We start from the raw sequence: 229,054 nt of genomic DNA, 5'->3' as shown, positions 1-229,054 counted from the left end.
GCTAATTTCACAGCAGTTTTTATTAACCTGCATTTTTATGTGAACTTTTCAACGTTCTTATTTGATTTTAGTATTTTTAACGTTTATTTTAATCCTGAAGACACTTTTTGATTGTGTTTAATAAGAGACGTGTTGGCCTCCAAAGGTGCAATCCTTCCTCTGTACAAATATGAGCTACTGTCCTGTTTCCAAAGGCTTTAAGAACATTGCTTTCGCCTTTTCTTCTGAATGTGGATCAGCATTGCAAGACTGAGTTGTCAGTCAACACTATGTGCAAATGGTGTGTTGGCGTGGAAACAAAGAAAAAAAAAAGAAAATGCCTCCCACACAAAGGACCGGTAAAGCAAGCAAGAAAACAAACAAACAAACAAACAAAACAGAAAACAAACAAAAAACAATGGATGGTCTAATAACATAACTGTACATAAATGTTGCAACTGCACAGCAGCCAAAAACCTTTTTATGGATGGATAGCGTCAAGTGTAAGAGGACAGCCTTCAAAAGGTTGAAATTAGGATTGTTCTCCTGGATATCAAAAAAAGGGATTATCACGGCGCAATCATATTCTACACAATATGTACTCGCAATGCCTGGGTAACACAGGACACGCACCCTGAGGTTTTAATAAAAAGCCCCTATGGCTAAAACTTTAAATAAACTAAACCAAAAATGTTATTGATGTTTTATATATAGAGAGTAGTCTCATTAGTTTTTGTTACTGTAATGTTTGAAGTCTCAACTGTACCGTATTACGGTAATAACATGGTTTTGAAACTTTTTTTTTATTTTGTCACAGACCTGTTGTCATAGTTGAAATGACGTTTATTGTAGATGGTATTTGAACAACTTCTGGAAATAGTTCATCAAGTATGTTTGTTGCTCATTGTTGTGATACATTAAAAACTGTATCTGCAAACCACTTCTTTGGATGTGATCAATCTATAGTTATTTTTAAATTATTTATGACTAAATTGCATATATTAGCAATTCTACTTCTCCTCCATCTTCTTCTCTTTCTCTTCCTCCTCCTCTTCTTCCCGTCATCTCTGGTATGCATTTCAGCATGTGGCTGCATACATTTTGTTGTACCATAAAAAAATAAAACCAAAAGGGTTTTTCTTTTTTTAAGCAAATGAAAACCTTTGTAAATAATCATTTTGAGTAAGCTTCTTTCCCTTTTTTATGCCGTGTTGAGTAAGAGAGGTGTAAAAATACCATATACACAGGACTGCCTATGCTGATTAAAGCAAATGGATTCAATGTACATACTCTGTACAAATGAGTCTAATAAATATTTGTTGAATTATATCGCTAAAGCCTTTTTTCATGGCATTTGAATTGGACGCACTTAAAACAAAAAAATTATATATGTATATTGTATGCAAACCACTTCGGTTAAATGTAATATTCATCAATTTTCATTAACCATTAAATCCATTTAGGTTTGCGGTGGTCCAGAGACGGTACTGGTGGGGCGTAAACAATGTTACACTGTGTTACAGGCCAGTGCGTCGCAGGACAGAAATGCACACAGGCAAAAGCTGGCGAATTGGAGTTACAGGTTTACCCGAAACTCTAAACCAGCAGGTGCTTCTCGCAGGCAAGGCTGGTGCAGGATTCGACCCGACAGCTCTGTTGTTACGAGCCGAATTTGCGAGGCCCAACTGTTACAGCTGTAGTGCCACCTTTACGCAAAACATTAGCCTGAATGTGACAGTACATACAACTGCATGGTACGGAGCACAGAAAAAAAAGGTTTTGGGAACCGTAAATTAAAGGTGACGTAAACAGCAAATGCATGTATAGATTGGTGCATGCAGCTTAACTGTAGCAAACTGTAATCCAGATGTATGTAAAGGTGCCCCACCTCATTACCAGAAGAAGGTCCCTGGGCTCGATACATTCACAGACAAACATCATGGAAATCAATGTGTAAGCAAAGCAGACTCTTTCCAATGTTCAACTATATACGTAAATACATATTTGTGCTACCCACAAGCCTGAATGTTAAGCTATTACATTATTTGTGCAAACCTGAGCCTAATTTATGGTGAAAATATTTTTAGACAAGTTAATGTTACTTTGCATGCCGTATTCTATTGCCACATTAGACAAACATATATGAGCTTCAGTTGAATTAATCCTGCATTTATGTTTAGAATAAGTTCTAAGTACAGTTTTGAAGAAAATCCTTGAATTGTCGTAAGGTGCTGAAATTAGATTTGCTGCCTTTGGCATGTGATGTTTGAAACTGTTGGAACTATGGAATGTGACTTTAAACAGTAGGAAAGTGTCAGTTAATTTTGACATCTGAATGCATGTATCATCATAAACATCCGTTGCTCACCAGCACAAAAATATCCATCCTCTGAAAGCCGTGCCCTAATCCCCTAGGCTACAATGTAGTCTGATAAGAAATGATGAGGTTGTAAGTTTTGGTAATCATCACTCCATTTCACTCTAATGAGGTTTGCAGTGACCCGTTTCAGCTCAAGATTATTAGCATTAGTTTCAGCTGCAGATGCATTACAAAGACAACAGTATTGGTTTCTCATCTCATTTTATATTTGCAATAAACGTGTCTCCGTGCCGTGCACGCGTGGCCTCAGTGTCCCAGCTGCTGTACGCGTATATGACTTTGTTGAGTCTTCATGAGCATCGTGCCTGAGCAACTCTTATGTCCATGACTGTCGGGTCGTGCTCGCAGGATAACACGAGCCCGGCTTGGCGATTCATCCAGCAGAGGCGCCCTAGAGTCTCCGGCCTGGCGATGGATCATTTCTGCCGCCGAATTACCGCCTGATAGTCACCGTTCACCGAAGGGCCAAAAAGCGTGCCTATATCCATCTCTACTTATCAATATAAAAAACGTGATTTTCTCAGACTGAGACGTCCGGGCACACATTTGCCGTCACGTCCCTGTGAATTTGGGTGAGTCATCGGAATCCTGACAGTTTTCTTCCTGTCTGAAGGAACTGGTCCACATAGGGTCAGTGTGCCGTGTATCCACAACAAGTGGGACGTCCTCGTCGGCAGCGTAATTGACTCTGAAGAGGCAAGAGCTAAATGCTAAGTAGAAGCAGATTGAATAATAACTTTGGTATTCGAACAACAGGTTGCGTAAATGCAATTATTTGGCCGTTTGTGTACTGCGAGTAATGAGACTGAAAAAAACCCGCGGACATTTATTATTTTTACAGGATCTCAATGAAGTATATTTATATTGATAAATATACCCCATGGTAAATCGCTCTCATCACAGAGTTTTAATGCCAACTGGTCATTTTTTTCTGAGATGCTTGTCCACATCGCTCACAGCGATCTTCATTTCTAAATTGTGTCCCTTGGTGATTGATGATCTGGGGGAATAATCTTGATATCACTCAGCTGCCTCCCCCCCCCAACATTCATAACCGATAATTCTTGGCTCTTTTTAGCTTGTCAATATCTGCCGGATTATTTGTCTTCATCTTCCCAGCAGCTGTGAAAGGTGACAATTCATGCCCGTGTGAATGGTTTTCTCTGCTCATCAGACAGTGAAATTGACTAATCAAGTCAAGCTGTGAAATAATTGTGTAAATACATAGCAGGCTACCTCATATACACATACATTGGTGTGTGTGTGTGTGTGTGTGTGTGTGTGTGTGTGTGTATCCGCTTCACATATAGAGGTGCAGTTGTATGTATACATCAATGGATAAAAAACATTAGAAAACAAAATCCCATACGCACTTTCAAAATGTGATATATGCTTCACATAAACTTCTCATGAATTTGAAACACACCCAAAACATAATGGCTGAACGGATGCCAATATTATTAATAGGGAAAGCAACTTTCTCTATCAATAGTAAATATACATATCATTTTGCTACTCAACACATGATTAATTACAGGCCATTGAATAATGATTCAGGGGATATTTCATTGTTCTAAGTAATACTGTAATGTAGAAGTAGCACATTACTGTGGAATTAGATGTGACGCTTTCAAATGCCTCCGTTACTGTGCCTTTTTCATTCATTTATCATGTTCTGCTGTTGTAATGCTGATGGTAAGTGACAGGATTTTTGCTTTTTCAAAACCCCACATACAGAATAGTGGCTTTAGGCTCACTGCTTCCTAGACTTTAAATTTAAACTGATTCCAAGCTAATTAAGGTCTGCATATAGGGTAGGGGGGGGGGGGAGGGGGGCATCGTTTAGTGCTAGTCCCTAATGTACCGTGCCAAACTTCACATCATCCTCAAAAATTTTTTTGCAGGCTATGTGGAAGCTGATTTTCTTGGCGCGGCCTCAACTTGACCCAACAAGACGTTAGCGTGCGAATGACCACAAACTCTCAAATGTGGAACCATGAAAAAAACAAAAAACAAATAAATAATCAGTGCGGGACAAAGCACTATGGGATCCTTCAACACTAAAGAGCACACTGGACCTATGGCAGAAACCTTCATCTGCAATCTTCCCTGAAAACCATGGCATGGTTCAGGGGGCTATTCTCCAATGGACGAATTAAGCAAACATTGCCGACACTCTCACGATCTTGTTTACTCATCAGCAGATTTATGTACTTATTCCTTTTGTTCTTCCTGTGGTAATTAATCAGGAGAGGGGTTCATATTAATAGCTGGCTTGATGATTTACACACCAGCAACGTTCTTAAACACCTGCGTTTCATTTACCAAGGAACACCTGGAGAGCTGGATAATGTAGAGGAAAGAATCTGGTACTTTTGGGTTGTCTGCTCCCTGGAGACCCACTGGCCTTCTCAGGTGAAGAGAAAGGTTGTGAATTCAACACCGTGATGCGGCCATGGGCCAAACAGGACGGATCACCTGGTACGAACAAGTCACGGTGTCACATTAACTGTGTAGCGACAACTTCATATGACATGACACTGAAGCTGGACATTTGATCGAGTCATTTTAAAAAATGAGAATACTAACTCAGTGTTGTCCCTCGCATGTGTCAGCCAATATACCTCACTTATACTATATAGCCAAAAGAATTTGTTCACCCATTTAAATAGAGGAATTAAGCCACACCCACTGCTGACACAGGTGTTTAAATAAGCACACAGCCATGCAACCTCTAGCAACAAACCGTGGCAGGAGGATGGGTTGTAGTACAGAAGATATTAATGAGTTTCCGCTTGGCACCATTATAGCACGGGTTTCTAACCGGATGAAAACTAGTGCTTTTTAGTTGGGGTGCCACGGCAGAAAAAAGGTTGGGAAACACTGCATTGTGGGACACCACCTTCCTAACAAGTCAGAGCTCCGAATTTCGGCCCTGGTCAACTGCAAAGTGGAGCCATTGCGGTGATGTCTGGGAGAAAGTTCAGCTGCAGAAAGAGACATGATCACCCAACATCAATACCCAACCTGAATGGCAGCAAATCCCACCCGCAATGTTTCAACATCCAATGGAAGGCCATCCCAGAAGAGTGAGAGGCCATAATAGAAACTGCATATTAATACATTTTGTTTTGGAATGAGACATTAGTGTTGACACACTTTTGACCACACAGTATACTTTATTCATACACCCTTGACTAAAGACCTGCCCAGGACCAGAAGTCCACTTGACTTGAATACAGTAACTTCCACCAAAAAATCCCATGGCTCATCCATTAACATGGTGGAATAGATTGTGTATTATTTTTTTTCCACAAAGATTCAGTTGCTGGAATATCAGTGAGATATTTGTCCACATAGCATGCGTTCGTGCAAAAACAGATGAGAGGAGAGAGGATAAACACCAAAGGTATTATTGCATCGCTACGGAAGCATGCCCATAGTATTGTTATTCTATACACTGCAGACTACACTGTCAACAAATAAATATATGTAGGGGCAGACTGGGTGAATATCTAAATAAGCCTGTGTGACTTGTTACAGAAAAGCTAGCAAATGCTGGCAAAAGATGCAGGTTTTTTAACCCTTTGGGAATTCTCCAGCAGATTGTTCTATTCTGTTTTTCAATATGTTCAGAGAAATACACATCCCAAATGGTTAGAGCTGAAGGAAGAGACAATTGCTTAAGACAGACAAATCCAGTTATGCAGAGAAACTGCTCATGAGGAAGAATATTCTTCCTCGTAACAAAAGAAAAGATTCACTTCCAGTGAATGTACATATTCTTTGTTTCATAATGTTTTAATACAGATTATTGGCTTTATACTATCCATATTAGATTATTCATTGTCCTACCCAAAAAAGCTAAGGACTACCTTAATCTTAAAAAGTGTGTAATTGTTACAATTATGGGCCTTTAAATTGATTGATTTTAAAATGTAGGCTAGAGTACATTTCCCAGAAAACCTATTTCGCTCTTCGAGCGAGGGAATTAAAGTACTAACATTGAAAACCTAACGTGAAAAACTTAAAGCAAATGTGTTGTCGCATTCGTTGTTCCGACGGACATCTCTTAAGCCGACCTCGTCTCCCCACAGTGTCGACTTTCTATTTGCGTTTGGCGGCTCCGCTCATTTCTCGGCATTTTAAATCAACAGCAGATGCGCTTTTTGATATAAATATAAATGTTTCCTCTGTCCACGCACTCAATACGAATGTGCAGTTTCTCGGTGTCAGCGGTGGGGCCGCCATTCCATTCGCTGCGTCTGAACCTCTAATGACGCCAGAATCGCCGGGAAGACGGAGACACAGCTGGCAGATGCAGAGATGGCCCTCGCTTATTCTTCCGGGAATGAAGGAGGTTAAACTTCCCCGAGAGTTTTGTTTACAATCCGGGGAGGCACATTGTCAAACGATGATTATAAGATGTCTGAGACGGCAATAAAAGGGAGGGATGTGCAAATAAAAGGCCACTGCCGAAGAAAATGGAGATTTGTCTGTTTTAAAAGCTGCGGACAACTATTTAAACATGAAGAAAAATGTTACAATTTATTATAAGGTTGTATGTATCCAAACACGTGTTAATGTATAATACTAAGTGTATAGTTATTAAGGAGGCTACAGAACATTATACCATAGATCACCTGTTTACTATTTAAAAATGAAAACAACAGGCTAGTCTACTTGAAATTACAAAATGCATCTGTTCACTCATCTTAAGATGATTTGTTCATCTGGTCATATATTATATGGAATGTTATTTTCTATTATAAAATAGAATGTGAAAATGACAAATACAAAAATGCAGATTGTAAGATATTTTAAAGGTCTGTTATTGTGTGAAGAACAATCACCCTACATCTTACCTGCTTCAGTGTCAGAGCTGGGGCTGCAGAAGCATTTGCTGAATCCTTTGTTTGCTTTAGTTAACATTGTATTTACTTTGCATGTAAAATCGCATGCGGGAATGAGTTGTGATCATAGACATTTGGGGGTCCAGAGAATTTACACCAGGTTTCCGCAACATCATTTTACATTTAATTTGTTCTGTCCTCTGGAAACAACACCATGGTAACGGCAATAAATATGTCACCTTTTATAATATCTCTTTGCATTTATAGAGTTCCCAACTGTTCCCAAATGTCTTTCTGCTTGGAAAATTAGCCATACATGAGAAGTGTAAGACCAAATGATAAGGGCACAATTTGTGTGCAAGTCCTCCCAGAGAGATTAACGCTGCGCTGGATGGTTTAAAGAAGGTTGAAGGTTGACTCCAAGTGCTGGTTAGAAGATAGTTTACAAGCCACATACACAAAACGGATACACAACTGGCTATTTTCTGTGAGGAAAACCATTGTCTGGAGAGCCCTTTACTTTGCAGAAGACAGTCATTAATAAGAAACTGCACATCTACTGTAAGGAGTAGTGTTGCCACGATATCATTTTGTAGTACAAAATTTACAGTTACTGCAAGACAGTATTGGATAAGTGGTTATGGAACAAGAATAGATGAAGACGTATAGTGAGACATTATATATATATTAATGCTATGAAATGTTATAATATCTCAAAGAATATATATTATAAAAAGTGCTTTGAAATGATATATTATCTTGCTGAATAATTAAAATGATTTTGTATGGTATGTATAAGTGCATAACAGCAGTGACAGATGAGTGGAGAGAAATGAAGTGAGAGCAAGTCATTTGGAATTCCCTGAATCTCGTTGGCGTGCAACAGTAACCAGGGAGACAAGAGCAAACTATCAGTTGAACATGTGCTATTGCATTTTAGCTATGAGTAATCGATACATCTTTTAACAACAGTACACCCGAGCATCAGGTAATTGTGTAGCTCTGCTTCTAACAGTCAGCTAGTTAAAACTGTCCGGTGAACAGAAAATCAATTTCCCCAAACAAAAACTAATGGTTTTAGAACCATTGGACGGTAGTGATCATAACATGGTTAAATTCGAGGTTAATTTTAGTGTCCGAAAAGCAAAGTCGAAATTGAAAGTATACAGTGTTAGGAAGGCTAACTTTAATGGTATGAGACTGAAACTAGAAACTGTAAACTGGATGGAGTTAAATAGCAAAACAGTTGAAGAGGTATGGGAATTTTTTAAAAGCACATTGTTGCAAGTGCAAGAGGACTAAATACCTGTTTCCAGCAAAACTAAATCTAGGAAACAACAACCAAGGTGGTTTACTAAGGAAATTAAGAATAAAGTCAGGAGGAAAAGGGCTCTGTTCCACAATTGGAAAATTATTAATGATTTCAAAATTAAGTATCTAAGTCTACAGGTAGAGTTAAAAAATAACATTAGACTGTTCAAGAGGGATGTAGAAAGAAAAAATGCATTGGAGGCTAAGGATGACAATAAAAGTTTCTTCCAATATTTTAACTCCAAAAGAGCTCTAAAAACTGAAATCACTAATTTGCAGGATAGTAAGGGCCTTATAATTGAAAATGAAATTGATATAGTAAATGAGTTTAATGATTATTTTTCACGGGTGTTCACAGTAGAGAACACGAGTAACTTACCACCAATTAGTACGAATACAGCGTAGTCTATGACCAATATATGTATAACTGACGCTAATGAGGTATTAAGCCTAGCTAAGCTCAAAATAAATAAATCGCAGGGCCCTGACGGCATCTTACCTATAGTTTTAAAAGAGATGAGGGATATTATTAGCCAACCTTTAACTTTAATATTCCAGAAATTGTTATCTGCGGGTGTGGTACCTTCAGATTGGAAGCATGCTAATATAACACCCATATTCAAAAAAGGGGATAGAAGTAATCCAGCAAACTATAGGCCAATCAGTTTAACTAGCATTACTGGAAAAATAATGGAAGCTATAATCCAAGTGAAAATGATACTGTAGATTACCTGGATGCAAATAACATTCTGAGGGATAGCCAATATGGATTTAGGAGAGGTAGATCCTGTTTAACGAATTTACTTACAAACATCTCGAAAATGTCAGTCTATAAACATGCACCATGAAGACTGCTAAGAAATAACTTCAATGTTTGGCACTCAGGAAACCACATTCCTACAGGGTGAAGATTCTTCTCATAAAAATTTCACTATTCTTAAATCGAAGCTTAGTGACCCTGGGTCATTTTGTATGCTAGTTTTTATTGCAACCAAACTCTTAATTATTTGAGCTTAACTAAACTATTAGAAAATCATAACTAAACAGGGGCATAACAGGAACTAGCTCATGGACCAAATGTCAACTTGGGTACTTTGACTGGAGGATGGAAAAACCAGAACTGGACCTTGGAGAAATGGAAGGTCATCTGGTCCAATGAATCCCATTTTCTGTTGCATCATGTGGACGGCTAGGTAGGTGTCAATCATCTGTGGGATGTATTGGACCAACGAATCCAATCCAAAGATATATAGCGACATACACAGCAGGGCTTGAAGTACTGTATGTCATGAAATGTTACTCCTGTGATCATCAATAAAATTAGAATAGAATAGTGATGCTTAATTAATCCCCATAGGGAAATTGTCTTTTCACCTATTCTGTCTTACCCTCCATGCGACACACACACAGGTAAGAAGAAGCTTGGAGTCACAGCACAGAGTTAGCCAGCATGCAGTGCCTCTGGAGCTGGAGGCAAAGGAGCTTGCGTAGAGGCCCATTGAGATGTCACTCTCAATGTTATAGCTAGGCCAGGACTCAAACCGGTCACCATCCGGTCACAGGATTTTAATTGGTTTTAACTGGCTGAACTGCAAACCACATGCTCCAATCTGTGCCACAGCAGCCCTCCTGTGGGGTTGTTCGAGACGGGAGAGTCCTCATTCACATCTAACATCAACAAGTCTTAGCGGCCCAACACCCAGTCGGCGCATGGTGGTTTTTCCCTCTTCAGACCGTCCTCAGTAGCTACTCACCATGACTGACTGTAAGCTCCCCACAAGCCTTGCCGTTTCAGAGTTGCTCTGGCCCAGTCATCTGGTCATAACTATTCAACCCTTATTAAAGTCACTCAGGTCTTCATCCCTGCCCGTTTTCCTGCATTCAATGTTCGGCTTTTTGTCTAATGTACCCCAGAACCTGACATGATCTGTTTATACAGAATAATTAATGCTATGTATGTCATGTGGGGGTGATCATAATGTTTTGGCGAATCAGTGTATTTACACATGCATATGCGTACATTTCATTAATGCAGAACCATTCAATGAACTCCATAATAAAATTATAAGCCGAAATTTGTGGTTAATTTCATTCTGTGGTTATTGTGTTGATGTGAAATACGGCTTTTTGGTGAATTCTTTAAATCTCAAATGATTTTGATGATTTTTGCTTACCCTCTTAACAATTTGGCAAAATTTACAAATGCTGCCTTACAGAGTTAATTTTACTATCATATTGTTACTGGAGAAGTTCCTCACAATGGAACTGATTTTAAATGCGGCCTCTTTGTTTCATTTCTATACCTTCTGCCTTTTGAATCCCTTTCTTCCGCTTATCATTTTGCTCTCTCATTATTTGAGATCACATTATTCTTCAGTGAACTGTGAGTATTTTGTTGCTGTTTCAAGTTGTTGTTGTTCATGTTTTTAATTTAAGTTTAGTTCACCTGTAAAAGCCTGTTTGTCAATGTCGTGTGTCTCTACTGTTATTTATAACAGCAATATGGCCAGACCTTGGCTTGGTACCCTGTTTGCAAAACAAAGGGAAGCTCCTCTCACTAACTCATTATAACAACAGTAGTCTTCCACAGCCCTTGTGCCACTGATTCCAGCATCAAGCTGTTGCTTTTATGACCGATTGCTGTAACAAGCCGCTTTGCTACTTTTCTATCCACGTTTTCATAATTTTTCATTATTTATCCTCTCCTGTGCATTAGCACACACATATTCACACACTTCGCTTGCGCACAGATTGGAGAGAAACACACGCAGAGCCTCAATGCCATCTTCAAAAAATAAATGACATGCATTGTTTGTTTAATCACACGTTATAAAACATGCTGGTGTAATTTTGTTGTCATCTTATTATTGTGACTAAATTCCAACCGTGGAGTTCAAATGCAGAGCTTGGAGTCCTGACTCTTAATGCATATCGCTTTAATTCAGCCTTTAATGCATGAAAGGGACGTTTATTCCAAACAGAATCTGTCAAAAGTTGAATTTCTGCCTGTCTAGACTTTTCAGACAAGAAAAAGCAATTGGCAGGCATCTAAAAGAATGCGTTAAACGATAGACTATCTTACAGTTATTTTGTAAAACTGATGAAACAGCAAATAACTCTCGGTCCCATTAAAAAACCCTCAAACACAGCCTTTTCTCTCGTTGTTCCTTTTACATTCCTTGCAGTAGGGCTGTGTGATATGGGCCCTACAATCTAGTGTGACTGGAAATTACTGAACATCTGCAATGAAATTGCTTTTCTGGGGAAAACTGATGGATCCCTTACTGCCTATGACTGCAAGGAAAGCGGCTTGTTTATGCCATCAAATAATGCATTTTTATGAGCTACAGATTGCTGTTTATAAGAAAATACACTTTAAGCTACAATAGATGTTACCTACAATTCAACATTTTGAACAATGAATTATTGAACTGGACGAATCACTGCTCTATTTACTGACCAAAGAAAAGGGGGGAGGGGGGCGGGGGCATGTATTAAGGGGACTTGTGTTTACTGTACGTAACTTGTCGCACTGCATTTCTTAAGAGGTTATTAATGTAAACCCTCAGAAGATAAAATTTACATTCTTCAGAGATAATATACTGTAGGCTGCCTGTTTCTTATTTAAGATTCAAACCTCTTGTGCTTTCCTTAATCCACGTATCGGTTGTAATAAAATTACATGGCGCTGCATAGGTCTGGAAGACGCACTGTCACCTGGCCATGACTCTGTAGATCCAAGCACAAGCCTTCCAGACACAACAGAACATCCACGTGGAAAGTGCTGCTTTCCCCACGACCTAATTCTGTTCACGCTCCAGTGATTTATAGCCGCTTTCGGTATTGAAAAAAAAGTTGGCATTAAGCTATTTGAGATTCCTTGCCTGCCGTTAATTCTTTTTGATAACATGTTCCTCATTCCTCACTGCAGCTATACCCATGGCGACATCACTGTGGCGAATGTTGGGAATCTTCCACTGGCGAGGATTTCTCATGGGCTTGCATACAGTGTGAGATGTTGGATGTGGAGCCACTTGCAGTCTCTGAGGTTTCACGGAGACTGGAGGAACCCTTACTGCAAATTCTACTTTGTCCATGTGGTCGAGAGTGCCCCCTTGGCAGCAGATCCCATGTCAAGCTTCCCTGGCGAGTCTCTCGGCAGCTGTGGTGGGTGTCTGCTGGTGTCCTCGCTTTTGGCTTCTTCCGTCTCACGCAGCACATGAACATCTGGAATTCCTTATGACAACAGAAGCTGCCACCCTGGGGGTTATCTGCAAAGTACTCCTCCTTTTTGGCCTGCTGTTCCTTATCCTCTTAACATGGATAGCAGACAGCCTCATTTAGTGCTCTGGTCAGACTTTCTCCACACCTCCAAAATGGCTGTTTTGATTGGCTGTCTCAGGTCATATATCCATAATAGATAGTTCAGCATGCTGCCTGTGACATGACTACATTTCAATCACTTCCCTGTCAAATATCTATTTCTCAAATCATCCCCGCAGCATTTTAAGATACACACATAAACTAAATCTAGCCGTTAATGTCACCGTGCTCATAAAATCTGCAACAGCTTTCATTTAAGAAAACACATGCTATCAAATATTTATTGGAGGTTTACATAGCTACAGTACTCATGACAAGCACGCAATGGGGAGCTATGGCTGAAAACTACAGACAGCTGACTAGACCAAAAAGCACGAGCAGGTCTCGAAGGTTTTCCCATTACACAGCGGACTTTTTGGTACCACTGGCACCAAGACACTCATCAAGGGTGTCTTTTCTGCTGCTCCATAAGAATCAGAGGCTGGCACTTTAGATTCAGACCAGTACTCTGCAACCAGTTAGCAGACCAGAAACACAGGTTAAGTGATTAAAAAGAATATTCAATAAATTCATGAAATTTCTCAAAGATTTATGTGTGCGGAGTGTGCACACTCTCCCTGTGCACACTCTCGTTACTCCAGTTTCCCCTCTCAGTCCAAGAAACTGTAGCTGAAATGGTCTCTCTAAATAGTGTGATTGTGTGCATGATCTGCGATGGATCGGCGTCCCGTCCAGGGTGTCCCCTTCCTTGCATCCTTTGTTTACTGGGACAAGCTCTAAGTGCCTGGTGACCTTGTAGCAGTTACATGGTATAGAAAGGTGCATGTATCGATGGAATATTTATGAAGAGATCTAAACAGATCAAACAACACGAGTATTTTACACCTACTAAGTCTGTAGGGACAGTAATTCAGACAGATTGCTGGCAAAGCTGTTGGTATGGTGCGATATTTGGACTCAGCCTTTACGTGCTTGATTGACGTCCCGAGGAAATAGGACAGTGTGAGCACCCAGCCAGTAAACATTTTTGCTCCCTCCCAGCTCCTAGGCTACGAGGGAGCAAAAACGTGGACTTTCAATGGATCCCTGAGGACCAGATTGGGAAACACTGAAATAGAACATTCACCTTGACCCCAGCTGAGGTAGCTGCTTCTTTTTCTGCACAGCGATGTCACTAAAACTGCGCCTTCCTGTCCAGCTAGGCGGCTGGCACAACCAAATACTCGGCACCAAGGGACAGAAAGGTGCACCCGATGGGGAATACAGCAAATCACGTCTTTGTTCCCTTTAGCCGTGGCTGAAAGCGTGCCACGGCGCTACAGGAACACCAGATCAAAACCGTGTTGCTGAAAATAACTGCTGGGACACCGGCAGATGTGCGCCCATCCAGCCCCTTGTCTCTGGCTTTGATGAAGTGCCCGGCTCGTTGGGGCTGAAATTCACAAGTGGCTCTGGGCAGGGAGTTGGTCCAGCACGCTGGGCAAGGCTGCCCGAAACACTGCCTGAGAAACCATAAATCAAACGTAGGCGAGGAATTTCAGACGCCACCATCCCCACTCACAACCCACATTTCCCAATGATCTGCACACTTCCAGGTAAAAGCTGGTACTCTTAGAACAGTGACAAGATCTGCATCACACAGCAAACAGGGAAATCGAGAATCACAAACTGTTTTACGCTGCTGTACCTATATGTATCTCTCTGATAATCTTCCATTTTTCTTATTAATATATGTATCGGTAGCTAATTTACCGTTTGTGATGCAAGTCCACCAGCCTCAAATGATCCATCATTTTCGATGAAGAGGCGTTGCATGGTTATTAATGACATGGACACATATATATGCATAAATCAATGCAAAGAGCATATTTTGAATTTATTATAAAATGGCGTGGAAACCATATTCCTGGTAATATAACCTGAAATAGCATACCGAAGATTATGAAGAGTGCTTCATTTGTGATTTGCAAAATTAGTGAAATGGAGCACCGTACAGGCTAAAGTGCATACTTCATGAGATACTCAGACTAATAATGCTAGAATATTAATATGCAGAACTTTAAGTACTGAGTACACCATTTTAGCAATAAGTCAGATCAATGAGATTTTGTGTTCCTCTTTGTTGTACAGGATTCCATGAAAGGACACTGGATTCATCATTTAATAACGAACTCCCAAGTAATTCACTCCTAAGTTAATTGAAATTGCCTTTATTTTCAAGCAGTGATATGCATTCAGTTTGCATAATAATGAAACCACGCCGGACAAAGCCCAACCTTCAGAATTTTACTGTTATTGTTATTATTATAAAGCAAGTACTTCATTTTCATGTGCAAAGATTTCGGTAGTACGTACAAAGCAGAATAAAGCAGTGGCCAGGCAGTAATTGCATTGTAATAATTACATCATGTGGTGTCTTGGATTCCTCTTTAGTTTGATGGCAGAAATGCCTGAGGGATAAAACAGATAAGACCAGAAACGGCTCCCTGCTTAATGAATTTCATGTTTTCCTCGGGAGTGACAGGAAGGTCATTCCCGCTATTTGTGATTCACCAGGCAAAATGTCCATAGTTTCTTACACTTGATCAGTCTGTGAAATATGCTAATTCTCAGAAATAGTTAACCGCATGTATTTCCCATTAGACAGACAGACTGGTGAAAATGTTTTAGGGCTGTTTGTAATACAATAATCAGACTTACTCAGTTAGTATCCCTTTTTTGGATTATGGAATTATACCATAAAATATAAAAATAACATAATTTATTTCTCTATCCCAATGAAACAAATAATAAGTCGTGTCATAATATTAAATTAATTTTGAGTCATAGTATAATTTTGTTTTACATATTTTTGTTGTTTAGACGTTTTGCTTGTATATATGCACACAATATTTTAGATACACACATGTACTATATATATATAGTGCCAAAACTGGAGAGGACAATACTGTGGCGTGTGTCTATATATATATATATATATATATATATATAGACACACACACTTCTTTCCCTCAGTATGGAAATGAAAATCACTTAATAAATAAGCAACTTTATTCAATATTTCACAAAATATTCAACAGGCCTGTAAGCTCACGCTTTGCCTGTTCTCCGTAGACATTTGCAAACAGAACAAATTCTGTTGCGCAGGTTAATCTTTGTAGACATGTCGGTTCACCGATTTCCAAGAGGAGTTCAGATTCGGGCACCTTTGCAGTATGGTTTCCATGGTAACGGGAAAATGGTTTTCTCGGCTAGCACAACATTCAGCGCAGAGATGCACAAGCGTCCTGTCATTTTATGTGCATTATAGTGTTACTCACATTTCGGTTCACATATAACAAGAGTGCAATTGTATTGTAGTCTTTTCCGGCCACAGTTATTTGTTGGTTTTTATTCATTTGTTTTATTTTTTGGCAAGTTATGCATGAATTTGATATTAGTTACGCCACAGTATTGTCCTCTCCAGTTTTGGCAAATACAAAATCATTAAAGAAAAATAAAGGCTATTATAAACAGTGGAAATAAATACATTTAACAAATAAATACATACATTACACATAATTAAACATATATATTGACAAAAATATCTTGGGTGTGTATTTATATATAGTGAAAATGCAAAATGCAGCCCACAAAAAAACCACAATAGTTGCTTTTTGCCATTTTATGCTGCTTTTCTTGTTTCCAGTAATTTCAAGCTGTTAAATCCCAGCCCAGGTTATTATGTTTCATCAGGCTGTGCAGGAAGAGAAGGAACAAAACAGAAGATCACAGTGTGAAGTTCAGGACACTGGAGTCTGCAGTCAGGAAAGTGCAGTTAGGACTTTAACAACCAGACAGTGCAGCCGCACTAACAAACTGCACAGGCGCAATCGTACATCTCCGTTTTAAGGGGCAATTTTACTTTGATAGGATTTTCGCATTTCTTCCTCACCACCTGAACCTTGCCTTTGTGAATATTCCTAAGAGCCTGGAAACATATTGCATTGTGTCTTATATACCGTCATCTTCTAAATTTTACCCTGCAGTAATGCTGATGAGACAAACTAATCTGAAATAGGAGAAATCTGTATCAAAATTCAGCCTGGGCTGCATTTTTCAATATTACCACTTAAAATACTTCACAAAACAATACTGTCTCATTTAAATTTATTACTGCATTTTCAAATTAATAATTATTATATAACAACCAAGGCAACAGATGCCACATTAACAGAAATTATGTGAGCTATATGGCCTTATTAAAGGCAAGAAACAAGTTAAAAACACATATTTTTAAGAAACCAGAGACCTTTGTACAATACACCCCATATTTTACCCTGTTTTATTGGAAGTTACCTAAACTCTGGGGGGGTGGTTCTGCGGAGAGCAGTGTCCCCATGGCAACATGCATGGCCCCCCGTGCCCCCCCCCAAATACGTATGCTACTTGGGTCTGAAACAAATGTATTATTATTATTATTATTATTACTACTATTAACATATATATGTGGTCTAAAATTTTGCGTGCAAACACAAATGTAAGGACATTTTCTTGACAGACTCTTAACACGAGTGGGCCGGATGATCAAGTTGCTACAGTCGGTGAGCGAAGTTAATGACAGAAAAAAAAAACATCAAGCTAGTGGAAGCAAGACAGTCTAAACAAGAAATCAGAGTGAGTTACATATTTGTAAAAACCCTAAAATGTTACTGCAAAGCATTGCATAAATAACATCGGTTTTCAAAATTGTTTTCTTAATCTAGTGTATGAAACACTTGGAAGACATTAAGGTCAAATGCGTCTGCCCCCCCCAACTGAAATGGTCTAGAACCTCTACCAACTTTAAAAGATACCCAGACTTTAAAAGCAGTTTGATTCAGCTTAAGCTTCAGGAAATTCAAGGGGACGTCTGGAAGGATGTTTGCAGATTATTTGCAATTTAGTGTGTATTAGACATCAATGCAGCGAGAGCTTTGGACCCGGCAGAAGCCTGCTTCACCTCAGGCTGTAAGAACCAGTAACTGCCTGTTGTTGTCTCCTGACATATGGTACGGCATGGTTCTGGAATGAACCACTCACTGGGCTGGCCAACCAGGCACGCAAGGCCTGCCTTCCCCATATGGGCTCAATCCCGTCTTCGCGGTTCTAAATCCATTACAACAAACGTCACCTACCTAATGTACCTTAAAGTCAGCCTCCCCTCAAAAAGGAAAAATAGTATGTACACTTTATGACCTCATGATAAAATGTTCATGTATAATTCATAAATATACTCAGCAGTGGAAAGCCAATTAGTTTCACATTCACAAAATACAATAAAACACACTTCTGGCGTTTCATGCAGTACATATGGGAATGAGTACAGGCATACATCAAAAAAATCAACAATGTCACGTATAATTATAAAGTTTCCTGTTCTGACCTTTATTTTTCAAACAGGAGCAGCCATATTGAACAGCTGCAAGACCTAATTTTTACGGTACTTTAGTTATATTTTAAAGCGATTATGTAAACTATTAATCAGTCTGGGAAATAGGACAATAAAATGGTTCGGCATCATCAATTAAAACTTCACTACATTAAGACTGATCTTTCATTGTTACGGGTGAAAAGGAACAAGAAAAACCAGAGTATGATTTAAGAAGTTTCTGAATGGACATGATTTGGACAAAGCCAATGGAAAGAGGTTGTTTATATTGTGAGCGACATTCCCGTGAAAATGAATCAAGGATCCGTCACTAAATCTGTTATGAAATGTAAACTAAATTTACAGCTGCAATCAGCTGCTGTTCAGTACTCAAAGCGCTTGCCGAGCTCACGTCGCTGCATCTGTAAAAATCACTCTGCGGAGGGAAGCCTGGCTCCCAGAAGGTTGTAGGGTCTGGTCCCATCAGGGGCGCTTTTTGTTTCTGGTGCGCCAGCTTCTCGCAGTACTGCGTGGTGTCCTGAGGTTCGCCCAGCCATCTTCGAGTCACCCTACCCTGCTTCTCCACGTCCGGTCTCCCTGCAGCCGACAAAATCGGTACCTCATCTGCATGCGACATCAGCCTAAGCAGTATGCAAGTGTGCATTGGGTTATATGAAAACGAATGTAGAGAGACCCCGCGGTAACTATTAAATGAGGGTGAAATGGGGGAGAGAACAAATCTCATTGTCGAACAAAAGCACTTATCAGAATAACAAAAACAAAACTGTTTCCGCTAATGTATCTCTGCAAAGACAAGTTTGTTTGCGATAACCATTTTCCTCTTTTGTCAAAAAAAACCAAAAAAAAAAACAAAAGGGTGGGGGGCCGTTGATGCACTTTCATTTTCCTATATGCCACAACAGGACTACTGTGTGCACAGGCATGAATCATATGAAGACATTACATGGACATATTTACCACTTTAGTACGTGTGTCTGCCGGTTCAGGCCACAGGAAGGGGTGGTGGGGGTGGTGGGGGGGGGGGGGGGGCGGTTAGCGCACACACGCAGCGCTGAACTATCAAAGAAGCCCATCATGCAGGGAGACGAGATTGATTGCCTCGCTGATCTGTAATTAAGCCGGAGCGATCAAAAAAAGGCTTGACGCTCTCCAGCGGTTCTGGGCTGGCTCGGGTGCACGTCGCCTCGAGCGCGGCTCGCGCAGGAAGGCTACTGCCAGGATAAATAACGATCCCCGCGGCCATTAGCCGTGTTAGCGCGCAACGTGGCACCCAGCCCTGCCACCCTGCTAGCTTTTGTTACGCCGCGGCGGGCAGACCTTCATATTCGAGACATCCATCCTGGAGTGGGTACACAGATAGCCCTCTACTCCACCCGCCCCCCCCCCCCCATCTTGTTTGATCATTTCGACAGCCCTCAGGTTTGACGCTCATCCTTGAATTTCAAACCGCTCATCTGAGTGGAAAGATAATACAGCAAATCAACAAATGACTGAATATGGAATTTCTTTTTGAGGCACATTTATTAATTTGGCTTGCAATAAATATTAAAATTCATTATGCGGATCAATTAATACCACTCTAGGCTAACGCACACTGGTGGTCACAGTATTTATTATTAATTATTATTATTATTATTATTATTATTATTATACAGAAATATACAATATACAATACACAATATAACCTGCACATTTTAACAGAAATCCAGAAAAACGAAGGTGAATTTGTAATCATTCGGAGAGTCCGTGGAGGTTCCTTGCACTCACTGGAATCTGGTCATCTCCATCTGGATTTTAACCGGCTCTAGGTCCTGGGCCTCCTGTCCACAGCAGGGGCAGGAGAAGCTCACCTCCGCCATCATGTGGCTCTTGATGCAGTAGTAGCAGAAGACATGGCGGCAGCCCGCCGTGTGCGCCATGGTGGGCCACTCCCCACAGAGAGCGCACTCGGTGCCCGGGGGGCCCAGCTCCCGCTGCGGGGGTGCCAGAAGGGCACGGGCTCTGAGTCGCCAGGCACCCACGAGAGGCAGCAGGAAGATAAGGAACTCCGCGAAGCCGTGCCACAGCAGCTCGCGGTTCACGTACTGGTAGCCGACGTCATGGGCTCCTGGTGACCCCGCGAAAACCACCCGCATGCCCAGCAGGCGCTCCGTCAGCGTGGGGAACCGACCCCGGCGCAGGAAATGCAGGAAGTTCAATAGGCTGGCCACTTTGGCCACACCGCTGAAGATGTCGAGGATGCGTCTGACCTTGAGGAGGGGTGATTCGGCGGGCCGGTTGAGGAACAACCTGTATGCCCTCTCCTTCAACCATTTCTCCCCGATTGTCCACAAACCAAACCAGAGCTTCTGCCTCCGGATCAGAGGCTGGAACCCATGGGCCTGGCTCACGTCATTGCAGTACCGGATGTTGAGCAGGGACTGGCCGACGGTGGCGCCGTGGGAGTAAACGGTGAACCTCCACAGGAGGAGCTGCAGGAGGGCCTTCAGCTCCGCTTCGCAGGGGGTCAGGAATCCTGGCTTGAAGTACTGGAAGCATCGGCTGAGCTGTGTCCAGACGAGCTGCTCCAGTGCCGTGTCTAACTCGTAGGCGTCAAGTTGGCTTATCCGCAACACCGGAGTCGAGGCGCTCATGTCGTCTTCGGCGAAGGAATCACCTCCTCTGGCCTCACCTACAGAAAGAACAGCGTCATGTCTTTGTGCATCTGGGAGGAAAACGCTCTTCGAACATCAGACCCCCAAAGCACACCGTTAAAAAGGTTACACAACAAAACAACCACAAAGTACTAGCTCCTACAAAGGCCGATTAACAAGGCCGAAAATTTGCGCTGGAACACATCAGCACGACATGAGGTGATGGTTGACAAACAGCCCGATCAAAGAATAATTAATTTAGCCAAAACAACACTGACGCGGACCAACAGTACCATGCACACTGCTCCGACAGACAGCCACCAATTCTCATCGACACCCTGACAGCTATTGACGGCCAAAAACAGACTTTGTGTATTCCAGGCATTAGAGCTCGTGAGACGCAGGCCGGAGATGCTTCAGGACGAAGCGTGTGAGCAAATCGCCCCACAGAACTATTATACGAAATGCATGGGCCCGGCGGGGCAGTAAACATTGGCGGCATGGACAGCGTGACGTATCCCAGCCTTTCATTATATACCTGAGTCCGGCATGAACATTGGGGGCCAGTCTGGCTCTCTAACACATACATTGCATTTTCAAAAGACGTGTGACAAGTTCAAACAAGGATCCAAGCTTTCGTTTATGGAATCAGACATTAAAAACGGAAAATGAGAGTAAACTTACTACTGCTTATTAAAATGTCGTGAAGAATTTTATTCTAAATGGAAAAGACAAAAAAAACAAAACAAAAAAAAACAGTGGGGGGGGGGGGGGGGGGGGGGGGACGACGACAGAAGGCATACATATTTGTATGCATATTCAGCATGACACAATGTGATTTATCTCCGAATATAAACACAGACACAGCTGGAATTAAAGCCCCAATTCAGCGATGGATGTCTCTGGTGTTCAAGACCGGGCTAGAAAAACAATGGCGTCTCACCCACACTCCGGGGATGCAAAGCCTCGATATCCCTTCCAAAGTGTTTATTGAACAGTTTACAAGTTATGAATGAACATGTTTTATTTGGACACGTATCATTGACAGGGACCCATCAATAGTAATGTGACTATTGTCATGGACCTGTCAATATTAATGTAATTATGATTTAAAAGATCACACAGACGTTAGCTGGGGCAAAGAACATCTCCTACAGAGCGGCCGTCAATAGCAGGATTACTATCGACAGGTCCCTTCAGACTTCAGCGTAGCTTCCAGATATATAACAACTAGACTCCTCCGTCAATGGCCAGTGCCTATAAAAATTAAGGGCTGAAATTTACAAGGCTCCAGCCACAGAAAAGAAAATCCATGTTCTTAAGCAGTCATCGAAACTTGTAATCGATGACTATGTTTGCTGCCAGTGTGTACAAAGGGCCGCCTTTCGTGGCACATACCAGCAAGTCCTCGGTGCTGCAGCCGCACGAACGACTTAGAAACCCACTCACATCTATCAGCACGAGAGAAGCCTCGTATTGGCAGACTGTGACATGTCAGGTTCATTCATTTTAGAATATCTTCTATATACACACACTTTTGGAAAATAGACACTTCCCGTCTGTCTCACCTATCTGTATCACTGCATGGGGAAGGAATAAAAAGACTGATGACACATGGAAGGTTCCGGTTGACTGAGAGCATGACAAACCAAGCATCTCTCACTTGAGGTAGTGTAGTTTCCTCGAGCATAAAGATGGCTGTGTAACACAGGTGATGGAAAAAGACGCAGTATGACAGAGGCACAGTTTATTTAGACATTCATATATAAAAGGGGCTTAGTGTGTGTGGTTGTGGGTTCAGTTCCCTCTATGCATGTTCTCCCACATTTGCATGGTTGGTCACACGCAGTCCAAAAACATGCAGAGATCTGATATCTCAACTTAGTGTACAACTCTATGCCATACCTTTGGCCAGGGTGTCCCCTGCCTTTTTCCCTGTGCTTCCTGTCATATGCTGACTGGTAGTGAGATAATTTGATAATCATCCATCCATCCATTCATCTTCTGAACCTGCTTGTCCTATTCAGGGTTGCAGGGGGTCTGGAACCTACTCCGGAGCCTATGGGCACAAGACTGGAACAACCCAAGACGAGGCACCAACCCGTCACAGGGAGTTTGGTAATTATAACTGATATACTTTATGCATCAGTTTCCTCGATTCACTGACTGCACCAAGATGAGTCAGGGGGCCTGGAAGATTCCAGTTTCCATACCTATAGGAGTCCAAAAAGCAGAGAGAGAGAGAGAGAGAATAGGCTGGCAGAGAGTCAAAACAGGCAGCACTCATGCCTTCCACGTCTCGCCAAGCGTGAAGGCGGCATGGATGACCGGGTCCATCGCCAGACCGTGAGCCGTTCAAACTCTCACTCCATATGGGTCAAAAAAGGCAGAGAAATATGAAAGGTAGAGGAGTGAATGTGGAAAAGTGACACGATTCCAGACCCCCTAACAGTCCTTCCACCTGGCAAGGTGATGTGGACCAGGGCACCTCTGTTTCATTATCGGCTGCTTCTATTAATAAGGAAGTGATGCTTCATTTGCCATTTGCACACAGGTACATTGGAATGCTTATTTGCACACATCCCACCATGTTCTCCGTTGAGACACACACACACACACACACACACACACACACACACACACACACACACACACACACAGTTAAAAGTGAAGCTTAGGCTTGAGCACAGGCTCAGGCCATTTATTTGGCACCCCTGAAGCATTTTGGGGGGAGGTTATGGGTCTTGCTCAAATGCCCAACAGACATGTAGCTATTCTGCTGTGGACGGGATTCAAACTGGTGACCACCTGGTTCCGAAGCCTGTGATACAGAGACCACATAATTACTACAAGCTTGTTTAACAGAGGTGTAATTTAGCTCTAAATGGGAACTGATCAACCTGGTGAAACAGCTGCCATTTCACTGTCCGACCATCGGAGATATCTGTTCTTAATATGAACACGAACAGGAGAGTTCGACATACTTTGGGGATATTTGTGGGGCTGTCCGATACTGATACTGCGGACTCAGCTATTCCACTCCAGGTCATCGGTCTTCTGTACAGGCTGGGAAGCGAGAGGACTGTGAACACGGAGAAGGATGTATGTGTTCCAAATGAAACGGAGCTAAATTTTCAGCAAAGTGCAGCAAAAGCTGACTGAGACACACAGCCTTCTGTTTTTTGACATCCATTGGGTCGAAACCGTCCGGGCTAATTGTTATAGGTTCAAGTCATAAAAAATTAATGTGATTAAATGCACCGGTGTCCGAAGACTCTGCTGTCGCGGGCTAATGCTTCATAAGGGGCGACCCCATATCCCAAATCGCAGAAGAAATTCTGAAAGCCTAGGGGGGTACAAAAAGTTAATGTCTGAAAAACGTGCTTTAAAACAAAGCTGACACAAAGATATGTGCCCCGCCTAATCTGGTTTGCACTGAAGATAAATTATTTAAAGGAATTAATTGATTTTGTGAGTTTGGAAGGTGGAAGATGCAAGGCCCGTGTAACTAATAAGAACAGAGGGTCCCAGGGAAAACAGCTTAGAGATTCATGAAACATTTAACGGCTGAGGCGGCGTGCTACAACACCAGAAAGGAGGGAAAAGAAAGTTAATGAGAGGAGAGTAAAGTCTGAACACGCTAAACCGAGTGCAAAACTTTTACGGCATACCAATATAAACGTGTCAGCATATTTAACTAATTCAAACACATCTCCGTTAAAATGGGCCAATGCATATACTGTAGGGGAAAAACTGCTGAATGAACCAAACAACATTTATTCCGCTAAGTTAATCTTCAAGGACAGAGATACAATTTGTATATTTTACTTGGCAGTTATGCAGTGCTAAATGCCGCTATAATTAAAACGGCCAGGCAAATAAAATACTGACTTGGGTTATAAGAAGACTGTTTGCCAAACACCTTATCCTCCCACGAGAAACTGTCTGCTTCCAATCAATATGCAGAACACAGAACCTATGAAAAGATGGCAAATGTTAAGATCAATGCACTGAATGATAATACAATGGGAATACAGCTAAATGTTCTGTTTGCAAACCTTGGTCTTCATCAGTCCTATTTAATTCCTAGTGTCTGGCTTAATGAAGCTAATTTACGGTGGTAATTAATACCCGTGCTATAAAACATTATTATTCAGTGTATTATTTAATTACAATTTTCAGCATTTAAAAAAAAGAAATGCAAAAAAAAAAACCTCACCAAAACAGCTCTCTCTGAATTTTGCGTAACCACGCAGATTTTCTCTCATAGCTACAGCTGTCAAATAGCAGGTCAGGCAAATTCACACTTCAATCTGAAAGATTTGCTAACCAGTGACCCTTGGGGCAGTGTTATTTTCGAACAAAGTAATTATCCAAAATTGCATCTCTAAAAATGACCAACTGTATAATGGACAATTGTTCAGATAAATGCTGTGTAAATTGATTTAAAAAAAAAAAAAAAGAATTTATGCTACATTTGTTACGAGCACAAATTACAGAGGGAATCGTTTTGCCAAGTTTCGCCCAAACCTTTACAGTGCTGTAGCTCATATGACCCAGACAGCATTACATCTCTCTTGTTGGAATCTGGAGTTCACAGACATTTGTTGCACATGCAACAAATCAAGCACATCCCTGAGACATTTTTGGAAAAGAAGCAAGAACCTGTCATTGCCTGTACTTTCAAGGCAAACATTACAGCACATCTGCAGAATAAATAGATGGAATTCCTTGCCAACGTAACGTTCAAATAATTAATCTTAAATGCCCCTTTTGTTCCAATGTATAGACAACCCATTGGCCCTCTTAAGATCACACTTCCCTCTGTACAGACCAATTACTTTAAAACTCAGGTCACAAAACTTTAAAAAGTAAAACATTTTGTTTACTGTGCTATATATTCTATTTTTTATGCTCGATTTGATTCTAAAGTCTGTACAATTCTATTTAATAGCTATAAATTCTTATGTCTGGGATTCCTCCTGTGTTTCATAATAAAAACATTTGTTTGTTTCTCAACAAGGTAACAACAAAAAACATCTGAAGTGAACAAAAAGTTTTGAATGAAAGTGAATGAGGGAACAACTATGCAGATTGTTTGTGGTAAACTAATATCTGTAATCAATAATGTCAACCAAATCCTAGTGTTTTTCCAGCACGAACAGGGGTATTGAGATGATCTTTGATCCCTATACTATTGTTTGTGTTCAGAAGCAACACAAGTAGTAGCTTAAACAGTATTTCTTCAATGGTGAGTTACATAATACTAAATAAAATAAACATTTTCTGTGAAATAGGATTTCAGTATAAAAACTTCAGCAATAAAAAAATACATAACACTATTTGCAAAGTACAGTGAACATTATTACATATCAAATTGCTGCAGTATAAGCAGTCTGTGACTGTGCAGTATAAGGCTTTGTGTGCAAGATCAGAAGGTCAATGGTTCAAATCCCATGGCCAATAGAATACCCGTATCACTACTGAACTCTTCAGCAAGGACCTTAACCCCAGTTGCTCCACGGACTGTCTAATCTTTACTTGTCGCTTTGCTCTACAAGTGGAGGTGCAAATATTTTTGAATAATTCCAGTAACAGTATTTTAAAACACATTTTAATCTTTTAATGGTTGGACTTTTATGCAGATCACCTCCTAGCAAACACTTTGTATGAATGGCTTTAAGCAGCAATGAGACATTGATGACTTTGAAGAAGGTATAACAATTTAACCATGTTTCCCTTCATTAAAACTAAACAATTAAAATACTAAAATAGCAATAGAAACCTAATAGCGAATTTAAAGGGAACAGACAAGTACCCAAAAGTAGAACTGGGCATCTGTATAGCCCAAAATAATGATGCATGTGTATTACTCAGAAGCATTTCAGGTCAAAGCAGGAGAGTTCAGAGTGGGCTGTGATCATCCCGTTTCAATCTACAGTACTAAATTCTTAAATTCAGGCTGTTTTGCACAGATCGGCCGTAACACCGGAAAAATGAAACCGCTCGCATGTCGAGATGCATTAAAACATATGAGCAGGGAGGCAAAGCGATATGCTGCAACAAATCGTTCATAACTGTTCCCAGTAAACAGGTTCGCATGTGTGCGTTGAGAGCCCGCAAGGAGTCCTGCTTACAAATAAAAGAGCTTATCCTGACATAACCCGGGCTTACTCACTCCATCGGAATGACATTCATCCCAATACGCAGGATAACTGCAAGAGGTGCATTTAGGGACGAAATGCACTGATCCAAAAAACGAAATGCCTCACGCAGCTGGGTATTAATTTCCTTTTTTTGTTATTTTTATTTATTTAATGATATATTAAGTACCAAAACACAAGTTAAACGAAAATACTTTAGCGCCGATCACTTTATAACCAAGATATTTATAAAGGACATTTTGACATCTTCGGCGGTAAAATCATTATTGTTGATGTACTAGCAAACTTCGTTGCCGAAACAAATTATTATACATTAAGACATAAATAAAGCAAAATGCAAGTTACAAGGTAATAAGAAACGAATGTCACAAAATTCCTCCTTGTTTACGGTTCATGGAAAAACAGATCCTGCTAAACATGTTCTTATTACCGAAATAATGATAAACTGATTTACGAACTGAAGAAGTTTGGAAGTTAGATCTCTGATATGACATGTCAGTACAAGACCTGCAATAATTCTGCCCATAATAACTAGTTGAACTTGCCTTGCAACGCAAAACAGTCCATATCCTTTCGGTTCACCATCTTAGTTTATTTCCGTGAGCTTTCATAATATAATATTTACAGAAATGTATAAAAAACAATAAATATTTACCCATGATAAATATCCCACGAGCAAGTTCAAATCCTTTCGGTGCGGAAACAAACCTAATTTCCGGGTCGTGCCAGCAGTCACGAGGCGTGTGAAAGTAGGCCAATAAAATCATTTGTAACTAGAACCCGTGACCAATTGGGACCAATCGCCTTTTGCCGGCCAGGTTATTCTGTTCAGGGAGGCAAAAACGAAAATCTCAGCGCCAAAATCTCTCAGATTGTTTATTAAAATCACCATAGCACTCGTTCGGTACGGTCGTTTAAACCAATCGCCGCAGAAAGTCAGAGTTTTAGTGGCGTGAGAACCAATGGGATTTGGCGGTGGGCGGGCTGCAGAGAGAAGCAAACTAGATTGAACAACTGTAAACTGTCTGTTTGAATTAGGTAGGTAGTGCAGTTAAAATTATGTCTGACACTTAATGAGCAATACAATAAATACATTTTTGTTATAGTTTGAAAACTAAATGTATACTGAATAAGAACAAGTTTACATGAAAATCAGAAAAGAAAATACAGTTATTAGTTGTTACAGTGCACAAGTTGTTTATTAATATTATAGGATACATATCAACTGCTCAATATATTATTTAACAGAATGAAGCCTTTTGACTAATTACATAACCACGTTAATTAATCGTATTCGGGAATCGTTTAAAATGTTCTTTTGAAATAGAGAATGAGACTAAAACTAACATATATATAACATATGTTACGGAATCAAAGGGCAACATGGATAAAAATCATGTATTAACTTTTGAGAAGAGATCGGCAGAGGTGAGTGGTGCTGAAGCGTGCACGGTCGTCCACAGACCCGCAACTACAAACGTGCAAGTCCTGCTGCACCGATTCAAAACTCTATACGAGGAACAGCTGGAGCGCTTGGAGTCGCTGGAGCGGAGATCCGGCGATCGCGAAGAGGTGCTGCGGGTAAGAGAGCCTCCTTCGTTGTCCGTCCAGTCTCCGCACGCCTTGCAAGAAGCCAGCGGCTTTCAAAAGTATTACTCTCCGATCCGACCAGAGAGGTGTTCCGTTGTGCAGAGGAAATCAAAACTGCGCCCATGTCCGAAGCTTTTGCTGTATCCTTATTAGTGGGGGAATCTATGTATTTTTTCTGTGACCCCAGAATCAAAGTGCGATTAAAGGTGACATTCAGCGGACTGATGAAGCACTTTAAGTATATTTACCCCTCACAAAATTAATAAAAAATCTTCCAGATGTTACGAAAGAAGTTATTTTATGTGCCCCAGTTACAATCCTGTAGAAATTGCAGGAGAAGGAGGCCGGCATAACCTAACCGTAGCCGTGGAGTCAACACTTGGGGGGGGGGGGGGTGGTTACAAAGGCCGTAATTATAATATATATTTGGGGGGGTGGGGGGGTGGTATTGTGAGCTCCCAACATATATTACAGTTACGGCTTTGCAGCATGTAGAAATATACATACCACTCTGGGTACAAAACTCTTCAGATTACGCTGGAAAGCAGCACAATTCATTTACTTTTATTGACACAAATTCGCCAGTAGACATGGGTAATCTTTTTTTTTTTTGGAGAGGGTATGGGTTTACAACAATATGGTAGGTGCAGTGCTTACATTTAGTCACAAATATTCATTACGACTACACAAATGCCATGAGTAGCTCCAACTACGCGCCCTAACAGTACATCACAAGGTAGATCCATAGAAGCAGCATACTTTTATCAGATGGCAAATTGCATTAGGCTCCCATCCTGTGGCGTGGATCAAAGTATCTTCCTCTAGATTCACGTTTAAAAGGCTCCAAATCATTTAAATTGTCATGTGAAATTATTCAGTTACATGCTGAAATCCCAGCCTATACATCAAAACCACTGTAATGAAGTTTACGAAGTAATGCCTGGGTGATTCACCCATATGAGAGGCGGTTGATATTTACAATTCTACCTGATGTGCAGCCATGTGTACAAGGTGATTTTGTAGCAATTAAATTAAGGGACATCCAGTGGTCTACGATAATTTCCTTTACAATTCAGACCTCCACGAACACATCTGACAATACTGAATATTTAATGGTTATCTATCTATCTATCTATCTATCTATCTATCTATCTATCTATCTATACTAGTCTGGCTGTCATTTTCAAATAATAAAATACAATAGATCTTTATTGTCATTGTTTTAAAAAACAATGACAGACTGGGAATAATAATGGTCTATGGCCCATTCAAAGTGTTCATGGAAATGCAGAGATAACAGGTACACAAAATGTCATATTGGCGCACAGCCATAAGTCAAGTAAATGACTGATTTTTCAGGACTAGGGTGGTGAAAGCCTAACACCGTTTTTTTTTCCACGCGTGCCACATCCTTGGTGTAGTGAAGTGGGCCATTTACCATGCAGCCTGCAAGGATGTCAACCAAACAGAATAGGGAGTAGGTGCAAGGGATGTCGCCCCTCTTGAGCCATGTCCTGTAGCAGAGTGCCATGTCGTGACCATATCTCCAATGTTGCATTGGTGGAAATAGGTGAGAGAACTCACCCACCGTGTATTGCTTAAGACACTTATTTACTAACCGAGCACAATTATTCCTTTAAGGGTAATAATAGGGCAGGAGCAAGCATGTAGTGTAGTGGTTATGAACTTGTAACCTCAAGGTTGCTAGTTCAAGTGTAAGCAAGGCCCTGGTCTAGTACCCTTGAGCACGGTACTTAACAGGAATTGCTCAGGTGAAACATCTGACTGTAAAAATGGATAAAACAAACAATAAAAATGTTCTGTCAGCTAAGCAGCTAAACGTAAATACGATTTGTCTGCAAGATTACGCATGTCGACGTTAGTGTCAAAGGGCGTAACTTTGGCTGGAACATTGGGGGGGTTGAGGTCTCCACTCATTATGGGGGAAACATGATTATTGGGGGGTTGTATTAGCTGGTTTTGATTTATGCCCATGTTAGTGTCTCACACTTAATTATTTCTTTTTTTCAGAAGAAAGTGCAGATTTTGCGATCCTACGTGAATGATCTTTGTGACCAAAACCAGATTTTGGTTTGGACAGTGGAAGACCTTGAGACCGAAGCCAATGACAAGTTGGCCGTGCTGCAGGCGAAAATTGGCAGTTCTGATCAGGCGATTACGGTAAGCCTTTTTAAATTCCTGTTCCATCTTTTACATTTTGGTTGGTTTATGTCATTCTCTTTGCTCTTAGGAGTAGTAACGGGAGGAAGCACCCATCACACTACTGTTTTGTTTATGGAAGTCTGGAATGGAAGTAATATAAAGCATATTTAAAGTCTTTGCTCTAGATTAAACACACATGATGGGAGATAACCATGCTGGTCTAAAGACAAGGGAAGCATTATCAATCAGTGCCATGCAAAGATATTTTCAGTAGATTTAAAGAAATATAATCTAATTTTAAGGCATTTAGACTGCAGGAAGGCAAATATGCATGCTCATAATAAACTGTATATTTTCTGGTGGGGGAAAATATTGAAGAGAAAATTACTATCGAGATTTTTAAGCATAAGTCTTTACATATGGTCAGATATTTACTTATGTCATCTTTCAGTATACCACTCATACAGATATGTTTATTTTTTAGGATTTTAGAATTTTCAAAGCAATTTTACGATGAATGTATTTAAGGTGCTTGCCTGTGTCTTCAGTTGTAGATGTTTCTGTTTAAATATTTGTGACATGATTGGATAGGTGATATTTTTCTGAGAGCAATATCGCTGCCATATCAGTAACAAAACTAAACAAAAAATGTTTTTGATGTGCCATATTATCTTGAGGCACTGTCCAACCTGTGTCCTGCAAATGCAACCTCTAACGTAGAAGTACTGTATGATTTGTTTCTTTGTGCTGATAGCTGTTTAATAATTTATTACTCAAGTTAAATTATTTACCCCTGAGTGGTAAATGTTCAGTGTGTAAATAAAATGGTTTTCTAAATGCATAAAATATTAGTGCATATCGAAAATTTCTGCTTATAGTCAGCATTTGGTCATTGCTAAATCGTCAAAAAAATCCTTGTATTTCCATTAACAATATAGAAATGAATGACAGCCTACATAGGGCTCAACGAAAACTAAGTTTTAGAGCTTAAGATAAATGAGGCCGTTATTATATTACCGCAGAGTTTATTGGTTAGTGCACTCTATTTTGAGTTATTCATCAGTGAAGCAGTTTGTTTACATCTCTCTTTGGTAGCTAGAGTAGATTGGAGTCGGCAGCAGTGGTTGACTGCTTCTGAAGCATATCACATTGTCCCCTGGCTGGTAAACATTATTATAATGACTATAATTGTAAATGAATCCGATTCAGTGGATTAAAAGCTACTTTGGTGCCTCTTGAAACTACAAAGAACACACTGCAGTTGGTAATATGAGACACTAATAGAATGTCGTAATTTTTTTATTTAAACATCAGTATTTTCAAATGCGTTATTTTGAAAGGCAACACCTAGTGTTGGTTTACTGTGGTTTGCATTTACGCACATGCTGTAAGGGAGAGTCCTCTTACCTCTTCCGTGCATTGCTGGTTTCCTGGTTTAGATAGACCCAGTGCAATATACCTTCTTGAGCGTTCTCTATGGCCTGTCCTGCACAATCCAGTTTGCTCTGATTTAGGGTTTTAAGCATAACAAAAAAGCATGCAAGAATTGTACTTTCCTGGGTTTCATCTCAATGTGGGGCCAGTAGTGCTATTGTACAGTAGTAAGCTGCTGTAGTGAACAGGTTGTTTTGCTCGAACGCACTTTTAAAGAGCACACCTGGAACAAACAAAAACCGGGATACAGACTTAAACCTTAAACACCGTATACAGTTCTTATGCATCTGGGCCACCAGATGTGTTTTCTAAAGGACAATTTTTACATAGTTGATGGTGTTGAGAACTTGGATATGAAGGGCAATATTGTCTTATGTGGAGATCTAGTGGAGTCAACTCTCTTAAAGAAACAAAAAAGTTGTAATTATTTTTAACCATAAAACAAAAAACAGACCTTTATTCTGTGCCTGGATGGGAACTGAAAATCAAAACATTGTCATCTTCTGGGAAGGTTCTGATGTTATACCCTGAACCTTAATTGTTTCAGTAAAAAATCCTGTTGTTCAAACATCTATAATGTGGAATTATGAGCTGTGTCTTAATGGATAAAATACTAAACAACTGATATTCATTTTAGATCAGAATTGTCTTTGAATATTCAGGTTTACCTGGTTTCATATGAACTTGTGTTTGTAGATTGAGGAGCAGAATCTTTTATTTATCTAGCCATCTAGCCTAATTGCTCAAGGACCCAGTGGTGGGATCACATTTTTGACCATGAGATTTGACCCAGTAACCTTTTTATAGTTTTGATGTCTTTACAATTATTCTAAAATGTAGAGAATTCTACAAATAAACATTTGCATGGGTAGGTGTGTCCAAAATTTTGACTGGTACTGTATAACCATAATTTCTGCAAAGTGATTTGCAGTTGACATGAAAGGTCAGAAGGTACCGTTATCCAGGATGACCACAGGGGCGATTATCAAGGTCTCTCAAACCATACGCTGTCCTCGGTGGCAGCTGAGAAACGCAGGACGCTGTTGCTAAGGATCAGTCTATGTGGCTCGGATAGGTGGTGATGTGATGTAGGGGTGTGGCCTGGCCATGACATATCAAAGTAAACAGATAAATGTGACCTCGAGTAATTATCATCCATGGACAGGCTGCGGAAAGCTGTCCCCAGCATGAGGGAGCATGATGTGGTGTTGAGGACCATGGGTGACATCAGTGCTACAGTTGTGGTGTTGAGTAAGGTTTACTTTGGAAGCTGAGCTGCTGTGATTGAACAAAAAAAGCTTTGCTAGAGCCTTTAAGCTAGAACTATGGGAAATGACAAGCCTGTCTGTGACCATGTTCTATTGGGTCGTGGTGACTTCGGGGACCGGGACGTGAACCGTGTGTGTGGGACAGAGATAATTACTTCGTTCTGAGTGATAATTGATCTGCTTCATTACCGTATTAACTCCCTAATCATATGTCACTATTGGGAGCCCTGTAATAAATGCGTTGTTTGATTTTTGAAATAATGAACTAATTAGAGTAATTAAAATCAATACAGGTGTCAATACAAGGTTAGGATTCCGAATGTGGTCTCTATCTGCGTTTGGCAAGAAGTCACCAGCTCAGTGGAAAAAAGGGGATCTAACGCTGATTTATGAACGGCCGACGGTCGTTAGTTAGAATAAATTGCTTGTAGTAGCAGAGACAGCATTATTCAAGTACAAGATACTAAGTGCATTGTAAGGTCAGCAATAAGGGCAAACTTACATATGTAGTTGTGTGCCCCTGTAAACCCATGTTAATATATCAGGCCTGGACAGCAGATGGTGGCATACTGGGATCAGTGTGCTGGGATCAGTGTGCTGGCATCAGAGTGGTGCCTTGCAAAGCGGACACAGCTATAAACGAGGGTGCAGCCTCCCACCGTGCTCTAGCTTTTGTTCTGAGCAACTTAATTCATGATGCATACAGTAGCTGCTTAAGAGTAATGATCTAGATCAGGGTTCTTCAACTCTGGACCTCGATTCCAAATCGAGGCCTTGTTTTCAGTTCTCCCAGGTAGTTGTTTAATAGTTATTGATTCTGATTGGTCAGAGGCTTCACACCTGACTGACAGGTAAAGGAAAGCTGGAAAACCAGCAGTGCTCGGACCTCGAGGACCGTGAGTTGAATAACCCTGATCTAGATGTTTCTCATAATAAAAATTACTGATTCCATAGCAATAATGCTATATAAACTTTGAAATGCACTAACTTTGGTACATTTCTGCACCTCACCCAGTATTGCAAATTTAAATAGGATTAATCAGTTACTTAATTATTTAAGAGCTTGTGATCTATTAAGTAATCTAATGGTTAAATATTTTATTTATTGCAATTACTTTTGGAACTATATTATTTTAAGTTTTTTTTTCCTTCTCCAGTACTCCCAATATCTCAAAATAATTGCTAAATGTCAGGATAGGTCAAATTATGGTCAGAATTGAATTAACAGTCTAATTAATTGTAATTAATTAGGGGTTTGGTGAGGACTGCAGATCGCTGGTGCGGTGAGACTGCATTTTCAGTAGGCTGTATAAAAGTCACTTTATACACGTTTAATTGAATCAGCAGCGCGTTAATTATATTGCGAGTGATGGCTTTGACAATATTGATCCCAAATGATGAGAACCTTTTTTTGTTTATCATTAGGAAGAGAGTGCATTAGCAGGATGGGGCATGGGGGGCTTTTTAGTGTGCGTGGTATTTTATTCTTTCAGCACTGATATTGTGAGAGAATGAGGGGATTTGTGCATGGTAAAATAACGCCTACTGCCTTCTCACTCCGACCTGGATGAACAGGGCTGGATTCCTAACTGGAGGGGTGTTGGTAGTCTAGTGGTTAGGATGCTTGCTTCTGGACCAAGAGATCGCAGGTTCAAGTTCCACCTCTTGACACTGCAATCACTGGGTTCCTGAGCAAGACCCTTAATCCCAACTTGCTCTAGGGGGACTGTCCCTGAATTTAGAAAAATGGAAGCCGCTCTGGATAAGAGCATCTGCTAAATTCTCAAAAAGCCCATGAAGGTGCTTTTCATATGCAATCTCAATTAGACCTTTTTTATAACTTAAAAACTTTTAAAGGGAAAGGTTATTGGGAATATAAGGCATTCTGAAAAACCCAGGGGGTGTAGAAAGACCCCCACCAAGTGGATTTTGACTTGAAATGCTTGCGATGGCACTGTTTCAGCGAACAGTTTAGATGTCCTGGTGTTTTCTATTGTAGAAACGTTCAGTATTTACATGCGTTAAAATAAAAGGTCTTTGACAGACCTAACACTATATTCGGAATGCTGCAGACGCAGCGAGGTGGTCGTGGTGGTGGTTCGGGTCCAGTGATTTTCCATGTGAGGTGCATGATGTTCGGAGGTTTTTGATGCTCTGCTTGTTAGCATCTTGTTAATAAGCCGCAGAAACAATCAGTGCGTTATACTTCTAAAATGAACTCAATCTGGAATTTCTTAGGACATATATAACAAAATAAAGGTAACCTGACTGTATGCTTACGCAGCAGTGTTGGGGAAGTTACTCACAAAAGTAATCCATTAAAAACAGAGGTGGATTGTTCAGGTCCAGAAAGTACAAATCCAGACCGAGGTTTTGTTTCAACCAACCAATTCAATACTCTGTGACTCTTCATACTCAACTAGTTGGTTGAAACGAAACCTAAGTCTGGATTTACTGTATACTTTCCGGATCTGAACTTTCCACCTCTATCTGTAATGGATTTCGTTTGTGAGTAACTTTCCCAACACTGTTAAACAGTCTCCATCCATCTTATTTTACATTTTCACATTTGTATTCTCATTGAAAATACAAATTTTTAATTTTTTCTAAATCCACTGCCTGGTTTCAGCCATATTCTGAATTTCACACCAAACATTTACAATCCTTTTCTTCACAACCTACCTGTCCAAAACCGTTACTTTAATTTTATTTAATGTTCCAAATGCCGCATCTTATTTCCTTGCCATGTTTGGCCACACTCCAGCTAGTCTGCATTTGGTTTCTAGTCCATCAGCTGGTAGTCAGTCAGATAACTAAAGGGTCTGTAATCGGTTGATGAGTGAAATCCAGAGTGTATGTGGAGGTCTAGATCAAGGGCCAGACCTGGCTGGAGAGTGGAATTTAGAGGGGAATTCTGAAGCGGGGAATTCTGAAGCGGGGGTGTATCCTCCACATTATTGTTTGATATTTTATTCATAGTGATCCACAAAACAACAATTATGGAAAGTGATGTGGGTGGGTGGCCTATCGCTTCTTTGTGGGCCAAGTGATGAGGGCGGGGGGGCTATTGCTTTTTTTGTGGGCCACTTGACCATTACCGTTATGGTTTTCGTTTCCTTTTTTACCCCCCCATCTTGAGCTCAGATGATGGAGTAGTGTTCGGGGCTGGCTTTAGACATTCCTCTAACAAATTAGTTTAGCATGGTCATAACCTTCAAAAAGCTCATTACCATAAATTGCGTGTGTTTCCATAAACCCTGAAAGCCGCATTGACCGGTCATAAATGGAACCTTATTCAGGACATTCTCAGACCTGCTAGTGAGTTACAACCCTGGTTTCCTATACTTAGTTAATCAACTAATGTTTTCTTATTTGTATTATTTATTATTTTTTTCTTTCATTGGATTTATTTAAATGATTTAATGCAGTATTATAACAACCACTGTCATATGCAAAGTTAATAAAAGTTATAATAATCACCATAACTTTTTATATGGCCATAATTAAAAACTTAGAGTTAATTGCGATGAATACAGTATAATTTGTGCTGCTACCTAAGTATTATCTTTGTTCATGAATAATGTTTAGTGTTGCATAAATTGATTTGATCTTTTTAAAATTTTAATTTTCCCGTTTCTGTGTGTATAATTAATGCATAATAGAATTTTTTCAGCTCCAGAGTGAATCCTAGTTTGGTGAATTCTGTTATAACCGGAAAAGACCTGGAAACCTTGAAAGAAGTAGAAAAGAACATACGTTCAGATAAAAAAATAAACAGTATTTGTGGATTACAATCTGATTACGCTGTAACATAATGTGTAGGCTGAAAATCATGGTGAGTCAATTCCAAAATTAATGTGAACATTTCAGTAAATATTTCATACACCTGTGCTTAGTTAATTCTCTCGTTATGCTTTTCTGTCCTTAGTACGTTGGTTATGTTTTCCAAGAAGTGAAAGCAGAAACTAACAAATGCCTTTGATAAGTAGATTTTAAACGGCACTGTTTTTCTCGCCATAATTAGTGAGAACAGTGAACACAGCACAAACAGACTCCGATAAGCATAATTAGCTTATATTAAGGTTTAGATTGGGTTTCAGAGGGGATGATGTATTGAATTAATTTTCAGTCGTTGTTTTTCCCCGTTGCTGTTTTTTAAAGATTTTCTTCTGTGCCACCTTCCCTGGCAGGAAACCACACTCGCATTTAGTCTCTTAATCAGCTGTGCAATGGTTCAGCCCAAAATCCTGTTATTTATTTATTTGTTTGTTTTTCACTCTAATTTCCTTCAATGCACTTGCCTGTGGAAGCTGCCCCCAGCTCCTCCGAACAGTAATAATAGTAACTCTCCGGGCTGAACGGGCAGCTTTCCTACAGCTGGGCTGTCCCTCTTAATTGGCTTTATGCACATTCAGCAGAATCTCACGCACACGCATCAGCTTGGCGTTTTTTCCATTTTATTTACAATAGGCATATAGGGCATGGTGCTTCAGTGCAGTAGGTGCTTGGTGGTGTTTAGGCCCTTGAACTTGGGTGCTGGGCTGCTTTTCTTTTCATATACCCAATGCAAACGGAAATCTAAAAACTGGATGCTGATGTTAAAGTAGCTAAATGAAGAAATTGTGGAATATCGAATGTCATCAGTTTCCTGTTGTATAACAATGCAAAAGAACAAAACAAACTGTCCTGTTGTCCTGTTGAATTATTTTTTGAGATGCATTTAAAATATTAAATATTACCTTGTATTTCTCACAGATGCATTTTATTAGAATTTGTTTCTTTGATTATTTTCTCGGGGAAAAATGAGCGGGAGAATTGTCAGCGTGCGTCCTAAACGAAATGCCTGTGACATGACATCAGTCCCTATTTTTAATTCTGAGAAAAGGAATGTCGAGCATCGGTGCAGGTGAAAGAACAACCTCAACGGGAAGCCCGCTTCTGGCAGGGAGGGGTGAGGCAGGGAAACGTCCGGTTCCTTTTCGGGTCGAGCAGCATGTCCTGGGAGCGCTGGGCATTTCAGGCTAGAATGGCTGGGGGGGGGGAGGTTGTTAGGACGACAAAGAAAACGCAGGGAGCTGAGCAGATGCGGGTGGCAGGGGGGAGGGGGTTGACAAGGAGAGACGGAGTGGGAGGAGGTGGTAGGGGTGGCGGGGGGGGGGGGGGGGGGAACGCACTCGGCTGAAAGGGCACCCGAAACAGGTCATGAAGAAAAATAGTCTTGATACCACTGTGACTTGACCTGTGAGTAATTAACATCCACATTGATTTCCTTTTCCCTGAGTGACCCCTATCGCCATTTGCTTCAACTGCACCTCTCACCGTATATCACTTGCACAGGCCGTTCACTTCCTCGGGACAAAAAACTTTCCTCTCACCGTATATCACCTGCACAGGCCGTTCACGTCCTCGGGACGAAAAACTTTCCAAAGGTGATGCCAAAGAAGAGAACAAGTGCTGCCGACCTTTTATATCGACCATAAACCCTTTTTAAAAATTTTTATCCATTCTGCCCCCTGTTTTCAACATCCGCCGACAGCATCATCCGACGCCGGACAGTATTTAATTTCTCTCCTTTAACGCCTCTGTTTCTTGGCCTGTGATCCCGGGCTTCCTGGCCGCTGCTATCTTTGTTTTTCTTTTTAATTTTGTAATTCTTCCCCACTGGACCATCACTTGTTTCCAGTTGGGCTGATGCTTCCAGCCTGACTTCCAGTGTCAGTATGAAACATTGATCCCAGGCCTTGTGTATTTCCTGCTGCTGCACAGTGCCGACCCCCCTTGCCGCCCCCCCCCCCCCCCCATGCCGAGGTGCCCCGGGACAGGCCCTTCCCCAGCCTCTCTCTGCATCTTTGTTATCCACTGGCGGGGAGTAGCTCGTGTTTTTGGGACCTGACCTTGCAACCCCAGAGGTTGCAGGGATAGCCAAAGGTTGGTGAACAAGGAAAATGGTTACTGCAGGTCCCAGTTATATGAGTATTTATATATGAGTATTTAATAAAAAATGTCAGGCGTCTCAAACCCCGATAGGTTGTTCTTGGAAAAGAACGGTATCGTCAGGTTTGACAATGTCTGTGGACGGTAAGCGTGTGACATATAACATCATTTATGTGTAATGTGGTTTTGTGGAGAACTGTATACATGTGAAACAAATAAGTACTTTATCTGCTGCTTTAGAATACTTCAAGAATATTAGTCACGTCCTGTATTTTAATGACTGCAGTGCCGACAGAGCAGCCTTTGCATAGCTGACGCATGCGTGTTTTGCTATGTGTTGATTTGTCACCCAGCTGTAATGCGCCGTAACTTCGGCTCTGCTCCATCCCGCATGCGGTAATGAGCCCGCTGGCACTGCGGGGTCCAGCCGGGCCGCCGCATTCTGCATGACAGCAGTGCACCGAGCTCTGATCTCTCTTTGCCACAGGTTCCAGCAGCCAACTTAAGCACCACTTCTCAGGGGGAGATCTCAGAGCTTTCAGGTCCCCATGAACAGCCGTAAGTGGTAGAGCTTCACATCGGGGGGGGGGGTGTGGAGGGGAGTGGAAGTCAGTTTCCCCCCCCCCCTCCTGTACTGATGTCTCAGCATCACAGCACATGAATATTTTGGTTCTGCCGGGTCCAGTTTTCATCCCATCTTCCCAGTAGCTGTTCTGGGAATCTCGTCATTCCAGTGAATATGTATCCAGAAGATCAGTGAGGAAGCCCATTTCAGTCAGTATCTTCATTCATCTGCGTGGCCATGCTTGACTCAGTCTGGGAAAAGTTTTCCTGTCTTTAGATCTGCCCCCCCACCCCCACCCCCCCATGGGGCTAATGAGAGATGCCGAGGCATTTCTTAACTCGCCCGGGGCACAGGAGCGATCCTCTGGGGGGGGGGGGTGTACGTTCAAAGTGATATGTGCTGCCACATGCGGCCGATCTCCTCACAGGTATCGGCAAAATAAGCCACATTATGCACATTTTATATATTATTATTATCATTATTATTTTTTAATTTATTTTTTGACTTGTCCTGTAGTTATTTTTTCACAGCTGGCCCTGGAGTTTGTTCAGACAAACTCCACTTAAAGACATTGGGGAGAAATTTAATGATGAAAATATAAAAACTTAGTCAGCAACGTGCCACGGGGGTGGGCTATAAGAGGAGCAGACTGAAATTACCCCCGGGGGTGCTATCACTGTGGTTGGTGACAAAGTTTGCAGTCTTTCATCTATTTTCTTGTGTGTGATTGCTTTGTTTACACATATGTTTATTTATATATTTTAATACAAGCGGAATCAGTCAGAATAAGTCAGCCCCTTTTTATTAATGTCGCTGCTTTTTGGATTTTTTTTTTGTTTTGTTCGTAATACAGTTTTATTGGATGTAAAATATATCCTTTTCAGTAAACAAGATCTTTTTTTCCTCAATATTTCATTGTTCGTTGTGCTTTTTAACTAACACGTGTTATGTAGTTATTTCTAAAATTATATAAATATATCTCTATATAAAATAAAATCTATATAATGAAATATCTATACCTATATATGCATATAATAATTAAATTAGTATGATACATAGTATAAGTATGAATCAGTGTGAGCTGTAATTATATATAGACTTAATAACATCAGTACAGATCTCTCACCTGAAATCCCCCCCCCCCCCAATGCCCCCCCCCCATCACACTTACTTTTCCGGCAGAGCTCACATTCTGGCTTAAACCATCCGATTTTCCTGTATTGACTTGTTTCAGGGCCCTTGCTTTGCGCGAGCCACCCTCCTATTAGTGCAGCAAACAAATCGATATACTACACGGTGACCAGGGAGTGCGGGTGGCGACCCGGACCTGCCGTCACTAGTGATTTAGGAAATCCCACGGCCGTCGCCTCATCCTCTGCGGCGGTCTGTCGCACTCGCATGCAGAACAAAGCTGTAATATGATATCAAATCAGCATAGCGCTTTTAAAATGGTTTAACAGTGATGACCTAAAGTGGTTTTTTTTTTTTGTAATATTGGGCAGGTTCTTTAGTGGGCCTCCCAACAGAAATGATGAAAGCTCAGTACCAATTCAGGTAGATTAATTAATATTTTAATTAATGCTACATACAGTATATATCAAGATCTTTTATAAGAAAAAAATAAAACATGCCTGCATGGACACAAAATATAAACAATATCATTTGTAGTAAAAAAGAAATAATGCATGATAATGTGTAAAAATGGTAATTATGAATAATGATGATAAAAATCTGTGGAAAAAAGCTGTGGGGCCATTGATTAGTGCCTCTATGGACAGAACCTAATGCATCGATGTGTGTGATACCAGCGAGGTTTATGGGTGATATGGCGTGGATTGCAGTCTGTCCTCGGGGCCCCGTGCACCACACGTGTCATAACATGCTGCCTTTCTTCAGTGCTCAGAAGCCACGGGTGGAAAATGCTCAGCACTGCCTGTTAGCGCGAGAGAGCCCACCCCCACACACGCACGTGCCCACCCACCCGCCCCGCCTCTGAAGTCCTCCGGCGCAAAGTTTTGACATCTGCTGGCGCGGCGGGGGTGTGGCTGAGCATCTGTCGGCCGTGGGCGGGTGTGTGGGGGGGGCAGTTGGCGGGATGGCTGAGTGCCAGCTCGTACCATCTGTGCGCCTGACATTTTTCCCCGCTAATTAACAGAGGGGTTAATTGTTCTGGCGGGCGCAAATGTAGTGTCTAACATCACCCTGGGGAGACGCGTACAAGCGGCGTGGTGGCGGGGCTCCGGGACGGTGTGGTTAACATCGCTGTCGTCGCCAGGCGCTTGATGGGCGCCGGCGGTTACGGTCGCTAAGCCGACGCAATAAGGCCTGGTCATGTGATCTTTTTTTTTTTTTTTTTTTTTTATAAATACAATTCTGATGAATGATGCCAAGCTGCTGTAATGATGTAGAAAGAATTGGGTTTAGAACGGGAGGGACCGCTGCCTGGGGGCAATGGGGGTGGGGACCATTTGCATGTTATTACTGCATATTCATAAGTAATTGTGTTAGGCTTTGCTAATAGAGCAGAATGACAGTATGAAAAATCGAGAGGCTGTTTTGTAGCCAGCAAAGCAAGGGGCTGACTTCCCTTCCGACCGTATGAATGCTGAATGATCATTAAGATACTTAGTTGCTAAATGTAACAGGTCCTACCATTTGTCAACCTGACATAATGTAATTTATAAAGTGTTCTAATTTTATTTTAGTGCATGGGCTTCATTTTATACTACAAAACAGATGACTGTTGTGAAATGAGGCCTATATATTAACTTATAACATGAAAAAATACAGCAATATCATTTAAACATGATACCTGCTCGCATATGTATTAAGATTGCCTACCGCAATTTTCCGCCAGCAAATATAAAGAAGGACATTAAATGTATTTGTCGCTTTGAAATATTAAGGCTATTTTGCACTAATAGTAATATTCCACGCATTAAGCATGGGATTAATATTTAGGGTTAAGAGAAATAGCCAGAAACTGAGTATCATGTGTCCTTGAATTTTAAGACTTTTCTGGTTGCAATTACTCTCTAACTCTCTAATATTCTCGGTAACATATGCATGAGACGATCAATCTGTAATTGTATGTCAGGCTAGCTAGGCGCCATCCAAAGCGGCACGGCCGGGACAGCGGTGTGATGAAGTTGGGGGGGGGGGTGGCATCTGGCGCGTGCGTCTGAAGTGATAGGGTAAATGGGCACCCCCTGGGTGTCAGCGCCTCGGAACAGCAATTTGTGCAAGCTTTCCCAACCCCCACCACCGCCCCCTGGAGGCCGTTTGCCTGTTAGCGGCCTGCTTCCCCCGGCGAGGGGCTTCGGGAGAGCCCAGCCCAGTGGACCCTCCTCTGCGGTGAGCCGCCCTTCACAGGAAATCACCTTTGTAGCGCGTGACCGGATCGGCGTCGACGGCAGGAAGTCCGTACAAAGATGCCTTTGTCCCCGTGATATTTTTTTTTTTCCCCTTCACAAATGTCACATGCCTCTTAATGGAGAAAAACTGCTGTCAATGCAGAATTCTGCTGTGGTATCGAGACATTAAAAAAAAAATAAAAAATGACACGGCAGACGCCAGTGAGCCGATTTGGTGAGATACATAATTTGCTCCTCCTTTTAATGCCATATTTATACTGACGTCTGTAAATTGCTGGCCTTGCCTTTTCTTTGTTTGTGCACCTGAGATGAGAGGCTGGCTTTTTGCTGGGACACCGCGGGCAGGCCTGTATGTGATCACGCCTGTGTTTTTCATTCGATGTGTAGATCATCCAAAACAAAAAAAGTCATCGCTGGGGATAGCCAGCTAGCAAACAAAGGATCCACATCACCTCCTCCTCCGAATCCTTAAGGAACAATATATATTTTTAATATATTCAGACACATGCCTCTGTGTTTCACACCTGCCTAGCCAAAATCGCTAAGCGGCTAATTGAAAATCTCATCTCAGCTCTAAGTGTCCAGAAGCTTGTCATGCCTATTAGGGAAGCTGTTTTGTCTTAGGACTGCCGAAATGTCTCTGGAATTATCTGAGACTTTGACAGCTGCAAACTCCCCTAAGCTATTGCCACTTACGGCCCGGTTGTTGCTGTGCCCTGTCACAGTCTCTCCCAAAATCCCAAGTCTGTCCAATTCTCATTGCTACGTTCCTTCCTTGTCTCCTCTGATGAGCAACAGGAGAGTTGGCTCCCCTGACTGATTGCAGTCTTTCAGCTGACGCCCTTACACTACCGCCTGTAGACATAGGTCTGAGCTATCTTTGTACGAGCTAATGAGTTCTTTTCTGGATTTTTGTACATTTTTTTCCTGCCAATGCAGATTTCCAGCCTGAAGAGTGAGCGGTTGACTCCGGAATTTATATTTAACCATATTGTCTGCATGTGGGTATTTTTTTCCCTTGCCATAAAATTACAGATGGCCAGTTCTGTGTTTACGATTTTCCAGATTTGTAAAACAAAAGAAAATTATACAGTAACGGGGCAGCCATTTTCTTATCCTCATTGTGTTACATAGTGAGGTTGTTGTTGACATGACAACCGGTTGCAGATAATATACTTTGTTTGCAGATTTCATTGTGTTTAATTATTAATACATTTCTTAAAGGGGTATTTCTTTAAAGTTTTTTTTTTTTTTTTTTTTTTTTTTAAATACTTTTCCCCCTCCCCACTTTGGGTATTGCTAATTTTATTGTCATACATAATCTTCAGTTATGTAGTTATGTTTTACTTATATATTTTTTTGCCTGCAGCGGTTAGTTTTATCATTGAATTAATTCTCTAGAAAAATATTCATTTCTTCTTCATAATATTTAACGCAGGATGTTTTAAAGGGCTTTTAGGGGCTTTTCTTTTGAAGTTGTTAATATTCCACCGGTTATCTTCCCTGCAGCCATAAGCCAGGCGACACTGTGGAGCCGCATGTCGATAATCGTAGGTCTCAGTCGAAGGCCGAAGATGGGATTATTCGAGATCTCAAAGAGGAAATTAAGAGAAGTTTACTTGAAAGTGTGCTGAGTAGGAGAGAGCTGCAGTGTTTTTCTTAACTTCGCAGAGACAGCTTAGTTTTTAGCCATGGCGACGGTTTTTGTGATATTGCTCGCCACTCGTGTCGTGACATCCACACGTGTTACGTATTAAACAATGCCCTCTGCTCGTGCACATACCAGACACACTTCTGTCCTGGAGGTTAGAAGCAGAAATACGTTTGAAAAGATGTCTCCCCATACCAAATTAGGAACTATGCTCTCTTACTGTTTATGAGTTATACCTCTACAAATGAAGCAGGTTACTGGAGTAACCCTATTTTACATCCTTAAACCACCCTACCCTACTAATTCCTAGCATAATTTATTTATAGTTTATTCTTGTTTTAGAGAAACTTTTGGTAGCTGCATTTCCCATGCTGTAAAACATACTACATTTAATCATTAAAACTAGTAAACTATTTAGTAACTCTTAAAGGCTTGTTTATCTGATTTGGCATGCCGCGCCTGATGCATTTGATCACTAACCCTAAAAATCTTTGGACGTCTGTTTTATCTTTCAGCTGTCTGGAAGGGAAGACAGTGTTGTGATTCTACGGAGCAAGCGGGGCTCTCATCATAATGCAGGAATGGAGGAACAGAGCCAGATAGCAGATGGAGATATCAGAGCCGGAATGTCGAGAGCTGAGCTTCGGATCAGTCGGAGGGATGGAAGGGCAGCACAGAATAAGGTGATTACTGGGCAGGAATGGCCAGTTTGTCACAGGGAGCGTGTGCACAGATAATGGCCGCCAGTTTTGCAGTGACGTGCACAAAGTTTTCGTGGGACACGTGCTGAAACAGGGGGGTGTGGCTGACCACTACGTTTTTATGGCCGGTGGCGGGGGGGTCCCCTCAGTTTTCGTGATTGGTGGAAGGGGGCTCGGTCAGTGATTTAGCATGTTTGTCAGTAAATTATTAAAAACGGGCACTTGGAACATTTTGAGGGTGAGGGGGGCACTTTCATTCATTCAAGCAAAAGGGGCAGGTGCTCAGGCACCCCCAGCTCCACCCCTGTGCCATAACATTTTACAGCATTTCACAGATTACTGAAATTACTGAAATTACTAATTACTGAAATTATTATGAAAGGATTCCTTGCATTTATTTTGCCTAAGATATGGAAATACATAAAATTTTGCACCTTGTCTAGCTGCAGGAGGCGGTCGGGACTCTAGGAGGAGAGACAGCCGCTGTGGAGGAGGTCCGAGGCCAGGCCCCTCTCGAGTCGTGCGGACGGCTGGCGGAGGAGGAGCTGACGGCCCAGGTTAGACTCAGCCGGCCGGCTCACGCCAGCCTCTGTCTCCCTGCTTCATTTCCACTGTCACTTCATGACATGCGGATGGAGGGGGGGGGGGGGGTCATTAATATATACCCCCCCGCTGTAGCCGTTACTGCCCGTTCGTTCCCGTTTGCGATACAGAGACGCGGCCCCCGTACGGGCGGCTGACATCCAGGAGAAGGGCGAAAACTCCCGTGAAAACAGTGCAGCAACCCCCCCTGCCCCCCACCAAAATTATTTATCGCGGAGCTGACATGAAATAAATGGTGGAATATGCTGGAAGCAGCACCTGCTCACCTGTAGCGGTGGGCACAGGGTGGCGCTGAAAGATTTCTGTTTATTTATTTATTTATTTATTTGCCGCTGCCTTGGGGTTGCGTAACTGTGTTAATGAGTACCATGTTACGGCGTGACTGGATGGAATTTCACACAAAATTATTGTTTGGGTGGAAGTAATAGTGACAGAGCCTTCTGAGCGAGCATCACAATACTGACAGTTGGAGTCAGACTCTTTCCTGGGGGGGGGGGGTATTTACATTTTTTTCCACTGAAACCTGGATAGCTGGACAGTTGCCAAGGAATTCAAAGAACATCAACCCAGCCTGAGGACACAGGAACAGCAGCGTATCACAATTGTAAGAGGAAAGAGAAAATTTGCTAATACAAGATTTACCAATATAAAATGCACTTCACTACAATTTAATGCACAAATATGAATAATAAAGGAAACGATTGCAATGTTATTCGAATGTTAAGTATTAAAGTGTGAGCTGCAAGGACACGCGTTAGTGGTTAGTTTGGTTTTGTTCGGAATAGGCCTGCTATGAACATATCCAATAAAAATGACATAGTTACTAAGAAACCAGACCTCTTCACATATTTCTTCTTTGAAACCAACAGATTGAAGTACTTGGGGTGAAGTCACAGTTCTTTTTGTTGTTTTTGTAGTGCGTTGTTGGTTTCAGCAACAACCAGCTAGACTGAGGTATTCTTAACAGGCAGACAGAAGTCAATAAACACGGACGATAAGATTCATTTTCTTTTGAAAACCACAGATGTATTATTTTGTAATTATTACACAGAGCTTCATATGAACAGAAAGCACATGCCACAGTCTACAGTGAAGATGAATCTGATCACTCTTTTTTCATACCCAGATCAAGATGGATTAAAATTTAATACTTTTCATTGTAACTCTTATTAAAAAAAATACTGTTTTCAAATCGTTGAAACACAATCCTGTGAATATTAATCTGAAGGTCTTCTTCCTGCCTCCAATATTTAATATATTAATCCTTCTAATTAATTAATGTACATTTGTAAAGTGAAGATGAATAATTTATTAGTCCAATAGCTTCTGGCTTAGAAGGAAATGTGTCTTGTAACTAAATGTAACTGCATTATAAAAATTCACATTGCCGTCGGAGGAGACTCATTAAGTCTAGCTACCCCAGCAACTTAGCTAGAAGACGAGCCACATGTAACAGAGTTGGCACACGCTGCGTCCCCGTCCGGGTATAGCCTAATTGTAATGAAACTGAAGAGGTCTCGTTTGAAAACCCAACTGATTGTTAGCATCTGTTTTGGTGAATTCATAAGCGTTCGTTAATTGTTTTTCACACAGTCTCCATCTGCTTCAGTGATTTCCATTGAATCTGCGCCAGCTACAAAATGGAGCAAATTGAATAAACAGTACTTACCCTTATCAGGGAGCTTAATTAAATATGCCGATTCCTCGAATAATGTTGTTAACCTCAACAGGGTGTCAGGGTCTCTTGAAAGCCTGCCGTGTTTCTGCTTAAGCCGCACGTGTTGCAATCAAAGCAAGGGAAACAGGCTTTTTTGTTTAAAATGTAGCCGAAAATGCAAAATTGAAATTTCAAAGGTTTTCAGTTGCATTTTATATTTATATCCCAGAACTGGCAGTATATCACCTAGTCCTATTTACGCAACGCTGAATGTTTAAATGGAAGTTTAAAATCTCAAGACATACTTAAAAATCTATAATTTCACTACGTAAATTCTAGACCCATTCGTGTAAATGCTGAAGGATTCATGCAATGTTATATATCAAGGTCTCGATTTCGGCTCAGTTTCTGTCATGAGCAGCAGGTGAATGAAGGTAAAACGTTATAACATTGCTTGTTATAATGTGCTGTTTTGTTTCTGTCACCAGGGCAGGTTTGTTGTTTCTGAGGCCTCCCTCAAAAAGTCTTTTCTGATGTTTCAAAAACTAAATTAAATAACTAGTGAGTAGAGTCAGCAGATTGCGGCTGGCTAGTTGCTCCGTAGAATGCTGCTTCTCCTAAACAAGGAATGCGCTTATTTGATATTTAGAGAAGTAACTGTTTGTAGTGACCTTGGGACTCTATGCAAATATTTGTTTTGAGTGGTAGTAAACGCCACTGCTTTCTGTCCCTAGCTAGTGAATAAAAGTAAAATTACCATAAACAGCTATTCTCAGAATGTTCCCCATTTACAGAACAGTAGTTATGCATGGTTTATCTTCATTGAAACTGAACAAAATTGCATCCAGAATTTTGTAATGTTAATACAAGCTGGAGGTAAAAAGGGAGATTTTAGTGCTTAGAAGATCCATCAACATCACCCTCCCAATCCCAAAGGTTACTGGTCTCCGTCGCATGCAGACCAAGTTTCTTGCCTCTTGTATTTATTCACCAAAACCTTTTTCTCAGTACAAGATGACGACTCCACAGCAAATCAGCAGAGTGTAGAGAGTGTCAGCGTTGGCCTAATTAGCACCCCATGGTGAAACATGGTACTTGTACAGAAAGTGAGTAGAACTATTAGTCATCAGCTCATTTAGGATATTTTGGGTGTTTATGTGTCAGCAGATCTCTGTCGTCCTATGTTTTTCTCTCCTTCTCCGTGTATCTGTCTGTGGAAGGTGACAGAATGAATCCATCTTACCTATATACAGTTGCTTGGAACAGGTTATTCCAAACAATGTATTAGACATCCCTGGTTACTCCTGGGAAGGGGGTGGGGGGGGCTGTTGTTCTAATTACTCAATAATGCGGGGTTCCATGATGTTCTCTGGTGAGCTTGCCCAACTGCCAGTGCATGGCATGGTTCCAAATCCCCACCAGCGTTCAAGACACAGGGACACAGATGCACCTCTCCTCCCCATAATCTGTTTACAAAAAAAGCCTGTAATGTGCTCTGTTGGGAGAGCTAATCACATTTGCATATTTGCTGATATCGTCTTGCGCTTGCTGGTGTCATGGCGTCGGGGTGCGACTCTCTGTGGGTTTCTGGGACGTGCCGGTTGCCGTAACGTTAGTGTGATGCTATAAGGTGCTGTGTGGCTGCCGTTTTTTGCAAACCCAGTTTTCTGTGGCTTGTGCAGGGTGGGAAAATTAAAAGATGCTTTGCATTCCAGTGCAGTAGGTGGACGTGTGGCTATCAAAGGTAGCTGCCCAATCCACAGTAGTTTTTGATTTTATTTTTTTTTATTATTGCCTTAGACTCTGTAATCATAAATAAGAAACCATCTTTCGATCTGTTGCATCTGTTTTTATTTAAAAGTAATTGAAACAGATTTGATTGCATGAGCGTTTAGATCCCCTTGCCACGGTAAATATTAATCAGCTCAGGTTCTCAAAATTACATTCCCAGGTAACACGAGCCATCTGTCCGGTCTCTGGCCAAGGTAACAATGGTCTGCGTGTAATTGCACTTTTCTGTACGGCGTCTTTGGGTTTGGTAGGAAATTATGAACCTGGGATTCAACCATGAGAAAATGAAAGAGCAGTCAAAATTTCCCAGGGATGATGTTGGTTAGCTGTAGCAGTAGCAGAATTGGAAGTAGAACCTCAAATGTGAATTCTGTTTTTTTTAACAATTCGGCCAATCATTATGAAGTGGACGGTGAACAGTAACATCAAGACGCTCCCTACGGAAGGTCACAACATCCTTCCAAGCGGAAAACTGGGTCAGGCAGACCGTGCTTAGGGAAGTCACCTTGATGTTGGCAGTCCTAGCAGTCTGGACCCTGAGTTGGATTTTTAAAGTGCCACAGCTTTAAAATTTTATTACTCAGAGTTTTAATTATCTAAAATATTCATTTGCAAATTGTGCATCGTTCGAAATTCAGCAAACCATCGAGTCATCAGAACAGCATGCAAAAATAAATTTTGTGTGTGCCAGTATAAGGTAGATTAATTAAAGTTATTGAAAGGATAGATAATTTGAGGAAGTGCATCCGTGATTTTTTTGCAGTTCAGTTTCATATTGGTAATGGTTCGACAGTAACTTGTAATAGATTTGTGACTTTTTCGCCATAAAATGTTGCAGGGATCGCTCATTCCGCCTTTTCGCATCCAAAATGCCGGCATGACTTTGTACTTTTAGGAGACTTTGTCTCCTTCTTGCTCATCCGTCTGTGTTAATTTGACTAACTCAGGAGCATTTTCAAATGATGCCTTTGTGGGCCTCTCCAGTGCAGCCTAGCAGTCCGGCAGGGCACTTCCCGCCGTAGAGATCCGGATTAGCGTCCGCTGTTGACCTGGAGCTTGCAGTGGGACTCTGAGTAGAATCAAACAACTGATGCTCGCTGTCAGGCGCGTAATGTCACTCGACGAAGCCCACGAAGTGGCCAGTAGCAGGTGGCTGAGAAAGGATGGCAAAGGTCTTCCACACTCGCTAGTTGATGTAGGAGTTATGGGTTGAGTGACCTATAGTGAAGTCGGATAATTAGCAATTATGAGTAGGGCTGCAACAACTAATCTATAACGTCGATAATAGTCGGAGATGACAATAGTTGACAATGATTTTTGCCATTGATTGGCTGCATTTTTGCGGTTTTCTGCGTAAAACGTTAACATTGGTATGTTAAACTTAATTCATACTGCTCTTTTCCACGCGCCATTACGGTTTGCAATGTTTGTGCTTTTTCTAACCCTAATTATTGTGTGTGTGTGTGTGTGTGTATAATATTATATAAATACCACTCACAATTCAGATGTAACATTGTTGAGTTATAACAGAAGGTGTTCCCATTGGCTAGACGATAATGGCTTATAATTATTTTCAATTATTATTCTGTTCATCTTTGATGCTGTAATAGGCTGTGTTGTTCTCGGGACTTTGGGATGCTGAAATCTTGTGTGTAGGCTGTGTAAAAAATAAATTTCTGTGTGTGTTCCTGTATGTGCATGCATGGTGTACCTGCAATTCTGGGCTATTCAATTGTCCATCTCTGAGATAAGATGCCAACAAAAATTACCACAAGTGTCTCCTTAGGGAAATGTATAATCACACAGGCTTTTCATTGGAATACGTCATTTAGACTGGCATTTGATGCATTGACATTGATGAAGACAGATTGCATGTTCAATGCATTGTGCTGTTAATTTAGGCATAGAGAGAAAAAGACGTTTTTGAGAATTTCTTTCTTCAGAATTGACCTGCTTTTACTCTGCTTCATAAATAAAGAAACCAGTAGCTGCTTGAGCCTTGTTTTTCATTTATTATTATTATTATTAATTTGTTTATTTCTTTCTTTTTTAATAACTGATTATTGTTAAAGCTTTGAACATTGCATTCTTCATTACATTCATCCATCCATCCATCCATCCATCCATTTTTCATACCTATTTGTCCTGTGCAGGGTCACAGGGCTACAGAGCCTGTTCCTAAAGATATAATGTATGTATTATTGCATTATTTCATATACATTAACTACACAAATGTGCCCCAATCCAAAGTTGTGTAGTCACTTAAGGAGACCCTCTTTGTGGATATGACTTAATTAGGTGCACATATGAACTTGCAAATATTTTTGTGTGACTTTCTTGTCTAGTGAACATGGATGAACAAAGTAGAAAACTCAAAAAGAGGATGATTTATGGTGGGGGGGGGTCATCCTGCATTCTCGGTTTATACCGTGTGAAACAGACTGTTTCCGATGGATGGAATGGATAGAAAGCCTTATTTGAAGGCTTTTTGATGTAGTTCTGTGGCACGCAGTTCTTCAGAAAGAGCATTTGCAAGAGAGAGCTTGGTGTCGAGCGCTGGTTACTTTTGGAACAAAGGCACCCGTGTGGTTTGCAGTGTAACCATTAAATTTGGTTTGCGCATTAAAGGGGTAATAAAATTTGTGGAGAAACAAAATGGCTTTGTTGTAGCGAGGGATAGAAGGAGTCAGCTTCAAGATTAGTGGAAAAAGTTTGCGATGAGGTCACTTCCTGTTGTGTCACACTGGCTCCGAGTGCATTGCGCGAATTGCCTTGTGGGAGCCCTGGGAATTTGGACACAGAAGGTCATGTGACTCCCAAGAACACGTACAGCATTAGAGTACAACAGACAAAGTTGTCATGAGGCATGAGTGTTTTACCAATACGTTTCTCATCGCCGATGCTCTTCCTTGCCCTTCATGAGATCGAAATAGACAGTCACATGCCGGCTTTGACAAATCAGCACCTGACGTGTAGCTCTGTGGTGCATCTTTAGAAATATATAATAAACTATATTGTAAATATATAAATAAACTATAAGTAACTATTTCACCTGTCTTTGTGTATTGTGAAGGCAGCTTTTTTCCCCCATAAGTATTTGTTGAATATCTGGTGTATTTCAATACAGCTGTTGCTATTCTTTGAGGTAAGTTACTTTTAATTTAGTTCTTTTTTTCCCCTTTCCCTCTTGGATGGGATTTGTGACCTTAATGCTTCCAGTTCCAATCCCAGGAGGGGTCTCTTGTGGTACTCATGGGTGGAGTACTTGACCCAGTTTACTCCTGTAAGACACCCAGCTGAAAAATATTGGCTGAAACTGTTAATCCCCTAAATGGATAAATGTGGTTGTAATGGGGAAAAAAAATAAAAATAATAAAACAGTACATTGGTGCGAGAGCCCATTGACTTTAAGTATTGTAGCTATGCTTACATGTTTTTTTCCTGTATATTTAGCAAGATTTACAGTTGACTAGAGAATGTTAAAAAGTTCATCCCTCAGTTGGCTGTAGTACAAACAGCATCTCTCATCTCATGTGGTTGCTTTAATTATTTGAATGTGTCTGCTGAGTTATTTTTAAGATGTAATTTGTGAAAAAAAGAACATATTTCTTTCAGCCCATGACAAGCCCTAGGACATAAGTAAATCTTTTTGGCAAGAGGGTGTAATTTTAGCTTATTTTAAACCACAGAGCAACCGTTTCACAGTGTACTTAGCACTGGAGAAGCAGATTATTATTGTGTTCAAGAAGCCGCAGGCAAATCCTTATTGTGTTTTCCATTCTTGGAGAAACTGATCTTTACCTAAGTAGAGAGTCATTATTTGTGTTTTTGTCATAAATAGTTCATGTGTTTTAGGTTATTGTTTGTCTGGGATGAATAAGAATGGATTGAATCATTTAGGGATGAATTAATTATATCACAGTCCCGGGAAAAAAAAATCATGAAGCATTCCTTTTTTCTCTGTAGACTTCCGTATTTATCACATTGAACCCATTTTTACAGAATTCTTCTATCTTTCAGAATTCTAATTTGGAATCTTCATGATACATCTACTCATCTATTCAGCATTTTGTAGTAGTATTTCTTTGTAATTTTTTGTGAAAACTTTTTAAGCATTTTAATGTTCGATAGAAATAACAATAATAATAATAATAATAATAATAATAATAATATAATATTATTATTAATAATAATAATAATAAGACCTGTGACCCTGTATCAGATATGCTGTATTGATATATGCTTCCATGTAAAGTGTGTGGTAATAATTGTATTTGCACATATCTGAGCCTGTTTCTTCCCTCACAGAGACTGTGTGATCTCTCATGTTGCCTTTAAACATTATGCACAGAACGTTCTGACTTCAGATCCTTCAGACCTTTTCTGAGAGGCATTTCTAAAAGACCAAGAATACCTTTAACAGGGATTGTGCTTGTTGTGAAACACTTCCGTTTTTTTCTTTACATAGGTTTGAACCATAACAATAAATAATTTCACTTAATTCCAAACTATTGAACCACTTTCTTGTTGACTTGGATTAAATATGAACCATTTTTTTCTCTGCTTTTTTCAGTAGTACATTCTATGTTTTCACTTAAAAATACAATATAGTCAAATAAAAATTAAATGCTGTAGCTATATAAAAGTGAGGTTTTGCCGTGCATGTGTTCATCAGGAGGCAAGGAAGCATATAGCTCTGAAAAGATAAGAATGGTAAAATCCGAGCTGCCAAGGTAATTTTGTTATCATTACCCACTTTTACAGATCCTCATACAATTCTATTAATCAAATAATTGTCAATATTATTAGCGTTGCATTGGACTTCATTGGAATAAATGTATATGCACAATAGTTTATTTTTTGCTGCATAAAACTGGAAATATCAGTAATGAGAATTCATGGAAGCAACAACCTGTTCTTTGAAAACATATTATTATGTGATGAAACTGAGGTTTGTACACTGATAGGTCATTCTCACTTGACCTTGTAGACATGGAAAAGGTAGCTCACCATGGTAACCTTGGTCGTCGGGCTTTCCAGATAGTAAATCATTTCAGCCCTCTTCATGTAATGCGTTTATTGGCTGCACAATTGAAATGTCATGCTTCACGAACAGAGAAGCTAGTTATTTTGTACGCGTGATTAAACCACCTCTGTAAGACAGAATTGTGGCTGGAGAACTTGAAAACGCGACGAACAAACGCCAGTATGGAATTCACAAAAATTTCGATAGCGCTTTAAATTATCTGAGAAAATTTTTTCCCTTGGATATTATTAATAGATTTTTATGTGGTTATTGCATATGTAGATGGTGTGAATTCCACTGATGGCAGATAATACGGCACATCAGAGACTAAACATGCCACAGATGTAAAATCAGGATCTGGTGAATATTAATAAGCACGTGGATCCCTCTGGGAAATCATTTCTTTTGTAGTTTTTTTAACTTTCTTAACACGAAACTTACAGGCTTCAGAGTTAACGACTGAAAATCTCCCAAAAAGAAGCACCTACTTCTGGCACTCGAACTTAAGATATGCCAGCTCGTTCTGAAATGGATTTTTTAAAGTCTTTGTAAATCATTTGTTTTTCCCTTGCGTAATTTCTTACGTGTGGAGGGGAACGTACACGTGGACACCTGCCATGTTTCTCGTCAAGAAATGTCATGGAAGTTTAGTGTGCGTGACCTGCAGCGAGCAGACACCCCCTCTTCCGCGGCTAAGTCATGGACTTCTCCAAATACACTTTGCACCTCGATCCGAATCTTAAACTGGTAGTTCTTCTTTGGTTCATTTCTTTCCTCTGCTTTCAAACGGTACTTCTGTTTAAAAAAACAAACGTATTAAATTCAAGCCTTTCAGTCTATTTACTTAAAACATCTGAGAAACACTTGACATCAAAAAGTCTACTGCGGTATTATGTTTTTATTAAGCTAAAGTCAAAGCCATAAGATTTTAATGCACTTTTGTAGCATATCCATAAATGTGGCCTTTGAGACCTTTAGAGTAGAATTATGGCTGTATGGATATTTTAAATCTGTGTTTAACTACTGATAATAGATATACATCTGAATTGATTAGCCTTTGCATGTTTACAGCTCACTTTAATTGCCTAAAAATGCCATTTATCAGCTTTATGTTGTATCGACAAAGCTTATTGATTTTATCTGATTCTGGATTTGTCTTGTCTTTTGTACATAAAATTCACATATGCTGTTAAAATGGGAAATGGTTGCATCGATTTCCTTAACTCGAACCCAAATGCTAAAGATTTTTGGATAAGCTTTCTCATTACTTAAGCCGAAATCAATAAGAAAGAGCATCTTTTAATGAATGAGCAGTTTGAACACCGTACTGGAGAAGCGGGCTCCTGTTCATCCTCTGCTTTGCAGATCGATCATCAAGGTTTCTTAAGTGAGGTCCAATTGGTTGGCATTGTGGTTTTCTTTTGTGTGCAAACTTGGAAAGAGCAGGGAGCATTCAGGAGACACGGAGAAGCAGACGCAAGGAGGCAGAACTCAGGTCTGAGGTACAAAACCAGGTCCAGAATAATGAATCCACCGCTGTCTGTGATTCTAGCAGTGGATCTGAAATCTGTTCTTTTTTTAATAATTAAAATATCTCAATCTTTCTGGTCAACACTCTGGAATAATAATAATAACAACAACAACAATAATGATAATAGTTTTTCATTGATGTTATATTATGGACATATAATAGACAAATAATACATTTGCGATGGACCTTGATAAATACCGGAACCCCTGTGACCAACATTGTGACATTTGCTGCTATTTTGCATGCCTCTGGCATTGTGGGCACATTGGGCGCAAAATAATGACATAAAAATAATTGGAAAAAAAAATTAGTTTTTGTGATTTGAGAGCCTGCTTTTTGGTTACGTAGTTGTAGCTTCTGACTTGGAAGCCGAGGATACAGGAGTGGGACAAGTTGGGTGTTTCCTGCTGAAATGCCTCTGTGGCTCTTCACTGGGGGATCCAGTTTGTACCTGACTTTAATTAAGATCAAGGCAGTAATTATAAAACAAAATCAAATATACGGGTTTAAAAAGCACATTTTGGAACTCTCTAGTTGTAGAGTAAAACTTCTAGTTTCTTTCTTTGTCAAACTATTCATGCCTTCCCCTTTCGGTATAAAAATTCTGATGGAAATGTTTTTTTTTCCCTTCCAAAAACTACTGAATGCACAATCAGACTGTCCTCCTTTCACCTTATATTCTTTTGCAAAGGTGTCATGGTTTTAAAGTTATAAATATTGAAGATGCATAAGTTCAGGGACATGAAAAGAATCAAAATCCATTGCTGTATGTCCTCCTCTCGTGTAAAGTTTGCTTTAAATGTCACACATTAGCATATGAACTTTTAAATGAGCTTGTTTGCTCAGTAATGTTGGCATGTAAATACAGATATTAAATCTATAAGTTGAATTAGTGTGCAGTGTTCAGAGTTTTGGTGTATTTTTATTCATGCTGTAATTGAAGTACAGCCTGGGATCTCTTACAAATACATAGATTGACTGGTTACCCAGAATACTTCAGCTGTGTCTCAGACTTGAATAACCAATAATTGAAATGGAAATGATCCGTACTGTCTCCTTGATTGAGAGGATGGTGATTGACAAGCATCACTCCAAATATTAAAGTTTCTCATACATTATTCAGCATTTCACCTATCCCTTGTTGTTTGGAAATCTGTTGTCATCGCATATGTGTTGTACCAATCATTGAAGACGGGAAGAATTCGGCTTCTAAGGGCACGAGAGGGAAGGCACAGGAAATTAACGTTGCAGGGTTCCTGCAGTTTATGCGGTGCCAATTCTATATTTAAATATATATCTGGTTTGTGCGGCGCGTGTCTTTACAGAAACAAAATCAGCCACATCCACGCTGCACGCATAGCTAATTTCTAGGTCGTTGATGTGCCAGGTGTACATTGTTTTTGTATGTGTTGCAAAGTAGCAGTCGCGAGAGGCATTTCTTTGGTGACTTAGGGGCCTGATAAGATTCTGAAGCTTTAGGGTCTGCTTAATTATTAGATTGCTGTACAGATATATGCAAATGAACTTGGATTTAGATACGATTCAGGGTGTGCTTGTACCCAACCTTCAAATTACAGCTGGGAGTTGACACCAAACTTGGAGTTTTTAGGATGCTAATTATGTGCCTCAAGCTTGTAAAAAGCCAAAGTTATCCGCCGCGCACGTTGTCTTCCTCGCGTAAAAGTGATTTAGTGCGTTCCTCTGGCTTTCGGGGCCGTCGCACCACCGTAATGTAAGCCCCGTGGTGCTTCCGCGTCTTCTCCTTATGAATTTATTTAACGTGAAATGATGGTAGTTAAGCCATCGAAGATATAAAATACCCCGCCAATTACCTGCAGAGGAATCTCAAAAATGTCATTATTTCGAGACTTCAAAACTGAGACGGCTTGTATGATAAACGGTGTGTTTGATCAAATGCTACAGTAGCATAATCATGTTTGTAGCGCTGAATTATTTAACCTTTGGGTGACCTAACAGAATGCCAGTACCCCAATCAGAAAACCTAATTGAATCTGCTTTGTGGCTCCAAGACTAATGAAAAAATAAAATTGAAGGTGAAAAATGTGTGCACATTGCCTGGGCTTTATGAATTGCATAGTAGGTCTACCAATTTCATTCCTATATGGGGAAGGATGCCACCGTGCTAACATCACTCCGAGGATCTTGTGTTTGGACGTTCCTATTGGATAATCTGATCTGGTAATTTCCTTTAAGTCGCTCCATGTTGACTTCTGGGATTTTCCTGTGGATATTCAGATCATATTGTAATTAAAACTTTTATAATTCCCCCAAATTCAAAGGCAAGCCTAACTCGCATGGCCTGTAAAGCTTTTGGAGAAGTATTATGCTTGTGCAACATGCAAATTGTTTTTCTTTTTTTAATCCCCCCCAAACACGCACAAACACACTTGCTCCCTCCCCCTGAAGTTACACGTCCTTTGATCTAATGTGAATAACTGAACTGATTAATAGGATGGTTGGAAATGTTTAGCTGAAATTGTGTATTAATATCGTCTGCCCACTGAATGGTCACGTTTTCTTAGAGCAATTTATAAAAGTAATTATAGGCACAATAACAGAAGTAATAACCATCAGGAGTAATAAGGGCTAGCTGTTTGTCATTTATGTAATATTAAATAAAATGCAGGACCCACTTCTGTGCATAAATAGCCCATCTTTCTCAACGTTAATATCACTTTTGTAGTTAGTAATCTTTTAAATGTATACTTTTCTAACTTTTTTTCTTGTTTTGCGCAAAATTGCATTTCTTTGCGCGCACCCGTTTGATTTATTCCTGGCGCTGACGTAATTTCATTACATCATGTAACAATGTGTCTCATTGGATCTGCTGTTGTAGCTCATGAAATAAGTCGCTAAGCATCTGAAGGCACTTGAAGGCCATAGCTTCCCTTATCACCTAGTTGTACAGCAAGACATTTTATGGGAGTGATTCTTATTGGCTTTCCAAGGTCCAATAGGCTTGTAACCTTTTGGTCACATGGTCAGATACTCTACCAATGTGCTACCTGCTAACTGTACTGAGTTCCTGACCCCATAATTCACTGAGCTGTGACGCATTATTAAAAAGGTGTTATATCTTTTAAATCGGAGTATTAAATTTACTTACCTTTCGGGCTCATAAAAGATAATTAACTGTCACCCAGTATAAATGTGTGTATCTTTAGGTTGAATCCTGAGTTGTGCTCCAAACATATATCACAGTGTTAATTTGCTTTGCAGCTTCACTTATGCTAAAACATATTTAGCGAGCAGGATTTTACCAGGGAGAAGAGAGAACCTTTTTTAGTTTTACAGATTAATGCCCCGAGGAATTTTTTAGGTACAAAAAGTGAAGATGTTTTTTTTATGACAAAACTGTTAACCCCTTTTGCACTAGGGGGCGCTGTTCTGGAGATGGTCGGTTGGCTTCCCGGATGGTGCCTTCTGCTGGCATGCTGCTTTTTTGAACCTCCCAAATCTATTTTCACTCAACTCTGTAAAGAGCCACCTCAACCTTTAACATAGGGGGTAAGGAAAGCAGCCATTTACTCCCAGCCTCTATTATTGCTTATCTGCTTCTGTGCTCCTATAGGTATAATCTGTATATACATATACATTATTTAAATAGGCATCCAAATCATGCATTGAAATTTAGCACAAAAAGGGAAATAAAATCTTACTTCCAGTGCCCTGTCACACTGTTTAATATATTAGGGGGCTTTCCAGTGTTTTTATGGGGCTAGGAATCCAAGTTTTTTTCTGTTTCACCCCCCAAATGTTGCATTGCAGAATTATATTCGATACCTAACCGCATAAATTCTCGCAGGCCTTTTATTATGCGTTAGTGTGAAATTATTACTGCGTACATGGGGTGAGTAATACTCAGTGCCTTAATGCTAGGAATCTGTCACAAAGATGTGTGGAAGCGCGCGGAAAAGGCACGGCTTGAGCGCCCCAACCTGCAGGATCAGGATAACCGTCCATCAGGATTCACTTAATAATGCCTTACCTGATGGCGACCTATCAGAAAATAAATTTGATGCAGGGGGTGGGGCCAACTGCAGCTATTGCTGTCTTTTTCTGATAATTTTCTCATCTGATTTTCTCCAGCTAAGACCTCATGGTCGAGATTGAGCTGGAAACGGGAGAAGTTGGGGAAACATATCTGACGCCTAAAAATATTACAGACGTATGGTGTATTTTGGATTTCAGTGAAAAATGAACCCTGCGGTGGTTTTATTATTGCGATAAGTGACATGCCAATTACTGTTTTTCTAAGCAGCATCTCAGAGACACACGCTTGCTCTTCATTTTAATAATAATTGCTTGAAAGCAATGAGAACTGATGTTTGGAGGCGCAGCTAGAGTCAGTGACGTGGAGTGCCCAGTGTCCGTCCGTCTGTCCGCCGTTCCTCGTGGCCTTCAGCGGGATCCCCACTGGCCCGCATCGAAGCGGGACGACATGGGGGAACGGCCCGACGGCAGGGTGCAGCCAGGCTTGTAGAAAATAACCGTTTGAGGAATGGCGTTTGAACCGAAAGCTGTAATTTTGACAGGTGGTGAGGTGTCTGTCGTCAGGCCCTTCCGAAGCCTCATATCTCCCGACTCTTGATTAATGGCTCTAATTAAGGGATGAAATCAAGCATGTGAAGACAGGGGATCGCTTCAGGTTTGTGTTTGGTAGTTTTCTCTTCCCGGTGTGCAAGTCATCCATCTAAATATCACTGCGCTTTCATTTATTCCAGCTGGGTGCTACCAAGCGGGAGCTGGGGGGGGGCTGAGCTGGCGGGGGCTTGGAGATGGTGTGAGGTTTTCCGGGTCGAGGTATGGGAGCGTCTTGTCACCGTTGACCAAGCCCGGGTCACTTCTTCATTCAGATGGCCTTCACCCTGCCTACGGCCACCCCCCCCCCCCCCACACACTTTATGCTGTGTTTTCCTTTGCTCCCAACCCCCCCCCCCATCCTTGTGTTCTCCCCGCTATTGCACTCTGCTCATGTATACAGAGTGCTTTTATATTTTCCTGAGGTCATTCAGCTGGGGGGGGGGGGGTTGGGGGGCGGGGTTTAGGTGAAACGTGCTGGACGATTAATTAGACATTATGGGTGTCTTGCACATTCCTGGGGTGTGGTGGAATGGATACAAAGGGGGAAAAAAAACAACAGTGTAAATAATTAAAGTTATTCTTGGGTTTGTTAAAGTGGGTTGGGAAATAAAAAACAATAGCAATAAATGAGGGGGCTGTCCAGTAATCCTCGTGTGTGTCTCTGCGTGCGCGAGTTTAGGGCTCTTCCGTCAGCCTGAAAATGGCGTCTTCTGCTAATGAATGCAATTTAATGTTTACCGCGCCTGGAGCCCCTTACGCTCAGACTGCTTACTAACAAGACGAAGAGTCTGGCCTCACGGTGTAGTGACTAAACAGGCCCCCAGGGAGGCTACGCCCCTATCCTATGCATTAGGATGCCCGAGCCGCGTGTCCATCTAAAACCACCCCCCCCCCCGCCGGATTGGCGCCCGGCGGCACAGACAGTGAGAGGGAGCCAGCAGCTGAAGCTTCCTGCTCCGGAGACTCGTACTGGTGAATTCACCTGTGTCAAATGGACTGCCGTTGCATGCTGGGAGTTAATCATTCAGGGCGTCCAATCAGCACGAGGCATCTGTCCCATTAGAAGGGCACGTAGCATATAACGACACCCCAGCTGTTCATTCAGAGCATTTTAATTGCATTAATTGTGAACTCTATCAGTCTGCTGTAATTCACTCTTTCCATATATGACTGCACTGTCATTTGCAGTTGCTTCTGTAAATCTGCATTGTCTCCTGGAGAGAGTTCATGCTTAGTAAGGGTTTGATGTATGGCGTCCGTATTCATACCTATTTTTGCTTATGCAAGCGTATCTTTGGACATATATGTAGACAGATATGCCTTTAAGTGACATTTTTGTAATAAACAAATCAACAAGGCATTTCACTCCTGCAGACCCCCCCATCCACCCTCGATGCTCAGTATTTATGACATTTAACATTCTAGCTGCATTATACTGATTTTCATTTGCCAGATTATTTTTGCATCCCTGCCGGGAGGGTGGGGGGAGCGATTTTTCATGAGTTCTTCCATGACCATACATGGTATTAGTCAGTGTGAGGTATTGCTAGCGAGCTCATTGCTTTCAAAAATCAAAGTTAAATGGGTCATCTATCATCAGAATTTGTGTCTGGCCAACTTGTCTGAACATCAGTATGATTTATGGTTTGAATCGGGGGAGTCAACCATGCATGTTTTTTAGTTTATCGTTTTATGCTGTCTTCAATTAAACGTCTATAAACCGGACGATGGCTTTACGACATTGTCCATCAATAAAGACGATCGGCTTTTGCATGTGGATAAGTCATTTTGCCGTCTTTAATGTCCTCCCGACATTTGGGGTACGGGGTTTAGTACAGGAAACTGACTAGAACAAAAGGTTTCCTTTCCGTTTCTCACCAACCAAATCGAGTTATTTCATCATCCTGAATGTTCTAGGTTCTTTTAACAGCATTACGATAATATATCGATTATTGCCTGTTTGCAAATGGCAGCCTAATGACCTACGTAATATTTTATTTTCTGCCTTTTTGTGCAGTTTTTCAGCTTCGTATTGTAGGTGTTTTTCTCCCTATACACAACGGTAGCCGGGAGTGTAATTTTAGGGGCAAATCACACACCAATGATAGCATTTTAGCTCATTGAGGAGACTGGGAAAGGTTATATGCACAGTATGTCACTGGATGGAAAAAACGACTTTCCCAGGGGATAGTATAAATTAACTCACAAGGGGGTATAAAGATTTTTGGGAGTAAAAGAGGGGATTTTATTTTCCGAGGGGACACTGACTAATGATACTGTCTGCATCTATCTGTGAGTATATAGAATTGAGTATGGCTTCATATCAAGGCTTCCTCTTTCCCCTTGACTTGGGGTGATTTTTATACGCTCAGACTGTTTCTTCCTCTTGAAAAAGAACACATTTTTTCCCCATACTTAAATAAAAGACAAACCACTATTTCAGGCCTAAATAAAACCACGCTGTCGATAGCATTATAATTATATATAAAGTGACAGGCAACTGAAGTAAGATTCTGTTCAATACAGCCATTTTGTTGTTGTTTTTTTTTTCCTTCTATATTTACAGTAGAAAAACTTGTAGAAATATTGACTGAGTTATACCCTAGGAGATGTGGAAGATACCGAATCGAAGCTTCCAATTACTGGCAGGTTTATCATCGGCGTGCGTGTGCCGAAGGCACGGAGAAAACGGGGCACAGTCCTAAGCCTCTGTCGAACGCTCAAGTCGATGAGAGGATAGCCAAGGCGACGGAAACGCGAGACATTCAGAAACAATCAAGCATTTTTCCTCGTCACTCATTCTCCCTCCCTGTGTTGAGTGAGAGAGAGCGATTGCTTTTAGAGGTTCGCCGTAAAACAAAGCGCGTTAATCAAATCAAAATGGCTGCCACGACAAAGACGTATTATATTCCTTATCAACCCACAGGGGCGGAACGTAAATCTAAATGCAGGAATTTTTTATTTTACTGTATTTTTTCTTGGAAGAGCCTAAATGATGAGAAAATGGCACTAGGGTATATCAAAATTGATATGAAGGACGAGAATAAAATGAATTCTTCTCCCCGTATTAAAAAAAAAGAAAATGGATGCGAGGAAGGGTCAAGATGGACTGCTGCGGAAAAAGAGTCAATCAATCACATCAAATAATGTAATATTTCTTTTTCTTACTCTTTTGAGACTGAAATGTAATCATCAAAACTTTTTAGGGAGAATGCTATGACCTCATTCTAGCAGAGAGTTGAAAAACCAGAGTGATCCCATGAACTAACTGCCAGATAACCGCTTCATGGTAAAATGACAAGTATGGTAAATAAATTACTAAAATCTTAAATTTAACTGAATTAAAGACAATAGCCTGTTGTAAGATATTGATAGCTGTGTGAAGAAGTGGTAGGAAAATACAATAAAATCAGAACATGACGAGCACCGGATTGCACTCCAGCTTGACCCTTTGCTATCTGTAAGTCTGGAAATGCACCGTCTACATACATGCATAATGATGACTGCAGTGATGTCCGTCTGGTAAATGAATAAAGAATGGCGGCCTCTTTTAGGCGTGATTTACAGTTGGTGGATTTGCCAGGCGATTCCCTTTCCCGCATTAATCTCTCATTTTCACTCAGATTGGACCGAATGGTCCACCGTGCTCGACGGCGGAGCACGCACGCAGCGCATCCCTGTGGCCGACGCCTCCTGGTGGGCTTATGGTGCATTGCGGCCTTTGGGAAACTAGAGCAGGGAATCTGGACACATCTGATCGCACATGGTAGAAGAGAAAGCCGGTCCACACAGTACAGTACTGCTCAGCATTTAAAAAATGGTCAATAAGTAAAATGACAGTGGCGTGCAATGAAAGATGAAGTTGAAACAAAGAGGACAGTTACAAAATGTACGACATTTTGCTGCTCTGTGCCTGGACAATAACGATTCTTATCTTATCTTAAAACATGTGGGCTGGCATAGATTTGGTTTGGAATGCTGTATGGATTCTCAGGGGGGAGGGGACTTTGCGAGACATTTTATGCTCTCTTTTAGCATTTTGTCAAACCTTTGTGTGTGACGCTGGCTCTCTAGCACCTAACGAATGAATGACAGCAGACGTCCCCATAGTACATTTTTACTTTTGCACCAGACACAAACCTGTTCTGTTGAAGCCGTCCTGCATTTTTAAAGATGCCTGCTGCTTGTGGGCTTCATTTCACATCCACGTTTAATTGTCATTAAACTTATATGACAGTGGTGATTCTTTCTTTGTATATTTTATTAAAATTGTATTTGGCGTTTGTGATTATTGTGTGGGTACGTGCAGACGTCCATGAGGTCAGGGGTGAAGCTCTTGTTACATGTAAACCATACAGCTCATGATGATCTGTCCATCATTACTTATGTATACAGTATTCTCCTACCTGTCATATTGTAGTCCGTTTTCAGCCACCCCTGCTAATATGAGTTTTGGCCGACGGGCGGCCCGGCGCGTGCAGGCCGGAGTCGGTCCTCCCAGCCGCTGACATCCCGCATACATAATGCATGCTTGTTTTAAAGCTAGCCGCATAAACAGGATCTTTACAAACGAGCGACGTCTCCCAAGCTGAAGCCAAGATGGCGGCGAGCGTGGAGGCGGGTCGCAAGGGCACTGCCGGCGACGAGACTGATGAATGAGGAGCCGGCCGACCTCAGGGAGAAGCATGTCTCTGCCAGAAAGGAGCGGAAAGTTAACTCGTCAAACGTCAAACCTTCCAACACGTCGTCGAAGAGATCTAATATCTCCGCCCTCCGTTCCCGTTCCCCTTTTTTTTCCCTGTGAAATGGAATCAAAGATAGTCTTCTTGCATGACATTTAGAGAATTTATGTCGGCGTCGAACGAGTAGAGTTTAAGTGGAGGAGACAGGAGAGAAAGTCACTCAAGGTCAGTCTTTATTGGAGTTCCTTATATGTGACTCATATGTTCATTCTGCCCTGAAAATTGCTGTTTAATTTGTGAGATTACCAGATGGACAAATTATATTTTTTACTACAACAATACCAAAGGATAGTTAGTATATGTAATACAAAAAAGCATAAAAATGGATTTTTCTGTTTAGTCTGAAGTTGAGTAAAATTCCCTGTAAGAGACGGGATGTAGTCAGCGTGTCGTTTAAGGTGGGTGCAGGTTTGCTGTTTCTGCAGCCCTCTACTCAAAAGGCCAATTCACCCCCCCCCCCCCTCATCCCCGTGAACTTTTAAAAACTGAATGTATAGCTGGCAAGTAGGGTCAGAAGATCCTAGCTTGCTGGTTAGCAGAACATGCTGCTTCAGCATCTCCTACATAAGGAGCATGTGTATTTAATATTTCGCGCAGTGACTTTGTGGCCAGTTGTGGCCCACGAGTAGTTTGAGTCGTGGTAAACGGCATCGCTGTCCGCAGGTAACCCCTCCGGATACAGAATGTCAAGCTGGGCCTCTAATGGAGCAGGCGAATCGAGCCGCTGAATACGGACAGGGCCGTGTGCATCAGGGCATCAGGGAGGAAGATGTCAAGGCCTCAATCCTCAATCCTCCCCACCTGGAGTTTGAGTCTTATTAACGCAACGCGAGCCGAGGGGACCCCCAAGTGCAGCTGTGAAATTATAACCTGCTTAATTTAATTACCATTTGTAATTAATTCATATCACCAGCCAAATTGGGGGGGGGGGGGGAGGGAGGGAGCGCTTGAGTAAAGAAGTCATTAGCCTAATTACTTAATGAATTGTCTGTTGGCCCGTCCCATTTTGGTGGGCCTCATTATCTCATGTCTCACTTTGCCTCTGGTTTCAGCGTGTTTGATGAAATCTGTGGCAGCTGTTAATTTGCTGCCCGCACACTAAGCAAAGAGAGCCAAATCGGGCCCCGTGCATTAATATTTGCACTAGATCGCACCCAGAGAACATCACCTGCTCTAGCTATATTTAGACAGGCCATGAATTCTAATTCCTTGCGTCTTTGAGCGTGTGCATGCCTTAGTTATTAGTTAATTAGCCGGACGTAAAGCCGTTCCCATATTAACAACATCAACATAGGCAAGAAAATATACTCTTAATGGAACAACTGGGGTTTATAGCAGGAGGTTAGGTTTGGCGGGGGGGGGGGCACTGTGTGTGATCAGAGGGTCATTGGTCCCAGGGTCAGCACAGAGATTTCATGTGTGGGCCAATGAAACATGATGTGTATCGCTTTGGATAAAAGTATGGGCTAAATAAATACAATGTTCATTGCGATAAAGGCATCTGATATTTAAAAGTATAAAAATATCACAGTGTTTTTCCTAATTCTGCATTAAAAGATGCCCTTATCGAGGGGCAGCTCAGTGCAGAAAGCCGTGCTTCTGACCATCCATCAATCTGGACCTGTCTGCTTGCTCCCTGCGTTTCTAAGCTCTCCTCCAGTCGAGGGTTTCCGTCCTGGCTCTGTGGTAAGCCCCTCCCCCAATATTAAGTGGGGCGGAGCTCTGCTGTGTCCTTATTCGGCCCCTGTATGCTATTCTCCAGGGCCGTCCCAGAAGGATCCTGATGCTCCGGTCGGGTAAGGATCCGAATCCCAACATGCTCATTTTGAGTTATCGCGGTACATCCCCTGTTTTAATAAAGAGCCCTGACCCCCAGTGTTGTTCATTTTAAAAGGTCCCCCCCCCCCCCGGCTTCGTTTCCGCTATTTCGGGACTGCCGTGATACGCACATTACATATGTATGTAACGGCATATATGTCACACGCTTAATGTGCGCACTCAAAGTCTGTATATGCAAGAGGTATAAATCACACACTTAATGATGGTACCATACGGCTTGGCTTCGCAAATCTGTCCTCGGAGACCGCATGCAAATCCACATGTTCCTTTGCTTCAGCCTCTCTAGACCGTCTGTTTCAGCTAATCGGCTCTTCATGAATTCCTTGATTAGTGGAACACAACAGGTTTGTAGGATATCAGGGCTGGGGAAAACACGTGCCCTTGCAGTACATCAGGCATAGTCAGACATGACGTGATAATGTACAATTCTGCATTACATGATCCACTTTCTAATATATGTGTAGGCTTTCTAGTTTTATGTGACATAGCATTACTGATGAGCTTGCAGTATGCCGAAAGTGTTCAGGCCATGGAGAAATAGCCATCCTCATCGTAACAACAGATCAGCTGTAATGCATATTAATCATCAAAACTGCATCAATTCTGGTGAATCTTTGTTTTTGTCTTCATATACCATAATGTGGTGCTGACGTTTACATTATAGCTGTTCAATTATAGATATCTCCTGTATTAGGATTTTAATGTAGTCATTTTTGCATCTGTACATGTCGGAGTTGTGTGTGCCTCACTGGGTTAGGACCCTGTGCTTGTCATCGGAGGATCACTGGTTCTAATTCCAGTGTGATTTCACTGTTGGGCCCCCAGCACGTCCCATAACCCCCAATTTGTCCAGGGACCATCTGACATTGTTTTCTGGACTGTATGGATAAAAGCACCTGTTAAATAAAGAAAATGCAAACGTGTTGTAGATTAAGCTACATTGTAGTTTGTATATTGTTGCGTTGTTATGTTGATAGTTTTGCTTTGGATTTGAAAACGTGTTCTTGGGCTTAACCGGGGTTGGGTAGATCCTTGTGTATGTAACGTTTCCCTGCTGTTTTTTTAATTTTATTTTAAAGGGGTGTTTCTGGGGCCTGCATATATACTCCTGATTTATGAAGTCAAATGTCATCAACTATAAACAGTTAATGAAAAAATATTTATATGCATATCATATCTGGTTTGATTGCATTGTGGCACCTACTCAGTGGACATTGGCCACTCAGCTGAGGTTTTGCTGCCTTCAAGAACTTGAATGGAGGAATGGCATTTTTATTGAGTTTATGGGAAGAAGTCAATTCTGTAGAAATTGACTGAGAGCATCTGCGCCTCGCCCATCCGTCAACATACAGACGAGTGGGGGGGGGGCGGGTTTTTACTGTCGCCTCAGATTATATTATGTTTTAAAGCGATACCTTTTTCCTCATTTATGCCAAAAACTAAAACAGCTTTTCGTCCCCATCTGATGCTGCTGGCCGGGCTTTCGGGAAAAAGCATTTCCTGGGTCATCTTCAGAGTCCATGCAGCCTAAATAATCCCCCTTTTATCCTAACCCATGGGAAAAGCTAATGGATCATCAAATTGAAAGTGATCGGGTCTTAGGTCTGGGATTGAGGCCTGTATATTGACAGCAGACAGGAAACATGTGGAATCTGATCCTCTTTCCCTACATTTTGAAGCGCTGCGCCAGAAATAACTAAAAGTAATTAATTTACAATTGGCCGATGTAATGATGGGCTTTTAGCTCATATTTGCATGGATGTCATTTTTCCCCTGCTAATTCGAGAGGCATGCTCACACTTGTGTGCATGCAAAACAAACATGTAGCATCTAGTTTATTGTTTTTTTTTTTTTTATATAATGCCAATTGGTAGGTTGCCATGGTGAGAATGCAGTCCATTTTGACCTCACACTACCCAGTGTGAAGATTTCATCTTGCTATTAAGTGCTCAGATCAGCTGATGAAAATAAGTGTAATTTAAGTGTTATTTCTGGGCATAAATGTTCTTTTTCAGAACTTCAGTATATTTTATTCAGTCTCACAAAGATTGCCCAAGGTGAGGAATTTTTAATGTGCATTTAAAATATAAAAGCATGTAAAATGCGGTGATTTGAAAGAAAACATTTACAGCGCTGTAAACAAATCCAGAACAGAATTTATCGATTTAATGAATAACATTAAGATGGATATTTTGATGAGTGGTCATGCAGTGGAATCAGGGAGTTATCAGGCAAGCTTATGCAATGTTGCGCACGTACCATTTTGTCAGAAAGAGCTGTTAGATTCCCTCTTTATTATTTTATTATTATTTATTTAGTATTTTATTGGTTTTATTCAATGGCATTTTGTGTCCTTTTTTCAGCATCTAGACATCCTTGCAATAAATAGTGAATTCACTGCTGCCTGCTTGCTTTCCTACAACTCATAGTTAAAGAAGAATAAATATGATTTTATTTATCTTTAGTGATATTAGAGAAAAGCACATTATTATTATGGATACAGGAAAGTATTTAAAGTTATTCTTAGAAAAATGATTAAAACACCAATTTATATTCCCGATTTAAATGTTTCTTGTTTGTTTGCTGTTTTTTTTCTGATAAGTCTCTCTCAGGTGTCCTTCAGAATGCCTAAGGATGGCATGTTCAATTACTTTTTTTAATTTTCATTCCTCAGTTCGAGTCCTGTACCAAGTCAGTCTCTTTGCGGTGAGCAGTTCTCATTAACGTTGTGGAGATATCTGATGCTACAGGGCACATGTCGCTACGTCAGTTTAATTAAGAACAACGTTTATTATTTCGCTAAGTTTTTTTTTAAATATATATATAATTTGGATTTTTTGTGCATTTCACATGTACTTACCAGTCTTTCTGTTTTGCCTGGACTGTAGGAGCAGTTCTCTGTTTATTCGTGCATTTTAATTCTGGGAGATTATGAATTTGGATTATTGATGCTTCTGGTCTGTGAGATGAGTCCGGTGTGGAGCGTGGTGATGTTTGTCTGTGATGACATAGGCTGGTGGATTGGGAGAAGATGGTTCAAGCCAGGGTTATTATCATTAACAAAGGCTAAAACATTTTTTGTAAAAATGAAATAAAATAAGATACAATACAAAAATAAAATGTAAAAAGAACACTTCAACATGGCTGAAATAAAATAAAAACCAATGTCAAATACTTTCTGTTACCACATAAAATACACATAAAACACGCAGAAAATCATATGGACAAATAAAAATAGACAAATAACAGCTTATACTCTGTTTTTAGAAATAAAATCATTAAACCTTAGACAAACTAAAATATATAAAAACTGAACAGGAATATCTTTTAAAATACCTAACAGAAACTGGTAAAGCCGTACTAAAAACTAAAACTAAACTGGATTTCAAATTGAAAATAATATGAAAATTAAAAACAAAATATAAATGGTAGTAACACTGGCCCAGGTCTCAGAAAAGGCAAAGCTGGTATGGTGACCTGATATTAAAGATGGAGGCGCTTATTAGCTATAGGTAGGTATTCGGTACCCGTGATGAGCTGCCACCCAAGGCTGGGTGTGCCTTGCCCCTCCCTCTGTGTTTCTGTGATAGACTCAAGGCTTTCTGTGACCCCAATTTGAGTTTCAGTCACAGCACTTTTGCATTGAAGTTTAAGTATACGGGATTTAGTTGAAAACAGTCCTTTTTGATGAGAAAAAAAAAATGTCGAGTCATTGAAAAGTTAATCATCGCTTAACTTGTTTGGTTTATGTGCATCGCAGATCGCTGACAGATTTACTTCAGGAGGTAAAACCCATTTTTGCGGGAAATGAAGTTAAAACAGTTTCAGCCAGTCCATTCACTGGAAAAGGGGCTTAATGTCACAGGTTTCAGGCAAAGATGCTGTCAGTGAGGTGAGCTTATGTCGTACGCTGGAAGAGGACACGCCATTTGCGTTCGTGAAATATTAATAACGTCCACGTGGTGCTTTACGGGGCAGCCGGTCTCTGTGGATGTGTGGGGTTTGTGTTTGTGTGGGGGCGCCACGTCACGTCAGCCGCGGCGTGGAGGTTAGCTTGACGGACAAACAGAGCATTAAAAGTTCACCCGTTCTGGGGGTGGTTCGCCTTATTCTTGCGGATCAATTGCCATGGCGTCCTTTTCCCTCCGTCGCTCGTCTTGGCAGCTGCTGTGTGTGCAGCTCCGCCGATGATTTTTCTCACCCCCCCCCCCCCACACCACACCACAATTCGCTGTCCCTCCTTGATTGATGGGCTGCTCCTGATGGTACAGTAAGGCAAATAAATGTCCTCACTCACAATCGGCTGCTGGAATACCAGCGTCTGCAAAGGACACTTAACATCCGTCACTGTCCCTGCAGCGGGAGGCAGTACACAAGGCAGCCAAGCTCCCTCTGGCCATTAATTAACCGATTAATTAAAGTCACTGTCCCCCAGCTTGCTTCTTTAAGGCGAAAACTGGCTCTCGACTGGAAGGTGATCCAGTGGCACACGCAAAAACATGATGGTGATATATTTTGGCCAAACTGTGGCTTTCATTAAATAATCCAATGGAAACTTGGACACTCTGTAGTCATCGAGGGATGTGATTGTTTTTTGGAATAGAAGTGCGCCATCGCAGGTGGCTGAGACCTGGATAATCCTCAACCAGCATCCCAGGTCTGGTTGGTACACGGGGTCCGATGGCCGTTCATTTTTATATAAAGCCTGAATGGTTCCATGGTTTTCTGTTTAAAATGAATGACTTCTGCCTTGTTTACCCTCCAGCGTTGACCTGCAAAGGGTGAAAACTCCCCATGCTGTGTGTCACCCTTTACACCCAGCTCACTTTCACGTCAGATTTTTTAAAAGTAATTATTTATCATGTCTCTGTGGTCTCAGCTGTAGCATCCATTGACTTTTTAAGTATAATCTGGAATTCCTTTTAATATATTAGTAAGTTTATGTGAGATTCAGGGGGATCGAATTTATAAGGTTGTGGTATGAAGCGGGATTGGGTCCTTGTTCCTCTCAAATCTCTATTGAGATGTCCATCTATCACGGTGCCCGTCTGAAAAAACGAGACACGACTAGCCGGTCTGGCATTTCTCCTGGCCTCTGTTTCTGAGGAGAAGGTGAATTTCTCACTGCCGTGTGGTAAAATAAAACCATATTTTGACACCATCACCCTTCGGCTATGACATTTTACGCATCTTCAGGGTCTGCCTCAGACCCAGGGCTGCGGGGGCGATATTCCCAGATTTATAATATGGACTGCGGTTATAATGTCTGCCTTAATGTCTGAATGCCGCTGTCGGGCTGCTTCCTTCCCATGCAGGCAGAAAGGAGGACGCCCGGGTGTCCCCGGTACAACCTTCAGACACAGTGCTTCCATTTTCTTAGACGTTGTTATTCAAATTAAACCGAGTGAGGGACTGCACAGGTCCGCCTGAGAAGCGGTCGCATCCCCATTTGCGCCCGTCGCATGCTTCGCCCCGTGATTGATCAGATAACAGGAGACGTTTCGCTCTTCTGCCCGGTGTCGGCCGAGTAATGGCCAAACGTGTCCTGACAGGCCGCTCTTTAAAGATGGCCAGAGGTACAGAGATACCCCGGCAAATCTCTTTAATAAGCTATTGGAACTGTTCCCACAGGTATTCGTTTAATGGGGGAGAATGCGATACCCCCCCATCTTCCGTCTCTCGTTCACCATGAGTTGTCATTCTGAGTGAGAATTCCACTTTCCGATGCCTTGGGTTCCTGTTGATTTTTAATGATCTGGGTATTCTACCGTTGACATGTAAGTTTTTAGCATGCTGGCACGATGCAGTTTGTGCTTGTAAACACTCGTTCTTACATTTTAATCCTCTCGGTACACTTTACAAGCACATAATCCTTTGTCTTGCAGGGATATTTCCCATCTAGGGGCTTTGCATTTTGTTTTTTTTGTAGCTGATGGGTCCCTGTATCCCACTTTCAGTATGACATGTAAAGTATGAATGGCCATCTTTGTTCACGTGTCCATGTTTGTGTATACTGAGCCGCTTTCATAAACATCATCTGCTACCCGTTCTGTTGTTTGTTGCCATTCATTGTGGAGTTTACACTCTGCCAAGGATACGGTAGTCTGATTTTTTATTTTTTTTGTTTTAAAGCAAATGCTTCAGTGATATGGCCAGCGTGCTTTATCTGTGGTTTGCATGTGATGGAAATCTCAGCTTACATGTGATTCAAAGATCAGCATCACATGACGCAAACTTCAGCTTTGTATGAGGCAAACCACGGCTTCTCCTGAGGCAAACTTCAGCTTCAGGTGATACAAATCTCAGCTTCATGGAACACAAACCTCAGCTTCTGTGTGCCATAAGCCTCAGCTTCAGATTATACAAACTTCAGCTACAGGGGACACAAACCTCAGCTTCTCTGTGACATAAACCTCAGGTTCTGGTGATACAAACCTCAGCTTTGGAGCAAACAAATCTCAGCTTGCATGTGACACAAACCTCAGCTTCTGTGTGACACAAACCTCAGCTTCCGTGTAACACAAACCTCAGCTTCAGTGTGACACAAACCTTGGCTTCACATGATCGAAACCTCTCAAATTCCAGTTGCACAGATCCCTGTTTACACATTTCTTCTGATGGCATAAAACAAACCAGAGTAAAAACGACGTTCCTTTCCAGCTTTTCACTTTTTCATTATTGTTATCCACATCTTGCGTGACTACAGTCGCATCTGTCTCAGGGAAAAATAAAAAATAAAAAAACAGCCTTTTTACAAATTCGCCGATAGGTCGACAGTTGTTTTCTTTTCCCCCCAATTGAGATAAATGAAGGTGGGGAAAGTGCGCGGCACTTGCAGCTGGATGTGACCTCAGCAAAAGCCACACAGGAGTCTTTGAAAAGGACACTGACAATGAAGGAGCGCTTTAACACGGGGCCCTCCCCGGAGTGTGCCGACGCGAGCTGGGCCTTGGAGTGCAGGAGAAACAAGGTACATTTCACTTTTTAATGAAATCGCAAATGGGGGCGCTGGGACTCGCTTTCATTTTAATCGTCCGGTGGAGTTTATTACGTCTGATATTCAATATTGTAATGCGGTCATTTCGGGTACGCTGAGGATTTGCTGGGCACGGTGCATAAATGAAGGATTTCGGTTGATTTAAATTTCATTTAGCGGGAAATGTAAAATGTAGTTTTACCTTTTTATGAGTGCTATTTAATAGTAAATGAGTACATTAACAAAGCATACTAATGATGAATGTAATTGGTGTTAAATTTTCTTTCGAATAACTTTCCTGAGTCCCTACTGATGGGGCTGGACGTGTCCTTGCTCGAGAGGGAAATGTCGGCAGCCGGTGGACCCACTGATCGGCTACATGTGTTTTTATTTTCAGCTGGGCTTTACGTTACAATGAAACAGCAGAGTGCTCCGAAAAAAAGGCCAGTTCCGCTCTGCATGTTTGCGTAAATAATTTATCGCATATGCCAGAATGGATTAATGTAGCTACCTGCCTTGAGCAGTTTGAATAATTGTCGCTAATTTTCCTGTGGAATCATTTGCCTTTTCTTTCTTTATTTTTCTTTATTTTTTGTAATAGTCTTGCCTGAATTTGAAGGTAAGCACATTAGTGCATTCCACATTACCGTTGTGTTCTTAGAGTTACGTTTTTTTGGATTACTATTGACATTTTTGCTTAATGAATTATTTAGCTGGACCCGTGTCATGCATTGAAGAAGCCGAGTGTCCGGATCTCAGCGCAGGCCCTGCTATTGTACCCATGAGCCTTGAAATTGAGCTTATCGCTGGAGCTTCTGGGGACGCATGGGTCTCAGGCCTTGGTCTACCGGGGGCCCGTGGCTGATGTCGATGAGAAAATATGACAGGCCTACCTTTGAAAGTGATCTCCCTTTAAAAACCATCTGTCAAATCAGTGTGCTCTGTTTCCCTGCCCGAGGCGAGGAACATGCAGCAGTGTAATCTTCTGGCACGCTACCATTTGCAAATCATAACGCGAGTTCTGCTGAATTTGAAAATAATGGCCAACTGTATAGCCACCAACAATATGGCATCTCTTTGTGTCGCACCTAGATTGCATGAAGTCAGCCAGGCTTCAAATTTATATTGTAGCCTAATGAAGAATTACAGAGTATTTTTCAATATATAGTTAGGGGCAGCATCAAACCAATAAGCCAAATGAACCAATACAGGTGTATTATGGGAAAAATTGTTCTGGATCAGGGCCTTTTCTGTGTAATTGTACCCAAATCAATGAACAACTAGAGCTGACAATGTTTGCTTTAGATGTCCACACACTAATAATAGGCAGGAACAATATTACATTTCAGGCTTTCTGTGTAACTCTAATGCATTACTTAATGACTAATGTAATCTGTTATTGTTATAATAGTTCCAACAATGTGTCTCGAGTTTCTGTAATTTTGTCAATACTTATTTTGTTCTGATATATGGATGAATGGGCTTAGATCTATCTTATCTATGTCTTCCCAAGTGAATGTTTTTAACCCGAATGGGCCTTGTTTTGTTTTACATAGGCATGATCACAGCTTCTCTTTCGGTAATTGTAATTGCTTTTTTTTTGGTAATTGTAATTTTTACAATTGTAATTCTTGTAATTGTAATTTCTGTAATTGCCTTCCCTCCTACCATAGCTGCAGGAGAGTGAATCCAAAGTGAACAGCCTGGATTTAGAAGTTTGTCTACTGAAGTCCAAATTACAGGAGAAGACAGAACAATCTCAACAGCTGCAAGATCAAATTGTAAAACAGCAGGAGGCCCTAAGTAGGGCAACGGAAACTCTGAGAAACACAAAGAAGGCAGCTGGCAGTAAGGTAAAAAAGCAAAGGAAGCCTTTTTTTCCTTTCTATATGAAATAAAAAAAATCTCTTTGCCAACCTACTTTCCCCCTGTGATGAAGAATTCCCAGGACATGCTGTTTGGAAGAACACGCTTTCCTTTGCGCTAATTTCACACTGTCCTGTCTAAATTTTGGTCTTTCGCGCTCCTTATTTGCCTTGGCGTGCATTAAAATTAAAGGCAGCCGCGCCTTATGCAAGCAGCTTCTGCGATAACTAGGAGAAAAGCAAGTTTTTTGATCTCAGAAAACTGTTCTGGTATTTTAGATTTGCTTGGCAAAAGATGTTTTTTCATACAGTACAGCAGTCTTTTTCATTTTCAAATGAAATGAATTTCAGGTACAGCGAAAGGCATAAAGTGGCGCTTTTGACCGCAACTTTGAGATTGTGACGGAACTCAGCTGTAATATTCGCTCCATGCGTGAGACCTGCCGTCTGTTTGAACCCGCGTTTATTGGATCGGGGAGATGGCAGACAGTGTGAGCTGTGTTGGCCAGTCCCCTTCCCTTTCATCTGAAGATTTACAAAGCCATTAATTTTTGCCGGCTTCCCATGTCTTTTCCAGCATCTGGATCCAGTTTACTGTAAAAACCATCTCTCTGATCTCATATGTTGAACTACTGTAGCTTTTGCCACTGTCTGTTTCCTGTAAAAGAACGCGTAGGGCAATAATAGTGTTTGTTCTTAACTTTCCTAACATTAGCACAGCTGAACAAATACGTCGAGCCGTTTCCGCCGAGGCCGTTTCTCGAGTTTATTTTAATACAGTCTTAGCAGTTTCGTATTAAGACCCTTTATTGTTCGTGAGTAGCTGTGTCGACTCGCGGATGGTGCTCTCTTTTTCATTCTTTTGTTGTAAAGCGGGCTGTTAAGGAACTCAGAGGTCAGTTTCGGTTTAAACAAAAACGCTCTAATTGCTGCTGGGTTTCTAATAAGACGAAGAGTGTCGAGGGGCAGGATGTTTCAGCCCCCCCCCCCCATCCAGCCCCCATCACCAAAAATAAGTCTGTGCTGTGAAGCCGGTGCATTTGGAGGACGTGGAGGGGACAATGGCTCTGGCTGCATATCGGCTCCCAGCCAGCCAGACACCACGACAGAATCCATTGGCTGAGAGCGACGGCATCCCAGGAGCCTTTGCCACAAAGTGGGCGGGGCTTTGGGCAGCATTGTCTGACAACGTTCGCCCCTGTCAGTCCATTCAGGTGCTGATCCTACAACACAGGAAGAAATCTACGTTCAGGGTACGAGTAAAAGTGCGTGGGGTCTAGCAGGACCCCATCCATCCCTCCTGTCTCTCACAAGGAAGTTTCACTTAAAAGCCATTTCCCATGTCTCTCCTATCTTCTGTTTGTTCCTTTTGTTATATATGCCTGTCAGTTCAGATTCTCCTACCATAGATAGAGCAGAGAGGGATTGACAGTCATCCATCCTCCATCCATCCTCCATCCATCCTCCATCCATCTTCCATCCATCTTCAAACCACTTATACTGTTCAGTGTCATGGGGTTTTTACAGTATATTTACATTTATTTACAGATCATCTTATATATTGAGGAAATTCATATTGGCTGGTTACTGCCCTTTCTTTCTCCTGTCCCTATTCTTTATTACTCATTATGTTTGCTGTTTCTAAATATTATTGGAATATAATACATACTCCATGCGTGCAGTCATTATGTGAATATGTGAGTCTTCCACAATATTCATGGTCTTCATGTGTATTGAACACTGAGCTGGTTTTAATGAAAAAAGACATGCATTTATGAGCGTGCATGCCACTGAAGTTTCCTCTATGTTTTTAAGTACGTACTTTTAAGACATCATTTCCAGGAACAACTCTGCTAGCCTTCAGATCACTGACCTGCTCTGTCTTCATTGGCTATTCTTTGCTTATGTTCTCTTGCAAACTCTAGAGTATTTTGCACTTACTTAACAGGAAACTAGTCCTCATAATATTTTATTTAAACAGTTCTTCTGATCAACTCTTATAATGTTTTGTATAGCTTGTATAGCTCTTGCGACGATGCTAATTTACATGTGTTACTGGTCACTCACTGGAAGCTCAGTCTAGCTCCACTTATGCCAAGTCGGTTCCTTGACATGATGTATCGTCTGTCTCACTTATACGTCACTTTGGGCAAAAACGTGCGCTAATTAATGTACCTCTAACATGCTGATCGTCACAGAAATGCTGAAAAGTCACTCAGAAGCTGCATGCCGATTAAATGCGACAGCTAATGCTAGCAGGATCCAAAGCTACTCTGATCTTTGGGAATTGTGTCACTTTTCAGTGGGAGCTTCGCCTGTCTTCCAGCTCCTCGTTTGTTTTGGTCCATTTTCACTGGCTTTCCCAAGAGTTTAATGTCGGTTTCCGAGCACGTCCGGGGTCACTGCTGAGGAGTTCCTCCACGATGAGTCTGGTAAATGGACTTGTGCAGGCTTGTAGCATTATGCACGCATAAGATGTACAAACACAGACATTATGTAGTACAGATACACAGATACTGTTCCCTCATGAGCCATTCATGCCCATGAGCCCACAGGCCCTATTAACTGCTTATCGGGCCACAGGCTAAATAGTGTACGGTAAGCACCAGTCGATCCACTAAAATCTTACCCTAGAATTATTTGGAAAACTCTGGTCCATTGTGACTTTCCTATGCTAGCCAAGAAGTCCTAATTAGGGTATTAAATGCTAGCTTAAGCTGGAACATTATGTCTTAAGATATCGATGCTGTAGATGTTTTTCAGTGAACAGGCATGCTGCGAATCATGGATGAGCCTGTGTGTGCTGTCAATGACAAAGAAGAATGTGCAATATTGTACATCTCTTTTTTATTTCAGAGGTTTTATTCTATTTTATATCCAGTTTGGATATTTTATTCTAGTATTTTACTGCTATTTTATATATTTACTGTTTAGTAGCCACACTGCGCACACCGAGACCTGAGAAACTGTGTTTCGTTCTTATCATGTCAAGTGGTTTGAATGACAATAAAGCTGATTCTGATTCTGATTCTGACATCTGTCCAGAGATTCGGAGCAGGTGCACGAGGCCCTTAGCGTCACTAAGCCCAGTGCGTCGACTCGACCATAGGCATACGACCCGACTTTGACGCTGCTACGTCGAGATTGACCTTGACAGTGTTTATCTAGGCCACGAAAGCAATCGCTCTCCAATCGGGGGGGGAAGTTTAAAAGGACAGACGAAAGCAGGCGGCAGAGGCTGAATTAAAGCAAAACGCAAACATTCAGTGCACGGTGTCGAATGACGACCCACCGTTTAACGAAGCAGGACTGCACGTCGTTAAGTCGCGCGCACGGCGCGTAGAGCTCGGCAGAAGGAGATGCAATTTGGAATAAATGCAGAGATCGTGTGTAAAGTTGCCCGATGCTCTGTCATCTGAGACCGTTCTTCGTGAGTGCAGGGTGAAGGTCAAGGAGCTATCTTAACTCCATCAATCCTATGGACAGTTACAAACGACCTTTCACTTTCCATAAGACATTCGATATTCTGAATTGGAGGGATGCATTTTTCTGTGTTTAGAAGACCGGGAAACATAAGAGCTTTTCATGTTGCGCAGACAGCCACTTCACTGAGGTCTTTCTAAATGGCTCATTCACCCCGTGTGCTGATTGAAACTAATATCGCTTAAAAAAATCTCCCATTTCTTTTGATTCTTTTTTCATTACTTTTCCTAAATCAGAAGACTGCAAATGTTAATGTAACCAGGGATAAACACCCAGCATGTAAAGATGCTGGTTATATTGTCAACAACATCTATACAAAAATATTCTGATTTATTACAATTAAAGGCTATTGCAGGATTTTGCTGGCTTAATTTTATGTTACGTATCAAGCTTAAGGTCTTGTTCTTGAAGGGCCTTTTCATGTCCATGATAAATGGTGTTTTTTTTTATTATTCTCTATTACTACACTCCTCGTTTAGCGGACAAGTTCTTTTCCATTGACCAGAGGTGAATTTCACGAAGCCTTCTCAATGCTACATCATTTTTAAGTTCTATCTTTTAACAGGCTTCGGGAAACTCACTCAAGTTTTACCACAACCATATTTATGACTTTACTTCAGCCTTCCCTAATCCTTTCCTTTTATCCTTCATGAAGTGGACGTTTTTAACGATATTTTGTACATTCCATTTGTCAGGTATGAAATTTGGTTGTAAAAGCTCGCATTGGTCTGAATGTGAAATTTTTATTATCAAGTATATGCAAATGGTCGCTACATGAGGAGTGTTTGTATTTGGAACCTTCATTTAAATACCTTCATTTAAACCAGACAGCCTGTTGTGAGGTTCCAAATGTTGGAACATCAGGAAACCACATTGTGTTGTACATGCAAGAGCCTCAAATGTCATTGTCATTTCTCTACTACATCCCAAAGTTTGACTTAGACCTCATGGTTCTCTGTTTGTGATCTACAGATTTCTAAAAGAGACAACAAACTTGGATTGTTGCAGAAGAAATTGTTAGACGTCCAAAAGCAGTACTCTGAATGTAACAATGCGGTAAGTATCTCGCTTCATACAGTTTTTATCTGAAGTGTTATGCATGCAGTAAAAGTTTAAAACAAATAAAAAACACTTCATAGAGTGCACTTCACATTTATGCACATATAGTCAAAATACATGCAAAATTTTTCAATTTTACGGTGTTAGGGAACAGATGGACCGAACCTATTTCAGTTATGATTTGGCTTTGTTGTCAGGTATACTTATTTTTCATTTTGGGTATATTTTATTTAAATTTCCCTTCTGTAAAGCGGTTTCATTCATGCCTCGTTCTGACAGAACGGATTCTCTTGCTCACATTTAAGGTGCCGCCACAAGGAAGAACAGATAAACTATTTGAAGATGGGGGTTAAGTGATTTAAAATGAGTCTCGCATCCTTGTTTTTTTTTCTTTTTTTTTTATTTCTTCTTGCTTCCAGTTACTCCTCAGGGAAGATCTCCTGCAGAAGCTGAAGGAGGAGACCGTACAGCTGACAGCCCAAATAAAAGAGCAGTCCCAGGACATTAGCAGGCTGAGCGGCGAGAAGACCACGCTGGAACAGGAGATGACGGTTGTCATGGAGAAGCAGAGAACGGCACGACAAGAGGTAGCGCGGGGCAGGACATGGGAAGCCTTTTGTTCTTTTTGGGCTTTTTTTTTTTCAAAACGCCCATCGCCGTTTATTGCGTGTCGAATCCGGCTTCCCTCCGGTTGCTGGACGACGGCGGAAGCCCCAGCCCGGTTGCTCACGGCGACGGCTTCGTACTTTCCATTCCCGAGCCTAAACTGTTAACAGATTGTTGGTGAACATGTGCGGCACACTCTCTGTGTGTGGGGGGGGGGGGGGGGCACTTAGGGGACAAATTGTGGTGTCAAAATCATGTCAGGTATGAAGTGCTTCAGAATATATACCTTGAGAAAGAAAATGGTTCTGAATCTGTCCAGAAGTGTACGGAGAACTGTTCTGCGTGGACCGCATGGGCTAAGACACGTTGGTATGGTTAGAGGCTGTCCTACTATTTTCTGCAATGGTTCTGTAGGTAAAGCTTGTTGATTGAGAGGGGGGGCTGCTGGGCTTCAGCTCAGGTAGGGCCGTGCAGTAAAGCCTCCCCTACGAATGGATTGTCACCTGTTTCATGGCTTCCTGTACACATTAATTATGTGTCTCTGAAACTTTTTCCTTTTTTTTTCACTTGCTGGTGTTATTTTTTATTATTGTTTCTGTGTATTTCCCATAATCAGGTGAGCAGCCGGGATCAAGTGATTCTGCAGCTGAAGATGACCCTGAAAGCGACGGAGGAGAAGCTGCAGGACACAGAGAGGGAGGTGCGTGAACCTCTGTCCCCAAGGCGCGGTTTGTTTACTGGCCCATGCAAAATGCATGAGTCAGCCGCTCGCAAAAAAGCGGATGTTTTTCGAGACTTAGCCCCGGTTTATGAATACGGATGGGTCCAGATTCAGGGGGCACTGTCAATATGGAACCACCCCCCACCCACTGGGCACCCACCCCACAGTTGGCCGAGGTGGAAGGGCTTAACGAGGGAGCGGGGGATCTGCGGGCCAAGCCGCATGACCCGTGTTAGTGGTGGTTCCGGGAGGGAGGGGGGTACTGGATCCAGGAATAGGGCCCCTCCCGAGGGGATCCCGAAAATGAGAGTGCGGGGAACGCAAAGACTTTTCCACAGCAAATGGGCGATATTGTCATGGCATCCATATCAGGGGCTTTGCAAGAAATTCAGGCCCCCCAACAAAATTTAACCTTGACTACCCCCACCCAATTTTACTTATATATCTGGGCCCCCTGCTCAGGTATCCATGTCCTAATCCAAATGCAGATATACATTGGGGCAAAACAATGTCTCCACAGAACCACAGTTAAACATAGAACAGCATGACAGGGGAACGGTTGTCACAATACTTACAGTAAACTGCAAAAATGCAGGATAGTGTAAAACTAGGTTGGGGTAGAGAGGGGTGAGGGGGGTGGACACTAGGGTTTATATACATAGTGCAATATGTGTATAGATGTGTAGATCTGACTATTCTGCTGAAGATTTAGCTACCTAGCAGCATCTTGGCCATTCTGGTGAATCAGTTCATTAATGCATTATTTTATTCACTCAGTAATCTAGATTAATTAAATGTGTATTACTGTGCATAAAATTATACACATCTTTAGTAAAAAAAAAAAACACAAGTGGCCTTCCTGTAATTTTCTAAGAAGGTGTCGCAGAAGACACATGTACAGTAACTTGTTTAGGCGCTGGAAAGTGTGTCGCGTGATTGCAGCGCACGGCTTTCAGCTACAACCCGACCTGGCGTGCCGAGGTGTGCGGGGGGTGCTCCGCGGGGGCTCGGGAGCCAAAGCTGAAGGTCAGGATTCTGAAGGACAAGGTCGAGCACTCCAAGGTTTTGAATCTGGAGGCATTGGCCGTAGCTGTGGAGCACGACGCAAGCTCTTGCAATGTTCAGGCTAAAATAACAAAAAACACACCCAAAAAGTAAAGACATTTGCAAAAGGAAAAGAACATTGGATTAGAGGCAGACAGGAGGCACATACCATTTACAGTTTCTTTACCATTTTTCACTACGTCCCAATGTTTGTGCATTAGAGGGAGTTTTAAAAATAATTGTCAAAAACAATGTCATTCTCAATAATAAAACAAAATCGGATCCTGTGATGGACTGGGACAGCATCAGGTGTCCCCATTGCATGGGCAATAGGCTTCAGATCCCCCAGGACTGGTTAAAGGTTTGATGGATGGATGGATGGATGGATTGATGGGGAAATCAGACAGTTCAGGTCTAACATAATTATTTGATGAATCCTATTCACTGTAGCTCTCTCCCTTCTCTTTGCTGCTTATTGTTGACAAGGTAAGGGTGTGCATGAGCCTGTGTTAGTGCATGTTAGCCTGCGTTAGCTTGTGTTAGCCCATGTTAGCCTGCGTTAGCTTGTGTTAGCCCATGTTAGCCTGTGTTAGCTTGTGTTAGCCCATGTTAGCCTGCGTTAGCCGTGTGAGCCGTCCATCGGACCTGAGCTTCTGGATGTCTGCTCAGTGCCCCATTCTTCAGCCCTGCCTCATTCATTCATCAGTTTATCGGCAGCAGTTCCTTCTTCACCAGACCACACTGGTGCTCTCATATTTTCTCCTGCTGCCCGCATGCATTTGAAAATCATTATTGTTTTTTTTTACATTTTTTTATCAGGATCATTTTATTCTTGCAGAAAATGCAAATATAAGTGCTATATTATAAATTTTAAAGTGTGATATTAAATGTCAATTATGCAAAAGCAGGACAAAATCCTTTTTATTTCGAGATGAAGTGACTGAAATGGGTGGCACACCCGTGGGTAGTTTGGCCGACTCCCACCTCTGCGGTGGTGGTAGTGGGGGTGGTCATGCAGTTGGGTTAATTGGCGTCCCTCAGCTGCCCTTGGAGTGTGACTGTGTGCCCTTGCCCTGCAATGGGCTGGCATCCCATCCTGCATGCGCCCCTGCTTTGTTCTCAGGACTGCCTGTGATTGGCTCCAAGCCCCCTGAAGGCCTCTGACCAGGATACGCTGTACAATGGATGGATGGAATAGGTTGTAACGTGATATAATGCATCGTGTGAGAGACATTATGAAGGTCTACAGGAAGAATCTCCCATTTCATCCCCTACATGTTTTTAATGGGTTAAGTGTCGTTATTAGTCACAAGCAGAAAAAGGCATTTTAAGCGGGACTCTTAAAAACAATTTCATGCATTTCAGAATTCCCCCATTTAAACTACATATTACCTAAGCAGTGTATCTCTCGGACTTTATTTAAATGATATATCTTTTATATTCCCCATATAAATTTGAAGTGAATATGAAATAAAACCAAGCATTACGAGAAGTCAGGCAGCTATAATTATATATCAGCAATTTAAATTGAATATTAAAGCCCGTCAGAAAAACTATAGCAATAGTGTGACTGTTCATTCATAAAGTGGAGCAGGCCTGGAGATCCAGTAATCGATTCTATGTAGGGAAAGATTTCTATGCCACACTTCAATCGCACAGTAATCTCAACCTTTGTGCTCTAAATTGTGCCGGATTTTGATTTTAAAATGAAAAAATGATCTGGCAGAATTTCTACCCTGGCTTTGAATAATCTCAATTTGATGCAATGAGTGCACAGTCCAGTCTGAAGCAGCATGCCGCTAACACAACCGGCTAGGTCTCATTGTCTCCCGGGTCTCTCCCTCCCTCTCTCTCTCTCTCTCTCCTTCTCTCTCTCCCTCTCTCTCTCTCTCTCCCTCTCTCTGTCTCACCGTTGGGATCACTGCTTCATTCCATCTGCAATTTAATGCATTTGAAGTAGATGTATATCAGCAGAGTGTTTCATTTCCATTCCTTAGAAGAATTTACAAATTCTCTGACCACAGAAACCTCATATAAACCATGGCAGTACAATTTTGTGTACTATAATGGAGTGATGGCTAAAATTGTTATTCCTCCATTTCCCACTGAGGGAATTTTCCAGGCAGGTAAAATTTGCTGAAGACCTTAAGTAATACTAATACTAATATATATATATATATATATATATATATATATATATATATAAAAGAGAAAAAATGTGTGTGTGTGTGTGTGTGTGCGAGCGGGTTTACCTATCCTTATGGGGACATAATGTCCCTATAACGTGATAAATATCCGTTTCCTGGTCCCCATAAGGGAAAACTCTATTTTATAAAAATCGGTGACTGCTATGAAAAGACTAAAAATCCAAAAACTCTTGTATTTTGTTAGGTTACTTATGGTTATGGTTAGGGCAGGGTGGGGGTTAAGGTTGTCATAGTTAGCGTTAGCATTTTTCCCATTGAAATGAATGAGCGGTCCCCATAAGGATATGTTTACCCTACATGTGTGTGTGTGTGTGTGTGTGTGTGTGTATGTGTGTCTGTGTGTGTGTGAAGAAGCTGCACGGTTTACATAAATCACGTTTCTGCCTGTCAGAGATGCAGATGTAGTACCGCGGTATGTATTCCACAAGTGTGTGCGGCTCACAGTGTAGAGCATGAACATTACTCTCTACTGTGTAGCTGCACTTAGCACCGGTGCCTTGATGTTGTATTATCCCCTCTAGGAGTGTTTTGAAAAGTCACTAATTCTTTTGAGGTATCAGATTCATAAAAGGGCAGAATAAATGTTTTAATTATATTTTTTCCCCTGAGAAAATTTTTGAGGATTTTTTCCCCCTACTGTGAAATAGATTTTATATGGGAACAATATTTTAATGCATTCAAATATTGCTAATGTGTGTAATAAGAGAATCATCAATAATATATTCTCCATTATCATCATTTTCAGCATGCTGTGAGCCTGTAGATCCTTTCACCCCTGTATGCTAATATACCAAAACCTACTGTAAACTACTGTGAAAATCACCTAAAAACTCCCATAAACTCCCATTTACACCTCTTTTCATGGTTTGCCAGTTTGTTCTGTGTTAGCGTATTTTGTTTATCAAGAATCTCTATATAGCACCACCAATCATTCAGTCCTAAAAGCATTTTTAAATCTGAATTGTTGCAGATTAAGTCTCTATTCAGTCTGAGAAGCACTGTCTTTATTGAATATGAAGCTGATTTTTCTTATGATATTTGACCGAATGAAACTGAAAAGCCGAATAGGACATGGACGTTTATAAACATTTATAAACTGTTTTGTAATGTTTGTGATTTCTTTGTGTTGCACACACTCACACACACACACACACATATGTATTTATAATATGCTCAAAAGACAATACACTTGGAAATGCATGCCACCATAAACAGTGTGAAACAACCCCAGGCCATTATATCATAGTGATAACATAATCAGTGTAGCTCCGATATAGAATCAGCTAAAACAAGAATGAAGTAGCAGCTTTCCTGTGTCCTTCTGTAAGCGGCACGACACCAGAGCGTTCCTTCGCCCGCAGGTCCAGGAGGGAGACGAGCTGGCAAAGAGGAAAAGCATAGAAGCCATACTGTTAATACAGCAGCAGAGGGACTTCCAGAAGGAACTGGGTGACACCAAGGCTGCGGCTAAGGGCCATGAATCAGCCTCAGCCACCTTCAGGCAGAAGTACCAAGCCGCTGTGGAGAAGGTCCAGCTACTGGAGGGCCAGTTGGCGGGCCTCGAGGAGGAAGTCCGCTACTCCAAAGTCCAGGTGAGTAATCCTGCATCCACACTTGTCATTGTGCAATGTTGATGCTGTTGCTCGTGTCGAGTGTTTTTTATAGCTATAGATAATTTCATAATGCATTATAATGCATTCATGAAGTACTTTAAACACGGCTATATGAGAATTATGAATGCTATATGAAGCTGTCATCTAATGTACTATAGATACCTTCATAATGCCTTATAATGGTCAGTATAAGAATTAAGGTTGTTTTATTCTGCATTATGAAGGTATTTATAGTGCATTTTAGATGAGAGCCTGATAGCATTCATAATGCATAATAAACAGGGCTATAAGGTGTTATTCCTTTACATGTATATGAATTGTTGTAGCCCTGTTTATGAATGCATTATAATGCATTATAAGTGACTGCTTTAAGTGTTACAAAATTCTATTTAGTTTAGAAATTACTTTTTTGTTTTATTTCTGATATACTCTTTGTTCTGAGAAAAAAAATATGCGAAAGCTTAACAACGGTTAAAAAAAATACTGTGCCACTGCCTTGTCTGCATGGAATTTGAGTATTGATTTTACAATGATTGAAATGACCTTCTCCCCAAATGAGCTAGCATCCAGGCCAGTGCCATCCGTAATACTCTTAGTCGATTATTCCTGTGGATTGACTCGCATGAAGATTGAGAGGGTGAATGAACTTGCAAGTTCTCTTTGTTCCTCCACCCTGTCCTTTGATCACGACCTTGCACTGTTACTTTGCATATATGTCGAGATCCTTTCATTTTTAAGTGTCCCTTCTGGTGTACAGTGAAGAGTGAATGTGCGCCATTGCTGATAGCAGAGCACCATAATTGCACTGGTGTGTCCATGTGTTGATTGTGATCTGCATGATTGATTAATCTGGATGTTTGCTTATTAGACTTAAATGATCACAAGTATTGATTTTCTTGGCTACGATATTGGATGCACCATATTCTGGTACATTTCTTTTCTGGGAGCTTCCTGTTGTCTATTTTGAGGGATTTGGGAAACTCAGATGTTTAACACGTGTTATAGATTTTTGTAAAACATGCATGTCTTTTGAAAAATGGATTCTGAGGAGAGAGAGAGAGAGAGATTATTTGTACCGGTTGACCGTTTGCTTATTTTCCACATTGTGATGCACTTGAAGGTTATGAAACCAAAACAGTTTAGAGCAGTTCTCAAAGGGAGAGTGCAGGGTATTGTTTCGTAGAAATAAACTGCTGTTTTGGTATCTCGTTATCTGACAGGAAATACAAGCAGAGCTGATGGTTTTAGTTTTATCCAAAGCTCAAGTGTGTCAAGGTAGGTACTTGGTACTTCTGCCTGAAGATGGCTGAGGCTGATTCATGGCCCTTAGCCGCAGCCTTGGTGTCACCCAGTTCCATCAGATGTGTTTTCAAGGCAATGTTTTGGCCACCAATTTGTGTCCGTAACAATTTTTTATTGCCTCCAAACCAAAACTTGCAATAGAATCCAAGTACAGTGGTACCTCAGAACTCGAGTTTAATCCGTTCAGAACTCCGGATCGAATCCTAAAAAGTTCGAGTTGTGATCGAATTTTCCCCATAAGAAATAATGGAAAACCAATTAATTGGTTCCTGGCCCCAAAAAATTATACCTAAATATGTTTTTTTTACCATTTAAACACAAAATGAACCGGATAAAACAAGAGCATATACTGTACTAAACACATCTAAGCACATTTATCAAAACAGTAATTTGTAAAGTAGGAAAATAAATGTATCCAAACAATGTGTCCTGCCCCGATCGTCCGCTCCTTCCGTGTGCCACGCCCCCTTGTTAACCTCGTGTGGAATCCCCGTGTGATCAGCTGTTTCTGGTTGTTGTCATTAGTCCTCTATTTCATCCGCGTTTCAGTTTGTTTCCCCAGTCTGGTCATTGTATTGTCCGTCTGTGTTTTGCCTGCCTTACCTGTAATTAAACCCCATATTCCCCGATACCCTGACGTCTGCGCCTTTGTCTCCGTTCCGTCCCCGCTCGGCACGACAATATTATTATAATTAAACGCATTAACGGTTTATTATTAATATTAAAATAATGAATAAGAAATCTATTTTTAAATGTATTTAATTATATAATTAATTACTTTTACTGTCTATCATTGTCTAAATGTATTTTTACTGTCTAAATATATGTACTCAGCTAGTGTAAACATGCACGGTGCTATCACAGCTAATGTGAGGCTGAGACGTGCCGCGTGACTCATTTCCCCGCGCGTACAAGTTATCTTAGGTCGGCGTTCACGGTTTGACTTCTGAGATTCAGATCGAGCTCTAGGTAATTTTTTTTCGAACTAGTTGGTTCGACTTTTAAGAAATTCGAGTTCTGATGAGTTTGAGAACTGAGGTACCACTGTATTGTTTTAAAATGCTAAACGAAGCATCATCATCACAGAAGTATGTTGTTCTGAGCTGTGCAAGTACTTATGCTAGAATCTTCTCTGCTGACCGTCCCGTGTCTTTCTTTGAGAAGGCCTGTCAGGCCCAGGAAAAGGTCAGTGGCTTGACAGCGGAGATCCTGAGCCTGGAGTGCCGCTACAGCGAGAAGTGCGGACATGCGGAGAACTCGGCAGAAGCCATCGACCAGCTGGCCGAGGAGCTCCAGTCGACGCAGGAGGCCCTGAAGGTCAGCAGAGACCGCATCTCAGAGTGCGAGCAGCTGATCGGCAGGCTTGGGCGGCGAGTACACATGCGACAGGAAGAGGTGAGACATTACACCAGCAGCGGGACAGGCCGCACCCCTGCTCCCTGCCATTTCATTGCTTACTCTCAGCAACGTGGAATTCACTCAGATCAGTGTCACTTAATAACTCTGGTGAAAAATTCTTCAATCTGCATCGGTCTGTCTATTTTCATTTTAACTGTTTATCTGTTATCCAAACCACTGGAGCCTATCCCAGCCAAGCATGAGGAAGGCGAACAATTTTTGTATTTGTTGATATGCATTTAAACATACTCAAATACACCAATATATAATCATTTTCTCTTTATTAATATAAATATCCAAAATAATTATGAAATATCTACTACTGAATTTTGTATTAATTAAAGCACATCACCGAGGTATAATGCTAGTGTTCCATTTGATATTTGGTTTTGGCGCGATCAAGGATGTTTACTGTGTGCGGCAACAAATGAATGATTTTTTTTTTATTGCAGCGAGACGTAATTTGTATGAACTGCTGCCTGCAAGGTCAGGCTGGCAGAATGAAATTTTAATCAAATAAAATTCAATTTGTATGTTATAAAAGATCAGCCAGTTTGAGTTTACTGTATCTGATACTTTATTACATTTAGTAATGAGTTTGAATTTATTGGTTTTGTTAAGGGGAGTATTTGCAACACTTTGCTTTAATAAGTCTCACACAGAAGAACGTGCCGTCATTTTTACGCTCTTACTTGTCTGCTGGGAAATCCTCTGTTCATAAATTGATGGCTTGATGATTTTATATTACTCAGGTTCTTTTTCTGTGAGACGTTGCATGAAAAGTTGAACCCTACTGGTGAAACTGAATTCATTATCTGACCAAAAGGCACACATATGTCTCTTTAATCATTTACCTTTTAATCAGAAATGGCTGCTTCAAGCTACTTTGCATATGCATAAAATAGAAATTATGGAAATGGCTTTTCGCTTCTTCCTCCCTCGGAATAAATGGACCCAGCTCCTAGAGCGTGAGAAGGCCTCCCTGGATCTCCATTCGGACTTGGCGTCATATCGACTGAGTCACAGTCACTCCAATGAGGAGTACGGAGCTTTACAGCAACAGTGTGACCTCCTGAGAAAGGTAAGCGCTCTCAGGGGAGGGAATCCCCCTTCCTCTCTCCCTCACACCAGGGGTGTCTGCCGTCCCGTGGCACAGAGGACAGCTCCTCAGAATCTCTAGGAGCAGGGTCGCAGAATCTATTTCAGACCCAGTATTTGCCTTTCTGTCCTCTTTCAGTAGTTTCACTGTATTTCGGAATCCTTCATTATTCAGCGTTACATTGATGTTAATGGTTAACAGTTTTTTTGTTGACATTCTGATGCTGTATTATGACTAAATTGGAATAGCAAGTGAAATATTGACTGATTGGTAGTTTTGATTTTTTTCTTCCCACGATGCCTCTCTGTTATCCGGTTACATTACCTTGAGCAGCCTGGTTATCTTGGCATCCTAGTTAAAGTATTTAAAAAAAGAATTAATCTATTTTTCCGCCTTGGTCCCTTTATTATATGGATTTGGTTTCATTAAGATCAGGGGGAAAGGCTTTGCTCCTGTTCTTTGCCTGCCCAGGATCTGGAGTCCCTGCAGCGGCAGTACAGGGAGCAGGGCGAGAGGGCCGTGGGGCTCGAGAGGGACATCCAGGCGCTGAAGGCCGACACCATGAACCGGGGGGCGGAGCTTCAGAGGCGCGAGGACGAGAACCGCAACCTGGAGCACACCCTGCAGTCGCTGCACCTGGACGCTGCATCGGCTCACCAGGACCACAAGGTGGCGCTAGCCCGGCTGGAGCAGGAGGTGGCTCAGCTGGAGCGGGACCTTGCCGATTCCAGGAGAACCTGCGCCCAGAAGGACCAGGTGGCACTCTCGCTTTATTCTCAGCTTGTCTCTCTTTACCACTCAGAGCATTAGCGGTGAAGATGTTAGCTTCTACTAGCTTGTAGGCACGCTCACACTGGTATGGATGATCTGTGTATTTGTGTCACATGTCATACATCACACGTCGCAGGGCGCGATCTACAGGATCCGGGGTTACCTTAAAGTGTTTCTCCGCTATCCAGCAATGCGGAAAAGCATGGCTAGTCATGCGCAACTGCACAGCACATGCAAAATGCACAAAACGGTCTAATGCATCCACAGATACAGTCATACAGCAAAACTGTCACTCTTCCAAAAAAAAAAAAATTAATAAATAAATACTGCAGTGGTTTAAATTGATTGTGGATACATGTGAGTGAGGAAGATGAATAACAAGTATTTCATAAGATTAAGCAGAAAAACAATAAATTGTGCCCCCAAGACCTGCTTATTCCTCTGCATGTGTAATATGGGAAGACTTATCCTTAGGCTAGGAACACAAACAGCCTGACAATCATGAGTCTGCCCGCTAATTAATGGGCCTTGCTGGCCACAGAAATAAAATATTGAATTCTGGTCATGCTCAGGGCTCTAAAAGGGGCCGTTTGACAATGGAATTGCAGAAAAGGGCTCCTTTTTTTTAGATTACATTTTAATCTGTATTTTCTTTGTGCTTAAATTACATTACAATAGTACTAGCTGAATTCTGGCTTGAACTATGTGGAGGTAATTCTTTATAGTGTAATTTTTTAGAATGTAATTTGTTATAGTGTCCAAGGATGGTAAAATAATTCAGTGTGCTGTATTTTTCTGTCTGGCTTTGTTGGTTGTTATCTGGTGGTCGTCCCTTTGCTAACATGATCCGACCTCCCGGGCAGAGCTGGTTAGCCGTTGAAGAGCATGTGGCACGCCAGCGTGGGTAATTAAAGGCTCGCGTTAAATGCAGGGGAGGCCCTCGTTACACAGATCTGCCTCTCATTGGTTGACAGGAGATAATTACTCTGGGATCAGTTTTAAAGGAGCCGTGCCAAGAGAATGCAATTTGCCGCAATTAAGACACGAAAAGGACGTTAAGCATTCAAATTAGGGTGAACATGATAGGACATGATCGGGGGCTGAGTGGTGGAAGCGCGCCAGCCCGAGGCAGGCATTCGTGGGTGTCGAGACGAGCCACGTGGGAGAGCTTGAACACGCTGGCATTTCTCCCACAAACGCTGCTTCTTTCCATTCAGATTCACTCGTTCAGTTTGTTGACACTGTGACTGACACAGCAGGTAAAACAAACAGTGACAGAACTAGGCCTGAGTGGTATCAAATTTTGCGTACCGTCAAATCGTCTAGACTTTATACTGTTGTGTACGGTATCTTGACGGTATTTTCAAAAGCAGCGCTATTGCGGCATTTTGAAATCTTGGTGATAAAATCTGCTGAAGTGGGAGGAGTCTCTCAGCTCCCTGCTCTGCTAATTTTGCTGACGATTTCAAAATGCCACGGTATACCCAAAATCGGAGTAAATAATTCGGAAAATAAATCAAACCTGTTTACCGCAGCTGAGTGGAGTTTCTTTAGCTATCTCCTCTGTCCATCAGGCTCTCAGGGTGAGAGCTGACCTCCTAAAGAGGTGTGAGGCTGACCGCATCCAGGCCAGGGAGGCCTTTGAGAGCAAGGAGCTGGAGCGGCAGGCCCTGGAACGCACCCTCGCAGACCTGAGGAGAGAAGCCCAGACCTGGGAGGAAGAGAGGAGCCAAAGAGAGCAGGAAAATCTGTCCCTCCGGGCTGAGGTGAAACAGCTGGAGCAGCAGATGCGGGAGCTGCACAGGCAGCACAGGCAGAGCGGTGAGGAGCGCCTCCACTTCCTGGCAGTTTGTATCCCACGCTTACCTGCGCTTACGTAACTCCCCGAAACACCAGCAGTCTCCCACCCTCACCTTTTAGGGCGAGACCCTTGACAGCCGTGAGTGTTTTTGAGACTTCAGAGTGAATCTTAATTATGATGAACCGCGTCTCCATCTGCATTGCGTTTGGTGGTGTGTAGTGTGTTGTTCGTACAGTCAGTAGGGTACTTTATATCAGCTCAAGTGGGCATAGGAGACCATGCCAGCAATATCTGTTAGTGCCAATCAGGGAATGAGCAAAGGTAAAGGACAGATACTAACTTAACTTGCTCTTACATTTAGTTAGCTTGAAGTTCTCTTGTGTGGTTCCTCAATGGTGGGATGAGATGCTGAACCATGCCTCGTCATCAGATTTGCTCTTTACCTTCAAGAAACATCTCAAGACCCATCTGTTCCAGGAATTTCTCTACTAGACTGATGCCTCATTAGGTTCCACGTTACACTTCTGGTCCATGAATAGTCTTATTAGGTTCTTGCTTTGTTAGATGTTGTTTTGTAGCTCCTGTCCCAACCCTGCTTATGCCTGTACCACTGGAAGTTCAACCTGGCTGCACTTGGCCTAGTTGACTCCTGGACAGCACATATGATTGAGACGTGCTATTTGTCTCACTTGCATGTCGCTTCTAGCATCTGCTAATTATGTAAAATGTAAATGCACATATAGTTTGGTCACCCATGTGGTATTCTATGCTTTTCTGTAGTCTCACATTTAATATGAATTATAGTATATCACTGGATTTTTTTTAAGACACAATGGATCCCTGAATTATGTAGAGATATTCTGTGAGCAAGAATTATAAGCTGAAAATAGTACTGTCGTACATTTTATAAATATTATTTTATCTTCAGGGTGAAGTGCATGAAATGTAATTTTGAGCTTATATACCTTTTATTTGCAAGCATTGAAATATCAAATCATACTGCTGATTACCAACAGGAATGATGGATATACATCCAAGAAATGGATGCTGTTCCACAATTTAAAATGTAAAAGATTATTCTTTGGAATTTAAAACGATAATTCGGGTTATATTTTTTATGTTACATGCGTATTAGGATTTGGTCGCCATTAAAGTCATTTGGAACGTGAGGAGTGAATTATTTAAGCGTTAAGAGACAGCTGGGAGGAGCAGCTCTAACAGCCACGGAAAGTTTCTGGGCCCGAGGCCAACCCATATTTTGCCCCAGCAGTCAAGCTCCATGGTGGTGCGGCCGGCAACAGACATGGCCCAGCCCCGGGAACCATCTGCAGAAGGTCCGTGTAACGGAGGACGCAAATCAAGTGTGCACCTGCTCATGAGTCACCTGCACCCTCTGTCACTTTAGGAGACTCACCGGCAAGATATATATTAAAAACCACTAAATCTGCATACTTGCTTATCAGATTAGTGTTAGTAGTTCTTAACAGCCACCATTACTATACAGCTTCAGGATAGTTATTTAACTTGCTGATATTTTTTATGTGTCTTTGCTGGCAACAGGCATGTAATAAGACTATTTTGTGAAATCTTAACATAAATTCTCTTGTTTTTTTGTCTGATTTGGCTGCCCCTTGTCCCTCAGGAATTCTTCATACCAATTTTTAATTAAGTGGAAGGAGTAAAATCCTTATCTCCCGATGAGTCAGTCTGAGATGAGCGCCTCTGATAGTGCCTGCTGTCCTCCAGGGACTCGCTGAGATCACTCTGCCCCCTCCCTGCATGTCAGTTTGAAGAGCACAAAGAAATCACTTAAAAAAGAAGAAGAAGAAGAAGCTTCTCCTCTGAAAGACGCGATTACCAGCAGAGGAAGAGGAAACGACAGCTCCTCCAGTCTTTATCCGTCACTGTTTAAATTCGCGGAAGACAATGGCTCTTGTGAATACGTGCCCCTCACAAGCGCTGTTTTCTGTTATCCAGCGTGGTCCCCCCCCTCCAACCCTCACCCTGTTCCCCCTGCCGGTGCCGTAACAGGTGCCTGGGCACAGAGGCTGTCAGTCTCTGTCAGAGCGCTGGAAGCATCCCTCACCTTAATGATGGGGCCATGTCCACCGCGTGAGATACAGAGATACGCCTGGTAATGATTCACCTTTCCCGCTGGTGGATCCCTTGCGGAGATCTCATCATATGCAGCAGAGGAGGCCTTTGTTCCCCATCCGAGTCCCCGAATCCCTAACCCCCTCCTCCGAGGTGACGCCACTGTTTCCCATGCTGATTTGTCTCATTAAGAATTAACTCGTGCAACCTGCAGTTACCAGGGGACCGTCCCCCCGCCAGGGTCTGCCTCCGTTCGGGGTTCCTCCATCAGCCAGAGCGACGCGCCCCCTTTGCCTGCTGAGACACGTTTATGATCTTCCCGCAGTGCTCCTGCCTCACCGGGCCACTTCCGCGTCCCCTCCAAACCGCAATGGCGTTAAAATGCCTTCGGCCCTGTTTAATACACCGACCGTGTTTCCATTCATGTAATGGAGGAAGAAATCATTGAAAACCAGAAAACAAGTAGGGACCATTGTGTGTTGTAAACTACTACATTATGCGTTATGTAATTTAGATTGTTTTTGTTTTAAAATTTGTATACACACACAAAATATAATTATAAACAAAGAAATTAAATTTGGCTGACAAACGTCTCCTGCTTGTCCTGATTTATCTCTAATTGTCCTAATTTTCCGGCCTCAGATGCAAAGCCATTCCCTCTAATGCCAGACGAAAATCACACTAGCTAAACTAGGCTTGATACGGCAGGCAGTAAATCTCACCTCGCTGGCTCACAGCTTATTACCCGATGGATATATAATCATCACCCTGAATATGGTGCCCACGGTTCAGAAACCACGCCTTTCGCATTGGACTTCGCTCTGAACTCATAATCTCCGGCACCGAACCGGAACCCGGTCTGGATTGTTAAAAACTGTATGTTAGGTTACACTGGTGTCGTTATTGAGCATTACATGCAACAGAAAGACAGTTTTACATGGGCTTGTTTCATACACCGCAATGTCCGCTGTTATACATTACTTATTTTACTGTTTGGCAATACTGAACTTGTCCGGAATAGTAATGGAATCTTATTAAACATGCACTCGCTTCCACGCAGGCTGAGTGATCGTGAACTTTCCTTCTTAACGAAAGATGTCCTGAACTAATGATCAGGAGGCACCTGGCCTTATTTCTCTAAAATATGACACCCCCTTACATTTACTCTGATATGAGCCAGAGGGTAGCAATATCCCTAATGAGAAAGTGGATAATCTACCCTTCCATGGATTTCCTTTCAGCAGCACAAATGGTGGCACAAGATGTATTTTTTTTATATTAATTAAAACTTTGGTTCGATTTCCTCCTAAGAACAGCATTTCTCTCTCTTGTCTTAAGCTTCCTGTGTTTTCACCGCTTTCTGCAGCTGCATATGGAATGATTTAAAGGTGTTATTGTGGATGGGAAATTGTGCACTGCTAAGTCAACTTTCCAAGTTTTGCATAATTAAACATATAATGTGTAATGTTACTGGTGCTGCAGTTCCAAAGGAACTCCGATTTAATGCTTTACGTTCAAATTTGCATACATATTAACTAATAGTAATGGATTTCTGTAATAGCTAACCATACGTGGAGGAAAAATGGAAATTAAATCATAAAAATTGTAGTATAAATGTAAGGATTTTGAGGGGAGGGGGGAATTGCAATTCCCTCATTATTTCAATAGCAATAATAATAATATAAAGTATTAATGGAAAAATATGGAAATTTGCTTGTTCATTGCCCAGAAAGTGAATTGTAAATTTGGTTATATTTTTACATATTTATGATCATTTAAACTAAAATTTGGATCCTGTTATGTTTAAATGTGCTGGTCATAATAGGTAGTTACCAATACTAATAGCTTGGCCCAATAACCTTTTAACTTTCCTAGGGGGAATTAATTTTTGTAACTGTTTTAAGCTGTAATTCTCCTTTTAAACCACATGAATCACTTTAAAGTTATCATTTTATTAAAATTCTTATATTCTGCATAATGCAATCATTATATGCAGAAAATACAGATAAAAGGTTTTTTTATCTCCGCTCCGCAAAGCCTCAACGCCTGCGGAAAAAAACCCTCAAAAATCCTGTTTTGGTTTTATTTGACAGACATATATATATATACAGTATGTGTGTGTGTGTGTGTGTGTGTGTGTATTCAAAAGTATAGGAAGTAGAATCATTACCTTATAAGAAAGCACATACTTATTCCCTAACCAGTGCATGCTCATGTTGCTCTGCTGTTAATGGAATAAAAACATAAAGTGAGGCACCCATTATCAGTTGAAATAAAACTGCAAAAGACAAATTCTTGGAAAATATGAAAGGCCCATTTTCCTTCCCCAGGACTGAAATATCCATTACTGAGATCAGCTCTTGCTGGCCTTTGATATCTGCATTTTTCCACAGCAGTGTCAGAGCGACAACACCGAGGCCATACACCCCCTTCCCTCTTCATGTCCAGATGATAAAAACATATTTTGCTTTGGTGAAATTTTGCCTCCACTCAGTTTGTTGGTCCTTTACCTTTAAATCGCCCGTTCCAGGCCAAGCGGCCAACTAGGTTTGGGTTCTGTTAGCTTTGACAGGTCAAAAACATCATAAAGATATTTAACATGTATTCGTGGTTAAACGGCAGCTGAGATGGTATGCGTGCTGGTCAAGTTCTCTAAGGTTTTAGATCGAAGTCACTGATGTCGGTGAGTGCTGTGTGTCTCAGTATGTTAGCATGCTGCGACTATGATTGGAAGGTTGCTGGTTCAAATCCCAGGGTCTATAGAGTTATTTCACTGTTGGCTGACCCTGCTTTCTCAACAATGCATGTCACTTTGGTAAAACCATCTGTTAAGTAAATGATAAGAAGCTAATAACAGACAAATTGAAATGTCACTACTGGATGCTCACTATTTCTATCCCTTAAAATCAAATTATAGCATGTGGTGCTTACATATTTTAAATTGTTATTGTAAGTTATGCCAGTGTTTCTTAACCCAGTCCTCAGGGATCTGGAGGAGTAAAAACTCGGAGGGAGCAGAAATGTGTTCCATCTGGAAGTCCTTAAAGGCCAGGTTGTGAAACACCGATTTACGCTGTTGCTTGGTATCTGCTTGACTTCGCTTGTTTTGCTCAAATAATAGCAATTAATGATTTTACCTGTATGCAGTTGTTCATAGTGGTACTAGTTACTGTATACCAGAATGCAGCTATGTAAGCTCTGTTGTGTATTTCTGGTATTTTATATAAAACCCTCATTTATATTAATGTTATTTTTTATACGAAGTACATCATTTATATGCATATTCAGATAATGTTTAATTGTACTACTTTTTGAGACCTTGATAGATTTCCTAACCTGGTCTTGTGCATTTGTTACTTACAGTAGATAATAGTGTGATTTATTTAGGTTAACTTAACAGGTATAAGCGGACCTATGAAGGCCAAGAAGGTAGGTTCAGTTGTCTTCTTTCCATGCATTTATTAGGATGTGTTTGAAAAGGCTAAGTCATAATCGACACAGAACGATCTACCCCATGACAGGTTCAGCAATACCATTCAGTTCCTACTCTAGCTCTCCGGTGAAACGAAAAACACAGTGCAGCTTTCAGAAATCATAGTGGACTTTGACACCTCTAGAGTGAATATGTCTATAAATAATATCCCCTGTACTGGTAATCAGGGTGTAAAGCATAGGATGTGACCAGGGCTACTGTATTTGTTTCTCAGTTACTGTCATCAAATTTTAATTATAATTTAAAAAAGATCTTGTTGCTAATGCCAATGTTCAATTTATGACTGCTGCATCAACTTACTCAGTAGTTTAGAATATATTATAAAATCAGCCATTTTTTTCCAGGCAATGCTTCTTTAAAGAGTCATGTTGATATTTAGGCATGTTGATAGATTTGACAACTGACTGGCAAAGCGAAAACAACAATGGACTGATCGGGTTTCGAATATAATCGTCGGGATTGGGAGGCTCTGACAGTGTACGGTTTTCATTCCGAATCTGAAGGACACTTTTTAAAGATGGTTGAAGGTGCTCTTGAAAAATGAAGCGAGAACGCATGATTTTACCATTCGATGATTCATACCCTGCCTTTATTAAAGCAGCAGAACTTCAGTTAAATTTTAACTTTTAACATTTCAGGCATTTTAAAACTTTCTATGAGCGAGTCAAAATGCCAAAAAATGTTAAGCATAACACCGAGGATGTCGGCCTTGCAGACCGGGTTCATTTATCTACAGTTTTTAATTTTCCTAAAATCTTTGCAGGCTATTGAATAGTAAGATTCTTAAACTAAAGATGTCAAACGACATCTTTAGTTTAATGACATCTTTTTATTATTATTATTATTATTAAACATCCCATTTTCCCTCAATGGCATCATAAGATTAAGAGGCTGAATATTTGTTTCCTGAATGCTTGTTATGCTAGTTATTTTTAAAATCACTGAACTTTACCTGTGTATTGTCTAGTTCAGTTTTTGAAATTCCCTGTTAAAGCTTATGGAAATCTTTAAATGTTGAGTATCAGAAATGGGAACCTTACATAATATTACGTAATAGTTTTGGGTTGGCATTATTGGTAGGTTTTAGTGATACAGTTCATTCTTTAGTATATAATTGAGCATTTTTGTAAGGACAAATGTTTTCAGCGGCACTTCCATCACATCAAAATCATAATTTTTAGAGTGTGTTCAATTCATGTAGAACACAATAAAGATTTATAATGAAGTGTGCAATGAAATAAATGAAACAGAAATAACGATACAGAAACTGGTAGGGGCAGAAAGCGTGTTCCATGAGTTTAAGTGGACGATTGACCTGTATGACGATGTTGACTAAATGAGTGTGAGCTGTCGGTCTCAAGAACCTGTGCTCATCACTGAAGAACTGAGGTTAAGAGTTCGACTTGCCCCCCAAACACTCCAGAACAACAGCCACCCCCCTGATGTGTGGGTTCTTTGGAGCTTTTTGCGATGTGCAGTGTTAATTTTAATGCATGATTTGAGCACCATCAATTTATAGCGACGTACACAGAGAGGTAGCTGCGGAAAGTAGCTTTGATTGTTCCCTCTCAAGCCTCAAGTGTCTGCATTAGATGCGTTGGCTCTCCTGCTGTCTTGTAGAATGAAGAAGCACATTTGCTGCCCTGTTAGAGATTTTTATTAATTCATTAGCTACCTCACCCGTAATCAGGGTTAGTAATTAGCTAATTAGCTGTCCTGACTGTCAGGCCGTCCTTAGGTCCGTCCATCTTGTAACCGTCAGCTTAACCAAGAGAGCAGCATAATATATGAATACATGATGTCTTGTCTGCAGGAATAGGGCTTCATGGGAAAAAAAACCCTCGTCCGGCCCCAGCGCAAAAGCGAGCCATCTGATTGGCTGATGGCAGTTTGGTTCATACTGTAGGTTCATCAGGCCTGCGGTTGGGAGAACGTGCTGGTGTTACGTCGCGTTTCAGATGGAGGATTCAGAAAGTCGTTTCTGAGGCCAAGTATCTAAATGCAAATGTTGAAAAAGGGTAACGGCTAGGGGGTGGGTGGGTTGCGGTGATATATTTTATGCAGTGGGTCAAACGGTTTGCAGTAATGGCAGACCATTAAAAGGGCTTCATATGATGCATGCCTAACAGTTAATATGGTGAACAGTGTGGGAAGATTCAGATCAGAATAAAATGCTCCCTCCACGTTAATGAGGGCTCTGGTAGCAGTAAACCAGTGCTGGATCTGCATCTTCTCACATAAACAAGCATGAATGAAAGCAGAAATTAATCAAATAATAATTAGCAGCACAGTAATATTTGTGTAGTTTTTGCATTAAAATATTTGAATGCTTTAGTGCTGTGTGTGTATATTATATTTTAAAAAGATATTTTTTTTTCCAAAGAAATGTTTAATTTTATAATCTGTCCATTAAGTGTACGACTCCAGCTGTAGAAATCTTAGAAATATTTCACGTTTGTGTCTCGAAAACCCCAAATGGTTGTCAGAAAGCCTGCATCTCCAGTGTGACCAGATCATTGCAGATAATTGTGTCGTGCGGGGCTATCGATCCGTAATGGCGGCGCGTCGGAAACATCTAAACAGAGAGTTCGGAGACGCATCGTCACACGGCATGGCTGTGGGGTGAAGCCGACCTCATTCAAAAATATAATAATAATACATATATGAATATATTATAATAAAAAAGAATCTTGGTTGAGACATCTGAGAAATTACTTCTTTACAAGAATCTATTGATCACTTTATATCAAAGGAGTATGTTTGACATAAGATTACCTGGCAGCTCTAACATTAGGTACACTCTGTTACAGCCTGGGGCACTTGTAAGGCTGCCAAAGGGATTGTAAATAAAGGAGCAGCTGTGGGTGCCTCTGGCTGTGAGTCAGCTTGGGCTCCCATCCAAAGCAAAGGTAAACTCCATTCAGTGCCATTTTAACCCCCACTTTCCCCTCCTCTGTCCAGCCCGTCTGAGAAACCTGGTTTAAAAGCGCTGCGTGCAGCGGCCACCTGATCTCAGGTCAACGGGGTCATTCCTATGGGCTTTTCTTTTTTTTTTTTTTTAGTATAACCCATTCGATGTGAGCTTTTCTCAAGCGAGCAGGATGGGACTTGGCCGCTCGCTCAGGGTGCCGCGTCGGATGCTGAAGCAGGTGGAGAGGGTGCGCGTGACGTCAGCACATCTCCTCCAGCAGGGTGTGAAAATGGCTCTATTGTGTTTATTCGTTGGGTGTCCGTCTCAAAGTTGCAATCCTGTTTCTTATTCTAAGTTTTACACATGAAACAAAGTGTAATCTAGTTAATATGGGCTGGAAATAATGATTGTGCATTAAATATTTAGTGATTGAAGTTAGCTATGCAATTTCCTGAGGCTCCTATTTAAACAGTTGAGTTTCTGTAATGCCATAAATTAATCATGGCCTCACCCTGAATCCTACTATGAATTTTTTGCCCCCACCTTGCCTCCTTGACCCCCCAGCACCCCCGTGGCAGTGAAAGTCCCAGTTTAATGCAACGGTGCTTAAAAGTTGCAATCATTGTGCTAAAGCTCATGCTTCAAAGCGGGCTGTGTTTCTGGATGGCCGTGATGCCTACATCTGAACGACAGGAAGAGAGAGGAAGAGAGAGGTTACGGAGCACAGCGATGGTTTTACGCAGAGCGGAGAGATAGGCGGGGAAAGCTCGCTCAGCTAACGTGACCGTTACAGCATCATCTCTTGCTTAAAATCGAGTACACGAAGCCGCAACGCTCCGTCAACATGGACGCCAGAGCCGCACATTTTACATATATAATCTTTGCACTAAATGTACTAAGTGCAGAACAAGGGGATTTCATTTCCTGTTAAATAAAGGATATTTTGCCTGAATGCAGCAGGCATTGTGAGTGCCTTCATGTCGAGAGTGCCATCTACTGATCAAAAATGGAAGCTGTTCTTTTGTTCCGCAGGACAACAAAGGTTCTGGTTCCATGGGTGGTACACAGATTTTTTTTTTTTATTCTTAACATGTCGTAAAATATCTTAACATTTTAAAATGCATTCAAGTCTGTCAGTGCCGAGTCTTTGTTACAGTATAGCAGTATTTAATTATTATGTTAAGTGATGTTTTTGTTTCCTTTGCAAATCTGCCTTCTGGTATAATTCATGGTTAAGTTCAACTGCAGCATTGTAGTTTGTTATTTTTGCAGGTAGTTTCAGTATCTACTTTAGTGTTTTTTTAGTTATTTGCTAGTGTGCATTGGCCAGGTACCCAGGGGTGACTCGTGTCATTTGGCTTTTGCTGAAATAATAAGATCTTTCTGATGGAGTGCTCAAAATGGCTTTCGACCGCGTTCCCGGCCTGAGCGCTGAGCGGCGGCGGGTTCCTCCATCTCACTGGCTTGTCTCCCCCTCACCCCCCCCAGTCCAGGCTCTGGCCGGCCACAAGGAGCAGACGACACTGCTGGAGGCCAGCCTCAGCGCCGTGCGGGAGCAGCTCAGCATACGCACCGCAGAGGCCGTGCGGCAGGAGCAGGGTAGCCGGCAGGCCCGCGTCGAGCTGAGGAGCGCTGAGGGGAGGGCCCGCATCGCCACAGAGGAGCTCGCCCGCCTCAAGTAAGGGAGACACCGTGGGGAGGCGGGGCTGGGGTGGCGTGTTCACACCCGCCTTCGGAACTCAGTCCTGCATCAGCTTCCACCAAACTCCCCATGAGGAATTATTTCCACGGTCTTTGTCTTTCCTACTATATGATGTATTTATTTATTTCAAATGCTACTTTTTAAATTATTAAAATCAGCCAATGGCACAGACACAGTTACTCCTAGTTTGCTTTGATGGACAAAACTAAACATATGCTGTAGAAATCATCGAAATGGTTTCAAGGAAGAGTCTTCAATCATTACGGGAAGCCAAATCTTCTCCCAGCGTCCTGCATTTCGTTTGATGTCTTCTTTACAAAAGTCAATTCGCTACCACGTTCTCTGTGGTAGCTGGTCCTTACTCATACTCAGCATAAATGAACAAGATGTGTTTCTGGATACCAGAGCTGATTAAACATTGGAGTTTAATAAGGGAACTTTATCTGGAATGATTTTAGCTTTCAAACTCGCCAGTGTGCCAGCCCGTGCATTTGCATTAGAAAGCTCCACCACAGGTGTTAATGATTAACCTAAGTACGATTTAGAATTTTTTTTTCCTCAAATCTCCCCATGCCCTACCTGTGGGCCAGATAGCCCATCACACGTGAATTCCACCCCCTTCCCGTTTTCTCCCCATTGTAGTTACAGGTATGATTTTCTTGGCCCCCATGCAAACTTCGAAAGCGGGTGCACAAATCTCACCGGATGTCTCCCGGTGAAACGTAACCCGGGCTCCCGCGTTGCGGAACGTCGTAGCGGTGCGCGCCTTGCAGCAGCTAACTGTAATGCGGCTTGACGTGCTCTGTTCCGCCGTTATATTTATACGTGCGTATCCGGCCCCCAATTTTGTGTCTGCGTGCATGAGCAACGATGGATGTAAACTATACAGTCAGGAAATACAACTTGGCTCAGATAGACTTCAATACTTCTATCCGCCTGCATTTTCATCTGGCGGTCTCCCCACATCCCCTCGTTCATTGCTGTGCATGCGACCGTGCGTGACGTTCGCAGCCCCCACTGCTGCTGTCCCCAGAACGGGCTGTCCAGCTGAGGCTCTGGATATTGTAATAATTTGTACTATCGATCAGCTGGCAGCTGCAGCCAGGTCCCATTGTCTAGGGGTAGGAATAGGCACATTATTGATTAGCATGTAGCATCGCACTTCTGAGGATTTGGCGTCAGGTTTCCCTCAGCACTTTGGCTTTTGTCCTGCCTCCCGCGAGGCCCAAGTGTCCTTTGGAATCCTCTCGAATGGGAAAAGAAAAGTTATTGTGCTCGTCTTTCAGTCCTTTATTAATTGCCCTTCGTTAAAACTGTATTATGAAAACTGCGTCTTCGCTCACTCCCCACCACATCAATAAAGTCAATACCGATTTAGCTAGCTGCAATTGTGTTTGAATGTTTTTTTTTTTTTCTTCATTGCGCAGGATGCACATTGTAATTTAAATTAGTGCTTCAGAGAATTCTCTGTGTTAGTTGTCATACTTCCGTGTAAGGCATTTTCTAAGCTTGCTAGCCTAATTTGTCTTGCATTAATATCGGGAAACATTAGGGCCGAGACTTAATAAATACAGACTTTTGTTTGATGATAATATTTCAAATGAACACTTTGCTTCAGATGCTTAATGAACCAAAGCAATGCTGTTATTTTGGTGGGGAAACTTCTTATTAAGCCTGGCAGTATACGCATGAAGAAAGATTGATGAGATCTCTTCCTTTAACCCCCTGGGACCGGCGATCCCGCCGGCGGGATCTGACAGAATTCTCGCGAGACCGTTTAAATAACTCCGCGAGTTTTTGTCATATACACATTTTAAAAATACCCTCAGAAACTTTGGACGGTCTACTTTTCAAATATATATAGGTAGAAACTAAATATATTTTTACAGCTTCGTGATACGAATAGAAAGAACAAGAGTGACTGACTTAAGCGTCTGCGTCTCGAAGCGGCTCTGATCACCCACCCACTTGCAAATCGCGCTATTCGCATGATAATAACATGATAATCCGACAGTTAGTATTGGGTGAAGAAATATGTGAATACGCCCATTGTGACCGAAATAAACAAGAGCACATGTCTGGGTAGTGTTTACACTGATCGGCTACAATATAGCACACGGATACGTCTCTGCCGCTGAAGCTTTGCGCCAGTGTTGCCACTTTCAGCAGCGAAGCTCATACCTGTGTTCATAGCTCAGTGGGCTAAGCCTGTATGCCTGCAATCACGTGGTCGCCGATTCAAACGCAGCGTATTTAGAACGTGAATAGCGATCTTCCGCTGAGAGCGGTCCTACACGCTCCCGACGCAAGTAAAACAAAGAAAGGTGACACGATTTGCTTTTTTGCCTATTTAACCTAATTTTAAAAACCTTAATACTTCTGACATTGGAAGTTTTGAAAAGAAGACAGATAACGGATTTAGTCAGTGTTTTTTTCATGATTCTACATAATGATTTCAGCGAGATATAAACTGAAATACACGAGAAAGATACGCGGTCGATGATGCCCTCGTCCCCAGAGCGTCAATTATAGTCACTGCATCATATTTATCGCTTTCTATATTTATATAGTCACAGTTTTTCATTTTTCATTCCATCTATCAATAAACTGTGAAAGGGATTTTATTGTTGCTACTTTTCTTGCGTTTCAAACTGCCTTTCCAAAGTGATGGGTGTGGGGTGCAGTGACATTCCAGACTGATGGGCCATTGACAGTATGCAAACTACTACAGGTGTGAGGACACCTATCTCATCAATATTCATTGTGAAGACCACTGACTTTGAGAAAAAGAGTGTCACTCCAAAGTTCTAACACTTTAGTAATCAAACCATATAAAATTTCTGAATGTCACTTTCACCTATGTGTAGCCAACCCCTGTGTCTATAAGCTTCAGAGCTCAAAAGTCTTACCTAGAAATGTCTATAATGTGATTTTTTACAATTTCTCAGCATGTCTGAAAATAGGTTTTTGAAAAGTATATGTTTAAAGTTGATTTTAACAAAAAATAGAATAATAACATTCTAAGAGGTCTCAGATTATTGGTGCTGAGTTTGTGCTGAATAAAAGCAAATGTATCACTTTGGGATAAGTGTTTTTTAGATAGGTGAAATATTTAAAAATGTCAAGGCATGTCAGACTACTTCGAAAGTGGAAAAAAGGCCTCAGGCCCCAGGGGGTTAATGTGGCTTCATTATTTACCGGACATGTACATGAATAAACAAAGGGATGGCAGACTGCTAGCTGCTTCAATTTGCTTGGTAGCCGGCGCATGATCAATGCCTGATGCATCTGGCCAGAGGTGCGGCTGCGTATGAGGGCGCATACTTACAGATCAGCGCATTTCAAGTACATCAGAGATAGTTGCGGCAACATGTGTTCTCTGTTTGAGCCCCTGTGATTGGAGTTTTCTGTTTGTTGTCCTTTGTCTGTACCACCATCTTCCCCCCCCCCCCCCACCATTCACACACACGTACACACACATCGTAGACAGATGGTGCAGAAGCTACAGGCGGACTCCACTTCGGGAAAACAGCTGTTGCCGCAAGCCCAGCAGGAGATACTGGAGGGACAGCGCAAGGCCGACAAGGAGCCCCTCAGAGTCACACAACAGGTAACCGTGGCGGGTGAGGGAGGCCCTTAGAGTCACAAAACAGATAACGGTGGGGGGTGAGGGACACCCTGAGAGTCACACTACAGGTAACCATGGAGCGTGAGGGAGGCCTCAGAGTCACATTACCATGAGGGGTGAGGAAGGCCCTCAGAGTCACATTACCATGAGGGGTGAGGGAGGCCCTCAGAGTCACAAAACAGATAACGGTGGGGGGTGAGGGACACCCTGAGAGTCACATTACCATGAGGGGTGAGGGAGGCCCTCAGAGTCACACTACAGGTAACCATGGGGCATGAAGGAAGCCCTCAGAGTCACATTACCATGAGGGGTGAGGGAGGCCCTCAGAGTCACAAAACAGATAACGGTGGGGGTTGAGGGAGACCCTAAGAGTCACACTACAGGTAACTGTAGGGGGTGAGGGAAGCCCTGAGAGTCACACTACTGGTAACTGTTTGGGGTGAGGGAGACCCTCAGAGTCACCCTACAGGTAACCATGAGGAGTGAGGGAAGCCCTCAGAGTCACAGTAAAGGCAACCGGGAGAGATGCAATCAGACAACAGGTACCTAGTGATAGATAATCCACTGGGGGGTGGTTGCAACTCCTAGAGCCTCCAGCCTGTCCCAGCCCCCCCGAGCCTGAGAAGCCCTGTCAGAAGCAGCGGGCAAAGCTGCGTGTTCTGATTCTGACTTTGTGGCAGGTGCATGTCAATAATTCATGGGCCCGTCCCATCGCATGCACGGAGGCTGCGTGTTTGTTTATTTATCCGTCCTGCCCGACTCCTGTCAGCGCCCATTTCTCCCCTCCCAGGACACCCCCGTGACAGATTTAACCTGCTCGAAATTCTGATTAGCCAAGAGTGTCGAACGACGGAGTGGGGAATTATCTCCTTCCAAAATTGAAGGGCTAAATGTAGAAAAGGTACTCTGAGTTTAATTCCAACATGTAATATTTCATAATGTTCAACATGTGGGAATCAGATTGGATTGCTGTTGTCAGGTTCTACTCCACAAAAGGTGCGAGCTAATTAATCCAGGTTTCTTGCGAGTTTCTTTGAGATCATTTAAATTCTGCTGAACTTCTTCTCGCCGGAAAACCAGGGTGCTGAATAATTCAAGATCCTCCTTTCTCTTTACACTGTATAATAAGGTTATATATGCGGGTCCTGAAACGTAAGCCGGGAGACACAAAGGCGCCGAGTTCGAGCTTAAGCCAATTTAAGCCCGGCGGATGGTGGAGATCCTTATCATTTTCATGTACCTTTTGCTTGAGGACAGAGCGAAAAACACTAATTGCAACATGTGATAGTGCCATTATTTTGAGGACCACCCAAGAGAACGAACTGTCTTACCTGCTGATGTTAAGGAAATAATGGAAATTAGAGGGAAATGTCTGGCTGTTTAAAATTTAGCAGAGCGGGAAACAAACTGGCCGGCCGCAAGTAATACGGCCACGTCCCTTGCTGTGGCGAATTACAAAAGGGCACTTATTCTTAACGATCTTCCCGTGTCGGTTTGTTTCTATGCGAAGTGTTAAGTTGCTCGGGTGCGACAGAATTGCGTAGGGAGCACACACTGTGCGGCATGTCGTGCATAAACAGGAAACAGGAAGCACTGAACGAAGTCGAAAACATGCGTGAACGTTTTAGCCGCATAAAGTCATTATAATTTTATGCGGTAAGGATTTCACCTTATTCACAGCGAATTGAAAAGCCCCCGGTTTACTGTACCACCTACTAAAACAAAATGAGTGGTATTGAAATATATTTATTTCTAATCACACATACATTCATATGTTGAATACTCCTCAGGTGGGGCCGATAGAGTGTAAACTGTTTGTTCGGGCCTTTTAATGAAAAATAATACCCCCTCCCTCACCACACATGCATGAATCATGGGATATCAGACGACAAAGATCAGTTATCCAATCAGAGCTTCAAACTGTAAATAAAACACTATTGTCGGTTAGTGAAAAGTCAGTGTTACAAAGTGTTTTTGCGGCTGCATTCCTTGCATTGAGCGCCCATGCAGCGGCAGCAGCAGTGCAAAAAAGAGGGGATAGCAATGCCTGGAGAAATCGATATCGCCTGAGCTCCAGTGAGGTCCCCTCCGACCCGTCATCTGAACAGAGCTCTGCGTCGGAAACCTTAAGCACCGCAAAGAGGCCACGGCACTCCTTAGCTAACGATGACTGGCCACTTCCACTCGCTTCATTGTGATCTAATGAATACATCCGTCCGCACGATCTGATACCTACAAGCCTTCACCCATTGTGCATTTTTTAAATACAATCTTTGGTAATTATTCATTACTGCTTTTGACTTGAGATGTCATATAATATCCTGCGAGGGTTTCATTGTCATCCAGACTGCTATGTACCTCTTCTTAGATTCTCTGGAAACTGATAATTATAAACCTCATTTAGTAGCTTGTGCCCCTTTTTCATGTCCCAAAATAGGAACATGTTTCATGTCACACCGTTCATTAACATGTTATTAATAAGCAAAGGTAAACAGGAACCCGTGCCCTGAGTGTCGGAATTGAGATCAGACAAAAAAATCAAGCAAATCAGTGAATTTTGCAAATTTTACATGCTATAGACTTCCACTATGAAAAGAAATATTCCCTGGTGACATAAAGAAGGGAGAGAGAGGGAGAGCGTTTATACACTGCTGGTGTTCTGATTGGGTGGCAGATGGTCACCTGATTGTCCTTGCTTTACAGCCTACTGTGCAGTTTATGATATACTACATAGTGTCAAAGGCTTCCCAATCAATTCAGCAGGTGTCGCTCAGGGGTGCTTCGTTACTGTGTGACGGCACCATTATCGGGGCCCTGGGCCTCTCATGCAGTATCGGATTAATGTAAAATGATTTAGTGACGTAGGATATGTACTCCGGGCCTTATGAACTACTGCATTCTAACTCTCTCCATCTGTATTTTAATTGCTGTGCCTTCCTGACTGTATCTATTATCCGTCAGTGGAGATTTGTGGATATACTGCTGCTTGACCTTTTCTGACCTTGCCTGACCCTTAGTGCATTGACCTCCGGGTCAGAACGTCAACGTTCAACCCATCCGTGGGAATAGTAATGATTTTCAGCACCTTCCGTCCACGTGTGTAGGCAAGATCCATAACGATCAAAGTATATTGTAGGAAGCAGAACATCTCGTACCTTTAACCCTGTTAGGAGGACAACATTATTTAGAATAAACCGCTCCTATCAAGGAGGGAAAAAAAGTATTTTGAGAACTGTAGGGTATACTTTCAGGGGGAAAAGATGGGTTTGTTTACACTTGAAAGAAGTTATTCTTGTCAAAAGCAGAAGACAAGCACGTTTGATATAGTGCCGAATCGCGGAGCTGGAGTATCGTCACAGAAAGGGATGGGACGACGCGGTTGAACGCGGCGCATCTGTTACGTGCCACGCGCAAACAGAGAGCGTCGATAAGAATGAGCGTGAATGCATTAGCTATCCGGGTTTACGGAGCGCGTGTCATTGGGAGACGAGGGACCGTCTGTATTCAAGTCTATTGCCTTTATTGTTAGCACATAGCTTGGTGGCTGTGTGCAGGTGTGCATGAGAATGCTCGTTGCACGGATGCCAGAGTGTACTGCGTGCTGTGGTTTAGCGCTTGCTGTTGACGCACCTCATGCTCTTATTTACATGCTTAGTGTTCGTGCTTATTCCGGGTGACTTCCTGAGCTTCCGATTTAAACACCCCTCTCCCCCATTAACAGAGCCAGGTACATGCCGAAAATGTTCAAACCCCTCTTGGGAATCGAAACTTCAGGCCACAAATCCGCCTGCTTGAATATAGTTTTGCTCACTGCTTGCCATCCCTGCAGCATAAATAAGATAAAATATCCCCCCTACCAAACAGTACCTCTACGTTTGTATGCTCCACAAAAACAAAACCCACTCATTCGGACATTCTGCCTGTCTGTCACGGCTGTTTGAGTGACAGTATCAATCCTGATATCTCAAGAAAGGTGTTCCGGACAGTTCTTGGCACCTCTGCACATTTTTCAGCATGCATAGTCTGAATTGAAAGGTTTTTTTCCCCTGATCTTAATACTCACACACCTCTTTAGATTGATACCTCATTTGCTTGAGGAATCTGTTGTGTTTACCTGTGCAAAGCTGGTTTGCATGCCGCTGATGTATTTACGGGTTGGAGGCCTGCAGCTGCCTACTACAATATATATATATTTTTTCTTATGATCGCATCGCATAAAGGAATGCAGAATGCAGAGATGGTTTAGAGGAATTCCTTCTTTCTATTTTAGTTTCTTTATATATATATATATATATATATATATATATATATATATATATATATATATATATATATATATATATATAATATTTTTAATATTAATTTTGCAAATCCTTAAAGATAGAGGACGACAGTTTTCTTATCGTGTCTCCAGTGGGACTGGGGTTTTAATTTGTCTTGGCTGGAATGTAATAAACTTTTATATCGTGCTTTTATTAGGTGTTAATCTTCGGCTAGCCTCTTTGCGCCGCGGAGATTATTTTTATAACTTTAATAAGTATTATGGAGTGTAGTTCAGTGAAAACATTTACAATCTACTTTGTGGTTCTGCATCATTCCCCGTTACAAAGGACCAGGTGAAATATACACTTCTTTAAAAAATATAAACAGCACTTTGTTTTCAGTCAGTTGCTTCTTGTGAGTGTCCCTTCTTTTTTCCTTCTTTGTAGTCCTTTACTTTTTCTCGCGTGCATTGATGAGTGTCTTTTTGTGTGTTACCATGTTCTGCACACAATGGGCTCTACCTGCAGTAGGAGGAGGTGTGGCTTCTGAATCCTAGGAGTGACTCATGTCTGGGACGGGTGGTCTTACGGCTGCAGCAGGGTGGTGACGCCCTGGTGGTGACTGCGCTGTCCTGGTTCTTTGGCTACTAACACAGCCTGCTCATCTGCAGATCCATGAATCCATTTTCATTAACTGCTTTCGGGCAGTGCAGGGTGTCAGTCAGCGCCCCCTGGAGGTCACTCATGCACAATGCCACACCTGAAGGATGGTGTCGAATCACCTCTTCTCCTAAGCTCCATGTCTGCACTGTGACCCCAGGAAAAGGTGGAAGGAAAGGGCAGAAGATTAGGCCACATTAAATATACATTTATTTATTTTGCTGAATTTATCCATTATTCTGATTCTGCCATTTCCATCACAATACAGAATATTGATGAAATCAGTTTTGATGTGTATTTATAATGTAATCACTATAATGAATGACTACACGAGTCCTTCCTGATGAGTGTTTGATTCCTTGAAGATGGAATTTCATTTGCAATTTTCTAATATGGTTGGTGTCCAGCTAGAAATCACTTGAAAATACTGCCATGCTGTTTGTTGAACAAAGTGCTTGTATCTTTTCATACTTACATATTTTTCAATCATGCCAGTATTATTGCGCTAAAGAGTCTGACTGATATCTAATAACCATCTCTGATGTTAAACCATCCTGTATTGCTCAGTGTAAGAGCCCCTGAACAAGGGCCCTGTGTGACGTCATAGATCTTGCTTGATTGTGAACAGACATTCATCACTTCCGGCAGAGAAATCTTTTTATAGGAATATGTAGTTTGGCTTGGCTATCCAAGTCCACCAAGTATTCTATTTGATTTGGTTTCACCCTTTTCCTGAAGCCAAGGGAAGCCTTTCTTAGAATATGACATAGATGGTCTTATCTATTGAAGCATTTCTGGTTTATAAGAAGAGAATTAAATGGTACCTCTAGTGGTAATAATGGAGTTTACAATTAATAAGAAATAAGAATTAATAAGAAACCAAAATGTCTTGTTTTCTCAATGTTTTGTATGTCATACTGTAAACTGAGCCAGCGTTTGCCTCTGTTTAATGGTTAAGGTCATACTTTGCATGGCTGTGCTAAAATTTGTAGTTAATGAACTGGGGTTTATTGTCAAAATTTGCTAGTTTACCCCCTTGGTCGACAACATCCCTCCCGCGTCGAAAACAAATACAGTATGATGCCGGAGTCGCTAACAAGATTTCAGGGAGGAACCTTGATTGAACATGCATTGCAATGTTCTGTAAAAAATACTCCAGAATGAAAACTGAAGTTAGAGACCCAAAGGTTTTTTTTTTTTTTTTTGCTTTTGGCAAATGTTTGCAATTAGAGGCCGTGGGCACTCCTCCGAGCGCGCTCAGTAACGGGTCGTTAAATTGGTCTTTTATAAAAACTAAGTGGGAGAGTAGTGAGTTTTGCGGCGACCTCGCAAACTTCTGCCTGCCCTCCTGCTCCACATGGATCCCGAGCAAATCAAACAACACGCGCGTCTGCCAGCAAGCTTCAAAAATGCATTTAATGTTTTGGCGTAAATGTGTGATGATAATTTTTTCATTTGTTTATTCGTCTTCGTTACCAGGAATGCTTCGTGTTTATGTCCGGCGCCGGTTTTAATGAAAGACCGCTGCTTTCAGTAGTTTTATTTGTGGCTTGTTAGCTTGTTTAGAGGCTTATGTGTAAATCCCTCGTAGTATTTCAAAGATGTCTCACCGAAAGTTTTTTTTTTCTTTGCACCATCACAAACATATTTTCACATCTTCAAATGTATTTTTTTTTTCACAGAAAAAAAAATTACAGTAAGTCACATTTAAGTGATGCAAAAAGTTGCTAAAGCTTTACATTAACTGCACCTTTCTGATACATTCATTATGCATTTTTCGAACATTCACTGCACCTTCACTATGCATAATGCATTTATATACATTAATCATTATATAACTGTATAATTATGTTTTGTTAGTAATGTATATTAGAGCTGTCATATCCTGTTCATTGAAAATGTTATGAATGCATTGCTTTAAGACATGCTACGGTATACTTACATGCTGCTTATGCATGCATTATGAAGGTGCACTTAATGTTCTACGAATGCATTATGAAGGAGCTGTCAATATAAAGCGTCATGAAAAAGTCCACTGTCTAATGGAGCAGTCAAAAGAATTTGTCGTAATGAACTAACATACGTCTTTGTCACTTTTTCTTTCCGGTTTTTGCTTGGCCACCCATCTGCCCCCCTACCCCCGCCATCCCGGACTATTGTAAGAGCCACACTATGACTATTTTTTTTGTCTGTAACAGGGAACAGATCACATGATTCGGGGACCTGAGCAGAACGGGTTTTTGGGGGTTATACGTGGGGAGATTACGAGTCTCTAACCTGGTCTGGGTTACTGGGGGGGTCCAAATCAAATCAAGCACATCAGTTTATACACTATGTTGATGGGCCAGGTGGAGCAAAATCAATACAAATAAACTTAATCACCTGACTTCCCCTTCTCCAAAAATATTATTACTTTTTTCCAAGTTCAGTAGGTATTAGTCTGCATAACTAGTTTCAAACGTAATCTTGCAGGAACATGTCATTGCTGTGATAAATGCAGGACATGAGACCTAAAAATGGGAGAATAAGTGTTACCTATGCAATGAGAAATGGACATTTTCTGATCTTCAGATCCCTGCGCTGCATACCCCTCCCCCCACCCACCCCCCCAATCCGAGAGTCTCGCTAGGCATGCATCAAAGTAACCATTCATTAGCAGCCGTGGAATGACACACTAATGCCAGTTCATAATTGGTCTTGCAGAATTTAAGCTATCCCTTTGCTGAAAAGCCTTAAAATAGTCATTAATATTAATTTTGATATTCTCCTATTAAAACTGTATATCTTGAGCTGTTGGTCTCTTAACTTTTAATGAATCCTGAATTTTTATTTATTTTTTTATTTTTTGCCAAAGTTCCCTTTCTGTTCCCTGGAACTGTGTAGAGTTTTGATATGTTATACCCGGATTGAATTCGTTCATATTAGCGCTCGATGCTGAAACTGGTAATTATTATGGCCTTACACACATGCAGTTTCAGTAGATGAATGGAAGCTCAACCGTAAGCTTAGAACATGTTAGGCAGAGCTGCATTATTTATACTTTTCTTGTTTCACAAATATTAATGCTACCAGCTTTATGTAAACTATTTCCTGTGACAGATGAATACAGAATGGGTAAAATGAAATGCTGTGATTTTTAGGAAATCTGGAAGATTCGTTACCTCACCCTTCACAGTAACATTAGGCCTCACCTTTTGCAGTAAAGGGCAGGATGGGCCTGTTCACTTGTTTGTTTGGTCTTTGTTTTAATAGTAGCTGGGCCTTTGTTATTGCGGCAAGGCTCTCTTAATGACATTAGCTCATTTTATTCCTCCGAGGATTATTTTGAGCACAGAAATGGTCAAGCTTGATGAAACCAAAGGAAATTGGGTTTGAAATGGCCTCCCCAGCTCAGGTCAAAGCCATTACTTGATGTATCGTATAAGTGGATTTTGAGTGTGGCTAAATTATTTTGGAATTGCCCCTGAAGATGACTGTTTTCTGTTTGACTGTGCAGCTCAAAATGACTCACATTTATTGGCAATTGAAAGAGTAATATTTTAATTATTTGGCTGCTTAAACACATTTTCTGATATGTGTGAGAAATGTACAGAACAGTACAAAGAGCTAGAAATACCAGATGGCCTGCGCTTTTCTAAGTAACGCTGTTTGAAGACTTCATCAGAGCAGGTTGTGTTGAAACACAGCTGGACCTGAGTGAGAAATCGCGTAACTTATCGCTGTACCACTTGTTAACAGATGTGTTTTTAATATGGTTTAAACAGGGAAAAAAAGAATTCAATTAGCAAGGGTCTGTTTCACTCATTCCTATAGCATGACAAAGATGGACTTAAAAAAGGGGTAATTTTCTGTACTGTAACTTTATGAACTTGGATTTTCAGATAGTCAGTTAGGGCTGTGATTTAATGGTATGAAACGTTTTTTGTGGGGGGAAAAAAAAATTGAAAGCCCCCCCCCCTCCATCATGTGGACCCCCCCTGTTTGAAAAGTATAGCAGTGTGTCTCCCTCATCACATCAGACCTATTCCCATCCCGCACAGCTCATTAGGCCTGACTTCTGTGGGTCATTTGAGACACCGGGGCGAGAGGAAAGGGGTCTCATTCACAGGACTTTTCAAATGGCTCTCCGTGTCCGCAGCCGAACGACGGAGGGAGTCACATTTTGGTGCCAGTGGATGATCCCAAGAAGATCCAAGACAAACAGGGCAGTCCACTGGAGAGTGAAGGCCGTCTGGAGGTCTCGAGTGTCAGCCTGGCTCCAGGGGACATGCAAAGGAAGCATCCCTCTCAAGAAGAGGTACAACTCATATCGTCGCAAAAACAAAAAAGAGGGAATAAATGCATACAGATAAATGGCTTGGGAGAAAGGATCAATACCCATAACCATCCTGTCAAGAAGACACTTTGTCATTGACAGCTTGAGTAACAGAATGCCAGCACAAATACTTTAACGTGATACCATTAATACCTCAAGACCATTTCGGATCTTTCCAAACTATATGTAACCGAGATAGTGTTTGGACTCTCTTTCACATATTTGTTAAACCCATTCCGACCATGACAACTTGTCATTTGATTGAGTGATGCATGCATAATTATATGCCTATTTCATCCCTTATTTTTAAAGTTGAATTAATACAAAAATGCTTTTGCAAAACATAAGGCGAAACCACAAACAGATGAAGATCTATCACTCAGAGGCTGTAGCAGGAGCATTCTAACAGCAGACAATAGCAGACTTCCAGCTGGACATGTCTACTGCAGAGAAAAACACAAGAGGAGTTTGCGATAAGCATTTCACATCTTTTGTAGGTCATGTTGTATTAACCAATTTATTGTTACATGATTATAACCAAAACATTTCATTATCTGTGGGATTCTGGAATCCCTCCATCATAAACTCATTCAGTGTCACATACTGATTATAAAAACAGTTTTGATCCTTACTGTACAACTGCATTACTGTGACCCCCCCCCCAACCCCTCCCAGGGATTACAACAAGCCCAGTCAGGGAAGGCTCGGGCTGTTTTTTTTGAGGTTCTGTTAATATCTGGGATGGGACGAGTACGTGACATGCTTCTGGTTTGGAGCAGACATGCGATGCCTCGAGCAGAGGGCGGCCTCTCAGCGAATGATCGCCATTCTTTATGGGCTGGCTTCCCTCCGAATCAGTTGCCAATTCCAACAGCCCTTGTCACGGGTCATGGTTAAGTGGGATCTGCAGCAACCGCCGGATTAAAACTGTGACGAGTGCTAACGTACCGGATCCACGCCGCAGCTCAGCACAGGATCTTTTGGTTAGCGCCACTCCAAAGGAGACTGGAGGAGGGGCAGCCGTAGGGCACTGGCATGTATAAGGTTCAACAGCCCCGGCAGCAGACAAGCAGCACCCCACATGTGTTAGCAGACAGGAATGTCCGGGGCCACTCGCCTTGTCAAAAGCTTCTCAGCATCTCCTCTGCCTCCCAGTGATGTGGACCGTTATTTGTGTCATATGTGCCGTATCTGGATGAAGGGGAGATCAGTGGGGGAGGACGGGAGGGCAGCAGGGACATTCACACAGCTGATTTACTGCAACACATGCAAAGTGCCAGTTATGACATCTAACCGATAATGAAGCAATGCCTCATTTGACATTTGCAGAAGTGCAGGTACATGGGAATAGAGTCTTTTCACATATTAATTCTTTGAGACATACACACACATCCATACAGTTAAGCGCAGCGTCGTCCATTTCTCAGGTGGCCCTGGAGCATTTTGGGGGTGGGGGATATGTACCTTAGTCAGTGGCCCAACAGAGCTGTGAATATTCTGTGGAGGATGGGAATTGAACCAGTGACCTTCCTATCTCAGGCACAGTCCCACAGTGCCCCCCAATAAAAATTAGACATAGAAAAGAAGTACAATTAAGGATGCTTGACGTGTGGCAAGTCTCGGACTTTAAAGATACGGGCTGCCATTTGAAAGCCGAGCTGTACTTTGTGAAGAGTGTTTATGCTGTCTAATTTCTGAGCATAGTGCCAGCGGACAAGTCGCTCCTTTTATATACAGTATATATGCCCTTAATTGACTTCGCTGGGTAGTCTCCATTATTTATCGTCGGATGAATGTTATTAAGGCATTAGTGGGTTCATTTTACTCTCCATGAAACGAGTGCGTGTGTACCACCGCAATTAGAATATCCATTAGTGTAATTAATAACGAATCTCCTGTGAAAACCAGCTTAATAAGTAAGTGTTCACCAGGCACTCCCGTAGTGTGGAAAATCGCTAAGTGGCTAAGAATACGGTGGCATCGTTTTTCTTTTTGATAAAGGACCTGTCAGTCATAAATGTGTGAATTTAAATGGCCGCTAGCCATTAGGTGTTTGGTCAGTAGCTATTGGTGCTTCAAACGGTGGAAGCATCACTTTGACTGCGAGGCATCGTGTGCAACGTGCCATTTTATCATTTAGAATTATTGGAAAGACCTGCAGACTCAGAATTAACAGCATGGACGACACGTTTTCCTAACGGTCTGTATTTACTTTCAAGGTATCCTACAAACAGCATTGGCCAATACATATATATAAACATAGATATAGGTCTACCCCAGAGTCCACCTCAGGCAGCATAGGACACTTAAACCCTGGATGGAATGCCAGTCCATCATGCACAGTATGGGCAATATAGAAATGGCAGTTACTCTGGCTGTATATCTTTGGACTTCAGGACTTCAGGAGAAAACTAGAGTACCTGGAGGAAAGCCACACAAAATGAAAAAGCATGCAGACTACATTCACAGAGAGAGCACGGTGCCTCACACATGTCTGTGAACATATTCACTTTCATTATTAATTTGTTTATGATGAAAACATCCATGTTGGGTAAAGTGGCTAGTTTTTATGACTTACAGCTCTTATGGTCCTTGTAAAGGCCCAATTTTTACTGTAAATTTTTACTAAAACAATGTTTAGATGAAACCTGCCCTGCAAAAAGGAGTGGGCACTAATCTTTGATAGCCAAGTACAGTACCTTGAGTCGACCCGTTGTAGGAGAGCTGCTCTCTACTTTAAATATGGCCGCTATCGTCTGGCTTCTCCATTTGCGTGGAATGTTCCATCTGACATAAATAAAGATGAAATCACCACAGCTTGTCTTTGGGGGGGTGGGCGGGGATTTATACGAACATTTGTGCCATGCTCGGCGAGTTCCCCTAGGCATCACGCAAAGCCAGTGTGATGACGGAGAGTCTGTCATAAAGTCTCCAAGTCCCATCCATAACATTTTGGGGCCATCAGTATGAGGCAGCATGTCTTGTCTGATTTTCACTATCAAGAGCCCTGATTTAGAACACCTGCACAGGGTTCCAGCAGCTTCCATGGGTTCTACAAACATTCCAAGCCGCCAAACAGTCAAGGACAGAAAACACAGCATGTTACATGGTATTAATGTAATGTACTGTACCAAATTGGTGTACATCTTTATAACGGGGTTATAGAAAGATTCTTCAGTTCTTATTTTCTACGAAATGAGCAGTTCTTGTATTCTGGGCTGACATTGTTCATTGTTCACCAGGCTTTTAGGAGAAGTGATGCACAGATTTCTGCTCATTGCTTAACGTTTATTTATTTATTTTAATTATTATTTGAAGGAAACCATGCGTGATTTTTTAAAGTAATATTTCATTTAAGAGGGTTAAAAGCCAAGGTTGAATCCTGTAGCTCAGAAGGCCGCTTTTAACTGGGAGCATCAGAGCGGTGGAAACACTTGTTGTAGGAGAGGAGCTCAAATCTGCCAGGTTTCCTTGGCTGTCTGTCTCCTGATTGGTCCGTAACGTGTTACCAGGTCGCCACAGGTAATCGGTTTCTTCCAATCGTCTGTTGCTGTGTGTCAGGGAGGTGGGTCTTAGGAGAATAACTTAGGCCCCCTCCTCCTGCGCCTCATGCCAAGAACTTAGTATGTGAGGCAGTTGGAAATGATTAAACTGAGGAGAAAAGGGGGGGGGGGGGCATCAGTGTTTTTGTTGCCCCCTCACAAAAACCACTGAAATGCTGGTTTAACATAAAGAGACAGGGGAAAAAACTATATCTGTTAATCAATAAATTCAACCTAGAGTTTGAGATGGAGGGGGGGGAAATTAATAATTACATGCTTGTACAAAGAAGGCAGTGTCTCCACATCTCCCCAGGGGGGTGAGCAGATGTCTCCACTAGGAAATTTGAAATGTTGATCTGTTTGAAATAGACTAGGAAAGCTTCTAGTGTAAACACAATAGCAATGTTCCCCTGTGTTTCTGGGAAAAGTGGAGAGGGTATTTCTAAAGTGCTACGCGGTGCCCTCTGCGTGGTATTATAATTGAAATGTTGTATCAGGCCGCAAGGCGGTGGGGGCGGGGAGTTCTTTCCCTCCATCTCCTGCTTTGTATGTGCCTGCGTGATCTCCCCCCTCATAATCGGCGGCCTTTAATCTTTTCCTCTCCTGCCTCTCTGTGTATATGTGTATACAGAACGGCTGTTATTGCCTTTTGGTTATTAACCGAGGACGGGTACGGAGAAAGTAATTTTGCACTCCGCTCGGTGTGGCGGAATAAGCTGTCAAGCGTTATAACGGCTGACAGAGTGACGCCCCCCGCCCTCCGAGCAGCCAGAGCACCGTAGCTGGGGGGTTAGGGGCATATCAGGCAGGAGTACCAGGAGCTCCCCTCTTATTAAATATCTCTCTGCTTCCACGGCGGATGTGACCGAACGATAGGAGCTTGGTGGGCCAGAGGAAGGGATTGGAAAATTAACGAGAAGTCGCAGAGCTGCATGAAAACCCCTGCAGGAACGCATTCGGGTTCCCTGACGAAGAGGTGCGGTAAACGCACGAGATCAGCAGCCACATCAACTGAAGCTTCACTGCCTCCACCCTTCTGACTGCCCATGGGCGAAGAATGCAGTGTTTATTTGTGCAGGTTGCATCTCTGCCAACTATCAACTGCGTCAAAGCGTGCAAGATGCATTTCTCTCCATATTAGGAATAACCGTGGGATCGCTTATGGAGTCATGATTAAATATTATGAATTAATTAAAATTTCTTAATGAACCAGCCTGCCTTCAAACTCCAGCTGTACTTGTGGATATCTTCCATACTGCTTATCCAATGCAGGGCTATGGAGGTCTGGAAACACAGGGTAGGGAATAACCCAGGATGGGGTGCCAGCTCATCCGAGCGCAGGGCGCACACACACACACACACACAATTTTGTACTTATATCTTTGTGGGGACTCTCCATTCATTTCTATTGGGAAAACTCTAATCCCAACATGACCTTAACCCTTACCCAGTCCTAACCAAGTAAGCAAGGAAAATACGAGAATTTTGGCATTTTTTCTTTTTTGATTGCATTCACAGATCTTTGTAGGGACCTAAAAGAATGGTCCCCACAACTTCAAAAAAACAGGTTTTTATCACATGTGGGGGACATTTGGTCCCCACAATGTAATGTAAACCTAATCCACACACAGTACTGTAGTACACACACACACACACACACACACCATTCACATATAGAGACAATTTAGCAACTCCAATTCACCTTCGAGCAAACTGCCTATATAAGTATTACCTCACTGCGTGGGGGGGACCCCACATTGGCACAATGAGAACATGCAAACTGAAACTTAAACCCTGGTCTTCAGAGGGGTGATGCAACTGTAATAACTGCAGTGCGACCACATCACCCCCTCTCAAGGAAACAATACCTACTAAAGTAATGTCTGCATTGGGTCCAGTGAAGTATTTATCATTGTTAACCATGAAATTGAGATTTCAGATGAGGTGCAGATAAGCCAAAACGTAGATGTCTGTCAACTCACATTCGGCGTGTGGACGCACGTCTGAACTCCAGTAACAGAGTAACAGATACCATCCGGCCAGACTTCAAACAGTCCTACTCGTGTCTTTGTCTATCATCGGCTTGGTGAGATTGATTAGTCGGGACGATGTTTTCCACTTTCTTCATACTCTCTCTTTTTGAGCACATATTTGAGGTTCTTTATGGGGGGGGGACAAAAACAATCTAAATGTTAACCAGGTTCACACCTCCTAACGTGCTCTGCGTCGCATCCCTCGGAGAAATTAAACCGCCGCCGCTGTCGCCGAGTTATCATTGTTCACCGTGACACACGCAGAAACAAAAGAACCATGTGTAATTTTTTTCTCCCCCCTTAATCATAACATCTGTACCACGCAGCTATTTACATTTTTCCTATCAAGGCAAAAGAGAAATGTTAATTTTAGATGAGCCTTTTTATGACTTGTAATTACTGTCATTAAGAACACTCCAGAGACCCCGGGCGAGCTTTGACTGAAACGCGGTTTGACATGTTCTATAATTAATGCTGAATTAATGCGTTGCTTTATGTGCCAGATGAAGAGGGGTCCTAACAGCTTTGAAAGGCAGCCCATTGCGATCTGGGTTCCGTGTACGGAACGTGCTTTGTCACACCGCTTCTTGATAATGACGCACTTCGGGCCTGTGCGACTCCTTTCGTGGCCGTAGTAATATTTTGGGGGACTTGATCGCCATGGGTAGCTTAAACGCTGCACATTATTATTAATAAAGCCCTCCCCCTAGCTGTTGATGGCTAAAAATTGTGCTGGTGTGGTAGATAAAAAATTGTACACATCGAGGAAGGAGGGAGAAGAGGCTTTCCTCCGTAGCTAGGCCGCCAGAGGTTCCACATCGCCCCGCCCTGCTGCCATCACCTTGTTCTAGTTCGAGGTTTAAATCTCAGAGCTGGCAAATGTAGGGGATTGGCTGGGAGAGTGTTAGAGATCAGGCCAATAAGAAAAAAACAGCTGGTGGTGCTGAGAGTAGAATTACATCCTCCCCCCCTCCCCAAAGGAGAAGCTGCAAAGTTGACAATGTATGAGGCCTGAATCAACTGAACCGGTGACAACCCCTGGGCCAGTTCCGTGGCCAGACAGCTGACCATCCCTTGATTTGTCTTTATTTCATTATAACGTAATTGTTATAATATTCTGTATTCTACTTCAGTCTCTTCTGAGCCACGTTCTCTTAAAACAGGTTGAAAATCTGAAAATGGAGCAATGTGCGCTGAAGGAGAAGCTGGCGGCTGTGAGCGCAGAGGTAAGTGCTGTAAATTAAAGCCACATTTCCCAACTTATTGATACAGCAACTTTTTTGTTGGAGGGCTGAGCAGACTGCTTGGTCAGGCCAAGTCTAAAAGTGAAATGGTTAAAGATCCCCCACGAGATACATGTGGTATATACAGACCACTCCACCTAACAGCCTCGATCCTTCAAGATAACTTGAGCACCGGTCATATTTGAAAGTGTCAGTCAGTCGTATGTACCATTCCCCACACCCATCACATCCCACTTGCCCCCAGCTCAGTACAACCGGCTTTGTTTACCTTTTGTAGTATGACTTTACACATGTATAAATCCGGAAAAGTCTGCATGTACAGTACAGTCCTAAGAGGGCCCTTCTATGCAGATATCGTGTGAGCCAGCATGGAATAATATATAAAGAACATGTCTCAACTTGCAACTGGTTGCAGAAATAATATTATATAATACAGTTTGTCGGGAATCCATAATTACAACAAGCGCCATTAGGATGTGTACAGTGTGATGGCTAAACCCTGTGCAGACGAGCAAATGTCCAGGCCAATCATACAGACAGGAGTGATCAGCTCTGTGCTGCTAAGAGATCTCACACTCTGTGTTAATATGCAGAACAGATGGTCCCCTGTAGGGCTTGCGCCTGGCCTGCGGACGTATTCCTGATTGTGATTTAATTTGATAGAGAATGTGTGATTTGGACAGGGGATATTATTTCTGGTGTTTAATGGGAGGCAGAGTGAACTGGCAATTTTTTAAATGGTAACTATCTAATCCAGAGTATTCATCATTCCATGCTGTTCGCGCACACTGCCGTGGTTCTCTGTGAACACCTCTGTGACACTTGTCCCTCCTTACTTTGTTCCCCCCAGATCCTTGTCTTTCACTTTGTTCCTCCAGATCCTTGTCCCTCCTTACTTTGTTCCCCCCAGATCCTTGTCTTTCACTTTGTTCCTCCAGATCCTTGTCCCTCCTTACTTTGTTCTCCACAGATCATTGTCCCTCCTTAATTTGTTCCCCCAGATCCTTGTCCCTCCTTACTTTGTTCCCCCAGATCTTTGTCCCTCCTTACTTTGTTCCCCCCAGACCCTTGTCCTTCCTTACTTTGTTCCCCATAGATCATTGTCCCTCCTTAATTTGTTCCCCCCAGATCCTTGTCCCTCCTTACTTAGTTCTTCACAGATCCTTGTCCCTCCTTACTTTGTTCCCCCAGATCCTTGTCCTTCCTTACTTTGTTCCCCACAGATCCTTGTTCCTCCACACTCTGTTCCCCCAGACACTTGTTATGTTCACTCTGTTCCCCAAGCACTTGTCCCTCCTCTCTTTGTTCCTGCAGACACTTGTCTGTCCACACTTTGTTCCCCCAAACACATTTGCAAAACATTACACCCTAGCCTGTCCTCTGGCTTTGATTAAGTGCAATCCTGGACTTGTTAAGACCATGTCAAGGCAAACGTAAAATACTTGCATTCCTTTCTCCACGCGCACCCCCTCTGAGAGTTTCAAGTTGACACCAATCGGCAGCATTTTCATGTGCCAAGACGAAAAAAAAACAAAGCACCAAAGAGTCTTTAATAAAGGGAACCTGATTAGAATTATGCCCTGTGTGAAAGTGTCTTGTGTACAGTCAGCATAATAAACTAGTTAATCTAAGACATGAGAAAGCTTTAGGCCCATGTGCCAGCATACGGAATCAATTAATACTATGTTCAAGGAAACCTCAGTTATTTGAAGTAGTGGAGAGAAATGGTTCTACCCTCAACAAGTCATGAAGTTTATTATTAGGGCCGGAGAAGGCAAGTTGTCCTGATGGAACAGTGTTGTTATTCTATTGCACAAGTTGTGTGACCCCCCCCCCAATAATTAAAGCAGTAGTAATGAAATATCACCAGGAGTTCATCTTCAACTCTCTGTCTCATCAAGCTGGAGGCACAGCAGGAGGCCACAAAAGCAGCCCGCATGGAAACCACCCACCTGCAGCGCGATTGTGAGCAGCTAGCAGGCAACCTGAGCATCTGGATCGACAAGCAGAGGTGGGTGAAACCTGTGAGCTCTGCTCCAGGCTGGAGCATGACGTTTCACCCCTTTCCCTGGCCGCAAATCTCCTAACATGCCAGGAGGCCCGGTTTCAAGATGGTCGGAACAAAAAAAGGCTTGATCATTCCGTTTTTTATTTTCAAGACGTGAGGTAATACTTATATAAGCAGTTTGCTCTTGTTGTGCACCATAGTTTTGAGAAAGTATTCGAGACCACCCACATCTTGTGGTCTAATTGAACGGATTAAATAATAAAGTATGTGACTAAATTTGGTTCATTTAGAAAAAAAATGACTAACCCATAAATGCAGCAGTCTAAACGTGTCCCGTTTGCAGGGCGTGACTAACCAAAGAAGTAACTGGAGCTGAACGTTTATCCACGTTCTCCTCAGACAGCTTCCAGAAGGATAGGTGCTGCTCCCATCCATTTCACCTCAAGAGTCAGCAGTGACTCTTAGAAAAGAGTCTTAATAAAGTGATTCCTAACTGATGTTTGCCTGTCTTGTCTCCTATCTTTTGCTGGTTTAATCTAAGGATAACCACTATGAGGATTCAGTCATAGTCTTGGCGGCCGCTTCTTCATAAATCCTGTTCATCCTGCAACCAAAGCCAAGCTGTGAAGCTTGTGTTACTAAAATCTTAACGTACACCATGTACTATACATCTACTTAGCATGGAATATACAGAGGACCCGCAACACTAAAACCCTATGTTCTTTAGTTGTTTTTCTTCCTCATAATATAATTTAAAGCAAATGAATCTGATTTGGGTTAAGTGACTGTGCAATGAAAAGGAAAAAAACAACTTGTCCTTCGCGCCTGAGGCATTTATCAAAGTTGAAATGAATCGTGGGTAGTCTCTGCTTGCCCAGAACGCTGGGCTCGCCGCTGTGCCGCTAAACCCCACGTTAAACATTCACTCTGTTTTTGCACCTGTCTCTCATTTAAATACAAAGCGGACAGATTTCGTTTCACTGTAGTTACAGCTCACATTGGAAGCTGTGGGAGCGCTTGGCTCGCCCGGTACAAATCTCATGCCTGTATTTTGGCTAATTTAAATGTCAACAGCTGTACGTGGAGTGAAACCATTAAGCCAGTGGGTTCAGATGTACAGTATGTTTTTAATGTTTGCCCCGGTGCTGTGTGGTCTTTGGACCCAAGCCTGAAACTTCACTGACTTTATCTATGCTTTTCCACTGAGTTTATGCGCTCTATGGTTACTTTCATTTGGCTGTGATTTCTGACTATTTTTAATATTTTTATTTCAAGTTAAAAGGATCAAGTTCTCAAAAAAACTTGTTGGAAAATGATGTTTCACTTAGTATGCAACTGTACCTCAGGACTGATAGCAACGCCTAACGATCAGTGTGTCGCATTTAACGCTTGCTCTGAAGATCAAGCCATGTCTGTTTCTCGAGTGACAGCAGTCACTTTGTTGCACCGTACTGATTGGAACAGTTGAAACTGGTGCTATGTTTCACTATTGGTTGCTGAAGCTCAGCGTCTGCCCTCTTACAGGAATGCTAGAAAAAGCCTCGCCGCCAAAATTAAGGAGCAGAACAGCCTGCTGTCCTTCATCAGCATGGAAAAGGAGTGAGTAAAAAGGCCTTTGATATCCTGCAGTACTGCACTATGTCTGAATGATGTGATCTGGTTGGTATGTATTCTCAGAGTTTATGCACAAAAGAAGATGTCAACGCACATCAATACAAACAGAACTGTGTCATCACACTTATTTATTAACTTACCTGCAATACAATGTTAAAAAAAAGGTAATCAAATTTATTGCGGGTGTATATTGATAAGCACAAATTAGTTGTATTCATTTAAGTCGGCAAAACTTAGGCAAGGCAATCATATTAAAGTACAAGATACACAGAAAAAGTAGCTACACCAAAGCTACTTTATATCAAGGTAATTATATAAAAAAGATGCAAAAAATGAAGAGGGACAAGGGAATCCTCTGCACAACATGATCCTGACAAAAAAAGAATACACACTTCTCACATAATATGCAAGATACGTACTTACCTTGGCTTTATTTTGATTGAAGCTAACAGGCGTCTCAGCAGGTAAACAAACACCACAAATCAGAAAACATGGGTTTTATCACAGTTAGAAACATGGGTGAGCTACAGCAGCACCACATAGTCCTGTTCCGTGGAGATGGGCAGTGAGGCCTGTCTGAAACCTGGCGCGTCTGCATACCCACTCACACCGGCAAGACCCAAGCGGAACATTTCTGATCATTACTCCTTCATGACAAATAACCAATTTACACTCGGGCACAAAGAGCACTGGAAAAAACACAATTGTGAGTCAGTTGTCAGCCTTTACAATTCCATAATTACATGATTTTTGGAAACTTCAAATCGTGGCATGACTTTCACTTGGTTAAGACTTACAAAATGTAAACATTTAATATTTTATCAGCTGAAGTATGCATGTACTCACTACTCTCCCTTCTGTGTTACGCAACCGCAAATTGTCTTTCCTGTGTATCTTTGAGCATTCGGTAATATTGTATTATATTTCCCTGCATATTGTAGTACTGTCATTGTATATGAATTCCCCAAAGCCACTCTGCATACTGTTAATACTGCAAGTGATGGTATTTTAATACGTCCATGTCTGTTACTGTTGGAGACCTACTTCCAGGAACCCAAAGCACCATTTGCAGCACTCTGAACAGAAGGCGATCCCTAATATAGATCAGAGTTTTGGAGATGCATCTGACTCTGGATATAGTGACTGACACTCATATTTCACTAACCCCGCCAATAGGCTAGTTAGTACCCACCCCACAAACAACAAAAACAGTTAAGTTAACCGAAACATCAAGTTTAACATGAAGCAGAATAATTACTACGCTCGAGGTAGAATGAATTTCAGGGTCTTTGCAGCAACTCACAATTAAAACTGAAGTTGCCACTTCATAACAGTCTTTCTTTACAGTACGTTTGCATATATTTTGAACATTGCCTTGCTATAGGCCATTTTATTTAACAAAGTGTTTTTTTTTTCAGAATTGGTAGCTTGTCCTGTCAGCCAGAGCTACCATACTTACTCTAGCTTTTTATCTATTTAATGCAGCCCCCACCGCTGCATGATGAAGAGACCCCATGCGCGATAACGCGAGACGTAATAACTTTACTCTGGGCTGATTCGGAAGGAGAGCTTGTCCGTTTTTACCCCCTCCCTGTTCCAAGCAAGGAGAACTGTCGCTGCCATCGACCCAGAACGTAATTGCACCCCTGGGAGAGGAGAGTGTGAGCAGGATGACAATCACACCTCGTTTGCCTCATATGGAAAACTATCCCTCTCTGTGTCCCAAATTACAGTAAGCGTAAATGTTCTGAATATGCATTTTCTTTTTTTTATTTAAAAGGCGCTAAAAGCCCTCTTGTCTTTACTCTCGAGGAACACCGCCAATCACACTGACTTTGATTAATCGCCATGGAGCCTGATGAAGATACCTCGAGATCGTGTGTAATTACCATACACTGTCCATCTCGCTGTGTTTTCAAACACATGGGTCGTTGATGTAAAAACATGCATACCTATTAGTCTGGCAGTAGTACTTTAGCCCTGGACGGTGCAGAATGCACGTGTGAGGACTCACACACAGTGCGGCGTGTCCCTAGGGCTTCAGTTCTCTGGTCTTTGTGAATGGGGAGCCCCGTGCATTTACATACGTCTTCTGAAACCCATTGGTGAGGGACAGACACTTGCTTTAACAAGAGCTAATTAGCTCATTTAAATAGCCCATATGCCTAATGGATTTAAACAACTGGTTTGAGGCGACAGAATGGTCATTGTGTTTACTTTGCGTACATGGGAACAATGAGATCCTATCAGTGCATATTATGCCTGTTAAAACAAACTGTTAATCATGTCAAAACAATGAATAAGATGGCCTATACGATCCATTAGAGGATTTGACATATATCCTTTATCATTGGGTGTATCATCGTTAACCCTAATCCCATCAGAAATATATAGAAATCATTAGTGAATGACAGGTGGGCCTCAGGGTGGGAGACATTTATATCCACACCACGGTTATAGATAGCTACATTTTTTACAACAGATTTAAATTTCCAATAACATCTGGCCTTATTTTACAAAACGTAGATCTTTAACGACACGAGAACTCGAAAGTTAAGCAAACTGTGTCCGTCCTTAAATATGGAGCAGTCGTTACTTCCTTTGGCGTAGCAGCATGGCGGTACAGCGTTAAAAGTTTCAGCGGCTGACGCGCGCCCCCCCCCCATCCCATGTTAATACGGAAGTTTAGATAAATCATTAATGATTGACTTGTTCACGACAAACGTCTGGTAGCGTTCAGTCGGCATAAAACAGCTATCCTAATATCCATGCCTGCAAAATAGGTCATATTTATCCTGCAGGAGAAGGGCGTCTCTAATCACACGCTGACAAAGATCTTTTAATTCGATGCTCAGGATGTAAACGACCGAGAGTGACGAGCTCGACTGACGGCTGCTCTATTTCACCGCCGCGACGTGTCCCGTGCGTCGCGGAGCTTGATCAAAGTCCTCTCCAGAGCCCCCCTGTCAAGCGGCGTGTCCCCCTGACTCCCCAGCGACGCCCGGCGCTTACCTCCCCCCTCAACTCCGCCACCAAGCTGTGTCTGTCACGGCGCGCGGCTCCTGACTGGGGAGGCGCGCGCGCGCGCTCGACTGCTTTGATGTTTCATTAACGGTGTCAGGCGCGCGGGCTCTGATTGGGAATGCGCGCGATCGCGTTTGGCTCCCATATGCTGTCACTTCGCCTCCTTAGCGGGAGATTATGCAAAATGTTGCTGTGCGGTAAAATAAAGCGCTTCCGTGGTGTGAGCGATGCTACAGTCTCCGGAAATGTGCTTGTACTACTGTTACCCTCCTAATATGACATTAGCTGTTGCAGGCAGCTTACAATAATGCGAATTCGTTATTTACCTTTTATTTTTTACTTACACTGGGAATTTCAAATACGTATTGCTAGAATTAGTTTTTGCTGACTTACTGATTAATATGACATTAATCTATAACAGCACATTAATTTTAAATATAGCTGGCAGATATTTGCTGGAAGTTGCACATTTTATTGTTTGGTGGTGTCTCGGGATACAAACATTGATCTCATATTCAGTTTTGCCACATTTACAATATGCTGCTATTTTTATTTGTTGTTATTTCTTTCTTTTTTTTTTACTTGGCAGGAATTTGTCATAATAGACCACAGACAATAGAAAATTCCTGTGCCTGCCAGAATTTGATTCCATAGTATTCAAGATAGGGTTTGATTAGGCAAGGCACACAAATCATCTAGTGCTAGTTTGTGATACATACTATAGAGTTATATCCAAATTTATCTTCTTTAGGACCACAGAGAAAAATATTAAATGGTGGATTATTTTTCTGAATAAATATATCATTGTACTTGAATAATATATTATACATTTATGCTTTATAATTTTTATTATATTTATTTTTTGTTTTTCTTTTTACTGTAGCTCAGTGGGTAGCCTGTTGCCTCACACCTCCTGGGTCGGAGCTTCTAATCCTGCCTCCACGCTGTGTGTGTGGAGTTTGCATGTCTTCCCTGCATCATTTGGGTTTCCACCAGATAGTCTGGTTTCCTCCTGCTATCCAGATATATGCATTGAGGCAAATTGGTATCTCTGAGTGGCTCCTACCAGTATTTCTCAACCATGTGCTCAGGGATCCCCGACGGGCTACATTTTTGCTCCCTCCCAGTTCCCGGGAGCAAAAATGTGGCCTGTCTGGCAGGGAGAGGGCAGGGAACAAAAACGTGGACCATCTGGTGGTCTCTGAGGGCCGGCTTGAGAAACACTGGCCTATACTGTGTGGGCTTCTTCTTCTGCTTTGTGTTTATTTGCTGCCTGCCTTAGGGTCCTGACCTCCCCACAACCCTGTAACTGTATAAGCATTTGGAAGATGACTGGATAGATAAATAGACAGATATGTGGCTGAAAAATCATTCATAGTTTCTTTGAAACTAATTTATAGATTATTCATAAATGAAATAGGTGGCAAATAGATGACAAACACACCCTATAGACACATTTTTGTTAGGAATCTATAAATAAGTGTCTTTTTACCCTAAAAACATTGTACAGTTCTGTACATTTTCTGTTCTGATAAGCAGCACCATTTCAATCACGCTGCCGTTTTCCATTCTACATTTTTACTCACTTATTTGATGCTTTCATTCAGGCGCTCCCTGGGATTTGAACCCACAGCCTTCATGCTGTTAGTGCAAGGCACCACTTTCTAAGCTTTTATTTCTGGTTCCCTGTTTGCCATTCTGCATTACTTGTTAACACTACAAGAAAGTGCTTGTTATTCTGCATAATGATTAATGTAACGTTCTGATTGTCTGGTATGGTACAATTAAATGGTACAGTAGGTAACTATAAAAAAGTTTGTCGAGATTTAGATCACCGTCGTGCTGAAAGATGAAATGGCATAAATGAGAAGTGACCCATTTACCATCCGGCAAGCGCCTGTCTCGAACTGGGTGATGTTCCCGGGCTCCCTCGTTCTAGTCCGGATTTGGTGGTCATTAGCCGTCACGTAGTACCGTTCCTTTAAATGACATCATTAAAATGCTCTGGCGGTAAAATCCTATCATGTTTGCTCTTCCAGCCATTTGCGAGAAACCAAAGACGCGATGGAGGTGGAACTCGAGAAGCTGAAGGCCACAAGTAATGAAAAGCAGAGGGAGATTGAGCATTTAAAGGTACAGGCAAGTGAATCGGACTGAAGAAGCCGGTCTTATTATTTCCATTTACATTTGCTTTGGTTAATGGTGCGCGAGGGGGATGTGAAAACACGTAGGCTCTTCTAAGTATGACTGAAATTTCTCATTTTAAAGTTCAGTGTTAAACTTTTTTTTCTCCCTTCCGTGATCCACATTACTTCCTCAGTTTGAAATGCTGGGGGTGAATTTTTATTTAATTCCAATCACCGATCTGTCATGCAAAGCCCTGGAAATATTCTTGCTGTCTTTCACTGTTTCCCAAGGTGTGCTTTTCCTCGCAGTACACTAAAGTCTTGAAGTGTGTGCTTGAGAGATTGGTGAGCAAATGAATGGTTATACTGGCATTGCCTCTGGACAGATTTTAAATGAGGAGTATCTGGGGGGGAAAAAATAATATCCCACTTTTTTAAAGATTTTTTTTCCTCTTTAAAAGGGGCTGTTAAATAGACATTCTTTGTATGACTTAAATCCTCTCTCAGATAACTCCAGTATTCCGGAATCCTTCTTTGAGAGGACGTAACACATTTCTCAAGGGCGACCTTCAATCGGCAGGGCCTACACGATCCTCAAAGCGTCAGTACCGTATGGGCTCACCTCGGTTCGAGAGACTTAGGCCTTAGCGATGTGATGTGAGCGTTATATCTATATTAACCTGGAGACGAGATATGCGTATTCTGAATTATCTGCAGTGCTAGTTCAGGATTTGTCGGAAAGAAAGATTGCGACAAGTTGCAAACGCATGTTATTCCGAGCCGGATGGCTCCGGAGGTTGAAGGACATGACGGACGGTAGCAGTTTCACAGTGATAACCGGACCCCTTGCCCAATCGGCATGGTCGGGAATGCGTGTTCCTTCTGTTGCTCTTCACTGTTAATGTGCAGAGAGTTAATGAACGTCTACTCCCCCCCCCCCCCGTTCTATTCAGGCCGTCGACAGTCACTCCACTAATCAGCAAGCACTTCTTAATCAGCTCAGAGGTCACCTTGAGGTGGACGAGTAAGTACCCTGCTTCGCGTGGTGTCTGCAGTGACTGCACCAGAGATGGTGTCTGAGTAGCTCTGTGACTGTCTGCGAGTGTCACAGGCTTATTTTATTGGTGTGTGTGTGTGTCTTTGCGTGTATTGCTTGTTTAGTTGAACCTAATGCAAAAATTAGTGCAAAAATGTAAATTTCTTTAAATTCCACGTAATGCTTTACGTAATCACGTTATTATTGTAAAGTGATTGTAACGGTCCTGTGTGTATGTGTGTGTGTGTGTCTTCCACGAAATAGCACTTCATGGATCATGCACGTTCTTTGTTCATTGGTCGAAAGATCTCCATTGAAGGTGGACTGAGGAATGCTTTCCGCTATTCAGTCAAACGTCGTTTTAGCAGGACCGCATTCCCAGCTATAATACACATACACACACTGCTAAAGCTCGGTGTTATACGATTTAGTGACTTTTGCTTCTGTGACATCAAAGAGGTGAGATAGACTGTAGACGTATGGCTTTTCTCAGCGGGTACTGCTGCGGATAAGAGATCTGAGCAGCAACTGGATCACATTCTGCACATTCATGCTCCGGACTGTCCTCATAAACACACCTCTGGAAGAACTTCTTAAGAACAAAAAAGGTGCACAAGTTACTTTATACAGAAGCATTTGGCTGTAATTACCATTACCAGCAGTTAACTGTTCGCTTAAAACACTCTTTTAATTTGACTATTAAAAAAAGTTTAATTCCACTTTGTTCTTATTTGAGATCCTGCATGGTTAACAAACACATTTAGCCACTGGTCAGATACCCAAGCTAAAACTTACGAAAAGAGACTCTAAAGCATCACATGACTGATAAGTTAAAGTACATTATTAAAATAAAACAACTGCAAGCCATTTTGACAGTTAAACGTGTGTTTTAGCTACACCTGAATCAGCCACGGGGTCATGAGATAAATAATTCAGACTTAGTCTTGTGCGATAAAGAAACCATGAACCTGTGTGTCCGAGCCTATCAAATAATATTCATCAGTGATCTGTTAATCCCGCTAAGGGCATACAGCATTAAAGGGTATAACTGCTGATTGCATGCCCCGCCCACTCCCTCTGGGGCTCACTACTGCCCCCTGTCCCTGATTCACATACATAACTCACCTTGCTTCTCTCTGTTTTAACCCTAACCCATCTGTTCGCTGACTTTTGCTGCCTTCGCGTGGGTTCCGGCTGTCAGTCATTTTAATGGCCACGTTTAAACACGGCAGCGAGATGGATGGCTTCTTTTGTGCATTTCAGTAATTGAAAAAAAAAGTTTATATGTAGATGTTAAATGGCTTTAATAAAATGAGTATTATCATCTGGACTGAGATAAGGGTGTTCAATCAAGTCCCTCTCCTTTGTTTGTTACTTGTCTCCATCTTTTATTCTGAATTTATGGTCTTATAGTGTTTCTGTGGGTTTTCTTTTTCATCCCTCTACCCAATAAAGGTGATTTTTATAACTTGAGAAGCATTTTCATGGCACATATGGATATTGTGGATTAGGGAGATAAAGTTGTTTTATTTGCATGCAAATCAGCCTTTAGTAAGATAGCTCGTACACCCAAATTATAACATTATACATTTCTCAGTGAAATCTGAATGGATTCCCTCCTATGGCACATCACAGCTGACTCAGCACAATGCGGTTTGAAAAGATTATTTCCATTTGCTATAACCGAATATAGTCATTTCTGAACTTTTGTGTCCAGCATAAGTGAAACCTCCTTTTCAATAACTCAGTCACTACATTGCTGAGCGTAAAGTACTTAATAACGGTAATAATATTTCATCCGTCTTTCTACCATTTATCTGGTGCAGGGTCGCAGGGGACCTGGCTTCTGTCCCGGGCAGCACAGGGGACAGGCTGGGGGGTGGGGGGGGCGCGCCCTGCCAGTCCATCACAGGGCACACACATACACCCACACCATGGACAGTCAGCCAAGCTGCATGTCTTTGGACTGTGGTAGGAACTCCGTGTGACACGGGGAGAACATGCAAACTCTACATACACACACACATGTTTGTACTCATATTTTTGTGGGGACTTTCCAATTAATTTCTATAGGAAAAACCCTAATCCCACCAATCACAATCTTAACCCCTATCCAGCCCTAACCTTCAATATAAATAAGTAAAGAAACATAATACAAGACTTTTGGCTTTTTTTTTTTTTACTGCAGTCATAGATTTTTATGAAATTGAGTTTCCCCTCGGGGGGTTCCATAAAAACAACACATTTTATCACGTTGTGGGGACATTTGTTCCCCACAGTGTTACATACACATCGGCCAGACCCCCCCCCCCCACACACACACACACGCACACACACACACACACACACGCACACACATAAATACATACACACACAAAGCCCAGCCCTGAGGTGTGACTTATTTCCATTCTTTATTTTCCTTTTTTTTGTAAAACGCAAAGTTATTGCAACTCTGCAGTTTATGGGTCTAAAAAATGCATCCAAATGTCCGGTAATAAGAAAATAAAAATGTCCTGTATTAATAATTAAGTAGCAGTATCTGGACAGTTAAGGCAACTTGCAGGCTCAGAGCTATGTGTCACTGGTCATCTGTCCTCTGGTCCCCTTTGTCACTCGGACAGTGGCAGCAGCGAGGATCGGGGTGTGGGGGGTGAGGAGATAGAGGCTTTGAAGGCGACTCCGACCCTGTCCTGCCACTGAGCCGCTCTCACTCTGACAGCCATATTGCCAGTGATGAGCTGTCAGCACCAGCGGCGTGGCCAAAAAAGCAGGCCACCATTAGGCGCTTCTAATTGGCAGATGCCTGGTGATTACTGGCGTGAATTTAGCCGTTACTGTAACAGCGGCTCGATATTAAGCGCTAATCAGGCGCAGTCTGGGGAAATTTGACTCCCGGTACCCTTTTTTCGAGGAGTAGAAATTGGATGTGACAAAACTTGAGCTTGACCCGCAGGTATTTTATTTTTAACACAAACAACTAGAATGTTTATTACAAATAAACACTGTCTGTTTCATTAGTGTGTGTGTTTAGATTTAGAAAATGTGCAAATTTTATTTTATTAAATGAAATGTCGTATCATTTGGCACAGGAGAAATTAGTGCGATATTTGGCTCATGACGACCTAGAACTTCTGATGTCTTTCATTTAACACTTTTTTACATGTTTTTTTCTTAGTAAAATCCCTCATTATTCTTCTGGACTGAAACGCTCATATTGGTAGGTTTGAAAAGGTCAGATGAGAGTCGTGGGCATTTCAGGGGCATGTCATGGAAAATGTTTGTCTCTTGTTTGTGGAGGCCTGTAATGGGTACTCAGCATCCGCGGCTGTGTGTTTTAAGCTCTCACTAATAGGCTGGAAAGTTTGCGTGGGGGGGGGGATGGAATTCATTAGGCCGCCGATGAATATGCAGCTCGGGCATGACCGGCTTCTTTCCGTCCGACGCTTTTTACAAACATCACGGAAAACCTCTGAGTCTCTCTTTGAGAAGATTAACCTTCTGTGCTGCTTCATAAATGGTAATTGGCCGGGCTGGTGATACAGCCCGTGTTTAAACAGATCCCAGACACAGAGGCCCTGTGCATCATTTGTATATAAAATTACACCCTAAAGTATTCCATCAGCACTATATTACTGCTCCATGCAGTGCTGTTTTAAAACTACTTACCCAACACTGGATCGCCCGCAGCCTGCAGGAATCATAGGACTCAGGGCAGGGCCGAGAGCAGTCTGTCGCAGGGCACATCTTCCTGCAAAAGCAAAAACTAATTGCATTTTAGAGACACCAGTTCGTCTGACCGCATGTCATATTGGAGAATGTGAGTGTGTAGCCAGGGGGGGTCGGTGGCGGGGGAGGACTCTATACACATCGATTTATTCCACAAGTACTGCTTATTATAATAATAATTATTATTAACAGCAGTAGTAGCTGTATTATTTGTACTACTATTACGATTATTAATAATAGTAGTTGTTACTGTTGTTTATTGAATGGCTGTTTCCAAGTCTTTAAAAAGCTGTATGTAATTTGTTAGTTTTGTATGTTATGTTAGTTTTGTCTGTTTTTATTAATAGCTGAAAAGTCATCTGTTAGTAGCAGTTAATTTAAAAAAATCAGAACTTATTTTGCATTGAATTGTGGCACTTAGGTGCCTCGTCGTCTGACATGTTTTCTTGATATCAAAGGAATAGTTTTGCACATGAAATCGGTGCCATATTTTTAACGTGATAGTCATTACTTAGATGTGCAAAAAGGGATGTTAGGCTTCAACATTTGCCTTAATCAGAGCAGCCTGGCCCGCAGATAAGAATGTCTTTAACATTAAAAAATAAATAGGCCCAGACGAAGTTTGAAAAAAAAGTTCGTTTAAAAGAAGGAATGACTCATTGAGCTATTCATGTTGCAGAATAAAGTCAGAAAACTGTCACTTTTGACAGTACTTTTGACAGTTCATTTCTTTTTTTAAATATGGTGTTCTCTTAAGTTGAAATTTATTAGTAATACATCTCAATGCTCCACAGTCGCCTATATATAGACACAAGGCTGCATATTTTAACATTAGTTAAGAAATTTAAATGAACTGCAGCTGGGACCCAGCTACCGGTTTTGTTCTCCAACTCAAGGTCTTCCTCACATCCACGTTCTCAAAAGAGTCACGTCGCATCCGGTTGGCAACGTTTATAGAAACCTCATGAGTCTCTCATCCTTTGTGCTAATGGTAGGCCGTTTTGTTTGTTGTCAAGGAGCAAGACGGTTAGCCTGGTGACCCAGAACCTCAGCAGAATGGAAGACATGCAATCCAAGCTGAAAGCAAGCATGGAATCCATCTTTCTGCTGAACCAACAGGTAACAGCTGACTGCCTCGCCTGAACTGATGCTCCACGGAACTCCCTTGGTTGAAACAGGAACCAGAATTGTTCCCCATACTTAAAAACACTTAGGTATTCTTCTCAAACTAGTTGAGTAATTTCTGACAGCTACTGTATGAGAAATTCCCATAACAAGTGTGTCTAACAAATTTTTATAGTTCTATTGAAAGCCTGGCAAAGTATCGCCTCCTCGTTCTACTTTCCACATCAAAATATATATAAGCGTACACCTTGGTTAGCTATCGTTATTTATGAAAGAGATCGCTGCATTCCTGTGTATCGAAAAACATCTCTTCAACGCTCTTTAAAATGCAAAGTATGTCGAGTAAATGCCATTGAAAAGTAGCAGCGTGTGGAGAATCCGCATCAGTAAAAATGCTACAGCTTGGTTTTTGTTGCCTCTTTCATTAAGTGGAACGTATCCCAATCTCCTGAATTCACACCTATTTTCACCCGCGTTTCCACAGAAATCTTTATTCCCAGAAAAACGGCAGCAACAGCCAAGCTCTAGCTACTGATCTTTGAGCAAAACCACAGAAGCATAGAAGTGTTATGAAACAGCTGGACCAGGAAGTCATTACGCTGTTGAGGGAACAAGCCGGTGAAGTTAGAGGATTGTGAAATATTCTCATTATAGGTCATCCTGGTAATTACCTGACACCTACAGATGGACTCACTTCTTAATCAAACGAATGAATCATTACTGATATTGATTCAGACTAAGATGTTTGAAATAATGACTCCACTAGCTCAAGCAAAAAAAAAATTCAAGGTAATTTCAGCAACTCTGGTGCTGATGTTTCAGTCCAAATAATAATGGAATGTCTTACTTCATTTCCAAGTAATGGTAAGAAAATGAGCGTGGAAGGCAAAGCTAAATTGCCCCTGTCTAATCTGCATAGATTTCCCTGTCTAGAATGGAGCTCAATAGGATTTGATTTCTAATTTCTATGCCTGTGATTCATAACAGAGTAATTGATGTTCAAGTATGAATGAAATGAGATGGAGTGAATACACTTTCAGTTATAGTAAAGGGAAGGGGAAAAAAAACTCTTTATTTCATAGTGGAATTGTATGATACATCTAGAGAGACTCGCTTTTATTTGGTTATACTCATTTGTCTAGCTGTATTGTGCCAGTTTGTTGAGATGAGAGAGGACACGGTTTCTGACTGAGGTAAAATAGAGTTGGGGTATTTCGCTTTTTAGGGGGGAATTTGAGTGGTATTTAAATCAAGCGACACAAATGAACAGGATTGTAGTGATTCATTTTGGACAAAAAGGCTTTCTGCCTTTTGTGTATGAGAGTTTTACAGCCATTGTGTAATTATCAGTTGAATTACTATAAATTTAAAAAATAAATGTCAATAACAGTTTGTTTGGGCTGTTCATTTATCCATTGTTTTGTCTATACTTTTTTATTCCTTGAAATTGAGTTTTGTTTAAAATAAATAAACATCATTCTTCACACATTTAAATGTTCCCCGGAATGAGGAAATCACAAAGCCAATGATGCAGTTAATCACACAGTGGGACACATTTTTATTTATTTATTTTTTTTAACATGAGCAGATTTTCATTTTTTGCCATTTTATTTTTATAAGTTTAAAGCGGGAAGCTCTGCTGTCCGCACCTGGAAGTGACGGCGGGCCGCTGTTCCCACCGATGTCACCGGCCCCGGTGTGAGATGCCACCGCGTGCCCTGTAAAGTCGTGGCCTGTCATCAGCTGATACAGCTCCCAGCAGTTGTCGGGGGATGCAGCCACACAACAGGGGCCCATCCTGAAGCCCCACATGGCTGGAACGTGCCCCGGGGCCCCCGCGGCCCTGCTGCGCGTGTCAGCGCCCGCCGGGGGCGGGGCTCCACCCACCCACACGTCTGCCATCTTTGCACCATAGCTTCCCCGCGAGCTGATGAGCGCGAGTCATCCGGTGGATAATTGTTTCAGCTGACATGTTGGGATGATGGTTTGTCTAGGCTGGAGAACAGGTGATAAACAAAATACTTACAAACTCGCAGTGGTTTCTGTGACTGAGCCGCGGAACGCCTCGCCGTTCCTGTCCCGGTCCTCTTCCGAGAGCCGTCCGACCGGCCTCCGTCTGGTTCTGGCCGTTTGCGGTGCGAGCCCCCTCTGCTCTTACAGTATTATTACCCCAAGCAGGTGATATCGGCAGACATGCAGCTCCAGACCAGCTGCTGTAAATAAATAGCCAGGACTTTCCTTTAGTTACAAACACACAAAAAATGGTTCTGTGACCTTATTTAGTTGAATCCCCGCTGTTCTAATTCATGTTATTTTTCCTGTCAGTATAGAACCCACAATGTAGTTGTACTTAAAGTGTAATTATAGTGCAAAAATAAAAGATAATTATGTTTTCCCTCTGTCCCTGGTAATTCTGTTTTTTTTTTTTAGGTCTAGTGTAATTCTGTCCATTTTTTCCAGCTCGAATAAGCCCACGTGCAGGCTTTAAACACATTAGGAAACAGTTTGTTTTGTTTCATGGTTTGGAAAATTGTATTTAAACCTATGTCTCTGATGCTTTGGGTAGGTTTCCTTCATGTGAAAATTGTACTGCTATATATTTTTTTCCATGCACTTGTATTAAACACGTAGAGGACATCAGTTCAGAAAAGCCTTTACATTTACGAGGTACAATACCATAGCCAACGTTTCTGAAACATTGTTATATATATGTTACATTTATATTCCAGGCAGGATCTCATCCTACAGGATCCCTGCATTTAGATCAGGTAAAAGTCTCATTTTACGGCCATAATCTAGTAGCTGGGCATCCTAAGTTGAATTGCAAAAAAATTGCAGTGAATTGTGTTAGATTTTACAAAAATCTGCTCTTTTGGTTATATCGGTAAATTTGAATTTGTCCCTTCTATTTCATGTTTGACTTTTTTTGTATAGCCATTATTTGACTCTGATTTGCTATTCTTTCATCCATGTCTGCTCCTGCGTGGATTGAAAAGTGCTTTTGTGTTTTTACACATATAAAAAAAAAATCATATTTGCCATCCTTCTCTGCATCGAATGCAATATTATCATGACCCCAAAGTCACGAGTCAAGGAGGACACCCAGAAGTTTTTCTGTGTTCGATCATAGCGCTCAGCAACTCTAAGCTTCAAGGTGACCAATGAAAACATTTCTTTTGGAAAAGGAAACTTTTATAATATTCAAACATGTTTGAAATGGTGTTATTTTGTCCGGTCGTCTCCCTTAGAGTTTCATCACAGTATGAGGGATTCGTTTTCTTTTGTGAAATCTGCACTGATTTTATGAAAAATATGACGGAAAAGGCGAAACCTGATCGTGAGGGCGCCTGGCTTTCCTTGTAGGGTACGCCCATAAATAACTCAATTAAGTAGCTATGCAGCAGTCAGTTAAAGAGCATTTCCACGCACTAGTCACTGGCCACTTTTGTTTCCTTTCTCCTAGCTTAGCGCCCTGAGTCTGGAGAACGCGGATCAGAGGAAGCAGCTGGAGGAAGAGCAGACCCAACGTAAACAGCTTGAACGGAGGTTAAAGAGTGCTGGACACCTCACCCTCAGGGCTTCTCCACAAAGGTTTCCTCTCTGCCAGCTCGCACCCCCCTGCACAGAGCCCGGCCCCCCCGACCCGGCCGCCATCTCACATCGGCCCCCCACCCCCCGACGAGGGCCCTTCTTGACTGCTGAATGGGAACCGACAGGCAACTTAACGAGAGCGGATCCCGGGGAGGCGCCGGATAAGTCCTACTGGATCCGACGGGTGGGGGAGCTCTCCGTACAGCTCCAGGAGAGCTCGGAGTTCTGGTCAGAGAAGATGAGCCAGCTCGCCGCTGAGATTGAGGCTGTGCGGGGTGCGGCCATGGAAAAAAATCAATCAAAAAATAATAATTAAAATGAACACGAGACTGAAAAACGTGGCATAAATCGCAGATGGTGCTAAATGAATTGTTGACGTGGCATTTAAATAACCAGATGTGGTTAAATGCAGCTTCTCTATAGCAAGAACAAACTGTTATTATAAGTGACAATCACTGACTCATTGATATATATATATATATATATATAATTTATTTATTTATATTTATTTTATTTTTTTCCCCACTGATGCTCTTGTTATAAATATTTGATTTTGGTGTATGTATACCGTAGTGCCGCATGCGTGAATCAGTAATCTGTCACCATACCCCTCCTTTGGTCACACCGGCGACATCTTTTCTGCCTTGTTGAAGGCAGGCAACACTTGTTTCTCCATGGCATCTGTACAGGCCCCGAGGGCACGGTGTTGCCAGGGAATCGGCTCCTGTAGCTGTCCGCAGATCCCGCCCGTTCATAAATAGCATGGAAAATGAATCACCTTCTCCCCTTGTCACACATTCTGATAAACCCTCATTTCTCTCGAGTTTATACTTTGTTGTTGCCATTTTCATTCCCCTGCTAAAAGTGATGATTCACCACATTGTTTTTTTTTCCTTGTTTCTAATTAATACCCTTGATAGAAATTATTGCCCGTTTTATTATTCTGGATCTGTGATTGCTGTAGATGTTTTTTTTCCAAAAATATGGCTGTTTTTTCCTTGTGAGAATTTTGTTGGTGACATCTGTATGTTGATGACAGACTTATGAATAGAAGCAGCAATATACAGCAATATATCTAGGATTATAACAGATAGGTTTGTCCAAATGTATAGTATAGCTGCTAACTAGACTGCAAATATTGTCAAATAGTTTTTATTCTAACTATGTAGCATTTTGTCAAAAATCAGATTGGATTCCGAAGTGTTGTGTTAACACATCTTGTCTGTCTGCAAGTGCATTTTAAGGGCACATATAAGTGGAATTATTAATAACTTTATTAACTCCTGTGGCTGTATGAAACGACAAGGTCGATGATGATGAGTCCCACTTCAGCAATGTGATTTTTGCTTGCCTGTGTAGCTGCGAGCCTGTGGATTAATAAATAAATCAGCAAACCAACAGAGTTAATGACCTAGGAACCAGGCGGTAAACGCAAAAAAACAAACATGATGTAATCCTGCTTCAACCACCAAAAAAAAGTTATCTTATTGCTCAGACCACATCTCCAATGGACTTTCTGGAAATGTAGAACCCTGATGGAGACGTCTTTGAATGTACTACTCATATGTATTGTCTGTAGTCTGTAGTACTGTATGTGTGTAGTCTACAGTATATACCGACACATACATCAAAACAAAATACAAGGTATATTTAAATAGCACAACCTTAATGCTACTTCTGTGAAGTGCCTCTGCCCTTTGCAAAGGGGGCTATTTTTCCGTGCTAATGACAGACTGTTAGGAAATCCGGAAGCTTTAACGCAGTAGTCTCTGTTATCCCCAGGATGCTGGACAACATTAAGAAAGTGACATTTTTTCCCCAAGGGATTATACATTTTAATGAGGAGAGGCAGGGCTCATTAGCGGGATTCGTCATTTACACCCTTGCTGCAAAACTCTTAAAAAAAAAAAAAAAAATCATACAGATACATAATGCAGACAATGTGTCATCATTAAATGTCACTGCTTTTTAGGGTTAGCACTTAAGCCAGGAAATCGTCCTCCGGAAACAATCACGAAAATGATCATTTGTTGTCCTTGAGAGCATGGTGAGGTTTTCTGAGGATAAGCATGCTTTTGATGTGTGCTAAACTCATTTTAGCTTGGCTAGCAGATTAATGTGAAGCCAACCGCCCCCCCCCCCCAATCCTCCCTCCTCCCTTTTGCCAAAGACTAGCTGTAATTCTCAACAAGGATTGCACTTTTTTCATACAAAGAGACCAAAACTGGGATCTTTCTCATCCTTAACTTCCTGAAGTAATTTCGCTTAATGAACGTGTGGTTTTGTGTGTGTGGTCCTCTGGAAAATGTTAGTACGCTTTTGAAAAATCGCAGCTTCGGTGCTGTGGATTCATCCAGAATTTGCGTCTTCATGCGAACCGTACACATTTTTAGTTAAGCAGGGGATTTTGACAATTACACAAAAGAGTAAGTGGATAATTACTTCGGCATTAAAACGAGGCTGTCAGGACCCTCGATTGCCCGGAATTTATCGTTTATGTCAATTCCTTAACCTTACAGTGCTGTCATTAAAGACAGGACTAAAAGATGACTTATAAGACACAGCAAAGCCTGGGTTGTGTTCTGTTCTGTTGCAGGAAGGTAATTGGTATTTTTATCCAATGATATAAACCCTGGAGGTCTTTCTCCTCCTCCAACTGCACATACCTGTGACAGCCCATCACTGTTATAGGTCTGGAGCAAGTTATTATTATTTATAAATACATGCATGGTGTATATGTTTGCATTTGTGCGGCAATTTAATCAGATTTTTAATTGGTGTTTTTGTCATCTTATTTAAAGCATACTGTTTGATTATTTTTTAGTTTATCTCTTCTTGTTTTTCTTTTGATATTTTGTTTTGATTTTTACTGTGAGTTGAGAGTCGTACGTTTTATCCATGAGGTGCTGTCAAGTTTTATGGTTCATAGACTGAAGGCTGTAAGGTTTGTTTCAGATATTTCTCATTATTTCAATATGTAATAATGCCCACATGATACACTGTCAGAATATGAGGCCCAATGTAAACGAGCCCCATCAGCTTAAAGTAATGTAAACTTTCTGCATCCGCGACCAGCCTGGAACGGCTCAGGCAGCGCACTCCCCAAATTGGCCTTTAGAACCGAAACAGAAAGTACACAATGTGAGCGACATCTGCACCCGATTAGGCCGCTAATGAGGACAGGGGGATGCCAGCTCAAATCGGGCCTGATTAGCCAGAACGATCCGTGGGCGTTTCGGCACGACCTCCGAACCGGGTCACTGGTCAGGCTTCCGAGAAACCCGATCGCTCCCGAGGCGCGGGGCGGCAGTGGAGGAGACCCAATCACATGCTCCGTCCAAGACGGCGACTCTGCGCTGCTCCTAGTGGGCACGATGAACTCATCGAGCTTTTTGGGGAATGGTGCTTCCTTCTTTATGAAGTCTAATAGAATAAGCTGGGTTTCCACATTCATACACCTCCCAGCATTGTTTAAAGCGCAGCTCTACAGTGACTCCGCCCCAGAGAAACACAGAAACGTATAGACCGTAACATTTTAACTCTTCATGCTGTCTCCTCCTTTCCTTGGGTCCAAGCAACCACCCCCCCCCCCCCTTTTGTGGATAAAGGGTTAACCCAGGCGGATGGGTGACCTTTCTCCTTACGTGCTCATTTCTTTTTTTTTTTTTTTATCAATCCTCTCCAAAGGGACTCATACGCTGGGCTCTATGAACGTGGAGAAAAAGGGGAGCATTGTCCTTATCACCCCCTTCCAGAAAGTGGCAGAGTAATGGGACTTTGTGAGGAGAAATGAAGCCCAGTGTGATGGTTGCTGATTAAAAATTGACTCTGCCACATCAAAGAAGAGTTGAAGGTGAAAATGATGATCACTTCCCGCTCTCAGGGACCCCGTCGCCATTTCTTTTATTCAACCTTGAAAGGTTCTTTCTGAATAAGAAAATATCCCTGGAGTCCATTCAGGGGGGGGACACAGTATGGGGGGAGAAAATGTAGATCAGTATGCCTATTCTCCACATTTAAAAAATAATAATAATATTCAATTTTGCTAATGACATCTCAGAAAAGCCCGTTAGTCATCAATGCCGAGGAGCTAATCCTCGCTTAAGAACTCACAGGCTGGCCTAATTGCAGTTACTTAGAGCGAGTTCTTCACAGGACCTGTCGGGAAATGGAAACAGGCCTGGTTTTTCCCGTGCTGAAAATTGTAGATTTGTCGCCACTTTGATGCGTTTTAAAAGTATGTTTTTCCCGAGACAACCTACAGGGTGGGAGGTCAACGGCACGGTAAACCACTGCGGGAAAGAATGTTTCATCAAACTGTCAGCGGTACCCAGACGCTAATTAAATAAACAAACTTCTGTTATGCAAGCCTAGCGATCTAACACCCTTTTAACGCGCAAGTCACCGGTGTGGATATCGAATTGTGCAATAAACCGTTGCGAATTAGGAAGTTGGACTTCTTGATTTTAATCTTCCAGGTTCAGGTCCCAGGAGAGACGATGCCATCGTAACTCTCTTCCACCATTTTTAATTATTATTATAAAAAAATAGCTACTTGAGCAGCCAAAGCCATAAGAATGCAATGTGCTTCATAACAATGCCCCGTAAGTTGCACCTATGTAATGTCTCACAGATTTGTTTTAAAAGTCTATCCCGGCTCCTATGCCAGTTTTACTGTAGGGAATTTACGCTGAAATACAAGCAGATTGTTTAGAGTAATATGGGTAAAGATGGTGATTCTGGATGTCCTGGAAGGCTTTCAGCTTTATCTCCGTGACCTGCTGCCCTCTGGTCTCACTAAGGTATCTGCCCGAATCATCTCTGGGTCAGTGCTGTTGTACCTGTGTGCGCTGCCAGGCACTGAGTGTGATTCAGCCAGTGATACAGCCAAGGCAGCAGCTGAGACGGTGCGCAATTCACATATAAACTCTCTAGTTGCAGTAGGTCGTGTCCTACCTTAAAATGTGTTTGTTAATAAAGCACAACACTGTAATGATAGAGCTGTAATGTGTTGGGCTGATTGTAGTGTGAAGCCACATGCTGAGTTAATAAGACAAAGGGAAGTGTCAGTGTGGTTTTATATACCCAATAAATGAAAATGGCTGCCAGGACTATACTAGGACAAGTATTTTCTATTTAATTGTCTTTAAAGCACGCTTTTGTCCCTTACATGTTTAAAAAAAACTGGCATTCTGCCCAGAAGGACGTGAAGAGCCTATTATTTATTTATAGTGTGATCCAATTTTTCTGCCTTCAGATTAATACATTACTATGGTAAGGATAAATACATGGAAAATGTCTTTCTATGAAGTTCACTAGAGTTTGCCATTCCGTGTTCTGTTTATTGGTTTAATTATGCCCTGTCACGTGAATGTGTCAGTGATTTTCCTTGTTAATGCTCAGATTTCCACGATTTGGAGATATTCTGGTGACCAAGCAGGTTCCTGCTTCAGTAGCTGTCTCGTTTTGCCTTTGATTGTTTTTTTGATGGAAGACGTGGGATTGATTGTCGTTTATGGCCCGGCATCCGTTCCTACGGAAACAGTCACCTGCAGTAGAATGGAGGAGGAGTGATGTGGATCCCAACTGTCACATCTATAAAATCAAAATTAAAAACACTATGTGACATTAGTTGTCATATTTTGTTTATTAGTGTGTATTCTAGGGCATTGCACATGTTTCCTCTGTGAGCGGTACGACAGTACGTGTCAAATGTTGAAAATCTCCCCAGTCTTTGCGAAAGATGCTCTACAAGACTCTAATCCCAATTTATGCACATCTTAGCTATGATTTAGCTAATTTTTTGTTGGTGATGTTTCCACACTAACAATGCAAGTTTACAGTATCGAGAATAAAGAAAGGAAAATATAGAAATGTCAGCCGAGTATCTAATGTGCTTACAAACCCACTTGTAGGCCTTACTATCCCTGTATATTAAATGACAAGCAAGGAAATCCAGTATGGCACTCGGCAGAATTAAAATCAAATAAGATTCTTTTAAAGTTTACACCGATACAGAATGTACTTGCCACAAGATGAAAATTTCACACCTATTATTGCAGTATCTGTGCTTACAGTTATTTCTGTCTATGTTATCTTCCTGGGTATGCTCAAATGGATTTAGGAGGGGGTATGAAAAAAAATATTCCTCTAGGGACACAAGCCCCAGTACTGTGAATTCATCACTATTAGTGTCCCTGTCATGGTTTTGTGAATTGCAAGTAGTTAAGTGCTAATAGGCAGATTATGAAAAGAAACTAACCATGTCCACAAATCCTCTAATTTAGACCGTACCTTATTCTGTCTTTTTTTTCCTCCCTAGATTTCCAATTGTTATTTTTTTTTAAATGACAGTGTCGATCAGCCATATGTCTGTGGCTTTCCAAATTTGTGGCATTGAGTAACTTGCATTATTTATTACTTTTTTTCAATAATGCAATAAAATATGCTTGCATTAGCATAGATAAACTTGCATTAGCATTTTAGCCGATAATTTCAGTCTGAACTGAAATATTGCACACAGCTTGCTATGGTGCAGCCAAGGTAATTAAACCCTGGTGAATCAGTGATTTTTATTTTGTCCTTTGTTGGAATATCTTATTAAACAATCACAAAGATGATCACGCTTGATCCTGAAGCCTCCCCATGTGTTAACCCCAAGCTCCCGCTCTCTTATTGCAGGGAGGTGTCAGCACACAGCGTTTGAACTTTGGAGGAGTTCGCTGGTCTCTGGCTTCATTACAGACACGCCTGTCACACTGTACCCCGCGCGGCGCGGATAAATCGCAGGTACCTGCTGGGGATGTCCTCTATATCCGCGCAGGCCTTGCAGATGTAGTAGCGACTGTACCCAGAGTCAGATGAAACCGGGGCCTTTTTGGGGGGTCAGTTGAAATTCAGTTGCATGGACAGGAGTGCACCACGTTGGAAATGAAATGATGTTTTATTTGCTATTTTCAAGTACATTGGAATGCTACTTTTCACATATCCCGTCTTGCTCTGTTTTGAGATATACATACGGTTGAGAGCAAAGTTTGGAGTCTGACCACAGGGTCAGGCCATTTATTTGGTGCCCCTGGAGCGTTTAGGGTCTTATTAAAGGGTCCAGTGCACATGTGACTATGCTGCCAGGAATGGGATTCAAACTAACAACCTTCCAGTCACAGAAGCCTAACTCGCTGAGCTGCATAGCGCCCCCTAGCCCGCCTTAGCTCAGAGCCCTGGCCTCATCCCTGATTGTAAAACAGTTTCTTTCCTTCAAATACAATGTTTCATTGCTACCGTTTTTGAAAATATCCATCCATCCATTTCCTCTATTTGCTTGTCCTACACTCAGCTGCGGAGCTTATGGGCAAAAGGCACAGAATGAGCCCGGACTGGGCAGCAGTCCATCCCCGGGCTTCAAATTTACCTGAAGCTATAAAAGCGCTGAAGGTCTGTTTAACCCTCATCTGAGAACGTCTGATTTTCGCGTACCGGCTCCCACGTCGCCCGACGTTTTGTTCAGCGGGAGAATCAGCTGCACCTCGGGTAACAGCCATGCATTTTATGTAAAACCGAAGGTGAAACAGAACTGGCGGGCGTTTGCGGGATCCCGGATGCAGCCATCTGAGAAATGAGCAGGCGCGTGAAGCCGGCCAGCCTCTCCATCAGCAGTATCTCATGTCAAAGTCAGCTTTTTTGGCGTTGTGCGCATGTACAGTGAAATACGGTAATAGTAATGTTTTTTTTTATTTAAAAGTAGGGGAGTATTCCCTTCAATAATACTGCTTAATGAAATAGTAATTATCTACCAATACAAGAAAATGTTTTTTTTTTCATGAACATGCAGTGTGTAGCCTGATTGTAAAGACTAATACAACGTGATGTAAAACAGTTGAACAATTAGTAATAATAGTAATAATAAATGTTTTATTTATATAGCACCTTTCTCAAACTGAAAGATGTTCACAATACAAGAAATCCAACACATACCATATTAAACATGCAATAACAATACAGAAAAACAGGCAAAGCAGGCAAAACAAACATTACAAAATGGATCAAACACCGTAACATTCCTAAAAAGATGTGTTTTTAACCGAAGCTTGAGTAATGTAATGCACTGTACATTTAGAGTATCAATGCAGCAACACTAAATGTCATGCCACTGACAGAAAACAATCTAAACTTTGGAAGCGGAAGGAATTTTGAATCCGAGGATCTTAGTGTACAGACTGGGGTGCAAGGATGTACAAGGTCAAATAGACAACAAGGGGCAAATTTGTGTCCTGAGTACAGTGCAAGGATCATATACAGTATATAAATGTATAAAATAAGAAATTGATAAATGTCTTATTTGCCATTTGCACAAGTACATTGGAATTCTTCTCTTTGCCTCACCCATCTCGCCCTCCATAGCTTTGGGTGGGGGGGGGGGGGGGTCACAGTGCAGAGTCAGCCAATGTGTGGTGCTGGGGGGGGGTCAAGGGCCCATGGACATGTGACTGTTCTGCTGAGGCCAGGTAAACCGGTGATATTCCAATCACAGGCCCAGTCACTTATCCCACTGAGTCACCCACTGTCCCAGACCTATAATGAACTTGTATACATGGACATTTACACCAGGATACAATTGTAATGCTACGCTAACAGGAGCAAGATAGCACAAAGCTTACATGAGGAAAGAGATGTTACTACAGCACCCTGCACACAGATGTGACCATTACAGATCTTTATGTAAACTCAGACTTAGCTGAGATGGATACCAGGCCACATATAAAAATTCAGGCACCTGTAAACAGAGCTACATGTCAACAAGCTTTTTAAATTGACTTACACTGTCTTCCCCTTATAAAGCCAAGAGAGCAGAGATTTTACTCCGTCTACTGATATTTACAAGGAACGTTGGACCAAAAACGAACGAATCATCACAAAATTTCCATGCTGTTCCAACGTAGTAATTGTCTTGTTATGATAATACAGAGTACCGATGGCCTATGGAGTGATATCGCTTCGCTGTGATCTACCCAGGAGAGTAGGTGCACACGGCGGCAGCGAAAATCCCCGTAAATGATATACAGGTAGGGTTAGTGGACCCTGGAAAGACCTCTGAGGTTTCTGGACCACATATCAAAAGGGGGGGGGGCATTAAATCCTGGCACAGCTGAAGAGTTTGGTTTGGCAGGGGCCCAGGACATAATGATTGGGGATGTGTAGGTTATGAATAAGGTGCACTTGCACCGCTGGGATGGAGTTGTGGAGTGAGGGGGGGGCGGGTGGGGTGGTGGTGTTCGGTCATGGCTCCTACTGGCTTACAGTTCGATCACTGCCCTTCGGCATCACGTGCTGTGGAATTAGGACTCCGACATGTCACCTGGCAGGGGTCAGTCTGTGGATTAGAGACCCCCCCCTCACCACCGCATGTGAATGGCAAAGACTGCCTTCGAAACGCCAAAGTAACGGGCCAGCTGAAGTTCACTCGCCCCGGGCTACTGTCACGCCCCCCCCCCAATTCTTCCACACTCGGTTTGACGATCCATCCACTGCTGGTGAAATGCTCCGGTGTCCCGCAATTCTTTTTAATTGGCTTAGTGCTGAATTTTTATTTTCCATCGGGATTATCCTATCTTTTCTTTTAATATTGGCGGAGTTTTTTTTTATGGTTCCAGGTCTCCTGTCTTATACCCATCTCTGCTTTTGAGATTGGGATTTGAACTGAATAGAGAATATTTGCAGATATCAGAGTGGAAGTGAAGGAGGGAGTTAGCGGTGTGTGTGCGGGTGTATGTTTGTGTGTACGCATGCGCGTATGAAGTGGTATAAGGCGGGGGATGCAGGTATAGGAGAGGGGGAAAGCGGTATGTATACCAGAAGTGCTGCCGCGGAGTATTGCCTTCAATTACACTGCTTCATTAAATAGTAATTATAATAATACCAATACATACATGTAAAAATGAATTTTTTATGAACATGCGGTACGTACTCTAGATGTAAAGATTAATTGCTGTATACGGCATTTGCTTAATATGCAGTTGGAACCCACTGAGTGGTCGTGTAGCAACAGAATAATTTATTAAAACAAATGCTACGTTTTACAAAATATTCAAATTAAATATGACCACTACTAAAGATGTAATGCTGGGGTATAAAATATGCATGAAATTATGTAAATGTGGTGGAAAAAGACTGCCGGCTAACTTGTCTACTGGTTTTTCTGAACGACGGCCAAAACTCAAATAAAAGTGGCATTCAGTAGAATGTTTGCACATCTGGATACTTTTTCCCTCTAAAGAAGGAAAATATTCCCTATCTCATATGAATAAGGGCGGCCGCGCTTCTGCGATACCCGCATTACAGTGGAAATTGTTGTCCGAAGTTAATTCCTGTTATATCATATTTCTTTTAATAACGGATCAAAGGAACATTTTCGATTTCTAATATTCTGGCAAAGGTGTTCCGTCTGGGACGACCACTCCAGCAAAAACCTGCTCTCAGGTTATATTTTATTAACAGCACTGTTATTTAGTAAAGTTTGTCTATGCGTGACATATAAAAAGCAAACATTTCATTTATTTATTCGAAGGGACAAAGTAAATAATGATTAACAACGTGGATGATTCTTTTTAAATCTGTTTTATAACTGTGCTGGGGACTCTTGGGTCCACTGTTAAGATGCAATAGATAAAATAAAATTAAGTCCCCTTGATTACCGTGTAGGCCTATATACACAACAAGCCATATATTAAAATTACAATAGGAGGAAAAAACAAATGAAGACGCTGGGATGGTGCGATAGGATTTGCAGCAGAAACAGCTGCATTTGACACTTTTATTGGTAGTTAATAAAAAGGATTTGCATGTTGGGATGTTTAATCTCGGTATAACAATGCCTTGTTCTTGTCAAAACCCAAATGTGTATTTCTCTCCGCTGTCACTACAGTGAGACAATCTCCTTGTCTCCTTTGCTCGCTTTTGCGCTTTCTCTCTCGATTCTCTTCCTCTTCTTCTCATCTGCTGCCCCCTGTTGGACGAGCAGAGCTGGGATTTCCTTCTGTCTGTCACTGCCGACTTAAGATATGTTTAGTGGCTGCGTAACTACGCTTCAAGAGGTGTCTTTTCAGGGGATGTGCAGGGAAACTCATGTTTTTCTGTAATTTCATATTGCTGTAATGAGTTAAATTAGACACATAAATGAAATTATTACTGACAACAGGAATTCATGTAAAAACGTAATGATAATTGTAATAGTCTAGTATATGCGGAGCTCTGTATAACAATAATAGAATAAATTAAGTGAAATAGTGTTACTTTAGCGAGAAATATATATAAACAACATAATTCATATATATATATATATATATATATATATATATATATATAGATAGATAGTTTGTAGACCTAAAATTGCTATGTGTGCATTTTTAATACAAATTCTTATATTCCCAGTTAGGCAAGCAATTATTGTTTACTGCCTCAATTACTGACCATAAATTACTCCAAGATATTTATATAATTAATGTAACAATCAAATTATTAGGAGTTTAACGTTGGTAAAGACGTATACACATAAGAGTATCCTTGCATGTAGGAGTGTGGAGCTGGCTGTCAGGAATTCACAGAGGGAGTTGGCCAGGGATATCACGACTTTATAGAATATTATTTGCCTTGGGGATTCAGCAGTGACATAAAACCTCACACTTCTTTACCGTGATTTATTTTTTATACTGTCCCTGAAGTTTGCAACACGAAAACAAAAATTCAAATTTGAAATGAGTAACGCAAATGGAAAATCGGTGACGTTTACCCAAAGCTGGCAAGAAACCAAGTCAAGAAGACGCGATTAAAACGGAAAATTATCCCAAAAATTTTCAGCATCCCTTACTGTCAGTCAAGTGTTCTCCTATTCTTTACATATCTAAAACTTCCTATATATATATATATATATATATATATATATATAAAAATATTAAGTTTATTTTTGCAGATAAGTAAAGTTAGAATGTTTTTATATCGTGCAATTACTGTGGATAGCTGTGCTCTATTGTGCGACCTTTTCGAGGTTTTAACGTACGAATTAACTGGTCTTTCTAAACTAACATACTGGCGGAAAATAGAAACATAAAGACACTGTACATGTGGCATAATGACCAAAATGATTTCAGGAGTGAATGTGCTGGTAGGATCAACGTAAAGATTTTTCCTGCAAATCTATTCTAAATCTGGTCCCAATTTAGCTAATTTTGGCCTTTGGGTTTTTTCACGTTTCTATTTGAATCTCATGTTTGAAGTTCAGGGACATTATACGTTTGGTGGTCAGTAATGTGATTTCTTTCCCCGTTCTTTTTTAATTGAGTCTTTGTGTCTGCATCAGATATTAATTTAGCCTTATCACAATACAAGAGCACTTAGAACTGTGAAAATATATTAGAATGATATTAACACCAATCACGTCTTGATTATGTAGCCTACATAAAAATATTACTTTTTCGAGAGTTTTCCTCAATTCCCCCAGAATAAGGTTTTTGGTTAAATAATTGAGCTAGTCTTCTTAAAATATTCTAACGATTGTCATACTGTAAATCCTCCGTTTTTTCGTACATTTTGAGCAGGCAACCTGCTTTATAAAAATTTATTTGATGTATTTTTGAAACAAACACTGGAGAAATAAACCTGGCATTAATTAAGGTATTAATATGGTAGTATATATGCTTCGTTGTAATTCTCTGTAGAACTTATTAGAATGGGAGTTAGCAATAGTGCCTGTAGCAATGGCATTGTTTCCCGCCTTCTGATATCAGAATATTTGCATATTCCGTGAATAGCCAATGAGAGATTGGTATTATAAATTATGACGTAATGGGACCAGAGCGTGAGAGATATGTATGAGATAAACCGATGAATGGGACCGAGGAATGTCCTACGAAAAGAGAATTGAGGTCAACATCAGAGAAAGAGTCCTCTACTGAAGCAAGCACAGATCAAAAATGCTGGCAACAAGATTCTAATGAGTATAATGAGCAATGCCTACTCAAGAACCGGGTAATGTTATTGGAAATTAATGGATTTTACTAATTTCACAAAATAACATGTTTCAAATTGATAACTTTAGAGACTTTGGAATCCTAGTGACTAGCCTTTGAAAGTAAGCAGAAATTAGGAATTTGCTGCAATGTTACCCTTTTATAACGTTTAATTACAGCCAATGCATGCAACTGCCAATCAAAGAAATGCTTGTCTGTTTGCTGTGGATCAAAGTTTTACACGTTTTGCCCGTCCGCTTGCAACACCGTGGGCTCGAGCTGTGCGTCTGTTCAGCAGTTCCTCTCAGAGATCTGAAAATCCTTCAATTCTTTTGATTCCCAAATTTTTGTCTCCGTCTCCCTGGCCGCTGATAATTACAGAACTTCCCGCTTTTCCCTCCATGGAATCACCTTTTTTGATGCACTTACTTTCAGTTGTCATTCCACCTACTTCTACAGCAACACGGCCTGCCATTTACCGAAGATGTGACTCACGTGGAGGCAATTACACGTCAGGTAGACGAGATTCCGGCAGTGATAAACACAGTCTGCTACATACGTCTCCTACGATCCGTCGTACACAGGATAATCATTCATATTAGCTTTAAATATAGTTCCGTAAAACATAGCTGTGTGAGTGTGAGAGATGCATCCAAATTGCAGGCCCCAGAATGATGTTTACGCTTACCTGCTAAACAACAGAGGCTCCTGCTTTAAAAGCGAATAGGATTTCTATCAATCAAGACTCATTTACTTTATGAATTCTCCCTATATTTTGGCCAGCAGCATGACACGACCGTTTAAAGTCTCGACACTTCAGTATAATATTCACTCAAGGAACAGAGTAGTACTTACTGGGTTACTGTGCAGTTGTCTAGTATTGATCCATGTGACAGATCTATACTGAGGAGCTTTGGAAAAGACTCAAGCGGTGTTTATAAGCTACCGGGTGCAGAGCAGGCTAGGTCAGCAGTTTTACCATGCTTTCCCAGCATCTTCTCTTTGTCTGGACTGTGCTGGCACCGCGCTGATTGTGAAACGTTATTTAGTACGACTATCTTTGGTGAGAAGCCCGCAGCATCAGAAGGAGCAGCTTAATCTTTTCTTTTGACCCTTCCGTTTAACTAGGATTTATCTTCTTTCAGCTATTTCAACAACCACCAAGCCGTACAGTGAGGTGGAAAGCCAAATGAGTACAATTACTGAAGTAATTAGCCCAGTCGAATTCCTAAGTGGTAAGGCATAGCTAAAGTTAGTGACTTTAGGTAAGATCCATCCATCCCTTCATCCATCCATCTCATAACCACTTTTCCAGGTCAAGGTTGGGGGGATTTTAGGTAATATTGTAAATCAAATGAATCGATAACAGTTTTTCACCTTTGACAAGCTAAAGCTATGGGCCTCAAACCGAATCCGCAAATGTTTCGTGGATGCTGGGGACCTTTTAGCCGTCGTATGTGGTAGCGTAAAGATAAAGGATAAGCGTTTGTTTTCTTATGTGTCATGATCACATTATGTTGGGTCATTATGTTTTCCTTTCTATACAAAAAAAAACAAAACAATGAAATGTATAAATGTAAAAACTGGAAAATGATTTGCTTGATAAACATATTAATTATTAAGCATCACATTATGTACTTGTGGTAACCCAGGGTAAGAGGCCCCACCCGCCGTGTACTGTTATTTTTGCACTGAGGAATACCCCTTCGGATCTCCTGGAGCAACGACCCCGACAAGGCAGGACACCAAGAATGTTGTTAGTTTCCCACAGGTTTATTTGGGCGCCCAAGGTAAGTACACCTTCCTTCCCCAGCTAACAGGTAAGACCCCCTGTGTTAATCACTCCCCCACTGCAAAATAAGCATTCCACTCATACCGAAAAACAAAGTGATTCACACAACACTCCACCCCACAACACTGCAGCCTATCCCTTGAATGGGCACTAAAGGAGGACAAGCTCACCCAAGGACAGGAAACAATACTTCCCCCCAAATAAACCTATTGAATAAACACATACACAACATTTTACAAACAAGAAAAAAACAAAAACAACTCAGTCCTGGGCCCACACGCTGCCCCGTGTGGCCCACAAAAATAACCCAAAAAAAATAAAAAAATTCCGGCTTATCTGGCGAAAGTCCCTTCCAGGCAGCGCCACCACAGCCCGCCCGATATGCACTCTCCGGACGCTTGCTCCTCGTTCTGTAGAATCCAAGCGGCCGCCTCCAACAATCCAGCGCTCCGCTGCAAATTCGCTGGCTCTTGCTCTCCGCGCCTTCCTTCGGCACCTTTCCAGCGCTGGCAACCTCTGCTTTATGACGAATGCCCCATCGTTGTAATCAGCTTGGCTGTACCGCTCGCTCACCTCCGTGTCGCCTCCGCTGGACTGGAGAGCGCCGCAGCTGTCTGTCTGCTTCCCCTCCAAATATTCCGGCTCTCTCCCAACGGGGACCTACACCTGGAGGCAACCAGCAAAACACAGCGGCGGCTCCCGGCGGCGCCGCTACTTCTGCTGCTCACACCACCGCGCTCCGTGACTCAGTCCATGGTCTGCTCGCCGAAGCGCCGGCGTCCTCCCCAGCACTCGCCTCTCAGTCGCCGCGAGTCCGTCCTCGTAACCAACGCTACCCGGTCACCTTACCCCCCGCCGGTCTCTACCATACTGGGGGCAGCCATCTTTAAACAACAAAGTCCCACCTTCCACCCCCAATCAGCCTATCCCAGCCGATTGACTGCCACCCAATGGGTAGCACAAGATCCCCATAACTGTTCACAGCGCTGCCTGGGGAAAATACACCATACTAAAACCAAAAACCCCATAATCAAAGAAAATAAAAAAACAGAAATACCAATTCCAAAACAATTAATCAACCCACTAATCACCCCAAAATATTCCCCGTCGTGCCGACCACGACACTCCCCCCCGCTAAATAAGGACTCGTCCCGAGCCCCTCTAAACCCTATACCGGGCTGGCCTCACCCCAAGGTTAACCCGCTGTGACCGACGTAGGGTCTCTTCAGCCTCACCCTGAGGGAGGCTTCCGATCTCAACCCGAGGCAACGCTTCGGCTACAGCGGATTCCTCCTCCTCAGCTGCAGTCCCTGGCTCCCCCTGATCTTCTACCCCCGTTGCCGGCTGCTCCACCCTGTGGCCGGGCCAGCCTCTAGGGCTAGGTGGAACTGGCCGAGGGTCGACCTCAGCCCCCCTGCCCTCAGCCTCTGGGGTCGCTGACGTCCGTCCTGGGGGACAACGCCGCAAATGACGACGGTGAAGTGTCCGGAGCGGACCATCTCGTCCTTCAGGGCGTAGTTGGAACACCGGGGTCTCAGGATCCCGCTGCTTCATCACCACCCACGGGCTGGCCTGCCAATAGGGGCCCACCTTGCCCGCAGCCCGCCGGCGGAAATTTCGTATCAGGACCCGTTCTCCTGGTGCCAATAGCCAGTGTGTTGCACCTGTATCTTGATACCGCCTATCTCCCTGCCGTCGCTGCTCAGTCCCCCTTGCTGCCTCTCTGCAGGCCGCCCATAGTCGCCTTCGATGGCCCTGCAGCCACTCCAACCCAGCCTCTCCCGCAGTCAAGTCACACACCCCCCACCGCTGGTCAATGGGAAGCCTTGGCTGTCGACCAAACAGAACCCAGAATGGAGACAGCCCTGTGCTGCTATGAGGGGTGCAGTTGTAAGCCTGCACCAACTCCGGCACGTGTACTGTCCAACGGCCCTGTTCCCTGGCCGACAAGGTATTTAACAAGCGCAACAACGTCTGATTCCACCGTTCACATGCGCCATTTCCCTGTGGGTGGTACGGCGTGGTCCTTACTTTGCGGCAACCATAAGCCTCACACAGTCCTTTCACCAACTGGGATTCAAAAGCAGGGCCCTGGTCAGACAGCAGCCGTTCGGGGCATCCATAGTGGCGAATCACTTCCTCCCAGATCACCCGAACTGCTGTTGCCGCCGTCTGATCTCGTGTAGGCACTGCAAAGGCAAACCTTGAGAACACATCGACGGCCACTAGCACATATGGATATGGATCCCCCGGGCGGCCCAATGACAGATAATCCACCGCCAGAACCTCCCAGGGGTAACTAGTCTGTAGGCCACCGAAGGGTGGCGACCCACCCTTCCCCCGGCTTCCAACCAGGCACTCCTCACAGTCCTGCTGCCACTTCTCCACGTCCCTCCGCAGGCCCGGCCAATGGAACCTTTCCCTAAGGGCCAGGACCATCCTTCGCCCCCGGGCGTGCCCCAACGCCCGGTGGTACTCCTGCCACACCTGCCGCCGCTCACCCTCAGGAACCACCACCATCCAGCCTTTCTTTTCCCCTGATAGTTGATACATCAGCACTCCCCGATCCACCTTCAATTGGTCCCAAGCTTCCAGCAAACTCCGACTTACCCCTACTAAAGTACCCTTATCCTCCGCAGTTGGCCGCACCCCCAATCGCACCCAATCACGTACCTGGGACACAGCTGGATCTCGACCCTGCCGCTCTGCCCAGTCATCCACGGTCTCAATCTGGGCCACCATAGTCATCCCAGGACGCCGTGACAGTGCATCCGCATTCTGATGCTCTCGTCCTGGTTTGTGATGCAGCTCATAGTCAAATGAGGCCAGCTGGCCAGCCCACCGTTGTTCCACTGCCCCCAGCTTGGCGGTCCTCAGGTGCAGGAGAGGGCGATGGTCTGTAAACACCTGAAACTTGGCCCCCCATAAGTAATCTTTAAACTTCTCCACCACCGCCCACTTCAGAGCCAGCAACTCCAGCTTGAATGCACTATAGTTCTGATCATTCCGTTCAGCTGCATGCAAGCTCCTGCTGGCATAAGCGATCACACGCTCTCTTCCCCCCTGCACCTGAGTCAGGACAGCCCCAAGTCCCTGGAAGCTAGCATCCGTGTAGAGGCGGAACGGCAAGGTGTAATCCGCATAAGCCAGCACTGGGGCTTCCAACAAGGCTCTCTTCAGGGCCTGGAATGCCTCCTCGCATTCATCTGTCCACTGCACCTTCTGCCTGGATGCCGCGCCCACACCCTTCAGCAGCCCATGTAATGCCGCCGCCTTCCTCGCGAACCCCGGCACAAAACGACGGTAGTACCCCGCAAACCCTAGGAACGACCGCACCTCCCGCACAGTCATTGGGCGTGGCCATTCCCTCACTGCATCTGTCTTTTCAGGGTCCGTGGTTACCCCATCCCGACTAACCACGTGGCCCAGGTAGCGGACTGCCCGCTGGAACAGCCGGCACTTCTCCGGCTGCAACTTCAACCCATGGGCCTCCAATCTTGCAAACACCTTCTCCAGGTGGCACAGATGGTTCTGGAAATCAGAAGAATATACAATAACATCATCCAGGTAGATCAGTAAGTAATCATACACCTGCTCGCCCAAACAACGCTGCATTAGTCTCTGAAAAGTGGCAGGGGCATTGCACAGCCCAAACGGCATTCGTTCAAACTGGTAGAGGCCCATGGGTGTGGCAAAGGCAGTCTTCTCACGATCATCCGGGTGGACCTCCACCTGCCAATAACCACTGGCCAGGTCCAAGGTCGAGTACCAGGCTGCTCCCTTTAGCCCCGTCAATGACTCCTCAATCCTTGGGAGCGGGTAGGCATCTTTGTGGGTGACCGCATTTAGCTTCCTATAGTCCACACAAAACCGCCATGAGCCGTCTTTCTTCCTGACTAGCACAACGGGGGCAGCCCATGGGCTAGCACTCTCCGTAATCACCCCTCCCTCCAGCATAGACTTGAGGAGTTCCCTCAGTTCCGGATACAGGCTCGGGGGAACAGGCCGATAACGCTCCCTTGACGGAGCTGCTGTTCCAGTAGGGATACTATGGTACACCGCATCTGTGCGGCCGTGATCATCTTCATTGCGGGAAAACACCCCCTGCCACTTACTGAGCAGTCCACTCAGCCGCTCTTCTTCCTCTGCGGTCAGTCCTTCTCCCTTAGCCACCAACTCATGTAGCTGTTCGGGAAGAGCCCCAGCCACCGGCCGCACTTCCACTGCAATCACGCCCCCCTTAGGAGGTTGCAGCACCAGTTCCTTCTGGGCCTGCACACACCCCGGCCAGATCTTCTCCACCCGGGCCAGTGGTCGTCGGGGGGGCAGCTCCACAGGGTACAGGTGGAGATTACACACCCGGAGTGGCACCTTCCCATTCCGAATACGTGCCACCGCCCGGGCCACACACCACTCTTGCTGGCCCCCACGATAATCCTCCACCAGGACTTGGTCCCCGTCTCGCAACTGACCCCGGGGCACATCTGCCCATACCAGTTCTTCCGTTGCGGGGCGCAACACCCGTGGTCCCTCCGTCCGCAGCCGGGCCGCTTGCTCCCGGGTCGGTCCTTCCTCCACCACCTCAAGACGCCGACAGATGGAAAAGGCCTGGTCCCACACTCGCCGGTCACTCTGCGGGAGGGCAGATCGAAACACAGACACGCGAGACCCCCCTTGGTTCTGCAGCACCTCCCAGCAATGCCTGATCACATTCATACCCAAAATCCCATACGGGGCCGGGAGGTGCTGGTCCTCCACGATCACCACTCCCCGCTGGGGAATCTCCACCCCAGCGACCGTGAAGTCCAGCACCACATAGCCCACGTACGGGAGGGACAGTCCATTCACCGCTTTGAGGGCCAGCCATGGAACCTCCGCAGCCCCCTTAACCTCAGCACCCCTCACACACCGGGTGAAGAGGCTATGGCTAAACAGAGTGACCTGCGAACCTGTGTCCAAAATACATGGGACCGGCCTTCCTGCAGCCAACACCTCAAGCACCGGGCTATCCCCCACCAGTGCCTCCCGCAACCCGGCTGGCACCATAGCCCGGTCCGCTTCAGGCCGCACCCCTCGGCTACTTGCGGCGTCCGTTTCCCTGGGGCAGTTCCTCGCAATGTGCCCCACTTCCCCGCAGCGTAGGCAGATTGGCCGTCCATGTTCATCCCACCGGGGCCCTCCTAAGCCCGGGGAAGTACGACCCCGCCGGCGAGATGGGGGATTGGACGCGGCAGCCCCAACTGAGGGCATAGCATCTTCCCGAGCCTGCCTCAACTCTGTCACCAACACCTCCCTCAATCCTCGCATCTGCTCCCGTACTTCGCGCTGAAGTTCCTCCTTCAATGAGACCCGCAGCGCCTCCACGTCCGAGGGGGAGCTTGTGGTGGGCCCTGGAGCGGCGGCAGTGGAGGGCAGGAAGGTTCGTCGTACTTCCCCTCCCTCCAATGTCCCTCCCGCCAGATCTTCCTTCTCGACCTCTTTCGCCTCACGACATGCCTCCGCAAACGTCAGCCGACTGGCCCGTCGAATAAGCCGCTGCAGCTCCTTCTTAGCTGGACCAGCTAGAAGGCCTGCCACCAACTGACTCCTGAGGGTGGCATCGTCATCCTCTTCCCGGGCAGGTTCCTTCCTTCGCCACCTGGAATGACATTCGCGAAGGCGGAGAACAAATGAACCCACCCCCTCCCCAGGCTGTTGTTGACAGGTAAAAAAATCAGCCCTCAGCTTGGCCAACCCGGTATCCTCCCCATACAATCCCTCAAGAAAGGTAAGAACCTTATCCGCAGTGTCCCTTTCCTCACTTTTGAGCAATTCCACCTCCCGCCTTGCCTCCCCCTCCAAGGCACTCAACACAAAGTCTACCTGTTGCACCGCCGACAACGCTTGAGCCCGGATGCCCACCCCAATGGACCGCTTCCATTCCTCGAACCTTACTTTAGCCGACCCATCAAAGCGGGCCATCCAGGCCCCCCCTAAAAACCAGGGAAGTGCCCCCGGCAACCCCTGCGCCGGCTGTACTGCCCCGTCCATGGCCTGCCCGAGGAGATCCTGCCGACTACGCCAAAACTTACGGTGTGGTAACCCAGGGTAAGAGGCCCCACCCGCCGTGTACTGTTATTTTTGCACTGAGGAATACCCCTTCGGATCTCCTGGAGCAACGACCCCGACAAGGCAGGACACCAAGAATGTTGTTAGTTTCCCACAGGTTTATTTGGGCGCCCAAGGTAAGTACACCTTCCTTCCCCAGCTAACAGGTAAGACCCCCTGTGTTAATCACTCCCCCACTGCAAAATAAGCATTCCACTCATACCGAAAAACAAAGTGATTCACACAACACTCCACCCCACAACACTGCAGCCTATCCCTTGAATGGGCACTAAAGGAGGACAAGCTCACCCAAGGACAGGAAACAATACTTCCCCCCAAATAAACCTATTGAATAAACACATACACAACATTTTACAAACAAGAAAAAAACAAAAACAACTCAGTCCTGGGCCCACACGCTGCCCCGTGTGGCCCACAAAAATAACCCAAAAAAAATAAAAAAATTCCGGCTTATCTGGCGAAAGTCCCTTCCAGGCAGCGCCACCACAGCCCGCCCGATATGCACTCTCCGGACGCTTGCTCCTCGTTCTGTAGAATCCAAGCGGCCGCCTCCAACAATCCAGCGCTCCGCTGCAAATTCGCTGGCTCTTGCTCTCCGCGCCTTCCTTCGGCACCTTTCCAGCGCTGGCAACCTCTGCTTTATGACGAATGCCCCATCGTTGTAATCAGCTTGGCTGTACCGCTCGCTCACCTCCGTGTCGCCTCCGCTGGACTGGAGAGCGCCGCAGCTGTCTGTCTGCTTCCCCTCCAAATATTCCGGCTCTCTCCCAACGGGGACCTACACCTGGAGGCAACCAGCAAAACACAGCGGCGGCTCCCGGCGGCGCCGCTACTTCTGCTGCTCACACCACCGCGCTCCGTGACTCAGTCCATGGTCTGCTCGCCGAAGCGCCGGCGTCCTCCCCAGCACTCGCCTCTCAGTCGCCGCGAGTCCGTCCTCGTAACCAACGCTACCCGGTCACCTTACCCCCCGCCGGTCTCTACCATACTGGGGGCAGCCATCTTTAAACAACAAAGTCCCACCTTCCACCCCCAATCAGCCTATCCCAGCCGATTGACTGCCACCCAATGGGTAGCACAAGATCCCCATAACTGTTCACAGCGCTGCCTGGGGAAAATACACCATACTAAAACCAAAAACCCCATAATCAAAGAAAATAAAAAAACAGAAATACCAATTCCAAAACAATTAATCAACCCACTAATCACCCCAAAATATTCCCCGTCGTGCCGACCACGACATACTCTTAGTATATTTTATTAATTTTGAATCTCTTACAGGCTTCCCTTGGGCTCACCAGCGCATCTAGACCTCCAGATGTGTTTCAGAAACAGCGTTTCACAATCCTGTCATTCCTCACAGCCTGGAGTTTAAGAGCAATCACTGATGATCTGTTACTTCATTATGCTCTCCTCTAATGAGTCATTGGTCCAGGTCGTGTGTGCTCTCACCCTATAACATAGCTCTAGTGCATTCTACAGACCATTAGAGGAGAAAGCAGGAGTGGATTAGCTAACCTGCCATTTATAAGACACCTATGTACTGGAAATTCATGGAAAATTAAGTTCCCCGAGAATGACATCACCATTTGCAATGATGCTCAGAAAGTAGATGAAAAGTTTTAAATGAATAGTTTTTCGGTTTCCTGTGCCAAAGACCATTAACAAAAATTGACTTACCCTCCCATTTAGGTCAAGGATGCTGTAATACCCCTGAAATTCTCTTTGAATGTTGCAGAGAGGCAGAGTATCACATAATATACACTTTGGCACTGTGGGTAAAATCGACAAAATTAGCCCCTTTGTTCTGATCACGTGAGTGTCATGTGTCTCCCGGTCCGCTTTGCAAAAGTTCCCCATTTATTTCATAACTTCCATCTTGCAAATGGAGTTCTGGGTTCTGGGAATTCCTACATTTTCATCTATAAAGTGCGGCACCCATTACCGACCGCCGACAGTAATTTGAATATTTCAGCCTTGACTCTTTGCGAAATCGAACAGAATTCATTGAGTACAAAAATAAAAATGAATTGAATTTTTTTTTTGACAACTGATTAAATGATTATTTCATGAAGTGTGATGTAAGAGACTTTACAATTGTAATGTTGGCTGGGAAGTCTCCTGTGGGATTTCCATGTTTATGTATAATATTTGTGGCTGGTCTTTGTGATTTAATTACAATGCATTGTAAGACAATATTATGGTTTCCTAGACCTAAGTGCATCAATGTATTCACTTGTCTTTCCTTTACAATAACTGTTGGTATTATTCATGCTCTAAACAATCAGTAAGTGGCGATCCCTGCTGTCAAGATGGCTGCCATGTCATGTGTATTGTCATATGTGGGATGTGGGTGTGTTTGAATGTGATTGGTCTGTTTTAATTTAAAGGTTTGAATGACAACTCAGCCAGCCTATGATACTAAGACATAACTTCCTAAGCAGCAATGCCAGAATAGCATGCTACCGCTATATGAAAGGACTAATGAGGTCAATGTGCATTGATACAGCAGGTGAATTAAGGATGCCTAATGTGGTCTCTGAGAACTAGAGTCCTGTAGATTTTACATAATGTATTTTAATTAGCATGCTAAAGGCCAGGTAATGCAGCTAACTCAACTATAAGCCCAATAAAGAAATTAGGACCTTTCGGGTGAATGAACAAACATCAGTTTTCAGTGATTGCAGTCTACTTCATGTTCACATCAGCCCACTAGTTGAGCTGTGTCTGCCTACAGAGTATATTGTTAATTTGGCAACAGAGAACAATAGCATGATAAAATCATAAGCCATTGATTCACTTAGATACATTCCGTTTGCTGAATGGAGGGTCTGTCTGTCTAAGTTGCTGCGATCCGTTCATTCCAGTGATCCAAAACATTCCAAAGTACCAGGTAATTATTCCAGCTCATTGTTTAATAATTTGCATTGGAACGGTCATAAAATTTGTTATTTAATGTTTTTGAAAATGTGGGGTGTGCCTGCTGGATATTACTACTGTTGGCTATCTGCAGTCATAGCAAATACAAGGTAGCATTCATCCATCCCATTTTATGAATGCTTTATCCATTTAGGGACATGGTGAGTTATGGTCTTTCCCAGCATGTAATGCAAGCTTCACCTGGGATCAGTCCATCAAGGCCATACAAGCTACCTTCCTCCATAGATGGATACAATTTTAAAAAAATGTTATTTGCCTAGATTCTGAGATTGTTGCTGGCTCCCTTTGTGTATTTCGTGTGTTCCCAGTTTCCCCGGAATGTTCCTGGTTTTCCGGCTTGTATTCCGGCTTCCTCCTGCAATCAAGAGCCAGAGCGAAGCTGAAGTGACGTTCTTCCTGTGCCACCTCATCTAAGTGAAGCTTTTCTGTTTGTGAGCTCACACTGCAGCATGCTGAATCACACAAGCATACAATCATACCGCGGGCCGTGCGGCGCTCTTTATAGTTCGCCGTTATCAAAATGAATGGCTGAAAATTATGGCCGCAGTAGTTTGCGATTTGCGTTTCCATAGCTGCTCATACCAAAGATAACCTAAGACAAACCACAGGAATAGCAGTAGCTGCTTTTCAAAGATCTGACAGAGTAACCCCCGTAGAGCCATCATAAAGCGTAGCTGGCAACATCAGACTATTTCGAAACCATACTAGTCCACTTATATATCATTTACAGTGATGTTCGATGGATTGGGACTCATATTATGCATGTCACATCATACTGTGCTTACAGATGCCCTTATTTCAGGCATTATGAACACGGCATTTCACAAGTGCCATAATGGCTTTCCTCTCCATTTTTTTGTTGTTGCTATGAGATTTAACAGCTGGGAAGGTTTTGTAATGACTTTTTTTTTTTTTTCGCACTCTCTTCCGAGTGATGTATCACTTAGAGAATTGTTGCCAACATGATATCTCCTACATTTCATTCCGCTTTTGTTTTCTGCCTCAGTTTCCCCAGTGAAAACACCGGTTAAATTGAGGCCCACGTTGCACTTTCACAGGAAATCGTTCTTAACAGTTTTAACGGAAACTGAAAATAAGTCAAGAATAACTTTGCAGGTACAGATTCGCATTCATTTTAAAAAAGATGATTTAAACTCAAAAAAAGTTTGAGTGTGATTGAAAGAGAAACTTTATATCTGCACTCTGCTGTTTTTTTTCTTTTTTTTTTATTAGTCAAAACCCGTTTCCATAAAAAGCATGTTCTATTCACATTGGATTTTTACAGACCTGTTTCAAAACCAGACTATAGAAAATAGACCGGCTACGTGTTAGTTACCGAACCCCTGTCATGCTGTTAAATAAGCATGTTTATGTAGCTAGGAAGGCTTAATCTCTCAGGAATCAGAAAGCCTGAAATCTAAATGAATGCTTATAGATGATCTTGTTGCGAGGGGTAAAAGTCAGTTATTGCTTAACCTCATTGGACTTTGTTATTGGGAATTTGTTGACCTACTCTTGCCTTCCATTGGCTTCCCCTTTCAGATAAAACACACAGCCCATCCAGCCTCACACAGGAATGCCAAAGCAGTATCTTACTTGCTGTAATTGGTATATAATCATGGAATGGACCCAAAGCGATAAAGCTTCTTGCTTTTGTCCGGTCAAAAACCCGCGGATAATGCTTTCGAAACGTACGAATTTTTCAAACCGAATTTGTATCTTCCAAATGTGAGCCAGATGGAATCTGTCTCGGATTAAGAACTCTGATTCCATTATCTTTGAAGAACACCTTTTAACGTCCTTCTTAAGTTTAAGGCTTGACCTAAATGTGTATTATATAAGATATATGTAATCAAAGGAAAGGAGATATACTGGTGTGTGAGGAGTAGGGGGAGGACTGCTTCTGATCAGTTATCTTTTCAGCAGTTTTAGCGTTTGTGACTCTTTTGCCCAAATGCTATTCGCGTTTGCCTGGTTGCTATAAAAGATCCCCTTTGCTTTCCATTATAGACCTTCCTTATAGCAGACAGCTAGCACTGCCGCAGAATGAGTGCTATTTGTATTGCGATTGACTGATCATAGAAAATTTTAATATAAGAACACTTAATTATGCTATATTCTTTGCTTTTTCCATTGCAATGAACTTCAGATTTCCCTCAACAGCCACCTAAAGTCAGCCTGAAAAGGCTCTTTTATTCAAATACTTGTAAGCAGATATATTAAAAATAGGCCCCAACTAAGCCTGTAAAGAGATATTCATAGTCTGGTAGAGGGAGATGATGAAATACGCCTGGGTGTGCAGGGATACTGCCAGCGCACCTGTGCAGTAACTCCAAGCATGTGACTCAAACTGGCAAAGATGAGGCAGGTCACATGGGCCGCTCCTAAGATGACATCACGGTTCATTAGCACGGCGTAAATCATTCAATTAGGGAAAAAAGGGCAATTTGGGACTCTGGTTTGAATAAATAGGCCTGTATGAGACCAGTTGTCAGAAGGGGAGTTTTTATTTTTTGCATTAACATTCTATTAATGTTCCATTAATGTTCTTTCCATCGTATCCTTTCCTCTCAAGTATGGACTCTCACAGCCCCTCCCCCCCCCTTCACCATTATAACAATTTTTTTCTTCAGTTTCATGTGGCCATTTCCTTGGCAGACGGGAAATGGCGGAGATGGACTTCGGAGGCAAGAACGGGCTGGGAGAAGGATGGCGAGGGCAACGGGAGGGAGGGAGGGAGGGCTTTGGTCTCCCCCAGGAGCGCATGAGAGATGCCCCCCGCCCCAAGATGCTTTCCCCCCACAGTACCTGGAAGCCTTAAGCATGTCTCTGGGCTGAAGCAGTGTCACGATTGGGCTCCTGTTCCTCAGTGGAACATCTCTGTAGCTGTTAGAGTACCGGTGTGTGACGCCAGTGACATAATATCTGTTTACATTTTTAATATTAAAATAAAAGCAAAGGTTTACAAAATAAAACACCATAAAAACTCATATTCACTAAAAATAATACACCACATTTATATTACATTACAGTGTTTAAATTGTATTTCTATTGTTATTAAGGCAGCTGACAATATTATTATTATTATTAGTATCATCATCATTATTATTATTATTGTTAATGATGATAATAGCAACAATGATTATTTTAAGTAGTTTATATCATATTGTATATCTATTAAAATATATGATATTGCACTTAATAAACACAGGCCTATATCTGTGATTTCATTTTTAGTGATATCTTTCTGTCACCAGTTTAGTAAACTCCACGTTTTAACGTCTAAGCCTCATCCCTGCCGTTCTTGCAGAGCACACTCACTGTACAGTACCTATGGACAGAAGGGCAGTATTTGTTTTTTTATGCGTGTGCTTTTTGTTTCTCCTGCTTTGATCCCCCCGTACAGCGGCCCCCATGCGCTTTCATGAAGCTGACATTTCCGGAAACGTCTCTCCCTACCCGCCACTCCATCTTTAAATCCTCTTACGCCAAGTCAGTGGAAACACACCGCATTCGCTCCGCTTAACATATGTAAATTTCCCGAGTAATGCACACCTATCAAACTGTAATGTGTTTTTATACGCCTTAAAGGCGACTTTCGGTGCCACATTTTATCTACTTTTTTTCTTCCCTCTGACAGCTATTCTATGCAGATATTTTAAAGTAAATACCTGTTAAGCAACATTAGCAGGTGTAAGTGTTGGGCTTCTCTCTAAGCTCTCGGACGCTTAAGTAAATTCGATTGCATTTGAAAACCTATCAGCTTTATTTGAGCGCGGCATCCATAACCCTCAGCTTTTGACCGGTGTTATCAGAGATTCCTCTGGGAGAATAATGTGTGATTTCAGGCATGCCTTGTCGAAATCTGCACTGCGCCCCCCCCCCCCCCCCATTCCATTCGCAGTCGTCTCCCCCTCATGAATAATGCATAGCATGGGGTCTCATTACATTTCATTTTCTCTCCCGCTGCAGCGGCTGCGACAGTGGCAGCGCCGGCAATCCCAGCATGCCGCGCTCCCCCAGCTCGCCCCGTGCTGCCCGTCGTCGACAAAATGGGCTTATTTGACTTTTCACCCCATAGCTCCGATGAATAATTCACCTCGATTCCGCGCAGGTGTGGATCCTTTTGCGGTGTACGTTCACTGGGCTGTAGAAGCCGCATTATGGGATATGAAATGGAAAAAAATATATATACAAGTTTTGTTCTGAGGTGCTGTCCATCTCTCTCCTATTTCAACCAACCTGGAGAGGCGCATTCCGACTGCACCTTGAAAAAGTTGAAAGACGCGGAAGACTTGGAATCACTTAACCGTCAAGCTGGCCTGAATGCATCTCAGGATTTTTCTTTTCTTTTTTTCCATTCATATTCTTTCCATTTTTTCTAAAGAATTCACCGTAATAAAAGTTTTTTACAGCACAATTCCGTAACAGACCTAAGCGGCTGCAAAGGGACGGTGTGTTTTTTTTTAGCAATCTAAGCTTTCCATTGTCTCTGTACAAAGACCTTCTTGCTGGGGAGGCAGGGGGGGCTTACACACCTTAAAGCATCTTTAACGGACACAAAGGTATAAATAAGGAGGACAGTGCTGGGGTGGGCGGGGGGGGGGGGGGGTTCTGCTGAGAGGAGACAATACAAAAGAGAGACTTAAATCTGCATGTCCTGCCACTTGTTTGTCAGGAAAGTGTTTGTTCCACTTCATATCAAAGAGTGTATATGGGGCCTGGAGTAGCAGAGAGCAGCAGAGAGTAGCAGAGAGCAGCAGAGAGTAGCAGAGAGCAGCAGAGAGTAGCAGAGAGCAGCAGAGAGTAGCAGAGAGCAGCAGAGAGCAGCAGAGAGCACAGGCCGCACTCACACATGGCAGACAGGTATGAATGAAGTCTGAAAATTTGGCCGCAGCTAATCCTGTGTCTCCAGGAAAAAAGTGCTGAAATAATCGAGAGAAGCAGGTGGGGGGAGGGGGGGGGGGCATGCCATCACGTCCTTGTCCTCGTCCACTTGTCTCTTAATTTGTGCCTGGCCCGGCCCCCTCCCTCTACGACGGCACTTTTATATTACAGATGCGAGCGCCGCTCCTGTGTAAATATCATTACAGATCAATGGCCAAATCGATGCAGACAGGCCTCATGCGAAGGGGAGCAGAAGGCAGAGGACGCTTTTGCACAAGTTTACGGCCGAAAGCCCCTCAGCAGGATGGGTGGGGGGTGGGGGGTGATTAAACCTGGCCGGTTGCAGTTAAATGAAGAAAAAGTCCACATTCACCAGCTCAGGGAGTAAAAAATAAATAACAGTGAAAGTCATAAAGCTCAACAGGTTGCGAATTAGTCCAAGGTGCTATCGCTGTCGGCTACAGATTCGGTCCCGCAACTCGCCCAAACATGCAATCGAAGCACGTTCTTCTTAAGAAAGCGACAACTTATTTGCAGAGTGTGACTTCTCTTTTCCACCTCAGAAGTTCGGTAGAGGGGTCTTTCGCACGCTGCTGCTCTAATTTCCGGAAGCCCTGAACGGACAGGTTCAGACTGGCCTTATCTTCCTTGTTAAACACACACAAAAGGATGAGTCTCTTTTTTCTCTTTTCATTCTCCTAGACAATAACCCCGGTTGATAACCCGGTACTCTAGAATTAATTATCCGCCCCTTTAATTCAGGGTCAGTGTGATTAGCCCTCAATGTAAAGATGAGTATTAGCATAATATTTTGCTATCTTTTGCAGGCTAGGTCTGCAGGACCCTGTCTTTCCTCCGTTATTGAGAAACATACATTCACACTCCTCAGGTACCCTGCTGTCCCAGGCTATGAATGTGATTTGAAGAAAATTAGATTCCTTCTCCACATAAAATACACCGATGACAGTTCGTTTTAAGGGATCATTATGCATGGTTTTATATATTATTAACTGGCACGATGCTGGAAGTGATACGATGTGTTAATACAGGCTTTTAGTTTTATTAAAAACTCAGCCCGAAATAAGCCCAGCGATTACCTCCATTTTTATAAAAGATTCCCTGTCAATACGCTGCCTTTTACGGCAGGTGAAGCCGTCAAATAAAGGTGGGCATATTTTGGACAGCAAAATACACAGGAAAAACACACACACGTGCACACACATACGCGTATACACACACACACACACATATGCGCACACACACATGCTCACTATAATGGAAATCAGTTAAATAAATTGCCTGCCACTTTAAATGACAGCTTTGCCCCCCCCCCCCCAGCCATTTTTAATTGCTCAGGTACACTGGAGGCAGGCAGAAGAGCGACATGATGCAGTATGATCCTTGTCATGGTCTTCACATATCGCCCCCCCCCCAAAAGCAACAACTTTATGACGTCCCCACCCCCCAAGAAAAACCTGAACCCTGACTTCTGCAACATTGCTGGCCCCCAGGAGCTGGGTAAAGAGCTGTTTGGGGAAACAGAACAATTTCCCCGCATTTGCGATGCTCCCACTGGTCATTAGCGCTTGCCTCAAGACTCTCTGATTATGACAGACAAGACGTTGAAATAACTCATATCAACTGAATCCCACATAGACGATTTCAAATGCAAACACTCAGGGCAGGAATGCAGAATCATTAAAACCTAAGGTTACATTTTTTCCAGATGGGAAAGAAAATACTTCATCTCCATAGCTATATCCCCAAATCATTTCAATGTCTTAATATTTTGACTCCCAGTCCAAAACTGGTCTGCTGCCATGAGTGCAGACTAGCATCTTTATTTTGTATATTTCTTAGACAAGCATGAGGGCTTCAGCTATAAATGGTTTTGCAATTTTAAAAAGAGATTATTTCCAGGATTACGGCAAATCCTTGGAGTGAGATCTTCTTCTGCAAAGAGATAGTTCCTTCCAAAGTCGGGTGAAAGGAGATGCACTCAGTCAGTAAACAACAGGTCGAGCTGCTCGCTAAACCTAAGCAAAAAGAAGAATTTATTTAATTATCAAGGCTTTAGATCAATAGCAAAATACATCATATTTTATGGTACCATGCTACTGGATGAAGACCCCAAAAAGAGTTTGGTGTTTAGTGAGGAGGAGTATAGTAAGATTCGAAGGATGGAAGACAAGATGGGCACAAGTTCAAGCATACTTGTGTCTATAACAAAGCTTTGTCGTCTTCGTTGTGTTCACAACCTCAGACCCAGTTTATAGTGAATTGTTGTAAGCAGCCTTGGGGCATTTTCAAATGACGTGTTATGCTACATATAATTTGATAAGTGACAGGGTGATGTGGCACCACAATGGGAGGGGCTGCATACCCAAATATCCCTGGTTCGGGATTCGATTCTGAGCAATCAGGGTTTGCATATTCTCTCATAACTGAGAGAGTTTTTTTTTTTCTGGTTCTTTAGTTTCTTCCTGCCCCCCAAACACCTGAAAAATCCTTATTGTGCGATCTTCTCTATGCTGAATTGTCAGACATGGAAAATGGATTGATTGGATGACTGAGTGTTAGCCAGACAATTGGCATGGGTTTCTAATGGCATAATTCATTTAATAAAGACCTTCTGTCTAGTGAGCTAGTTTTCCTTGGTCAGATACTGAAAGTGTGAAAACCCTGTCCATACAAAAAACGCCTATACACTTTTAAGATTGGGTGAGTTCATTTGAAAAGAAGGAAACAAAAGAGCCAGACCTCGTTCATTCTGTAATCCTTGGAAGGATAGACAGGGTTGGATGGGGCTTGAGACAGCTTTTGGTCTTATGTGTGATACGTTTGCTAAGTAAGATCTTCATTAAGTTTTTACAAGCCTGTCCTGCTTGTCTTGTTTATACTTAACGTGAAAATGGGCACAAGATGCCACATTTGCAGTTTCTAATCTGAAACAGTACAAATCGTTTCTAGACAGCATTGATGGGAGTACGTTGCTATCCAAGTGTGAACCTTTACTTTTCTAAAAGTATGAGTTTCAGAATGGCGACATTATGGAATATGGCACAAGTTTGATAGATTAAATAGGTTATGGTATAATCGTGCCACTTTAACTGGTTTGCAATTTAATAGACTGCCTCCAAATTCAGGAAGTTAACTGTCCACTTGCTCTAATGACCACATCTTTTATTTTATGCTCCTAATGATGGGTCAGTTGGATGAATGATGCAGTCTGTGCTTAATCGGTGAGAAACCTCAAGCACTTTGGCTCTGTCAATAATTAACCTGTCATGGCATTATAGACAACACACATATATTTATATATTTCAGCTTTTATTAGCTTTAAATTTTGTGGTTTTAAAAGGCTTTCTTAAAGCTGCACTTTCAGCCTTCTGCCCTACAAGATTATTCAACCCGTTAACCTGTTTCAACAGAAATTATTAAATGTATGTAAATGCATAAAATCTTAGTATCTCTTTCTCCGTTACCACTGCTGCCGCCGCTACAAAGAAAACAGGAAATCTGTTTCTGTGCTGCTGCGAAGAACAAAAAAAGGAGGTTATTGTACGTTTCTGAAGCTCAGAATTATTCTTCCATTGCACCTCAGAAGAAGCAATTTCTCTTGCTGCCTCCCTCCTTTGTTTAGAGTGACGAGCCGGGGGCCCTGTGTGAAACACGCGGCTGACAGCGCTGCCGAACACACCGTCTTATTTATTCTCACAGCAGGTGTGATGCGTCTGCCCATTGTCCTGTCACACCCCCCCATCTCCAGAGGACAGCCAGCACTCCCCGGCCAATCCCAGCCCACGCGCACTCACAACAAAAAGGTGAAAATTAGTGCAAATTGCAGATGCCCGGCACACACACACACACACACACGTACACCCACTCCCGATTCACCCTTTGGTGATTCGAACACCTTTTTTTTTTATCCCCCGCTGGAACATGACTTGATGGGCAAGCCAGGCTTGCTATTTGCAGCCCTACAATAGGTTTTCGGGACCTTGCAAGTAGAGCTGAGGTGAGATCAGTGCCTTTAAGCTCATATGCTGGTGTTAATTTAGTATTGATTTTCTCCAAACATTTGTTATTATGACTCTATTCAAGTCAAAATATGATCATAAAGAAACCAGTCAAATCACAATCGTCATCTTCCCGAACCTTTCAAAGAAGGGATCTCTTTGTAGTGACAATTGATGTTCTTTTTAAATTACCTTCTTTGCATCCATGTAAAATGTGAAAAGAACAGGAGAGCTAAATATATCCAATTAAGTTTAGACTTACATCCAATTCGTGTTTAAGCTCAAAAAGCCGTCGGACTTCAGCACAGCAGATCTTTCTGGTTCCTAACCCTACCCGAGCACGGTTTGGATACAGGGGACAGGATTCTCTCTCCCAGAGTGAAATGTAGACAATAAATAAAAACATAATAGGGTTTAACTAGAAGACTGTCAAGTGTCAGGTTCGAGTCTGTGCTGGAAGAACACAAGGAACAGTTTAATCTTCAGCATGTGAAGTTTGCGGTACTTTGGAGACTAAGTGGATTTTCTATCAGTTAGCACTTCTGCATTGCATTAAATTGAAGCATTTTTGGCTCCTCCTTGGTTTTGGCTGCTAGGTGTAGCTCCTGCCCATGTCACCTGCTGGGGGTCACCTTGTTCTCCATCCCTGGAGCACCTGCTTCTCCTCTTGTTCTCCTGCCACTTGCAGTGACCTGACAAGGGCAGTGCCCGGTGGCTTGTTGGGTCTGCTGGGAAGCTGTTTCTGCTGGAGATCCCACAGCCTGTCCGGGTAAATCACTGCTCGGGTGAACAGGGTGACCGCTAGCCGGCCGATACACTCGCACACAAAGGCCTCACTGCAGAAATGACGTACTTACACATTTAACGGCTAGTAATTCTGTTTGTCAAGTAACAACCCACTTCAGACACAACTGCAGCAAAACTGGATGCATTGAACAGGTAAACACAAGCTGCTAGAGCTCTGGCATTTTGTCACTGACTGCTATCACCGCTGACCTCATGAAGAAATGAAATTAATTTTATAGGAAAGGGTTTAGAGAGTAAATAAAAGGTCCAGTGCTGCAATTTGAAAACGAGCTTTTAAAATCCTTGCCTATTATGGATTCATTAGTACTGCATGTTAGAGAAACAAACGCTATACTACTAATAGATGATGAAAATGTGATTATAAAAATGTTATTGTTGTAACATTTTTCCCTTGCTAGACAATTAATTGTGCCATCCTGCAAACATTGTCCAGAATATTGTATAATGGCATCTGTAAGCGCTAATAATGAATGGACTTTTAGCATAAGAATGGGTAGCAAATCATTACGTTATTTAACAGCGTATTTAACTGGGTTTGGTGGGAAGGGAGAGTGACCAGGCGATGCAAGCTCATTGACATTATGCCTGCTAATTCAATACGGTAAGTGCAATTACGGCGTACATGATCCAGTCATCGATGCACCATAGTGCTGCACTCCGGCCTGTAAACAAGCCTGTGACTCCGGAGGCAGGTTCTTTTCCCCAGCGTGTTTTTTAATGCCTTCCGTGTAATGAAAGTTGAGGTTAAGTTCTATTTCAGCTCAAGTGAATTTACAAAAGCAATTTGCGAAATGCCAGCACTTCTGCACCTCTGGACAACCGAGTTCCTCACTTTTCATAAATTAGAAAGAAGCTTCTAGTACCTCAGACTCCCTGGAGGTTTTAGTAGGTGCTGAACATTTATTCCTTAAACTGGGGTGAAAATCCTAATTTATTAAACATTGATCACTGTAAATGACAGTAAGTGCTACAACAGTTAGTGAGAAATAACTGACAAATTGACATGCAATTTTCTTGCATTTTAGCTCGTAAATGGCTAAAGTACACAAGACGAGACTATAAAAATATTACCAGCTATGAAACCATGAGGCGTGGAAATCCATCAAAGCCATTACACGTTTGACTTGACACTGTTAAATTACCTTAATGTCTTAAATAACACACATTTGGGGCCATAATAATGCATTTGGTGAGTGTTTCTTACTTTTCGACGTAAATCGCATTGTGTTATTAGATTTTTTTTAATGCAACTTGTAAAGGGAGATGCATTATGCATGGTGAAACGCCATTACACGAAGTTAGTGGCAAGTACCTGGGCATGTTTTTGAGTAAATGTGCCTAATCTAGGAAGGCTTAATCTCATTTTTATCAACAATACCCGTGTTGGGCACCGTGAGCAGAATGCTAATGTGACCCTCATTAATCTATTACCGGGCTGAGAGGTACAGAGTGGACCCCGCCTTGGAGAATAAATAATGCATTATTTTTGCCAGCCTTAGACCTCTGCAGCTCTCCTCCTCAAGGGCAATTAAAAGGGGTTAGTTTGTGTCAGGGAGGCACACATGCCAAAAGGAAGGGGAGTCACAGGGGCATGAGGGGAGGTACACACTGAGCTCACAAACACGGCACCAATAACGGCCAACGTGCATCTTTACAACATTTTCTGACTCTATATGTGTATATGTATATATTTATGTATATATATATATATAAATGTGTACATCTATATCTGCATGTGTATGTATACAGTATATATGCATATAGGCTGAGTAATGGGACAGTTAAAGTTTGCAATTAATATATGTGCATATCAATGCTTTATGGTATCCAGTTGGGATTCAAGACTTGAAACGATTCTGTAAATTTTTCCAGAAAGCAAATTTTCAGAAAGTGTCCCATAGTAACCATCCTTATGGAGACACAATGTCCTCCTAACGTGATAAGTATCCAAGTCAACCGGTTTCCGGTTTTCCTTTTATAAAAAATCGGTGACGGCTATGAAAACACTAAAAATGGAAAAACCCTTGTATTTTGTTTGGTTACTTTATGGTCATAGTTAGCATTAGCATTCTTCCCATAGAAGTGAATGAGCGGTCCCCATAAGGATAGCCGGCGTGTGCGAGTGTGTGTGTGTCTGCGTCTATAGTTAATTTACTTTTCTGCCTTTGTGGTTAGGACTCAGCATGCTAGTTGACATTAGCTGTGTCTTACACTGGGTGTCTCTCCCACAACAAATTCCCAGCAGCTAAGGGGGGAGAGCTGAAGTTTGAACAAGAACATCTGCACCCTTGGATATTCATTTTAGTGTCCGTTCTAGACTGAAAAGGCGGGGGGGGGGAGGTTTGCTACACATTAGCTTTTGTCAGATCTTCAACAAGGGGGGGGGGGGGGGCAGTGGGGTTGAGTGTTTTGCAGATCAAACTGTCAGCGTACCCATAAAAAATACCATTTTCCATACACAGGCACATTCTTGATTGTCTTACAGGCATATTTTTAGTGTCTGGTTTGGCTGACGTCGAGGCCCGCAGCCCCCTGAATCACCCCTTTTTATACGCTGGCTCAAACGGATAATAGTGGCAGTGAACATATCTGCCTAATGGATTAATCGTATCGGGAGCGACTAAATAATTTATATGTTTTTCATTTATTTTTCACTCTATGAACTTCCCCTTAAAGTCCCGTTAAAAAGAGAATATCCGACTAATGTCCCATTCCAGATGCTCGTCTGTAAGTATTTTGATGAGTCTTGCAAAAAAAAATAAAAAATCATCAGTGATGAGCTAAATAACTGAAGGTACGTGGTAGAATCTGGGACTTTTAAATAATAAAACAGTCAGACATGCTGACGGAAAAATACAAGATGCCGAGGAGAAAACTTTGGTTTTAACTGTTTTTTTTTCTTCTTCAAATGGGCAATTATTTCTTTCTAGTGAAACACCAACGTCTAGCTACCATGGGGCCGATGTGTCCTCCGGGGAACCTCTTTCCTGGGTTAATATGAGCAATAATCTACTTAGAAATGGGGAGAAGGTCTGCATTGCAGCTTTGTTTCCGTATTGAAATGATTCAAAGGATCAATTTGAGTCGCTTTCCTGTGTTTGGTTGCAGCTGTCAGAAGGGCGCCTTTGTTCATGAATGTTTTGAGGACTGGGAAGCTACTGACCGCATCTGCAAACCTCAGCAGAGCTGGAGAGGGTTTGTAGTGTGGCTACAGAATCGTTTGTGAAACAGTTAAGGATGATCAAACGATGCTGCATTCTTTATGCTAAATTTAGTAGGTACTGCTTTCTGTGTTTTTAAGCACTCTGATATTCATCCATTTTCCACCACTCATCTGGGTCTGGTTCGCAGGGATGCCCAGACCTCCCTCTCCCCAGCCACCTCCTCCAGCCCCTCCAGAGGGATACCTCCAGCGTGTCCTGGATCTGCCCCGGGGTCTCCTCCCGGTAGGATATGCCCGGAGCACCTCCCTAGGGAGGTGTCCAGGAGGCATTCCAGCGAGATGCCCGAACCACCTCAGCTGGCTCCTTTCGATTCTGTGAATTGTTCATGTCTTCGTGGACATTTTCATTCCCTCATAGAAAGTGCTTTTGGAAATGTTGTTGGTTGCTGTTTCTGCATTTTAAGCTTACAGTATGTGGCAAAATGCCCAATCTGTGTGACATGGCATCACAAAACCAGCACTATCACCCCCACCAAGACAGGGAGCAAAGAGGTCACGCATGGAACATGGACTATCTAGTGTTTTATACACAATAAACGTTTTTTTAATTAAGAAGAAATCAGAGGAAGAATTACCTGTGACTGTGGAAAATGCCTGGAACTGAAATGAATGTGAGGACTGGATCATCTGTATGGGAATAAATAAAAATCACAGATGAATGAATCTAAAATTTGTTTATTAGACTGTTCATTGAGATACTTTATAGTTTCTGCTCCTCAATCTTTACCATCTCCTGCTTTGACAATTGGACTAAGTAGCTTTGTCACCTGACAACAGGAAATCGTAGGAACTGTGCAAATAGATGCTGTTCGCCACATACTGCTCTTTTTTTGTTTGTTTTTGTTTGCTGTTTTTATATATAATGATGCCACAGATCATCCCATCCAGGGTGTCCCTAGCCGTGTGGCCCCTGCTTTCCGGTGCAGTCTCCAGCCTCAACGTGACACTCTACTGCATTAGTGGTTATGGAAGATGGATGGATATTGTCGCCAGTGTTTTGCATCGACCTTCCGCATTCACACTTGAAAATCTGAGCCCATGAATCTGAAACTTGTTCCAGAGTCTTTGAACTGTATTTGCGGAATATCCCCACTATATTCCTATAATACAAGGGGGCAGCTGGGTGTTTTGGTTCTCCCTGGGAAATTTACTGGAACTCTTGTTTCGGGTATGAGGGCCATAATGGTGTGTGGAGCTCTTTCCCAGTAACTCAGTTAAAAGTTAATGCAGTATATTGCTGTACTGAGCAGTAATGCCCTGCACATACCATTATGCAACACTCAACAATATTATGTCATATGCTCACAGAAGTCTTCCTGACTCTGGTCCATGTGTCTCTTTGTGTTCTCCCCCATTGAGTGCATGTGACTGTCCCCAAATGTCCCCATACTGTACCTCTTTTGGCCAGTTATTTTTGGTCTGGAGATGTAAAGTGAAAGATTGCCACCTACTGTATATAATGTGGGTGAGTCGTTTTTATCTGAGCATTGGATGAAGCTTCTGACTTTGTTATAACAAGCAAAGGGTTTATTGTTTCAGGTACTGTGTCCATATGGTGATGTGGGCGGACATCAGAAGGTCTTCATTTTCAGGTAAAAGTTTGGAAATGTGCTGTTCCAAGCACTGCAGTCATGGCATTGAAGTAACTTTTTGGATTATGAGTTTGATTAACCTTAGATTATTTGTAGATGTTATACCTAATTCACACCCCTGTATCAGAATGATTAAGCCACCAGTGATCTGGTGTTGCATAAAGCATTTCATTTCGACAAGTATTTAATCGTGGATGGATGGACATTTTTTAATCAGAAAGTACACAAAGCAAAGTTGACAGTTTTTATTCTGGAGTTACGATTTTTTGGTTTCTATGCCAAGTCCTTTTTTTAGGAGCTTTTGAAGACTAGATAAGTACATTGAAATGGGGGGAAAAAACAACAATCTGTCATGTCATAGATATATGCTGTTCACAAACACCGCCCTGGAGGATGAAATGGCAGCTGTACACCTGCCTTTAGAATCTGAGCTTTCATCCTGTCATGCTGAGCATGTTCAACCACGATGCCTTTTCCTAAAACGTGCTAACTTTGGGGAGCTAATAGGGTTAGCTGTACAGCTGCTTTTTATCAATCCTACATATACCATACTGTGCTGTAGCACTGCAGTGCCACCATCATAGCCTCCAATGTCCCTTATTCCTTTGTGCCTTTTTCAGAAACAACGTAAAGTATCACTTAACCTCAAGTTTCATTGGCATTTCAAATATAAGGACACTGCTAATGGCTGTAGCTGACAATGTCTTTGACCTAAGACAGTCTTTTCTTCTAGATGATACAATATATTTGAATAACATTAAAGATTTCAAAGCTTTTTTACCCCCCCACCCACCCACCCTTAATTTTCTGGACTTACTAACTGAACATTTTCCCCCAGTTAATTTAGCTGAAGTGTTAAAATATTAATTTCATTTATCATCTTGATAAGTACACGAATTGCCGTTGCTCCCCACACGTAATTAGCGACAAGCAGAATGGAGATAAACATCTCTTGCTTTTTTCTGTTCGATTGGATATTATTAAAGACCCTTTTCCAGAGGAAAAAGGTGCTTTTTATTGTGTTTTCACAGGCTCTGGTCAGAAAATGTCTCAATTGTGCATGAACAAATGAGAATCACCATTTGTTTTACTGCTTATGTTTGCCACACCTGCTCCTGGACCCAGAACCGTTCTGTCTTCTCAGGGAAGGGCACAATTCAAGCAAACTGCAAGAAAAATCTCAGATCAAAAATTATATTGTTTTTCAGAAAAGGTATTCATAAAGTACTAAAAGCATTATGACACTTATTGGACATCTCAGTGCATTCTGGGATTGACATCTCGAGCGGCTGCACTCGGCAGGGAGGGCGGGCAGCTACTGATTTCTGGCCCTCTCCAAGTGAGAGGATGTCACATTCACCTTCAGGTGCCAGGACTAATTTCCCAGTTTAATACTCACAGAGGCCAAAGCAGAAGAGAAGGAGGCTTATAGGAGATTCGACTTACCTCAGTGGTCCTGCAAGTTACATATAGGAAAATGACATGCATAGTGATAAAACTATAGCTCTTTGCCTATTGCCCTTTGAACAGTCTTGTCTTCTTTTATTAAGACTTTATTCTGCTAGCGCAATATATAATATATGATATATTTTTAGCATGAATTCAATTTCTTAATGGTCTCAGGATTTGGGTAATTTCTGATATAATAACATTTTCTACTCCCTTTACTTTTGTATTTGTTCAGGGATAATTTAAGGGCCCAAATGCCACAATTTGGAGGCTTTTTCGGCCCCCACAGATGGCCTGGGTGGCCATATTAAGTAGCAGGGGGAGGAGGCTGCATTGTGCTCTGCGGCCGACTTGGAGATTATTATTATCATTTTCAAGGCATCAAAGGTTTTCTCCATCCAAGCTTAAAGAGATGAAAGTTTGCCTTTGTTCCATCTCAGCTACATTACCGCTCTGCATTAGAGTCCTTTTTATCCACGAAATTACCTTTTAGGTTTTTTTTATTGAAAGAGCAATCTAAAACACAACAGTACTTCTCACCTTTTATCACATCGCGTCATGCATTTTTTTTTCTTCAAAAAGAGACATCCATTTTGTTTTGAAGTTCACATAACGCTAGATTAAAAGCAAGGTATTGTCTTGCTGGAGTCTAATTGTGTTTTTTGTTTGTTTGTTCATCTATCAAAATTTGATGTAGATGGGTGGTGAACCATCTTGTCTTCCCCAGCAAGCCGATAATCTGCTTTGAAGATGAATTGACTTAACGACTCCATGTTAACGAATTCTAAACAACTTAAAAAGCCATACAAAATCACTGTGCATATTTACTTGAAACATTGTCTTATCGTCTGCTCATGTTCACGTTTGTTCCAGTAATGGTATATACTGTTATCATTGCTAATGTATTCTCCTTTGTTCAGTCCTCAGGCAGCTTTCTAATTTTCATTGATTTTTTTGTGCAATTCTTATTTAAAAAGCATGCAAAAAAAACCAATAATAAATCATTTATGCCCCAATAAACATTGTTTGTTATCAACGAAATAAATTAACATGAAATTAATTAACAAAAAAACGTACTTTGCGTGCTGTAATATAATTTAAAATTTATCAGAAGTGGAATTACTTTATTTGCATTATATACATCCAGGACACATATACTTTACACGTATACAGTTATTATTGGTATTACTATTATTGTTGTTGTTAATAATAATAATAATATCGATGATGACAAATACACCTTATCATGCAGAATGTCGTTTATTTGCTTGTACCTAAATTGCCTGACTAACAAAGTTGCCATTTAAAATAGGCATATTACTTTGTCACAGTTTATTTACTTCTGTTCAGACAATTACACAAACTGATACATTCTATCATAATTTTTATTATTGTTATTATTACACTTTAGTATTAATGAAAACCACCGGCAACTACCCTTACAAGATATTACTAGTGTATGAAAATGGCTTCTCTTTTCCCTGTGATATTAAATTCCATATGTTATTCATAATTACGAGTTTTCATCACTTTAACACATTAGCAGCTCATTGCTTTTCTCATTATATTGCCAAGCCTTAGCAGGTGAATTTGGTGGCTTGGAGGAGGGAGGAAATCCTCAGTGAGCAATACAATCCTCAGACATTTGTTGGGGCACGATGGCCGATGAAGCAGTGTGGTAATCTTGGCATTCTGCGGACCAGCTAGCACCAAGAGGCTACATCGTCACATCATGAGTGCATAGCGACACACTGGGAGTCCAAGTATTTCTTTGCAATTAACTGTACAAGTGGGCAGTGACTTCTTACAGATATGGCCAATTTCCGCAAAAGGTATTTTATCAGCTACTGCCTGATGTGGCACATAGCTTCTGTCGGAGGTACTTGGGCCGCTTGTGATTTAGTTATATTTAATGATGGCGAGGACCACTTCTCAGGCTAGAGGTGCATGATTTGTGAGGTTGCGCAAACTACCCAGGGTGCCGTGCGTCATGATGCAACACAATAGCCATCAAAGTCTCTTTGTTGTCTTGTGTTCGCTTTCAGACTATCAAACATCTTTTGCTTGACAGGAAATATCCCAGAAAAGAGCAGTGAAACAAAATCTATGTAAAATAATCCAGAATATATTCCAGATTCTGTTCTTTCCTGAAATATCATCACAGGAATGGAAACAATAATCTGTTTATATATATATCTTATACATTGGGCATGTATTGTTGCTCGGGATAGAAAGTGACAATTGCAGTTATCTGGCAGTGCCATCTATTAAACGCAATTAAATAAATGTGGCCATACCCAGTGATTGTCACAGAGTGATTTCCAGCTGGAAAAATGAGTGGGACAGTATCACACAGGCCCATGCACCTGGACCCTTGTCTCTTGGGAAGATGGTGTCACATGGGACTGTCGGAGAGGCATTGAGGTCTTGCAATGGACAGATCCCAGTAACCGCTGGTAATTTGCAGGATTATGTATTGCTCCTGCTAATTCTTTGGTACGGCTAATTTAACAAGAATTACCAAGAAGGTGCAAATAGGAATAATATGCAATAATGACATAAATCAATCAAATTCTATTCATTTCTGCAAGCACCTTCATCACAAACCTTTTGAGATTTGCAGTCATTTTCCCAAAGGGAAAAAAATACAAAAAAACCCTGAAACACTGCTAAAGGGGAAAAAATTCCATGACCCATCCAAGGCTTTCAAGCTTATAAATAAAGCATCTATCTGTAAATACTATATAAATATTCACACGGGTGAGCGATCATGGTAAGGTGTCCCAGGTGCTGAAGCAGGGGAGCGTGAGTGGACTGATGCGTATGACGTGTGGTTCTCTAGACACTGCTGTCTGTATCCCATATATGTGCCTGGGTGCTCTCTCAGTATACAGAGATTCAGCTTTAAATATTCACTTCTAATGGACTATAGCAGGGCTATTCAAATCATGGTCCTCAAGGTCCGAGCCCTGCTGATTCTCCAGCCTTTCTTTACCTGTGAGCTGGGTATGAAGCCGCTGTGGCCAATCAGAATCAGTGATTATTAAACCAACTACCTGGGCGAATTGAAAAAAAGGCCTGGATTTGGATTCGAGGTCCAGATTTGAAGATCCCTGAACTATAGGCAGTACTTAAATCTTCAGAAACAGTGTTATTTTTTTAACTGACTGACATCATCAAAACAGCATTTATATGTTGAAATTACTGTCAAGACAAGTTGAGTTAACAAAGAGAAATTATCCATCCATCTTGCAAGCGCTTACCCTGAGTAGGGTCATGGGGGGGTCTGGAACCTCTCCCAAGCATGACAGAAGAGTATGCACTGGATGAATGAATGCCAGTCAATTGTTGGGTACAATTGCATCTCTTGCACCAAACTTCATCTCTTTTGACTGCAAGAGGAAGCTGAGAACCAAAAGGACGCCTGCATGATACGGGGAGAACATGCTAAGGAAGCCTGCATGATACGGGGAGAACATGCTAAGGAAGCCTGCATGATACGGGGAGAACATGCTAAGGAAGCCTGCATGATACTGGGAGAACATGTTAAGGAAGCCTGCATGATACAGGGAGAACATGCTAAGGAAGCCTGCATGATACGGGGAGAACATGCTAAGGAAGCCTGCATGATACGGGGAGAACATGCTAAGGAAGCCTGCATGATACGGGGAGAACATGCTAAGGAAGCCTGCATGATACAGGGGGAACATGCTAAGGAAGCCTGCATGATACGGGGAGAACATGCTAAGGAAGCCTGCATGATACGGGGAGAACATGCTAAGGAAGCCTGCATGATACAGGGGGAACATGCTAAGGAAGCCTGCATGATACGGGGAGAACATGCTAAGGAAGCCTGCATGATACGGGGAGAACATGCTAAGGAAGCCTGCATGATGTGAGCCCTGGTGGTGCCTGGGGGTGTGAGGTGTGTGTCTCTGATGATATTACAACCACCAAGAATCCCAAGTAGAAAAGAGAAATAAACAAACGAGAGTTGGTTTCCCTTCCTCCAGCAAACGTTTTAGCTGATGACAGACTCGTTTCTAAGCCTGAAAGTATCAGCTACACCCCGTCATAGCTGTGCCCGCCCCCCCCCCCCCCCCCCAACACACACACACACACACACAGGCTCTCAAAAACATCCACTATCCAAACATCAGCAAACTTGTATTTTAAGGCTCCACTGTCAGACTCCGCCCCACGTTACTCAAACATATATCACTGGCTGTTTTTACACATCAGTGCAACGAGCACAACCACACTTATTATCCACTGCCATATGGATGTATTTTAGATCAAATTATGCATTTTTTTCTCTAAAGCTAAAATTACTTTGCTTCTCTGAAATCATCGCCAGCATGAGGTTCTGTTTCACATAAAAATCGCCGAGTCTCAAATGTTTGCCACTGAGAATTTTGCCCTTAATTAATTGTGATTATTACCCAACATTTTTTATTTGACTGTTTCGGGCTTTTGGGTAATATATGAGGGTCCTGGTTTTTAATTACCTTTTAGGGAAAACAGTTCAGTAGTTATAATAACAAGATTCAGTCACTTGCGTCAAACAATTAAAAGTGATTTGAATAAACGTTTAAATGCATTTAAATGCATGTCGTTTGTAGACCTGTGACAATAATGGGGACATAGTCATGCATTCATCTCTTCTGAAAACATTTATTCAGGTAAATAAGGTCAGATGAGTCGGTTGTGTAGAAAAATGCACATATTCTCAATAATTAGACACACCTTGGTTTTCCTTTATTCGTTATTACAAACCAGATATAAATTTTAATGATGCATTTTTCATTAAATATGGATTTTTTTAAGTCCTTTTTTAAGGCCCTTTGCAGTTACATAATGTGATGAATATCTGTATTTAAACCAATTTGATCATATTTCTGGCTCTCCAGAAAGAGCTCGTAGTGATGTGCGATGCGTGAACTCGGGGTGGAAGAATGACGTCACCCTGTGACAGGTGAGGTCCACGCACTGAAATGGAATTTCACGCCTGCATCCATGTTCTGTAAAGACTGGTCCCATGGCCCCCCGTCTCGTCTTTCCTCAATTTTGGTGGGAATCCAACCCTCCCCCGTTCTGTCTGTTTGTTCCTATTTCATTCACCGTGACAATCAACACATGTCACAGTAATAATTAAACTGGGGCATCGTTATCTCAGACTGCTCCTGGATGACGAACGAATGATCCGTCAACCAGTCCGCTACGCCTGAATAAAAAATATATATTGTAGTAATTATAATGATGGTCACCATTCATTATACACAGTAACAAATTACAAATTACACCCCCCCAAATTAAAAATCCATGCATTATCTTCATCCTAATAGCATCGATAGTGGTACTGATAGTACCTCATTACCGCATATTCTCATCGGCTTGTAAGTGTATTTCTTATAATATATTACAATATATTATAAGATGTAATATATTATGCTGATCTCATAAATCAATAAAAAAATTATTATTTTAAAATGGATTAGCTCTCTCGAGGTGGAATTTCTAATATCTTTATTATTGTGAACCTAATTACAGAGTACTTTACAGAGGGGGATGATGTGTACTACCTTACGTTAAGTAATGAATATCTAAATGATCTGGGGAGGACAGGAGCATCGCATCATTGCATTGTTCACCAGAAAGGACACTTTCTCCCTCTCCGTCCTGCTTTCCTGATCATTTTGGAACCCGAGTGTGTATACGTATGAAATCTAACTTATAGAGTAGGATCTGGGCATTTCCTGGTATAACAGATAGGAAACGTCTGCAGCACTGGTTGGTACCAGCAGTGCAATTCCAGTCCTTCCCGTTGGACATGAATCTGAAACATGCCTGTGTTCCATTCTGGCTCCTCGGCCTGTGAGTGAAACATGCCTGTGTTCCATTCTGGCTCCTCGGCCTGTGAGTGAAACAGGCCCGTGACCTCAGGTTCAGGCTCCCCAGCAGCTTTGGAGGGTGGGGGGGATCTGAGCCCCTCTCACTTCAGTGTACCGCCAGGCGGCCAATAGCTCGTCATATCGACGCTGCGCTTGCCAGAGCGTGTTCCATCGCGTCCGTTTTTTGCCAGTCGCAGGAGAATCTCCGGCGATCGTATCCAGTGAAGCGCCTAATGCCTGGGAGCAGAGATGGCGATTGGAACCTAAAGGAGTGTTTATACTGGTGAGCTGCTCTGAAGCTGGACAGAAAACCTCGTTCTGATTCCCGCTGCCCTTTCAAACGTCTTTACGGCATTAGTCTGCTGTCCTGGAAACCAACATTAGCCAATTAGTCTTCGGGTTTACTTTGGCTCACGGAGCTCCCTCTGAAATTAAAGGTGCAAGCAAATCGCAAAGATGTAACTTTATAATTGCTAACCTGGTCCAGACACCGGGGTCTGCAGTCTAGGTCTTCCCCACATCCTGCGCTGGGTTCTGTTGTGCCTGGGCCTGCGCCCAGATCAGGCATGTGATTCAACTTCAGCCACAGTAATTATTATCTAAGGTTACTAACTAATATGGAATAATTTGTGCTTATTTTGATCATTCTGTGCCTGTTTTATTTCTGCCTGGTACATAACGACATCTGACTGAGACAACCCCCAGCCCCCCCCCCCCCCCTCCCAGCCCCACAGCCTAACCCTCCCACCATCTCCCACATTCAAAGACTTCCTGTGAATTTATTTATCTTGTTTAAGGGTTTTGTCTTGTGGCCTCGGATCTCCAGACACACTCCTTGGTAGCACTATTGAAATGAGATGAATGCCCTTTTCTTTGGACCACACAGATGGACCATGTCCTCTAAAGCACATCGTGGGCGTCTCTAAAGTCCTCATTAGTGATGTCCAGGTGAACCGAGAGATTATTTACCAGCACAGTGAGAAGCTTAATATTTATTATGCTAATCTTTCAATAAACACCAGATAAACTAAATGAATGTATTAATTAAATGTTTTTTTTTTTTAAATCACACACACCGAAGATCTGAGTTTCACTGCCATTGTTAGACCAGTGATAAATCTATATTAAAGTTGACGATGGTACATTCATCAGTGGCATGAAATGGGTTTTTGGCTTGTCTGACACTGCCCCCATCGGCGACTCCCAGGACATTTATCAGGTGGTAATTACACGCCCCTGCCGACGAGGACGGCAATCTCTGCCACCGGACGCTCGTCAGTTATTTTCACCTGTTAATTTGTCTGGTGTGTGGTAACAGTCACGGTGGCGGCAGAGGTGACAAACGCGCCAGCACCCGCTTTCCGCAATTAAAATCAGCGGGGGTCCTTATTTCCGATGGTGCAGATTGTGGCATTCGTCATAGGAGACTGTCCCACCCCCGGCCGCATGACAGATGCCACTATGACGTCCCTGCTGTCCGCCTCCTGATTCATGAAAAAAAAAAATCTTAATAGCAATTGTCTCCTGGTGAACCCGTGTTATCTCATGACTGCTGGCGGTCTGGGAGCTTGGGGGGGGTGTGCCCCCTGAGTTGCCCAGAGCCAGCTTTACATCACAGACGCGCCACGTTTGATCTCAGGGTTGCCAATTACTGCGTGGCTTGTCTCGGATTGTCGAACAGTGTCCTTCCTATGCCAGCAAAGGGGATTCCGAGAACATGGGCGGGGGGGTCTGTATGTGCATGTGGGTGTGTGCGCTATTTTGGGGGCGGGAGTGCAGGTGAGAAGGCTAAAAGGAAATGCTGGCTAATTGCTGATAAGGGGTTTTTCCGACGCAAATCCACGCGGCGTGCGAAAGGGTCCTGAAGCGGGCTTTTTGGCTCCATCGTGTTCTCGTTCATTGTGTGCTTTAACGAGGCTCGTCGCCTAGTTCACACGTTGTGGGGTGTGATTACGTATTTGGCGCTGTACGCATTACGCTCCTTAACGACCTTTAATGCGACACGCCGGCCGGGTGGCCGGGGGCTCAGCATAAGCTAATGAGCAACGTTTTTGGCAAAGAAAATTACAAAAAAAAAGGAAAAAAGAAATCTAAGTGAAACTAATCCATCCCAGAAAAAGAACAGGATCACAAACAAACATGAATAATTATTTTGTTTCATTATTCTTTGTATATCCCTACTGGATTCTTTTTATCAGGGGAAAAAAGAGAATGGCAAAGTTTATTATTCAAAATCACAGTTTCTGTGCACTTTATATGTGCTATAGTCTGAGGAGTTGTTTGTATTTATATATAAACAGGAATTCTAGTAATGTTGAGCTATAATGAAGCCCGAACTCCCAGAGCAGACAGTGCAGAGTAACAGTTTAATACATCCAGGAAAAGTAATAAATGCCAGAGTGATTAATTGTGCAGAGCTGCATCATAACAGAGGAATGGATTCCGCCAGGTGTGCTGGACAGACTTCACCTTCCTCCTCGTTAAGCTCGTTAAAAGAAGCGGCGCTTCTGCGCACCGGCGACCGCGGCGTGACACGCGCTGGGGTGAGCGAGCGCCACGCTCTGAAATACGCAGGTTAATGATGCCGCTGGCAGCGCGGAAAGGCCAGCGGCGGGTGGTAAATAAGGCCGAGCGGCGCGCCGACACGGCAAGACCCTGCCTGTGGCCCTGGGCCAGCAGCGGGCGGCGTAGTAAATTTACAGCCCCGTTAGTAAATCGTCCTCGTTAGTGGTGCTGGGCTCTTTGCCATTACCGTGTCTTCCAGGCTCCAGCGAGTGACTTGGAAGGTCTGGTGGAGAAACGCAAGCAACTAGAGAGAAATTAAGGCCATTAAGGATGACAGTGATGGACTTGGAAACTTCATATTTAAAAGTCGAGTCTGTGCATTAAATTCGCATTGTAACTGGGCTTTGAATGCTAACTAAACTGTACTTCAGGGGAGCATGATATCCAGTGTGTAATATTGCAGTCACACACCTGCCGGTTCAGGGTTCGAATCTAGTCTGTAAGTGTGTAGAGTTTGCATGTTCTCCCCACATCATGCAGGTCTCTTCTGGGTGCTCTGGTTTTCTCCCACAGTCCAAAGACGAGCAGTTAGTCTAATTGGGATCTGTAAGGGTGTACTCACACTTGGCCCAGTTGCCTTGTACTGTGCCCGAGCACGATTGTCCCCCTCCCCTCTCCCCCCTCCCCCGCTGGTCTGTGCTCACATTGCACTTAACATTCTTTTTTCACCATCATGTAACTTTTTGTGCTGAAGAAAACTGCACAGTACAATTGATTAATGTTCTTATTTTGTGGCTTATTTAGAGTCGTGTTGGGCGCAATAACAGTATATGCGATGCAACAATTTTCAGTTAATTGTGCTGCACATATAAGAAGACAGATCAGAATTTTACCAAATATCTCAGTGTTTTTTTTGTATTGAATCCAGTTATTCCTGGATACTCCTGTTACCCCAAATTTCCAGCAAACGCCGCACCGCTGCCATAAACCAAAGTACTCCCTTTGCTATACTGTTTGTCGCTACCCGATCTGCACAGCCTACCCGATCTGTACAGCCTACCCGATCTGCACAGCCTACCCGATCTGCACAGCCTACCCGATCTGTACAGCCTACCCGATCTGCACAGCCTACCCGATCTGCACAGCCTACCCGATCTGTACAGCCTACCCGATCTGTACAGCCTACCCGATCTGCACAGCCTACCCGATCTGCACAGCCTACCCGATCTGTACAGCCTACCCGATCTGCACAGCCTACCCGATCTGCACAGCCTACCCGATCCGTTCCTTCCAGGTCCAGTTAACTTACGGCATACATGTGCACATGCGTGTGCCAGTTGCATCATTGTCATGTCTTTGTTTCGTGCTCTGGCACAGTTAGTAATCACCCTAGATGTGTACTGAGTCCAACTGAAACGCGCCCAGGCCCATCTCCTCAAGCAGCCTCGGACATAATTCAGTAACCACACGGGTCATAGGAACTAGGGCTCAGATGTGCACAGGCAAGGTATGGATCGCCAACTGTGAGTACACCCTCAATTGTCCATAGGATGCATGTGCATGACCTGTGGTGGACTGGCATCCATCCAGGGTGTTCCTCTGCCATGTGCTGCCCGGGATAGACTCCAGGCAACCCTGACCAGGATATGTGGATGGATGGATGGATGGATGGAGATACAGTTGCAAAATGGTGAATTTGAATTTAATTTGTACACTGTATGTGTGGGGGATTGTATTTATATTTGTATGTTTTTCCCATAGTAATGAATGCATGGTCCCAAAAAGATATGAATACAAATGTGTGTGTGTGTGTGTGTGTGTGTCTGCAAAGACCTGTGAATGCAATCAAATAAGTAAAAATGCCAAAAGTCTCAAATCTTGTTTGGTTACTTATGGTTAAGGTTAGGGCTGGGTAGGGGTTAAGTTGTCATGTTGTGATTAGAGTTTTCCCCGTAGAAATTAATGGAGAGTCCCCACAACGATGTAATTAAAAACCCGTGTGTATGTGTGTGTGTGTGTGTGTGTGTGTGTGTGTGTGTGTGTGTGTGTGTGTGTGTGTGTGGTATGCGGTGGGGCTGAAGGCCCGGCTCCACACCGTAGGCCTGTCACCATCCTGACACACAAGGCATACAGGGAGTGCTCCCTCACAGCAGCAAACGAGCTGGGCCGCAGGCTCCGCCTTGACAGACAGGGGGCGTCGCCGTGTTCTGTTAGAAAATGTGTCAGTTATGCGCCACACAGCCTAAGGGCTTCAGCTCCAGTCTGGGAGTCAGTAAAAAGCCGTCAACACCAGACAACTCCCCCTGGTCTTTCCGTCCCCCCCCCACCCGACCCCCCACCCTTTGCCACCAATGCTCAAACACCCCCTGAAGAAATGACCAGACAAGTTAATTGATAAATGGGGGGAATGTCGCATACGCGCATGAAAGGAATTCGTTTTAATGGGCTCTGGGCACATGATGGTCATTTACTCTCATTACCAGAAATCTGAAATGGTTGACACTTATAAATACAAGTTGCTGTTGTTTCATTCCCAGACCTCACATGTCCCTTTATAGTTGTCCTTTATCGGGGAAAATGATTGCACTGCCAGCCTTATTTGGCAGTGGGGGAGGAGGGGCATAAAGGGCAGAAATAAGGACAGCACCCCCACCCATCTCACAAATCATATCTAAGCATTTTGGATAAGGTAAGGAATAGGACGGCATTTGATGTTAATGCGACCAAATTTGAAAAAGAATACATTTGTTTAACTCAAAATCTCGGCGGCTGACATTTAAATTCTGGGCATTTGTAAAGTTTTAATGGTAGCTGTGTTTAAAATGTTAAACATGAAGGGCAATGAAATTGAAAATTTCCCTGTGTAGCAAAGCATCCATTGGCTTGAAGGCTTTTTGTGTAGGAGATGCCACTGGAAAGGACTTGTTTGTCTAAGGTGAGATTTGCGGGTTTGAGTCTTGCTTCTCACCAAGACTCTCGCCATACAGGAGTGCCTTAATGGTGGTAAAGTTAGGATAATTCCAAAGGCTTCTGAATGACACGGGTTGTAAAAAAATGTGGAACATAATGGACTGGTCTGTACTGGGGCCCCAATATGATATATTTTCAAGGGACCCAAAATTTCTAGCAGCGCGCCTCTGTCACCAAGTGCATATTGAATGTGAAAGCACAAGGCCCTGAATGCCATCGTAGAACTTTCTAGAAGTAGGTCTGCTCTCTTCAGAACACCCACAATATAGATCTGACCCAGGTGAGTAAGAAGGCAGCACGTTTCCATGGTGACCGTGTTTGGCCTATAGCTCTGGCCCCTCCCACTGCACCCCTGCTCCATGGCGTCACCTTGAGGATGTCAAGCTCATCAAGTGGTGACCTCACTTTCATGTGTGCTTAGAGGAAGTTGTCCTTGTCTGGTCCTTTTTATCTCCTTTCACTCACTCAGACTCTTCTTTCGGTCTTCAGTTGGCTGTCACGTATTCCCTGAAATGTGAGAGGAATTCTTTTTTCAATTAGCACACAGAAGGTGACCTCCAGCACAACAGATGAGGGCATGTTAACACCCTTAAACATTTGCAACACTTCAGTCAATTTCCAATCTCTGAAGCTGCATTTTACGTTTAACATGTAGCTCTTTAATTTACGATGTATTATTTCAGTTTGTCTAATTCTGCATAAACTATAATGATTCTTAAAACACTAACTACCTATTTCAGCATGATGTAACGGCTACAAATAATACTACTTAAACTATGTAGCATTTCACTTTGTTTGTGTTGTCATTTAATTCTGACATGTTTAACAACAAAGAACTATTATTCACAAATCCATAGCTGTTCAATTTTATTAATGGTTTAACCATAAATTCTCACAGCATATAATTTTAAAAAAGTAATTCAATGATCACTTTCAGATCTTTTTCCAGATTTCTTTTGTACAAGGTCCTCCACTGATTGTATTCCTATTTGGCAATAATTTAAAATATTAACATTGACGATCTAGGCCTCATCATATTCATTAGAGTCCAATTTCCCTGCAGCCAAGTGTTTGGACAGTCACTTGGCTATTTGCATCCTTGGATGGTTTTGTTTCTGCCACAGTGATGTTACTAGTCGTGAAGAGAATCCCACTTTGGGGCGGGACTTGAGCGATGGGGGCAGAGCTTAGAGCCCACCTAGGATAAGCCTGCCCTTTCCAGAGCTCCTGCTCCCCATCACTCTCCTCTGACAGAATCCAAATTGGAATCATGGGCCAGGGTGAAGATATATTGCTCACACACACACACACACACACACACTAAATAAAGCAGAAAATTCTACGTCCTTTCGAGATGAATAGTACATAGGTAATGAGCACACATATAATGTAAGTCAAGAATTATCAAGTCTGTGATTTTTATTTGCTATTTGCTGCTTTTTACGATATATATATATATATATATATATATATATATATACATACACACACACACACACACACATATATATATATATATGGTAAAAAGAAGCATATATATATATATATATAAATGCATGAAAAAGCAACCAAATGTGTTTATAGGTTTGGTTATTTTTAATGAAATATGTAACTAAATCTCTGCCTCTTTCAAGTTTTTCCTGCGTGTGTTTTTTACCCTCTTGGTTCCAGACATGTGTCACATTTTGGAATTCTGCTCTCATGGGATAAATGCCAGATTACATGCTGTAGTATTTTTATCCTCTGTACATTAACCTAAAAAGCTTACAACATCAAAGGAGCGGTGGATCACTCACATCAGCAGAAAATGGAATGGGACTATAATGTGCTCCCTTTGATCTCCTCTTCTAATAATTATCCCGGCGACATGCGGGCATTCAGAGTAAGATTTGAATTAATAAGGCAAATCAATCCGGCGGACAGAAGCAGGGACTGCAAATGTTCATCTGAATCATCAGCAATAAGATAAACTGCAATGTAAGCCTTCTAGCTATTCTATTTAACAACACATATCTGTTGCTCTTTGTTTGCTCTCTATAACGAGCACATATAACGGGCATTATTGAATATAAACAGGTGCAATTATGTGGTTGTACAATCAGATATTCATAGCTGATATTAAAAAACGCATCAAATGGACAAATATTTTTCATTTTTTACCTGTGACCCACTCCGTTAAGGAATTTATAGACACACTTGAATTTGTTCGTTTACTCGCTGGTTGTTTTGTTTGTTTGTTTATTTGTTGAGAGTGGGTACCATTTGCTTGTTGGTTGTTTGTTTTGTTTATTTGTTTGTCTTGCACCAGGCTAAACCGCCAGGTCACCTCCAGCCTCTTTCAGCATCAGAGAGACAGGTGGGAGTGAATGAACAGGATGACTCACATCTGTCCACTTCTTCCCATGGGGGGGGCACTAAAAAATGTATCGCTCTCTAGTCCCAAAGATATCGGGTGAGACTCGTGGTCTTTCTCATGCTGTCGTGCTTCTCCCCAGGAATACACCCGTCTGGATGACTCCCTTCCTTGGTGTTGGACTACCACATCTTCATCAGGAGCCTTCAAGGTCCTTGACTGGTCTACACCCTTCTTATTCCTACAGACCCAGCCATATCTGTAGGATCCCCAGTCATTGCACCAGGAACACTGCATAGCGATTCCACACCACCCCGAACCTCACCTCACCTCACCCACAAAACGTCTGAACCTCCACACAGGTGCCTGGATCTGCGTGTTCAGCTATTAAATGTTGATACCCCATGATCACTGCTTACAGTGACGCTTGTGCTAGTTTCTCACAGTATGTAAGCAAATGAAGGTCCAAATAAACAGATGTAGCTGCAGCAATGCCCTGTCCAATCATTTTTAAATCCTGTTTTTCAGTCCAGAATTGGCTATTTTATATCATACTGATAAAAAAAAAAAAAACGAGATAAGCCAACTTTACCAGAGAGTATTTCCACAATACCGCAAGCAAGTATCGCATAAATTCAAATAAATAAATTGTGTTGGATCATTATCTTAAATTTTAGAAACCTTGAGACCATCAATAAAGGAAAATTGCAGTGAATAAAGAATCGCTATATCATTTTTGCATTAAATCATTACCTAATGGGTCATACCATTTTACTCAAATACAAAGTTTCTTCTTGTACCCAAGAATATTAGAGAAACGTGGGAGCAGGATTCCGCGGGATTCCGCACACTGCCTTAACACGTGTTTTGAATGGCGCTGCGTGAGTCCCTTTGATTGTGCTTCAGTTGACTTCATTACCATGTCTCCACCGTCCAGCACGAACCGCTCAGCGCCACCTGCATAAATAATATATCTAGGAAACTGGGGAGCATCTCGTTGTGGAAGTCGCAGATGCGACATGCGGGCAGAACGACCAGCGGGTGGCCGGCCTGCCTCCGAGCGATGGGGGCGGGGGGGGGATGGTAATCAGGGTCGAGGAGGCCAGGGTCACAGCAGACAGTGACATTAGGCCTTGGGATGACAGCGGAGATGTTCTTCTCCGCCGTACCAGTCCCGAATCTCACACGGCCAGGCTAAGTGAAGGTTTGAGCTAGCAGATGCAAAATAACAGCAGAGTGGCACATTTTACTCAGCCTGGTGCAGGTGTACTTACTGATAAACCAGAATACCACATGCAATCTCATAACAGCAGGACAAAATTAGAAACCATTCCCGATTCGAGTCCAAGACTCCCAACTATTATCCACACTGAAATACTGACAGATAACGCAATGATAAATGCTTAGCGGTCTAGTAATATATTTTATAATTTTCACTTATTTGTGGTCAAAGGGGGGTCTGAAGACTTGTCAAGATACCTATCAAAGTCTACAAACGTTCTACAGATTTGACATAATCATTAACAGATACTGATTAAAAAACATAAATTTGTTATTGGTTCGCATAAACTCAGCAGGCCATTTAGATCCACAGCCACGAAGGATGCAAGTTGTTCCGCTTCCACCCGCTTCCTTGCAGCGATGGAGGTTATGGGGGTAAATTACCCTCGTGTGAAGATGTAGAGGGGCCACACAGAAATGCAGAGGAAACGGTTCACTCCCCTGCTGGCTCTTTAGCGCATCCCATCCCGGGTGTCGCCCCCCCCCCCCTCGCGCTTTCTGGGACAGCCCCCCCCCCACCATGTACCTCCTGCTTAACTGCATGGGGTAAGCGGTTCTGCGAGGCAGATGGATAGATGGGTGACTCTGAGTGGATCTTCCCCAGCGTGTACATTTGCGACATCTGAAAACAAATTTGTACAATTTAAAAAAATGAAGCAAATCGCACTCATCCGTTTGATGGCAGGAAGTGCCACAGATATGGCGGTGATCCTCCAGGAACTGCGTGTCCCACATCTCTGCGTAAATTCTGCGTCTTAAGAAGATGTCGTCCCGCTGCTATTTGAATGGAAAACGGCCACCCGCATCCCACCGACATGCCTTATATGTAAATGAGGTATACATAGGGAGGAACTTTAAAAAAAAAATCCTAATCCCATCCAGGAGATGGGTGTAGCAGCCTGTGAGTGTTGATAATGCATGCTCTTTTATTTTGAAAACCCCAAAGAATGAGCATCCTCGTTTATAAATTTAAGGACCCTGAGTTGGCTTATCCTGTACCACCTAGGTATAAAGAATAAATTTGGATGCAGTTCAAAGTTTTGCATTAAAAAGTTAATCACTTTTGGAGTCAAATAATGAGTTTGACTGTATCAGTCAATGCAGCATTTACTCCGACCATAAAGGCATAGTTTATATGGTTTAATACAAGTTTAATTAAGCCCCTGAAAGGTAAAGTAAGACACTATATTCAGCTTTTTTTGGCAAATGGCAAATGAGAGTGCTTGAGAATTGAGCTCATAAGGAGTTTTCTGATGGAAGAGGTTGAGATGTTTCTCCATGTCCTTCCCTCGCATTGTTCTGGTACAAAGGGTCCTTTCGTTTCTTCCTGCACTACCAGCTGAAACAGTGGAGGTTACATAACCAGCAGGCTTTCCTGGATTAGACCAGCGTGACTTCTTAAGTAAGCAGGCAGGCTGACGAGACAACTCCCTAAGTAACACCGAAAACGGCTGAGAAGCTTGCAGAAGCCCCAGAAAATCCTCTCTGTTTTGACATTCGGGCTGTGGGATGTTTCGTGGGAAAACATCTGCTTTGTTAATTACTCTGCTGTTTAAGAGTAAGATCCTCTTAGAGGTGGAAGGGCGATGGAATCGCCCCAAAGGAAGAGGAAGTGTGCAGCCTGAGGCAAATGGTACTTGATTTAATTGATGTTTATCTTGTAACAGGCGATTAATTGAGGATATAGACTGACATCACTTCCCTGCCGGAATATGCCCCCCTCAGACGGACTGAATGGCAAAATATGCAGAAACATGACTTATTTTAGTCGGGGAAACTGCAAACTGAGCCATTATCAGCTTAAATTAAAAGGACCATGGACATTGAAATGACCAGGAATTAGGATTCCTGACATCAGAGGTGGGTAATTCAGGTCCAGGTAGTAGAAATCCAGAACAAGATTTTATTCCAACCGATCAGTTGAGCATAAACAAGTCACAGAGTACTTAACTGGATGGTTGAAACAAAATCTTGGTCTAGACTTTTACTCTCTGGACCTTAACTACCCACCTCTTCCTGACATGTATACTGTATGTGTGTTATGTGCAGCCTCCTCATTTAGCACGTCACTGCACTCAACCTAAGCTGTCACTTTCTAAGTATATGTAAATATCTTTATTTTTAAATTATTCTATTACCTTTAAATCCATTCCTTTAACTTGTTACATCTCCCTCTGTTTCTTTGTACTGCGCACTGGGACTTGAGGTAACACATTTTTGCACAGTGTGTTGATGTATAGGAATGACAATAAAAACTTTGAATATGAAATTGAAGTGAATTATATGTGTACCACATTTTGACACCAGGGACATACTCAAAGCAAAGACTGAAGGAATACGAAAGCCTTGACGTTTGGTTGTTCTTCGAGGCATGATTTGTTGGTAAAATTACAGTGACGAGAACACCAATGAATATTCTGGTTGAATGTGGACAGGTTTGTGCAAATATTTCTATTTTACGTGCGGAAAAGAGAGACGCCCTGGATGCCAGATGGTCAGGAATATCCACCACTGGAAGGGAACTAGCAGCCATCTTATGAAGAACTGAGGGGGAGGAACTGTACTGTCAGTAGACTGTTCCACCTTCTTTACAATGGTGAGGTTCGAACATTATGGATGTCTGTATTTACATAAAAGCTTTATGGCATGTGCGCTGGTTTCTGCTACTGGGTAATCGCTGTTTTTCAGATCCTTAATATAACAGGTAGCTTCACACGAGCTTCACATGTGTTACTTTGCTGTGATGAAAACGTATAGTAATAAAATCATAATAGATGATAATGAATGTACTACATAACATATAATCATTGCTTTCTTTGCTATCTGGCCCGTCTGTTTGTTTGTTTGTCTCTTTGTTTGTTTTCTTCACACTTCTAACCATTCCCTCAGCACCACAATTGTTAATAATTGCTATTACCAGTATCTTGTCCTTTTCAAACAGCTTCTCTTTGCTTTCATCTCAGATAAAGGGCACAGCAATGCACATTTTCCTCCTCACAAATAGTACATTTTCACTAGGTGAATTGACCGAATGTTGTTGTTTTTCTTTTTTTTGTTTTTGAATAGGCATTCATCCTATTCACTAAAAAAAAAATAAAGGAAAAACAACCGCAACTTTTTGTTCCATTTATTCCGAAGGAGGTATGCAAGCCGCGTGGCCTCTCAGCGCCGGTTGAACTGATTTTCGTCAGATGAGCAGTGAGTAGCCAATCAAACGCAACTCGGCCGCTAATGCGTGTGGAGGGGCCGCGACGCGGGATTGCACAGCGCAGTCCAGCTGTGACTTTCTAAACGACGACACCTCTGCTGCACGACTTGGTCAAACAAACCAGAATGCGTAAGCCGGGCTTCCAGGTACTTAAAGCAGCCTGTTATCTGAGAGAGAGAGAGAGAGAGAGAGAGACAGAGACAGAGAGAGAGAGAGAGACAGAGACAGAGACAGAGACAGAGACAGAGACAGAGAGATGGTGGGACCGGAACACCTCCGTGGACACACCTTGAAAGATGACATAAAAGGCAGAGGCTCCTGCTTCAATGTGCTTTAAGATTCAGTACAAATCCGCAATGGGGGCCAGAGTCAGCGACAGCATTTGTCAATTACCAGGATACCATGCAGAGATTGCCATTTGTATTCAAATTGGGGAGGGCAGCTGGCAACAGTAAAAATAATTCAATGGGGGGCGGGTGGTGGTAAAATTTAATTCAATATTGTAGCAATTCTATTAAATCACTAATGATTGGTTATAATTTTTCTCTGTCTGTTGGGTGGCCAGACGGCCATGTTCGGTGACTGCTCTTTATCTGGTAAACAGTAACATTTAAACGGTACTAACTGGATCCCAGGCAGATTCTGGGGGGATGGGAGGTGACCTTTGGGGCTACTGATCAATAAGGGGATATTTCATACCTTCAGCGGTGATGAAGCCTGTGGTGGGGGGGGAGTGTGGGGGGGGGGGAGGTCACCAAGGAGGGCCAGGGGCAGGAGAGCAGAGAGGCCAATCCCAAGAGGATGTATCACCTGACATGTCACTGAGGCGAAATCAATAATGATCTGTTCATTGAGCGTGCCCGGCACTCCTCGTCTGCCATTGCCAATAACAACTGAAATAAACCTGCTCGTGTCGAGGGCCTATTTAGCCTGAAATCTGTCACGCTGAAGCCACATTTACAAAGTTAATGCAGACGGCTTGAGGTAAACACAACAGAAAATTAATGTGGCAAGTTTGCGAGGAGGCACACCTGACATGGCGGATAACAGCATGAATTAGCACAGGAAGAACTTCTGACAGGATACCGGTGCCTTCGCATAGAAAAAAAACAAGGATTTGTATAATAAATGTGTGACAAAACAACTTTTTCCTCTTTCTTCCTACTGAGGGGCAATGAAAGCTAGACAGGGTGCTGATTGGGCGCGAGTGGACTCAGGCAGGGTGCTGATTGGGTAAGAGGAGCTGGACAGGGTGCTGATTGGGTGAGAGGCGCTGACGTGTGATGTGTTTATTTATTTATTTATTGAGGAGGGGCGGGGGCTCAGCTGGGTAGATCATTACTTCCCGGCACCCCTTGTGATTAGCTTGTTGGCAGGCCACCTGGGGTGTCTGCATGGGCAGGCGTGGATATGCACTACAGGGCTGTCTAATTTGACACCACCAGCACGCCCCCCCCCCCCCCCCAACTTTGCGGTTTAACCTGTGGAAGTGATGTCTAAACCCCACACCATCCCACTTTGATGATACGCTTCTTACTGCATGAGAGGGATCATGCAGGCACAGCAGCCTTTGATAAGTCGAGCCTATGCTGTTTTTTTTTTTCGTCTAATTTTGTTTGCTTTGCGTTTGTTTGTACTGAACTTGACACCGCCTCACCGGCGGCGTAGATTGGCGATAACTTGACAATAGTCATTTGTGGTTTGCGAGACATTTTGAAGTCTCTAACTGAGCTCTTGTAAACTGATGTCCTTGATCTTGATCTCGCCTCAGATATGACAGGTATAAATCACTACTTTTCATTTCAATGGGGTCTATTCTTCCACTCTTTCAAATTCTGTGCCGTTCGGTAACCCTGTGAGATTATACTAACTTGATGTGTGCTCTGGTTCTAGTTGTTTAGTTTACTTTTCTTAATATGAATTTTAAAAATTAAAATAACCATTTTCTATTCATGCTAGCAACACTTCATTTAAATGACCAGATCCTTTACAATTAATATTTTTTTGCTTGTCAGACCAGATAATTCAGTTTAAGCTACAGCATAGTAACATAAAATAATAAATCTACAGATTACAGCAGAAAACCAAAATATACTTTTAATGTCTTTGACGGTGTAACTGATGGGACCCATCTAACAGAGACACCTGCAGGTCTGGTTCACTTTATGCACCAGATGTTTTTGAAAGGAACATTAGTGTCCTTCACAACCTAGTCTGTGTTGAACAGACATTTTCCTCGACCTGGATTTCGATTTTACAGCTTGGTTCCAAAAGTCGGGTACAGGTCTTCCAGAGAGTTCTGCCAAGGCAAGTCTCCCCAGTCCACAGTGGAACTTGTTTTCCCCCAATTTCATCCACCAGCGACACTCGTTAAATATTTCATCCGTTGTCCAGAGTAACAGCTTAAGTGTCCCTAGTAGTGCGCCAAGCTCATATAGTGCCCTAGGCAAGCTTCACCATAAGTGCCCCCCCCCCCCCCGAACTGTAGGCGGTGGCTAGCATGAAAGTTATTGACTATGGGAAGGTGGTGGTGGGGGTGATGATAAAGTTGTTGACTGGGGGTGGCGACAGCTAAAGTTGTCGACTGGGATCACTGGGTTGCCAGGTCAGCGACCCCTCAGAAGATGCCGTCCTGCCGATCACCCATCTTGCCCTTGCCAGCGTCCGCCACTGAGGGTCCCTCCCCTGCTTACCGACAAACAGAAGCGTAGTGAGTCTCAGAAATTCCCATGGCACACATGCAGCCCGTCCCACGCCGCTCTTCCGGCAATAGCAACACCTGCTCTACAATTAACACTCCTCTGTAAATCCCCTCTTTCATCCGTGGCCTTTTCCTCACCCTCTTGTTACGGTTCCCTCCATCCGCCCCCCCCCCCAATACTCACCCACAACACCTCCATCATGTCCACCGGCACCAAAACATCACCCGTGCCAGATTCATTTATGTAGCTTTGCTCGTGCCTTGTTTTAAATGATTAAATAGGTATTGGGTCAGATTGTCCCCGCATCCTGCAGGCTGTAATAATAAAGCCTCGTAGGGAACTGCACCCACACTGCCAAACGCACCTTCGTGTGTATAGTATAAAGAACACAGCCTGTCATCCTGATTAGAGCGAGTGTCCTATTCTGAGCTCACTCCAGAAAGGACAGCATATGCATGACATGTAAAGGCAACGGTATATCGGAGTTACACGACGCTGCTGCATTTTTCTGGCCGTGGAGTTGGGGGGAGGGGGTCGTGATCGTGGTAACACACTTCACACGATTCCTTGTTAATTAGAAGAAGCTGCTCTCTTGCCTGTTGAGACGAATCATAAATTAGACTCAATTACTCCGGCTAATTACAGCGGAGCGTGAATCTGACTTGTCACCCGGCCCCCACTCAGCGTGCCACGAAAAGCGTCTGCCGTAATCACGAACACAAGTTTAATAAGCAAACTGCCATTCTGTATTAACGGGTTACTGCCATTCGCTGGCTCGGTACCAGAAGTGATCCACTGAAAGACTCCTAACTGCCGGGCCCATAATCACGCTAATTAACACGTAATGGCCATTTGACAATTAGCAGTTTTGAGCCTTTGATTATTTGGGAGTTCAGATGATACGAGGGCACGGGGGCAGGGGCGTAGCAAGGAATTCTGGGTCCCTTGACAAAATGTCAGCTTGGGCCCCCTCGGAACACAGTGCCCAATAGGGAAGGACCCTCCAGTCCAGGATGCGGGGAAACCCCACTTCCCATGCTGCTGTAGATTATAATTATATGTGTGATGTAAAATTTATCTGGTAAACACATGCAGGCTTGCAAATGTTACATTCTTTAGGTATTCTTAATCTATTTATTCTTTTCTCATACAATTATTTTTGGTGAAAATATTTCAATGTGGGAATCAGCTAAAGCAGAGACCCCTAATTATAACTTCACAAATTCTATAGTATACTTGTACATTTGGGCACACGCCAAATGTTAAGAAGTAAGTGTTTCACAAATACTTGGCAGGGGGGAATGTTAATTTGAACTTATTGCCTGCGAGGCGGTGTGTAATTATCCATTGCAGAGCTGGATTTCAGCATTTCCAAACGGAACATTCCAGAAGATCAAAATAAACAGTGCCGGTACTTTCTCTCTCTGCGCTGACCGCTGACCGCTGAGCACCATAATTTTTTCTCATGCTATTTCAGGAACATCGGGGAGGTCGCCCCACCCAGTTGCTGGTGCTAGCCGAATGGCATTTTAAATCGATCGTGTTCTATTTCGGTTCCAGTTGACAGAAAGCACTTCTCTGCATCCTGTCTATGGGTGCGTCCTTTGCATCGCCTGCATTTGTCATCGTGTTCCCAGGGCAGACGCTGCAGCTGCCTAGCTCTGGCTTCTGGGGGGGCCTGTTAGTTTGGCTCATTTCTACCATTCTAGAATTTGGATGGAAAGAGATGTTTTGCCAATGTACAGCATTACTGTACCATTGAAGAGTTTTTTTCAGGCTTCACATCATGCTTTTTACTCTTAATCTTTATAGTACAATCAAGGCTGGACTTTTGCATGAGCAAACCTGAGCTGTAGCCCAGGGCCCTGAGTTGTAGGGGCCCTTTTTTTTATGCTGTAGATTAGGGCCCCCACGCCCCTAAAATTAGGCACTGATTGCGAGACAGGTATGAACATGCTTCCGGTAGTATATGGCTGCGTAGGTTTGGACTGATCCCATGATTGGAAGATTCAAATCCAGCAGGCAGTAGAGTGATTTACCCATTGGGCCCTTGAGCAAAACCCTTAACCTTTGCTGACCCTGTGTCTCAATTGTACAGGACTTTGGATAAAAATGTCTGATTAATAAATGTCATATGATGTAACAGATTAGTTTGCATGTAACCCTTTGGGCCCATCGGCCCTGATCAAGGTAATTTTGGAGGTTTACGTTTCAGCATTGAGGATGTAGGTCATGTCTTTTGAGAGACTATTCTGATTAGTTATGACTCTCTGTACAAATCACTGCCACTAACAAGTGCTTATAGGTGACCTAGTGGCTTGGGATGAAGCTTCAGGGAAGCAGGATCTAATCCACAGGCGCTGCATATGTAAACCAATCAAAAGTTCTCCTTGCATCCATATAGATTCTCCCAAATCCCAACTACCCAGTGATCCCAGAAGATGCCCCTAATGTGTGACAGTGCATGTGTGATTCCTGTAACACCCTACTCTCCTTGGGATATGCTCCGGGCCAATTTAACTCCAGAAGACCAGTTTCCATAGTGTGTGAATGGTACACTCTGAAAATGAGAAGTAGGCTCACAGTGGAGGCTTGCATTGAATGAGACAACATACACCGGTGCTGCTATGGGAGCGGCCAATGTGACGATGTGTCTGGCCCTTTAAACCCAGCCATTCAGCAGAGTCTGTTAATGGGCTGGGAATGTTCCACCAATCGCGGCTTATTAAGCAGGAGGTGCACCTCTCCAAAAACACGTGGCTGCCCAAGCCCGACCCCACCCTGTCCCATCTTCATGTCCACTTTCAGGTTCAATTCCTCAATTAGATCTTACGGCGTCATTAATTCCACCCAGGATGACTGCGGAAGCAATGGCCTGAATGACAACTGAAGATCCAGGCTGGGTGTGATACAACCCTGTTTCCCTCCCGATGCCACATGCGTGATGTCACCGGTGCTACGAGGGAGGTGATGAGTGCAGATCCCAGACGAGGAACGCTACATAAGTCTCACAAGGTTCTCACAACTCAAGTCCTAAATCAATACTTCCGGCAGGTGTGGGATTACCCGGAATTGGATGTAATTGAGCTCAGTGTGGATGGAGCAAGGTATAGCAGCCAAAAAATTGTTAGCTAAAGTATACAAAAGGATGTCCAAAAAGAGTGATGTCATCTCCTCTTTTAATGGCTTATATACATTATAGCCCAATACACACAGGGCAAGCTGCCACCAACTGAACCCTGCGTGCTTGGTGTCATGGGCAGTCACTTTCAGTTGAGTCTTTAGTACCAACCAATGGGCTGCAACTCAGAATTAAGCTGGACTCAAGGGTAGAAGCCTGAGTACAAGGAAGCTGTAGATGAAGTTGCAAGAAAGGAGTGGAGAATTTGAACAGGCGAAGAACCAAAATCAGGTAACGACCAAAGATCACGAAGCATAAAATCACACCGGAGCCAATGATGACTTGACTTGGAAACAATACAAGAGCTTCACTAGCTGAGCTAGTGTTTAATGAATTAGTGGGCGTGTCCTCGTTTTGGAGGGGACCGGGGGCTTGCTATTCTCATGTGAGGTGCAGCAAAAATAAATCAGTTTGCCTACTTGTGGCTGGGTGGATCTGTGACAAATTATCTCTGGCTTATACATCGTAAAACCAGAGTGAGAGAAAGTTTAAGATTTCAGTCTGAATTTTGGTCCTCATATACGATATTTGACAAAAGCCGCGATTCCGAATTTATTTATGGGATTCCACCACATGGAGTAATAAAAAAAAATGTATTTAATCAAAAATTCACGCTGAAGCTCATGTTTAAGTCCATGTGAGCCTCAGGCTCATTAAGGGGATCAGCTTCTGATGGGACATGACTTCCTTATTTTGCATTTTCTTGCACTGGAGGACAGAGCTCCCCAAGACACCCGTGATTAAACACTGCCTCTCCGACCGCCGAGACTCCCTCACCTCCGGCGTATTTACCGTCAGCGGCATGTAGAGGGACAATCATGGTGCACGAAGACGAGAGGACTTGGCGTGCATCCCATCAAGCAGGGGATAAAAATTACACTGCACTCCAGTACAAAATCACATTTCTTAACAAAGAGGCAGATTTCTCCATCTCTCCTGAGCCGATGAATTAAGGACTGTACTCTTCCTCTTCTCCTTTTATTACAGGCAGAAGAAATAATTAAAACAGTTTGGAAAGCTCCTGAAGCTAGAGCGGTGATGCTCTCACAATCGCATCTGCATTTATTAGTCAACACAGAGGCTCCATGGGAAAGCGGAATTTGTTTGCCGGGCTTTTATTGTCCTCCAAGTGTGTTCCAGAGATGGCACTTGATATACATAAAGTGAGAATAGATATCCAGTTACTGGAATTGTGGCGTGTCAGCTAGCTCTTCTGCACTCGGTGCGCCTCGGCGAAATGGAACAACAAGGTCGCCTTCCGTAATTGCAATACATGCTCTTAAGAGATCAAAGTTCATGTTGATTAGAAAAAAAAGCGCTTGAGTGGTCTGTAATACTTTTATTTGCATCACATAGCAAAAAGAAACCTCTTAAATGCAGTGTTACAAGGACGGTATGGTAAAATAGACCAGAATGAGCAGGGTTGAACATTCAAACCATGTTAACCAGCAGCTAGTTAACCATGTGATTAATGAGCTAGTTAACGTGGTACTGGTGCCAAGCATCTGTGGATGCTCTTTGACTTCTCGGCAAGCACTTGGAACTAAATAGGATTGAAAATTTGGTGTGTCTGCACTTGAACTGCCTTCTGTGAGTGAGGCCTAGTCACAATCAGTGGATATACGTTTCCAAACCTCATCTGCGCTCCGTAGCCTTGAAGATTGTTGCTGTTTCGAACACGAGAGAACAACATGCCCACCTGTGAAAATCTATAAGACTGGATGGGAATTTATGCTGTGTTCCACTTACCTCAGAGGTCAGAACTCAGAACTGGGAATGGGGCACAAGCTAACCATGTTCCAGTACTGCAAGTCGGAAAGCTATTTACCAATACCATCAAATTATCCAGTTAAGCAAGAAATCCTGCTTTGTGAAGCATGCCCTAGTTCCAGCCTGGTTAATTGTTAGCCATTGTTAGCAATATCAGTTGACATCAGTTGACAATGCATTATGTGGTATTTTTGTGCATGGAAACACCGTAGCAACACGTCCACCGATAGTAGTTGGACAGTACTGTGTGTATGACTGATTTAATGAGCCACTAATAAGATGTAAGTGCTAATAAAGAGGATAAAACTCCAGCATTAACTTCTGTTGATAAAGGGTCAGGGTTGTGAAAACTTCCAACTTCATGAGATGGAATTACATCTTCGTGGGGAGGGGGGTTCCAGTTGAATTCTTCAACTAGGGACTCGGAATTTATGAGTTATGAGTTCAAATGGAATGCAACATTATGCCTCTAATATACACTCCTGCTGGTTCCCTGTCCAGATAATAATAATGATAACTGATATTTCATTGATCTCCAAATACTCTTTGTAGGCGAGAAGATGCTGGCTATGAAGGGCCCGATATGTGTTGGGGCATCCAGGGAGCTGGGGGTTAAGGGCCTTGCTCAAGGATGTAGCAAGGCCAGGCTCAAACCAGCAACCTTCTGATTACAGGCACAGAGGCTTAGCCCACTGAGTCACACACTGCCCCTGAACACAATCTCATTAGCTACTGGTCTGTGCCATATGTTGGCAAGCCTCCCACAAATTTATTTCCAGGGTTCCTGTGTAGGCTTTTACGTTCCGTTAACAACAATGAGATGAGAACACGGGGATGAGATTGACGTGAATGCGTGGTTCTGAAATTCAGACCAGGTTTACCTTGATGCCTGTCTTCAGCAGCCTTTCATCCCCCTACGGTGTGGCCAAGTGGAGCTTGTTGCCTCCCTGTCAGACTTCAATGAGGAAGTGATGCAACAGCCCAGGTGTGAGATTGATTTAGAGCCACTAGTAAAGCGACTGCATTAAAGTTATGAAATCAGGTATGATGAGCATGAAAAAGGGGTTATAAAATAAGCAAGATGCACTTGTGTGGAGGCAGAGAACTCAAATGGTCCTAGAAAATGGGAGGGTAGGCCCATTTCTATTTTTTGGTTTATATAGAAGAGTATATCGCATGTTTGTGAATCACCTCATCAGACGCATGGCAAGGTTTGACTTTGCCGTTTAGCTGACTCATTCCCCTGCCTGGTGAAAGCTGTGTCAGCTATAGCTATGTCGTTTCGATCCCCCGCCGGTATCATACATGACCGGTCAATCCCATAAGCGACATAGGAGGCCCCCAGTTTCACTTTGCCTCGGACAGCTGTCGCCGCCAGTGATGTTCACCTAGGCCGCCACATCGGCATACCTGCTACATTTATACAAACTGAGCAATCTGGACGAATAGCTAACCCATTGTGCATGGATACTGAGTCTCCTGCTTATTGATGTCTGGGCTGCTGTGTGGTGTATGACATGACTATGCATAAACAGACAGGCAACATAAAAAGCACAGAGAGCGTCAATGTGTTGCTGCTGCTGCCGTAGAGCCATGTTAGCATTTCCATCTGTCAGCTCCCTTAGCTAGCAAACCGCTAGCTAAATTCACCCGGGTAATCGCATTCAGCGGGTCCCACCGCTTCTTCCTCCCGCTTGTTCTGCTTCACTGCTCCTCTTACCCTCTTTCAGCGAGCTTAGGCCCTGAGATGCCTCCTGTAAAAACGACCCGAGGGCTGCGAGACGGTTCAGACTGAAAACCGCATTGTGACAAACGCAGCTAGTAACCGGCTGTCGGGAAAACTTCGCATTTAAATTTTTGCATCTTGCACATTTTCGCATTTTGCACAAAAAATTGGTCACACGGTCTCATGACCATCAGCATAAGGCTACCTGTGTTCCTACCATAACATGATATCTCACATATTCTACCGTTATTGTCACCCTTTGTGCTGCCTCCATCTCAAATATGGCCAGATAGAATGGAAATATAATAGAAATGTTTTACAGAATATTCATATTATATTGTTGACACATTTTGGCATAGACTACCACTTTCTGTATGCTAGATCAAATGTAGATCAAGAAAAATGTTTTGCTCCACAACCATTGCGGCAAAAGTGCTGGGGAGGTACTGTGGGGGTCCTCACATGAATTTCATGGAGTCCATCTAAGTGCCCGATCTTCCCAAACATCTCATACAGGCCTTTTCAAGTTTTGATTACCTGTTTAATATTCCTGGTAAGAGACAACTAACAATTTATTGCCCTTCAAAGTAATGCACCCTCTCCAGGGTTTCTCAGACTATAAATCTATGTAAAATTACTGTGAGCTGATTGCTCTAAATAGATGGTCCAGTGGAAAGAACAGTTAGGCAATTACTTAGATATTTTGTCCTTGCCGAAATATAAACCTCATTTACATAATTTCAACCACCACTATAAAACATAAATCTGAAAAACACACATATCACAATTTAATTGCAAATGCCAGGTACAGGAAATGATTTATTTTCTTCCTATTCCATGTTCACCAGAAGACGGGAATAACAGTGTGTCATTTATTCTAACCATAATTGCACAAGACTCACAGATTTGAAACCATCTCCATAAAACATTTTTGGGAAAAGTGCAGGACACTCTGGAAAATGGCATAAAAACTAATATTTCCAGACATTCTTAGGACAAATTAGCTGCCTAATAGGGAAATTTAACGTAAATGCACATTATCATGTATTATAATCTATAAATTATGCAAACAAATGCTTTAATTAAAGTCGAATCAGCATTACTTCAGGGGCTGAACGTCAAGAGCCAGACGCAGGGAGTCTTTTGAGGTATCCAGACAAAAGGAGGAGGAGGAGGGAGCATCCCTTGTGCCTCACACGCGGCGTGGCGGCGTCCTGGGATGTCATCCGCATGCTCAATCAAAACCTATCAACCTCTGAGCGCATACTCCGAATTAGCATGCGCAAATGTGCGACAAACATTATCAATCGGAGCACAAATGAGGCACAGGTGACATCCCGTTCGCGACGCCGGGGTTTGTTTCAGGATGTGCGTGTTTAGCGGGAGTTTTGCTGGCGCGGGGAGACGACAGCTGTCTGTGTGCGTTATCAAAGGCCTTTGATAATGAATGAGGAAGACGTGGCTGCAAGGTGATGCAGAATCCTCACCCGGCTCTCAGCACTGCCGAACAGCCTTCAGATCGAATCTTATCCTGCGTTACCTTTCATACGCAGTCATCCGCTTACGCGCTGACGATAGCTGAGACCCCCCCTCCCCGCTCTAATTTCCCCACCGTTCCACCCGCAAGACCCGCCTCTCCGTGCTGATAACTGAATTTTTGGCCTTGACTCTGCCGGTCCCGTATCTTCTTGTGCCACAAACGAAAATGACAGGTGCTCCATCTGTGCGGTCACACATCAAATAAAGGGATGTCTTGACAGAGTTTGCGTTTGCTTCCTGAAGTCTAATGATTAATAGTTTAATATACAGAATCACACATATTTTACCAGTCAAAAAAGTTTTTTTTAATTTGAGCTAGAAAAAAAAAAACATGACGGGTAAATGTTTTATTTAGCCAGCTAAAGTTTGAGTGCATTAAGTACAAATAATTCAATAGTCAATCTAACACTGATTCTACAGCTGTGGAAAAAATTAAGAGACTATGGCACAATTTTTTTTGCAGCCCTGGTACTTCCCTGTTTCTCGTTAATGAAGGGCTTTTCCTTGCTTTATGGGACTTAAGACCGGATACAGACTGTCCTAGCAGTGCACTTCACACCTGCACTTAATGTTTCTCATTCTTTTTGAACGTCACTTGATGTCATCCTACAATTCATGAGAAACTGTCGGATGAGTTGACGGTCCTCTCTGGCATTAGAAAGTCGCTTCCGCCCTTTACCTGGCTGGTTTCTGGTCGTTGCCATCTTCAGTCATGCGTTAATACAAAACTCCGAAATCACAAGAGATGAATCAGAGTACCGTGGCATCACTGAGGATTACATTTGTTCGACATGTAGGATCTCTCCACATGTCAGGTCATGAATGCGAAGTCTGAAAACGTCTCTAAATTAAGCCAGATTTATGGAAAACTATTTACTTTCTTGGCCACCACATTTCAGTGAATTTGGAGTTTAAAATGATCGCACCTTTCTCTGGTGTGTTATTCAGAAGGTTCCGTCTACCAGCGACGTGAAACCAACCAAGATTTCAAGATTCTGATAAAGTACATAATTGGCTGGAAGAGAATTAACTGACCGATCAACAGTGTGCATTTCTAACCACAGACATAACCCTGGGGGCCTGGGGAGGGAGGGCTCTTCCTGGACACAGGATGTGTAGCTGGGGGTGATTCTGGCCTTGACTGGGGCACTGTCCGCTTCGTTAACCAAATGACCCCCTTCTCTCTCGGACTAACCTGTTTCATGAGCTCCCTCGCTAACGAGTGTCCTGATTCCACCCACGCACACCAAGCCGCCCATTCCAGCACCTGAAAATATCATCTCCTCCTAATACAGTTTCCCCTTTTTCCACGGAAGTGCTGAGGAAGCCAGTCTCTTTTATGGACCTTTTATCGGGAACAATTAACGCTCGTCTACGTGAAATCAACTCAGAGGGATTGAGAAAGACAAGGCCGAGGCTCCAAACGTTGCTCTTTCGCTTCAGGGCGTCCGTTACCCGACGCGTCCGTACAAATCGGTTTACTGTGGCACCACGTCTAAATTTCAATGTCAATTATGCGCCAAGCCGCATTAAACAAATCAAACTGGTTACATATGATTATGGATAGTCATACGCAGATTCTGACAGAAAGTGGTCGTTTGCAGGTTAACGGCCGTGGTTTGTGTTAAGTACAGGGCTGCGTGTGTGTGTGACTGGCAAGCATTTAACCGCTTCAGTGGAAGGGGCCTGAAACACACACTGTTATTATGCGTCTTTGTATATTTATTTCATAATCGCCAGCGAGAACGAACTCCCCGCCGTCTGTACACATGGTTTACTTTTCGCTATGCGCTATCTGTGTCTGCTAAAGTCTCACACAGTGATGAATTATTGAGTACCGGCCCTGCCAGGAATGTTGCTATGAATTAGAGCTTGAAGCAGCTCCAGCGCGCTGCTTGCGGTTTCAGTGCAGGCAGGAGGCCACCGCGCGGAGAGCCGACGTTTTAATTGTCGTCTGAAGAAACGTATTCAGAAGTTCTGGAACGTTCTATCTGTTTATCAGATGTTCCAGCTTTGGGCTTTCACCCATTGAGAGTTCCTCATAACTTAAAGGCAACGAGGCATCCCTTGTTCTGACCGGCTGGTTTTTCACTCCTCAGTCCCACCTCTCTGTCACTCCGAGTCCGATTCACCAGGAACGTCTCTGGGAAACAATGGAGCCGCTTTTCCCCGAGAGCTCAGAGCGAAAATCGGGTTACGGGTCGAACGACTGCTTGCAAAGAAGCTGCCAGGAATCACTGCGGATAGGGCTTGTCTTTTGAATAAATGGGTGACTGAGTCAGGGGGACCCCAACTATGGATGGACTGAGTCTTTCACATCGTCCGTGCCTTCATGCCTACCTTTCCTCCATTCCATCATCCATCAATCCATCTTCGATGAGTGCTTATCCAGCACAGCAGTGTTTACCAATCCGGTCCTTAGGGACTCACAGACAGTCCACGTTTTTGCTCCCAGAGGACCGGATTAGGAAACACTGTGAAACACAGTCACAAGGGGCTGGATGCTATCATACAGAAACACATGGCATTCCTAAATAGATGCCAGCAGAGGTGGAAAATTTAGGTCCAGAGAGTACAAATCCAGACCAAGATAATCAGAATTGTTGTATTCTATGATTATTTTTACTCAGCTAATTAGTTGAAACAAAACCTTGGTCTGAATTTGTACTTTATGAACCTGAGCTTTCCACCTCTGGGCGCCAGTCTACAGGACTCTTCACACTCACACACAAGCATGAGATGTTAGTTCAGCTAACCACAAATTTTTGGATTGTCGGAACAAACCAGAGTACCCAGTGAAAACCCAAGTGAATGCAAGAAGAACACATTCCCATAATACACTTGGATTATATTTGTTATTATGTATATTTTACATAACCACCCACCATACCCTCCTTGTTCCATTTTTCAACTATGACAGCCGTGATCAAGGCAAACATATGTAATTACAAGGAGCAAATTACTTATAATTATGTTCCACCGAGCTGAACAAATCTGTTAATTTAAGACCAGCTTCGTAGATTTGTTCAGTGGCAGCAACCCCAAATTGCTGTCGAATGGAGTAGTTTTACAGTCTGACAACATGGGATGTGTTTCATTTTGCCTAGAATGTCACTCCATCCTTGACACTACAGAGGCTGAGAGAAATGTTTTGTAAGTTTTGGTCCTTGGAGTCACATACCGCTTCAGGACTACTGGAGAATTTCATGAGGGGAATTTCTGGCATTTCTGGTAGCATCGCTTCTTTCCAGTAAGGCCAGAACCATGAAGGTTTGGCTTGGTGATGTCTGAGAGCCGGACAGGCAAAGGGAGTCGCGACACAACTAAAGGGGAGAGGAAAATCATGTTTCCATCCCTTCAGAGGCTTCAGCTGGGAAGCTGGATTATTCATTCTCAAGGCACGATGAGTAATCCCAAGCAGGAAGCCGTATGACTCTGATCGCTGGCTTTGCTTGGTGCCAGATCATTCACTCCCGAATGATTAAGAACCTATGGACGAGTTTGTCCCGGTGCATTCATTTTAGCTTCCTTTATGCGTTTACGGAATGTTCCTGTGCATGTTTTAAACCTCTGGGATTCCTGCCATCAAACTTGTTATTCAATGAGTAATTGAGCTATAATCTACTATTTTGATCTCACAAAGACTACCACATTTTTCCACTGTTTTTGTAAGTATCTGGCTGAAACCAGATAGATAGAAAGACGGACGGACAGACAGACAGACAGACAGACAGACAGATAGATAGATAGATAGATAATTTTGATCATTTTCAAGACATTTATGACATGAATATATTTCTGTCATATTTGTCTCCTTGACTTGTCTTATATTCCTCCACTGTTAGGGAAACCATTTTTTTCTGCAGGATAATGACTTAAAAGTTGTCCTGAACTACCGTGAGGTAGAAAGTCGCCAAGACATGTTTCTATTCTGCTTCACTCTCGATTCATTTTAATACGCGCTGCAGAAATTCTGCAGATCGCAACGTTTCGGTGCGTGATGGATGCCCAGGGAAGCACAAAGTATGACAGAGAGGGAGAGATGGAGGAGAGCTATTGTGTTCCATTTTTGGGGGGAAAATGACGGATCAAATTTCTCTTTAACAAGCGACCGATTTAACAAACCACATGTGGCTAAAGACAGTGACAGAAGAGGGGCTTATTTCTGATCTGAATTTGAATAGCACAAATACACGTCCAGAAGCATACATAATTACTGCAATACATCACAAGAGGAGTACAACGTTTAACGATAAAATATTGAAATCCTGGATATGACTGCAAATCATTTATCCGTGCCAGGCTGTTTGCACTGAGTCTGAACTGGTCAATAATCCTTATTTTCATAACCTAATAATTCCAGAAAACAGCTGCAGCAATGTGTCCTCATAAAACCAAACACATAACGATTAAAGTTGATTCATCTACAAAACACATGGAGATTAATTTCGATTCATTTATCTTGGCCACTGACAAGTTTAACTGTGGTCGGGCAGACATTTTCCTTAAGGTGTTACAAGTTACATCATACTGCCTGATGGCCTCATTCCACTTTATTTTTGCAATACAAAGAAATTGTGTCAGCGGCTCCACCATATGTACGGCATGGACTGTTGTGTTTGGGGGGAAATGCAAAACAGGAGGGTGAGGAACGTCAGAAGTCCAAGACGAAGATCGGAGCTGAATGGCAGCATCGTGGGAGGTGTGAAATCGCTGCGCTCCCACAATACACTTTCTGCTTCACGGGGGTGGCCCGCTTCCGGTGGTGCTGACTCTGAGAAATTTGGCCAAAAACCTTGGAACAGGCAGCAAGTGAGAGCAGGTTGGAAATTCCTCAGAGATTGGGACACGCACACATAAATTGACCGAGAAGGCCTTCAGAGAAGTGGTGGTGGGAGGGGGAGATCGGGATTGGGGTGATTCGCCTCATTGCGTCCCGGGTGAAGCGTAGGTGAGTAGAAGCCTGAGGAAGCTGAGCGGAAATAGCGCGGGTCAGAAAAGGCCCCGTCGGGGCCGAGAGAGCCTGGGGGGATCGCACTCTTCTGGGCAGAATGGCGGCCTGGGGGGGCCACGAGGATAGCTAGCAATAGCTCCCGACTCTCGCCTCCCCGATTACCTCAACTACATTAGAACCAGATTGGGCGTCTGGCATCGAGACCGACGAGCTCTTGAGAGGTTGCGGAGGGAGGAATGCGTCCGATGCATCTGGATGAACGAAGCATTAGCGAGCAACGTTCGGACTATGACGGGACCGCCGGCAGTGGGGGCTTCAGGCCCCCCGGCTGACAGCCACGACGTCGTGGTGTAGCGGGCCAACATGCGACACGTCCGAGGCAAAGTGAATAACAGCAGGAAGTCATCAAAACAACAGTATATGAAACAATATGAACAGACAAGTGACAAGTGTGTTGATCTTCGCTGATGTACTCGCTTATCACACCAATATATATATGTTAAAAAAATTCTTTATTGTACCAGGGAAGGCACATGCATTAGCTATGCTTTAGTTAAACAATAAAAAATTATAACGAATAACCACATATTCTTTTACAATATCTTTATTTTATTATCATATCTTATTTTTTATTCACATTTATTCACTTGGTCAAATTTACTCTCCATCTTTCCACAATCCTTTTATATAAACATCAGAGGAAAATTAAAACGATAATAGTTGAAGGTTGTTGTATAAAAATATAATTACAAAATATACCGTGCACATCCTAATTGAAAACTGATTGTTCTCACAGGCGCTTGTATTTAGTGGGATGCACCTGAAACGGCTTAAAAAGTTGGACATTTCCCGGGGAGTTTTGATTTATTTCCTTATCGGACAGCCAAAAAAACAGCGGCGCGATAAAGGAACTTTAATAGTGAAACACTTAAAAGCCATCAATCATCCCCCGCCTCACACGGACTCGATCCCCGGAAGAATACAGAACCGCGAACCGGCTTCTCTTCCTGACCGTTTTCGGAGGGACCGGTTTCACTCTGGAATCTTTTTACTCAGAACTCGCAGGTGCATCAAGTTCATGCAATATCTACAAAAACTGGCTTTTGAAACTGTAGCATGGTTTTGACAAACCATTTTATTTATTATATTACAGTCCGGAAACATGAAGCTTAGCGGCTGCATAATGAGCGGGGATCTGCTGAATTTTTGGCAATACAACAGCGCTCCCTGCTGGCACAGTTACGAATAATCTAGCCTGAAGGGTTAAAAAACTATATGTGTTTCTCACCTTTGAGACGCGCGAAAAGCTAATTAGACCCATGATTACTGAGAAAAGACGGGATTTTAATTAATATTCTTTCAACAGGCCACACTTTCCATCTTTGAAGCTTACCTTCAAAATACAATATAATGTTATCCATCTGGACAAAAATACATTTTACAGTTAGAAAAACTTCGATCACACGCTAAACAATTTTTCCTCAGCCTAAGGTTAATGGACCAAAAAAAAAGAGACAGACAAACATATTCATCCGAAAAAATGTTTGGATATTATATGTCAGATGAACGTAACATTTAGTAGAGTATTATCTCTGGGTTACAGGAAGATGATGACCTCCATGACGTCATAATCAAGCACGTGTTCAATCTGTGTGATTTCCACATAATGCATGAATAAATCTCTTGTTCTTTTGCAATTAGGAGATATGTTATTTGAGTTCTAGTTTGATTGCATGTCATAGATATTTTAAGATCATCAAAGTGCGAATGACATGAGGAGGACCAGTGTGGATCATACCTTGTCACATTCAAATGAAAGAAAATGGATTTGTATTAATGTTAATTCAAAGCACTGGTATTATATATTATACTGGAAACTGTCTTTAGCCACAGTTATGAGGGTAACGTATCCCACAGCCAGACAAAAAAAAAAAACGTAGCCATGTCTGAACATAAGTAGAGACTATGTTGTAAGCCAGAAGTGCACCAATGAAACAAATGACACCATACAGTGAGCTTTTCATTGAACACCATCAGCTTTCTATACATCATTAAAGACGTACGAAACAATGAGTGTAGGTTTAATCCCGCGTAATAATGATACCTCAGTGGGCAAATTTCATTTTAATACCTTCATTTTAAGACAGTAGTGTCATGTCAGTTGGACATGTGACTGCAACAGAAACTAATAGCAATAATAACACATTGTTTTCACATCTGTCAAAGGTCACAAGTTACAATTATGCAAAGGTTGACCTAAAATGAGCAATATGCTATAACAAAATTATATATATTTGTAAGCTGGCAAAACCCGAATTATAATTTTATCATCTAAGTCTCTGCACTGCTATTTGTTTGATTTATGCATTTTTTTCTGACTTGACAGGTAAATAAGAAAAATTGCCATATTAACTGCTAATAAATATAAATAATATAGTAATTTGCCTGAAAATAATATTTTCAGGCTGGAAGGCTGGAAAGCTAAATCGATGCATGTATCACAGAAATTGCATACAGTGCTGCATTTTGGCGCTGCATTTGGAGGACTCATATATTAAATACTGCTGGAGGGAAATAGATTTTCTGTAGTTATACATCCCACCTGGATTTTGGGGTCTGGAAAAATCTCATTGCAAATATTCTCTGGGAAAATTAGGTCTGGGGGGAGAAAAATAAAAGTTATCAGTTTGTGCTGAAATGGACACAGCACACAAGCTAATTTCCCGCTACGTCTGATGCACTTATATATGGGGGTATATTCACACATATATACATTATATACAGTACTTATAGCTATATGTATGAGACCATGTCTTGGTTTATAGAGGTTGCTATGCATTTAAGAACAACATTTGACATCATCATTTGTTTCTTTAGATTGGTTCTACTTGCAATCAAGTATTATGTTTATTTTTGCAGTGACATACTCTCAATATCATACTAATCTTTAATCATACCTAACATGCTATGCTATGGATAATAACATGAGAAATCAATATTTTCAGTATAAATAGGTCATTGAAAGGGTATAAAGAAGATCCAGTACCTAGCAGAAATGTACTGTAGATGTCAGGGAAGGTTGCTTGTACTATTCCCAGCTTATTCGTTGGCTACTTTGTTCTTGGTCACTGTTCATCTCCACTCTCAGAAGGACCATCAGGCCGGTCACTGGACCACTGCCTTTCTGGGGGGGATGAAGACAAACTGTCATGGCTCTGGTTCTGTGCCGTACACGTTGTCACCCAGGTTGACGTCACTATACTTAGATATTTTATCCCATGCAGCAATAGCAGTTGGAGATGCTACTGACTATATGACTAACCACGATGCTCTTGGGCTCGTGATGAGTCTGGAGCTCGGCCGAGGCAGCGCAGGGCACAGGGCACAGGGCACAGGGCAGGGGTGCACCCTGGACGGGATGCCAGTCCATCGCAGGGCTTATACACGCATGCACTCACAGTGTGGGAAATTTGGAGGCGATAATTTGCCTAACTGGTTTGGGACTGCAGGAGGAAGGCGGTTGGCAGGGAGACCAAAAAGGGACAATTCCAAGAGCCCCTGAGTGACGATATCTCTAGAGCTACCTCTGCCTGGGGGAAACCTGTGCGACACCCTTGGAGTGGGACTGACATTCATCCCTCTAACCCTAGAGGTGCCTCCTTTTGTGGAGCAATTCTGATTAATTAAACACCTAAAGAAACACAGTTAGGCTCAAAGCAGTGAAGGGTAACAAGCCCATGTCCTTAGCGGTGGTGCCACCCCCTCTACCCCGGAGGGAATCCAGGGTAATGGCGAAAAGTTTCAACAACTGACAAAACTTTCTTTTCGCTCTCTTTCACCTGCTGCCTACCTCTTCTTTTCATTTGATATATTTTATGTTTAGAAGCACACTGTAGAATAAGGACAAGATTTCATCAGACCACCAAAGATATTTTTATAATAATGAATATATATATATTTATATATAAAAGGAAATAGACAGAATATATATATATATTTCTGTCTATTTCCTTTTCTCCATAAAAAGACCCCCCTCCAACCTCATTACAGCCCCCCCACTGTCATCTGCTGTCATAGTCTAATTACAGACATTCTTGATCTCGAAGATCAGGACGGTGAGACCTGCAGATGCCTGACTTACGAGGACAACCCCATCCTGGGCCTGATCCACACTGTCTCCTCTCTGCACGCCTGACACCCCCCCCCCCCCCCCCCCCCCGGCTATCACCCCAGAGGAGCTGATCCTAGCACAAGCTGCACTTTTACTGTGGCCAGCTCCACATCACAGCGGGCCGCGGGGCGGGCCAGGCGAATGCAGTCATTAGTGGGATCCGCTCGTTAATGAGCGCGTGGGCTGCAGCATCCAGGCAAAATTCTCATTAGCCAGAAGGCCGAGCCTCTGTCGGGCATGAAAGGGATCAGTGGGAGCTGGCAAGCCGGAAGCCCGTCCCAGGCAGCACAGGGCACAGGGCTGGGGGGCACTTTGGGCAGAATGCCAGAGACACTCACACACTACAGGCAGTTTAGGGGCTCCAATTAGCTTAGCCACATATCTTTGGGCTGTGGGACAGCAACACACGACATGAGGAGAACATGCAAACTCCACGCACAGAGCAGAGGTGGGATTCCAGCCCCATGAGGCAACACGCGACATGATGAGGACATGCAAACTCCACGCACAGAGCAGAGGTGGAATTCCAGCTATGTGAGGGAACACACAACATGATGAGAACATGCAAACTCCACGCACAGAGCAGAGGTGGAATTCCAGCCCCATGAGGCAACACGCGACATGATGAGGACATGCAAACTCCACGCACAGAGCAGAGGTGGAATTCCAGCTATGTGAGGGAACACGCAACATGATGAGAACATGCAAACTCCACGCACAGAGCAGAGGTGGAATTCCAGCCCCATGAGGCAACACGCGACATGATGAGGACATGCAAACTCCACGCACAGAGCAGAGTTGGGATTTCAGCCATGTGAGGCAACACGCGACATGATGAGAACATGCAAACTCCACGCACAGAGCAGAGGTGGAATTCCAGCTATGTGAGGCAACACGTGACATGAGAAGAACATTCTAACTCCACGCACAAAGGAGAAACAGGATTCCAGCCATGTATGTGAGGTAACAGTGATTTAATGTTGTTGTTGCTGCTGCTGCTGCTGCTGCTCCTGTTCCTGCTACTGCTGCTATGGAGTGGAGTGCTTGGTTGCTAACCCAGATCTCCATGTGTGGTGTTTCTGTGAGTTTACATCTACTTGGTTAATACCTACAGCACAGAGAATTAGTGTCTGTAAACTGCCCATGCTGTGTCAGTATGTGTTCTGTGATAGACTGGCATCCCGTTCAGGGTGTCCCCTGCCCTGTGATTTCTGGGATTGGCTCCAGGCCCACCATGACTCTGTGCTAGATAAGCACTTACAGAATATAGATGGCTAACAATACTGTATGTATATTAGGGTGGGGTGAAAAAAAATCAAAATTTCCAATTGCAATTTCCAATAGTGCGGAAAAGTTGTCACTGGACCTCGTTATTAAACGTGCAAAATAGTTATTAGAGGCACAATGTCACAGTGGGCCTGCGTTCATAGTGGGGTACCGCAGGGTTCAATTTTAGGACCACTATTGTTCCTCATTTACATTAATGATATTGACACCAATACATACAGTAAACTGGTTAAATTTGCAGACGACACCAAGGTGGGTGGTGTAGCAGATACTGAACTAGCAGCACAGAGGCTACAATGGGATTTTGATTTAATTAGCAACTGGACTGATACCTGGCAGATGAAATTTAACATAGATAAATGTAAGGTAATCCATGCAGGGAGCAGAAATATAAAGTACAGATATTTTATGGGTTCCACTGAAATAAAGGCAGCTGATTATGAGAAAGATCTCGGTGTGTATGTTGATGCTTCCATGTCCCACTCTCGCCAGTGTGGGGAAGCAATAAAAAAGGCCAATAGAATGTTGGGTTATATCTCTAGGTGTGTGGAGTTTAAGTTAAGGAAGGTGATGCTACGATTATAGAATTCCTTGGTAAGACCCCACCTACAATATTGTGTGCAGGTTTGGTCACCATACCTTAAGAAGGACATTGCTGCCTTGGAAAAGGTGCAACGTAGGGTTACGAGAATGATTTGTGGTCTTAGAGGAATGTCTTATGAGGAGAGGTTAGCTGAGCTGAATCTGTTTAGCCCGGAGCAAAGATGACTAAGGGGGGACATGATTCAGGTCTATAAGATTCTAACAGGTCTGGATATTAGTTTTAATACTAGAACTTGTGGCCATAAGTGGAAATTAGCGGGAGAACATTTTAAAACTAATTTGAGGAAGCACTTCTTTATACAGCGTGTAGTTAGAGTATGGAATAGTCTTCCTGCTAGTGTAGCGCAAGCTAAAACCCTGGGTTTCTTTAAATCAGAGCTAGATAAGGTTTAAACAACCCTGAGCTATTAGTTAAGTTCTCCCCAAACGAGCTTGATGGGCCGAATGGCCTCCTCTCGTTTGTAAATTTCTTATGTTCTTATGTTCTATGACACGTCAGCCATGTTGGACCAGAATGCTCAGCAAAATTCACAACCTATACAAAAAGGCCTAAATAGCTAAAAGATAATAAGCCAGTTACTGGCTCAGCAAACCTAAACTGCCAAAGCCTTGAAAGGTTCTGGAACATTCTTTATGACACTATCTTGATACCCCTGACTCTGCTACAACAATATCCTTTTCAGCCGTCTTTCATAGAGAGATAGGTCAATAAATAAAAGCAATGCAGTGAAGGAGACAGGGCATTAATATCAGAAGAAACAAATTCTATAAAAAATTTTCAGTGTTTTTTTATTTCATTGAGTCTTGAAGGCACAGTGGATAATAAATTACCATATAGTTCTATTAAGTATCTATTAGGAGCAGAATATTAGAAAATTACACCAAGTAATTCAAGTAAAATCTAAAATAGTAGAACGGCGAACATCTGTGCTGTTTAAATTCTTAAGTTGATTGGTAAGTGTTTGATTAGTAGCTGTTTTTGCATTGCGTCTGCTGATCTATAGTAAGTGTCAGGAGTTTTGGTTTCAGGAAGGCAAATTGGTCCTAGCTGAGTGGCCAGACTAAGTGAGGTTCATATTGACCCCTATGATGAAGAAAATCAAGGAGGATGTGACCTCGCCCAGACTGGGGAGACAGGGGCCTTTCTCTGGAGCCAGGCCTGGGGTGGGAGCTCGTATGTAAGCACCTGGTGGCCGGGCCCCCACCCATGGGGCCCGGCCAGGCGAAGCCCGAAGGAGTAACATGGGTTCGTCCCCCTGTGGACCCACCACCTACAGGTGGAGCCGTGCACATATTTTATTTGGCAAAAGCAAAATATTATAATACTGTATAGTTGCAAACACAAAGCTGTACATAAAAGGAACCATCACTGCGACAACACAGAGATCCAGGAATTTAGTCACTACACGTCTCACTCTCTTCCCCTCAGTTTCAGTGCACTCCAAGGTTCGATGGCTGGATGTCTTTATCGTAAGCTAGAGCGGCACTTAACTTGGCTCAGGTACTGTCTCGTTTTAAGCTCCTACAGTACCTGTGAACAGCATACAATGTACACAAAATATGATTTAGCTGCACACAAGTAAGCAAAACAACATATGCCAGGTCGCAAAAGTCCTGTACGTCCTGCATGTTCACGTGGCTTAGTTCCGTGAAAACAAAGGTAAAGCATTCTTCCTTCCCGTGAAGAATAACCGATTAGGAAAAGAGACATCGAAAAGAAGAGAGCTAATCAGGAAAGGGCCACGAGCTAAGTACGAACCAATCAGAGCTCATTGATGTAGGCATATAAAAAATTTTCATTTATGAGGGTCCATAGTAATGTGTTTACAGAAAGATTAGTTGTTGGAGAGCAGTGAAATTCTTCTCCGTTTCTGGGAAAAAAGATCTGTGGAAGTGCGGATAGAAGGCTAAATCGGAAAAAGATCTTTGTGTTACCAAACAAAAACATATTAGTGCAAACAGGCCCTAAGGCCACACACTGCCTTTGTTTTGCTAACTGAATTGCTGCCCTCAGCTGTGCTCAGGACTGGTTTTTACTTTACGTGAAAGTGGGTGTGCTGTAGTGCATGCGACAGTGCCAACCCATCCACGATTGTGAATGTTCTTCTAGTCTCTATGCACCAGGCAACCAAGTACAAATAAACAAGAACTTTAACAAGAAATATTGCTTCTGAAACCAACTGAAATGCAATAAAAACAAATTGCGTTTGCATTACTGTTGTTACTATTACTATAATATTGCTATACTATATGGTCAAAGTAATGATTTGTTTATTTTTGGCCCTCTCGTGCAATGCACTTGAACCATAGAGAGCCAACAGCATTATGTTGCAATACTCTGTCGAAGCTAAGAAAGTCCAACGGCTTTTATTCAATCCCTAGAAATAACATTACTAAAATCTGAAGTAAAATATGTAACAACTAAACAGATTTACAATTTTTAAATAAAAATTAACTAAACCACACCTAAAACTAAACTAGATTTCAATTGAAAATAAACAATAGTGTAAAAGCCCAATTAAAAAATCAAAATGATAAGCGAGGAGGCGATGACATTTTCACCCACTTAGGTAGCACTTCAGTAGCACTGTCCCTCTCCCTCATTAATATACAGTATGAGTTCTCAGTACCGTACATCCCGCTTGTCTGCACACCAGGACAACACACAACCCTCATAACCCGGGCAGTGTCCTTGCTACCTCTGCTACTACCGCGCTCAACATCGGATTGTGGAATTGCCAATCTGCCACGAACAAGGCTGACTTCATCCCTGCCCTCATCATGCATGTAGTACGTCACATCCTGGATCCGCCCCAAGAATGCCGCCACCCCACTACTGACTTCTCTTCCTCTCATACTTGAACATCCACGTTGAGAAACTACTGGCTACTGACTTCCTTACCCTCCTGTCCTCATTTGGTCTGACCCGGCCCTGCACCCCACCTACTCATAAGGCTTGATATGAACTGGACCTCATCCTTACTTGGACTGTATCCCTGACTAGTTGTCACCCAGTTATACATTTCTGACCACTTCTTTGTTCAGTTCATCTTGACCCTCGTGGGCCGTCTTCACTCTGGTTTCTGACCAGAACACCTGTTGTGGACACTCTGAGAACCATAAGAGCTGCACTCCAGTCATCTGTCCTGATCCTGCTAGACCTCTCTACAGCTTCTGACACAATCACCTAATCATCCTGGCCACCCTTTCTCAACTTGACATCAGAGGGACTGTTTTGTGCTGGTTTGACTCATACCTGTCAGACAGATCATTCCAAGTGGATTGTGGTGCAGAGATGTCTAAGTCACTTCAGGTAACAGCTGGTGTTCCACAAGGCTCTGTCCTTGGTCCTCTCCTCTTCTCTCTGCATTACATCTAGTCCCATGGCTTCTCCTACCACTACTACGCCAATGACATCCAGACCTACTTGACACCATGGTCTACACCAGCATCTCTGTATACCTGGTTGATATCACATCACCTTCAACTTAACCACTCCAAGACTCCAAGACTGAACTTCTTGTCCTCCTTGCCAACCCTACCATCCACCACAACATCACTGTTCAGCTTGGCTCATCCACACTGTGTCCATCAGAATCTACTAAGAATCTAGGGGGAGTGTTAGACAAACAGTTAACCTTTGCCGAGCACATAACAGCAGTCTTCCAATCTTGTAGATGTCCCCTTTCCAGCCATCATTCACTCTTCCATCAAGAAAAAATAAAGACCCATCTGTTCTATTAATTCCTTTACTACATTCTTTGAATGCTCTTATGCTCTTATTTGGTCATGTAGCTGTTTTGGTTGCTCCTGTTCCAATAACTGCATGCACTATTAGCTGGATATTCACTATAAGCTCAGCCTAGCTGTACTTATGTCTAGTGGCCTCCTTGACGGCATGAATATTTGCAATGTGCCATTTGACTCACTGTACATTGCTTTGGACCAGAGTGGGTGACATGGGGTGGCATTGGCGGGCCATGCCCCCCTAAATGAGCCATAAGGACATTTTTATTTTTTAATAAAGATCTTCATCCTAAAACAAATAAGCCAATGTGCCAATCTCTGTCAGGGACGTGGCTATGGAACGTCCGCTTATCCAATGCTTAACTTTTACCTTCGCCAAAGGCTGGCCGATAAAACTAATTTTTATGGTATATCGATATATTTTCAAAGTGAGATATATGATGACGCTTTTCATCAATAGTACTTTTATTATGCATTAAAATTGTCGGGCTCCAATATTTGTTTTATTTTGTTGAAGAGTAATAAGTCAAAATAAGGGACTTTCCCGTTATTAAGCGCAGTGTCTGTGCTTGTCAGGCTTGTTTTTAGAGCCAGTTGCTGAATAGGTTTTAGATTAAAATTTTAGTTTTTTTGTTCATAAACATTCACCATTTGTTTTGAAGACAATGTCAATGTCTTTTTAAAAAGCTGTTTGTAAACATAGTGGAGGGTGCTTCACTGAACCCACGCAACACCGATATAGGCATAATTTATTGTTGGCTTCATTTCGAGACTTCTGTTTGCCATGCTGAAAATGTCCGTACTGAATACTTATAGTTGTATGTTTACATACAGGAAAGGAAAGCCTTTCGTGTTTTAATAAAAGTGTTGGTGACATCTCACAGGTGGCTTTGACCTAAAATTAAACATTTAGACCACTTTATAGAAAATACATTAAATACATACGCCTAAAAAATATGGAGTTATGGGGTGAGTTTTGTCCACATTGCCCAGATGTACATGTGACCGTCCCATGAGTCTCCCATGAAAATCTTGGGCCCCTCTATCAGACTTGCTCAGGCACTGACTTTGGATAAAAGCGTGATACTAAATATTTAAACATTAATGGAGTTCAAATTTATTCTAAACTTAACAGTATACATTTTACATAAAACCTATCACTTTTTTATAGTTTAAAATAATTTCAGTGTTTGTGAAACTGTTGCACACATTTCAAATAGATTACATCATTTGTTTATAGGAATGAAGAAGGATCTGACTTTATTTGTGCACTTGGGGGATTTTACAAACATCTTTATTAATTCTGTCTGAATGAAAGCAGCTGCATTTCTGAAATTCTGCCTGGGCTGCAGAGAGTGTTTTTTTATGACACGTGACAAGTACCTTCAGAAACGTTGACCCGAGTATTGGTTTGATTTCCAAAAGACAACTTTAAAAATTCAAAAATCCATTGATCCGGCAACATCAAGACAAAGATAAGAATTCTTGACTGCCCTTGTGATATGACTGGGGAGCTTAACATCTCGGCCAAAACCTCATTTTCCAATATGCTATTACATGTTAATATCTAAAAATATGTACCCATGTCATCATAAGCAAGACAGGCAATTGCTTGGGGCCCCCAAGGCAGAAGGGGGGCCCTGAGGGCAGCCAATTACATAGTACTTTGCAATGACAAATTAGCTTTGTTTGTGTATTCTGTTTTTACAAACATGAAAATAAAGGATTTGTGTTTCTTAAATTCTCTTTGCTGATATTTTAAACTTAGACACTAAAATAAAACAATATATATTCCCATGTCAGAGGGGGGAGGGCCCATGGCAGTGTCTTTTTGGCTAGGGCCCCCAGAGTCCCTAGAATCGCTTCTGTGTATTGGGGTATATCATTGTGGGACCAGTCGTCCTGTTTGCTTTCAGCTCTTACATAAATCCTTGACTCGCAATATACATAGTACATCTGAGCTTTTATATTGGCTCATTGTGCTGAAATATTTGAGAAATAGCTAGGGAGGGCGAGAAAACATAGTGGGAACAAGCGAGACTGACAGCCAATACCATGAACGTACCTCATCCTGAGCCGCCCAGAGCATGAGCAGCCGATAGTGAATTAGCGACCCCCAAAGGTTCACAAAAAAAGGAACGGACTGACTTCCAGGGACTAGAGGCCAGGAATTTCGTAAACACATATGGACAGAGGCGTTTGTGGTTGTGATACTTTAGAGACCATGCAACTTTATTCCTCATCGGTTTCTGTAGCGCCATTCCAGCTGCATGCCATTAATGCGTAGAACTGCAGCGCACGTTATTTTTTTAGCACTTCTATCTGAAGCAACGTATACATTTGAGAAAGTTGGATCAGCCAGCATCCACTAGCAATCATGGTTAATAGCTTTGCTCAATGTGTGAACAGTGAAATCGCTACTCTCTAGCCCAGCCCAGGATTTGAAGCAGCAACCTTCTGATCACAGCATCCTAACCCTCTGAGCTACAATGATGGATAAAATAATACTCTATGCATAAGTGAAAGCATGTGTGCTCATGTAAAACCTTATTTATACATATTTTGGGTTTCCAGATTTAAAAGGGCTAACGTAAAGTGCCGTCAAGGTTTTATTTTATAAATTGTTGAATAGGACGTCACTAAAAATACAGCTTTGCGAACATAATGATGCATTGTGTGGTATTTTAACAAAGTATAAATATTTCAGGCCATATGTGAGGGCAAATAAGCACATGGGGGAAAAACGTTATTCATAGAATAAGCTGCCTCAACAGGTTCGCTGAGAAAATACTCAAAATCACCACAGGGAGGAGACATTTTTCCACAGTATTCTTTCTATTTGTTTCTTTCACTTCAGTTTTAGATTAACAAGATAGTTCTTTGTTTGGTAACAAACATTATATTGAATACAATAATACAACTTAAGGCTGGCGAACATATTTCAAAAACCAGGAAAAAAAAAATACAAAAACTGCAGTGAACAACTGTACATTTTGGAAACCAATGTACATTTAATCACTGAATGCATTTTATTCTGTATATGAAAGGAAAAAAAAATCCACATATGTACAGCAAACACTCTTAAATTAATTAATATTTGTCAAACCAAACACAAATTAATAGTTTAGGAAGCTAGTAACTAAAATTAAAAAAAAATCCATGTGCTTTTATAAACATCACTATATTAATACTGGGCCAATAGACAAAAAATATGCCTTTTTTACAAGATAGCAGACAGTATGAGTAAATCAATAAATACTTTTCAGATCAAGCAATTCCAGCACTAAAAGTTGGGGGAGTTTAGGGAACAAAAATGCCAGACATTCACACTCACGTAACGGAAAAGTATTGCATAACAAGGATAATCAGTCATCCGCCCATTTAATGATCACTTATCAACTGCTGTGCCTGTTGGTTCTTGCGTAATTGTAATGAAGGTGAGATGCATAGTCTTTCTTGAAGTATGCAAAAATAATTAATCTTCACAGCTACCATCTAATACAAGGTCTTTGATGCCATGGATCAGTTTCAGCAGGGAATTTAGTATGAATGAATTTTGAGATTCTCTTTGATTCACGTGTCCACTAACGTCACAGCCAGTAGAAATGGGCTTGTCTCTTAAGATTCTGCTTTGACGTCATGAGATGCAGCATAGCTTACGACTGAGTAAAGTGCGGTCTTAAAAGTGGATCATGTATCACAATAAAATTACAATATACAGCTACACGAGATTCAAAAACGA

At 42.5% G+C, this 229,054-nt stretch overlaps 4 protein-coding genes and 1 long non-coding RNA gene across 30 annotated transcripts in view; 2 read left to right on the top strand and 3 right to left on the bottom strand.

The window, feature by feature from the left end:
* Positions 1-919, top strand: part of zfhx4 (zinc finger homeobox 4) — a 76,565-nt gene extending 75,646 nt beyond the window's left edge. For all 3 annotated transcript variants that reach the window (XM_072699488.1, XM_023822422.2, XM_072699487.1), the window contains exon 10: positions 1-919. This exon is cut by the window's left edge and continues 3,409 nt beyond it. The gene's annotated coding sequence lies outside the window, so the exon portion shown is untranslated.
* Positions 920-19,758: 18,839 nt separating this feature from the next.
* Positions 19,759-27,800, bottom strand: pex2 (peroxisomal biogenesis factor 2). Of its 9 annotated transcripts, none has more exons than XM_072699738.1 (5): positions 27,709-27,797; positions 24,781-24,865; positions 23,874-23,955; positions 22,795-22,962; positions 19,759-20,927 (listed from the first exon to the last, which is right to left on the bottom strand). In XM_072699738.1, exons 4-5 carry the CDS (start codon positions 22,838-22,840, stop codon positions 20,020-20,022), a joined length of 954 nt encoding a protein of 317 aa, XP_072555839.1. In that variant the 5' UTR covers positions 22,841-22,962; positions 23,874-23,955; positions 24,781-24,865; positions 27,709-27,797; the 3' UTR covers positions 19,759-20,019. The 9 variants fall into 9 exon arrangements, with proteins under 9 accessions (XP_072555839.1, XP_072555841.1, XP_023678219.2 ...); XM_072699740.1 differs by having other exon boundaries at positions 27,599-27,715; XM_023822451.2 differs by lacking the exon at positions 23,874-23,955 and having other exon boundaries at positions 22,795-23,102.
* Positions 27,801-27,864: 64 nt separating this feature from the next.
* Positions 27,865-143,538, top strand: LOC111849520 (uncharacterized). Of its 12 annotated transcripts, none has more exons than XM_023822443.2 (27): positions 27,865-28,091; positions 28,517-28,634; positions 30,065-30,213; positions 30,678-30,824; positions 45,548-45,715; positions 46,177-46,290; positions 74,330-74,497; positions 76,177-76,356; positions 80,824-80,907; positions 81,330-81,497; positions 82,133-82,216; positions 86,850-87,080; positions 89,568-89,798; positions 90,760-90,882; positions 91,372-91,656; positions 93,246-93,492; positions 103,459-103,648; positions 107,159-107,282; positions 116,361-116,519; positions 123,276-123,338; positions 125,258-125,367; positions 126,889-126,963; positions 132,042-132,135; positions 133,082-133,152; positions 137,907-138,009; positions 140,745-140,783; positions 141,479-143,538. In XM_023822443.2, the coding sequence occupies exons 5-27, from the start codon at positions 45,614-45,616 to the stop codon at positions 141,920-141,922; spliced, it is 3,489 nt and encodes a 1,162-aa protein (XP_023678211.2). In that variant the 5' UTR covers positions 27,865-28,091; positions 28,517-28,634; positions 30,065-30,213; positions 30,678-30,824; positions 45,548-45,613; the 3' UTR covers positions 141,923-143,538. The 12 variants fall into 12 exon arrangements, 9 of the variants coding, with proteins under 9 accessions (XP_023678211.2, XP_023678210.2, XP_023678213.2 ...); XM_023822442.2 differs by having other exon boundaries at positions 30,675-30,824; XM_023822445.2 differs by lacking the exon at positions 30,065-30,213 and having other exon boundaries at positions 30,745-30,824.
* Positions 115,746-130,071, bottom strand: LOC111849524 (uncharacterized). Of its 5 annotated transcripts, none has more exons than XR_002839562.2 (5): positions 129,991-130,071; positions 127,402-127,423; positions 119,237-119,324; positions 117,486-117,794; positions 115,746-116,980 (listed from the first exon to the last, which is right to left on the bottom strand). It is a non-coding gene; the product is annotated as an uncharacterized lncRNA (long non-coding RNA). The 5 variants fall into 5 exon arrangements; XR_002839560.2 differs by having other exon boundaries at positions 127,402-127,434; positions 129,991-130,052; XR_002839563.2 differs by having other exon boundaries at positions 117,486-117,728; positions 127,402-127,434; positions 129,991-130,052.
* Positions 143,539-157,293: 13,755 nt separating the features above from the next.
* LOC140578564 (uncharacterized) lies at positions 157,294-162,360 on the bottom strand. The gene is made up of 2 exons (XM_072700087.1): positions 162,134-162,360; positions 157,294-162,037 (listed from the first exon to the last, which is right to left on the bottom strand). Exons 1-2 carry the CDS (start codon positions 162,358-162,360, stop codon positions 157,561-157,563), a joined length of 4,704 nt encoding a protein of 1,567 aa, XP_072556188.1. The 3' UTR covers positions 157,294-157,560.
* Between the last annotated feature and the right edge of the window lie 66,694 nt (positions 162,361-229,054).

This window comes from Paramormyrops kingsleyae, chromosome 15 (assembly GCF_048594095.1).
Source record: "Paramormyrops kingsleyae isolate MSU_618 chromosome 15, PKINGS_0.4, whole genome shotgun sequence".
Lineage (NCBI taxonomy): Eukaryota > Metazoa > Chordata > Actinopteri > Osteoglossiformes > Mormyridae > Paramormyrops > Paramormyrops kingsleyae.
Note: the sequence above shows the minus strand (reverse complement) of the source record. Positions and strands in the feature narration are given on the sequence as shown.

Excerpts from the sequence above, each read along its gene's own strand:
- pex2 (XM_072699738.1), bottom strand. The coding sequence starts at position 22,840 with ATGACAGGAAGCACAGGGAAAAAGGCAGGGGACACCCTGGCCAAAG. Across the intron at positions 20,928-22,794 it reads AGGGGACACCCTGGCCAAAG|GTGAGGCCAGAGGAGGTGAT; the intron begins GTATGGCATAGA and ends TTCTTTCTGTAG.
- LOC111849520 (XM_023822438.2), top strand. The coding sequence starts at position 28,437 with ATGGATAAAAATCATGTATTAACTTTTGAGAAGAGATCGGCAGAGGTG. Across the intron at positions 107,283-116,360 it reads CCCTCAGAGTCACACAACAG|CCGAACGACGGAGGGAGTCA; the intron begins GTAACCGTGGCG and ends CCGTGTCCGCAG. Across the intron at positions 116,520-123,275 it reads AGCATCCCTCTCAAGAAGAG|GTTGAAAATCTGAAAATGGA; the intron begins GTACAACTCATA and ends CTCTTAAAACAG.
- LOC140578564 (XM_072700087.1), bottom strand. The coding sequence starts at position 162,360 with ATGGCCCGCTTTGATGGGTCGGCTAAAGTAAGGTTCGAGGAATGGAAG. Across the intron at positions 162,038-162,133 it reads TTGTATGGGGAGGATACCGG|GTGGCGAAGGAAGGAACCTG; the intron begins GTTGGCCAAGCT and ends ATGTCATTCCAG.